The 288,358-nt window shown below is 43.4% G+C and overlaps 2 protein-coding genes and 2 pseudogenes across 4 annotated transcripts; 1 reads left to right on the forward strand and 3 right to left on the reverse strand.

Annotated features, from left to right (window-relative positions):
• The first annotated feature begins 40,634 nt into the window (after window positions 1–40,634).
• On the forward strand, window positions 40,635–75,906 carry NPTN (neuroplastin). The gene is made up of 9 exons (XM_054715667.1): window positions 40,635–40,725; window positions 41,059–41,406; window positions 46,263–46,434; window positions 50,415–50,509; window positions 60,687–60,820; window positions 65,756–66,029; window positions 73,535–73,556; window positions 74,301–74,375; window positions 74,910–75,906. Exons 1-8 carry the CDS (start codon window positions 40,635–40,637, stop codon window positions 74,359–74,361), a joined length of 1,197 nt encoding a protein of 398 aa, XP_054571642.1. The 3' UTR covers window positions 74,362–74,375; window positions 74,910–75,906.
• REC114 (REC114 meiotic recombination protein) lies at window positions 75,903–226,788 on the reverse strand. 3 transcript variants are annotated; one of them, XM_054716712.1, is made up of 6 exons: window positions 226,623–226,788; window positions 140,387–140,476; window positions 107,738–107,821; window positions 96,580–96,777; window positions 81,217–81,285; window positions 75,903–76,152 (listed from the first exon to the last, which is right to left on the reverse strand). In XM_054716712.1, exons 1-6 carry the CDS (start codon window positions 226,779–226,781, stop codon window positions 75,988–75,990), a joined length of 765 nt encoding a protein of 254 aa, XP_054572687.1. In that variant the 5' UTR covers window positions 226,782–226,788; the 3' UTR covers window positions 75,903–75,987. The 3 variants fall into 3 exon arrangements, with proteins under 3 accessions (XP_054572687.1, XP_054572689.1, XP_054572688.1); XM_054716714.1 differs by lacking the exon at window positions 107,738–107,821; XM_054716713.1 differs by lacking the exon at window positions 81,217–81,285.
• Window positions 162,034–163,570, reverse strand: LOC103304789 (alpha-1,3-mannosyl-glycoprotein 4-beta-N-acetylglucosaminyltransferase B-like; annotated as a pseudogene).
• A 39,714-nt stretch (window positions 226,789–266,502) lies between the features above and the next one.
• LOC129149039 (40S ribosomal protein S8-like) lies at window positions 266,503–267,668 on the reverse strand (annotated as a pseudogene).
• Window positions 267,669–288,358: the final 20,690 nt, after the last annotated feature.

A 288,358-nucleotide genomic window follows, 5' to 3' on the forward strand; every position in this document is an offset into this window, starting at 1 on the left:
TACTAATTATCCCTGAGTTGTAAAATCAGCAGGGAGGAGAGGCATGTATGCAAGAATGTAGCCTTGAGAGTAGTTGATCTTGTCCCTCAGTTTGAACAGAGGGACTGTTTGAACCAGAGGAGCCAACAGTCTTTGGATTTAATTACAAGGTGCTTCTCTTAAATTGTGGAATGCTATAGCAAAGAAAAAGAAAGGCCCTTTCCCCCCATCCTAACAATATTTTAAAAAGGATTCTGTTTATTATATACTTCAGAAGTAACTTCTTTTTGCTTAGTTACCAAAAACTTAGGCTGTGAATTATTTCCAATCTGTTGAACTCACTAAAGCCTAAGTTTCATGAAAGTTCACTCACTAGACTGGATGGAACCTAGTAAAAGTTTCACCTTTGGCTCTTTGAAATGAGGCTTGTTCTTTTTTATGGTAAATGTCACCTATTCAGAAAGCCTTATCATCTGGAAAAGAACACTTCCAGACTAACTCTGAGACTTCAGTCAGAATTCTGATGGAAGCTCAGTTTATTCTTTATGAGTGGGAGCTGGTGCTGTAATATTTTGGTATAGATGGGTCACAATTTAATTAGTTCAGAGAGTGTCGAGTTGCCAGATAAAATGTTGGACGCCCAGTTACATTTGAATTTCAGAAAAACAATGAATTTTTAAAAAAAAATATATTTTATTGATTTTTTACAGAGAGAAAGATAGATAGTTAGAAACATCGATGAGAGAGAAACATCGATCAGCTGCCCCTTGCACACCCCCTACTTACTGGGGATGTGCCCGCAACCAAGGTACATGCTCTTGACCAGAATCGAACCTGGGACCCTTGAGTCCGCAGGCCGACGCTCTATCCACTGAGCCAAACCGGTTTCGGCTGAATTTTTTTTTTTTTTTGCTAAATCTGGCAATCCTAGAGAATGTCTTTTATTGTTTATTTTGGCTATCCATTTAGAACTTAAGTGACAAAGAGTTTTGCAATTTGGTGAGTTTTTATGTATTAAAAATTGTTTAAAAAGTAGGTTTATATAGCAAAATTATGTTACACTGCAAACTTTGTATGAGAAAATATAGTTTAGAATAGTATTGTTTTTCTGGCTATGTTGCATTTATAAATATTTTCAGTTCTGTTCTTTTTATTTGACAGACTAAGCTTTTCTTTTATTCTCTAAAAGTTAACGTTTTCAGGAATGATGTGAGCAGAGGGCATCAGGCTGTTTTTCTTTTTCTAATTCTAGCATTTCCCCTTTTCTCTCCTTACCAAAAAGATGTTAAAAGTTAGGGCTGTTGCCTGAGGGTGTATGATAAAGATGTTTCTGAGCCTGTTGGTTCAAGGATTATCCTTTTTCAGATTTTTGCTTGGGGGCTTGTAATATATTTGCATTCTTGGCTTGGAAAAAGAGGTATGAATAAAGTTTGGCCATGCCCTTTTCCTCCTAGTGGGTTTAGAATTTCATTTGCTGAATTGTGTCCACTTGATTTAGAGAGTCAAAGAAAGTGGATGTTAGTTTTGCAGATTAGGGATGTGATTTCTTTATAGTTAAATTTCAATACTAAGAAAAATCATGGTTTCATAAGCTTTATTATAAGGCCTTTAACCAGAGATGTGTCACTGCTTTTTGGTAATTCAGTGTAAGAGATACACCTTCTGTCCTTTAGGTACGAACCATGGTGCAGTGTCTGTAAGAATAACAAGAATTGAATAATTTAATAGGTTCCAGAGTGAGTGGTAATTGATACTGTTGGGAATAACCTGGTTGGTTATTAGTTAACTGGAAAGAAGCTAGGGAAGGCCGAATAGACACATGCCCAGGAAAGTTTGGGGGACTTAGGGAAGGTACACATTTGCAGTCACACCTGGGAACAGGTTCATTGGCCAAAGTAGGAATGGCCACTGCAAGCAAAGGAGGATCAGATACATAGCTCTCTTTTGCTCTCTCTTGCTTGTGCTTGACTCCTGTGCTCCTGCATCCGCCCATACTGTGGATTGATGGACTGGAACTAGCCTGATGCTGTGTGGGACCCAACTCCACCATGGAAAGGAAACTTGGGACACTGGCTTTGCCTTTATTTAGCTCTTCTGAATCCCCAGTTGCACTTCTTCCAGTACTGGTTAAGGAAAATGGAACTTTAGGAATGCAGGGATGTGATTCTATGCAAATAAAAATTACTCATTCTCCCGTGCAAATCTTAGGAAAATTTTTTTTCTCAAGGTATTATAAGAATCCAACACCCAACAACACCCAGTGGGAAAAGGATCCCTCACTTCCACTGGTAGACACCCCACTTCCACCAATAATAACATTAAGTAACATAAAATGTAATCAAAACTATACTTATACATATTTATTTGAAATATATTTAAGGCATTTTTAAGAAGTATTAAAATAATTCATAGTTTTTATGAAATTGGAATATTAGTGTAGTTTAAATTTGATGTCTAAACTCTGTTGGAGACAATATAACAGGATCAGTTAATTGATATACTCTGTCACCATTGTAAATGTAAAATGTAAATAAAAATTATGTTAAAAGGGTCATTTTATGGGAAATGTAGTTGAGTGGAAAGAGCACTGGAAAATCCTGTTTCCATTTTAATTCCTTTGGTTTCTATTTTTAAAATTAGTATAACCCTTAATTCATAGGGTTTTCATGAGATTAAATGATAATATATGGGAAAGTGCTTCTTAAACTGCTATATTGTAAAGTGGCATGTATGTATATTTTCAAGTTATATGCCTGGCACTTATAAAGTGTTTACCTTTAATAAGTTAACTGCAACTCTGGTAGTTCATAGGAAAGTAAAGAGGAAAATAAAGTACTAAAGAGAAGGACCAGATTATTTAAAGGTTGGTTTTCTGACAAATGATGACTATATCATAAAATGTGCATTTCACATGGTTGGTAGCAGACTAGCCTTTTCACTGAATTATCTACTTCTACTAGGAAAGGTCGGTACTGAATTTCTGTAATTTCTGAAGTGTGCCTCCCAGTACTGCTCTCATCTCAGGTTAAATGTAGTTACAGGGACACCCTGTTCTCCTCCTCCCCTATTGCCTCCTCCTCCAAGTACATGACAGGAAGTCAGGTCAAGTATATCTTGTGTCATCTTTTTATAATACATTTTTGTAATTTCCCGTTACTATCCTGAAGTGAAATTCACTATATGTTAATTAAGGAAGAAAATATAATGCCCTAAATGTAATATAAAGGGGGAAATAACATAATAAAATACATAGTTTTAGTCTGTAAATGCTCAGGCATGGCTACAGAGGAAGACAATGAAGTTTATATTCATACTAGTGGCCCGATGCACAAAATTCGTGCACATTGAAAGGGAATTAATTAGAGGAAATATTTTAATATTGCTATTTGCCCTTTCTCTGTAATAAAAGTGTGAAAGATAAAAGGAAATGAGTACAATGTATATGAAAATAATACATAATTTTATTAATAAACAACAAAATGATATAACAACAATAACAAACTCATAATATAAAATCAACATTGATGCAAATAATGACTGATAAAGTGATTAAACTTATTCTAATATCTCCGTGTATACCACATTAAGAGTGAAAACACTTTTAGAGTGCTTGACTAATTTCCCTTGAGATAAAGTATTTACAACTTTGACTTTAACGTCACATCCTCTTCAAACTCGAGAGAAAGCAACATATAACTGACCATGTGCGAAAACGGGTTCAGGTAGGACTATTCCTACTCTGTCTAGAGTTTGTCCTTGTGGTTTATTAATAGTCATCGCAAATGCTGGCATCACGGGAAACTGTCGTCGAATCAATTTAAATGGGAGGCCAGTGTCAGATGGGGACAAATCAATTCTTGGAATCAGAACAACCTCTCCCACTGCAGATCCTGTTAATACTTCAGCTTTGATAATGTTAGGTCACAATCTTTTGATAATAAATCTGGTACCATTACAAAGACCCCATTTACTATTAAGATTTCTCAGTAGCATGATGATGGCACCCACTTTCAATTTTAATTTATGACACGGCATTCCTGAAGGAGTAATACTATTAAGAAATTCAATGGGAAAATTTTCATTTTCAGCATTATCTATTGAATCAATGGAATCATCACTCAAATAGGTGTGAAAATCTCCATCAAGTATATCCAAAATTTCTTCATTTAATTTTTGAACGTGCTCATTTTTTGGACAAAGAATTGCACGTTTAGATATATTTTTAATATTATCTATAGATATACTATTTCCAAAGGTGGCTTTAATAATAGATCCATTAAACATCATTTCATGGGGAATTTCAATAATATCCATTCCTAAATGAAAACTGCTATCCAGTTTGCCATCTCCAAGTTTTACTAACCATTCACTATAAGCAGAATCCTCTGATCTCATATTTGTTTTCAGAGATAACTGTCTGAAACATCCCCAAACACTACAGTACTTTATAACTTATTTGTACTATGGCCAATCGTATAGCATGGCAACACAAAAATCCCCTCTGAAAAGAACTTTCCCACCAAATGCAACATTCAAATTAGCGCCAGCGAGAGCTTTATATGTATGGCACGTGTGCGAGTCAAAGTTTATTTTTATATTTCCAGTGCGTCATATGTACCAGTTGGTCGGACGGATGGACAAATGTCGGTCACTTAGCCTTTTATCTATACAGATTATGAGCCATGATTTTAACTTTTTAAAAAATTATCCTTTAATACCTCCAAAGCACAATGAGTAAGAATCTGAAGGTTTATGTGGCTTCTATTTGGTTTCTAGGACAAAGTTCTTTCCTTTACCCACCACTCACTTCTCTCCTTTTACTCTTGAACGTTAATTCCAGCATAATTTTTGTAACACCTCTTGAAAAGGATCCCACCAAGTTTTTGATAGTCCATATGATAAAACTTACAGAAAAATACAGCATGAGACTTTCATTCTCTCACTAACTTCTTCATATAACTAATTCCTCAGCCACTAAAGAATGAAAACGGAAAATAAAAGTGCCTTCTCTCATTCCAAGGCCTTTCTCAGTCAGGCAACCACAAAAAGAAAGAATGAGCCTACAATTCATGCCACGTAATCTCTATCAGGCATAATTCAAATCAAATCCCATCAGGCATAGTCTGGGATAATTAAAATGTATAAGACAACAGTGGTGACCTGGGGGAGAACTTATGAAACCTTGTCTCCTGCTTTTGCTGAATATTATTTTTGTTATGCTAGACTCCAAGCCCTGTTCGGGGACCTGGTCAGGTGGCTGCTGGCGCTAACCCACGCCGCCTACCCCGGTCCATGATGCGTGATCGGGGACCTGGTCAGGCGGCTGCTGGCACTAACCCACGCCGCCTGCCCTGGTCCGTGATGCGTGATCGGGGACCTGGTCAGGCAGCTGCCGGCGCTAACCCACGCCACCTGCCCTGGTCTGTGATGCGTGATCGGGGACCTGGTCAGGTGGCTGCGGGTGCTAACCCATGCCGCCTGCCCCGGTCCGCCATCTTGGCTTGGATCCCGTTGGTGGCAGACGCTGCCCCTTTACCCCGCCATCTTTGCTGGGTTAATTTGCACAGCCCCCTGATTGGCTGTGGGCATAGCGAAGGTACGGTCAATTAGCATATTACTGTTTTATTAGGTAGGATGTATAAAAGCCAAGAATGTGATAGTTACAAATGCTGACTGATAGAGTTGTGCTATGGTAGTGATTCAGATACTATAGGCGGCATTGCTGTTCAAGATGTGATCTGAAAAGGTGAACAACTCTTGGTAAAGTTCCAAATGAAACAAAGTACAATCTTTCCTCACTTTACAAAGTAATTGCATTCCGGGAAAAACTGAGTGATGATTAAAACCATGCAATAATACATTGTGGTATACTGGTATTTAAAACTTATTTTGGTTCTAGGCTCAGAACAAGTTTTTCATCTTAAATGTCATTTCAAGGTTGTACAGGAAGAGGGGACAATTCTTTTTCCCCTCTCTCTTTTAAAGTAAGAGAGAAGGGGGGTGGAGGGGGGGGGGAGAGAGAGAGAGAGAGAGAGAGAGAGAGAGAGAGAGAGAAAGAGAAAGAGAGAAAGAGAGACAGACAGACAGACATCAATGTGAGAGAAACATTGATCAGTTGTCTCCCTCATGCTCCCCGACTGAGGATTAAACCCACAACCCTTTGGGTGTATGGGACAACATTCCAACCAACTGAACCATGTTGGCCAGGCAAGGGGACAATTCTTTGTGGTATAAGACTTTTCCTACTTTGGGGTATTGAGGATCCTTGGTTCAAGCCAACTAAAGGCCAGTAGTACCATCTCAATTATTGTGTCAACCAAAAATAGACACACAAATTCCCAAAATGCTCCATAAAAGGCAGAGCAGCCCCTGTAAGAATATCTCCATTTTGTCCCTGCACGTGTAAGTATCCTCTGATACAGGATTATTGCACCTAGTTAGTTCCCAGGACAACCACTGGTCAAAGCTACAACTCTTCTAGAAATGGAAAGGCAAGGAGAATAGCTATTCACTTGTTTTGATTCTTTTTTAAAATATGTTTTAAAGTAGGGGTTGTAAAATGATTTACTGCAGGAGCTACGCAAATAACGTTTGCTAAACTGGAGAATACAATACATGCTTTGACTGAAAACACTGAAAGTTGAACTTTTAAAAATACTGTGCTGGTTGCCCAGCAGGTGTGGCTCAGTTGGTTGAGCATCTTCCCATGCACCAGCAGGTTGCTGGGTCAGCTTCCAGTCAGGGTACATGCAGGTTCCATCCATGGTAGTGCAGGAGGCAGCCGATCAATGTTTCTCCCTCATTGATGTTTCTATCTCTCCCTCCCTCTCCATTCCTCTCTCTCAAGTCAATAAAAACATATATAAAATAAAATAAAATAAAATACTGTGCTGCCGAGGCTGACTGGCAGACCTTGAGCGACGGATGAATAATTACTCTGACACACGTTTCTGTGAAAGAGAGGGCTGAGGGACTGCTTGGCTTGAGAAACCAAACAGCTCCATTTGCCTGCCTCCTTAGGCTTTTACTGTAGCAACAGCTTGAACTAAAATTAACTTCTAGATACTATCAGCACGGTAAGTATCCTCGAGAAAACACATGCATCTGTAGTGTCCTTTAAGCCAGGACATCTAAAGACTAAACGTAAAGATTCCAGTAAAACACCCAGGGACTCAGATTTGTTTGGAAAAGTCAAGGCAGGGTCTGCTGCCTTCGGCAAGGTCCCCCTAGAGACCTCCGACCTTTTAGAGATTCCTCCTTACAGACTTTCCAGCCAAGTCCCATGCTTCTCCATACTGTGCTGATCGAATAAAACTGTCAGAGGGAGCCCATTTTGCATCCTCTTCACCAAAGGATTCTGTTATGAATCTAATATACTATTGAAGCCTGAGAGATTGGATTGGAGTCCTGATTTTTGGCAAGTCTCTTACTCAGATTCCTCATCTGTTTGCTGGGAATAATACATACCCCACAGGGTAGTGGTTATAATGAGATGGTGTACATAAATCACCAGCAGATACCTGCCATAAGTATGTGCTTGGTAAGATTTTCTCTCTGCCACTAATATAGTTACCTTGGTTTACTTTAAAAAAAAAAAAAATCACAGAGCCCTGACCGGTTTGGCTCAGTGGATAGAGCGTCGGCCTGTGGACTGAGGAGTCCCAGGTTTGATTCCGGTCAAGGGCATGTACCTTGGTTGCAGGGACATCCTCAGTGGGGGGTGTGCAGGAGGCAGCTGATTGATGTTTCTCTCTCATTGATGTTTCTGGCTCTCTATCCCTCTCCCTTCCTCTCTGTAAAAAATCAATAAAATATATTTTAAAAAGTCACAGATACTAAATACATTTATTAGTTCACATTAAATGATGAGAAAAGCACACATTCATATTTGGTAAGTTTATTCTTCCTTAAATATCTTTGGCACACTGCAGATAAAGTTTTATTGGCAGCACTAATCATAAAACTCAAATGAATTCTACATCCTTATTATACCCATTATTATTTTTCTCTTTATTGCTGAAAGTATTACAGATGTCCCCTTTGTTTGTTTCCCATTAACCCCTCCATCCTGCTCCCGCCCCTCCCAGGACTTCACCACTCTATTGCCTGTGTCCATTTATGCATATAAGTTCCCTGGTTAATCACTGCCCCCTAAACGCCCCCCACCGCAACCCACACCTTTCCTCTGAAATTTGTCAGTTTGTTCCATGCTTCTATGTCCCTGGATCTGTTTTGTTCATCAGTTTATTTTGTTCATTAGACTCCACATATGAGTGAGATCATGTGATATTTATCTTTCTCTGACTAGCTTATTGCACTTAGCATAATACTCTCTAGGTCCACCCATGCAAATGGTAAAGGTTCTTTTTTATAGCAGCGTAGATTCCATTGTGTAAATATACCACAGTTTTTTTATCCACTCATCTGCTGATGGATACTTAGGGCTATTTCCAAATCTTAGCTGTTGTAAATTTCACTGCTATGAATCTAAGGGTGCATATATTATTTCTGATTGATGTTTCTGGTTGGTTTACTTTTTAATGTGTTTGAAAGCTAGCTATGTATTTTATAGAGAAACTAGAGGCCTGTTGCACGAAATTTGTGCACTGGGGGCGGGGGGATGTCCCTCAGCCCAGCCTGCACCCTCTCCAATCTGGGAACCCTTGGGGGATGTCTGTCTTCCGGTTTAGGCCCGATCCCAGGGATCGGGCCTAAACCGGCAGTCGGACATCCCTCTCACAATCGGACTGCTGGCTCCCAACTGCTTGCCTGCCTGCCTGGCTGATTGCCCCTAACCGCTTCTGCCTGTCAGCCTGATCACCCCCTAACCACTCCTCTGCCAGCCTGATAGATGCCTAACTGCTCCCCTGCCAGCCCGATTGCCCCTAACTGCCCTCCCTTGCTGGCCCGGTCGCCCCTAACTGCTCTCCCCTGCTGGCCTGGTCGCCCCAACTGCCCTCTCCTGCAGGCCTGGTCCCTCCCAACTACCCTCCCCTGCAGGCCTGATCGCCCACAACTACCCTCCCCTGCTGGCCATCTTGCGGTGGCCATCTTTGACCACATGGGGGCGGCCATTTTGTGCGAAGTTGTGAGGGTCAATTTGTATATTACCTCTTTATTAGATAGGACTAGAGGCCTGGTGCACGGATTTATGCACCGGTGGGGTCCCTTGGCCTGGTCTGCGGGGATCGGGCCAAAACTGGCTCTCCAACATCTCCTGAGGGGTCCCAGATAGTGAGAGGGCACAGGCCAGGCCAAGGGACCCCACCGGTGCACAATCGGGGCTGGGGAGGGACCGCTGGAGGGCTCCAGGGCATGTCTGGCCCATCTTGCCCAGTCCCTATTGGCTAGACCCCAGCAGAAAGCTAATCTACCGGTTGGAGCGTCTGCGCCCTGGTGGTCAGTGCGCGTTATAGCGTCTGGTTGAACGGTCGGACACTTAGCAGATATTAGACTTTTACTATATAGGATGGTTATGAAATTTGAAATTCCTAATATGGGGGAATTAATCCCTTCTTATTTTTAAGCAGATATTAGACTTTTACTATATAGGATGGCTATGAAATTTGAAATTCCTAATATGGGGGAATTAATCCCTTCTTATTTTTAACAGAAGCAAGGAAGTAATTAAAAATACATTTTTGATTAACACACAACCTACCTATCATTTGAGGCATTTGGAGCCTGATGCTTATAACACTAAACATGCTGATTCCAATCTTTCAGTAGATCAACCTTCTTAGTCTTTTCAGGGTAGCTCTCAATCTTTGCATAGCAATGACTATTATTTAGTGTAGTATGTATTTTTGAAATGATCGGGGAGCAGGTAATTTTGCTAGTACTACGGTACTTTATTGCATCTTCAAAAATAGACTATGCCATAAAAGACATATTTTTATAGGTGTTGCTTGAGTTAGAATTTCTGCAACATTAATTTTACTAGGAAACTGATGCATGATTTTTTTCCCAATTGTCCAGTGACTGTTTTGAAAGTTACAAATTTTCTTGGTTATTATAAAATACTTTAGAGGCATATACATCTTTCCGTATAATTTGTTTTCATATTTTAGCAGCAGGAAGTTTTTCTAACTTATTTTTTTTTAGTAATTAAGATAATGATCTCAATGGTTAAAGCAATACAAGAAACATGTGCTTTACTCCTATCCTCAATTTTGTTGTTCATCTTTTTTTTCTCCACAATATGATTGATTTGAGTCTTTTATCAAAGCTCTGTGCTTTAGTTATATGTACACATTATTTTTTATGAAGTCTTTTTTTCCCCTCCTCTGTTTTTCCTGTCTTAATTTTAGTTTCTTCTTACCCATATATACTTGGCCTTGTCCCTTCTGGTATTTTCAGTTGTTTTTAGGTAAACATTTGACACTTGCTTTTTTTTGTCTGTTATTTGAATCCTTTTGAGGAAGAGGGGTGACAAATTCTATTATACTTGTAAAATGCAAAGTTTAGTTTAGTCGACTGGTTTCTTAGCCATAGGTGTTTGCATATTATGACTTCTGGGTATTTTTGCTTTTCCTAGTAGCTGTTTGATGTTTTTCTGTATATGGTAGAAATTTTTTAGCATGCTTTTTAAATCCTTTAACCCCTACAGGGTCATAATGTCCGTATTTCTTGGAAACAGATCAGCTGGTCCTCAAGGCCTAGTTACAAAGGAAATTAATTCCTCATGGACATCAAGGCAGAAAGAACTCTAGGCAGGTGGCTAATAATGAATATTGATTGTGAACTGGTATATTTCAGTGGTTCCCTGCAAGGCTGCCACTTACTGTGGAGTGCACATGAAACATTCTGAAATGTCCACTTATAGAGCATAAAATTTGCTACCTAGTGGCAGGTAGACATTAAAATTCAATTCTGGGATGGGCGTGGTGTAGGGGTAATTAGATTTCATAGCTATAGGATGAAAGGGCAAATTTTGATGTGCATTAAAACAAAACCCACTAGAGTATGTGGAGTAGTAGTTCTTACTGTAGGAACAACATTAAGCTATAGTGAAAATTGCTCACAAATTACCAGGAGAATTATGAACTTGCTGGCATTTGTATTTCAGTTAGCAGTATGTATAGTTTAATAGCTTTTGAAGTCGGAATTATAAAGAATTTGAGTGGAATGTATTTTTAGTAGTGTCTTAGAGTGTCACCTTACATTCTGCAACACTATCTGTTTATCACTGAAAGAGCTCTAGAATTGTATCAAGTCTTAAACTCTCAAATTACACCATTGGAAAAACTTGACAGGCCTAGTAGTACCAGGTGAGCCTGAGGTAACCTGATACATAACTTGCCAGCCCTCTCTGCATCCAGTTTAATGAAGTTTTCATCAGGTTGAATTTTCAAAGGATAGATATAACTAACTATAGGAGGGAATATTAGCAGACAGAGAGGATGAACCTTCCTGCCTTGGATAGTGGTTAACCACAATTTTGACATGGAATTATTTCATTTAAGTTTCTGATAAAAAGGCAACATGACTGGACTTAAAAAGAATATGGCCCTGGCTGGGTAGCTCAGTTGGTTAGAGCATCATCCCTATATGCCAAGGCTGTGGGTTCAATCCCTGCCAGGGCACATATAAGAATCAACCAGTGAATGCATAAAAAGTGTAGCAACAAATTGATGTCTCCCTTCCTCTTTCCCTCCGGTCTCTCTTTGTCTCCCCCTTCCTCTCTCTCTAAAATCAATCAATAAATTAAAAATTATGAAAGGATTTGCTTACACAATAGTTTCAAATAATACCCAAGTGGTTAAAATAAAATATTAAAGTTCCTCCTTTTACCCCATTAATCCTACTTCCCAGGAATACACATTGTTAGTAGTTGGTTGTGTATTCTTTCAAAGCTTGTTCTATGTATACAGTGTTTTAGTAGTGTTGATTATAATTCCCTTGGCATTGGTAGTCTTTCTATTTTGAATATAGTAATTGGAGTGACAGATACATTTTTTCTAAAAATATATTGTTACTAGAGGCCCGGTGCACAAAATTCGTGCACGGAGGAAGGTTGTACCCCAGCCTGTACCCTCTCAGCTCAGCCTGTACCCTCTCCAATCTGGGACCCCTCAAGGGATGTCCGACTGCCCGTTTAGGCCCGAAACGGGCAGTCAGACATCCCTCTCACAATCCAGGACTGCTGGCTCCCAACTGCTTGCCTGCCTGCCTTCCTGATTGCCCCTAACTGCTTCTGCCTGCCAGCCTGATCACCCCCTAACCACTCTGCTGCCAGCCTGTTTGCTCTCAACTTCCCTCCTCTGCCGGCCTGGTCACCCCTAACTGCCCTCTCCTGCAGGGTTGATCACCTCCAACTGCCCTCCCTTGAAGGCTTGGTCCCTCTCAACTGCCCTCCCTTGCAGGCCAGGTGCCTCCCAACTGCCCTCTCCTGCTGGCCATCTTGTGGTGGCCATCTTGTGTCCACATGGGGGCAGGATCTTTGACCACATGGGGGCAGCTATATTGTGTGTTGCAGTGATGATCAATCTGCATATTATTCTTTTATTAGATAGGATAGAGGCCTGGTACAGGGGTGGGGGCCAGCTGGTTTGCCCTGAGGGTGTCCCTGTTCAGGGTGGGGTACGCTTGGGGTGTGGGGTGGCCTGAGCGAGAGGCCTGTGGTGGTTTGCAGGCCGGCCACGCCCCCTGGCAACCCAAGCGGAGGCCCTGGTATCTGGAATTTATTTTCCTTCTACAATTGAAACTTTGTAGCCTGGAGCAGAGCCAAGCCTGGGGCTCCCTCCGAGGCCGCAGCCATTGTGTTGGGGTTATAATTGAAACTTTGTTGCCTTAAGCGGGTGGGCCCGGCCAGGGTGTGTGGAAAGCTTTGATTCCCCTGTTGCCGGCGGCAACCCTGGCCTGCTCTCTCAAGCTCCATTCTGCCGCCATTTGTTTGAATTTGTTTACCTTGTATAATTGAAACTTTGTAGCTTGAGTGGAGGCTTAGGCCTGCAATGGCTGGCAGAAAGCTTGGCTTTCTCTGTTACCTAGGAAACCTTGCTCTCTGTGGCTGTAGCCATCTTGGTTTAGGTTAATTTGCATGCTCGCTCTGATTGGATGGTGGGCGTGGCTTGTGGGTGTGTCGGAGGTATGGTCAATTTGCATATTTGTCTATTATTATATAGGATTTATTTCAGACAGGAAGGGAGAGGGAGAGAGAGATAGAAACATAAATGAGAAAGAATCATTGATCGGCTGCCTCTTGCACGCCACCTACTGGGGATTGAGCCCGCAACCTGGGCTTGTGCCCTTGACCAGGATCGAACCTGGCACCCTTTAGTCTGCAGGCCAATGCTCTATCCACTGAGCCAAACCAGCTCGGGCGACAGATTTATGTAAGCGTATGGTGCCTCTAGAATACATCTGTCGTTACTAATTCACTAAAGGGAATTATGTTGATAAAGATTGAGTTCTTTTTTTTTTTTTGAAGATTGAGTTCTTGATGTAGAAATTGGCTCACTGAGAGGGCTTTTCTCATTCGAAACAAGGAACAGCTTCATGAAATGTAAAAGAGCAATACATTACTGTATTTTTATTCTCAAGTGTTTTTTTGGTGGAAATCTTGAGTGCTCACATATGTAATACCTTAACTGTGGATAATTCCTGGGACAACTTGGCTAATTTTTTGTGAAAGCATTCTGGATATAATTTTGCTGTTCCTTTTCAAGAGAAGCAGCAATATTTTGCTGGTGTTTGGGACACTAGGTGAGGAGTAACATAACCTGATCCTCAACCTCATTGTGGAGGTGGAGGTGCTACCTCATCATGGAGTTATGAGATGATGAAGACCTGAAGCAAAGTTATGAGAGTGCAAATAAATAATTATGGAAGAAGAGAATAGGTTTGGATTATTGACTGAGTTTTGGGATTTTTCTGAGGAATGGAGGAGGGAACAGATTTTAGCGGATAAGAACATTAGAGAACAGGATTCAGTAAGGATTCTACAATTAAATTACAGCTTCTTTAGACCATAGTATATTTAAGTGTCAGATTAGGGCAAGAATTAGATTTAGGAGTTTTCAACCTTTAGCAGCAAAAAGTTTTTTCTTTTTATTTAAAAATTATAATCTCAATTTGTTAATTAGATAAAAGTAGAGCTCTTGAGGGGGGAAAGAGTCCCTAATTGTTTCAAAGAATCTTTGGAGTCTGAGGAACGGGGTTTTTAAATTGATAAAATGAGTGACCCCTTTGTAGACCTACTTCTATGTTTTTGCACAAGTATGTTTCTTACCTTTGGTTCACAGTCTACTTGGTCAGTTGTGGTAGCTGCATGGAAGAGGTCTTCTAGATAATTTGCAAAGTTGATGATTAAACTATTTGTATTAATACATATGTCCATGTTTGAAATAAGACCAAAAGAAATGATGATCCCTTTAAGGAAAAATCTGTAAAGTAGCACAAAGATAATCTTTTTGTGCAGAATAGACTTGGTAAAATAATTTTCATTGTAAGGTTTGTCAGCCTCTTTGTGGGAAAAAACTACCTCATTTGTCTCGAACTTTAAAATTCAAGAGGATGTGTGTCATAGGAGAGTGCACAAGTGTGCCCATCAGGTCCCTGCTTGGAAAAGGGTGGAAGTGCTGTTAGTTTTCATCCCTTGGTGGGAGGGAAATCTTAAGGGTGTGTCATTTTAGCAGCCACCTTGGAAATCTGCCAATAAGAAATGAAAAGCTACTACATTCTAGTTTACGAGGTGGGGATGCCAGCTTAAAACAATGGCTCATGTTGGTGGCAATAACAACACCAGGTGTTAGACTGGTGGAGTCAGACCACACCTTGGTTCAGCAACCTCATTACTTGAGTTCTGGCTAAAAAAGAATTCAGAGCCAAGACTCAAACTATAAGGAAGTTTACTTAGGAAGTCACAGAGGTAGGAGAAGTGAGCTGTAGAAGAAATGGGCTTAGGAAACATGTTACAGAGCCAAAAGAAGGGGCCCTTGAACCTTAGGAAAGAGAAGGGTAAAGGTAATGCACCTTGGGGGGAAGAGAAGAGGACAGGATAGCTGCCAGCGTGCTTCAGAGAGTGAGAGCCACTGGGTCCTCAGTCCTAAGGGCTTTTAAGGGTGAGGATTTTAGCGGAGGGAGGGTCCCAGGGAAAGGATCTCAATAGGATATTCATTAGCTTTCCTGGTGTGTCCTTTCAAGAGTCCTGCTCTCCAGGGCAAGGGTTCATTAGTCAATGGAGCTGGTCCTGATGTCAGCCATGGCACTTCTTGTCTGGTTTTGCTGCTTTTCTGGCCTGGAGCTGTAATACAACGGAAGCCTAGATGTTATCCTTAGGGATTAATGCTAAGGGAGTGGTTTTACAGGGGCCCCCTTGGGAGTTCCATGAGGCCACTCTTGGTCTCTTGTTCTACCATATGATTAGCAGTATGCCAGGGAAGGGAAGGTCAGGGGGTCCAAACTGCAGGACCAGCAACATGAAAGGTCAGGGGCTCCAAACCTCATGACCAGTGATATTCTAGGACTGTGGTCGGCAAACTGTGGCTCGTGAGCCACATGCGGCTCTTTGGCCCCTTGACTGTGGCCCTTCCACAAAATACCACGGCCTGGGCGAGTCTATTTTGAAGAAGTGGCATTAGAAGAAGTTAAGTTTAAAAAATTTGGCTCTCAAAAGAAATTTCAGTCGTCGTACTGTTGATATTTGGCTCTGCTGACTAATGAGTTTGCCGACCACTGGGCCTAGGGTATGAAAGGTTACCCTGGGGGCCAGGTCCTTGTTTTCCCAGTTTTGCCCCAAGGGCTTTCTGCCCTGGTGACTTTCTGTACCTGCCCCATCATCCTTGTTGTGCCCATGTCTGTCTAACTGCCTGCCATATTTACAGTTAGTAATGCCAAGTACTTTTTAAACTTAAAGGCCCGCATAGAATTGCCATATAGATAACTGGGGATGGATGTGTAGTGAGTGATAAAGGTCTGAATAGGTAACATTGGTGAGGAAGAAGTAGAACATGCTGTTTGATATTTATTCTAAGATAAACTTGATTTTGAATTGAGTGATGAATATAGGATATAATTTAGTCCTAATTATCCATAGTAGACAAAGCATTGATATCAGTGAGGCAGTATAGTATAGTGTTTTGAGTGCTGAAATTATAGCTGCCAGGGTGTATATCTGTCTCTGCACATCTGTGTAATGGTAATAACAACCTATATTTTTATGCAGTAAATAGAATTCTATAATACACTTTACATTATGCTTGACATATCCTATATAATAAAAGGCTAATATGCAAATTGACCAAATGGCAGAACGACTGGTTGCTATGACACGCACTGACCACCAGGGGGCAGGTGCTCAATGCAGGAGCTGCCCCCTGGTGGTCAGTGTGCTCCCCCTGTGGGAGCACCACTCAGCCACAAGCCGGCCTCACAGCTGGTGAGTGCAGTAGACTAGAGGCCCAGTGCATGATTGAATCATGCACGTGTAGGGTCCCCTAGGCCTAACCTGCCATCCAGGTCATATCCACTGAGTGTAGACTAGAGGCCCAGTGCTCCCTCTGCGGCAGAACTAAGGATATCTTCCTACCAGCTTAGGCCTGATCCCTTATCGCAGGGAGCGGGCCTAAGCCATCGGTTGGACATCCCCTGAGAGGTCCCGGACTGCGAGAGGGTGCAGGTCATGCTGAAGGGACCCCATCCCAGGGCACGAATGTCATGCACCAGGCCTCTAGTCTATCCTATATAATCCTACATAATAAAAGGGTAATATGTAAATTACCATCACGCCGCTACGCCCACAATTAGGCCAGCGGGAAGCGCAGGGGGCGGGACTTGGGGTGGCTGATTGGGCCGGCGGAACGCTGAACTCGCGCCATGCCTGTGCTGCGGCACAGAAGGGGCCTCTGGGGCAGCGAGCCCACGTCCTGCTGCGGACCATCAAAAGCGGGGAGCGAAAGCGGAGGAGCTGGCTGTCTGTCTGCTCCAGCACCAGCGGACAGCCAGCCAGCCAGCTCCTCCGCGATTGAAAGCAGGGAGCTGTGTGTCCGCTCCAGCACCAGTGGACTCCCTGCCATCAAAAGCGGGGAGCAGGCTGCTAGCATTGTCCGCGGAGCGTGCTAGGCTTTGCGGGGCAGTGGATATGGCCTGGATGGCAGGTTAGGCCTAGGGGACCCTACACGTGCATGATTCAATCATGCACTGGGCCTCTAGTCTACATAATAAGAGAGGAATATGCTCATTTTTTGTTACGACTTGCGGTGTAACGACCAACCGCGTAACGATCAGATCACGGATCTGCAGGAGGGTAGGGCAGCGAACTACAAGCGGGCAGCGGAAGCTACAGGATGGGGCAGGGCAGCAAGCTATGAGTGGGGGAGGGGGAAGGGGATGGAGGAAGCTACAGGAGGGCCGGGCAGCGGGCGGAGAGCTACAAGAGGGCGGCAGAGAGCTACTGGTGCATGGATCCGTGCGCAGGGCTACTAGTCCTATCTAATAAAAGAGTAATATGCAAATTAACCATCACTCCGCTACACCCACCAGCCATGCCCACCAGCAAATCAGGAGCGATTATGCAAATTAGCCCCAAGATGTCTGCGGCCACAGAGAGCAGGAGGGAGGCCTAGGTTTCCCCGGCGATGGAGGAAGCCAAGCTTTCCGCACACCCTGGCCTTCCTTGGCCTTCGCTTAAGGCTACAAAGTTTCAATTATAGAAGATAAATAAATTCCAACAGACATGGCTGCTGTCACGGAGCAAGCAGGAGGCTTGGTTTCGCTCCAGGCTACAAAGTTTCAATTGTAGAAGATAAATAAATCCCAGATACCAAGGCCTCCGCTTGAGTTGCAGGGGGCGTGGCCGGCCAGCAAACCACCACAGGCCCCTCGCCCAGGCTGCCCCATGCCCCAAGGGAACCCCTAACCTGATCAGGGACACCCTTCAGGGCAAACCAGCTGGCCCCCACCCATGCACCAGGCCTCTATCCTATCTAATAAAAGAGTAATATGCAGATTGACGATCACTCCAACACACAAGATGGCTGCCCCCATGTGGTCAAAGATCCTGCCCCCATGTGGACATAAGATGGCCACCACAAGATGGCCAGCAGGAGAGGGCAGTTGGGAGGGACCAGGCCTGCAAGGGAGGGCAGTTGGGGGCGATCAAGCCTGCAGGGGAGGGCAGTTAGGGGTGACCAGGCCGGCAGAGGAGGGAAGTTGGGGGTGACTGGGCGTACAGGGAAGGGCAGTTGGGGGGGACCCAGGCTGCAGGGGAGAGCAGTTGGGGGGGACCAGGCCTGCAGGGGAGGGCAGTTAGGGGAGACCAGGCCTGCAGGGGAGGGCAGTTAGGGGCAAACAGGCTGGCAGGGGAGCAGTTAGGTATCAATCAGGCTGGAATGGGAGCGGTTAAGGGGTGATCAGGCTGGCAGGCAGAAGTGGTTAGGGGCAATCAGGAAGGCAGGCAGGTGAGCAGTTGGGAGCCAGCAGTCCTGGATTGTGAGAGGGATTTCCGACTGCCCGTTTAGGCCCGATAATGGGATCGGGCCTAAACGGGCAGTCGGACATCCCTCAAGGGGTCCTGGATTGGAGAGGGTGCAGGTTGGGCTGAGGGACACCCCCCACCTGTGCACGAATTTTGTGCACCGGGCCTGTAGTCCTATCTAATAAAAGAGTAATATGCAAATTGACCGTCACTCCATCACACAAGATGGCTGCCCCCATGTGGTCAAATTTAGCTGCCCCCATATGGACACAAGATGGCCACCACAAGAAGGCCAGCAGGGGAGGGCAGTTGGGAGGAATCAGGCCTGCAAGGGAGGGCAGTTGGGGGTGATCAAGCCTGCAGGGGAGGCAGTTGGGAGTGACCAGGCCTGCAGGGGAGGGAAGTTGGGGGCAATCAGGCTGGCAGAAGAGTGGTTAGGGGGTCATCAGGCTGGCAGGCAGAAGTGGTTAGGGGTAGAGAGTTAGAAATCAGGAAGGTAGGCAGGTGAGCAGTTGGGAGCCAGCAGTCCTGGATTGTGAGAGGGATGTCCTGCTGCCTCTTTAGGCCCGATCCCAGTAGGATTGGGCCTAAACGGGCAGTCGGACATCCCTCGAGGGGTCCCAGATTGGAGAGGGTGCAGGCTGGGCTGAGGGACACCCCACCCCCCCATGCACGAATTTCGTGCACCAGCCCTCTATTATATATATATATATATATATAAATATATATATATAAAAGCCAAGTGACTGGAACGATGGAATGACTGGTTGCTATGATGTGCATTGCAGCGGGCAACCGGCCTGATTGAGGCCCCGATCGGCTCCCCCAACCTCCTGTGGCCCACCCCCTGGCTGGCCCCGCCCCTTTTTGGCCCCCCTTACCCTGATTGGAGGTGGGGCTGGCTCGCCAACAGCCCACGGCTCCTCCCCCCGGCCCTGCCCTCAATTATCCCCAATCGGGGTGGGCTGGCTGAACCCTACCCATGCACGAATTCATGTATCGGGCCCCTAGTATACATAATATATGAATAATAAAGATGAGCAGATTAGCTGCTGTTATAATGAATTTGCTTTCAAAGACATTCAGTTATGTGTTCAGTAATTTTTTTGAAATGTCTTTTTTTTTCTTTTAACCTGCACATATTTTTTTTTTTAAAGGTTATCTTTTAAAAGAAATATTTCTAGGCTCTGTTTTTGATTGTAGGAGGTTTACAGGGAATCTGAACTTCGTTCTCTTTTAGAATTGATGATGGGCAGCATCATTACCTAATTTGGAATAGAACGGGAAAGTTGTGTTCTCACTGTAAAGCAAAATCCCATGTTAAAAATCCATTTTACAGTGAATTTTTATTTACTTATTAGGGTTAGTGGATGCATGGCAAGGAAACAAACTGACATTAGGGACTTGATATTCCCCCCCCCTTTTTATTGAATTTGTTGGGGTGACACTGGTTAACAAAATCATACAGGTTCAGGTGCACAGTTACACAACACATTATCTGTAGACTGTAATGTGTGTTCATCACCCCAAGTCACGTATCTCTCCATCACCATACATCCCCCTATATCTTTCTCCACCCCCTACCCATGCACAGTCATCACACTGTTGTTCTTGTCCATAAGGTTTTTTTTAATAGATTTTATTGATTTTTTACAGAGAGGAAGGGAGAGGGATAGAGAGTTAGAAACATCGATGAGAGAGAAACATCGATCAGCTGCCTCCTGCACACCCCCTACTGGGGATGTGCCCGCAACCAAGGTACATGCCCTTGACCGGAATCGAACCTGGGACCCTTGAGTCCGCAGGCTGACGCTCTATCCACTGAGCCAAACCGGTTTCGGCTGTTTTTTTTTTTTTTTTTTTTACTCAATCCCTCCCTCGCCCACCCATCCTCACAACCCCTCCTTCTCCCACATCTCTTATTCTGCTCTCTATCTATGAATCTGTCTCTAATTTGCTTGCAGTTTGACTTTGTTCATTAGGTTCCACATAAAAGTGAAATCATATGGTACTTGTCTTTCTCTGACTGGCTTAGCATAATGCTCTCCAGGTCCATTCATGTGGGGAAAAAAAACAAAAGGAAGGAAATCTTACCCTTTTGATTTTTTTAAAAAAAGAAAAAGTAACTTCTAGGGCATCTATGGTAAATTCAAATATACTGTAATCTACTCTCCTAGAATTTGTGATTCTATTGCTATTCAGAAAAATGGCTCTGATATAATGAAAAACTCTCTTAATCAAAGAAAGATGGTTTCCTTTATTATACTGTTGGTTAACATACCAGTGATTACTAATACATTTTAAGTTGTTGAGAGAGAAACCAAGATGGTGGCAAAGGTAAACAACTGAATTGCCGCCTCGCACAACAATTTCAAAACTACAACTAAAAGACAAAATGTCTACCACCCAGAACCACGGGAAAGCTGGCTGAGTGGAAGTTTTACGACTAGAAGGAAAGAGAAAGGAGGAACACAAACGCTGAAAAGCTGAGGTATGGAGGCGCGCGTAGCCGGCTGGTGGCGGGCGACTGGGTGTGCAGCTTTATTTCAACCTGAAGGGAGACAAGCTCCCGATCACTTTGAAATCCAGTTCCTGGGCACACGCGGGGGACCCAGACGCCTACGGGGAGAAGCTGGACTGTTGGCCATCAGGTTGGAAAGTGAGGGTGACTTTTTTGCAGAGGTGCGCCCAGCAATCAGTGTTTACTGCACTGGAGCATGGGACTCGGAGAATGGGAAACACGGAAAGGCAGAGATGGCTGGCTGGCAGCCATCGCCGTTTTCCACGCCCTAGCCTAGTGACACCCTGAAACCCCGCCCTGCTCTGAGACCCCGCCCCGTACATTCTACAAACCTGCCCAGGCTCCACACAGCGGCTTTTGCATATAAATGGCCTGCCCTGTGGCAGCTTAACCAAATAAACTGCAGCTCCAGTCAGACTGCTCCAAAACCGCCAAATCCCATGCAAAGAGGAGAAAACTGTAGTTCTTGTTGTAGCTCCTGCTGGGTGGCCTCAGACAGCTGACCTGCACCCCATTGGAGATCAAGAAACTAGTGTATCTAGTGGTCGGTGTGAGACGACACCAGATTTCAACAACTCACATCCATAAGTGACACATTCAAGAAGCAGACTCAGTGAGCACCAAAGCCCTACTGGAACAAGTCCTGCCCCATAAACGTGTCTCCAGCACAGCATTTCTTCCGTTATAGACACAGCGAGTCCTCACAGCCAATTGGCCTGGAGGTCAATTCCTCCCAGTGACACCAACAGCAATCAAGACTTAACTACAACAAGGCTGTACACACAGTCCACAAAGGGGTGCACCAAGAGTGTCCACCTTAGGTAACTGGGAGGCTGACCCGTTGAACCAATAGGACACCTAGCACACAAAGCTACCCTACCAATTCAGGGAAGCAGCGAAAATGAGGAGGCAAGGAAACAGATCCCAAACGAAAGAAATGGAGAACAAACGACTGGACATAGAGTTCAAAACCACAGTTATAAGGTTTTACAAGAATTTCCTAGAAAAGGCTGATAAATTTAACGAGACCCTCGAGGATATGAAAAAGGACCAACTAGAAATTAAACATACACTGACTGAAATAAAAAATATTATACAGAGACCCAACAGCAGACTAGAGGAATGCAAGAATCAAGTCAAAGATTTGAAATACTAAGAGGCAAAGGACACTCCTCCGGAGAAGCAAGAAGAGAAGAGAATTCAGAAAGTTGAAGATAGTGTAAGAAGCCTCTGGGACAACTTCAAGCGAACCAACATCAGAATTATGGGGTTGCCAGAAGAAGAAGAGAGAGCAAACTGAAAACCTATTTGAAGAAATAATGACAGAAAACTTCCCCCACCTGGTGAAAGAAATAGACTTACAAGTCCAGGAAGCTCAGAGAACCCCAAACAAAAGGAATCCAAAGAGGACCACACCAAGACACATCATAATTAAAATGCCAAGGGCAAAAGACAAAGAATCTTACAAGCAGCAAGAGAAAAACAGTTAGTTACCTACAAGGGAGCACCCATACGATTATCAGCTGATTTCTCAACAGAAACTATGCAGGCCAGACGGGAGTGGCAAGAAATATTCAAAGTGATGAATAGCAAGAACCTACAACCAAGATTACTCTACCCAGCAAAGTTATCATTCAGAATTGAAGGGCAGATAAAGAGCTTCACAGATAAGAAAAAGCTAAAGGAGTTCATCACCACCAAACCAATATTATATGAAAAGCTGAAAGGTATTCTCTAAAAAGAGGAAAAAGAAGAAAAAAGTAAAGATAAAAATTATAAACAACAAATACATATCTATCAACAAGTGAATCTAAGACTCAAGTGAATTAAAAATCTGAGGAACAGAATAAACTGTTGAAGATAATAGAATCAGGAGCATAGAATGGAATTGGATTGATAATTCTCAGGGGGGAAGGGGTGACTGTGTGGGGGTACTGGAAGAGACTGGACAAAAGTAATACACCTATGGATGAGGACAGCGGGGGGGAGGTAAGGACAGAGGGAGGGGTGGGAACCGGGTGGAGGGGAGATATGGAGGGAAAAAAAGGAGAAACAACTGTAATAATCTGAACAATAAAGATATATAAAAAAACATTTTAAGTTGTTAATAAGTTGAAATTTAATGGAAGGTTTTACCCTTAATCCTCAATTAATGAGAATTGTTTATTTTCACCATGTTAACAAATATTACTGCGTACATGTGCAGCAAGGCATGATGGGGATACAAAATTAGAGATGTCCTGATTTCCAAATAGTTTATAATCTATTAAAATATATTCTTTCTCACAAACACATATTGCCTTATTGTTAGGCAAAGTGCTGAGGTCCTAAAAAACCTTAGTGTATTTTCATGGATTCCAAAGAAATAACATGGAGGACTGGCTGTTAAAGACATAGGTTTATTAGTATTTACTGTGCACCAGTGATGGCCGACCAGTGAAGTCTACTACCACACTGGTTGCCACCAGTGAAGTTGTTTCACTAAGTCCCATCTGGCCTTCGGATGGGCCACACCAGGGGCAGCTTGTCAGTGCTAATAGTTTTGCTGCTACCCAGATTTTCCCAGAACAAGGTTTTGGAGAGTATAGAACACAGGAAAACAGGGCATGCCAGGGGGAGGGCGACGGGCCCCTGTGTAAGCTGTGTGAGATCAAAACACTAGCTGTTTATAATCCAGGCTGACATCTAGAAGCAGTTTCTCTTTGACCTTTCTTAGACTGAGTTGCTGGCCAAGTTCCCAAGGTCTCACAGTCGGCTTACAGATGGCCTTCACTGTTATTCCCACAGGGTGGGAGGGGGAGTGGAGCATGGGAAGAGGCCCATGTTCCTATTTACCATACTCTTATACAGTTTTATGAATTAATAAAATATTGCATTTAATGGACTATTTATAACATGTAGATTTACAGAATATTGGATCTAAAATGACCGTAGAACTTTATTTCAATCCTCTGATTATACATATTAGTGAACTGAGGGTTCAGATTTTAACATATGTCATTATATTTGTTATATATGCTGTTATAACATGTTATTAGATGGAACAATTTTTATATGTTATTTTATTACCATGCAGTTTGGTATTCATTTCTGAAACACCATCAGAGAGTACCTGATAATACATTCTAGAGAATCGGTGCTAGCCTACATAATCTTGGCCTCTTCTGTCCCTGAGTTTATAATTTTACTGGTATGTAATACTCTCACACTACTAGGTAGAAAACTACCTTTTGTAGGTATGAAGATTCATTGACCTTTGTATATTTCCTTTAAAAAAATTTTTTTTACTAGAGGCCCAGTGCAAGAAATTGATGCACTTGGGGGTGATCCCTGAGCCCGGCCTGTGCCTCCTCGCAGTCCAGGAACCCTTGGGGGATGTCTGACTGACACAGGCCTAAGCTGTCAGTCGGACATCCTTGGCACTGCCACGGAGGTGGGAGAGGTTCCCACCACCACCGCTGCGCTCGCCAGCTGTGAGCCTGGCTTCTGGCTGAGCGGTGCTCTGCACTGACCACCTGGGGACAGCTCCTGCATTGAGTGTCTGCCCCCCTGGTGGTCAGTGTGCGTCATAGTGACTGGTCATTCTGCTGTCCAGTCTATTTGCATATTAGCCTTTTATTATATATGGTTGATTTCAGAGAGGAAAGGAGAGGGAGAGAGAGAAACATCAGTGATGAGAGAGAATCATTGATCAGCTGCCTCCTGCACGTCCCACATTGGGGATTGAGCTCGCAACCTGGACATGTGCCCTTGACTGGAATCCAACCCAGGACCCTTCAGTCTGAAGGCCGATGCTCTATCCATTGAGCCAAACCAGCTAGGGCGACCTTTATATACATTCATTTGAAATCAAGAAAGTAGGGCTTCATTATATACTGCATACCTTTTACTTACAGTAAGGCAAGAGATTCAGGTTAATAGGGAAATTATCTAAGCCAGTGATGGTATAACTACCAGATAATATTGAATGTTGGAGATTAGGGTTGAGGATTTTTCAGGTTTGATAGAGAAAATAAATACCCAGGAATTTGGAAGTACTTTGTAGGACTAGATACGTTTAAATCTGAAACAGGTATTTAAGCAATCAAAGGGGTTCGAGACTGGCACATTATTACTCCCGAGTTATTGGGAAAAGTTTCTAAATCACAAATACACTGTATATAGAATTGGAAGTTAATTGACTTGGGGCTTTATTCTGGGATAGCTCCACTCTAATTGCCTGATCTTATACAACACAACCTCCAGGTTCCCCATAACTGAAGTAACCATAATTCCCAGTTTGTGGTTTTTGCTCCATCAAAATTCATAGCATCCCTTTCACTCTTAAATGTTTCCTGATTTAGATGATAAATGATGTCGTTATATCTACCCTTGGGTACTTAATGTGATGAAAGATTACAAAATTTCTTCCTGTATTGGGTAAGATTGTTTTCTGTTAGCTGAGAGATTTCTATTTAATGTAGTAAAGAGGGCATTGATAAAGATAGCCTAGTGCCGTGGTTAGCAAACCGCGGCTCACGAGCTACATGTGGCTCTTTGGCCCCTTGAGTGTGGCTCTTCCACAAAATACCACGGCCTGGGCGAGTCTATTTTGAAGAAGTGGCATTTGAAGAAGTTTAAGTTTAAGAAATTTGGCTCTCAAAAGAAATTTCAATCGTTGTCCTGTTGCTATTTGGCTCTGTTGACTAATGAGTTTGCCGACCACTGCCCTAGTGGAAGTCTGGTTGATTTCGGGGCTTAAGATAATTTGTAGACTAGGAAAGATTCCTTTGTTTTCTGGGTTTGCATCAGAAATACAAGGTAGGTGGACATAACCTGGCTTGTCTGGGCAAAACTGAATTCTCATTGTTTAAAGGTAAGTTTTGCATTTATGTATCATTAAAGTTTTTGTATCTATATAGTTGGATACCATTCAATTCCAAGGGCAAGTAAATATCACTTCATGATTATAAGTATTTTTCAGTTAGTATATTTAATTTTTTAATAGACTTTATTTTGTAGGACAGTTTTAGAGCAGAAAGTACAGAGTGTTCATATTTCCCCTGCCCCTAATCTTTGGAGAGTCTCTTTCTAGATAGACTTACTAAATTCCATAAGTAGTAACTTAATTCTTTTAGCAGCAGATTGTATGTTGAATTAGCAGTTAGGAGGAGGTAAGGGGGTTGGAGCGGTAGGGTAAAATTGCTTTGTTACTTTAAGAATGATTGCCTGTGACTTCCTTTTCCCCCCACTTCCTCCTGTTTAAATATAAAACTTTCTTCATGTTATTTCCCATTTGGGGGATACAAGTGAAATTCCTGGAATGAAACAGTAGAAATTGTTCAGAATTTGGGGAGAAATACAGATCTCTGTGAACAGTGTGTAATACCAAATATTCCTTGAACTTGTTTGCTCTCATCATATAAATAATTTTTTCACCATTGTGACTTTAAAGTAGTGGGAAATTTCGCAGTTTCAAAATATTGTCAGTATGGTCCATAAATAAAGAATAAGACTCAGTATAGTTCTATTGAGTATGCTCAACTTTTTAAATTGAGAAACTGGTGTCTGTTGGGGGCGGGGGTGGGGGAGTTATTTTCCATTCCATTGTTGAAGTGGAAAATCTCTTGGTCACTTGCCTGTGTGTTGCTAGCCTTATTTTTGAAAAAACCATATGTAGTTAATCTTTACAGATATATTAATGAGGATCAGAAAGTTGGAAAAAAGAACATAAATGTAGTAGTACTTCATGAATTTTTATCACAGTCTAAAATAGGAGCTACTTACTATTCCTGTGGATTTTTTTTCTAGAATCATTTGGTCTGTGGCATGTGGCTTTTCTTTGTTTCTTTTCATTTCTCTACTGTTGAGTGCAGGTGAGAGTGGTTTAGGCTGAGATTCCATAAATTTAAAAGTTGAGAAAATTTTATTGGTATTGGTATTTTTCCCAAGAAAAGGCATTTTTCAAGGTATTCTTTGGAACCAAATGGGTGCTCTTTTTATGAAAGGTTAAAAATTCTTTGTAAAGGCTAATAGCATTACTCTAGAGGCCTGGTGCACGAGTTCGTGCACCAGTGGGCTCCCTCGGCCTAGCCTGCGGGATCAGGCCGAAACCGGCTCTTCAACATCCCGAGAGGTCCCGGATTGTGAGAGGGTGCAGGACAGGCTGAGGGATCCCACCAGTGCATGATTGGGGCTTGGGAGGGACATGGGACGTTGGCCAGCTGGGGAGGGACTGCGGGTGGGCTCCAGGGCATGTCTGGCCCATCTCACTCAGTCCCGATCGGCCGGACCCCAGCAGCAAGCTAACCTACTGGTCAGAGCATCTGCCCCCGTGATGGTCAGTGCATGTCATAGCGACTGGTCGACCAGGCAACCAGTTAACTGTCTGCCCCCTAGTGGTCAGTGCATGTCATAGCAAGCAGTTGAGCAGCCTTAGCATATCATTAGCATACTAGAGGCCCAGTGCACGAAATTCGTGCACGGAGGGTGGGGTGTCCCTCAGCCCAGCCTGTACCCTCTCCAACCTGGGACCCCTTGAGGGATGTCCTACTGCCCATTTAGGCCCGATCCAAGTGGTCTCTCATCATTGATGTTTCTATCTTTCTCTCCCAGTGGGATCGGGCCTAAATGGGCAGTTTGTTATCCCTCTCACAATCCAGGACTGCTGGCTCCCAACTGCTCACCTGCCTGCCTTCCTGATTGCCCCTAACTGCTTCTGTCTGCCAGCCTGATCACCCCCTAACCACTCTGCTGCCAGCCTGATTGATGCCTAATTGCTCCCCTGCCAGCCTGTTTGCCCCCAACTTCCCTCCTCTGCCGGCCTGGTCACCCCTAACTGCCCTCCCCTGCAGGGTTGATCGCCTCCAACTTCCCTCCCTTGCAGGCCGGGTGCCTCCCAACTGCCCTCTCCTGCTGGCCATCTTGTGGTGGCCATCTTGTGTCCACATGGGGGCAGGATCTTTGACCATATGGGGGCAGCCATATTGTGTGTTGGAGTGGTGGTCAATCTGCATAGTACTCTTTTATTAGATAGGATAGAGGCCTGGTACACGGGTGGGGGCCAGCTGGTTTTCCCTGAAGGGTGTCCCAGATCAGGGTGGGGTTTCCTTGGGGCATGGGGCAGCCTGAGCGAGGGGCCTGTGGTGGTTTGTAGGCCAGCCACGCCCCCTGGCAACCCAAGGGGAGGCCCTGGTATCTGGAATTTATTTTCCTTCTACAATTGAAACTTTGTAGCCTGGAGCAGAGCCAAGCCTCCTGCATGCTCCACTGGCAGCCATTTCTGTTTGAGTTAATTGACCTTCTATAATTGAAACTTTGTAGCCTTAAGCAGAGGCCTGAGCCCCGCCAGGGTGTGCCGAAAGCTTTGCTTCCCCTGTTGCCGGCGGCAACCCTGGCCTGGTCTCTCCAGCTCCGTGGCTGCCGCCATTCTGTTTGAATTTTTTTACCTTCTATAATTGAAACTTTGTAGCTTGAGTGGAGGCTTAGGCCTGCCAAGGGCAGGCGGAAAGCTTGTTTCCCTCTGTTGCCTGGGAAACCTTGCTCTCGGTGGCTGTAGCCATCTTGGTTCGGTTTATTTGCATACTCGCCCTGATTGGCTGATGGGTGTAGCTTGGACTGGTGGGCGTGGCTTGGGTGTAGCAGAGGTATGGTCAATTTGCATATTTGCCTATTATTAGGTAAGATTACGCTTTGATTGGTTGAATGGATGACTGGATGACCAGACACTTAGCATATTAGGCTTTTATTTTATAGGATATTCTACTTAAGTAAAGTGTAATGCTGCTTTGGTAGCTTCTGGCATAAGTACCATGCCTTGTATCTGAGTCTTTTGACAGTGAGAACATGAGAAGACCCTCTTTTAAATATCCTGAAGCAAAATAATAAATTATTTACCTGACATTATTAAAAATGTTGCCAGGTATTGGAAGGGAATTAATTTCTATTTTGGTATATTTTACCCTAGTAAAAAATACAATGCAGCCCTAGCTGGTTTGGCTCAGTGGATAAAGCGTCAACCTGAGGACTGACTTGTCTCAGGTTCGATTCTGGTCAAGGGCCCATGCCCAGGTTGTGGGCTTGATCCCCAGTGTGGGGCGTGCAGGAGGCAGCCAATCGATGATTCTCTCATCATTGATGTTTCTATCTTTCTCTCCCTTTCCCTGTCTCTCTGAAATCAATAAAAAATATATTTAAAAATAAAGCACAATGCATTCAGTGGTGAATTATTTGAAAAGAAGTATAATTATGGAGAAGGTTCCATTCTCAGTTTCTTTTTTTTTTTAAATATATTTTATTGATTTTTTACAGAGAGGAAGGGAAAGGGATAGAGAGTTAGAAACATCGAAGAGAGAGAAACATCTGTCAGCTGCCTCCTGCACACTCCCTACTGGGGATGTGCCCGCAACCAAGGTACATGCCCTTGACCGGAATCAAACCTGAGACCCTTCAGTCTGCAGCCCGACGCTCTATCCACTGAGCCAAATCAGTTAGGGCCATTCTCAGTTTCTTTTTCATCCTCCTTGAGTGATCTCATCTCCTCCCATGGCTTCAGCTTCCACCTAAGCTGATAATTCCCAAGTGCATATTTCCAGCCTCTACCTCTCTCTGGAGCACCTCCAAAGCCACGTCTTAGCCTGTCTTCCTTTATTCCATTTACAGTATCACTCCAGTCAATGGTCAATAATTTTAGCTGATTCTCTCTTGTAAACACTTGTCACGTCCATTGCCTTCTCACCATTTCTATAGCTACTCTTAATTAGTTAGTTCATTTTCCATTTGGATTATTGAAGGAGTTTCCTAACTTCTTTTTTACTTTTGATCCTTCATAATGCCACTAGTCACACCACTTGTTTTGTAGAGAGAATCCCAAGTTGCTTAGCCTGCAGGGTTCTTGTTTGTCATTTTTCCTAAATTAAGAGGTCTTGAGGATATTGGCTGTCTTACATTTCTGAACAGCATGAGCACCTAACAGGTGCTATTTCTTATATGTTCCTGGTTTTTTTTTATACATCTGTTAAGAAGTGGCCATTATCCTATCTAATAAAAGAGTAATATGCAAATTGACCATCACAAGATGGCCCCCCATGTGGACACAAGATGGCCGGCAGGGTAGGGCAATTGTGGGCTATCAGGCCAGCAGGGGAGGGCAGTTGGGAGGGACCAGGTCTGCAAGGGAGGGCAGTTGGGGCAATCAGGCCTACAGGGGAGGGCAGTTAGGGGTGACTGGGCCAGCAGAGAAGAGCAGTTAGGGGAGATCAGGCCTGCAGGGGAGGGCAGTTAGGGGCAATTGGGCCAGTGGGAGAGCAGTTAGGCATCGATTAGGCTGGCAGGGGAGTGGTTAGGGGGTGATCAGGTTGGTAGGCAGAAGCAATTAGGGGCAATCAGCCAGGCAGGCAGGTGAGCGGTTGGGAGCCAGCAGTCCTGGATTTTGAGATGGATGTCCGACTGCCCATTTAGGCCCGATCCTACTGGGATCGGGCCTAAATGGGCATTCGGATATCCCTTGAGGGGTCCCAGATTGGAGAAGGTGCAGGCTGGGCTCAGGGACACCCCCCTTGGCCCCTGTGCACGAATTTTGTGCACTGGGCCTCTAGTAAATTATATTTTATTTTTCTGTCTCATGTCTTGCAAGATTGAGCTCTCTTTAGGAGCAAGTTTATTTTTATTATCCCTTTGCACAGTTTAGGCCCTCAATAAATGGTAAATTTAATTGAAAGCATACTCTGAATTTGTAGATTGATAAGTTGAACAAATAAAAGATAAAAGTCATAATTATGAAGTCATAGAGAGTGATACAGTTTTTTAGGTACTATTACTCCACATTCTCTCTCTTGGTTATGAACAAAGACTCAGCTGGTAGGAGAGTCGTTATGTGATTTCAGAAACATATGTGTGGCTCCTATGCCCTTATATTCTTCCTATTTGAAAAATCTGAAAAAGCTAACAATTTCACACTGACATTATTCGTCAAAGTGTGGTCTGTGGACCGGCAACACCAGCATTACCTGAGAACTTGTTAGAAATGCACATTTCTAGGCCCCACTTCAGACTGTTGAATCAGAATCTCTAAGCAACTCAAGGATGGGGCCCAGCAGTCTGTGTTTTAACAGAGGATTCTGATGCATGATAAAGGATTGCTACTCTAGAATTCTGCCATCTAAGGAGAGTTTTGCCTTTGATACATAAGAGAGCTTCCAGTGTGGTTTCAATTATAAACTGGTTATGTTTTGGAAATAATTTCTTAGCTGGGATGACCAGGACTATATTACTTAACATCTTGGGATGTGATTCAAAGATTGAATTTCTCTATGTGCAAAGTATTTGACTCTTGTGGTTTCTGGGAATGGCTATTTAAAAGAAGGTTGGGAGGGGGCTTCCTACCTCTTTCAGTTAAAATATCTTCTAGATTATATCCAGACTATCAGCTTGTGTTCATTGTCATTCTCATGGGATTGTATTGTCATTCTCATGGGATTGTATCATTCTCATGGGATTGTATTAGGATGAAAGAATGAGCTGAATTGTAGTATTCTGTGGAAGAATGAGCTGAATTGTATTTAAATCCTGAATGTGTTGTCAGGGACAGAAAATGAGTTTGTATTATCAAAAGTTATACTGAATCTATAACAAGTGAATTTCACAGAAAAAGTAATTACTGGAGATAAGCTTTTGGTTAGTAATTACCAATGATTTTGAGAATGGTTTATTTACCTGCAGTATCCAACTTATCTAGCATACTGTTTTCATTTTGCCGTTAGTAAATCCTAACAGGAAGGTCAACTGAGGAATACTCTTAAAATGCTCTGTAACTGCTCCCTGCCACCCCCCCAAATTGTATTGACTTCAGAGTTACATTTGGGTGTAGTTCTTGATAGGCTCATAGCTATTTTTGATAGTCTCTTGGGACAAGAGAGCTTTTATGAGAATTTACTTAAATGTATAAGAGTTTGACTGTTTGAAACCAAACCTTTCATTAAGAACACTTAACTGTTGATATTTGGCTCTGTTGACTAATGAGTTTGCCGACTACTGGCCTAGAGAGAGCTCTGCCTCTTCAGATTCATCGGGGTATTTGTTGTTTGGGTGTTTCTTATTTGCATTTGTTGGATTAATTGGTGTTTGTTGTTTGCATTTTTTGGATTAGTTGTTGGTTTTTTGGAGTTTTTTCTCCATATACATATATTTTCCCCCTTATTTTTTCTTCTCTTTTCTCTCTTATATTTTTTTCTTTGCTCAATATCATTTTTGCACTTTTTTTCTCCTTAATTCTCTTTTCTCTAGTGGTCAGCTTTATTTGGGATTATTGGTATCATGAATACATTTGCATTTGGTTCTCTGTAAAAAAAAAAAAAAAGAACACTTAGAGGCCCGGTGCACGAATTGGTGCACCAGTGGGATCCCTCGGGCTGGCCTGCAGGATTGGGCCGAAACTGACTCTCCGACATCCCCTGAGGGGTCCCGGATTGCGAGAGGGCATAATCAAGGCCGGGGAGGGACGCGCAGGAGGTTGGCCAGCCGGGAGGGACTGCAGGAGGGCTCCAGGGTGTGTCTGGCCTGTCTTGCTCAGTCCGATCGGCCGGACCCCAGCAACAAGCTAACCTGCCGGTTGGAGCCTCTGGCCCCTGGTGGTCAGTGCACATCATAGTGACTGATCAACTGTCTGCCTCCTGCTGGTCAGTGCACGTCATAGTGAGCGGTTGAGCAGCCTTAGCATATAGTTAGCATATTCTCTGATTGGTTGAATGGACGACCAGATACTTAGCATATTAGGCTTTTATTATATAGGACTAGAGGCCTGGTGCACGAAATTCATGCACAGGGTGTGTGTGTGGGGGGTGTCCCTCAGCCCAGCCTGCACCCTCCAATCTGGGACCCCTCGAGGGCAGTCGGACATCCCTCTCATAATCCGGGACTGCTGGGTCCAAACTGCTCACCTGCCTGCCTTCCTGATTGCCCCTAACAGCTTCTGCCTGTCAGCCTGATCACCCCCTAACCACTCCCCTGCCAGCCTGATCAACGCCTTACTGCTCCCCAGCCAGCCCGATAGTCCCCAACTGCCCTCCCCTGCAGGCCTGGTCGCCCATAACTGTCCTCTCGTGCAGGCCTGGTCACCCCTAACTGTCCTCCCTTGCCAGCCTGGTTGCCCCTAACTGTACTCCCCTACAGGCCTGATCATCCAACTGCCTTCCCCTTCTGGCCTGGTTCCCCCCAACTGCCCTCCTCTACAGGCCTGGTCACTCCCAACTGCCCTCCCCTGCCAGCCTGGTCACCCCTAACTGCCCTCCTTGCCAGCCTGGTCGCCCCTAACTGCCCTCCCCTGCCAGCCTGGTCGCCCCCAACTGCCCTCCCCTGCAGGCCTGGTCACCCCAAACTGCTCTCCCCTGCAGGCCTGGTCACCCCAACTGCCCTCCCTTGCCAGCCTGGTCGCCCCTAACTGCCCTCCCTTGCCAGCCTGGTCGCCCCCAACTGCCCTCCCCTGCAGGCCTGGTCACCACAAACTGCTCTCCCCTGCAGGCCTGGTCCCCCCCAACTGCCCTCTCTTGCTGGCCTGATTGCCTACAACTGCCCTCCCCTGCCAGCCATCTTGTGGTGGCCATCTTTTGTCCACATGGGGGCGGCCATCTTTGACCACATGGGGCGGCCATCTTGTGTGTTGGAGTGATGGTCAGTTTGCATATTACTCTTTTATTATATAGGACTAGGTGCCCAGTGCATGAATTTGTGCACCTTGAAAGGAACTGTTTGTGGAGTTAGGAAGTAGATTTTCTAAAGTTTCCTGAAAATACTAGCTTTACACCAGTTTGTGGTTACTACATTTTCCCTATTTGATGCATCCTGTTTTTAGAAATGAAGATTATGGTCAGTTTGATGTCACAGTCAAAATGGGACCTGATATTTTGTATTTAACCTTACTTTCTTTATTCGTGGATAAATTATAATGCCTCTTTCCTCCTGGGGTGAAGAAGAGATGTTTAGTTTCAAATGAGTGTCTTTGATAATGAAGCTATTTGCCTCAGTATTATAAAAGCGTAGACTAAGTGGCTAGAATTTTCTGATAAATAACATATAAGCAGAGCCCAATATGCAAGGGCATAGGAACATGTTAGACATGCATGAAGAGAAATCAAAGAGGGGTCACATTTCTGAGCTGATCATTCTCTTTGCTATTAAAAATTTCCAGTCCTTTCTATTTCTTAGATTTGGTGTCAAATTCTGTTTTGACTTTTATAAGATTTTGTTTTTAACCAGAATTATTTCTGACTTTTTAATTATTCCTGGCAAACTTACCTTATTTATTGTCATTTTCTGTTTGAAACATGTTGAAATTCTTTAGGTTAGTGGTTTGCAATGAACTTTTCTTTTGGAAAATTGGAAGAATTCAGAAAAAAAGCACAGTTAGACAACCCCTCTCTCTCTCAAGGGTGAGTCTCTGAGCCCTAGTTTCCCCTCCCTACCCCCCACTTTCTCCCACATTGCCTTTGAGGTACCTCAACAGAACACCCAGGATTGGTCCTTTAAATTATATAGTACAATGCTTGCATAAAAGGTCATTTTATTATTACACTAGAGGCCCGGTGCACGAAATTCGTGCATGGAGGGGGGGTTCCCTCAACTCAGCCTGCACCCTCTCCAATTGGGGACCCATTGTGGGATGTCCGATTGTGAAACATCCCTCTCACAATCTGGGACCACTGGCTCCTAACTGCTCACCTGCCTGCCAGCCTGATCACCCCTAACTGCCCTCTCCTGCAGGCCTGATGTCACCCCCAACTGCCCTCCTCTGCTGTCCATTTTGGTTCTGATTGGTCCGTTCCTATGCCAGCGTCAAAAGCTTCACCTCCTAGGCAGCCATTGGCTCCCCACAGCACCCAGATTTGGTTCTCATTGGTCGGTTCCTATGCCAGTCAGTGTCAGAAGCTCCACCTCCTGGGCAGCCATTGGCTCCCCACAACACCCAGATTTGGTTCTGATTCCTATGCCAGTCAGTATCTCCAGACCTATCTCTGGGCCTGATCAAAGAGGCGGGGCTTAACAGCAGCCTCCGTGGAGGCCGGGCGAGAAAGAAAAGCCTGGCTGCTGGCGAAGATCAGAAAGAAAGAGGGAGGTAAGTACACTGATCAACAGCTTCCACTGAGGCTGCAGATCAGACCCTGACTCACTTTCTGGGTCTCAGCCACCTAAGCAGTCAGTGCTGGATCACCAGGCTGCAGCTGGGCAACCTAGCGCTGACTTCCAGATGGTCTGTGTTTGGTCGCAGGCTCGGCCCATTTTCAGGCCTAAAGCCTCTGCCCCAGGCTTTAGGCTTGGGAAGCGGGTACCCCCTGCTCCTCTGATCGCAGGCTCGGCCCCTTCCCACTTCAAGGGCCGGCTGGTAGTGACCTGGGTGCGGAGGAGGTTCCTGGGACCCAAGTATGTATGTAAATTAACTGCCATATTTGTTGGGTTAATTTGCATACTCATTCTGATTGGCTGTGGGCGTAGCAGAGGTATGGTCAATTTACATGTTTCTCTATTATTAGGTAAGATTTATAAGTATGCAGGCTACATTTTTTTTTGTGTGTGTGAACCTTGCTATATATAACCTTATGAAGAAGTAGGAACAATTTTTCAGATGACACTGGTTGAAGAAGTTGAAGAATTCAACCCATATGTTGTAAATCATGACTCATTTCCCTATAAGGTGAGCTCTCAGCTTAATAGAGACCCTTATCTGTCCACTTATCCAATGGCAAGCAGTACATTTGAGACTCGGGATGTGTAACCTGAGGGTCTAGGACACCACTGTATTATACGTAAAATTTTGTTTGTGTGTATTTTCTGGGATGAGGGAAGCCCATGGCGTTTTGTCATTCTTACAACTTTAAAAAAATTTTTTTAAAATTAATTTTAGAGAGGAAGAGAGAGAGTGAGAAGAACCAGAAACAGCAATGTGAGAGAGAAACATCCATTGATTGCCTTCTGCACACTCCCTGACCAGGGATCAAATCTGCAACCTGGGTATGTGCCCTGAGCAGGGATCGAACCTGCTACCTTTTGGTAAGGGACGACGCTCCAACCAACTGAGCCACAGTGGCCAGGGCTACAGCAATTTTTTTTTTTTTTTTTTTTTTTTTTAGCCTGACAATAGGAATTGACAACAGGACTGAATGAAAATCCTTGTGGATGATCAGCCATATCAAATGCTTATCCTCCTTAATTGTGCTAAAGTAATTTAACATTTGCATAGAGCTTTACAGTTTACAGAACTCTTCCACATATATTATACTAGAGGCCCGGTGCACGAAATTTGTGCACTTGGGGCGGGGGGTGTCCCTCAGCCCGGCTTGCACCCTCTCCCAGTCTGGGAGCCCTCGGAGGCTGCTGTGGAGGCGGGAAAGGCTCCCACCACAGCCACTGTGCTCGCCAGCTGTGAGCCCGGCTTCTGGCTGAGTGGCGCCCCCCCTGTGGGAGCGCACTGACGATCAGGAGGCAGCTCCTGTGTTGAGCGTCTGTCTGCCCCTTGGTGGTCAGTGCGCGTCATAGCGACACGTCATTCCGCCATTCGGTTGATTTGCATATTAGCCTTTTATATTTTATGACTTTCACTGCTATACCCTGTAAATAGGTAGCATCATTCCTATTTGAAGAAACTCCTCAAAATAAAGAGAATTTAAGTTGTAGAGATGTGACTCAGAAGCTGACATTCTTTCTTAGACTGAAATTAAATTAATCTGACATTACCCAAAATCCTATAACTACTGTTTTACCTTACATTTTGTAAATTTACAGTTTGACCTGCCTAGTATTCAGCATCTTCTCATATATCATTGCTAAGCAGCTTGATTTGTAGTTTGTAGGTTTATTCTTTCCTTTTTTTTTTTAAAGGAGAATCTTGTTCTGCCTTTTTTTTTTTTCATTACTCATGGCCTTTTCATCTTGTTCATAATCTCTCAGGTTTAATGGTTTATCACTTTAATAACATTCATTAATTCTTTGACTCCATACTGCTGTATCACTCTCCCCATTCTAGATTGTTCTAAGGATAGGAAGGAATGAAGAATTCCCTTCTTTTTCATTGCCTTCTGCAATTAATATTTCCATTCTGATTCTCAGGTTAGTTATTTTGTTGTTTCTTAAAGAAGTTTGGATAATCCAAACTTCCCAGGTTGTTGTGGAGCAGTCCTGAAGCATTATTTCTGTAGAGACATATAATAATGCTAACATTGAGTACTTACCATGTACCAGACACTTTTTAATGCTGTTATTTATATGATTCTCACAATAATCCTATGACGTTGCTACAGTTATTGGCTCTGTTCTACAGATTAGCAAGAAGCTCAGAGAGATTAGGTCACTTGCCTAAAAACATAAAATTAGGAACAGGGCCTCCAGGCAGTCTGATTTTAAAGTTTGCTGCTTTTAATCATTAAACTACATAGTCTCTTTTGAACTAGATTTTCCCATTTCTCCAAAGTAGAAGGCTGACTTAAATATGCTAAGTAGATTCCTTTAGCTATTTGCGTGGTGTAATTTCAGAAACAAGGATGGGCCCTGGTTTAGAAGCTAGTGATGGGGACAATCTTAATTTCCAAGCCTTTGTTATGTCTACCTGATAGAGGTAGATGTGAAAGGAAAAGATTTGAATTTGGAAAATTCTTTGTAAATACTGCCATCTTTAAGTATAGATCAGACTAATTCATGAGATCAGACCTATGTACCTCCTTCCTGCTACAGCGAATGAGGTTACCCCATTTCCATCCACTCCCAGAGCCTCAGGCCTGCCTTACCCTTGGTTGGGTACACATGGAATGAGTGCATCTATCGACTTATGAGCTGCCTCTGGTGTAAGGAATTTCACTTCTTAAATGAATAGTAAGGGTAGGCAGACTGTATAAGTAACCTGTATATACTGCCTCTGAGCAGTTAAGAGTTATTTAGACAGATTTGAAATACTGTGCCTATAACCACAATATCAGTTTGTCTTACTAAATCTTCTTTTTGAGGCACATGATGAGAGAGAGAGAAATGGTCTTGTGTCCTTGGCTGTCATTTCCTCTTTATTGTGAGGCATAAAGGAGAGAACAGCACGAGCCACCCACAGGGAATTAGTAGTGGAGAGGGGCTCGAAGGGGAACAGCTGTTTAAAAAAAAAAAGTAAAAGATGATAAGAGATTAAAAGGCCTGGTTTGGCTGTACTCAGCTGAGAGAGGGGGAAAGGTTTGTCTTATTACCTGTTCATTGAATGCCCTGGAGGTAAATGAGAATTTCAGCTGTAGAAAACACTGATGGTCCCTCCTTTGTGGAGTGAGGCTGGGTTTTTTGCTCCCTTAGGGCATAAGTGAAAGCAGTTTTCTTGGAACTGGATTAAACTTGCTCTTCTGTATTTCCTTTTTCTTCTCACCCTCTGCTACATATCTACACATCCAGTTTTTCCTGTCAGAGAGCTCCTTCTTTCTCTGGCTGCTAGCCCCATCTGTCATCTTTGCCTCCCACCCCCCCGTCCCCAGCTTTACAATTTTTACATTATGCTTTTCCTGATTTTACTATCTCCAACTTTTATACTCTGCCTATCCTCCTCCTTCACCCCCAGCTTCTAAATCCCTCCCTCCTCCAAAGCCAGTGGCCACCATTCATTTTCCTTCTTTGTCAAACCTGTTTGAGATCTGAGCCCAGTTATGTATTATAGTGGGTGGAGATAATGGTAGGGAAGGGGCGGGAGGTTGTTTTTCTGAATTGTAGGCTTTCCTAAAATATTAGATGACTTTTGACTCAGATCAAACAGATGCTTCTGCTGGCCTTCCAACTTTAGGCAGTGTGCTCATGTTGAGGGCACATATTTGTTTGAAAGCCCTTGGTAATGAAAGGCAGGACCGTGAGTCAGGCTCTGAGCTGCCTGCCTCCTCCTGCTGTTGCTAGCTGGTTCTTCTCCGGATTGGGAGCTCATTTTGGATGGATAATAAAGTAGATGGTTGCTAATAACTTTCCCTTTCTAACTCTGATCTCACAGTATAGGCATACCTCATTTTATTGTTTTTCACAGATGTTGTGGGTATGTTTTGTTTGTTTGTTTTACAAATTGAAGGCAAGATGCTCCCTACACCAGCAAGAAGATTATGATTAGCTTTATTGCAGTGGTCTGGAACCAACCCACAGTATCTCTGAGGTATGCCTGTATTATATAGAGACTAGAGGCCCGGTGCATGAGCATTCATGCACTGGAAGGGGGTCCCTCACCCTGGCCTGCCCCCTCTCACAGTCCGGGAGCCCTCAAGGGCAGGAGATGACCCAGCAATTAGGGGAAGGCGATGGCCCCATCACACCTCTGCTGCTGCCACTGCCAGCAGCGCAAGCCTCAGCCAGCCCTGGTTACCTGAGCCTCGGGCGGCCCTGGGTGGCTGGGCAGCCACCATCTGAGGCTTGCCTGTGCCTTGGGCCCACCCTAGGTGGCTGGGCAGCCGACACCCAAGGCTTGCCTGTGCCTCAGGCTGGCCCTAGGTGGCTGGGCAGCCAACATCCGAGGCTGGCCTGCGCCTCAGGCCGGCATTGGGCAGGTGGAGGCTGAGGGTGGGTCCAGCCACACCGTGCGCCTGCCACTCCCCCATGGGGCTGAAAGGACTGGGGGACTCTGGCGGGGCTGAGGGGACTGGGTGCCTCCATCTTGTGGCTATGGACACCGCCATCTTTGTGACAGTGTGATGGTTAATTTGCATATTCCCTCTTTATTAGGAGGGTTTTTCCCCTCCTTTACCACTAGAAGGAGAAATAGATGTTTTCATGATATTTGAAACTGCCAAGGAATCCTCTACTTGGTTTGTTTATAGGCAATAAGGTTTATTGGAAAGAACTGTAGATGAAGATCTGAAGACCTGTGTTCTGATCCCAGCTTTAGTCAGGATTTGCTGCCTTAAGTGATCTTGGGCAAGTCATGAACCTATCTCTGCACCTGCCCCATGGACTTTGTGAAATTGTGTAAATGAAATGAGATATGATATGTGTGGAAGCACTTTGTAAACTGTTAGGTTTTAGCTGAGTGAACCCTTGGTGTGGAGTAAGTAGCTGAAAGTAGGCTTGCACTGCGATTTGGTTTTCTGTGGACCCCACTCCATGTTCTTCAAATAAACCTGAATTTTTAAAAATTCTCTCTGCCATTGCCACCTTGTCTTACGAACGTGTAACCTCAAGCAAATTTTGGACAAGTGAAAGTAGGCATCAACTTTAGTTTCTGGGCAGTGCCTGGCAACATTGTTGAGGCTTAGCCTTCACCATAGAGTTTAATTCATCATTATACATCTTTCATTCTTTTTGAGCTGGCCCCTGTGAGCCAGGCAACTAAACTATGTAGAGAGAGCCTGCCAAGTACCATGGTTATTTTTAAGACTTACTTTTCAGGATAATTTTCTAGTTGTATGGATTTATGGGATTATGGCAATGAGTTGAATTGCTGTTATTATTGGTTGCACTCCTGAACTGACCCCCATAGTAATTCTCACTCTAAAGATGGTCTTGTTCTCCTATGCCTGAGGGTCTTCAGTCAAGTAGAGGCTGCCTAAGCACAGATAACTAGTTGTTGGTTGGCCATGGGTCCAGGGAAGAATATGATGTGGGGAAATCTAATCTGAATTCAGGATAGAATCCTGCATGAGAGAGAAATTTGCTATCCTTTCCGTTGAAATGTGAACTCTGACTCCCAAGAGGTGCTCACAGGTTAGTTAATACTTCTTGCCGAGGCTCACAAAAGACATTGTACTTGTAACAATGTGTTCATCCGAAAGAGAGATCCTGGCTTCGAGAACACACCGACTGCAGCTTCTGGTTATCTTTCTTCGCTTGTCTGAGTTTGGACAGGGTATGGTTTGTGCTCTAAGGAGAGACTCCTCCCGTTCTCCCAGCGGGGCCCACTGCTAAAAGCTTTCCAGTGGGCTTGCTTTTGCCTGGCCAGCGCCCGGGCTGCCCCGCTTGCAGTTAGCCTGCCTTTGCTTCATAAACTTCCCAGGGTGGTTCTTCTTCTAAAAGCTTGTATGAAATGCTGTTTACGGTTTCTTTAGAGTTTAAAAATTAAGCCTTTTTTGTTCTTTGCAACTCATTTGCTTTTTTCTTTTCTTTAAATTATTATTAACACCTGTTGATTCTTTTTTTTTCTGATTGGCCTGTCACTGCATTCCTGCTCCCCCCCCTCTAGCTGGGTTTGTCAAGTCGCCCATGTCAGAAACTAAGCTCACTGGGGACGCCTTTGAGCTGTACTGTGATGTGGTCGGGAGCCCCACGCCAGAGATCCAGTGGTGGTACGCAGAAGTCAACCGAGCAGAGTCTTTCAGACAGCTGTGGGACGGTGCACGGAAGCGCCGTGTCACCGTAAACACCGCCTACGGGTCAAACGGCGTGAGTGTGCTGAGAATAACCCGGCTCACCTTGGAGGACTCTGGGACTTACGAGTGCAGGGCCAGCAACGACCCCAAGAGGAATGACTTGAGGCAAAACCCCTCCATAACATGGATTCGAGCCCAGGCCACCATAAACATCCTTCAGAGTGAGTTCGGCACCCTACAGTAGTAGTACTGTAGTCGTTAGCGGTGGCCCAGTGACCCTTCCCTTCCGCTTCCTTCCCCTCTTCCCCAGTATGACCACTCACCCCACCCCTTGTCTTTGTTTTTTTCAGACCCATAATCCAAATTGTAGTGTATGAAAACATCTGTGGCAACTTTTCCCCCCTTACTGTCTTTCTACCTCCCTTATTCTCCACCCCTTCTCTGTGTCTTTCTCCTCAGGAACAAAGAACTTGGGGAAATTGTGACTGTCCAAAATCATCTGCATTGGGAAGAGGTGGGGAGGAGGGAGTACTGGGGAGACTGAAAAACAAGCAAAAAACCCCACTTAAAAACTCACAAAACCAGGCAGTCAAACCAGCATAGTGTTGAATTGTTTCTTTTCTTCCCCTTTAATTTTATAGTAGGTTTCCTGGTATCCTTTTGCTGATTTTTTCTCTGGTGTCTTTCTATTTTTGTTTCTCTCTACAATCTAACTACCTTTTATTTCTTCTACTCATTTGTTTGAAGCTCTCTGAATAGCTGCCTTCACCTCTATAGTTTTCAGTTTATGTCTGCCCAGCCTTTTCCCTCGCTGTGACTTGGTGTCATTTTGTTCTGTGATGGGACTGTCGCTATTGGTGCAGTGTCGGTGGTACGTTTTGGTTGTTGGATGGCATGTAAGTTTGGATATTCCCACAGTTCCAGTTCTTTTTCTTTTCTAAAGCAGTGGCATGCCCTTCTCAGATAACAGCCTTCCGCTAGAGCAGTATGCTCCTCACTGGTCCTGCCCATCCAGTCTCCTGTCCTCTTAAAAGCAGCGGCCTGAGATTTCTTCCATATGTCTTGCTATGGAGTCAGGTGACTCTAAGCTGCAAGGTATTTATTTAAAACCCCCTCATGCTATTTTGAAGTCACAGATGCATGATCCCTGTTCACAAACATGTTGACTCTGGTGACAGATTGTTGGCACTGTGCTCCTCATCTCAGAGGCTGGTTACCCAGAAATAGTTGGGAAGACAATCACACTAGCCTTTAATTGTGTCTTGAAAAAGAAAAGGAAACTAGAATCCAACCCTGTTCCTCTTGAGTGATGAGGGTAAGCTGAGCTGCCTCAGAATCATCCCCTGCATCTGTTGTAGCAAGTACAAATAAGACATTAGACATAGGAGCTTTGGGGGCCATCTCTGTTTCTGGAAAGTATCTTGCTACTTGTGTGGTGGGAAGGAGAGGATGGGAGAAGCCACTACGGAGCCAGTGCTCAGCCAGGAAGACTCTAGCTCTACATCTGACCTGTTAGAATTGAGAGAACACTCCCTATTTAATTAAAAGGTCCTCTGTGTTTTTTACCGTTTCTTCAAGGACTCAGTCAGTCAGAGACCTATAGCCAGTTCTGGCTCAAAGAACTGATTGATTTAGAGAGAGTAAAAATAAAATAACCGGTCAGTCGTCCTTTATAGTAATTAAAAATATGCCTGTGAAGAAAAGAGGCCTTGAGGAGAGAGAGGAGAGGCGACTGCAGTTGGCACTGTTGAATCAGAGACCCTGCTTCTGGAAAGAGGAAAGAAAACCTTGCCTATGTGAAAATGGGGAACATTAACTCAGTAATATTTTTTATTTAACAATTTTTTTCCCTAGCACGCCTCCTTCTCCTGCCCCCTTGCTCCTTTCCTTAAAAAAGTAGAATTACCCCAATGGACACAAAGATCTGCAGAAGTGTATAGGGATGGACTGGGTCTGCCATCTGCACTTTATATTTCCAGGAGCCTGACTCTAGTAGACTCCCAGTTAAAAGGTCATGCCTTGGGGATAGAAGAGGACTGCCAGTCTTGAGAGTACATAGCATTCACCCAGTTTACTTGCAAGTAAGCTTCCTAACTTTAGGGGTGTCTGCGTGAGGTTGAATGAAACCCTGGCTAGTTTGGTATTTCCTCAGCCGTCCCTATCAGTCATTTAACCCTAGTTAACTGTTTTAGAGAGCCAGGCGGCGGCCGCCTCCGCCTCCGCCGCTGCTGCTGCTGCTGCTGCTGCTGCTGCTGCTCCTCCTCCCCCCCCCCCTCCTCCCCCCCCCCCCCCCCCGCTCCTCCTCCCGCTCCCCTCCCCTTCCCCCCTCCCCCTCCTGATTCCACTCTAATTAGATTGTTTTATGATTCCCAAGGACATTTGCCTAAGGACATGTTGACTTGTGTCTTGGGGAAGGTTGAAGTCTCTGCCTAAGAATGACCTCCTGGCAGTGGCAGTCCTGTCCCCCAAAGCTCCTTGGGTAATATAAGGCTGGAAGAGAAATGTGCCGTTTTGGGGGATATTTCTCTGGCCACTGCATGTTCTACATATGAATGATGGCTAAGGTAAGGATCTCCTACTGCTTCTAAATAGGAATCTGTGGCAGGTAAAAAAAATCTTGAATTTGTTATAAATGTTCATCTTTCTTGGACTTTGTAGGCATTGCTTGGTCACAGAAATAAAAGGCCCACCTTCATCCTGGTACAGAATGCAGATGTGGCTCTGCCCAAAGAGGATGGTCTAGCACCGGTTTCCATATACAGCAGTGCAGAATCATATTTAAACCTCTTTACATTATTCACTTGCTCCCAGCTGACTCTCTCCTGGATCTTTAACACTTAGAGGAAAAGTGCTTTCCTTTGTCTTCCAAGAATTCTTGGCAGAAAGTCTGCCAGGTTGCTTTTATCAGCTTCTTAATAACCCTGAGCTGTAATGGTCATTTGCATCACCACAGGTAACAGCAGCATTCACTTTGGCTTTCTTGTATTTAAACATCTGGAGGCTCTTGGCCTCGTTCTCAGAGTTTGCCCTTTCTCAGTGTAGTCTGAGAGGAAGAACCAGGAGAGCACCACACGGGACAGGGAATGACATTGGATAATAAAAAGTTAGCAAAAACCTGAACGTGTGTTTGAGTTTTAATGTTACCTTCATATTTTTTAATTTCTGTGGAGTATTGGTTACCTCTCTTTTGTTTTTGCTTGGTTTTGATTTTTCTTGGAGTTTTTATGCTTTTTGTTGATGATGTGTGTGCGCCTTCCATTGCAGGGTTTGTAACCGTTCTGCTCGACTTAAGACCCAGGGATTTGGCTACTGTCCGGTGTGTTTTGGAAACCGTGGGACACCACTGCGCTAACATGTTTACATGCATCTGCTTCTGTGTTAGTGGCAGCTATGCCTCCATTATCTGTACATAGAGACCCTGTTTGATGTTACCAGTAAGCACCAGTGCTGACTGGAAGATAGCCACTATCCTTTTGCCAGAGTTGGAAACTAGTGAGAACCAATTTAATTGAGCAAACTTAAGGATTTGCTTTATCACATTTTTTTTTTTTATGATCTGACCTATACAGTCAGAAATGTTACATTATAAGGTAGTCCTTGGGCATTACAATTTTCAAATGTCCCATGACCTCTTTATTCCCTTCCTCTCCCCACATAATGAGTATAGCTTAGTTCAGTGGAGGGAGAGAGTTCTGTCCTCTAGAGTTAACCTCAGCATTACATTGCATAAAATGGTGTCAGGGAGCTGTTACAAAGTTGTAGACAGGATGTAGCCAGGTACAGGGATATGGAAAGTCAGTCAAGGATTTCTGAAAAAGAATTGGGGAAAAAAAAAATAAAAAAGCAAGTACCTAATTGTGGAATGGGAAAAGATGGCTAATTTAGACTTACCCTGAAAACGATTGACCAAAATAGACAAAGAACTAAGCCTGGGAAAAGAGTAAAGAGAAATAACAACAACATCTTGACTTGAATACAGTGATGGAATTCAAAGTGCTTTAAGGATGAACCTTCTAGGAATGATAAAGTGTGCCTTAAAATTTTTTTGGTCATTGTGCTATAACATTTGACTTAGGTTATTTTTGTAGATGTTAAAACTAGTGACCCCAGGTTACCTTAGCCCAGGATAGAACCAGAAGATAAAGTATGTAACTTGCCATGGGTGGAAGGTATGTAGGGTGTTTTGGGGGAGCAGGGATAGAGAATTGAGCCAGATGTGTTTTATAGACCTGGCTTTGCCCCTAATAGTAATAATGGCCTTGCACAAGTCATTTTACCTTTCTAGCTCTTAAAGAGTGGAATTCAGTGAACTCTAAGAGTCCTTCTTCTAAAATTCCAGGAGCCTATAATACCAACATATACTGTATTCTAGTTACAATTATATTATCTCAGAATGGAATGTTTTAGAAATGCAGTTCTAAAAATAATTTTGTTTTAGGAATAAGTAAATATGGGCTGGAGAGAACTAATGGTTCCTTAAGAATTTTCTCTCAGCAAAATTTGGAAAATGCTTTTAGGATCTTCACCGCCTTCCCCCCGCTTCCGACCTCCCCCCCATAATTAATGACCATGGCTGGTTTGCCATGGGCTTATCAGATTTACATGTAGGACAACCCGTACATGTATTATCTAATTATTGCTATTCTGTTCAAGGTCCTAGTGACTCCATAGGGAGTTTATTAGTTATATAAAGGATACTGTCTTTATCTTTAGAATTGCAAGGTGGAGACTGTTTTCTATTTGAAGGGGAATTAGTTGGTGGTTCTTCTGTCATAAAACGGTGGTATTCAAAAGCGTAAATGGATTGTTGCCAGTACAAGCACCGTAATGCTCCCATTCTTTTCACATCTAGGCCAACTGGTCTTCAGGCTGTTGTCTGCGCTAGTGATCATCTGCTTATAATCATTGTTTTTCCTTTCTTGACTTCCTCCAAAGTTGGTAAAGTGAAATTCCTTATGTGGTCCTGTCTACCCTCCCTCTTTTTCTAGTCTCCCCATCCTGCCCCGTCCAACTTTCAGGCCAGGGCCGCAGAGAATGGAAAGCTGTGGCTCCCTATCATTGTGCACTCTTATTACAGAGCCAAGGATTGTCACCAGTGAAGAAGTCATTATTCGAGACGGCCCTGCTCTCCCTGTCACCCTGCAGTGTAACCTCACCTCCAGCTCTCATATCCTTACATACAGCTACTGGACAAAGAATGGGATAGAACTGACTGCCACTCGTAAGAATGCCAGCAACATGGAATACAGGTGAGAGGGGCTAGCAGCTTCTGAGAAGATGGGAAGGAGTGTGGCTGAGCTTACTTGACACTCATAATCCATAATTATGCTATGTGAGAGAGACATAAGATATATATGGTCCTCTTCTGGAGAGTCTAATCCAATATATCTGAGGTGAGGCTCAGCAATCTATAAAAGATTTCCACATGATTCTAATGAGCTGTAGATGATCCTGTCATTATGATAATAGAAAGACTGAGGGCATAGGGAGTCAGGGTCACAATGCTAGTCAATAGGAAAGTCACAATTAGAATGCAGGTCTCTTGACCTAATCCTGTAGTTTGAGGAATCAAATTGAAATCTGCTTTAGGACTTTTAGAGCAAGGCCACCCTAAGTGACCTTTCCACTGGGTAGATGATTTCCTAGTGAATTACCTTTTAGGAGTATTTAATATAACCATAACCTGATCAGGACCAGTGGAAACGTCTGTTTAGTGATCTGGAATAAGGACGGTAGCTTGGAAATAATTCTTTGATGAAAGGGAGATATTTGCTGGTTGATGTTATCTGGCACCCAAAGATTTGGTGCTTTTTTGGAATATCTAGTAAAACATGACACCTCACCTTTCAGAATAGTTTGTTCCTGGTTAAAAACTAATCTGGAAAATGATCAGCTAATCCTGCTGGCAGCATGATACAGAGCAAAGAAAGAGTACACTGCAGTGAGAATAGGAGAGCCTGTGTATCCAGTAGTAGCAAGACCATTCCGCAGTATTTTGCAGAATTGAGATTTATTTCCTACCCCTTATTTAGTTGATCCACATTAATCATGGATCCTCCTCCTTTTTGGGGGTAATGAAATTAAAATTCAAATAACTGTTGATTGCTTTCAAGGCCAAATACCATACCTGATAAGTTTCAGAATCAAGGCTAGATTTCAGGTCTTCTTTCTGGAATATGTCATTGTTTTTTTTCTACTGTACCATATCGTTAAGTGGCAAGCTAATCTATCTCCACTGTAGTTTCTTCTGATATAAACTTTGAAATAAAGCCTCTGTTATATCCTTACAGTTTGGAAAAGGTTAATCAAGTAGAGGTGTTGGGTGGAATAAAAGGCATTATTTCTTGGCCTATCCATTAGTTTTACAAGTTTTGTTTTTGAGTTCTTATAACACCTCTTTTTCAGTGTACCAAACATCCAGTCATGTTTCTCTTGGGTCTCATGCTTTGTCACCCAAAAAGCTTTAAATTGTAACTTCATAAAGTTTGAGCTTGACTTTATAAATGCCTTTTCTCTTTTTTTCTCAGCATATTTATTTATTTATTTTTAACATATTTTATTGATTTTTTACAGAGAGGAAGGGAGAGAGATAGAGTTAGAAATGTCGATGAGAGAGAAACAGCAATCAGCTGCCTCCTGCACACTCCCTCCTGGGGATGTACCCACAACCAAGGTACATGCCCTGGACCGGAATCGAACCTGGGACCCTTGAGTCCGCAGGCCGACGCTCTATCCACTGAGCCAAACCAGTTAGGGCTTTCTCAGCATATTTAAAGCTCTCCAGAAGTGTTCGCATTGTCAAGAGTTTTTTTTTGGAATCTGTGTTCTCCCACATTTTGTGGAATAACAACTGATGAGTCCCTTGGGCCACCTAATATTAAAGTCAGCTCTGGAGCCAGTCTCAGATCTTGCTTCTACTTAGCCAATAGTGACATTTTCCATTTGCCTCATTTGCTTCCCAGTAGCTAGTCACAGGGAATGTTGTGGGAAGATTTCAGCCCGTAGGCATGACCTTATCTTCCCAAATTTCAAGGAACTTAAGAGTCCATCTAAGCCTTGGAGATAGAGCTTCTGCTTCTCCTCCAAGTTCTGGAACATTTGCTCCAAGCAGGTTAGTTGTGTCTGTTTTTCTGTTGGGAAGATATTGATTTAAGAAGAGGCACTTATGTCAAATTGAAAAGACTCTTGACTGCTCCTCTGAGACTATTATGTTACCATGGATATGCTGAGATAGTCGGGGGATGGGCAGTGTCTTTCCTCATCCATGGTCTCTTAACTCTTGTTTTTGGAATCAACAGTAAGAGGATAAATGCATTGGGCCAGTCAGTGGTCGAGGTGAGGAGTTTTTCTGACATTTACTAGTGCAGTAGAGTTGTGACCATCACAAGTATCATATTTTAACCACTGAGCAAACGAGCAGGAGCTATAGAATGTTTATTTTCTGGCCTGAAGGCTATTGTTTCTCTGCTTTCTGTAATTACACACCAGCGTTTCTGTACATGTTTAGGGAAGTGATATATAGGCCACACTGGACTGAGCCGGTGTGAAGCTGGTCCACAGTGGCAAGAAAGCTTATTTGAGATGACCGTGTGGAATTCAAGGAAGTGCTGTTCTGGCTATTGTACATACTTCCTACAGTCTTTTCTGTCACTCTGCTTAATTTGGTTTGGATCTGTGCACAGCTGTTAATTCATTTGAGTTTGTGTTCAGTCATTCATTTGTTCATTCCTTTACTATATTCCATGTACCAGGCTACGTGCTGGGTATAGAACTATGCATCAACTAAACAGTGCCTATCCGCCCTGACCGGTGTGGCTCAGTGGATGGAGCGTCGGCCTGCGGACTGAGGGTCCCGGGTTCGATTCCGGTCGAGGGCATGTACCTTGGTTGCGGGCACATCCCCAGTGGGGGGTGTGCAGGAGGCAGCTGATCGATGTTTCTCTCTCATCGACGTTTCTAACTCTCTATCCCTCTCCCTTCCTCTCTGTAAAAAATCAATAAAACATATTAAAACAAAACAAAACAGTGCCTATCCACATAGAACTTGGTTTGTTGGGAAAATGGACAATTATCAATCACATAAATATACAGAAAGTAGGGTGGGGCAGAAGTAGGTTTACATTTGTGAATATACAAAACACAGAATTTATTCTATATTATTTATAAGTTACTAGAGGTCCGGCACACAAAATTCATGCAAGGGGCTTGACCCTCGCAGCCTCGACAGGCCCTCACAGCCTTGGCTGGCCCTCGCAGCCCAGCTTTGTCCAGAAGGTCGTCTGGCTATTTGGTCTAATTAGCATATTATCTCTTTATTATATAGGATTACATTATTTTTCATGCAAACAACTCTAAACCTGCTTTTGCCCCACTTCCTATAATTATGCATTGTGATAAGTTCAGTATAGTTTGAGAGAGAATGTCAGGAAGGGGGGATGTCACTTAGGTTGAGGATGAGAGGTGGGCCAAGATAAGGGAAAAGGAGCTTAGGTGGCTGAGAGTGATGGAAGAGCATGCTATATAAAGAATGTCAAAGTTTTGAGATAGGAACAGGTTTGGCACATAAAAAACAAAAGAGACCAGCAGGGCTGGAAAGTGGCTGAGATGAGGCTAGGGAGATGGGCAAGGTGCCAGGTCATGCAGGGCCCTGGAATTTTAGCTAGAGCTAAAATCCTTAAAAGTTTAGCTACATCTCTGGCAGATGCTCTGATGGCAGATTTTTCTTTGTTTTGTTACTATCTCTGGGTCTTGTTAGTGAGTAGACTTATTGAAAGGCATGCTGCTAAAATACAGGGTAAGAAGTACAGGATTACTAAAAAAAGGTCTCGGGAAGCACAGAAACAAGTTTGCATTTTTCCCTGTTCTTATTTATTTGACTGGAACTACAAGATGAGCAAGAAGTCTTTGTGATGGCTTCATCTTCTATATCTGAATATAGATTATAATGCTTTGTACAGCCTTTTATTTTGATTACTTGTTTTGTGGTTTATTTGCGCCATTAGACTGAACACCCTAAGGTTTGGGAACTTGTGTCATTTCATCTTTGTAGTTCTGGCACCCAGTAAGGAGTAACCCGGAGAGAGGTTTTTCCTTATAGGTAGGAGGAGGTAAGTTGCATTCAGGGGCACAGTTTGGAAAGCAGAGTCCCTGGTTGCCCCCCTGGATTCTCTTTTTGTATATTTTGACTGTTCCCAGCTTCCTCACTTGATTTTTCTTCTCATCTCTGCAGGATCAATAAGCCGAGAGCTGAAGATTCAGGCGAATACCACTGCGTATATCACTTTCACAGTGCTCCTAAAGCAAATGCTACCATTGAAGTGAAAGGTACAACGCAACAGAGGCTGTGGTGTGAGCCTCTCACCCTTCTTCCAAGATACTATTTTGGAGTCCCAGACTTCAAGCTTTTCTTGTTTCCATTATGGGAGGCAATATAACTTTATTAGGACTCAGGAGCTCAGCTGCCCAGGTTTAAATCCACACCCCATCATTTACTAGCTGTGGGACTGTGATAAATTATTAATTTATGTACGTTTTAGTTTCCTCATTTGTAAGACCTGCCTCATGGGTTTGTTAGGTGGATTAAATAAGTTTACATAGTAGGTTGAACTGTATGAAATTACTGTTTTTGTATGTTAATAATGCTTGAATGTTGACAGCTGTGTGTGGTTCAGCCTTATGTAAAGCTCTTAAAGCGGTGCCTTCTGAGTATTATTACATAGGTCTCCAATGTTCTGGGTAAATATTAGCTATTTATAGATAATTCATTAGAATTTTTCTATTAACTCTGGGTGCATGGCATCTTAACACGTTAAGTGCCCAGCCTGTTTTGTCTTCTGGACGGAAAGTATAGTGTCAGTCACCGGTAACTGGGCACTTAACGTGTTAAAGATGAGGCTGCAGCTGAAAGATCCAAGAAAGACTAATAGAATTGTATGAGTTGGAACTACTTAAGTACATCAATAATCCCAGCTTTCCTGTGTTATTTCAAAGAAGCAACTGAGATCCAGAAAAGTGAAACCTCTGCTCTGTGCCATACAGTGAGTTGGTGGTCAAGCTAGCATAGAACCTTAGGTTTTGACTCCTAGTTCTTTTTTTTCCATTGTTCTCCCAATGACCATAGGGAGGCAGGGTTACTGTTTGAGGTTGGACCGAAGAGATGAAGGGTTGTTCTTTTTTTTGTTTTGTTTTGTTTTTTAATTTTACTTAGGAGGACATCCTGTTCTGTAAATCCATAGGGTATGGTCTTTAGAAGCTAGAGGGATGCATTTAGGAAATAGGAAGGGCCTATATAGTAGGTATTCGATGTTCCTTAAAATATTTGGAAGACTAAAAATTCAGATTCAAGTAGGCTCAGACACATTTAAAGTTTCTATTGTATGTTGTTATTAAATGAAAGTATGTCTGATGACACAGCCCTGACTTGTGAGTGCGTGGACAGCCAGACCTTTTCTGGCTGCCAGGCTGAATTCTAAAGCCTTGAAGGGGTTGAGTCACAGTTGCATGGTTTTAGTCTACACAGGCCAGAGAACCTGGGTTTGATTAATTCAGTGGCTTTCCTTGGAGAGATCTGGGTTTACCTTTGTTTTGAAAGAATGCCACATTTGTTCGACATGAGGATGAAGGTATGAGAGCATTTTCTCAGCCAGCCAAGGGCATTTCCCCACTTGGGTGAGCTGAGCTCTGTGGGGAGACGCCTCTGGGTAAGACCTGAGGACCTGCACCATTCCAGGCTGAGCCTTTGGCACAAAGTCCAAGTGCAGAGGGAACAGGACGGGTGAGAGAAGGAAAGTGATGTATCTAGTTAATAGTCCTCTCCAAGCCTAAAGGATAATTACATACAATTACAAGTCCTGATGAACTGTAATCCTAGTGATTTGATGTTAATGATTTCTAAGCAGCACTTTCAGGAGTGGAAACAAAGTTTATTTTTCCACTAGCTTGGCTGCTCGGGGTGGGATTCAGTGGCCCAGAGGCACCTTTCCTCAGTGATCTGGAGGGGTAGGGAAGGAGGCTACAGGCAAGAGTGTTTCCAGAGGAAGTTGCAGCTTAGATGGTGTCTTGCCATAGGGAAGGTGCAGACTGTGCACTGTTGCATTTTTAGTGTACAATAGCCTTATTAGGGGGATAGAGCAGGTGGTGATAATCCTGGTTTTAAAGAAGTAGACCTAAAGAAAATTCTTTTTATAGAATCCTAAAACATTTTGTGACTAGCTTGGACAGATATGTTAGTCTCTTAAGAAAATTCATAAAGAATTCTAGTCTTTCTCTCTTCCCTCTCTTCTTGAATACCTGGACAGAAACCAATGAAACACTTACCGTCATCAGGTAATGGATAGTTTAATACGGTAAAGACTGACCACCTGGCGTTTTTTGAGTAAGTTTTTAAAGGTTTGCCTCAGGCCCCAAGTCATATTCTAGGCTAGCTCCCGAGTGTGGTGGGGTAGAAAACTGCCTTGCATTTAGAGTGGGGTAACCGGGGTGGTGTGTTATTCCCAAAGCATTTTGATATAAAGTCATTTTATTTCCTCAGTGCCTATAGGGTGGGGTGAGGACAGTTTTCTTTTTATAACTATAACTAGAGGCCCGGTGCACGAAATTTGTGCACTGGGGAGGGTGTCCCTCAGCCCAGCCTGCACCCTCTCCAATCTGGGACCCCCTCGGGGGATCGGGCCTAAACCTGAAGTCGGATATCCCTCTCACAATCCGGGCCCACTGGCTTCTAACCTCTCACCTGCCTGCCTGATTGCCCCCTAACTGCTCCTCTGCCGGCCTTATTGCCCCCAACTACTCACCCCCAAGGCTTTTATTAGTATAGATATGACCCTTCACAGAAAATTTTACTAACCCTGCTTTACAATAAGGGCTTGACAATTGAATCAGACGCCAAGATTTCCTTTCTTTGAATAGTGGACGGAATAATTAACTTGTCTTTAAGTTGCCCTGAAATTAAAATGAGATAATGACTTAGAAAAGTATAAAAGCACCATATAAAGACAACTGTCTTTTTAATGAAGTGGCAAAATGAAAAACACTTTTTATTCTCCCCTTCCTTCCTTTACAGCTTTTATTTAAACTTTGAAATTTATAAAAATTTCACTCCAATTTTCATTTCTTTACATTAAACATTATTTTGTATTGGTTTCAGGTTTTATATTAGTTACAGAATAGTGGTTAGACAATCATATACTTTACAAAGTGTTCCCCGATATTTCTAGTACCCACCTGGCATCATACCATCATTACAACACTACTGACTATATTCCCTATTTAAGTGACAATGGGTTTACAGGTTCCTTTCAGTGTTTCTTTTGTGTTGCTTGTCCTTCCTTTTCTTTCTCACTTCTTCCCTCATTTTCTTTATATAGTATCTCAATTGGCCATCAAAGCTCAGTGAAGGCACTGGGACACGCTTCATCTATTTTACAGACCAGGAAACAGGCCAATTCCAGTTGGCTGTGGAACTTGACTCAGCACACAGGAAGCCCTCAGAGCCATGCTCTCTGCACTTCCTAAGGGGCAGCGGCCCAGCAAACAGAACAAACCTTCCAGTCAGGCTTCCGAGCCTCTTTCTCAAGCACCTCTTCATTGCGGATGCTCCACATTCTTTCCTCTCCCCCCATTCTTTACTGCCCCCCCTTCTCCGGAGCAGGTGGAAGGCTTCGCACTCACTGCCTAGGCATGCTCTGCCATGGGGCAGGGCGGCGTGAGCTTGCTTTTGGGTTAAGGCGGGAGCAGGAGTCGCCGCCTCTGAAGTGTGAAGGCCGCCTGGGCAAGGCCAAGGCATGTTAGCACTGGGAGCTTCTCTGAATCACGTCAGTCCAGTACCCTGCAGTGCGGCACCCTCCACTGAGGTGGCACCACCCCTCAACCCCCGTCTCAGGGGTGAGGGTCCTTGCCCCTCTGCCAGGAGTCCTTCCATGCCCCTTGATCCCTGGCCTGGCCCACCCACGTCTTGGGGGCACTGCAAAACCTCTCTCTCTCTGCAGTGAGGCAGATCCCTGCCCTACATCTCCACAAAGCTGTGAATCTGTGGCCAGAGGCCTGGTCTGGGTCTCAGCAACCACATGCCTGCAATGTTCCCAGGGCCCAGCCGCGCCTCCCTGGGCAGTGATGTTCCTGGGGCCCCACGGGAGTGGCTAGGCCGCCGGCCATGCCTCCCCTGGGCTGCGATGTTCCCGGAGCCTCACGGGAGTGGCTAGGCTGCCGGCCATGCCTCCCCGGGGCTGCGATGTTCCCGGAGCCTCACGGGAGTGGCTAGGCTGCCGGCCATGCCTCCCCGGGGCTGCAATGTTCCCGGAGCCTCACGGGAGTGGCTAGGCCGCCGGCCATGCCTCCCCTGGGCTTCGATGTTCCCGGAGCCTCACGGGAGTGGCTAGGCTGCCGGCCATGCCTCCCCTGGGCTTCGATGTTCCCGGAGCCTCACGGGAGTGGCTAGGCCGGCTGGCTGGCCATGCCTCCCCTGGGCTGCAACGTTCCCGGAGCCTCACGGGAGTGGCTAGGCCGCCGGCCATGCCTCCCCTGGCCCGAGATGTTCCTGGAGCCCCATGGGAGCAGCTAAGCAGGCCCAGTCACTCCTCCCCGGGGCTGCGATGTTCCCGGGGCCCCGCAGACATGGCTAGGCAGGCTGCTGCCCTTCCCGGGGCCTGTGATGGACCCAGACCCCTCAGGTGGCGTCTGGTGCTGCCCACCCTACTCCCCCTCCCTGGCCCGATGGACTGGTACCTTGTGGGCAGTGTCTTGCGCCGGCCTTCCTCGCCCAGATGGACTGAAACCCCCAGGAGCTGGCCATGGCGATGCCCGCCCACCACGTATGCAAATTAACCTCCATCTTTGTTGGGTTAATTTGCATACTCACTCTGATTGGCTGTGGGCGTAGCGAAGATACGGTCAATTTACATGTTTCTCTATTATTAGGTAAGATATTTTTTTAGCATCTGTTCTGCACAAAGCCCTTTTCTTCCCCATCTGGCTTTAATCTTCACAACTCTGAGGTAAATGCTGTTATCTCCACTTTCCAGGTGAGAAATTGAGGCTGAAAGGAATTAAGACTTACACAGAGTGACAGAGTTAAGCAGTGGAGCCAGGGTCCTCACCTAGGTGCTCTAGTGCCAGAGCCTGTTCCCCTAAACACTAAACCCTGTGGCCATGTTCAGCACATAACAATTGAAAGGACTCAGACTAAGTTAGAAGAAATGGGATCTAATTCCAGCCCTGCCGTTAAACTTAGTGACCCTGAGCAGTCACTTTTCTTCCTCGGCTGCCCAATGTATGATGAAGTAGGTTGAGATAGAGGGTCTCTAAGGTTCGGTAAATCTCCTATGGTCTGTGATTTCCTTTTATGGACACAGACGAGGAAATCGTTGGGTTATTGGAGGAAATGTTTTCTAAGCTTCTTTTCCTGGTGGTTGTGACTTTCACCTTCTCAGCTTTGAGAATGTTACTTTAGGGCCTCCACAATTCTGCTCACTCACCTCCCTTTTTTATGGAACATTCCCCCCTGACCTCAAACACTGATCTCAAACACTGGTGCCAGGACTGGTGTTAAAGCAGTGGTTCTCACACTTGGTTTGATGTGTTTAACTATGGCCTGAGAATCAGGCTTATTAAGAGCACTGGGTGGTTATAGTGTGTATCCAAGGTTAGAATCACTTCAGTGCTTCCTAGTCAGTGATTTCACCTGCAGGAAAGGGAAAGGCCTCATCTGGGGGAGGCAGCACAAGTCCCAGACTGCTCTACTTTTCATAACCAATGATGAACCTACTCTGTAGAGAAGCCTATGAGCCAAAAGCTGACATCCTTTCTGCTTCCATCTTGACCAGTCGAATATTGCTTGTTGGGCTTAGCCTTTGGTTAGCAGTAAATTTTAACACTCCCTCTGCCTTCACCAAGTCTCTAACTTGCCTACAACAACGAGGTACATCTGGAATTTTATATTTTGCATAAAGGAAGCAAAGAAATCACTTATACAGTATCATTATGTTTACTTAGACATAGCCCACTCATTGGAAACACCTTTAAGGATGGAGTTGTGAAGTTAAGAATTTACTTTGAAAAGAGAATACCAAATTAACAGTCCATGTCAGAGGCCACATACCTTTCTCAGCTCTGTTATGTTTAACTTTACTTATCAGCTTCAGCTGAACATATCGCTGTTGTGTAAGTTGACACTTTCCACAGCCGCCATCCTGGCAATGGAGCTGAATGCTTTGCTGAAGTGCAGGCAGGTCAGGCAACAGAAGGTACTGAGGAATGTGCATTTGTCCTCGACCCAGGTCATAAAATTGGGTCAGGCATTGCTGGGTAACTAAAAGTCTTTTGGATTCCTTTCGTTGCCATTCATTAGGATACTGGAAGGATATCCATTAACCTGATTAGAGAAGGTGGGTAGCAAGGTGAGAGATTTGAGTTTACTCCTAGTGAGTCTGTGATCTCTTTTAAAAGTCTCTTTGTTACCTCCTTACCACTTCTGCCCTCACTCTTGTCATCGTCTATGCGTCCTTGAGAGGGTACAGGGAAGTAAAGAGTATCTGCTTTGTCAGACTCCTCAGGTCTACCTTCAGACCATCAGGACCTGATTAAGCCGTTCATTATTAAATGGCAAGCCCATTTGAGGTGAGGCACCTAATCAATATCAGTAGGCCATTAATGACTATAATTTGTCAGTGTCTGACCTGATTAAACCTTATTAGAGTCACTAACAGAAATCCTGTTTATATCAGCAAACAGGGAGAGAACACGGTAATCAGCATCTCTTTGATTTCTTAGAACTCAGAGTGCCTGAGTCTAGGCCTAGCCTTTCCTTGCTCCAACTAACAGCTCAATTTAAATGTTTATTTTTGACCCTGAACTCCAAACATATGCTAGATTGCTATAGAAATGTAATTTCATCCTCACAAGACCTCTATGAAGTATGTGGGTATTATTCTCATTTTACAAAAGTGAAAACTGAAACTCAAAGGATTTTAAATGACCCATCTTAGGTTACTCATTGGGTGAGTCAGAAAGTCTCCCTAGGGCCCAAATGGGGTAATGTGTGTTTGATTGGGTGGCTATATTTGTTATCTATTGCTCAGAGCATCAAGCACTTGTTACCTCATAGTTTCTGTGGGTCAGGAATTGAGGAACAGATTAGTGGCATGGTTCTGGCTCAGGGTCTGTCAAGCTATTGGCTGGGTCTGCAGTCTGAAAACTTGACTGGGGTTGGAGGATCTGCTCCCCAGGTGGCTGTCTCATGTGGCTGTCGTCAGAAGGCCTTAGTTTCTCACTACCTGGGCCTCCTTACAGACTGAGCGTCATTCCAGACTTGTGTGATTCCAGAGAGAGCAAGGGAAAACCTCGCTTTCTTTTGAACTAGTACCTAAAGTTGTATACCTTTACTTCTGCTTTATTTTTATTCATTAGGATTAAGTCACTAAGTCCAGCCCACACTTCAAGGGAGGGAAATTAGGCTCCTCTTGAAGGGAAGAACATTGGAGGGTTTGTGGACACTTTAAAACCACACTGGTGGACTCTGAGCCCCCTCTGACTACTGCGGACACGAGCTGAGAGCCTGGGCATTCTTCTTGCTCTGTGGTTCTGCTGTCCTGCTCAGCTGGTAGGGCAAGAACAGGCTTTCTGATTGGGCAGCTACTGTAAAGGAGAGAGAGAAGTGAAAAAAACTTCTCATTGGCCCAAAGGCTAAAGTAATGGTTACCATCATTTCCTATAGGGATATAATAATGTGGGTTGGGTTCATTTTTCTCTCTGCCGAGTACACAGGTAATATTTTCACCATCCCAAGAATGACTATTGAGGGCATTTGTCTTTTGAGTATGTTAGGTAGAGGGGCTATTCCTGAGCTTCACTCTGTATTATTTGCTAAATTGTGGAGAAAACAGCAATACATCTAACCATTGAAAACTCTTCCAGGCTTATACTATGTAAACATGGCCAACAAAGTGTGGTGGGAGTTGGCTAAGTTCCTAGCGGTGATCTCCTAAACACCAAGGAAGGCGTGAAGACCATCTCCACCCCTCTCTTCACATCTTCACCTTCAAGTCTTTTCAGAATAGCAACCTTTTAGAGGCTGTGGAGCCTTAAACCAATTCAACTTTTAGCCTTTTAGGTGTTTCGGATGTGTAATCTTGGAGATGATTCCCCATGGCAAAAATTGATGGTACTGAACTCACAGTACTTTTGAAATTAGTCAGATAACTGGGCCAGATTGGGTATTCTTCATGGGGCAAAGGAGAATGAAAGTGGAAAGATATATCACATGTAAGCTGATTTCTAAAATTTGTATCTCCACCCTGAGCTCCAGACTTGATACTTGTCTACTTGACAGCTTCACTTGAATGTTAAGTAAGCATTTTAAATGTAACGTGTCCTAAAATTTGAATGCCTAGTTTTTACTACCACCAAGTTACTGCATCCCCAAACAAAACAAAATAAAAATAAGCAAACAACCCACCCTAATACTTCTGCAATTTTCCTCATCTTAGTATTGTTTCCACTGTTGTTTTTCTACAACTGTCATCCACATAATAGCAAGAGGTAGCCTGTTAAAACATTCAGATCATGCCATACCTACACTTACTATTCACCAGCTGATTCAAAGTAAATGCCAAAGTCATATTTCACTGGCCTACAAAGTCCTATCTGATCTGGGCTCCATTCTTTCTGATTTCCTGTTCTGCCATCTTCCCCTTGCTTACTGTGTTTCAAAAAAACTCCCCATGCTACCCTTTATACATAATAAGCACATTTCTGCCTCAAGGCTTTTGCTTTTCCCTCTACTTGGAGTGTTTTCCCCACAGATACGAGTGGCCTACACCCTTATTTACTTCATGACTGTGATAAAATTTACCTTATTAGAAAGACTTTCTCCCCACAACTCTGTCATATCTGGCATGTAGTGGGCCAACTAGAGGCAAGGTGTGGTAGCTCTTCTGCTTGTTGTGTCGCCCAGTTCTCCCATGATGGTGTTTTAGTTCATGTGTGACCATGGAGTTTACTCCTTCAAGTGCTTAAGATGGTCTTTAATATCTATTGACTGAGGAAATTTTCTTTGAGGAAGGGTGACCACTGAAAAGTGACCCAGTACTGTGGGAGAAATTTGGCATGGTGGGAATAAGATCGCGCCAGCCTGACCCACTCGCTTCTGTAATGAGGAATTTTGCCTGGAAAAACAAAAAGACATTTCCTTTGTAACATCATATTTAGAAAACACCTCACACTGAGTAGTATTGAGCAGACCTATTTGGTAAGCAGTGGTTATAGAGAGCTTGGGGCCTTGCTCAGTCTATTCCTGTCCTGGTGCTTCTGGGGCTAACCTGTGAAGCACAGTCTGAGAGTAGCAGGACTTTGGGTTATTTTTAAGCCAAGAAAGCCAAGCCAGTCAGAGGGGAAACATGGGATCAGCCCATGATATATGGCAATAACAATTCCATAGGCTTTTAGTCTCAAAATGAATGTTTTATTGACACTCACCTATCCAAGGACACAATGTAGGCAGGGGCTAGAATTGTATCTTTTTGATAATGGGTATAGAACTGAAGCACGAAGTAATTAAAGAGGATCAGCACAACTGGAATTTGGACCGGGCCTATGGATTCTCTTTCCCATCTTGGCCAACAAAGTGATGTCTGGCCTAACTGAATTTATTGCTTTCAGATTACTGTAACTGGTAAGGAATGGTGGGAAATACAGTTAAGATCAAAGAAGGCTAGTTTCAGAGAAGTAGCCTTCATCTCAGGCTTCTTGGATCCTTGAAACTGTTCCAGTTTTAAAGTTACAGGTGCTGTTTGTTTCTTCCTAAGTGATCCCCAAAGCAGAGGGGACTGACAGCCCCCCGCAGGTTTAGAAATTCCCCCGAGGTTGGGCTTATTGAGATTACTACAAACCAGAAGCTAAGTCAGGTTCTTAAGCTGAAATGAAATCTCTTGGGACACTGATTGAACCTCCGTTCCTTCCCTTCTTCCCTTTGTGGAGACTGATTGGCTAGATTTCCTCTTTCCTGGCAGAGCCTTGGCTGTTAATACTCATTAGATAACTTCTCCAGGAATTCATTGTTTTTACAGACCTTGAAGTAGGACTTCATTTTAGGTGTTTGATCTCAGAGATTCCTCATTTCCTTAAGGGTATATGTGACATTGGACATAAACGACAGTTGTTAGTGAGGGTGTTTTAAGAAAAACCGTGACTGGCATAGGAGATGACAACAGCTTCTGTTTTCTTTTTCTCTAAAGGGTGGCTCACTTGAGGGCAGTTAAGCCCGTGCCCTCTTTGAGTAGGTTTACTTCACACGCAGTAACCTAACCTGGTGTGCTTGTGCTGCCCTGGTGGATGGGAGATAGGGGTGGGGGGGTTCCACTGCTCTCTTCTCCCCTGAATGCGGATCAGCAAAGCTGAATCTGAGAGGGAGCTGACTGACTATGTTAGAAGCAAGGCCCTGAGCCCTTGGGTGAGCCTTTGTATCCCGCTCAGCGCTGGCTCCCATGGTAACTGTGTAACACTCCCACAGCTGCTCCTGATATCACTGGCCATAAACGGAGCGAGAACAGGAATGAAGGGCAGGATGCCATGATGTACTGCAAGTCCGTTGGCTACCCCCACCCGGAGTGGGTCTGGCGCAGGAAGGAGAACGATCTGTTCGTGGTGAGTAGGAAGCAGCCTGGGTCTCTGGTTACTAGATTTTTCTCCTGGGGAGGCCCAGACATCTGGGCCAGTTGCTACCACTGCCATAGGGGCATGGCTTTGGTCACCCTTTCTAGAGTCATGAATGGTTACAACATGAGTCTGGAGGTCAGTGACAGTTTCTGTCCAGCAGGGAAACGCTATGGATGATTTGTTAACGCTGTCTGTCTGGTAAGGGATTAGACTGCTTGCCTTGAAGGTACGACATTGAAAGAGCTAACCCCAATTTTAAGCTTTTACTATTATTCTAGTCCAGTGGTCGGCAAACTGCGACTCGCGAGCCACATGCGGCTCTTTGGCCCCTTGAGTGTGGCTCTTCCACAAAATACCACGTGCGGGCGCGCACGTACAATGCGATTGAAACTTCGTGGCCCATGCGCAGAAGTCGGTTTTCGGCTCTCAAAAGAAATTTCAATCATTGTTCTGTTGATATTTGGCTCTGTTGACTAATGAGTTTGCCGACCACTGTTCTAGTCTGTTTATCCTAAAGAAAATAATGGCTTTTAAGTGGTCTTAATGTTTTGGGGAAGACAAGGCAGAGAACAAATGTTAAGCATATTCCTGAAACACGGGATTAGGAATTGAGGCACCCTGATGAGGCCCAAGGGCAACCTTAGACATTGGAAATCTGACAGTATCTGTTCCAGGAAAAGGTTTAAAAAATTTTTTTTTTCTAATCTGTGGCATGATTCTTTTTTTTTTAAATCCTCACTTGAAGGCATACTTTTTATTGATTTTTTTTTTAAGTGACAGAGAGAAACATTGATCAGTTGCCTCCTATACACACCCTGACCAGGAATCGAACCCACAAACCTAGGTATGTGCCCTGATCAGGAATCAAACCCACAATCTTTCTGTGCACGGGACGACCAACTGAGCCAGGCCCGTGGCATGATTCTTTTTTTTTTCTTTTTCAAAGAATACATCTTAGATTTATTAGGAGAAAGAGATCCTGAGGGTAATAATTTTCCATTCCCTTTCCAGGCCTTTTTGCAAAAGAAAAGCTGATAATCTAGATGAATTTTTTCTATTTTTCTTTTAATTAAATCTCTTTAAAAAATATTTTATTGATTTTTTTACAGAGAGAAGGGAGAGGGATAGAGAGTTAGAAGCATCAATGAGAGAGAAACATCAATCAACTGCCTCCTGCACACCCCCTACTGGGGATGAGCCCGCAACCAAGGTACATGCCCTTGACCGAATCGAACCTGGGACCCTTTAGTCAGTAGGCCTATGCTCTATCCACTGAGCCAAACCGGTTAGGGCTTAAATTAAATCTTTATTGTTGAAAGTATTACATATGCCTTCTTCCCCTCCCCTCCCCCATTGACTCCTTCTAGTCCGCCTTCACCACCCTATTGTCTGTGTCCACGGGTTTTGCATATATATATACACAAGTTCTTTGGTTGAACCCTCCCACTCACTCACTCATCCCCACCTTCCCTCTGAGATTCAGCATTCTGTTCCATGCTTCCACGTCTCTATTGTAATCCGTTTATTTTGCTCATTAGATTCAACATATGGGTGAGATTAATGTGATACTTGTCTTTCCCTGGCTTATTTTTCTTAGCATAATACTCTCCATGCTGTCTCAAAGGCTAAGAGATTCTTCTTTTTTTACATAGTATTTCATATATTTCATGGTACCACAGCTTTTTTATCCACTCATCCTCTTATAGGCAGTTGGGCTGTTTCCAGATCTTAGCTATTGTAAATTGAGCTATTGTAAATGAACATAGGGGTGCATCCATTCTTTCTGATTGGGTGTTTCCTGTTTCTTAGGATATATCCCTAGAAGTGGAATCACTGGGTCATATGGCAGTTCCATGTTTAATTTTTTGAGGGAACTCCATACTGTTCTCCACAGTGGCTGCACAGTCTGCATTCCCACCAGCAGTGCACGAGGGTTCCCTTTCTCCACACCCTCACCAGCACTTGTCGTTTGTTGATGGTAGCCATTCTGGCAGGTGTGAGGTGATACCTCATTGTTTTAATTTGCATCTCTCTGATGATCAGTGCCTTTGAGAATTTTTTCCTATGTCTCCTGGGCTACTGTATGTCCCCTTTGGAGAAGTGTCTTTAGGTACTTTGCCAATTTTTAATTGGATTGTTTGTCTTCCTCCTGTTATGAGTTCCTTATATATTTTGGATATTAACCCTTTATCAGATGTATCATTGCCAAATATGTTCTCCCATACAGTGGGCTCCTTTTCATTTTGTTGCTGGTTTCTTTTGCTGTGCAGAACTTTTTATTTTGATGTAGTCCCATTTCTTTATTTTCTCCTTAGTTTTCTTTGCCCTAGGAGATGTATCTATACAAGTATTGCTACAAGAGATGTCTGAGATTTTGCTGCCTGTGGTTTCTTCTAGGATTTTCAGGGTTTCACAACTTACATTTAAGTCTTCTATCCATTTTGAGTTTATTCTTGTGTATGGTGTAAGCTGGTGGTCTAGTTTGATTTTTTGCATGTATCTGTCCAATTTCCTTATTAGAGAAACTGTTGTTACTCCATTGTATGTTCCTGCGTCCTTTGTCAAATATTAATTGAGTGTAATGTCTTGGATCGATTTTGGGGATCTCTGTTCGGTTCCATTGATCTATATGCCTGTTTTTGAGTCAGTACCAGGCTGTTTTGATTACGGTGGCTTTGTAGTGTAACTTGATACCTTGTATTGTGATCCCTCCAACTTTGGTTTTCTTTCTCAAGATTGCTGTGGCAATTTGTGGTCATTTTTGGTTTCATATAAGTTTTTGGAGTATTTAGTCTAGATCTGTGAAATATGCTATTGGTATTTTAATAGAGATTGTATTGAATCTGTAGATTGCCTTGTGTAGTATGGACATTTTAAGTTAATTAATATTTTATGTTAATTCTACCATTCCTTGCACACCGTATATTGTTCCACTTTTTTATATCTTTTTTTATCTCTTTTTTCAATGTCCTGTAGTTTTTTGAGTTCAAGTCTTTTACTACCTTGGTTAAGTTTATTCCTAAGTATCCTAATTTTTTGGTTGCAATGATAAGTGGGATTTTTTGTTTAGTTTCTCTTTCTGAGAATTTATTATTGGTGTATAAAAAAGCCATCAATTTTGGGGTGTTGTTTTACCCTGCTACATTGCCAAATTCATTTATTAAAACTAATAGTTTTTTGGTGGAGTCTTTAGTGTTTTCTGATTTCTATGTACAGTATGTCATCTGCGAATAATGAGAATTTTACTTCCTCCTTTGGAATTTGTATGCCTTATATTTCTTCTTGTCTGATCGCTGTGGCTTGGACTCCCAGGACTGTGCTGAATAGGAGTGGTGAGAGTGGGCATCCCTGACTTGTCCCTGTGGGTGCTGGATTTTGTGGAATGCCTTTTCTGCATCTATTGATATGCTCATGTGATTTTTATCTTTCAGTTTGTTTATGTGATGTATCATGTTATTGATTTGCGGATATTGTACCAGCCTTGCTTCCCTGGAATAAAATCCCACATGGTCATGGTGTATGAACTTTTTATATTGCTGGATCCGATTTGCTAATATTTTGTTGAGGATTTTAGCGTCTATGTTCATCAGGGATATTGGCCTGTAATTCTCTTTCTTTGTAGTGTCTTTATATGGTTTTGGAATTAGGATAATGCTGGCCTCATAAAAAGAGTTTGGAAGTGTTCCTTCCTCTTGGATTTTTTTTGAATAGTTTGAGGAGGATAGGTGTTAGTTCTTTGAATGTTTGGTAAAACTCCCCTGTGAAGCCGTAGGGACGCCTGCCCTGTGGCATGATTCTTGATGGTATTGGGAAAGTCAAAGCTTTAAACTCTTAGTTTCTCTCTGATTCACTGATGTTTGGTTAATCTCCTTTTCTATCAGAGAAGTGTCATATACATTCCTCCTGTTCCCAGTCCTTGTATGCCCAACACTATACTTATCAGGTGTACTTGTTAATTATCAATCTTCAGAATCAGAAGGACCTGATGACCATCATATCCAGCTTCTTCAGAAAGGTTACTTATTAACCAAGGTAAATTAGTGACAAAACCGAGGATCAAATCTAGTTTATTAAAAACTTTTAAGTCCTGCCCTAGATGGTTTGGCTCAGTTGTTAGAGCGTTGGCCTGTGGACCAAAGGGTCATGGGTTTGATTTCTAGTCATGGGTACGTATCTTGGTTGCAGGGGCGCATGTGGGAGGCAGCCAGTCAGTGTGTCTCCCTCAGGTCGATGTTTCTTTCTCTCCTCTCTCTCCCCTTCCTCTTTCCCTTTCTCTCTCTAGAAATCAATGGAAAAATATCCTTGGATGAGGATTTTTAAAAAAAGTCCATTTTTCTTCACATTCTCTGACCTCTCCATAATATTATGTTAGGTGTTGGTAAGGACTAACCTGACTGGATCTCAGAAACCCTTTAATAAGGGGATTGGCATGAGGAATGGAGAGGTGAGAACACTGCAGTTAGTCTTTCAGAGCAGGCTCTGAGAGAACAACAAGACATTTAGCATTTTGCAGTGCTAGCAAGGAAATGCCCATTTTTCTTTATTGGTCCCTGGTGGGAGGACCTTTGAGCTTTGGTCAGAGCAGTTTGGGGTTTCCTCAATGGGTATTTTCATCTCCTGTTCTCATGACTACGGAATCTTAAGTATCTGTTATATTTTGAAAAACATTTAAAATCAAACATTGGTACTTCCTCTTGCTGCCAAGCTATATATCATAGGTTAATGCCTTTAAAAACCATTTTGTTTGAACGGCCTAAGTTTAGTGGAGTGCTGAGATAAAATGCTTTCAAGTTTTTCTAGATACTGATTTCAGCAATTTCCTAACATCTGTTTTTGGACAAATCCCGTAGTTTTCTTGGATCTCTTATTCTAAGTCACTTATTTTCATCTTTGTGTATTCTCACTTTTTTTGCCCCTGAGCAGGATATTGCTAATAACTCTGGCCGCTTCTTCATCATCAACAAGGAAAATTACACTGAGTTGAGCATCATGAACCTCCAGATCACAGAGGACCCTGGCGAGTATGAATGTAATGCCACCAACTCCGTTGGCTCTGCCTCCGTCCTCACCATCCTCAGGGTACGGAGCCACCTGGCCCCACTCTGGCCTTTCTTGGGAATCCTGGCTGAAATCATCATCCTTGTGGTGATCATTGTTGTGTACGAGAAGAGAAAGAGGCCCGATGAAGTTCCTGACGGTAAGGGCATCCCTGCAAAATAGCTATAATGTTGAGGTGGTTTTGCTGGGTAGTGTCTAAGGATGTTGGGATTCAATCCCAAAAGGAGAGAAGGAAAATTCTTTTACGGGTTTCTCATCCACTACCCCCAAAATTAGGCACCTAGAGCTCTAATATTAGCTCTGTGCTTCCACTTAAGTGTTCTCCAGACCCCAGTCCTGTCTGCCCTTTAGGCCCCATGTGGGAAATGGGCAACTGTCGATTTTTTTGTTCAGCTCTGTCCTCCTTCAATACAGATGATCAGGCAGATTGAGCTTGAGGAGAATCCAAGTCAAGCCTAGAAGCCACCCCAAGATCGCAGGCCACCTGGCCTTTCAGGCAGATTTAAGGTATCTAATTGGTTGTGACATAGTTGCCTGATGTAGCCCCTGTAGGTCACTCACTGCCCACATTTAGTCAGACTGTTCTCAGGAAAAGCTATTGGAACAAGCCAGCCTTTGGTTCTCTTGGTTGGTTCTTTCAATAGGTTTTGAACATTCTTGGTAAAACCAGCCCCTCTCCCCCCCCCCCCCCCACCTCCACCCCAAGCAGTATCACCTGAAGTTCAGAGGCAGCACCCCATGTTGTCCCTCCCCTTCCCCCCGCAAGCTGACCTAGGGTCAGAGAAGGGTTGATCTTAGCAGCAGAACTATAGAGAATTGTTAAGCATTAAGCATTGGAAAGAATAAGAATCTTAGATTGTTGGACATGCTTAGAATCAGGAAAGTCCTGAGGCATTTTTGTGTGTTTTTTGTCATAGATGTTCAGTTTCTAACCCAATTGATTATAGTTGGGGGGAGCTACTGATGGACACTTGGATCAGTAGTTGTTCAGATTTCTAACTAGCTTCTCATCCCCACCTTCCTGCCCTATAGCATCACCAGTAAAAACAAATTAATTGGCCAGTCAGCTGTTACCACCACTTGCCTGTCACTGACTAGGCTAGAAGGGTCTGCACGTAAGCTCAGTGGAGGCTGACTTTGAGTGATGTGAAGATGCCAGCTCTAATTCGACAGTCCTGGGCCTGTGCTTGTACACTGGTATTATTTCCTGTCCTTGTCCCTGTGGCTGGACAGTGGGACTGTATCACCTACCCTGTGTGTTGGGGAGAGCACTAAGGGAAGTCTGTACTCTCATAGACTGTGCAGCCCTGAAGGAATGCAGTGATTCCCAACTCTTTGGACGGACAGGTTTGAGAGCAAGAGCCATTTATTTCCCCTTCTTTTCCTTTTGTTTCAGCAACTCCTAATTTTCTTTGCCTGCATTAAGTAGAGTGAGTATTAGAGTGAAGCTGGTGGAAAGGTGTTTTGTTAAAACTAACAATGCACATGGGAAGACGTGGTGGACTCCTCTCCAGATGTACGTTCAGCAGTGATCTAGATGGAGAGATGGGGTAGACTTAGGCTAGAAGCATATAGGCCTTTGTAAATAAATGAGTCAGTTCCCTGCAACATAAGTGTTCCAAGGATTTCTACTTTCCTTCTAAGTCCATAGAACTGTTCTATGAAATACAATTGTTTTCTTGGGATTTTCATGTATGTATTATTATGCTTTTCCTCTATATTTTCTTCTTCCTGCTACAAACTGGGACTCCCAAGGCAGAGTTAGGGACAAGTTGACTGTGTGGTTTCAGCATTGGCCCTTTGGAAGCAGTTATGCCTCAGGCCAAAAAGGCCTTCTTCAAATCCCCTCAGAATGCGTTTGAGTTACTAAGTATCGCCATTATCAGTCTTCCCTTTGGAAATATTGAGGAGCAAAAAGTCAGTTAGAAAAAGACAGGTACGGGCTTCAAAACCAGTTTTTCGAAGTTTTAAGACGAGGCTGGCTGCCACTCTCTTGGCAGAGTGACACTGGCTCAGCACGCAGCCTGGGCAGAGGTCCCAGTCTTCCTGTGGGAAGCACTTCTTTTACCCGGCTGCCCTCCAGCACATGTGGAAGGCTCTCAGGTTGGTTTGAGAAATGGGTAGTATTATTTTGATCTGACATGTGCTCACACCTGCCCAGGGAAGCAGCTCTTTTTTGAAGAGCTCCATGGTGGTTGAACTCCAATGGGGCCAGTTTGTTATAGGAGACATCTGTGGCCAGCAAATCTTCTGCACGGCTTCCTGGAGGGAAACTACTTCTTTTAAGCTAAATTATTATAGACAATGAATGAATCCTACCTAAGAGATTACTACAGGGTAAGTGCAAAGTAAAACCTCCTTGCTCCAGTCTCTTGGAAGAATAATGCAAGCAGATTTTACTTTCTATTGTTGAATTGGGGTGGAAAAACCTGGGCTGCCGGAGTCACTGCAGTGTTTGCCTTCTCTTCATTCCCTCCCTGACAGGCTCCATTGTCCATCTCCATGTCCCTGCCCTTGCTCCAGCATTTCCATCCCATAGTTTTCTCCTTGTCCTTCTGCCTGCCCCTCTTTTTCTTCTTCTGTCCTGGAAGTAATCATTAAAAAATAAAGTTTATTGTTCTCAGTGAGTTTTCCTGATGCTGTGGCTTTTTCTTTTTTAGCCAGTTTCCCCTCAACTCCTATACAGTTTGTGTGACAGCAGACGCACTGCATATGCTTTCTTCCCTTATGTTCCCCCCACCCCCAACTCACGAAATGTGCATACACTCCTTTTTGTAATGAATGATTTCAAAACAACATGATATCTGATACAGATTTGGAGTTTTAGAGATAAATTTTTATCTGTCAGATAACCAGTCAGCAGTGGCTCTGTGTTGACTTACGTTACAGTCAAACCTCGGTTCTCGAACAACTCCCATCTCCAACAATTTGGTTGTCAAACAAAACTTTGATTCTCAACCTGACAACCCTCTCATGTTAATACATGAACATGACAAAAGAGAGAATGGAGTGTGTCAGTTTACCACTGAACCTGCTATTGTTAACATCTCAGAAAATTGTGCTGTAAATACTTCCTTTTTCTTTTTTGCTTCTGTTGCTGGGGAAATGGAGGATGAGCACAATTTGAAAACATAAAGAGGCCATCAAGAGTGCTGTTGTTGCTAAGGTGTGAGAGTGCTCATGAAACCATTTTTACAGGCCATTGAAGGGGTAGAAAAATGGTTGATTTGGGTAAGTGAAAAGCAGTTTGTCGGTGACAGCATTTCAGAGGTAATGATATGTGAGAAAGCAAAGATGCTGCATGCTGACCTGAAGGACCCCCGGGAACGTGTGCTGAAAGTGATTCGGTTAAGGCTAGGAGGGGTGGTTCCACAAATTTAAGAAGTATTTGTTTATAGATTAAACAGTACATTAGATATATACTGTATATAAGAAAGGTTGAAACAGAATCATTTGGAATTCAATTTACATTATTTCTCACAGGAAAAAAAAATAATTCAGTTTTCAAATAAATCTCTTCTCAGCTTTCCAGAATGAATTAAGTTCGAGAACCGAGGTTCCACTGTATTATGAAAAGGAATTTTCATAAGTCCATCATACTTTTTCTCTGTCAAATAGGACTTCATTATCAAGATATACCTATGATTTTATTCTGACTCACCGAACTTTTTTCAAAAATTCATATAAAACTCATGGTATTTATTAGGAAGGGCATGTTGTGGGTTCTTGATAACTCATTATTAGAAAAGCAACTAAGTAATACAGAAGTATACAAACACAAGTTTGAACCTTAAGAGTTTAGTCTAAATGTTTCACTAGAAAAGCAAATATTGCTTTAGATTTCTCACATAGAAAATGCTGAGATTAACATTTAGCTGCTTCCAGAAAAATACGGGGGGAGGGGCATGTGTTTTGTGTACTGGAGTGTACTCTGGATATCTTATAAATGAAACACCTGTTATGGCCTCTTGGTGGATTGGTGCACATTCGGTTGTCCTATAGGTATATGATCTGCAAATCACCTTTTACCTTCAGTGTTTTCAGTTACAGGTGAATCATGGAGCCAAATAAGGCCTTTGTTTTTTCACTTTACTTACCTCTTGACTACATTCTCTAAAAACATTAAATGGTAATTCTCTAAAAGACTAGGTCCAGCCAGCATTCCTCTACCTTCTATCCATCTTTATAATGGGACACATGCTTGGAGCACATGTTCTGTGTGGGTTCCCTGCTGACTGAACCCAGAGAGTATTGTGTGTGCTTTCAAAACCCCTCCCCAGTCCTCTGCAGAGATGGGATGGATTGGCTTAGTCATGGGACCTTACAGCTTACTGGACATTTCAGTGACCTCAAATGAAATTTAGGAAAAGTACTGATATCAAAGTTTCCTAATTCCACATTAGGGGGATAATTTTTATGTCAATTAAAGGTACTCTTCCATTAAGTTATGATAGAGAAGATGCTGGGGGTTGGGGGGTTGTTTTTAGAGGCTCTGATATATCCAAACTCTAAAATCTATTAGTTGGGTAAAGCATTTGGTAGCATATGAAGATTTACCATGTTGGGGAAAAAAAAAGTGACTCTTAAAAAATAATTATATATATATAAATAATTTATTTTACAGAGAGAGGAAGAGGGAGAGAGAAACATTGATTGGCTGTCTCCTACGTGTCCCCTACTGGGGATTGAGCCTGCAGCCCAGGCATGTGCCCTGACCAGGAATCGAATCAGCGATCTCTCGGTGTATGGGAGGATGCCACACTGGCCAAGGCAAAAGATGCAGCTTTTTAAAATAACATGTAGAACACACGTTCGTTATCTCTTAACTAAGGGTCATTAGGATCAGTAACAAGTTACCTTATGGAGGAAAAACAATAGGACCACATAAGGAAGGAAATTGGAAATAACTAATCTCATTTGGTTAATCTACTCTGCTATGATCGGGCAGCATTAAAGTGGGTTAAGAAACCACAAAACCCCATCCTTCATGAGATGAAAGTGAAAAAGGAGCTTTGACCAGACAGTCCACTCTGGTCATTTTGACTTTAAAGCCATCTTTTTGGAGGTGATACTGTATCAGGTGATCTGTTACTTATCAGGCAGGCAGTTACCCCTACATGGTGAGGCGGGCCTGGGGTCGGTGGGCCGAGGGCTACAGTGCATCTGGTTGGGAAGATTGGGAAGAGCAGCTGTGGAGAAACCAGTGTGCACAGCTCCCCCAGGAACCTACTCTCAGGTGGACTCCAGAAGCGTCTTGTTCCCATCCCCCAGCCCTCTCTCTCCTAGCCAGCGGCTGTGACCCCGGTGGAGGACAGTCGCTTTGTAAGCAGCTGTCTTTTGGCCTGAGGGTTTGGGGGTGTGTTGATACTTGTCGGTTACTATGACTTCTTTTTTTTCCCCCCTCAATTGCATCAAACCCTTAAAACATGGTGGTAAGTGAGCGATATGCATGCTTTTGGAGTTTGTTTAATCTCCGCTTCAGTCTATACAGTGCATAGTTCATAATGTTAACACTTTTCTTCAAGTTTACTTCATTCACTTTCACAACTAACTTGGATTTCAGTTTGCTGTTAAAATCCTCATTTACTTTGATTTTTGTACCTTTTTTTTTTTTTTGTAGTTCTGTTTTTCCCCCTTCCTGATTTCCCTGTGAGGGTCAAGTTGTTTTCTGTCTGACCTGTAAGAGAGTGGTGCTGCTGTCAGTCCAGGAACATAGGGGACACGGAGCTCTTTGTAAATGTGAAAGTGGATTTGGGGAGAGAGAGGATGGGGCTTATGAGATTTAGACATGACTGTGAACGACAGCTGTTCCCACACGCAGGCATGGCGGCCACACCAGAGCCACTGTCGCTACAATCCCTACTGCAGCCCTTTGCACGTTAAGGACTGGACGTTCCTCAGCCGCCAGGGCATAGCCTCTGCAAAAGAAAGAAGCTGTGGTGGGACTGCTGGGGTTGGTGCTGACAGCGTCATGCTTTGAAAAGAATTAGCCTGGCTGTTGCAATGCCCTCTCCCCTGCTTTTTCTTTTAAAGTTGGGAGAGATGGAAGGTATTCTTGAATCGCGATCTTGCTTTAGAATTTTGTATATTTGGGTTCACAGCCAGAGCACTAAGAATATTCTGAGTTTGCTTCTGTGTCTTTCCCTTTAAGTCCCCGAGTGCTTAGCTCCTAGCATGTAGCTGAGCTGGCTTGGCCGGGATTCTGAGAGCATTAGGGTGTCAGGTGAGGGAGGATTTAGGCTGGGCTTGTGTGTTAGTACCTGCCGTGTTTTTGTATATCTTCACTGCACACACAGCACACACATGTCGGGGTGTGCTTAAGGCTTAGTTTGTTCTCTGTTTGATAGTACTGTTGTCAATAGTAGAATCTTGTGGACACCGGTGTGTCGCTAGCCTGTGGTTTTGGCTACTAAGTTGTTGGTTTGTGGTTAGTTTTTTGTTTTGTTTTTTAAATCTGTTTTGCTCCAGTCACTGTGTGTGCTGGCAGTGGCTTTGCCTCTCCATTGCCTCAAAGGAACAGGTGGAGCAATGTCTCCCTCTGACAGACATTCCTCCTGACGTGTGCTCCTGCGGACGCCTGCACCGAGACTGTGAGCTCCATAACTGCTTCATGTGCACCAAGCCCCCTTGTGGAATCCTGCTGAGAGTTTTCCAGAGCCTCCAGTGGAACCAAACTGTTCTGAATCAGTTCACCTACCCGACTTTGTGAAATCCAAAGAAACTAAGAGCACTTACTTGTGCCCTCCCCTTTGTGGGCCTTTAAAAAACATTCTACGTCTGTATATCCCTGCTTACATGGGATCAAGTTGCCCTTAGTTGAAATAGCGAAGAAAAACTTATAAATCAGAATAATAAAATACCAATTTAAGAAGGCGTCTAAACTCAGATAATGGAAGCTTTTGATTAAAAAAAGAAAAAGAAAAGATCTCTGGCTCATCTGGGTTTGGGTTCTGGTTTTGACCAGGGCACAAGAGTGAGCCGTCTGTATCTGAAGTCTTTTCCAGAGGGATGTCACCATTACTCAGCTTTCCCTGCTGTCACAGAACATCCTCTTGTTGCTCACACTTGCTGCTGGCATAGCCCAGCCTGGCTGACCCTGGCTGACCTATTGTGGCTTCCTCTTCCTCAGTCTTACTTTCCAGACTACAGACTCAGACAGCAGGAGCAGTGTCCTCTGGGGCAGTGAGGATGTGTGGCTAAATGGATAGAACACACACATCCATCTACGTTGTAGGAGTGAGCTACAATTGTACATGCGTTCACCGTAAGAAAACAAACAGCAGGATTTTACAACTGAAATGTTGGTTTGTCTTCTCATCTGTTTAAGAGTGAACCACTGGAACTTGGGGACAAGATGATTACGATGACATTGCAGCCTATCTGTCCGCTATAGTTGCAGTTTTTCATGACAAGCATTCAAAGTGTTAACTAAAACCATTGAAACAGCATATCTGCCATTAAAAACTTGAATCTAGAAATAATAACTCCATGAGTGTTTTGCACCTCCAGATGGAATGGCCTTGAATAAATGCTATGTTTTTGCCACTTGATGTTTGTTGTTCTGTTAATATATGCAATCTCACACTTTTCTCCTTTCTTCTCCTGTCTATCAATGGATTCTAAAAACACTGAACACCTGTGTAGACGATGAACCAGCTGGGCCAATGTAAGTACTTTATTGGGCATTGAGTGACTAGCTTCTGATTGAATTATTTTGCATTCATGTTTTAATCGGTGGAGTAGCTAAGATTGTAGGGAAGACAGAGTGAAATGAATGTTGCAGTGCAGACTCTGCAGCCTGACATGTAGGTGGCTGATGGCCAGGCTATTTTAGTAGCAATGTAAAGTAGAATACCATTTGTTTAAAATTCTGCATATCCCATATGCTTAAATTGATATGTGGGGAAAATGACCAGTATATCTGAGACTTCAAGTTCCATACTCTCTGGCTCCATTAACAATTACATGTATCTAGAGCATGGAATTGCAAATTTGGATCAATCCAGGATTAGACGTTCCTAGAGTTGGAGACCAAACAGTGCCCCAAGCTGTGCCAGAGGACCCAGAGCTGCCTTGTGTCATTGAGTATCATTCATCACTTGAGAAAAGAATGGTGCTCAATAGAGAAAAAAATACTTATTCTAACCTTTATAGTAACTATAGTTTATAAGTCAAAGGGCAAGTTACCTGTATATTCTTTAACTCGAGAGTCAAAGGGATCTATTAATTGAAGATATATAGGCACTTTGCCTAGGGAATATTTTTATGTACTAATATTGTGCAGTAAACTGTCTTACTACACCAGGGATGGCAGTACGTGAAAGAGTCCCTGTATTTCCATGTGTTATACTTTCCAAAAGTTGCTACTGACTTTGAGTTTAACTCTTGTAATATAATTTTTCCTCCAAAGGAAAACCAACTCTACCAACAATCACAAAGATAAAAACTTGCGCCAGAGAAACACAAATTAAGTACTACTTATAATGTAAGTATGGCCTTCTTCAGAAGTTTTAAAAGTTATATTGAAATGAACATGGCTCTGTTGACCTTGTTACAAATTTTTCAGTATTTGGTGTTACGCTGCAAGATCTTTTCGTTCATTTCAGAGCAGCTCAGACTGATGGAACCCATTATGTAGCAGCTGGGAAGGACCGTTTTTCAGCTGCATTGTTTCACATATTTACATAAACGCCATTTCAGAATATGTATGATGTTTCAAAATAACACTTTGTGCTACTGTTTACTTATATCTGTTAAAAGAGGTAAAGATTAAATTCTCATCTTGCTAGGTGGGATATTCCCGGAGGCCAGTTAGTCCCCCTCTGCTTCTGAGGGCAAGGCAAGACCGTGGCTAGGACAGCTGGCCCCAGTGCCTCCCTGTCCGGCACATGGAGATCAGAATTTCACTCCGCATCCCTGAGCATGCTGTTTGAAACAAAGCCTTGTTTTGTGTGCCACTTGGTTCTTAAGTTAGGCTTTTAATTTCCAAATACTCTTTTTTTTTTTTTCTTCTTTACAGATCTTTAGGTTCTTGAAACTGATGGCAACATGACCTGCTAAATTTTCTGCTTGGACCTTTTTGGTTCTCTCCCGTTTAAGTGAGCAACACCACCACAACTGTCTAAAGCATGCCTTATTTAGTCTCTCCTGCCAGGGTGACCTTGCAGGTACATTTCAAACAATGCTTCAGCGTAGAAGGTGTAAACTATTTGGGCTTGATGTGCTGTGAATGTTGCTTCCTTTTCCTTTATTAAAGTATTTAAATAGAAGTGAAGAGGTCCTCTGAGGATCGGATCATGCATGCGCCATTTTTTACTTACTGCGACTGTTAATTTGGCAAAATGCACTGCTGCCATCTAGTGATACATTTTTGTAAAGTACAGCAAAACCTAAAAATAAATACAGTATATAAATATATATATTTATATTTTGGGGGGTGGGAGAAATACAAAATAAAATGCTTGTTTCAGTTTTAAGCAGCTGATATTCATTCCTTATTGTATGTTGTCAGTTGAGGAAATTGTGCAGTTCTGGTACAAAAGATGAGTAATATAAACTGAAATCTATAATTTTAAGGGCTTAACCTATGATTCTAATAAGAAGCTGGAATAGTCCACTGAATGGCTATAATGAATTTCAGTATATATGTATGATTGCTTTTTAAGTGATTATTTTTTCGTTTGCTGAATCATGTAAATTCTTATATCCTTTTGCACTGATCTGTTGAACCTTATTGTACATTTAATTAAGGCATACTTATAATTTACCTTTAGTTTTCAGTGATCTTGAAATGTTCTAGCATGGTATTATTCTATGAACTAGTTATACTTTGGGGTTAACACTGTTTTTTTCACATTGATTTAATGGCTGAGTGTAGATTTTCTCACCCAGTGGGGTTCTCTCACTCAGTATGTAACCGGAGATGCATGGACTCATGTTTTGTGTAATTGTTGATGTGCAATGATGTATAGAAAAGTGGATTCACCGGTTTTTAAAAATAAAACATTGATAAAAGATGTTTGGAATAATATTCTTTATTCTAGTCTTAAGGAGGGAGCATTTTTCCAAGTCTCTTAGTTCTGTATGTACACAGAGTGTTAATCTCTCAACCCCATCAGTTTTCTTAGTTCCTGTTCCACCTCTTCCACAAAAGCCGGGAAGTTCTGGTCCATGAGGCAGGAGCGGAGAAAGGAGCCTAGCTCTGCAGCATCCCACGCAGATTGTTTGTGGACAGCACGCAGCTCCTCTGAGGCCAGGAGAGACTACGGGGATTCCAGAAGAGCGGTTTATTAGAGATCACAGGCAAAAGCAACAGAGTGGATGACAGAAAAACTGCCTTAAGGAAAGATTAGGGAAATACAGACCAAAAATGAGTGTTAATTATAATTAGCTCTATAGGGTTCCTTTACTTAATGTTTCTTAATATACATAAGAAGTGAGATACACTTGTATCCTTAGGTATATGAAGTATATTAATGACATGATTTGCAAAGTGAAGACCCTGTTTTAATAAAGAATACTGTGCTGATAACCTTATGTGGGTTGATAAGAAACCTATCAGTAAATGAACTCCACTAGCTTAGTTTGTCATTCCCACCGCACTTTGGGGGAATGGGTGAGAGCAGTTGATTTGAAAACGGGTTCTGAAGATAATAAAGAATGGCCACAAACTGACCATCCAAAGCCCCGTGTCTTTCTGGTCCTGCCCACAAGGGCTGACAAATTCAGAAAGGCATGTAACTGAGGGCAATCAAGACACACAACATTTCCATCCCCTCCCCCCCAAATCCCTTCATGCTACCTACCTTTGTTATCAGACCCTTAGCCCCACCCCCCAGCAACCACTGAGGTGTCTTCTTCATACCTTAGACAAATGAAGTCATTTTTACATGTGCCTGTTTTCCATCTGTACATCTTCTTTGGTAACTCGCAGTGTTTTAAAACCGGTTGAGTAAATATGTTGCCAGTATTTAAATTGGGAGAGTTTAAAGAAAAGTCTGACTCTGCTTGGCAGTTCAGAAGATAGGGCACCACTGACCTGGTGATATGGCACCAGCGTGGGGTCCGCCTACATCTCCTTTACTCCTCACACGAACTCTGTTAAGCAGGTGGTTTTATGCCTTTTCTATAGATGGGAAGGTTTGGTGTGTATGCATCAACTGACACTTTTCTAAGAACTATCTAGAATAGAAATTTATTTTTCTAAATTAAAAGTAACTTTGCAGACTACCTGACAGTAGAAAGAAGAAAAATGAAAGTAACATGAAGACCCATTCTCCAGGAAGAGCGACTGTTAGCATGTTAGTTTATCTCCTTCCAAAGGTGTTGTGTGTGAGTGTTTACTACAAAAATCAAGTCATACATGATGCTTTTGTAGTCTTTTAAAAAAATTTAATGTACTATGAATATCTTTCCATGTCACTAGATAGGGATATTTATACATCACTTCTATCGACAGCATTTTTGTCACATCGTGGTTATTTCACACTTTAACCACTCAGTATCAACATTTATGTTGTTTACAATTTTGTTACTACAAGCAACACTGTGAACAGCATCCTTACATGTATGTTTCTGTAGCAGAAATATAATTATAGGTAATAGATATGGCATAAAATTGCTTTCCAAAAAGTCTTATCAACTTATATTCTTAGAAAGACTTGTCTAGAAGGTGAGAGCAAACAAGAAGCATATCTGAACTCCCACTCCGGTGCCTTTTCTGGTTTGTACATGGTTCTTCCCTACTATGTGAATAACCTGGGATACGGTTACACCTTTTATAGCAGGCGACTTTCCTAAAGAAGACCACACCCTGCCTTGTTCCATACGTTTTTGTGCCTCTCCCGTCCTTAGCCACTTGGATTCAGTAACCTTTAACCCCAATGCAAATACGAGGCTACAAACGGCACCGTGGAGCCTGCCCTGCTGCTGGACAAGAGGCTCTTACATTGTCCTGTCGGAGAGACGGCTAACGGTCAATCCTATGGTTGTCCATTTACTTTGAGTTAGTGGTAAGCCAGAGGGGAAAAACTCATATTTTCTTCTTTATACCACTTTTGGAACAGTTTGATACATTAAAAAGAAAATTTATCCTTGAATATTGACAAATTCCATGTAGAATTCTGTGAAAAGTGTAAGCTGTTGGCCTGAGAGCCTGCTGTGGAGTGCAGCTGGGACCGCAATGAGCAGACAGTTCCCAGGGAGCTCCCAGCAGAGCATACACCAGCTATTAGGCCCAAGGAACAGGCTTAGGGCTCTTGGCCACACATTGGTCTTCTCCTACTACCAATATAAGCTTTGGTACATTTTTTTTCTGGCTATATCTACTATAAAGGACCCACCTTAAGCAAATACCTCCCTGATAATTCCACTGGTAGAATTATATATGGATCTAACCTGGATGAATATTGTATGGCTATAGAGATGGATTAAAAGCTGAGAAAAACACCTGGATATGATGGCAAAAGGCTGGCAGTAGCCTGTCCTATCTGTCATAGCATATCTTGTCCTTGGACTCACCAGCCATGCTCTTGTGTATGGATGTCTGTGAAGCAAGAAAGCAATCAATGGGTCCCCATTTCAGAAATTATTGGCATTACTTGGTGGGTAGATATGTCTGTAACTACCCCACCATCCTTGCGTCCTGGACGCTTGTGGGAAGCCCTATGGAATACTCAAACTCTAGCTCATTTGGGGGTCACCTCCACCCATTTAACTATGCATGGGAAACTCAACATTTTTGGGTCCACTCAGTATACCCTAACTGCTCCCAAGTCATAGCTACCCAATGGCAACAATATTTCTGGTGGATCCAACAACATTGGCCCCCTAAAAGAAGCAAAAGGCGAATACTTGGAGGAGTAGGGGCTGGCCTTGGTATCCGGGACAAGCTGAACTTGTATGTAGCTAATGAAGAATGTCATTCATTAGAAAAAGGTTTTTATCTCAAATAGGTCATCTAGAGGGAATGCTGTTTCAGGAAGAAGGAAAACGGAAGCAGCATGGAAAGATAATAAAGCCTTAGTTTAATGGATAGAACAGACTCCACAGACTAAAAACTCATGCACAAACCAACAATGGGAACGTGCCTGTGCCCTAACTCAACAGGGCCTATTGTCTATGTTAATGCAAATGGAATCTGAAGTGGCTATGCAACAATGGCCAACTATAATGGCTGCAGAAGCCCAGGCCAGACACTTATGGGACTCCTATGGTTCTCCAGGAATTTGGAAAATTTTGGATGGAAAATGCAGTCTACGACGTTGTGTCTTAAAGGCCCAGGTGCCTTGGTTAAATCCTAGGCTTAAATTCCCAGTAGTTCAACTGGCAGGCATAGGGACCATCCTAAATAATACTAGAATACTTCCAATGGGAAGTAGATGGGCTGTATTTAAAAATTATAAACAATGGGAACCCATCTCAATGTCTGATTGTGAAAGTCGGAAAGGTGAATGGTTATGCCCCCAATCCATATGACTTAATTCACCCAGTCCTGGCCTATTGTATCTACCCCCATGAATAACAATATATGGTATATGGGAAAGGGGCATTTTTGCTGGGGTTAAAAAACTCTTCTGTTATACTAAGCGATTTTTACTGTAATAACACCAAGTTTACTTTAAATAATACTGGAATATGGTGTAATACTGAAATTATAGGCAGAATAACTTTGCCTGAGGTTCATAAAACCTATAATATTGATACTGAAAAACCAATGTATTGGGAAATTGAACTTAATCCTCCCCATTAAGTCATTTCTATGGAAACTAATTGGCCAGAAGAAAAATTAAGAGCTTCTAGATAATGAAATAGTAGAGAGTCTTAATTCATCTGGCCAAACATATCATAAAGTACAAATGACAGTGGATGAAGGAGGAAAACATATAATTAGCTTAATAAAAAATTATAATACATGTAAAAGGTTTTTCGGTTGGCTGGGATGCTTGTTCCCCTCAGACTTTTCCTTGTCTAGTATTAGACATTTTCTGTTCCTAATCACTGTTATTGGTTTACTATTGTTACTTTTGTCCATGATATGTAAATGTTGTATTAGATGCAGAAAAGCAAAACTTAAGACAAACAGCAAAAAGACTCGGATCATGGTGGCTCAAAAATTAGAAATGATCCAGAATACTTTTTAACAAGGACATATAGGATCTGACTGTCTCCCATTTACCTGCCTTTTTAAAATATATATATAATTCGACCTTAAATGCCATCTAAGGTTATGGTCTTGCCCCATCCCCAGTGGTCCACCTGTTCAGCAAGACATGCTGACACTGAGACATCCTAAGAATGAGCCTTCCTAGCACTGTGGGACTCCATTATCCAACCAAAAGGTTGGTCATCAATGCATCCTTTGGATAGATTTATGACCAAAAGGGGGATGTGTGGATGAAAGGAGCCACATGCTAACCTGACAAGCTCAGGGGAGGCCTGCATGGCAGTCTTACAAACTCAGAGACCTAAAATAACCACAAAAGATGGTTTGAAAATTAAATATTTAACTACAAACAGGTTATAGTGGGTAGTCATGTCCTAGGCCATTATTTTCTCTGACAAAGATCAACTTAGATCTTCTTTACTGAGCCTATTTGCCTTTTTGCCTCTTAAGATAACATATCTGTGAGATGTCTGTGAGATGTCTGGGTAACTTGTAACTTCCTTTTTACCCCGGACCCCTCAGGGCACAACAAATGGCACCGGGACATTCCCTCATTGTTATTGTTATCAAGTTAATTGTCAACTGTTAATTACGTTAAAGTATCCTGTATCCATCTCTGTAAGAGAAGCACATATCCATCATTTCACTTTTCACCCAATCCCAGAGGTTTCCCTGCTTTGCTTTGTCCCACCTCCCTAATCTATCACCAATGGATTTCATGTAACTCACCTACGTCCCTTTCCTTTGATTTCAATGTATAAATATAGATGTAGCCCTCCATTCTCCGGAGCATTATCTCAATTCATTGAGGTTCTGCTTCCTGGCATATTTTGACAGTTTGGCCCAAATAAACTCACAAAAATTCTTTACAGGTTTCAGTGTGTGTGTTTTTCCGTTAACAGTGGTAAATTCTTTATCACACATTTAAAGGCCAGCACTGTAGGCCACTCCTGTGTTTCCTTAGGAGAGCAGCTCTTTAGTATGCACCATCATGGTAATCTCACAACAGGGTAGACAGACGACATGGCCTGGCTCTGTCTCTAACCTCTTCCATAGTAACACTTCAGGTTAGTGTTCTGGAACAAGGAAGTGAACAGAGATTCAAATGTTCAGGATCACTGTTTTTCATGGCAAGAAAACTGAACATGGAAGTAGGCTGTACCTGAGCTAACTGGGTCACTGAGGTCCTTCCTCCTGGGGCACACTGCTGCTGCTCCGGCTGCTGGTGTGACTGCAACGAGACAACTGCCAGCTTAGCTGAACATAATCATGAACACTGCAGGCCATTAAAGAAGTGGAAACACATGGATTCATGTTCAGAGAAAGAAAAATCAGGAGAAATCACTGTTGGTGTAGTTTGTCCTCTTTTCAGGTGGCCACTACTTGATTTACCACAGTAGAGGTATGCAGAGTTTAAATCAGAGGCCCCTGTACCTGGGGTTCTTCAGTGTCCGTCCGACACCGCTGTGTTCTGTCTGCAGAAGCCCAGTCCGGGACCCAGGCCACAGGCTGGTACTGGAGGGCAGTAGATGTTGCCCAGCTTTGGATTATCATGATTTGTTATCTAATAATCATTAGTCGGGTAATACATATTCATTGCAGGAAAAGAAATTCCATAATTGCAAGATAATATGTTTTTTTAAATAAAACTGGGCTTTAAAAAAAAATCTCATTTTAGACATTCTGAGGGAATGGGCTCTTAGACCCTAGTGATAAAGGGAGGGAGCCACAAGGAACAAGGGAGTGGTCCAGCCCTTAAGAACCCACAGCCCGCCTAACCCGTGTGGCTCAGTGGATAGAGCGTCGGCCTGCGGACCCAAGGGTCCCAGGTTCGATTCCGGTTGAGGGCATGTACCTTGGTTGCAGGCACATCCCCAGTAGGGGGTGTGCAGGAGACAGCTGATCCATGTTTCTCTCTCATCGATGAGAGAAAAAAAAAAAAAAAGCCACAATTATCAAAATTACAAGGCTAATGAAAAGCAAAAACAAAATATCCAGGAAATGGCTCAAGAAATTGAAATAGATAAGGAATGATCTCTATTTTCAAAAAACAACAACAAAACTATTTCAGAGAAATATACAGTTGTTGGGAAAATGACATACTTGAATACAGGAGAGCAGCAAGGTGACTAGAATTTGGCCTCAGCTTTCACCTTGTGAGATCAACTGGGAGAAAGGCAGCACAATAGCAGTCTGCACAGCAGCAGCTGAGCGCACACCTGGGACTGCTTTGTCATTAGGATAAAGGATCTAAGCCAGTGGTTCTCAACCTTCCTAATGCCGCGACCCCTTAATTCAGCTCCTCATGTTGTGGTGACCCCCAAGCATAACATTATTTTCGTTGCTACTTCATAACTGTAATTTTGCTACTGTTATGAATCATAATGTAAATATCTGTGTTTTCCGATGGTCTTAGGCTCTACAGCAGCGGTTCTCAACCTGTACAGGGCCGCCTAAGTACATTTGGGCATAAACACTTCAATTATAGCTTTGTGTTTAGTATCAAAAACCTTTTCTTTTTTGTGTGCGTGTTTTTCTACAGATCCCTTGCTCTGGATTACATTTGGAAAACTGCCTATTACAGATAAAGCACCTTTCCAGGTACGCTTCTGAGAAACAGATGTATTTATGCACACAAAGGTGTGTGCACACCTTTTCACACTCAAATGTCCATATGATGCCTGCGCCACGCTCCCAGCACATGCCCACCACGTGTGTGCGGCCGAGCACCCGGGTCCTGGCATAAACAGGCTGCCCCTGAACATGCTGGAGCCCCGCTGGCCTCTCCAGCAAAGTTTTTCTTTTTTTTACTTTGAAATAGTTTTATTGGCTCATAAGACCTTTGTATATTAAAAAAATACCCCAGAACACTATGCAGTATTAAATCACAATTACAAGGGGGACAAAATGGTGGCAGAATAGAAGGACGTGTCCTGTGCCTTGTCCTGGAGCAGATAGAATGAGCAGCTGAATCAAATAACATCCACCCCAAATTGGTGAAGGAGACTCAGCTGGTGAGACAATTCACAGCCGGGAAGGGCAGAGGACCCCTGGAGAAAGGTAAAATCAAGGATCTGGGCAGGAGACTCTGCCAGACCTCTGAGCCCAGAGGGTCAGAGGGAAACCACACGGCACAGAGCCGCGTCCCTTGGGACAGGCACAGCGTCTGACTGTGGAAAGGAGGTCTGCAGGACTGCTGGTGGCAGGGGATTCTAGATCTGGGTCCACAGCCAAGAGAGACTGAGCCCAGAGGGGGCAGCCTGGGGGGCTGACAAGACTGCGCAGTGCAGGCAGGAGAGGGGCTCGCAGAGGCGCAGCTCTTTCCTCTCCCTGTGGCCTTTGCTTTTCTTTGCTGAACCTGGTTCACAGGACCTTTCGGATACGGACACTCACCCGTTGCTGAGGTGCAGGAGGAGGTGTGGATTTGTAGAGTCTGGGGAGAGGCTGGGGAGAGGAGAGGGCCCAGGAGAAGCAGCTGTGAGTCTGGCGCTGAGTCATACCTGACGCGCGGACCCAGGCAGCCATTTTCTCCTGAAGAGATAGCCCCTCCCTGCAGTCTCCAGGCAGCCAATACAGCCACCCCCAGACTATACCCGGGGTGTTACAAAGGATACAAAAAAAGTCTGAATAGTCCCTGAGAGTCCACAGCGACTGGCCTGAAGAGAGGCCTTCAGCCCCAGGATCAGAAACTGAGAAGCCACAGACAGTACAGAAGAGTGGGATCTTAACCCAGCCAAAGGAACGACACTTCACTTTTTCATTTTTATTTTATTTTATTTATTTTGTTATCTTTTTCTTTATTTTCCTTTTTTCGTTTATTTCTTACTTTTCTATTTCTTTTTGCATTATTTTTCCATCACTCCAATTTATTTTATTTTTTATCCTAACTTTTAAACCATTTTTTTTAAAAAAAATTATCATTATTATTTTCTTCTTCTCATTCTTCTTATCCACTCATCCTCTTTCTACTTCCTCTATACTGAACTGAGGTCCTCCCCATATTCATCCAATTCTTAATAAGATTCTGCCCCACCCTCTTTCCTGGGAATTTGGTGTTTGTATGTTTTGATTTACCTGTTTGTCCTCTGGTGTTTTCTCCATATATATATTTACACACACACACACATACTGAGTGGCCAGATCATTATGACCACCCCATCAGTACTTCGTTGGGCCACCTTTTGCCTTCAATACTGCGGCGATTCTTCTTGGCATTGACTCCACGAGATGTTGAAAGGTGATGCGGGGAATCTGACACCATGCCTGATGAATAGCACTGTCCAGTTCTGTGAGATTTGATGGTTGTGGAACCAGCTGCCTGTTGGCTCTTTTAACTTCGTCCCACAAATGCTCAATTGGATTGAGATCTGGTGATTGTTGGGGCCACCTAAGCAAGGTAAAGTCTCCCTCACGTTCTTGAAACCACTCCTGCACAATACGAGCACCGTGGCATGGCGCATTGTCTTGTTGGAAGAAGCCATCTCCATTGGGATACACCAGTGGTCGGCAAACTCATTAGTCAACAGAGCCAAATATCAACAGTACAATTGAAATTTCTTTTGAGAGCCAAATTTTTAAAACTTAAACTTCTTCTAACACCACTTCTTCAAAATAGACTCACCCAGGCCATGGTATTTTGTGGAAGAGCCACACTCAAGGGGCCAAAGAGCCGCATGTGGCTCGTGAGCTGCAGTTTGCCGACCACGGGGATACACTATCAACATGATAGGATGAACTTGATCAGCAATGATACTCAGGTATGTTGTGCTATTCAGACGTTGTTCCACACGAATTAAAGGCCCCAAATCATGCCAGGAAAACACGCCCCAAACCATAACACTGCCTCCACCAGCTTGAAGGGTTGTACTCATGCAGGTGGGGTGCATGCTTTCATGCTGTTTCCGCGAAATTCTCACTCTGCTATCTGCATGATGCAACTGGAAATGTGATTCATCGGACCACATGACTTTTTTTCCAGTGCTTGACTGTCCAATCCTTGTGTTCCTGTGTGAATTGGAGACATTTTATCTTGGTAACTGCAGACAGCAAAGGTGTTCGAACAGATCTTCGGCTTCCATATCCCATACGATGCAGCGTACGGCTAATTTGCCTACAAACGTCAGGTGGTCATAATAATCTGGCCACTCAGTGTGTATATACATATATACATACATATATATATATATATGTATGTATTACCCTTTTTCTTCTTTTTCTTTTCTCTCATACCATTTTTTCTCTCTTCGATATCATTTGTGCTCTCTTTTCTCAGATGGTCACTTTTAGTAGGGTTATCGGTGTTATGAGTGCATTTGTTTTGTTCCCTTTGTGTCGTGTCTTGCCAAGGTGAATTTTATCCTGTTTGGCCAATGTGCTAGAGAGCAAGCCACATAACCAGACACCCGGAGAGGAGACTCCATCCACGAATGGGTCAATAACACTCCAGACCTAACTACAGAGGCAGGAAGAAGGCAGCAGAGAAGGAGAGAGCATGAGTTAGTGAGGGAGCAAAAGAGGAGTGTGTGGTTGTATTGGGTGTTGTGCTGCACCAGCACGGCCAAGGGTGAACCTGAGGATGGGCGGTGAAGGACTGAAGAAAAGACAGACAAGAGAATACAGCTGGAACTCAGTGGATCTCCAGTGCCTGGATGAGGACACAAAAGACCCAGCCTGGAACGGATGCTTTATTTTATAGTCTGATTAAAACAAGGTAGATTAACATGTATACAAATGTTCTTGTTTTAGCAACACTTGCTGCACCTCCCACAGCCCATTAGCTACTTAGGAAGGAATTAGGGAGGGCTACAAGGTCAGGCTTAATTATGCTAGGAGAGCTCTGCCCTCCAGGCTGGGACTTGTTTGTGGCCCTGCCACAGGTCAGCCCAAGGCTTGACCCTAGAGCTACTCCCTACAGGATGTGTGTGTGTGTGTGTGTGTGTGTGTGTGTGAGGCACAGTTAGATCCCACAAGGCCTTCGGGGGCAGGCTAACCAGGCTTGCCTAACTCGGCAGCCTCTGCTACCATTGCAAACTGTCCCGGAGAGGCCAGCTCTTCCTCAGAGGCCTAGCCTTTTTGAAGGGGAGAGCTGCTGTGACTGGGAGCCCAGCCTCACCCAGGGTGCCCTCAGATAATGTCTGGGACTCTACAGCCACCCCCACCAGGGACCTGCTACCTCAGCTGTGGTCCCGTGGCCACCAAGACTCCAGCCACCCTGGGCGCAGGCTCCTGTGAGTTCTGAAGCGCGCTCCCTTCTGACCGGCATGCTTTAGCCCAGGGCACTGCGACCACGCAAGCAGCAAACACGTGAGCAGCCCGCTCTTGTCTGAGGAGCAGCAACCATGCGAACAGCCCACCCCTGTCTGAGGAGTAACAGCTGGGTGATCAGCCTGCCCCTGGTGCGAACAGCCTGCCCCCGTCCATGGAGCAGCACTCCCCCCCCAAGGAGCAGCAGCCTGCCCGTGACTGAGGAGCAGCAGTGGCACTCAGCCCGCACCCTACACCTGTCCAAGGAGCAGCAGCCACGTGAGCAACCTGCCCCTGTCTGAGGAGCAGCAGCTCTGCGAGAAGCCCACCCCCATTCGAGGAGCAGCAGCCGCATGAGCAGACCGCCCACGTCCAAGGAGTGGCAGCCCCATGCAGCCTGTCCCCCCACTCCCCAAGGAGCAGTAGCTGCACACAGTCCACACCCATCCGACCAGCAACAGCCGGGCGAGTGGCCCGCCCCATCCGAGGAGCAGCAGCCTCACGAGCAGCCCGCCCCCATCCCAGGAGGAGGAGCCACGTGAGCAGCTCTTCCCCATCCAAGGAGCAGCAGCCTCTTAAGCAGCCCACCCTCATCTGTGGAGCAGTAGCTGCATGAGCAGCCCGCCCGCCCTCGTATGAGGATCAGCAGCCCCACACAGCCCGCCCCCATCCAAGGAGCAGCAGCCGCACATGCAGCTCGCTCCTGTCCGAGGAGCAGCAGTCACGCAAGCAGCCCACCCCCTGTCCGAGGAGCAGCAGCCATGTGAGCAGCCCACCCCTGTACAAGGAGCAGCAGTCCCATGACAGTCCGCCCCCGTCCAAGGAGCAGCAGCTGTGAGAGCAACCTCCCCCATCAGCCAGAGGAACCACTACTGCTGCAAACAGCACCCACCAGAGGAGCAGCCGCTGCCATGACCACCCAAGGAGCAACCACCACCTCACCACTGAAGGAGCCACTGCCACCCAAGGAGCAGCCCCTGCACGACTCAACACCTAGATCCTTTGGTGAGAACAAAAATGGGCAAAGAAACCCCCAAAGGAAAGAGAAGGAGGAATCGCCAGAAAAGCAGCTAAGTGAAATGGAGGCATGTCAGAAAAAGAATTCAGAATAAGGGTCATACAGTCCATAAACCAGATGGATGAAAAAATCAACAACTTCTGTAAGAATCAAGATGAAATAAAGAGTTATATAACTGCAATAAAAAAACACCATGGCAAGTTTCAAATGTAGACTAGGAGAAGTGGAGGACATAATTAGCGAATTAGAAGACAGGGATGAAAAACACACCCAAACTGAACTGCAATTAGAGAAAAAAAGACAGAAGGAGAGCCTAAGGGAGCTGTGGAACAACATAAAACAAAGCAACACATGAATAACAGGGGTGCCAGACAACAGGAAGAGGAACAAGGGTTAGAAAACCTATTTGAAGAAATAATGTCAGAAAACTTCCTTGATGTGGGGAAGAAAAAGTCACACAAGCACAGAGAGTCCCAAACAAGATGAACCTAAAAATACCCACTCCAAGACACATCATAATTATGATGACAAATGTTCAGGACAAAGAGAGAATCTTAAAGGCTACAAGAGAGAGACAGAAAGTTACATACAAGGAATCTCCCATTAGATTATCAAATGACTTCTCAACAGAAACACACCAGGCCATAAAAGAATGAAAGGAAATTTACAAAATGATGCAAAGCAAGGGACTGAATCCAAGAATATTCTATCCAGCAAGGCTATCATTCAAAATTGAAGGGGAAATAAGGAGCTTCAGAGACAAAAAAAGGCTAAAGGAGTTTATCACTACCAAGCTAGCAATGCAAGAAATGCTAAAGGGACTGGTGTAAAAAGAAGAAATAAAAAGGTAAGAAGGAACACAGACACAAAAAATAAAAATGGCTACAAACAAGTACCTATCAATAATAACTTTAAATGTAAAATGCACACTGATTCATTTGCCTGTCACCATAACCATTATTGCTTGTCTCATTTTCGGTTCTTATAAGTGTATTTCTAATAGCACATGATCTCACTCATCTAGGGGAAATAATGAACAACGTGGACTAATGAACAAGAACAGACCCAGAAACAAGGAGGCATGGATCAGACTGTCCGGCCTCGGGGGGAGGGTAGGGTAGGGTGGGGGTAAAGGGGGAGATCAACCAAAGGACTTGTGTGCAAGTATATGAGCCTAACCAGCGGTTAAGGACAACAGGGGGGTGGGGGCATGTGTGGGGAGGGGTGTGGGATGGGAATGGGGGGACGAGGACAAATATGTGATACCTTAATCAATAAAGAAATTAAAAAAAATAAAAAAATGTAAATGAACTAAATGCTCCAATCAAAAGACATCGAGTAGCTGAATGGATAAAAAAAAAACAAAAAAAAACATGACCCATACATATGCTTTCTACAAGAGACCCACCTCAGAACAAGGGACTCACACAGACTGAAAGTGAAGGGATGGAAAAATATCTTTCAGGCAAATGAAAAAAAAAAAAAAAAAAAAAAAAGCTGGGGTAGTAATACTTAAATCTGACAAAATAGATCTCAAAGCGAAGGCCATAAAAGAGATAAGGAAGGCCACTTCAAAATACTAAAGGAATCGATACAACAAGAGGATATAATCCTGATAAACATATATGCACCCAATGTAGGAGCACCCAAATACATAAAAAATCTCCTGGAAGATATCAGGGGAGAGATAGACAACAATACAATCATAGTAGAGGACTTTAATATACCACTGACATCACTGGATAAATCCTCTAGACAAAATATCAGTAAAGAAACAGCAATCCTAAATGACTCACTAGATCAGATGGACTTAATTGACAATTTCAGAACATTTCACCCCAAAGCTACGGAATATACGTTCTTCTCAAGTGCACATGGGACATTTTCAAAAATAGACCACATATTGGGTCACAAGCAAAGTCTCTCCAAATTCAAGAAGACTGAAATCATATCAAGCATTTTCTCAGACCACAATGGCATAATATTAGAAATAAACTACAATAAAAATAGCACATGATCTCACTCATCTAGGGGAAAAAAAAATTCAAACACTTGGAAACTGAATAGCATGCTACTAAACAATGATTGGGTTACCAAAGAGATCAAAGAAGAAATTTAAAAAATCCTGGAAACTAATGACAATGAAAACACAACAATTCAAAATCTATGGGACACAATGAAAACAGTCCTGAGAGGGAAATTTGTAGCTCTACGGGCCTACCTCAAAAAAATAAGAAAAAAGGGTAGTAAATCATCTAATTCTACAACATAAAGAATTAGAAAGAGAGCAACAATAAAAGCCCAGAGTGAGCAGAAGGAAGGAGATAATAAAGATCAGAGCAGAAATAAATGACATAGAGACCAAAAAACACACACACACACACACACACAACACAAAAACACACACACAATACAAAAGATCAATGAAACCAAGAGCTGGTTCTTTGAAAGGATAAACAAGATTGATGACCCTCTAGCCAGGCTCACCAAGAAGCAAAGAGTGAAGACCCAAATAAACAAAATCAGAAATGAAAGAGGCGAAATAACAACAGACCCTACAGATATACATAGGATTGTTAAAAGATATTATGAACAACTCTATTCTAACCATCTAGACAACCTGGAGGAAATGGACATATTCCTAGAAAAATACAACCTTCCAAAACTCAATCAGGAAGATTCTAAAAATCTCAATAGGCCAATAACTATGGAAGAAATTGAAGCAGTCATCAAAAAGCTTCCAGCAAACAAAAGCTCGGGGCCAGATGGCTTCACAGGGGAGTTTTACTAAAAATTCAAGGAAGAACTAAAACCTATCCTCCTCAGATTATTCAAAAAAATTCAAGAGGACGGAACACTTCCAAGCTCCCTCTATGAAGCCAGCATCACCCTAATACCAAAACCAGATAAAGATAACACAATGAAAGAGAATTACAGGCCAATATCCCTCATGAACATAGATGCCAAAATCCTCAACAAAATTCTAGCAAATCATAATTAGCATTACATCAGAAAGATCATACACCATGACCAAGTAGGATTTATCCCAGGAGTGCAAGGATGGTACAATATCTGCAAATCAATACACGTGATACATCACATAAACAAATTGAAAGATAAAAATCACATAGTCATATCAATTGATGCAGAAAAAGCATTTGATAAAATCCAACACCCTTTCTTGATAAAAACTCTCAGCAAGGTGGGAATAGAAGGATCATACCTCAACATAATAAAAGCCTTATATCACAAACCCACAGCCAACATCATACTCAATGGGCAAAAACTAAAACCATTTCCCCTAAGAACAGGAAAAAGACAGGGATGCCCACTCTCAGCACTCCTGTTTGACATAGTGCTGGAAGTACTAGTCATTGCAATCAGACAAGAAGAAGAAATAAAAGGCATCCAAATTGGAAAAGAAGAAATAAAACTGCCCTTATTTGCAAATGACATGATACTGTACATAGAAAACCCTAAAGACACCATCAAATAATTATTAGACTTAATAAATGAATTCAGCAATGTAGCAGGATACAAAATTAACACCAATAATTCTATGGCATTTCTATACACCAATAGTGAACTTACAAAAAGAGAGACTAAAAAAGCAATCCCATTTACCACTGCACCAAAAAAATTAAGATACCTAGGAATAAACTTAACTAAGGAGGTGAGAGACCTGTATGCGGAAAACTACAGAACACTGAAAAAAGAGATAGAGGAAGACATAAACAGATGGAAGAACATAATGTGTTCATGGATTGGTAGAATCAACATCATTAAAATGTCTATACTACTGAAAGCAATCTATAGATTCAATGCACTCCCCATTAAAATACCAACGGCATATTTCACAGACCTAGAACAAACTTTCCAAAAATTTTCTGGAATAAAAAAAAAAGACCCCGAATAGCTACAGCAATCCTGAGAAAGAAGAACAAAGTAGGTGGGATCTCAATACCAGATATCAAGCTGTATTACAAAGCCACTGTTCTAAAAACAGCCTGGTACTGGCACAAGAACAGACATATAGATTATTGGAATAGAATAGAGAACCCAGAAATTGACCCAAACCACTATGCTCAATTAATATTTGACAACGGAAACAAGAACGTACAATGGATTCAAGACAGTCTCTTCAATAAATGGTGTTGGGAAAATTGGACAGATACATGGAAAAAAAAATGAAATTAGACCACCAACTTACACCATATACAAAAGTAAACTCAAAATGGATAAAGGACTTAAACATAAGACGGGAAATCATAAAAATACTAGAGGAATCCACAGGCAGCAAAATCTCAGGCATATGCTGAAGCAATTTCTTCACCGATACAGCTCCTAGGGCAATGGAAACTAAAGAAAAAATAAACAAATAGGACTACATCAAAATAAAAAGCTTTTGCACAGCAAAAGAAGCCATCAATAAAACAATAAGAAAGCCCACTGCATGGGAGAACATATTTGCCAATGTTATCACCAATATGGGTTTAATCTCCAAAATTTATAGGGAACTCATACAACTTAACAAAAGGAAGATAAAAAATGGGCAACGGACCTAAATAGATACTTTTCAAAAGAAGACATAAGAAAGGCCAAGAGACATATGAAAACTTGCTCAAAGTCACTAATCATCCGAGAGATGCGTATCAAAATGACAATGCGGTACCATCTCACATCTGTCAGAATGGCTATCATCACAAGTGCTGGCGAGGATGCGGAGAAAAAGGAACCCTTGTGCACCACTAGTGGGAATACAGACTGGTGCAGCCACTGTGGAGAACAGTATGGAGTTTCCTCAAAAAACTAAAAATGAAACTCCCATTTGACCCAGTGATCCCACTTCTAGGAACTTATCCCAAGGAACTACAAACACCAATCAGAAAGAATATATGCACCCCTATGTTCATAGCAGCACAATTCACCATAGCTAAGATTTGGAAACAGCCTAAGTGCCCATCAGCAGAAGAGTGGATTAGAAAACTGTGGTACATCTACACAATGGAATACTATGCTGAGGTAAAAAAAGAAGGAATTCTTACCATTTGCAACAGCATGGATGGAACTGGAGAGCATTATGCTAAGTGAAATAAGCCAGTCAGAGAAAGATAAATATCACCTGATCTCACTCATTTATGTAATATAATGAACAACATAAAGTGATGAACAAAAACAGATCCAGAGACAGGGAAGCATTGATCAGACTGCCAAACCTCAGAGGGAAGGTAGGGGAGGGTAGAGGTAAGGGGGAGAGGTCAACCAAAGGACTTGTATGCATGCATATAAGCCCAACCAATGGACACAGACAACAGGGGGGTGAGGACATGAGTGGGAGGGGGGTGTGCGGGGGCAATGGGGCAATAAGAACACATAAGTAATAAATACCTTAATCAATAAAGAAATAAAAAGAAAAATCACAATTACATTTTTTTTTACCAATTAAAGCTACCCAGGATATACATTTTTAAAGGGGAAAAAAAATCCTACAGAACTGAATTCTGAAAAGACATTATGATTTAAATACTATGACAAAATAGATAATTCCTTATAACATTAATTCATTGCACAAAGCTGCCAGACACTTCCATACACATAACCATGGCAGAGTGCAAATGAACACAATTCAGCATTACACACTGAGCTGAAGTGGCTGTGCCTCCACTTAAGAAACTCTGCAGTTTCTGGCACAAAAAGTTGGGCTGTTTTAACTTTTACCAGGAAACCAACTTCACAATCCATTTACTCTCTTTCTGGCCATTCCTATTAAAAAAAGGAAGAAGAGAAAAGAATAGAAAGTAACATCCTTCTGCTGTCAGAGCCTCAAAGAGTCAGCCTCGCCTCTGCTTGAAGAAATCCACTCCTCTCAGTTCTCCGGGCAGCTGTTCCTGGTCCACAGGCTCGCTGTACATGGGTTGTGTTTGCAGCCCTTGCCATAGCCCAGGTCCTTCAGGAGCCGGGTCGGCGGTTCCTCAGGTGCAGCGGGCGGGGGCACAGGCCCCTGGTGGTCCCGCAGGCAGGCTTTGACGTTGTGGTAGGCGCTGTACACCTCAATAGACTTTGGGCAAAATAGACCACACACTGGGCCAGAAGCACCTCACATTCCGGCATGCCTATGAAGTGACAGCCCTGGTAGGCGGCCACTGCTTGTGGTAATGCAGATGGGTCTGCCAGACCTATGTCTTCACTGGCAAACCTCACCAGCCTCCTTGCCACATACAGCGTCCTCTCCTCTTTCAAGCATGGAGCATGCGTGCCAGCCAGTAGAGGGAGGCACTCGGGTCTGAGCCCCGCATCGACTTATGAGGAGCAGAGATGCAGTTGTAGTGCTCTGCTCAGTCATACAACATGTGAGCCTTCTGGAGGCCTCCCTTCACATCATTCCCAGTGATCAGAACTCTACTGGGAGAATAGGCTTGCCCACTCTTCTTAGAAAACATCTTCCTGGAGCTTAACCCGGCCAGCACCGCCAGCTGGACTCCCCAGCAAAGTTAACTGGGGTCGCTACACCAGCAGCAGCGCGAACCTCTCCACCCCCACAGGGCCTGGGGCCTGGGGCCTCGGCCCACACCCACCCCAGCTGCTCCACCTGGGGCTCTGTGTGGGGTGGGGAGGCCAGTGCTAGGAGGCACCTTGGAGTGCCAGCAGGTCTTTCTTTATTTTTAAAAGACTGCCCCGCACACACACCCGGTCCCCAGCGCCACTCTGGCCTGGGCGAGGGGCCACCTGTGGTTTGAAGACCGGTCACGCCCCCGATTGTGGCTGTGGTCCCCTCTGGGGTGCTGGGCCAGCCTGGGTGAGGTGCCACCAGCAGTTTGAAGGTCGGCCATGCCCCTGATCCAGGCGTGGTCCCCTCATGGTGACAGGTCATTTGGTCGTTTAGGTTGTGATTTAGAGGCCCAGTGCATGATTAAGTCATGCATGTGTAGGGTCCCCTACACGCTTTTGCTTTTGATCGCGGTGGAGCTGGGTGCCTGGTGCGGACAGGCACCCAGCTCCCCCGCTTTTGATGGTCCGCGGCGGGACGTGAGCTCGCTGCCCCAGAGGCCCCTTCTGTGCCGCAACACAGCCATGGCTCAGCGTCCTGCTGGCCCAATCGGCCACCCCGGTCACCCCGAGTCCCGCCCCGCCGCGCCTCCTGGCCAATCATGGGCATAGCGAAGGCATGGCCAATTTGCATATTTGTCTATTATTAGGTAGGATTGTGTAGTCTGATTTGTCTTCATCACTTTTATAAGGCATTCCAGACCTAGTTCCCAAATTCTGGAACCCTATTTGGTTCCAGTTGTAGCCCATGCACTGGGTACTGTAATCTGAATCTAATGACTGGTCAATGAAACACACAAAAGGAAATCTATTTAAAGGGCAGGGGATCATAAGCAATTAAGTACCTTATAACAAACCACTCCATCCCACTTGTAGGGAGGGGATTCTTAACACAACAGGAGCTGATGAGGCACAATGTTTGAAACTAGACCCATGGTTTGTGAGAAAAGCAGTTTTAGCATTGACAACATCACAGAAAAGATCATGCAGAAACAAATGAAGGGAAAGAATTCTAAAACCAAAATCTGACTCAGTAAACTACATATCTGAGAGGAAGTCATACAGCACGTGCTTAAAGAAAAGGCTGACAAATGTTCACTCTAGATAAATTATGAATGATTTGGTGACAAACCACCAGAAATGAATTGTTTTAGTCCAAGGGGAACTAACAGGATACAGTTACGGAAAGCCATGTTTGCAAAATTATTTCTTAAAGTAAGGAAGAAAACCAAGCATGAAACTGAAATTTAATCCCTAGAATAGAGGTAGATCTTATTCCAACAGCGTCTAGAACTGTGTTCTCCAGGGAGAAATTCTGTAACAGTGATGCACAAGCTTTTGATCACAAGACCTCTTTACACACTTAAAAATCAGAGGCCCTCAAACAGCTTTTGTCTGAGTTACATCTAATGTTTATGTCAGCAATTAAAACAATTTTAAATGTTGATTAACTCATTTAAAAATAATGAATGCATTGCTTGTTAATATTAAAAACATTTAAATGAAGAATCTATTTTCTAAAACAAAACTAATGATTTTTGCAAGCCTCATTAATGTCTAGCTCTGGAAGACAGCTGGACCTGCCTACGTCTGGCTTTCAGTCTGCTGACACATCTGTCTTTGGCAGAAGTACATGAAGAAAATCTGGTTTCACACAGATATGTAGATGGAAAAGGCAGACATGTTTTAAAATAGCCTTTTCAGATAATTGTGGACATTCTTTAATATGACACTAAAATTAAACAAGTGATAGTTTCTTAAAGGTTAGTTGCAACATAGAGTCTGAAATCACAGCAATGAGTTCTGTTATACTAAAACCCACTGATCTATCTTGCACTTTGAATCTTTTTACCCATGCGTGATTTTTTAGCACTATATGCATTTGGTAATTTGGAAAATATTGGCTCACTGAAATGTACAGATCTTCCAAATGTTGAAGTAGTTTGTCATGCAATTATAAAAAGAAATCCCATTAATGACAACAACAAAAACGTCTTCTGGGTTAGGAGCTGTGAAGCTCAAATGGCTAAGTTATCCACGACGCAAATTTTCACCTGAAAAGCTTATTTTATCATTGTTAATAAATACTATCAGTTGTTTTCCTGAAATGATAGACCCACTCTATTCATTTTGGAGAAAATGTCCACCAAATACCCAGCAATGATGGTGTTCCCCTAAGAAGGGCTAGTTTACTCCCTGCACAGTCACACAAGTGCTGTCCCTGGAAGCAGTGTCGTGCTTTAGGATGCACCCATCTGCGTGTGTTCTCACTGCCAGTGATGGGAGAGAATGTGGTGCAGATAGGTAGCTCTGCCTGCATTTGTGCTAAGGTGGCCACAGTTTTGCTCACTATACTTCTGTCCCATTAACGTAAATACCGACAAAGTGAAAAGGGCAAATAATGTCTTAATATTATTACAAAAGTAACTTGGACTTTGTGGATCCCTGAAAAGGTCTCAGGGAGGGATCCGTGGACCACACTCTGATTACCAGTGTTCCAGAGTGACACCCAGAATGCAGCTGGGACCCCCTCCCAGTCTAATTGCTAGGATTATAGGTAGCTACAATGGAAAATCAACCTTCAATTTAAATGTCACTCAACATTAGATATTTTTAAACCTGCACACCTGATGGATTTGACAAATTCCACTGTTGAGTTCTGGCCCTCAGAGAGTAGGACCTGCCAGGTTTCTGTACGGCCAACAGCGGCCTACTTACTCCGAGCTGCCGTGGGATGGTTGGCACACAGCCCTCCCCGCCGCTTCCACCTGCCCTCAGGCCAGGGTCCCGAAGGTCCCCGTCGGGCACCTGCACGGCTATGTACTGGGCCAGGCTCTGCACACAGCTGCTGCAGTGCTCCAGCGCCTGCTGCTTGGACTCTCCACTGAACTGTACCCGGAACATGCGGCTCTTGTTCTGTTTGACAAAGAGAAAGTTATTCTAAGTGACCCTTGTCATATCACTGTACTTTTATTTACTGCAGGGTCTTCTAGTGAGTGCTTCCCTTTGCTCAGAGGAAAAGAGGTAAAGACAAGGGAGCATTCACCCTAGATTGTTGGTGTGGGTATAGAAATGCTAAAAACCAGTTTTCTTCCCACTTTTGGGAGCTGTTCCTCTTACTAAAATTCATTTCCTTCAGGGAACGGATATTAATGAAAATGGAAAAGCCCATCTTATACAGACCAGGAAGATGACATACTGATTGCAGTAAAAGATCAATGTTTTGTCTTACTTTGGAATAAAGATTAGATAGCTTTTAATTCCTGAAGTAAAAATCAGTGAAGATAATACAGCATATTCCTGCCTCAACAAAAAATTTTTTAAAACTGAGTACATAAAAGAGCAAACCAGGTAGATGCCATGCTAAACGAGCCAATGAATTTGAGAAACAAGACTGGGAAATGGGACAGTCAGGCTGCTAAACGCTAATGTGTGCCATGTGAGTGATCTGTGACATTCTTTATCTTCACAGAGGCCATGTTACGTATCCTCAGACTACACAGAATTACATATTGCCTTTAATCTTCTGTATGACTTACATCCCTTGGCAAATAAGCAAATTTGGAAGAGATGCAATTAACATTTTTTGAATCTGACAACTACATCAACTTTATTTGATTGTGAGCTAAAAAATTAAATTATAACAACAACCACAAAAACCCATTATTTTAAGAGAAGTAGCTTCCTCTTTTCTAGTCTAATACTAGAGGTCTGGTGCACGAAATTTGTGCACTGGGGGGAGATAGGGAGGGGTCCCTCAGCCCAGCTTGCACCCTATCCAATCTGGGACCCCACAGGGGATGTCCAACTGCCAGTGTAGGCCTGATCCCAGGGACCGGGCCTACACTGGCAGTCGGATATCCCTCTCACAATCTGGGACTGCTGGCTCCCAAATGCTCACCTGCCTTCCAGACTGACCACTCCCCCACCAGCCTGATCAACACCTAACTGCTTCCCTGCTGGCCCGATTTCCCCCAACTGTCCTCCCCTGCCGGCCTGATCACCCACAACTGCCCACCCCTGCTGGCCTGGTCCCCCCCAACTGCCCTCCCCTGCTTGCCTGGTCGTCCCTAACTGCCCTCCCCTGCTGGCCTGATCACCCACAACTACCCTCCCCTGCCAGCCATCTGTGGCGGCTATCTTTGACCACATGGGGCGGCCATCTTGTGCAAGGGCGTGAAGGTTAATTTGCCTATTACCTCTTTATTATATAGGATTCTGCCCAGTTTAGAGAAGTCAACTTACATAAAAGTCACCCCAAATAGGATGGTCTGTATTGTGTACTTTAATTTCTTCTGGGAAGAAATTCAGATGCTAACTTAGCAACAACACTTTCCATTTATTAAATCCATAAATCACACTGCTAACTGGAAAATGTAACCACAATCAGGCAAATTCTGTAAATTCCTATAAGCAAAAATCCCTTGATTCTCCACTTCACAACCCCACTATTTAAATGTTTAGGTGAAGCCATGAAGCAAAGCCCTGTATTTAGGTTACAGAAAACTCTTGGCGTGGTCAGGTGTCACATTCAGAATAGACCTGCAACCCCTTTACTGTCATTGTTGGATTCTCTTCATTTTTTAATTCATTTAATTTCCCCCCTAAGTAGAAAAGTAATCTGTTACCATTACCCCCTCTAACAATGAAAAAATACGAAAAAGAAACATCCTATCTAATAAAAGAGTAATATGCAAATTGACAGTACCTCTGCTACAACCACAAGCCATACCCAGCAGCCAATCAGGAGCAAGTATGCAAATTAACCCAACCAAGATGGCTGTGGCCACGTAGAGAGCAGGAGGCTTGGGTTTGCCTGGCGATGGAGGAAGCCAAGCTTCCGCAGCCCTGGCCTGCCTTGGCCTCCGCTCAAGGCTACAAAGTTTCAATTATAGAAGATAAATAAATCCCAGATACCAGGGCCTCTGCCTGGGTCACTGGGGAGCATGGCCAGCCTGAAAACTACCACAGGCCCCTTGCCCAGGCTGCCCCACGCCCTAAGGGAACCCCCACCCTGATCCATGACATCCTTCAGGGCAAACCAGCCGGCCCCCACCCATGCACCAGCCTCTATCCTATCTAATAAGAGAATAATATGCAAATTGACCATCACTCCAACACACAAGATGGCTGCTCTCATGTGGACACAAGATGGCTGCCACAAGATGGCCAGCAGGGGAGGGCAGTTGGGAGGGACCAGGCTGCAAGGGAGGGCAGTTGTGGGAGATCAGGCCAGCAGGGGAGGGCAGTTGGGAGGGACCAGACCTGCAAGGGAGGGCAGTTGGGGGCAATCGAGCCTGCAGGGAGGGCAGTTAGGTGTGACCAGGCCGGCAGAGGAGGGAAGTTGGAGGCGACCAGGCCTGCAGGGAAGGGCAGTTGGGGGGACCCAGGCCTGCATGGGAGAGCAGTTGTGGGGGGACTAGGCCTTCAGGAGAGGGCAGTCAGGTGTGATCAGGCCTGCAAGGGAGGGCAGTTAGGGGTGACCAGGCCTGCAGGGGAGGGCAGTTAGGGGCAAACAGGCTGGCAGGGGAGCAGTTATGCATCAATCAGGCTGGCAGGGGAGTGGTTAGGGGGTGATCAGGCTGGCAGGCAGAAGCAGTTAGGGGCAATCAGGAAGGCAGACAGGCAAGTAGTTGGGAGCCAGCAGTCCTGGATTGTGAGAGGGATGTCCTACTTGGATCGGGCCTAAACGGGCAGTCGGACATCCTTCGAGGGGTCCCAGATTGGAGAGGGTGCAGGCTGGGCTGAAGGACACCCCCCCGTGAGTGCTTCCCTTTGCTTAGAGGGAAAGAGGTATGTATGGCTAAGGGAGCATTCACCCTAGATTATATTAGGGTATAATATATTAGAACATATACACACGCTCATGTATATGTGTGTGTGTGTGTGTGTATATATATATATATATATGTATATATATATATATATATATATATATATACATACTAAAGGCCTGGTGCACGGAATTCATGCACTCGGGGGGCGCGGGGTTCCCTCAGCCCAGCCTGTGCCCTCTCATAGTCAGGGAGCCCTCAGAGGATGTCTGACTGGTAGCAGGCCTAAGCTGTCAGTCAGACATCCTTAGCGCTGCCGCAGAGGCAGGCCACTGTGTGCGCCAGCCATCAGCCTGGCTTGTGGCTGAGCCACTGACCACCAGGTTGGCCAGCTGGGGAGGAACCACGGGAGGGCTCCAGGGCATGTCTGGCCCATCTCATTCAGTCTCGATTAGCCAGACTCCAGCAGCAAGCTAACCTACAGGTCGGAGTGTCTGCCCCCTGGTGGTCAGTGCATGTCATAGCAAGCAGTTGAGTGGCCTTAGCATATCATTAGCATATTACACTTTGATTGGTTGAACAGCCAACTGGATGACTGGACACTTAGCATATTAGGCTTTTATTATATAGGATATATATATATGTGTGTGTGTGTGTGTGTGTGTGTGTGTGTGTGTGTGTGTATACTACATATTACACACAATATAGTGTATACAGGTCATATATATAACATTTTACACTACTCTTTTATAACCTAATTATTTCACAATAAGTATAAAAATAGAAGCATAGTAGTACTTCATTACTTTTAATGGCTAAAGATATTGCTTTAACTGAGCTGCTATTGACATTTTATTTCCTGCCTTTTTCCCTATTATAAAATACAAGCTTTGATAAGTACTTTACACACACATCTTTGTACATAAATGCCTGATGAAAGGATCCGTGCATTTGGGTGCCTTGTGCCAAATTGCATGGAGCAAGACTGTACCAGTTACCCTCCCGCCCCTAGAGTCCTTATGCCCATTTCCCTGCATTCTCCAACACCAGAGATTAGTATTCTTCTTAATTTTTTAAACCTATTAGATTAACATAGATTTTTATCTTGGAATGTCATTCCTCTGATTTCAGTGAGGGTGAAGATTCTTCTTAGACTACGGTCATTCGTAATTTTTATTTTGTCATTGCCTCTTACTTCCTTGGTCACTTTCTCTTGGATGAATAATCCCTAAATTATCAAGAGTCATTAAAAGCAAACTTTCCCTTCTCAGGGAAAAGAACTGGTAAGAGAACTATACATTCTGTTTTTGGTAATACTACCCATCTTATTTTGTTTAATTGAGCTGATCTCTTGTTTACATTCAATTAGATGTTCCCAATTCACTCTGGTTTAGGCTCTCTGTGAAGACATCTATATGAAGTACTTTATATTAGCCATTTCTATTATGATTCTGTTATTATATAACCTTTAGAGACAATAACATTAAACATTATACCTCATAACTAGATGAAAAACTGTAAGAAACAGACAATTATTAAGTATATAAATGGCAAAAACCTCAGACCAATTATATTAGTCTAGTGGTGTCTCCATGTGGTGTACATACAAAGAGGTTTGGAGAGTCAGGGTTTCTCTGGATGGAGTTCCAGGGAATGAGAGGGAGGCTGAATGTCTGATAGCCTGACTGAAGCCTCAGCATGTTTCCTTCTGAAAAATTCTCAGGTAGAATTCGAGTTTATCATCTGCAGCCATCAGCACCATTTCAAGGTACGAGGACCCAAGGTAAACCAAGGCACATCAGGAAAAATATGAAAATGAGTTACATCTCCACCACATCCTCAATACTATGGGGTAGTGCAATGGAAAAAACCTGCCACTAACAAAAAGGATTTCTAAGTTGAAAATCTTGATGAGATTTCTTTTTATGCCATAATGAAAAGTCAAAAAGACTTTTCAGTTCACTTGCTGTAAAATGGAAAGTTTTCAATATATAGTAACAGCCATCAACTGCCCCCCAAATAGTCTCAGTTTCTTTCTTGTTTTTTCTTAGTTAATCTTCATCCAAGGATTTTTCCCCACTTATTTTTAGAGAGAGTGGAAGGGATGGGGAGAGACAGAGAGAAACATCAATGTGAGAGAGATGCATTGACTGGTTGCCTCCCACATGCGCCCAAGACGGGCTGGGGATCGAGCCTGCAATGGAGGCACATTTCCTTGACAGGCATCAAACCCGGGACCCTTCAGTCAACAAGCTGAACAAAACGACCCAGGGCTAATCTCAGTTTCTATGCTCTAAGGAGATGAGCTCAAAATTACTACATGTTAAGTGTGACATACATGTTAAATTGTTGTCACCCTACTTGAAAAACTTAATTTCAAGTTCTTACAACTAATAGAAATTCCTCTTTTACACAGACTCCTTAAAGAAACAGAAGCTGAGGAGACCAGGTAAGTGCTTGTCTCTTCACACCATCTTCCTGTACTCCCAAGAAAGTCAGGTTCCCCCAATTCTGAGTCTGCACATGGAGCTGAAGCCACAGGCCCTACAGCTGACAGTCCACAGTCTCTGTACATGGAGGCACAGGGCCCAGCTAGCACCACACAGGAGGAGCCAGAGGCATCAGAGGCCTCGAGGGGCTTTCCCACTGTTTTAGATCAGTCATTCAGATCTGTAAGGTTTCCATCACCACTAGGGCCACAAATGGAGCAGTTCCCCACTTCGAGTAGTGAATTCCTCTATTGTAGGAAATGGAGGGGAGAGGAGAGAGAAAGGACTTAACCAGAAAAAGGACCTAAGCTTTTCTTTGATCCTTTGCTTTGAAACCAAAGCTAGACTAGACAAAATCATAAAAAAAAAAAAAAAAAAAAAATCTTCAGCAATCTAACTAGGGTGAGAAATAAAGAGAACAATGGGCCGAAACTGGTTTGGCTCAGTGGATAGATTGTCGGCCTGCGGACTAAAGGGTCCCAGGTTCGATTCCGGTCAAGGGCATGTATCTTGGTTGAGGGCACATCCCCAGTGGGGGGTGTGCAGGAGGCAGCTGATCGATGTTTCTCTCTCATCGATGTTTCTAGCTCTCTATCCCTCTCTCTTCCTCTGTAAAAAAATCAATAAAATATATTTAAAAAAAAAAGAGAGAGAACAATGGTTTGGGTTTGCTCCTTTGAAACAAAGTCCCTTCAGAAAGGGTTTTATGACCCTGGCAGGTGTGTCTCAGTGGTTAGAACATTGGCTTGTATACCAAAAGGTCTAGGGTTCAATTCCTGATCAAGGGCATATATCTGGGTTACAGGTTCTTCCTTGCCCTGCCTTGCGGGAGGCAACCCATTAATGTGTCTCACATTGATGTTTTTGTTTTTTCTCTCTCTGTCTCTCCCTCTCGCTCCCTCTCTTTCACTCTCTCTAAAAATCAATGGAAAAAAAAGAAAGGAAATTATGTGTCAACTGTTAGCCAATCTGCCAGGACCATTCAGATCAGAATTCCTAGACAAAAGGAAGTACAAATAGGCAGAATTTATACAATCTATTTATTTCAGCCAGAGAGAAAAAAAATATAATCTTTATTATCACAGGATTTATGTTATATTAAATTGCTGTTAAAAGATTGAAAATTTTATTTCAAAATACTTTTGTCAATTTAAATAATGTCATTTATTACATAATACCTGGTTAACTAGAGTTACCCAAGGCAAGAAACACCAAAGATACGTTTTGCCAAGTAAGGCAAAAAGAAGAATCTGTTGGTTCAATATTAATATACTAGAGGCCCAGTGCATGAAAACTCATGCACTGGAGGGGGTCCCTTAGCCCGGCCTGCCCCCCCTCACAGTCTGGGAGCCCACGGGGTGGGAGGTGACCTGGCGATCAGGGGAAGGTGATGGCCCATCACACCTCTGCTGCTGCCACTACCAGCATCACAAGCCTCGGCCTACCTGAGCCTTGGGTGGCCCTGGGCAGCTGGGTGCCTGGGCAGCCGCCATCCAAGGCTTGTCTGCACCTTGAGCCGGCCCTTGGGGGCTGAGGGGCTGAGGGTACTGGGAGACTCCAGAGGCAGGCGTCCCGGCGGGGCTGAGGAGACTGGGCGCTGCCATCTTGTGGCTGTGGGCACCGCCATCTTTGAGGGCATGACCGTTAATTAGCATATTCCCTCCTTATTGGCTGTGGGAGCCACCATCTTTGAGGGCAGACAGTCAATTAGCATATTCCCTCTTTATTAGATAGGATAATAAAAGGCTAATATGCAAATCGACTGAACAGTGGAATGACTGGTCACTATGATGCGCACTGACCACCAGGGGGAAGATGCTCAATGCAGGAGCTGCTTCCAGCCCACAGGGCCTGACTGATAGCAGGAGCAGGGGGCGGGGCCGGCAAGCGGCTGTTGCCAGGCCAGCCAAGGTGGATGCCAGCAGGGGCCCCCTGATCACCCTGCTGGTCACCCCACAGATCGGCCCTCATTGCCGGCCAGGCCTAGGGACCCTACCCGTGCAGACTTTTGTGCATAGGGCCTCTAGTAAACTATAACTGAAACAATATCTCCCTTACATGGTAAAGAATATCCAATCAATAGCCAGCAATGTTCTTAATGTCTAAATGTGTCTGCCCATTCAGGTCAGCAAGATGTCAAGCATGACACTAACTACAGTGTTCTGGAAGGTCTAGGTAATTCAGTAAGGTGAGAAAAGTAATACACATAAACTACTGAAAATAAAACCTTATCATTGTGAATTATAATATTACTTTCCTGGAAATTAATAAATTATCAGAGTTAATAAAAATTTAGTAAGGAAGCTAAATAATACAGAAAAAAATCCAATAATATCTCTGGGATAAAGAGCACCACTCATATTACACCAGGCAAAAGTTTCCTAACCTTAAATATTTAAAAATCTATATATTATATGATATATACATAAATATTATGTAGAACATTATTTAGTTGCACAAATTACATAAATATATATTTCTATGTAACATATAATCTATACACATCCATAACATGCAATCTCCCTACAGATAGTATCTAAATACTCTGAAGAGGAAAGTTATACAAAAGCAGTAGATAGGCCATTCACAGAAGAGATATGGATAGCTAACAAACACAAAAAAATGTTTATTCTCATTAGTTACTAAAGAAATGCAAATTAAAGGAACATGCTCATTTTGGCCTACCAAATTGGAAACAAGTTTTTAAATGTAAACTGTATCACTCTATTGGAAAGGATTTGGATAAACGAGCATTCTTATAGATTGGTACTGCTGTAGAAATGGACAACCTATCTGAAGGGGAAATTTACTAAATAAATGTTCAAATTTCTAGGACTTTTATCTCAAGAACACTGTAAATAAATTCTTAGGACAATCAAAACATATTTATAACAGTGAAAAGTTGAGAATTCATTAAGTGAATCATGGTGTATCCAAACAAAAAAATGCTACATAGCCATGAAGAATCATGTTTTCAAAGACTAAAAAATGACTTGGCATAATACTTCTGATATAAATGTTACAAGACAAGAGAGCAGGATACAAAGCACTCTATATGCTATGATCCCAAATTTGTAAGTATCTACATGGCAGACACTGTTCAGTGCCATGAGCCAATCCACGGCTCAGGCTAGAAAAGGCAAACACTCATTTTGCCATGTGGGATGGCCACATTACTTTTTTTTTTTCTAGTCCATGAGACAGAAATAGACATCTCCTAGGGGTTGTGGGAATTAGAGAGCTATATAGGAAAGTTTATGCTTTCCTTATAAAATGAACTGATGAAGTTGGTCTTCCTTGAATGGAAATAAAATAGAGCTGTAGTACCATTTTGTAAATGTGAGGGAGAGGCCAAGGGAATTGCAAAGATGTCGACCTTGGCACTGTGAAGTTGCTGGGCCAAAGCTAGCTAGCACTGCCTGTTTCTGGATTTCTTATTTAGTAAAATAATGATGATAATAATAATAATAGACACTATTTTGGGGGCCATTATACCTGGATTTTCTGTCACATGCATCTGAATGCTGATATAATACATATGCCTAGTAAAAGCTTCAAGATGTGAATATGACTGGTTCTTAATTAAATGTATTTGGATAATATTGGTTAGTGATAACATTCTATAAGTTTCATGTGTACATTTTAAAAATATGTCGGTATACTCTACTGTGTACTCACCACCCGGAGTCTCGTCTCCTGTCAGTATATATTTGACCCCCTTTACCCTCTTCATCCTCCCCCAACCTACTGATAACCAGCTTTTTGTTGTCATTAATATAATTATTATTTTTGAGTGGTTAAATTATGACTGGTTTTTATTTTGCTCTTTAGACTTAGTTAAATTTTAAATAGTAATATATAATCAGGAAAAAATTAAAACTCAAGTATCAGACATATGGCATGGTGTAACTTTAAAAAAAACACATATACATTCATTTATCATGACACAGTCCTGGGCTGGGAGTCATAAGATTAATGGGTAGCCCCGTTCTCTGACAGGTGGTTATAACTGTGGCTGTGGCTAAGGTTGAGTTCACTTTCTTCCTGTGTGAAAGGAGGACAGGGGTTCATGAATTTTTTGATTATGTGCTCCAGACCACTTTGGCAATCTGGTGAGGCCAGCGGGCCCCTTCTTAGAACAACGTTTTTAATTACACAAAATACATAAGATTACAAAGAAAGCCAATTATACTGAAATGGTTTATTACAATATTAACATACTATTTTTTTGTGTGAACTAATATTATATATGCTTTCTTATTAACATGCTCAATAAAAAGATTTTAGTCCTAGCATGAATAACCACCATAATTCTGAGGTAGTGATGAGCATAAATGACATGTCAGATATCTGAAACAACTGAGATGGGATATGAAGATATCTGTGATTTCTATTGGTGCAAAAGTCTAATATGATTGGGCTGCTACCTACATTCATAATTGAAGGAAAAGGTAAACTTCAATTAGAGGTCAGTGGAAATCCTTGCAGTTCGTGGAACCCTGTATTCTTTGAGGACCCTTTGGAGGACCTGTGTACTGCAGGGTGAGTCCTTTCTAATTAGATGCTCTTTTTAAAAAATATATATATATTATTGATTTTTTTACAGAGAGGAAGGGAGAGGGATAGAAAATTAGAAACATCAATGAGAGAGAGACATTGATCAGCTCCCTCCTGTACACCCCCTACTGGGGATATGCCCGCAATCAAGGTACATGCCCTTGACTGGAATCGAACCTGGGACCCTTCAGTCGGCAGACCGATGCTCTATACACTGAGCCAAACCAGTTAGGGCTCTATTAGATGCTCTTGAAGACCTCTTCTGACTTTTAGTTTATGAGCCGTTAGAAATTAGGAACTCTCACCAAAATTTCAATATTATCTAGTCAGTGAATGCTAACCGATTGTTTTTTTATAGCTAATTCAGGGAGAAAACAATCCAGGTGATTAGTCCACATGTTTCTTTGGTGAGGATTATTCTTTATGTTTAATAGAGGTAGACAGCATATAAAAATGAATTTAATTTTTAATATTAAAGAGAAAAATGAAAAGATACATTCAGTGAAGCACTAAAAAATACACAACTTTTGTTGTTGTTGTTGTTAATCCTTACCTGAGGATATTTTTCCATTACTTTTTACAGAGAGTGGAAGGGAGGGAGAGAAAGAGAAACATGGATGTGAAAGAGACGCATTGATTGGCTGTCTCCCACACATGCCCTACCAGGGCAGGATGGAATCTGCAACCCACCTCTTCCTGGCCTGACACTCTAACCACTAAGCCAAAAATACACAACTTTTTAACATCTAGTAAAGCAAATGATACAGTCCACTTCCCTTCACTTTGTGCTTGGGTGATGGAGCATGGCTGCCTGACTTCCTCAGACAGATCTGTCAGAGCCCTGACTCCTCAGTAACATCCTCTTACTAACTGGCTTCTACCTTTCTACAGTCCTTGTTTCATGTTCTGCTCATGATGCAAACCTTTCTTAAACATGTGTATTATTCCAGTACCATCTCACCTGCAGAGAGAAACTCCCAACCCCCCCATGTGCACATAGAAAATGAGAAGGGTGTGGTCAATTGCTTAAAAACAGTTGGCCACACAGCATCTTGCCTTTATCGTTGTTCCAAACAACAGACAATCCATGCGTCTCACAATCTTCAACCAGTTCTTGCTACCAATGAGTGAAAACCCTTCCTGAAACAAAACAATTAACAAAATTAGCAATAAGAGGGAAAAGGGACGTGAAGAGTAGCTGTAGTGCAGAAAGCTATGTGGTTATTTATCTATAACTAGAGGCCCGGTGCACAAATTCGTGTACAGGTGGGGTCCCTTGGCCTGGCTGGCGATCAGGGCCGATTGGGGCTGTGGGAGGTTGGCTGGCCGTGGTAGGTTGGCTGTGGGAGTGCACTGACCATCAGGAAGCAGCTCCTGCATTGAGCAGCTGCCCCCTGGTGGGTCAGTGTGTGTCATAGCGACCGGTCGTTCTGCTGTTTGGTCAATTTGCATATTAGCCTTTTATTATATAGGATAATGTCTTATTATGGGCAAGGCCTCTAATTCAATTTTTTTTAGGTAGTTAAAGGGAGGGGCAGAATTTTCACTTGAGCCGAAGCTAAAATTGCCCTTACCTTAAAAATCTGTATACCACTGAGACACATCCTGGTGAGGCTCATTTTGAACCCTGACACTGTTCTATTACGTGCATAAGTATTTGGAACCATCTTATCTCTTTAGTGAAAGGAACCTTTTGTTACGTTACAATGACTAACTCTATCTCTTGAGTTGTGTTTTGGCTTCAAGCCTGTATCCAGTATTCATGCAGCAACTTCAGCTCTTCTGTTCAATATTTACCTGGCATATCTTTTATTTTATTTTCTCTAAATATTTCTAGATTTTTATGTATTAGATAGGAATAGCCCATGGACACAGACAATAGTCTGGCGAAGGCCTGGAAGGGGTAGGTGCAGGGTGGAGGAGATCAATAGGGAAAAAACCCCCACTAAAACAAAGGGACATCTGTAATATTTTCAACAATAAAGATACATTTTAAATAAAGGAAAATATCATAGTTGAAAAGAGTTTTATGTGAAATAATATAAGTAATTGCTCTACAATGTACTTTATATTCTCAGCTCCTCTCAAAGAGATATTAATTGACCCTATGTTCACTTAATATTAATTGACCCTATGTTCACTGACTGTAGGACTGACTTCCATCATGCTGACCCAGCACTGGCTGCCACGGGGGCTGCGATCAGACCCTGCTTTTCTCTCCAGGCCTGATCGCAGCCCCCATGGTGACCAGTGACTGTGGGACTGACTTCTGGTGTTCAGTTGAGCCTTCGGTTGTTTTGGACGTGACGGACCCTAGCTCTTTATATACACTGAGTGGCCAGATTATTATGATCTCTGAAAGCATAATAATCTGGCCACTCAGTGTATATCCTATATAATAAAAGGCTAATATGCAAATTGTCCCCTCAACCAGGAGTTCAACCAGCAGGCAGGCTGGCCAACCGCCCATGTCCCCTCCCCCTGGCCAGGCTGGCCAGACCCCACCCATGCACGAATTCATGCACCAGGCCTCTAATATATATATACTGAGTGGCCAGATGATTATGCGTTCAGAGATCATAATAATCTGGCCACTCAGTGTATACAGATGTGTGCACAGAGATGGCTTAGTATCCCAACTGCCAGGATGACCTCCTGATACATATGTCCCTGTGCCCCAGTGCTCTTCCTGCACAATCAACACGAATAGTCTCACCTTTTATTTCTTTTCTTAACCTTTCCATATTGAAAAACAAACTATTAAAGATAGTAAATGTTTGTCGTCAGACTAGCTATACTCTTCTGTTCCTCTAGGATTTGCCAAAAGATGAGTTTACATTCCTAAAAGCCAAGATTTCCATTATGCTAATTTATTAACTTATCTGACACATCCTAACTACACAGTGAGATTTATCTTCATAAGAATCTTATTGTCAGGCTAGAGACCCTCAGCCCCGCCTGCACCCTCTCCAATCCAGAACCCCTTCGGGGATGTCCAACTGCCAGGTTAGGCCCGATCCCAAACTGGCAGTTGGACATCCCTCTCACAATCCAAGACCACTGGCTCCTAACCACTCACCTGCCTGCCAGCCTGATCACCCCTAACCACCTCTGCCTGCCAGCCTGGTCGCCCCTAACCTCTCTGCCTACCTACCCAATTGCCCTAACTGTTCCCCTGCTGGCCTGATCCCCCTAACTGCTCTCTCCTGCCAGCCTGGTTGCCCATAACTGCTCTCCCCTGCCAGCCTGATCGCCCCTAACCACCTCTGCCTCAGCCCCCGCCATCGTGGCTTTGTCAGGAAGAATATCCAGAAGATGTCCGGTCTAATTAGCATATTACCATTTTATTAGTATAGAGTCCTATAAACAGAAAGTTGAAGCAATTTGTTTTAGATGCTGAGTGTTTAGTTCAATCTGAGAAAAACAAACAAAAAAGGCAAAGGATAGTAGAGGGCACACAAGTCTCGAAAGCTGGACAACAGTTGGATCCAAATGGAAAGATGAACTTTTTCTGTAGCTTATTAATAAAGTAAATAAAATTGACTCTAATGATTATGGCAGCTCTTGAACTCCAATTATGTTGTCAGCAGATTTCCTCAGTTAATCAGGCTGTTAAGTTTGAATATGGTTAGCATTTGATAAAACAAATACAGTGACAGAAAACTGATACACTGACAGGATGTAAAACCTACATGCACACTGCCTTTCTACCAGGTAATGTCAGCCTACCCAACCCAGGGACGGCCGCTGTAGATCTCAAGAAATCTCTCAGTCTTGGAAAATAAAAGAAAATGTTGTCCTTTATCCACTGGAACCCTCACAAAATCTCCATTCCTAAATCTGAGTAGGATAAAACTTTCATAGAAATTTATAGCCCAGGTGAACAGTGTAGGGTTAATTCCTTGACATTTTCATTAGAAAGAAGAGTCAATTGTAAAGTGTTGACTCTAAGAGTTTCATCATCAATAGTTGGTTTTCTTCTTTTTTTAAAATAATTTTATAAAATATATTTTTATTGATTTCAGTGAGAAAGGGAAAATGAGAGAGAGAGAGAGAGAGAGAAACATCAATGATGAGAAAGAATCATTGATTGTCTGCCGCCTGCATGCCTCCTACTGGGGATCAAGCCCACAACCCGGGCATGTGCCCTTGACTGGAATCGAACCTGGGACTCTTCAGTCTACAGGCCGATGCTTTATCCACTGAGCCAAATCAGCTAGGGTGACTTCTTCTTTTTAATACAAAATGCAATTAGGCAAACTATTTGTGATTTCTTCTTAAAACTCTCTTGGAATTAGCAAAGAGATATTTGGTCATCCTATATAATAAAAGCCTAATATGCTAAGTGTCCAGTCATCCATTCAACCAATCAAAGCATAATATACTAATGACTAGAGGCCCGGTGTATGACATTTGTGCACTGGGGAGGGTGTCCCTCAGCCCAGCTTGCACCCTCTCTAATATGGACATCCCTCTCACAATCCGGGTCCGCTGGCTCCTAACCGCTCACCTACCTGACTGATTGCCCCCTAACTGCTTCCTTGCTGGCCTGATTGCCCCCAAATACCCTCTGCTGCTGGCCTGATCACCCTCAAGGCTTTTATTATTATAGATATGACCCTGCACAGAAAATTTTACTAACCCTGCTTTACAATAAGGGCTTGACGATTGAATCATTAGGACCAGACACCAAGATTTCCTTTCTTTGAATAGTGGAGGGAATACTTATCTTGTCTTTAAGTTGCCCGGAAATTAAAATGAGATAATGACTTAGAAAAGTATAAAAGCACCATATAAAGACAACTGTCTTTTTAATGAAGTGGCAAAATGAAAAACACTTTTTATTCTCCCCTTCCTTCCTTTACAGCTTTTATTTAAACTTTGAAATTTATAAAAATTTCACTCCAATTTTCATTTCTTTACATTCAACATTATTTTGTATTGGTTTCAGGTTTTATATTAGTTACAGAATAGTGGTTAGACAATCATATACTTTACGAAGTGTTCCCCGATATTTCTAGTACCCACCTGGCATCATACCATCATTACAACACTACTGACTATATTCCCTATTTAAGTGACAATGGGTTCAGTCTTTCTTTTGTGTTTCTTGTCCTTCCTTTTCTTTCTCACTTCTTCCCTCATTTTCTTTATATAATATCTCAATTGGCCATCAAAGCTCAGTGAAGGCACTGGGACACGCTTAATCCATTTTACAGACCAGGAAACTGAGGCCAATTCCAATTGGCTGTGGAACTTGACTCAGCACACAGGAAGCCCCCAGAGCCATGCTCTTTGCGCTTCCTAAGGGGCAGCGGCCCAGCAAACAGAACAAACCTTCCAGTCAGGCTTCCGAGCCTCTTTCTCAAGCACCTCTTCATTGCGGATGCTCCACATTCTTTCCTCCCCCCCCCCATTCTTTACTGCCCCCCCCCCCTTCTCCGGAGCAGGTGGAAGGCTTCCCACTCACTGCCTAGGCATGCTCTGCCATGGGGCAGGGTGTAGCGAGCTTGCTTTTGGGTCAAGGCAGGAGCAGTAGTCACTGCCTCTGAAGTGTGAAGGCTGCCTGAGCGAGGCCCATTAGCACTGGGAGCTTCTCTGAATCATGTCAGTCAGTCTAGTACCCTGCAGTGCAGCACCCCTTCACTGAGGTGGCTCCACCCCTCAACCCCCGCCTCAGGGGTGAGGGTCCTTGCCCCTCTGCCAGGAGTCCTTCCATGCCCCTTGATCCCTGGCTGGGCCCACCCACGTCTTGGGGGCACTGCAGAACCTCTGTCTCTCTGCAGATGAGGCAGATCCCTGCCCTAGGTCTCCGCAAAGCTATGAATCTGTGGCCAGAGGCCTGGTCTGGGTCTCAGCAACCACATGCCTGCAATATTCCCAGGGACCCTGGGAGTGGCTGGGCGAGTCCCGCCTCACCTCCCCGGCATGCCGATCTCCCCCGGGATCCCCGTGAAGCGCCTGGCTGGGCCCGGCCACGCCCCCCCAGGGTGGCGATCGCCCCCGGGACCCCTAGGGAAGCGGCTGGCTGGGCCCGGCCATGCCCCCCCAGGGTGGCGATCGGCCCCGGGACCCCCGGAATTAAGAGGATTGGGCGCTGCCATCTTGGTCTTCTCAACGGCCAGATAGGCCACCCGGAGTCCTGCCCCCAGCCTCTCACAGGTCCAATCATGGGCATAGCGGAGGTGCGGTCAATTTGCATGTTTCTCTATTATAAGGTAGGATATGCTAAGGCCACTCAACTGCTCACTATGACGTGCACTGATCACCAGCGGGCAGACAGTCGACCGGTTATCCAGTCGCTTATGACATGCGCTGACCACCAGGTGGCAGATGCTCCAACTGGTAGGTTAGCTTGCTGCTAGGGTCTGGCTGATTGGGATTGAATGAGACAGGCTGGACATGCCCTGGAGCCCTCCTGCGGTCCCTCCTTGGCTGGCCAACCTCCCACATCCCTCCCTGGCCCTGAACATGCACCGGTGGGGTATGTCAGCCTGGTCTGCACCCTCTCACAATCCGGGACCCCTCGGGGGATGTCAGAAAGCCTGTTTCAGACCGATCCTGTAGGCCAGGCCAAGGGACCCCATTGGTGCACAAATTCGTGCACCGGGTCTCTAGTTATTATATATATAAAAAAACCTGTAGATCTAGCGTAAAACAGCAGTACATGGAAAATTGGCACTCAGACACCTTGCTGGGGCAGTGGAAATGGTACAGCTCTTATGGAGGGCAATTTGGCAATATCAAATGTACAAATGCATTTATTCTTTAGTGCAGCAACCCCAATACTGGGAATTCATTTCACAGATCAACCTGTACATGTATGAAATGATGCATGGACTAGGTTAAGTATTCTGCATTTTTTATGGTAGAAGACTAAAAACTTAACTATGCATCAATAGTGGACTGGTTAAATAAAGTATGGTACTCTATACAGTGGAATACTATAAAACTGTAAAAAAAAAAAAAAGGATGCAGTATATCAGCGCTGTCCAGTAGAAATTTGAGTCACATATGTAATTAAAAATTTTCTAGTATGATAACTATGGAAGAAATTGAAGCAGTCATCAAAAAGCTTCCAGCAAACAAAAGCCTGGGGCCAAATGGCTTCACAGGGGAGTTTTACCAAACATTCAAGGAAGAACTAAAACCTATCCTCCTCAGACTATTTCAGAAAATTCAAGAGGAAGGAACACTTCCAAGCTCCTTCTATGAAGCCAGCATCACCCTAATACCAAAACCAGATAAAGACAACACAACGAAAGAGAATTACAGGCCAATATCTCTCATGGACATAGATGCCAAAATCCTCAACAAAATTCTAGCAAATCGGATCCAGCAGTACATCAGAAAGATCATACACCATGACCAAGTAGGATTTATCCCGGGGATGCAAGGATGGTACAACATTCGCAAATAAATAAATGTGATACATCACATAAACAAATTGAAACATAAAAATCACATAAACAAATTGAGAGATAACAATCAGAATTGATGCAGAAAAAGCATTTGACAATATCCAACACCCTTTCTTGATAAAAACTCTCAGCAAGGTGGGAATAGAAGGATCATACCTCAACATAATAAAAGCCATATATGACAAATCCACAGTCAACATCATACTCAATGGGCAAAAACGAAAACCATTTCCACTAAGAACAGGAAAAAGACAGGGATGCCCACTCTCACCACTCTTGTTCAACATAGTGCTGGAAGTACTAGTCATTGCAATCAGACAAGAAGAAGAAATAAAAGGCATCCAAATTGGAAAAGAAGAAGTAAAACTGTCCTTATTGGCAGATGACATGATACTGTACATAGAAAACCCTAAAGACTCCATCAAAAAATTATTAGACTTAATAAATGAATTTGGCAATGTAGCAGGATAAAAAATTAATGCCAAGAAATCTATGGCATTTCTATACACCAAAAATGAACTTACAGAAAGAGAGACTAAAAAAGCAATCCCATTTACCATCACACCAAAAAATTAAGATACCTAGGAATAAACTTAAAAAAGAGGTAAAAGACCTATACACGGAAAACTACAGGACACTGAAAAAAGAGATAGAGGAAGACATAAACAGATGGAAGAACATACCATGTTCATGGATTGGTAGAATCAACATCATCAAAATGTCCATACTACCCAAAGCAATCTATAAATCCAATGCACTTCCCATTAAAATACCAATGGCATATTTCACAGACCTTGAACGAACTTTCCAAAAATTCATCTGGAATAAAAAAAGACCCCGAATAGCTACAGCAATCCTGAGAAGGAAGAACAAAGTAGGAGGGATCTCAATACCAGATATCAAACTATATTACAAAGCCACTGTTCTCAAAACTGCCTGGTATTGGCACAAGAACAGACATATAGATCAATGGAATAGAACAGAGAACCCAGAAATCGACCCAAATCGCTATGCTCAATTAATATTTGACAAAGGAGGCATGAACATACAATGGAGTCAAGACAGTCTCTTCAATAAATGGTGTTGGGAAAATTGGACAGATACATGCAAAAAAATGAAACTACACTACCAACTTACACCATACACAAAAATAAACTCAAAATGGATCAAGGACTTAAACATAAGACGGGAAACCATAAAAATACTAGAGGAATCTACAGGCAGAAAAATCTCTGACATATGCCAAAGCAATTTCTTCACTGATACTGCTCCTAGGGCAATGGAAACTAAACAAATGGGACTACATCAAAATAAAAAGCTTTTGTATAGCAAAGGAAACCATCAATAAAACAAGAAAGCCCACTACATGGGAGAACATATTTGCCCACGATATCAACGATAAGGGTTTAATCTCCAACATTTACAGGGAACTCATGCAGCTTAACAAAAAGAAGATAAACAACCCAATCAAAAAATGGGCAACTGATCTAAATAGACACTTTTTGAAAGAAGACAGAAGGAAGGCCAAGAGACATATGAAAACCTGCTCAAAGTCACTAATCATCAGAGAGATGCAAATCAAAACAACAATGCGGTACTATTTCACACCTGTCAGAATGGCTTTTATCAACAAGTCAACAAATGACAAGTGCTGGCAAGGATGCGGAGAAAAAGGAACCCTCGTGCACTGCTGGTGGGAATGCAGACTGGTGCAGCCACTGTGGAGAACAGTATGGAGTTTCCTCATAAAACTAAAAATGGAACTCCCATTTGACCCAGTGATCCCACTTCTAGGAATATATCCCAAGAAACTAGAAACATCAATCAGAAAGGATATATGCACCCCTATGTTCATAGCAGCACAATTCACCATAGCTAAGATTTGGAAACAGCCTAAGTGCCCATCAGCAGATGAGTGGATTAAATTTTCTAGTAGACACATATTAAAAATAAAAAGAAACTGATAAAATTTTAATATTTTATTTAACTTAATGGATCAAACATTATTTCAACATGTAAACAATGTAAAATATTATTAATAAAATATTTAATGTAAACTAAGTCTATGAAATATGATGCACATTTTAAACTCACACCATATCTCAATTCAGACACTGTATTTTCCATGGTTAAATTGAAATGTGTCGTAAAAAATAATGTTGAGTTTAATGGGAATATACAGTATTTTATACTGCTTCCATTTTTAAATCAAAATTTAAATTAAATAAAATTTAAAATTCTGTCTTTTCTTTGTATTTTTGTTTATTTTTTTAAAAAATAATTCTTTTTTGTTGAAAGTATTACATATGTCCCATTCCCCCCCCCCCATTGACCCCTTCCACCCCAAATCTGCCCCGAGCCCCAGTTCCTCAACGCCTCATTGTCTGTATCCATGGGCCATGCATATATGCATAAAAGGTCCTTGGTCGATTCCCTCCCACACACCCACCTTCCCCCACCTTCCCTCCAAGATTCCACACTCTGTTCCATGCTTCCATGTCTCTGGATCCACTCATTCAACAGTTTATTTTGTTACTTAGATTTCACATATGAGTGAGATCATGTGATACTGTCTTTCTCTGACTGACTTATTTCAATTAGCATGATACTCTCCAGGTCCCACCAGGCTGTCTCAAAGGGTAAGAGATTCTTCTTTTTTTACTGCTGCATAGTATTCCATGGTGTAAATGTACCACAGCTTTTTTATCCACTCATCTGCTGATGGGTACTTGGGCTGTTCCCAGATCTTCGCTATTGTAAATTGGGTTACTATGAACATGGGGGTGCATACATTCTTTCTGATTGGCATTTAGAATTTCTTAGAATATGTTCCTAGAAGTGGGATCACTAGGTCAAATGGCAGTTCCATATTTAATTTTTTGAGGAAGCTCCATACTGCTTTCCATAATGGCTGCATGAGTCTGCATTCTCACCAGCAGTGCACTAGGGTTCCCTTTTCTCCACATCCTCACCAGCACTTGTCATTTGTTCATTTGTTGATGGTAGTCATTCTGACAGGTGTGAGGTGATACCTCATTGTCATTTTAATTTGCAGCTCTCTGATGATAAATGACTTTGAGCATTTTTTCATATGTCTTTTGGCTTTCTGTATGTCCACTTTGGGGAAGTGTCTATTTAGGTCCTTTGCCCATTTTTAAATTGGATTGTTTGTCTTCCTTTCGTTAAGTTGTATGAGTTCTTTATATATTTTGGATATTAACCCTTTATCAGATGTATCATGTTCTCACATACAGTGGGCTCCCTTTTTGTTTGTTTTCTTTTGCTGTGCAGAAGCTTTTTATTTTGATGTTGTTTCATTTATTTTCTCCTTAGTTTCCTTTGCCCAAGGATATATATCCGTAAACATTGCTACAAGAGATGTATGAGATTTTGCTGCCTATGGTTTCTTCTAGGATTTTTATGGTTTCACAATTTAGAGCATTTTATCCATTTTTAGTTTATTCTTTTTAAAAAAAATATTTTTATTGATTTCAGAGAGGAAGGGATAGGGACAGAGAGAGAGAAACATCAATGATGAGAATCACTGATTGGCTGCCTCCCACACGCCCCGCACTGGGGGTCGAGCCCACAACCTGGGCATGTGCCCTTGACCGGAATCGAACCCAGGACCCTCCAGTCCCAAGGCTGACGCTCTATCCACTGAGCCAAACCAGCTAGGGCTTGAGTTTATTCTTGTGTATGGTGTTAGTTGGTGGTCTAATTTCATTTTTTGCATGTATCTGTTGAATTTTCCCCATACCATTTGTTGAAGATGCTCTCTTAACTCCATTGTATGCTCTTGACTCCTTTGTCAAATATTAACTGAGAGTAATGGTTTGGGTCAATTTCTGGGGTCTCTGTTCCATTCCATTGATCTATATGCCGGCTCTTGTGCCAGTACCAGGCTGTTTTGATTATCGTGGCTTTGTAGTATAACTTGAAATCTGGCACTGTTCTTTGTTCTTCTTTCTCAAGATTGTTGCAGCTATTCAGGGTCTTTATTGATTCCATATACATTTTTGGAGTGAAATATGCTGTTGGTATTTTAATAGGAATTGCATTGAATCTGTAGATTGCTTTAGGTAGGATGGACATTTTAATGATGTTGAGTCTACCAATCCATGAATATGGTATATTCTTCTACTTGTTTACGTATTGTTCTTTCTCTTTTTTCAACATACTGTACTTTGCCGAGTACAGGGCTTTTGCCTCCGTGGTTAAGTTTATTCCTAACTTATCTTAATATTTTTGTTGTAATGGTAAATGAGATTGTTTAATTTCTCTTTCTTAGAATTCATTATTGGTGTATAAAAAAGCCATCGATTTTTGGGTTTTGAGTTTGTATCCTGCTACATTGCCAAATTCATTTATTAAATCTAGTAGTTTTATGTTGGAGTATTTAGAGTAAGCATGTCAAACTCATGGGCTGCATGTGCCCACAATTAATATTTTTGCGGCCCAGCAAAAGAAACATTTTAATAAAAATTTTGTAACTTAATTTTTACAATATCTTGTTATACATAATTATTATTAACGAACTACAATGTACACTAATGACTGATTACTATAATCATGCTGCATTCATTTCCCTTATGCGCCTTACATGCAGGCGCACCATTTCTCTCCACTAATACTAGCAGCGAATCTTTTAGCAGCCAATTGTCATGTCATTAGTCTTGGACTGACTTGTTTGGTGTTCACAACAGGAAATATTTTGCTTTTGGAGAATAAGAAAAATAGGTTTATTTGCATTACACTTATTAATTTGTGCAGTTATTCAGTGTCTGATAAGCTAATGTTCAAGATAAAATATTAATTTTTATTAAAATGTTCTATTATTTATGTTAACAATTACTCATTTATTTCAGCCCTTTGTATTCAGCATGTCTCTATTGAAATAAACCTACGATTCTATGAAAATTGAAGCTTTTATTTTTTTGCAGCCCACATAAACTTAAACCTTGTTTATGTGGCCTGTGTTAGCCTTTGAGTTTGACATGCTTGCTTTAGTGTTTTCTATGTACAATATCATGTCATCTGTGAATAATGAGAATATTACTTCCCCCTTTCCAATTTGGATGCCTTTTATTTCTTCTTCTTGTCTTATTTTGCTTCATGATAATGCACCATCCATTTTGAGTTTATTCTTGTGTATGGTGTTAGTTGGTGCTTCTTCCAGCACTATGTTGAATAAGAGTGGTGAAAGAGGGCATCCCTGTCTTGTTCCTGTTCTTAGGAGAAATGGTTTTAGTTTTTGTCCATTGAGTATGATGTTTGCTGTAGTTTTGTCATATGTGGCTTTTATCACATTGAGATATGCTCTCTCTATTCTCAATTTGCTGATAGTTTTTATCATAAATGGGTGTTGAATTTTGTTGAATGCTTTTTCTGTGTCTATTGATATGATCATGTGATTTTTATCTTTCAATTTGTGTGATTTATTACATTTAATGTTTTGCAAATATTGTACCACCCATGCATCCCTGGAATAAATCACACATAGTCATGGGGTATGATCTTAATATATTGCTGGATCTGATTTGCTGATATTTTGTTGAGGATTTGAGCATCTATGTTCATCATGGATAGTGGCCTATAAGCCTCTTTCTTTGTACTGTTTTATCAGGTTTTGGAATTAGGGTAATATGGGCCTCATAAAAAGAGCTTGGAGGAGTTCTTTCCTCTTGGATTTTTTTTGGAACAGTTTGGGGAGTATAGGTATTACTAGGTGTACCAGTTAATAATGGATTTTGTAATAAAAGAAAACACGATAATTTTAAGAGAAACATCAAAAGTGCTTTATTCAAAGTAATGTCCATCATTAGCTACACATTTTCCCCATCTTTCAGGTAATTTGTGGATACCGTCCCAATAGAACTTTTCTGTTTTGAGGCAAACCATTCAGAGACCCAATTTTCCACTTCTTCATATGTTTTGAAGTGCTGCTCAGAAAGTGCGTGTGCCATCGATCGGAACAAGTGGTAATCTGAAGGAGCAAGGTCTGGTGAATACAGCAGGTGGGTTAATACTTCCCAGGCAAGATCTTTTAATGTGTCTTTAACTGGTTTTGAAGTGTGTGATGGTGCATTGTCATGAAGCAAAATTACTTTGCCCATTCTGGTCGTTTTACAGTCAAAGTGTGGTTCAAATTGATTATTTGTTGTCGGTAGATCAGTATTAATGGTTTCACCTGGTTTTAGAAGCTAAAATACACCACACTTTCCTGATCCCACCAAACGCAAAGCATTGTCTTCTTTCCAAACTGATTTGGCCTTGCAGTTGATGTTAATGATTGACCTGGATCAAACCATGATTTTGTGCATTTGGGATTCTCAAAATAAATCCACTTTTCATCACCAGTCACAATTCAATGCAAAACAGACTTTCTTTCATGCCGTTGAAGCAACATTTTGCTGACGACTTTTCAGTTTTCCATTTGTCTTTCGTTCAGTTGATGTGGCACCCATTTTCCTTTAAAATCTTTCCCATTGCTTGTAAACGATCAGAAATTGTTTGCTGAGCAATGTTTAAACTTCCTGCAAGCTGTTTTAGAGTGTGACACACATCCAATAATGCTTGTAATTGTTGGTCTTCAAACTTTTTCGGTTGACCTTGGCATTCTTTGTCTTTCACATCAAAATCATCGCTTTTAAAACTTTTATACCAGCATTCACAAGTATCTTGAGATGGACCATGTTCACTATAAGCTTCCCGAAGTATACAATAACTTTCAGCAGCACTTTCCTTCAAAATAAAGTAATGAATTAAAACTTCCCGCAAATGCTTTTTCTTGGGCACGAAATTCGACATTTTTAAGCATGAAAATATCTATGATGTTAACACCTTCAGCAAATTTGACATATGAAGTTTTGAACCTTGTCAATACAACAAAATAGCATACATATCAAATTGCATATATATCAACATATGTGTAACTTCTTTTATTGAAAAAAAATCTGCATTATTAACTGGTACACCTAGTAGTTTGAATTTTTGGTAAAGTTGTCCAGACCAGGGCTTTTATTTGCTGGGAGTTTTTTTTATTATTATTACTATTTCTATTTCATCAGTTGTTATTGGCCTATTCGGGTTTTCTGATTCTTCCTGATTGACTCTTGGGAGATTGTATTTTTCTAGGAATTTGTCCATTTCATCTACACTTTCTAGCTTGTTGGATACAGTTATTCATAGTATTTCTTACAATACTTTGTATTTTTGTGGTGTCAATGGTTACTTCTATGCTTTCATTTCTGATTTTACTTACTTGGGTCCTTTCTCTCTGTTTCTTGATGAGTCTGGCTAATGGTTCATCAATTTTTTTTATCCTTTCAAAGAACCAGCTCTTGGTTTCATTGATTTTTTTATACTGTTTTTTTTTTATCTCTATATCATTTATTTCTACTGCAATCTTTTTTAAAAAAATATGTTTTATTGATTTTTTTACAGAGAGGAAGAGAGAGGGATAGAGAGTTAGAAACATCGATGAGAGAGAAACATCGATCAGCTGCCTCTTGCACACCCCCTACTGGGGATGTCCCCACAACCAAGGTACATGCCCTTGCCCGGAATCGAACCTGGGATCCTTGAGTCCGCAGGCTGACGCTCTATCCACTGAGCCAAACCGGTTTCGGCTCTACTGCAATCTTTATTATTTCCTTCCTTCTACTTACTCGGAACATTTCTTTTTTTTTTTTAATTTCTTTATTGATTAAGGTGTCACATATTTGTCCTCATCCTCCCATTCCCATCCCCCCCCTCCCCTCGCATGCCCCAACCCCCTGTTGAACTTAACCGTTGGATAGGCTCATATTCATGCACACAAGTCCTTTGGTTGAACTCTCCTCCTCCCCCCACCCTCCCCTATCCTCCCTCTGAGGCCCGATAGTCCGATCGATGCCTCCTTGCTTCTGGTTCTGTTCTTGTTCCTCAGTCTATGTTGTTCATCATTTCCCCTAGATAAGCGAGATCATATGTCACTAGATATATACTTATGCGAACTGAATGTGAGACGAGCAATAATAGTTATGCTGACAGGCAGATGGATCAGTCGGTAGTGAGTTTCTTTCTGGACCAACAGTTCTTTTGAGACCCAATTTCAATGTCCACCAGTTCCTTATGTGTACATGTCAGCACTGACCCCTCAGCTCTGGATGGTGGACAAATGGTGGTAACGGAGGTCCGACTCCCGCTGGTTTGGTCTCGGCCGGACCCAGGGGGACGGCTTAACCCGGACTAAGGGGCACGTGGCCTCACCCGGATCTAGGGACACATGGTCTCACCCGGACCCAGGGACGCTTGGGCTCGCCCAGACCCAGGGGCACGTGGCCTCATCCGGGCCTAGGTGCACGAGGCCCCACCCGGATCCAGGGACACATGGTTTCACCCGGACCCAGGGACGCTTGGGCTCTCCCAGACCCAGGGGCACGTGGCCTCACCCGGGCCTAGGTGCACGAGGCCTCACCCAGATCCAGGGACACATGGTCTCACCCGGACCCAGGGACGCCTGGCCTCTCCCAGCCCCAGGGGCACGTGGCCTTACCCGGGCCTAGGTGCACGAGGCCTCACCCGGATCCAGGGACACATGGTCTCGCCCAGACCCAGGGGTGCGTGGCCTCTCTCAGACCCAGGGGCACGTGGCCTCACCTGGACCTAGGTGCACGAGGCCTCACCCGGATCCAGGGACACATGGTCTCACCCGGACCCAGGTGCGCTTGGCCTCCCCCAGACCCAGGGGCACGTGGACTCACCCGGGCCTAGGTGCATGAGGCCTCACCCGGATCCAGGGACACATGGTCTCACCTGGACCCAGGGACGCTTGGCCTCTCCCAGACCCAGGGGCACGTGGCCTCACCCGGGCCTAGGTGCACGAGGCCTCACCCGGATCCAGGGACACATGGTCTCCGCCCGGACCCAGGGGTGCGTGGCCTCTCTCAGACCCAGGGGCACGTGGCCTCACCTGGACCTAGGTGCACGAGGCCTCACCCGGATCCAGGGACACATGGTCTCACCCGGACCCAGGCGCGCTTGGCCTCCCCCAGACCCAGGGGCACGTGGACTCACCCGGGCCTAGGTGCATGAGGCCTCACCCGGATCCAGGGACACACGGTCTCACCCGGACCCAGGGACGCCTGGCCTCCCCCAGACCCAGGGGTACGCGGCCCCACCCGGGCCTAGGTGCATGAGGCCTCACCCGGATCCAGGGACACACGGTCTCACCCGGACCCAGGGACGCCTGGCCTCCCCCAGACCCAGGGGTACGCGGCCCCACCCGGGCCTAGGTGCACGAGGCCCCACCCGGATCCAGGGACACATGGTCTCACCAGGACCCAGGGGCGCTTGGCCTCTCCCAGACCCAGGGGTGCTCGGCCTCACCCGGGCACGGGACCCAGCGTCATCCGGGTCCAGGGGCACTTGGCCTCACCCGGACCCGGAATCCGGCCTCACCTGGACCCAGGGGTACGCGGCCCCACCCAGACCCAGGGACGTGAGGCCCCACCCATACCCGGAGGCGCGCGACCACTCCCGAGCCCAGAGGCGCGCAACCCCGCCCGCACCCAGGTCCCAGCGGGGCCCCATCCTCCCGATCCCAATTCCCGCCGGTCAACCCCCCCCCAGCAACCCCCCCGGCCATCCTGCCAGAGCTCCAGTACGGCCGCCGCAGAACTCTTCGGGCGGCTGCTCGGCGAAGCTCCGGTGCGCCCGGTGCGTGGCGGCGGGCCGGTCCGGCGTCGCCGCGCCGGCCCCTGGGTCCGCAGCGGCGGCCGGTCGCCGAGCATGCGCACCCGGCCGCCCCCGGGGCACCGAGATTCCTGAAGGACTCGGAGGCCAGCAAGTGCGGAGTCCCCCACCCCACGTCTCACAGGGGCCCGTCTGTCCGTGCTCGGCAGCCAGTGGAGCTGCCCCCTCAGCCGGAGACCGCCGGGGGGACCGCGCCAAGCACGCTCCAGTCGCCACTGCGTCGCCCGAGCCGCAGTTCCCAAAGTGTGGTCCTTGGGTCATCTGCATCAGCATCATCCCGCATACCCCTCTTTATTCTAGCTGCAGAGCATCCACTCAGCCAGCCCTACGGTGGTCTTGGGTGGTGTCTGCTCCGCTCTCCAGTCGCAGCCTCAAAGTTGTTGTGGCAGGCAACATCCAGGCCTCCGCCCTATGCCTCCATCCCGGTCCTCCTTTGTATAGTTAAGTCTTGATTGTTGCTGGTGTCACCGGGAGGGCTCTCTTTGTCTATAAAGGAAGAGTTGCTGTGCAGGAGACACTCCTATGGGCCGGGTCTTGGTGCAGCAAGGCTTTGGCGCTCACTGAATCTGCCTGTTGGATGTGTCCCTTATGCGCGTGGTTGAAGTCTGGTGTCATTTCCCACAGACCACCAGATGCCCTCGTTTCTGGGTCCCCAATGGGGCGTAGATCAGCCACTGCCTTAGGCACTCAGCAGGGATTACAGCAAAAACTGTAGTTTCCTCCTCCTGTCTGAGTGGCCCTGGAGCAGTCTGACTAGAACAGCATTTCATCTGGTCCGCTGCCCGAGGGCAGGCCACCCACATGCATAAGCCGTTGCTCGGAGCGTAGGTGCGCCTGCAAGACTTGCGGGGCAGGTCTTCAAAACGTGCGGGGCGGGTCCCAGGGCGGGGCGGGTCTCAGGGCGGGGCGGGTCCCAGGGTGGGGCGGGGTCTCAGGGCGCCAACAGGCCATGGTGCGGCGAGCCGCAATGGCTGCGAGTCTGCTCCTTCTGCCTTCCAAGTTTCTAAGTCCCCTCGTTCCGCGCTCTAGCGCAGCAAACACTGATTGCTGGGCGCACCTCCGCAAGAGTCCCGCCTCTCCCCACAGGCATCTGGGTCCCCAGAAGCTGGATTTCAGGGTGATGGAGAGCTAATCTCCCCTAGATTTGGAACAAAAGCCCCTTTCCCCCGCCACCAGCCCGACCCACGCGCCTCCGCACCTTGTCCCCTCCGATTTCGCTGGTTTCCTCTTCCCTCTTAGCTGTAAATCTGCCGTTCAGCCATCTCTCCTGTAGTTCTGGGCTGCAGACGCTCCGTCCTCCAGTCGCGCCCCTGAAACCGCTGCGCGCGGCGCAGTTCGCAGTTCCTTTGTTTAGCCCAGCCGTCCTCTTGATTCTCCTCCGTCAAAATGGCTAGAGGACTTGAATGTAAGATGAGAACTCCTAAGAATCCTCCAAATCGGTGTTGGCGGCGTCCGGGGCCCCGAGGATCTCAGTGCGCAGCTCGGCCAGGTCGGTGGCGCGGGTGAGCCCCTCCCGCAGAAAGATGGTCTCTTCCTTCACCGAGAGCCGCTGCACCGAGTCCGCGGCCGCCGCCACAGCAGCCGCCGCAGCGCCCACGAGTCCATGGCCCCGGCTGCGGTACTGACTGAGAGGAGCAGCTGCCCGGTCTGGGGAGACGCGAGCAGCAGTCGCCACCCTCACCAGTCCATGTTTCAGTTGTATTTCCGAAACTGCCATGCGAGGCAACAGATCAGCCTTTCACCTCCGCCGCCATCTTTTTTCTTGGAACATTTCTTATTGTTCTCTCTAGTTCTTTAAGTTGTAGGGTTAAATAGTTTATTGCTGATTTTTCTTGTTTTTTGAGGTATGCCTGTAGTGCTATCAATGTCCCTCTTAGGACTGCTTTTGCTGTGTTCCAGAGGTTTTTGGTTTTTGGTGTGTTCATTTTCATTAAGTTTTTTATTTCTTCCTTGATTTTGTGGTAAGCCATTGTTTAATAACATGCTATTTAGTTTCCATGTGTTTGAATGTTTTGGGGTGTTCCTACTGTAGTTGATTTCTTATTTCATTCCACTGTGATCTGAGAAGATGCTTGATATGTTTTGTGTCCTAACATGTGGTCTATCTTTGTGAATGATCCATGTGCATTTGAGAAGAATGTATATTCTGCAGCTTTGCAGTACAATGTTCTATAAATGTCAATTAAATCCTTTAGAGTCACTGTTTTCTTGGTAATTTTTTTTTTGGAAGATCTATTCAATGAAGTCAGCAGGGTAGTAAAGTCCCCTACTATGACTGTATTGTTGTTAATCTCTCCCTTAAAATCCCCTATTTATAAAATCCTCTATATATTTACATATTTAGGTGCTCCTATATTGGGTGCATATATGTTAACCAGCGTTATATCCTCTTGTTGGGTTGATCCCTTTAGTATGTAGTGACCTTTGTTGTCTCTTGTGATGGCCTTCATCTTGAAGTCTACTTTGTCAGATATGAGTATTGTTACTCCAGCTTTTTATTCTTCTCCAATTGCATGGAAAAAAATTTTTCCATCTCTTCACTATCATCCTTTTTGTGTCTTTTGTTCTGAGGTGAATCTCTTTTAGAAAGCATTAGTTGGGTCATGTTTTTGTATCCATTCAGCTACACTATACCTTTTGATTGGAGCATTTAATCCATTTACATTTAAGGTTATTTTTGATAGGTACTTATTTATTGCCACTTTAATTATATATGCCTAGCTTTCTCTATTTCTTCTTCACATTACAGCAATCTTATTAGCATTTCTTGTAATGCTGGCTTGGTGTGATGTATTCCTTTAGCCTTTTTTTTTTTTTTTTTTTTTTTGTCTGGGAAGCTCTTTGTTTGACCATCTATTTTGAATGATAGCCTTGCTGGTTTCAGATTGTTACTTTCCATTACCTTGAGTACTTCATGCCATTCCCTTCTGGCCTGTAGACTTTCTGATGAGAAATTAGGTGTCAGCCTATGGGAGCTCCTTTGTCAGTAAGTTTTCTTTTCTCTTGCTGCTTTTAAAATTCTCTATTTGTCTTTAATTTTTCATTTTAGTTATGATGTGTTGGGGCGTGGGCCTGTTTGGGTTCTTCTTGCTTGGGGTTCTCTGTGCCTCCTGAACTTGTGTGACTTTTTCCTTTGCCAGGTTAGGGAAGTTTTCCGCCATTATTTCTTCAAACACATTCTTTACCCCTTTCTCCCTTTCTGCCTCTTCTGGCACACCTGCTATTTGAATATTGTTACATTTCACATTGTCCCATAGCTATCTTAAGCTGTTCTCCTGTCTTTTAATTGTATTTTCTTTTTGGTTCTCTAATTGAGTGATTTTTTAAACTGTGTTTTCTGCTTCACTGATTCAGTCCTCAGCTTCCCCTAATCTGCTGTGTATTCCTTCCAATGTGTTCTTTTAAATATATTGATTGATTGATTTCAGAAAGGAAGTGAGAGGAGAGACAGAAACATTAATGATGAGAGAGAATCATTGATTGGCTGCCTCCTGCATGCCCCCTACTGGGAATCGAGCCAGCAACCCAGGCATGTGCCTTTGACTGGAATCGAACCTGGGACCCTTCATTCAGTCCACAGGCTGATGCTCTATCCACTGAGCCAGACCAGCTAGGGCCAACGTGTTCTCTATTTGTGTTATGTCATTCTTTATTTCAGTTTTCATAGTTACTATATCTTTTCTCTTGCTATTGAGCATCTTTACCATCATTATTCTGAACTCTATGAGATAAATTTCTTATCTCCATTTCATTTATCTCTTCTTCTGGAGAAATTTCTCATTCCTTCACTTGGGTTTTCTTCCTTTGTCTACGCATTTTGGCTGTCTGTTTGGCCTTGTGACTACGTATTAGGTAGATCAGTTATGCCTCTCAATCTCTAGTGCAGGCCAGTGTCAGATGCTGTTTCTGACTAATTAGATCAGGCAACGACTCACAGACTCCAGAGACCATCTCTGCCTACAGACTGATAGGATTCCATCTTGAATTGCTCTCAGGCAATCGTGCACAGGTGTGACAAGAGTTTTTCTCAACAGGGTGGGCAATTGCTTCTGTCTGGAGGCTTATTGTTATTCTCAGTCTCTTAATGGGCCTTAGCCACCCCACACTGTGGGCAAGGTGTTTTCCAATAGCGTGGATCTACTCTCTTCCCTCCAAACAAGGCCACCTGTATAACAAATGTCTGCATGAGAAATATGACCTCCGCACACATCACAGGAAACTTCTGAGCTCTAACCTCCGAGCCCCCAATCCTGGCTTCTGCTCACACAGCTCCAGTCCATTCTGCCCTCCCTCTGCTGGAGCACAAGGTGGGTGGCTCCACAGGAAATTTTGTGTTGGACTTTCAAGAGGATGCCTACATTTCTAGTTATCTCTCCCTGGCAGACAGCAACTCTGCTGCTTTTCACAGCCAGATGTTATGTGGGTACCCTTCTCAGTTCTGGTGCTTTTACTGGGGGTGCCAGCATGGGGATTAGACCCCAGAGTTCTCAGTGGCAACCCCCAATAGCTGAGATATCTCTCCAGAATTTCAGTTTCTGTCTGCGGGTGCCCGACCATCCCTTTTGTGCCTCCGCTCCTCCTACCAGTCTCTATATAGTCTCTCTTCTGTCTTTGTATTTTAAGTGGTCAGTAGCTACATATGGCCCACAGCTACCTTCTTAGACACTGTAGTTCTAGATATATTGATCTCTGAGGTATACTGTTCAGCAAGAAAGCAAGCTACAGAACAATGTCTATAATACACTACATTTTGAATAAGAAAGGGAGGGAACATATAAAGAGTCATGTGCAACAACATTTTCATTAATAGTGGACTGCATATCCAATGGTGGTCCCATAAGTGATAATGGAGCTGGAAAATCCTTATCACCTAATGACGTCATAGCCATTGAATATTATAGCACAATACATTACTCACGAGTTTGTGGTGATGCGGTATAAACAAACCTACTGTACTGCTGGTCACATAAAAGTGCAACACACACAATTGCAGTAGTAGGTTGTGTAAGTGCATTCTGATGTTCACATACAATGAAATCGCCCAATGACACTTTTCTCAGAACATATCCTGTTAGCTAAGCAGCATATGATTGTATTCTTATTATTTGCTTGCATTTACATTAAAAAATGGATCAGTACACAAGAGACTAATAAAAATAGTCATCTGGCCCTAACCGGTTTGGCTCAGTGGATAGAGCATCAGCCTGTGGACTGAAGGGTCCCAGGTTCGATTCCGGTCAAGGGCATGTACCTTGGTTGTGGGCATATCGCCAGTAGGAGGTGTGCAGGAGGCAGCTGATCGATGTTTATCTCTCATCAATGTTTCTAGCTCTCTATCCTTCTCCCTTCCTCTCTGTAAAAAATTAATAAAATATATTTTAAAAAATAGTCATCTGTAGGGAGTGGGTGTTAACAGTATAGATGGGGACAGGGGTGTGAGTAAGAGGTTTTACTGTATGCCTTTTTTACATTGCTTTGACTTTTTGAACCACGTGCATGTATACAGGGATATTTGTACGAACAAAGATACACATTCCAATATGACACAAACTCAGAGAATAGGTTGAAGCAAGCCCTAAAGAAATGCTAAGACTATGGGAACTCTGTACTATCTTTAAAACTTTTCTATAAATCTAAAACTATTCTAGGGGCCTGATGGCTTCACAGGAGAGTTTTACCAAACATTCAAGGAAGAACTAAAACCTATCCTTCTCAGACTATTCCAAAAAATTCAAGAAGAAGGAACACTTCCAAGCTCCTTCTATGAAGCCAGCATCACCCGAATTCCAAAACCAGATAAAGACAACACAATGAAAGAGAATTACAGACCAATATCCCTCATGAACATAGATGCCAAAATCCTCAACAAAATTCTAGCAAATCGGCTCCAGCAGTACATCAGAAAGATCATACACCATGACCAAGTAGGATTTATCCCAGGAATGCAAGGATGGTACAATATCTGCAAATCAATAAACGTGATACATCACATAAACAAATTGAAAGATAAAAATCACATAGTCATATCAATTGATGCAGAAAAAGCATTTGACAAAATCCAACACCCTTTCTTGATAAAAACTCTCAACAAGGTGGGAATAGAAGGCTCATACCTCAACATAATAAAAGCTACATATGATAAACCCACAGCAAACATCATACTCAATGGGCAAAAACTAAAACCATTTCCCCTAAGAACAGGAACAAGACAGGGATGCCCACTCTCACCACTCCTGTTTGACATAGTACTGGAAGTATTAGCCATTGCAATTAGACAAGAAGAAGAAATAAAAGGCATCCAAATTGGAAAAGAACAAGTAAAGCTGTCTTTATTTGCAGACGACATGATATTGTACACAAAAAATCCGAAAGACTCCGTCAAAAAACTAATAGACTTAATAAATGAATTCGGCAATGTAGCAGGATACAAAATTAACGCCAAGAAATCTATGGCCTTTCTATACACCAATAGTGAACTTACAGACAGAGAGACTAAAAAGGCAATCCCATTTACCATCGCACCAAAAAAATTAAGATACCTAGGAATAAACTTAACTAAGGAGGTAAAAGACCTATACACGGAAAACTACAGGACACTGAAAAAAGAGACAGAGGAAGACATAAACAGATGGAAGAACATACCATGTTCATGGATTGGTAGAATCAACATCATTAAAATGTCCATACTACCCAAAGCAATCTATAGATTCAATGCACTCCCCATTAAAATACCAATGGCATATTTCACAGACCTTGAAAGAACTCTCCAAAAATTCATCTGGAATAAAAAAAGACCCTGAATAGCCACAGCAATCCTGAGAAAGAAGAATAAAGTAGGAGGGATCTCAATATCAGATTTCAAGCTGTATTACAAAGCCACTGTTCTCAAAACAGCCTGGTACTGGCACAAGAACAGACATATAGATCAATGGAACAGAATAGAGAATCCAGATATTGACCCAAACCACTATGCTCAATTAATATTTGACAAAGGATGCATGAACATACAATGGAGTCAAGACAGTCTCTTTAATAAATGGTGTTGGGAAAATTGGACAGATACATGCAAAAAACTGAAGCTTGATCACCAACTTACGCCATACACAAAAATAAACTCAAAATGGATACAGGACTTAAACATAAGACGGGAAACCATAAAAATACTAGAGCAATCCACAGGCAGCAAAATCTCAGACATATGCCAAAAGAAATTCTTCACTGACACTGCCCCTAGGGCAATGGAAGCTAAAGAGAAAATTAACAAATGGGACTACATCAAAATAAAAAGCTTTTTCACAGCAAAAGAAACCATCAACAAAACAACAAGAAGGCCTACTGCATGGGAGAACATATTTGCAAATGGCATCACTGATAAAGGTTTAATCTCCAACATCTACAGGCAGCTTATACAACTTAATAAAAGGAAGATAAATGATCCAATATAAAAATGGGCAACAGACCTAAATAGAATCTTTTCAAAAGAAGACAGAAGGAAGGCCAAGAGACACATGAAAACATGCTCAACGTCACTAATTATCCGAGAGATGCAAATCAAAACAACAATGAGGTACCATCTCACACCTGTCAGAATGGCTATCATCAACAAATCAACAAACGACAAGTATTGGCGAGGATGCGGAGAAAAAGGAACCCTCGTGCACTGCTGGTGGGAATGCAGACTGGTGCAGCCACTGTGGAGAACAGTATGGAGTTTCCTCAAAAAACTGAAAATGGAACTCCCATTTGACCCAGTAATCCCACTCCTGGGAATATATCCGAAGAAACTAGAAACACCAATCAGAAAGGATATATGCACCCCTATGTTCATAGGAGCACAATTCACCATAGCTAAGATTTGGAAACAGCCTAGGTGCCCATCAGCAGATGACTGGATCAGAAAACTGTGGTACATCTACACAATGGAATACTATGCTGCCATAAAAAAGAAGGAATTCTCATCATTTGCAGCAACCTGGATGGAATTGGAGAACATTATGTTAAGTGAAATAAGCCAGTCAATGAAAGAAAAATACCACATGATCTCACTCATTTATGGATAATAAAGAACATTATAAACTTGAACAAAAAGATAGATACAGAGACAGTAAAGCATCAAACAGACTGTCAAATTACAGGGGGAAAGTTAGGGAGAGGTGGGGGAGATTAGAGATCAATCAAAGGACTTGTATGCATGCATATAAGCATAACCAATGGATGCAAAATTCTGGGGGGTGAGGGCATATATGGGAGTGGGGTTGGGGGTGGCAATGGTAAGATATGTACACATATAATACCTTAATTTAAAAAATTGGAAAAAAACAAAAACAAAACAAAACAAAAAAATAAATAAATAAAACTATTCTAAAATAAACATTTATTAAAAAGTAAAAGAAATGGCAGCTCTTGTCCCTGGCCTGATCTTACCTCTCCCCACGTCTAGTCCATTTGGGTCCTTTGGGACTTCTTCACTCAGTGATTTCACAGATCTCTCCATGTAAACTTGCCTGATTGGAATGTGACAGTGTTTCTCCACACATGTTGCCACTTCTGCATGTTGTTGCCTCAGAGAGTGGCATGACACACCAGCCAGTCACCCAAGTGATCAACCTGGTATCATGCCTGCCTCCTTTTTTCCTCACTCCTCCTCCAATACCAATCAATCCCCAAGGACTTCTTATCCTCAAACAGATTTTTCACCTGACCCTTCTCCCCATTTACAGTCATGGCCACATCAGGGCGCCACCACTTCTTCCCATAATTACTACAATATCTTCCTAACTCCTCCAGGTCCAATTTCTCAATATACTGCCAGAGGATCTTTGTGAAATAAAAATCTGACATAGTCACTCCCTTTCAATGTAGTCATCCCTTCTTCACCCCATCCCACCCCCACCCTGCCACCAGAAACACCTACAGGATGAAGCCCACTTCCCTCTCTATCATATGGCTTCTGCCTTTCATGAGTGATTTCCTTCAGCTCTCATACAAAGAGACTAGAGCCATACTGAACTCCCTGTAGTTCTGCAAACATGTCATGCTCTTCTCACATTGATTTCACTGTACAGCTTGTTCCTGAAATGCCCTTCCTTTTTCACTCATTTTTCAAAACTCAGCTTTATCTCAGCCATGAGAGGCCTGGTACATGAAATTCATACACAGGGGTGTGTGTCTCTCAGCCCAGCCTGCACCCTCTCCAATCTGGGACCCCTCAAGGGATGTCTGACTGGGACCCCTCGAGGGATGTCCAGGTAGGATCGGGCCTAAACGGGCAGTCGGACATCCCTCTTACAATCCAGGACTGCTGGCTCCCAACTGCTTGCCTGCTTGCCTTCCTGATTGCCCCTAACCGCTTCTGCTGGCCAGCCTGATCACCCCCTAACCACTCCCCTGGCAGCCTGATTGATGCCTAACTGCCCTTCCCTGCAGGCCTGGTCACCCCTAACTGCTCTCCCCTGCAGGCCTGGTCCCCCCCAACTGCTCTCCCCTGCAGGCCTGGGTCCGCCCTAAATTGCCCTTCCCTGCAGGCCTGGTCACCCCCAACTTCCCTCCTCTGCCGACCTGGTCACCCTTAACTGTTCTCCCCTGCAGGCTTGATCGCCCCCCAATTGCCTGCAGGTAATTGTTCTTGATCGCCCCCCAATTGCCTGCAGGTAATTCCCTTACATGTTCTCCCCTGCAGGCCTGGGTCCGCCTTAAATTGCCCTTCCCTTGCAGGCCTGGTCCCTCCCATCTGCCCTCCCCTGCTGGCCATCTTGTGTCCACATGGGGGCAGCCATCTTTGACCACATGGGGGCAGCCATCTTGTGTGTTGGAGTGATGGTCAATTTGCATATTATTCTTTTATTAGATAGGATTCTTGACAAGGCAAAGTTGGCTGACCCTTCGGAAGCCTATGCTCTCACGAGTTCTGTTGTACTTATCATGCTCTATTATAACTAGTTATGTTTTCCTCCCTGATTATAATGAGAAGAAACCCCTAGGCAGGGTGAGGCAGGTTCTAGAACATGTCTTATCAACCCTTGAATCCCCAGCAACTATCACAATGTTTAGCAAATGCTACCGGGTCAGTCCCAGTAACCACTCAGATCAAGACTGTACAGTGGCCATGTAGGAACAACTGTGGCCTTCCTCCCTGACAACACCTCTTACTAGTATTTGAGCCATTTTATGGTTCTTCTTCATCAATTTGTCCAAGCCATTTTGCCTTAGACTTCAAACATCTCTTCTCTCTGCTTCAACCCCTTGACGTTTTGCTTAGTTAGCCTCTAATCATTGTTCATTTCACCCCTAATCTCAATTAGGTCACCCTGTTACACTTTCCCATAGCACTTGACTTTTTTCTTTTATAGTCTCTCTCTCTCTCTCTCTCTCTCTCTCTCTCTCTCTCTCTCTCTCTCTATTTACTTCACATCTGTTTTTTCACTAGGCTATAAGCCCCATGCAGGCAGGGGCTATGTCTGTTTTTCTCACTACTATGTGTGTGTGGTGTTTGATACTAGAAGATGATTCATGTTTTGTTGAGTAAATGAACTAAAGAATAAAAGTCTGTTAAAATTAACAGTATTTCATGCCAGCATCATTTCTTGGGGGCAATGTGGTCCACCAATTTATTGCCTATCGAATGATGTAGAACATCTTTTTTTTTTTAATATTTTTATTGAGGTATTATATGTGTACATATCTTACTATTACCCCCCCACCCCACACCCACACATGCCCTCCCCCCCCAGAGTTTTGCGTCCATTGTTTATGCTTATATGCATGCATACAAGTCCTTCGTTTGATTTCATAACTCCCCCACCTTTCCCAAACTTTCCCCCTGTAATTTGAAAGTCTGTTTGATGCTTTACTGTCTCTGTATCTTATTTTATTTGATATACACTAATTGTGTTTAGGATTCAGAAAGCACTTTTTCATTCTAATGTTTTGGGATTTAGTAAAGAAGTCTCTGTACCTAACCACTTGTCATTCATATATTCCTGGAATTTTAATAACTGCTCTTCCTATCTTTAAAAATCCAGTTCGTTGAATCTTCTTTAAGGCTTATCCATCTGGTGCATTCAGTTTAGCTCACCTACTGGCTCTTTTCTGCAGCCTTTCCTGAATTAGTTAAGTGACCTGCTATATGCTCCCAACAAAATGCTGTGCCTGCCACTACTTAAACCCTCATTGACCATCATGAACTCCTGCTGTGGCTGCCCACTGTGCCAGGGGGTAAAAACAGGCAAAAAAATCTTCCCAAGGGAAGAATACATCAGAATGCCCAGGAGTTTCTCCCCTTTGTGTTTAAGATACTGGCTCCCCATCCAGTAAAATATCACTGCTATAAGAAGCCACCATTAACTGATGAGAATCTGTCATATTCTTTGGAAGTGCTGGTGTGGAAAAATGGTTGGGAAGGAAAAGAGGGCAGAGTACTCTAGGGAATACCAAATTATCATCAGACAAAAGACTAGAAGCCAATACCAAGTAATTATGTCCAGGACAGAGAAATGTGGAAGCTAAGAGGGGTGAGACTTTCAAGTAGAGAATGGTCAGCAGTGTTAGGGGACTCAGGGGATGGAGTGAAACTATAAGGGCTAAAAAGTCTGCACTGAATTCAGCAGTCAGGAGATGTATACACTACAATATCTGTGTGTGTGTCTGTCACTCTACCTCTCTTTTCAGCTCCTACTTTATTGCAAACTCCAAAAGAGGAAGAACTGTGTTTTCATTTTTGTACCGTGCATGTCTGTTGAATAACAAAAGAAGGCCAATGTCTGGCATCCCTACCCATTTTCTCCGATCACACACTGACCTATCTTCTTATGCTGTCCATCTCTGGCACAGTGGCCAGAATGCCACATGATTCCAAGGTGAGGTGCCACACCACATGCTTAAATAAAGAGACAGTCAAGCTTTTGTTTTTTAAGTTTTTGAATTATAAAGTTCAATTCTTCATTTTAGTTACCCATGTTCTTCTTGGCTCTTGTTTTCATAAATAATTAATAAAGATAAACAAAGGAAGCCATTTAAAGAAGGTAGAGTCCTGGCTGGTGTGGTTCAGTTGGTTGAGTGTTGTCCTGTGCACCAGAGGTCGCTGGTTCAGTTCTGGTCAGGGCACATACCCAGGTTGTGGGTTCAATCCCTGGTGCATGAGGAAACCAATCAATGTTTCTCTCTCACATAGATGTTTTGCTTTCTCTCATCCTCTCTCTCTAAAAAATCAGCAAAAAACCATATATTTTTTAAAGGGAGAAAAATAATGGATGCAGAGATTACATGTAGACAACCTGATGTCCAAGGATGGTGGTAAAAACTACCTGTGCCCTCACCCTCATTCAGCCCAATTTTCCTTGCTGTAGATTGTCATTGAGCTAGTTTCTTTAATGCTTCAGACACCTCTCAGCTCTGACTTCACTCACCAGTTTGAGCAGGCCAGGAAGGCATCATGTGGATCACTGGCACTTTGCTAGGTAATTAATTAGCTTTAAAACCATGCCAGATATGATCCTAAGTGCTTTGAAGAAAACACAGCAATTTACTTTTATGGATATAATCAAGTGCTCATACTTGCTACAAATATCCTGATTCAGAGGAAACAGCATAGGAGACTATGGTTACAAAAATAACTTGATGACTAATCACTTGACAATCCATATGGTCCCCAAGCCCAGATACCAAAAGGCTTCTTGATAAATGTGAGGTGTTTAGGTGCCAGGTGATTTATTTAAAAACTAGAGGCCCAGTGCACGAATTCGTGCACGGGTGGGGTCCCTCAGCCTGGCCGGTGATTGGGGCCATCTTGGCCAGTACAAGGAGAGGGACTGTGGGAGGTTGGCTGGCCACAGGAGGTTGGCTGGCCATGGGAAGTTGGCTGTGGGAGCACACTGACCACCAGGGGGTAGCTCCTGCACTGAGCATCTGCCCCCTGGTGGTCAGTGCACATCATAGCTACTGGCTGGTTGTCTGGTCATAACAGTTGCTTAGGCTTTTATAAATATAGATTAGATCCTGGCTTAAGCTTCAGGGTTCTGCTTCTGACTCACTTTCCCTGGAGCTGAGGGTTTGTGAGGTTCAAATTACACTGAAAACAGGAAAAAAAATCCTCAATAAAAGATCTGCTACAAAATATGAAGATAAGGTGCAGAGAGAAGAAAGCGAGCAAAAAATTGGGGTATTTTAAAATTAAATTTTCAATAATCCCAACCAATTGTTATTTATTAAGCTAATAAAAGGGAGCAATATTGTAGACAATAAAAAATTAGTTTATAGCTGGGTTTGAGGATTAGATTTTTATTAATTTTATTTTATTGTTTAAAGTATTACACATAGTACTACATATATCTCCTTTTTTTCCCCATTGACCTTCCCCCAGCCTCCCCTACCCCCTGTTGCATGCCCTCATCCCACCCCCTCAGTGTCTTGTGTCCATTGGTTGTGCTTATATGCATGCATACAAGTCCTTCAGTTGATCTCTTTCCCCCACTTCCCAACACTCCCCAACCTTCCCACTGTAATTTTACAGTCTGTTTGATGCTTTACTACCTCTGTATCTATCTTTTTGTTCATCAGGTTATAATGTTCTTTATTTTCCATAAATGAGTGAGATCATGTGGTATTTTTCTTTCATTGCCTGGCTTATTTCACTTAGCAAATGGTAAGAATTCCTTCTTTTTTATAGCAGCGTAGTATTCGATTGTGTAGATGTACCATAGTTTTCTAATCCACTCATCTGCTAATGGGCATTTAGGCTGTTTCTAAATCTTTTTATTTATTTTATTTTTTTAATTTAATAAATCTTTATTGTTCAGATTATTACAATTGTTCCTCTTTTTCCCCCCATAGCTCCCCTCCACCTGGTTCCCACCCAACCCTTTGCCCTTACGCCCCCACACTGTCCTCATCCATAGGTGTACGAATTTTGTCCAGTCTCTTCCTGCACACCCAACACCCCTTTCCCTCCAAGAATTGTCAGTCCACTCCCTTTCTATGCCCCTGATTCTATTATATTCACCAGTTTATTCTGCTCATCAGGTTTTTTATTCACTTGATTTTTAGATTCATTTGTTGTTCATAATTTTTATCTTTACCTTTTTCTTCTTCCTCCTCTTCTTAAAGAATACCTTTCAGCATTTCATATAATAGTGGTTTGGTGGTGATGAACTCCTTTAGCTTTTTCCCATCTGTGAAGCTCTTTATCTGACCTTCAATTCTGAATGATAGCTTTGCTGGGTAGAGTAATCTTGGTTGTAGGTTCTTGCTATTCATCACTTTGAATATTTCTTGCCATTCCCTTCTGGCCTGCATAGTTTCTGTTGAGAAATCCAATGACAGCTGTATTGGTGCTCCAGTGTAGGTAACTAACTTTTTCTCACCTTGCTTTTAATATTCTCTCTTTATCTTTTTCTCTTGGCATTTTAATTATGATGTGTCTTGGTGTGGTCCTCTTTGGATTTCTTTTGTTTGGGGTTCTCTGCACTACCTGGACTTGTAAGTCTATTTCTTTCACCAGGTGGGGGAAGTTTTCAGTCATTATTTCTTCAAATAGGCTTTCAGTATCTTGCTCTCTCTCTTCTTCTGGCACCCCCATTATTCTGATGTTGGTATGCTTGAAGTTGTCCCGGAGGCTCCTTACACTATCTTCAACTTTTTGGATTCTTTTTCTTTTTTCTTTTCCAGTTGGGTGCTTTTTGCTTCTTCATATTTCAAATCTTTGACTTGATTCTTGCGATCCTCTAGTCTGCTGTTAGGTCTCTGTATATTATTCTTTTTTATAAAAAAAAATATATCTTATTGATTTTTTACAGAGAGGAAAGAAGGGGGATAGAGAGTTAGAAACATCGATGAGAGAGAAACATCGATCAGCTGCCTCCTGCACACCCCCTACTGGGGATGTGCCCGCAACCAAGGTACATGCCCTTGACCAGAATCGAACCTGGGACCCTTCAGTCCGCAGGCCAACGCTCTATCCACTCAGCCAAACTGGTCAGGGCTGTATATTATTCTTTATTTCAGTCAGTGTATGCTTAATTTCTAATTGGTCCTTTTTCATATCCTCGAGGGTCTCGCTAAATTTATCAGCCTTTTCTAGAAAATTCTTGAAAAACCTTATAACCGTGGTTTTGAACTCTATATCCAGCCATTTGCTTTCCTCCATTTCTTTAATTTGTGATCTGTTTCTTTGTCTCTGCATTTTGGCTGCTTCCCTAAGTTGGTAGAGTGGCTTTGTGTGCTAGGTGTCCTATATGGCCCAGTGGCTCAGCCTCCCCAGTTACCTGAGGTGGACACTCTTGGTGCACCCCTTTGTGGGATGTGTGCACAGTCTTGTTGTAGATAAGCCTTGATTGTTGTTGGTATCACTGGGAGGAATTGACCTCCAAGCCAATTGGCTGTGAGGATCAGCTGTGTCTACGCTGGGAGAACTTCTGTGCTGGAGATACCCTTATGGGAGAAGACTTGCAAAAGCCTCTGTACTCAGCTTGGAAGGGGCGGAGTCTCAGGGCAGAGCAGACAGCATTGGTTTCCCGTCAGCCCTTCCCTAATAGGCCCCTGTGTCTCAGTGTCCCATGGTAATCACTGCAAGCACCTCTGAGAGAAAGCTGCTCTCGAGTTCCACCTGCTCCCAGACAGTCCAGTTTCTTCCCGAATGAGTCTGGGTCCCCAGAGTCTCGCCCGGAACTGGAGTTCAGAGCAGTCAGGAGCTTTTGTCTCCCTCCCACTTGAGAAAGCCAGGCACGCACTCAGTTGCCAGTCCTCTCCACGCGCATCTCACTACCTCTGCCTCCTGCACCTCCTCTGAGTCTCAGTGTGCTTTTCTCTTTCCTTCTAGTTGTAGAATTTCCACTCAGCCAGCCTTCCTGTGTTTCTGGATGATGTCCGTTTTGTCTTTTAGTTGTAGTTTTGAAATTGTTGTGCGAGGCAGCAGTTTAGGTGTTTTATCTATGCCACCATCTTGGTTTCTCCTACACTTCCTTTCTTTTGGTTCGAAGTTGATAATTGTCTTCTTTCTGTATCCATTTTGTTTCTAATGAAATACCAATTCAAGCATAAACTTTCAAGAAAGATGATTCTTTTTTCCTCCTTTATATATTTCTTCATTCCAAAAATTTCCCACAATATGTGTGCATATTTATAATAAAGAACAATGCATGTTTATAAAATTAGTTTTATAGAGGTCTATACCAAGCAATAATAGCATGCTTAATGTTTTCTTTTAGCTTTTTCTTTGAATCTATCTCTCTTTATGCTCGTTAGCCTATTTGGAAAACTCTCCACATATTTCTGTATAAATCTAGCCTGTTTTCAACCCAATCTCTCCAGTTAAGATTCCTTTATAATACTGGTTCATCTCAATCATTTAATCCACTTTGCGTCCCAACAAAATTTAGGGCAGGCAATATTCAGTATGTTCTTTATTTCCCAGTGTTATAGAACATTCAATAAATGCTTATTTGTTGAACCTGATAGATTTCAGTGAGAATGAAGAAGCTTGAGTATACAGAAATTAATGTAAAACTATTCAGATAAAAATATTTGCATATTAAACTATATGCATAAGACCTACCAGAAGTGTTTGTCCTTGGGAAATGAAGAAATGACCTGATATAACTATGGTGAGAACAAGATACCCAGATTCTTCATTGGAGTCAAAAACCTTAATAAAGAGAGAAAAGTATGTATAAGACAATATATTTTTGTAATACTAACAAACATAATACTGATAAACAAACTATCTTCTCACATTAATCTTCCTACCCTGAATGTTTCCTTTCCTCCCATTTAATCTGTAATTATTCTAGAGTTTCCATTTATCCTCATATACGGGCTTAATATCCAGGCTTCTTAAAAATGTGACTTTTTGAAACAAACAAGCAAACAAAATACTAGATTGAGAATCAAATGTAAGGTCTGCAAAAATCACTTTTCAGTTACATTTTAATAAGTCATTAGTTATCTTTGAGCCTCAATTTCCTTTCTGTAAAATGAGGACAATATCTTACAGGGGTGCTGAGAGATTTCAGAGTCTCAGTTTTTTTCAGATACACAATTCATATTTCATAATTTTCACAAAAGCAGATGCTTTCCTTCAGATGTGCTTTAATTTGTCAGTGTCACCCTTAAAATATGGTGACCCAAACTGACCATAATACTTTTGGTGTGGTCTAATTATCTCCCATTACTTGCAGTAACATTGCCTATCAGAGGGGGTAATCTCATTCAAGAGATAGGCCCTAACTGGTTTGGCTCAGTGGATAGAGCATCGGCCTGCAGACTCAAGGGTCCAAGGTTCAATTCCAGTCAAGAGCATGTACCTTGGTTACAGGCACATAGTAGGGAGTGTGCAGGAGGCAGCTGATCGATGTTTCTCTTTCATTGATGTCTCTAACTCTCTATCCCTCTCCCTTCCTCTCTGTAAAAAAATCAAATATATATATATATATATATATATATATATATATATATATACACATACATACACACATACATACACTAGAGGCTCAGTGCACGAATTTCGTGCACCAGGGTGTGTGTCCCTCAGCCCAGCCTGCACCCTCTCCAATCTGGGACCCCTCAAGGGATGTCTGACTGCCCATTTAGGCCCGATCCCAGTAGATCCTGGCTCCTCCCATCTGCCCTTCCCTGCTGGGCATCTTGTGGTGGCCATCTTGTGTTCACATGGGGGCAGCCATCTTTGACCACATGGGGGCAGCCATCTTGTGTGTTGGAGTGATGGTCAATTTGCATATTACTCTTTTATTAGATAGGATATTTTAAAAAGAGTGATCTTAGATCAATCAAACTTTCAGAAATTGCATCACCTATGTTGGTATATCGTACTTTCACTTTCTTCATCTGAACCTAAATGTAAGACCTTGCATTTATCCCTATTATATTTTACCTGGTTAAATTTGGTCTACAGTTGTGGTGGAGTTGAGGCAATTAAATCCAAATGTCAAGGATGACACAAATGTCTAGGATCTATAATAATAAAAGTGTAAATGCTAATTAGACCAGACAGCCGAATGACCTTCCGGATGTCCTTCTGGACAACTTTCCAGATGAAACTGGGGCTGCAAGGGCCAAGGCAAGCCACCGCGACTGCAAGGGCCGAGCCCCGTGCATGAATTTCATGCATCAGGCCTCTAGTAGATACTTAAGAGAGGGATTTGGGTCTTAAGGGACTACTCTGAATAAGTAGCTTTAATATCATTAATACTAGTAAACATCCTTGTAAAAGTACTAAGAAATTATTGACTCACATTAATGCTCAAAGTTCAAAATAATGAACACACATCTAATGCAACTTAAATATAATTTTATAAGATTACTGAATTTTATTGACAATGTTCTATCTTATAGTTTCATATGTGGGGTTTGGAGCTTTAATGCCATATTTAAACTCAAGAGCATCCACCAATTTTTTTCTAATTCACTTTAAATTCCAAACTTAAAAATCAAATAACATTCTAGATGTCAAGTTGGAGTATGCTAAGCCCTGCACTATTTCCTACTGTTGTTTTTCTGCCTCTTTCCTAGTATCAGAAACTCAGTTATTTGTATGACAGTCTTCTCACCATAGTTTAAATAGATTATCTTACATGGTTCATGACCACTTAAAACCACTAGCTAGGTACTAGATAGAACATGATCAACAAATTCTTTGGGAGGCAATATGTTAACATGGCAATTTAACTTTTTTTAAAATATATTTTATTGATTTTTTACAGAGAGGAAGGGAGAGGGATAGAGAGCCAGAAACATCGATGAGAGAGAAACATCGATCAGCTAGCTGCCTCCTGCACACCTCCTACCGGGGATGTGCCGGCAACCAAGGTACATGCCCTTGACCGGAATCGAACCTGGGACCTTTCAGTCCGCAGGCAGACGCTCTATCCAATGAGCCAAACCGGTTAGGGCTAACTTTTTTTTTTTTTTAGAATTATAACATGGATCCCAAAAAGTGTCCAACACCTAAACGTGCAGCTCAATGAGTAATCACCTCCCAGGTGAAGAAACAACAATACCAGCCTTCCAGAAAGTATTCCAATCACTACCTACTCCCTAGGAGGACAACCTCCCATCCTGACTTCTAACACTATAGTTTAGTTTTATTTATATGAATGAAATTATACAGAAAGAATTATTTTATGTATGGATTCATCAATGTTGCTGAATGTGTCTGAGTTCATTGATTTTCATTATTATAAAATAGCATTTTATGACTATCTCACAGTTGATATTTTGTCATTATTTTGTTGATGAATATTGTTTTCCAGTTTAGGTCTAACACTAATAATATTGTTATGAACTTTTTAAAAATTTTATTTTCATATTACAGATGTCCCCTTCCATGCACATTCCCCTCCCTCCCCCTTTGTACCTTCACCTAGCCCTGCCCCTCCTTCCTTCTGGTCATCCCCGCACTGTTGTCAATATCTATGGGTTATGTATATATGTTCTCTGGCTAATCTCTTCACCTTCTTTCATTCCAGTCCGTATATATGTCTTATATATGTTTCTTGTATGAAAATGCCAGTCTTCCTTAATTATTTTATATATTTTTTCAATTCATGTGTAATGACTTACAGAAGAGTCCCAGGAGAATTCTCCCCCACCCTCCAAACCCTTACATTTAATTGCCCACTCAACATCTCCCCATACAGGTCTAACAGTCACCTCAAAATTAACAGCACCTATCTTGAAGTCTGAACCTTCCTATTGATTCATTTGCTCATCCATTCAATATTTACAAAGTGGCATCTGTTGCTTGTCACAGGAGTAGAAGTCCAAACACTTCTTCCCACTGCATCTTGATACTGGAGTCATTAAGGAAAACAACAGCAAGCACTGGATGGAAGAGCACTTGCTCACATGGAGAAGAAGCAGCAAGGTAAGTATGAGAAATGATGTAGGTTTCCCGATAGGCAGGAGACCCTCCTCAGCAGCCATGCAGAGCAGTTGGTCTGTATTCACCCCTCTCGTGCTATAGCAGAAGAACCCTCCTCTGTGCCCCATGTATCAGGGGACAGATACAGCAATGGCATTAACCCGGTGCTATATGATGGTTATGCAGAAAAAAGAAGCATAGGCTATTAGGACTCTATCTCTTGGTAAAAAAGTGTTCCAGGCCTAAGGCTCATTCTTACATGGCTGAGAAGGGATCAAAATACTGCATGCACAGCGGTCTTTCCACACAAAACACCTACCACACATGCCAGGCAGTTATAGGCATTTGACTCCCAGAGTTTCCCATCTCAGAATACAGTAATTCTATCCTCCATTTTCTTAGGTCAAAACTATGGAATCATTCTTGGATCTTCTCCTTTTCTCATATCCATATGCAATACATCAGCAAATCATTCCTATCAACCTTCAAAATATTCAGACTCTAACCACATTTCACAGATCTGGTATGAGTTATCATCATCTCTAGTTATATTATTACTAGAGCCCCCCCCTGCTGGCCTGGTTGCCCCACAGAGCACAAAATTCATGCGGGGGGGGGGGCGTCTCCTCAGCCCAGCCTGCACCCTCTCCAATCCGGGACCCCTCGAGGGATGTCTACAACGGCAGTCAGACATCCCTTCTAACAATTCTGGACAGCTGGCTCCTAATTGCTCACCTGCCTCCCTGGTCACTCCTAACTGCCCCCGCCTGCTGACCTGATCACCCCTAACTGCCCCCCCTGCCAGCCTGGTCACCCGCAACTGCCCCCCCCCAGGCCTAGTCATCCCTCACTGCCCCCGTGCCAGCCTAATTGCCCCCAACTGCCCCCCTGCTGGCCTGGCTGCCCCCAACTGCAACCCCCTGCTAGCCTGGTCGCCCCCAACTGCCCCGCCCCCAACTGGCCTGGTCACCTCTTACTGCCCACCCTGCTGGCCTGGTCACCCTCAACTGCCCCCCCCTGCCAGCCTAGTCACCCCCAACAGCACCCCTGCTGGCATGGTTGCCCCCAAATACCCACCCCCCACCAGCCTGGTTGTTCCTCACACCCCCCCACTGGCCTGGTCACCCCACACAGCCTGCTTGTTCAGTCATTTGGTTGTCCCTCACTAATGCCCCTGCCGGCCTGGTCGCCCCACGCAGCCTGCTTGTTCAGTCGTTTGGTCATCCCTCGGGTCAGCCCTGGGTGGCTGGGGGACTGAGGGGACTAAGGGACTCCAGAGGAAAGCACGCAGAGCAGCCCAACCTACCTGGGGATGGGCCCGGCCATGCTGCACACTTGCCACCCTGGCAGGGCTGAGGGGACTAGGTGCCGCTATCTTTGAGGGCATGGCAGTCAAAATTAGCATATTTCTTCATTGGCTGTGGGTGCCACCATATTTGAGGGTGGGAAAGTCAATTAGCATATTACCTCCTTATTGGCTGCAGGCACCACCATCTTTGCAATGGTGTGAGGGTCAATTAGCATATTCTGTCTTTATTAGATAGGACTAGAGGCCTGGTGTACAAAATTTGTGCACGGGTAGGGTCCCTAGGCCTGGCCGGCTATCAGGGCCAATCGGGGCCTTTCGGCTGCCAGCCAGGGCCTTCCTTCCTAAGCTGCCACTGCTGGCTGGGGCCTCCCTACCCAGCTGCTGGCCGGGGCCTTCCTTCGTTCCGCACCATCCCTGATAGTCAGCACACGTCATAGCAAGCGATCAATCTTCCAATCTCCTAGTTGAATTCCCAAGGGGACACTTTGCATATTAGCCTTTTAGATAGATACATAGATAGATAGATAGATAGATAGATAGATAGATAGATAGATAGATAGATGATAGATAGTAACCTACTAACTGGATTTCCTATTTCTGTTCTTGCTTCCCCTTTCCAATACATTTTATTTTTAATTCAGTAGCCAGGAGTAATCTTTTTAAAACCTAAGTCAGATCATGCCATTTCCAGCACACAGCCCTGCAGTTGCTTTGCATCTCTTTCAGAGACTCATGCAAGGTGCTCCACAAACTAGCCCTCCATTGCGTCTCTGCTCTAGCCACACTGCCCTCCTTGCTGCTTCTTGAACACACTATGCCCATTCATAATGACAAACCTTGGGGCTTTAGAAATTTCTGTTCTTTCTGAAATTCTCTTCTAGATCCACATGACTAGATCCATCTATTTCGGGTCTTTCCTTAAATGTCACTTTTTCAGGTAACACTTTTCCCGACCATCCTACTGAAAACTGCCACCAACTTCCCCAGTTACCCAAACCAGATCACTCCTATTATTTTCTCCAGCTTTGTTTTTCTTCTTCAATGTTTTTCTCCATGTTACTACTTTTGTTACATTATACTTACTTATCTGTTTGCCTTCTTTAAAAGATATTGATAAATAGGATTATAAACAATACTCAATTAATCCAAAAGAAGGCAGAATAAGAATTAAAAGTGAACAAAGAACATGTGGGACAAATACAAAACAAAAAGCAATATTATAGATTCACATCCAACCCCAACCAATAATCACCTAAAAGGTAAATGGCTTAAAGTGCATTTCTTGTAGGCAACATATACAGGGTGCCACAAAAGCAGGTTTACAGTTATCATATGGAAAAGATTACAATAATTCATAAATAATAATAAACTCTATAAAAACAAATGAGGGGATTAAAAATGGTAGTGGAGTAAGTGGATGCTGCACAGACATACTCCCAGAAACAAACTAGAATTACACCTAAAATACAGAAAACTTTCCTGAATAATCAACAGAAGACTTGCTAGAGAGAACTCTGATTCCTGAGGACCAAAAGTGGAGACTGCATAAAGACTGGTAGGAAGGGCAGAGGTGCGAATGGGCTGGCCAGGCACACACAGACAAAATCTGAAGTTCCAGGGATATATCTCAGATGTGAGGAGTTGCCACTGAGAACTCTGGGGGGTCTAATCTCCCAACTGGGCCCCCCAACAGAGAGCACCAGAACTGAGAAGGGTACCCACATAACATCTGGCAGTGAAAAGGAGCAGAGTTTTTCTCTCCCAGGGAGAGACAGCTGGAAATGCAGGCACCCTTATAAAGGGCCAACCCACAAAATTCCCTGTGGAGCCACCCACCCTGTGCTCTGGTAGAAGGAAGGCAGAGTAGACTGGAACTGTGTGAGCAGAAGGTAGGATTAGGGTTAGGGTTGTGGCTAGTGCTCAGAAGGCAGACACCCATATTTCCTGTGATGAGTCATTCCCTCACGCTGCAGAGATCATCTTTCTTACCCAGACATTTTCTATACAGGCGGCCATATCTGGAGGAAAGGCAGTAGATCACCCTATTGGAAAATATCTTTCCCAACAGTGCAGAGTGGCTGAAGACCATTAAGAGACTGAGAATAATAATTAGCCTCTCGGCAGAAGCAATTGCCCCACCCTGTTGAAAAACTCTAGCCATCCCTGCGGACAACTGCCTCAGGGCAATTCAAGACAAAATCTTATCAGTCAGGAGAGAGAGGTGGTCTCTGGAGGCTTTGAATCTTTGCCTGATCTAATTAGTCAGAAAGAGCATTTGACACTGTCCTAAACTAGAGATTGAGATGTGTAGCAGATCTACCTAATACATAGTCTCAAAACCACACAGATAGCCAAATGAGGAGACAAAGAAATAACCCCGAAATGAAAGAACTAGAGAAATCTACAGAAGAGATAAATGAAATGGAGATAAGAAATTTATCTGATATATTGTTCAGAATAATGGTGGTAAAGATGCTCAACAGTATGAGACAAGATATAGTAACTATGAAAACAGAAATAAAGAATGACATAGCACAAATAAAGAACACTTTAGAAAAAATACACAGGAATATGAAGATCAAATCAGTGAATTAGAAGACAGGATTAAAAAAAATCACTCAATCAGAGAAAAACAAAACAATTGAAAAACAGAAGGACATATGAAGGGAGCTGTGGGACAATGTGAAAATGTAACAATATTCGAATAGCAGGTGTGCCAGAAGAGGCAGAAAGGGTGAAAGAGATAGAGAACATGTTTGAAGAAATAATAGCCAAAAACATTCCTAACATGATAAAGGAAAAAGTCACACAAGTTCAGGAGGCACAGAGAATCCAAAGCAAGAAGAACCCAAACAGGCCCAACCACAAACACGTCATAATTAAAATGCCAAAAATTAAACACGAAGAGAGAATCTTAAAGGCAGTAAGACGAAAGCAAACTGTTCCTTACAAATGAACTCCAATAAGGCTGACACCTGATTTCTCATCAGAAAGTCTAGAGGCCATAAGGGAATGGCATGATGTACTCAAGTAATGGAAAGCAAGGATCTGAAACCAAGATTAATATATCTAGCAAGATTATCATTCAAAATAAACGGTCAAATAAAGAGCTTCCCAGATTTAAAAAAAAGGGGGGGTGGGAGGAGAGAAACCAAGATGGTGGCATAGGTAAACACCGGAAATTGCTGCCTCACACAACCACTTCAAAACTACAACTAAAAGACAAAACGGACATCATCCAGAACCACAGGAAGGCTGGCTGAATGGAAATTCTACAACTAGAAGGAAAGAGAAAAGCACACTGAGACTCAGAGGAGGTGCGGAAGTAAAGGCAGAGGTATGGAGGCACGTGTGTGGAGAGGGCTGGCAACTGAGGACGTTGCTGGCTTTTTCAATTGGGAGGGAGACACAAGCTCCCGACTGCTCTGAACTCCAGTTCCAGGCAAGACTCTGGAAACCCAGACTCATACTGTGAGAAACCGGACTGTCTGGCATCGGGTGGAACTCGAGGGTGGCTTTCTCTCAGAGATGCTTGCAGCGATTACCGTGGGACACTGAGACCTGGGCCTCTTAGGGCAGGGCTGAGGATCAGCCATAGCTGTTTGCTCTGCCCTATCAATTCCCTGAGACCCCGCCCCACCCAAGCTGTGCGCAGAGGCTTTTGCATATGAATGGCCTGGCTCTTTGCAATCTAAAATTACCTAACAAACTGCAGCTGGGTCAGAGAGACCCAGAACATCCAAAAGAAGGCCCAAGGCCCCACAGCAGCTTGCATTGCTTCACAGCTGGGCCTCATCTGGGCACCTCCAAAACCCAAAGAAGAGGAATCTGCAGATCTCTCTGTAGCTCCTGCTGGGTGGCCTCAGCCAGAGGCCAAATTAGCACCTCCTTAGAGATCCAAGAGCCAGTGTACCCAGTGGTCAGTGTGAGACCATCCAGATTACAACTCCTCAGATCCATAAGGGACACACTCAAGGGGCAGACTCAGTGAGCACCAAAGCCCCACTGAAGCAAGTCTTGCCCCATATGGGTTACACTAGCACAGAAGTTCTCCTGTCATAGACACAGTTGAATCTCACAGCCAATTGGCCTGGAGGTCAAGTCCTCCCAGTGATACCAACAACAATCAAGGCTTATCTACAACAAGACTGTGCACACATTCCACAAAGGGGTGCACCAAGAGTGTCCATCTCAGGTAACTGGGGAGGCTGAGCCACTGAGCCCTACAGGACACCTAGCACACAAAGCCACTCTATCAACACAGGGAAGCAGCCAAAATGCAGAGACAAAGAAACAGATCACAAATTAAAGAAATGGAGGAAAGCAAATGGCTGGATATAGAGTTCAAAACCACGGTTATAAGGTTTTTCAAGAATTTTCTAGAAAAGGCTGATAAATTTAGCGAGACCCTCGAGGATATGAAAAAGGACCAATTAGAAATTAAGCATACACTGACTGAAATAAAGAATAATATAAAGAGATCTAACAGCAGACTAGAGGATCGCGAGAATCAAGTCAAAGATTTGAAATACAAAGAAGCAAAAAACACCCAACCGGAAAAGAAAAAAGAAAAAAGAATCCAAAAATATAAAGATAGTGTAAGGAGCATCTGGGACAACTTCAAGCATACCAACATCCAAATTATGGGGGTGCCAGAAGAAGAGAGGGAGCAAGATATTGAAAATCTATTTGAAGAAATAATGACCGAAAACTTCCCCCACTTGGTGAAAGAAATAGACTTATAAGTCCAGGAAATGCAGAGAACCCCGAACAAAAGGAATCCAAAGAGGACCACATCAAGACACATCATAATTAAAATGCCAAGAGCAAAAGACAAAGAGAGAATATTAAAAGCAGCAAGAGAAAAACAATTAGTTACCTACAAGGGAGTACCCATACGATTGTCAGCTGATTTCTCAACAGAAACTATGCAGCCCAAAGGGAGTGGCAAGAAATATTCAAAGTGATGGATAGCAAGAATCTACAACCAAGATTATTCTACCCAGCAAAGCTATCATTCAGAATTAAAGGTCAGATAAAGAGCTTCACAGATAAGAAGAAGCTAAAGGAGTTCATCACTGCCAAACCAGTATTATATGAAATGCTGAAAAGTATTCTTTAAGAAGAGGAGGAAGAAGAAAAAGGTAAAGATAAAAACTATGAACATATCTATCAACAAGTGAATCAAAAAATACATATCTATCAACAAGTGAATCAAAAAATCAAGTGAATTAAAAATCTGATGAACAGAATAAACTGGTGAATATAATAGAATCAGGGGCATAGAAAGGGAGTGGATTGACAATTCTTGGGGGGAAAGGCGTGTGGGGGGTGGGGGAAGAGACTGGACAAAAATTGTACACCTATGGATGAGGACAGTGGTGAAGGGGTAAGGACAGAGGGTGGGGTGGGATGAGGGTGGAGGGGAACAATTGTTCCTCCTTTTCCCCCCTATAGGGGGGGAAAGAGGAACAATTGTAATAATCTGAACAATAAAGATTTATTTTTTAAAAAGGGCGGGTGGCTAAAGGAGTACATCACCACCAAGCCAGCATTACAAGAAATGCTAAAGGGACTGCTGTAATGCAAAGAAGCAATAGAGAGAGAAAGCTAGCACACAGAATTAAAATGGCAATAAATAAGTACCTATCAAAAATAACCTTATATTTAAATGGATTAAGTGTTCCAATCAAAAGGCACAGTGTAGCTTAATGGATACAAGAACATGACCCAACTATATGCCGTCTACAAGAGACCCACCTGAGAACAAAAGACACACAGATGATGAGAGTAGAGAGATCGACTGGAGTAGCAATGCTCATATTCAACAAAATAGACTTCACAACAAAGTCCATCACAAGAGACAACAAAGGTCATTATATAATAATGCAGGGATCGATCCAACAAGAGGATATAACCCTGGTAAACATATATTTACCCAATGTAGGAGCACCTAAATATATTTTAAAAACACTTCTAGAGTTCTTTAAAGGAGAGACAGACAATACTACAGTAATAGTAAAGGACTTTAACACCTCACTGACTTCACTGGATGGATCTTCCACACAAAAAAATTAACAAGGAAACAGTGACTCTAAAGAACACATTGGATCCTATGGATTTAATTGACAGTTATAGAACATTTAACCACAAAACTCCAGAATATACAGTCTTCTCAAGTTCACAAGAATCATTCACAAAGATTGGCTACATGTTAGGACACAAAACAAGTCTCTAGAAGTTCAAGAAGATTGAAATTATATCAAGCACCTTCACAGATCACAGAGGAATGAAATTAGAAATCAACTACAGTAAAAACTCCCCAAGACATTCAAACATAGAGACTAAATAGGTTGTTATTAAACAATGAATGGGTAACCAACTAAATCAAGAAAGAAATAAAAAACTTCCTGGAAACAAATGAAAATGAAAACATAACAACCCAAAATCATACGCACACAGTAATAGGAGTCCTGAGAGGGAAGTTAAGAAAAATCAACAATAAACTATTTAATCCTATAACTTAAAGAACTGGAAAAGCACAACAACAACAAAAAAGCCAAGAGTATGTAGAAGGAAGGAAATAATAAAGATTAGGGCAGAAATAAATAACATAGAGATTAAAAAAATACAAAAAATCAATGAAACCAAGAGCTGGTTCTTTGAAAGGATAAACAAGATTGATGAACCGTTAGCCAGACTCATCAAGAAACAAAGAGAGAGGACCCAAATAAATAAAATCAGAAACAAAAGTGGAGAAATAACACTGACACCACAGAAATACAAAAAAATGTAAGAAAATACTCAGAACAATTATATGCCAGCAAGGTGGACAATGTAGATGAAGTGGACAAGTTCCTAGAAAAATACTCTATCCTAAAATTGAATCAGGAAGAATCTGAAAACATGAATAGGCCAATAACAACTGATGAAATAGGAGGAGTAACCACGAAACTCCCAGCAAACAGAAGGCCAGGTCCAGACAGTTTCACAGGCGAGTTTTACCAAACATTCAAAGAAGAAATAATACTATACTCTGCTAATTATTTCAAAAAATCCAAGAGGAAGGAACACTTCCAAAATCTTTTAATGAGGCCAGCATTATCCTAATTCCAAATCCAGATAAAACACTAAAAGAAAGAAATATAGCCCAATATTCCTGATGAACATAGATGCTAAAATCCTCAACAAAATATTAGCAAATCGCATCCAGTAATATATTAAAAAGATCATAAACCATGACAAAGTGGAATTTATTCCAGGGATGCAGGACTGGTACAATATTCGCAAATCAATAAATGTGATACATCACATAAACAAATTGAAAGACAAACATCACATGATCATATCAATAGACACAGAAAAGGAATTCCACAAAATCCAACACCATTTTTTGATAAAAACTCTCGGCAAAGTGGGAATAGTGGGACCATATATTGACATGATAAAGGCCATATATGACAAACCTAAAGCAAACATCATACTCAATGGGCAATACCTAAAACCATTTCCCCTAAGAACAGGAACAAAACAGGGATGTCTACTATCACCACTCTTATTAAACACTAGAGGCCTTGTGCATAAAATTCGTGCATGGGGCGGGGGGTATCCCTCAGCCCAGCCTGCACCCTCTCCAATCTGGGACATCCCTCTCACAATCCGGGACTGCTGGCTCCTAACCATTCAGATGCCTGCCTGCCTGATTGCCCCCTAACAAATCTTCCTGCCAGCGTGACAGTCCCCTAACCGGTCCCCTGCCGGCCTGATTGACATCTAACTGCTCCCCTGCCGGCATGATCATCCCCAACTGCCCTCCCCTATTGGCCCAATGACCTCCAACTGCCCTCCTCTGCTGGCCCGATAGCCCCCAACTGCCTTCCCCTGTGGAGCTGAGGGGACTGGGGGACTCGGGCTGGATGAAGCGCATGGTGCCTGCTGTCCTCCGTTGGGGCTGAGGGGTTTGGGGGACTCCGGCTAGATGAGGTGGGCCTGAAGAGACTGGGGGACTAAGGCTGGATGAGGCAGGGCTGATGGAACTGAGGGACTCTGGCTGGATGAGGTGCGCAGTGCCTGCCACCCCATGACGGGGCTGAGGGGACTGGGGAACTCCCGCTGGATGAGGCGGGGCTGAATGGACTGGGCGCTGCCATCTTGTGAGGGTGTGGCAGTCAATTAGCATATTCCCTCTTTATTAGATAGGATAGTACTGGATGTCCTAGCCACAGTGATCAGACAAGAAGAAAACATAAAAGGCATCCAAATTGGAAAGGAGGAAGTAAAATTCTCATTATTCGTAGATGAAATGATACTGTACATAGAAAATCCTAAAGACTCCACCAAAAAACTACTAGATTTAATAAATGAATTTGGAAATGTAGCAGGATACAAAATCAACATCCAAAAATTGATTGTTTTTTTATACATCAATATAATGAACTCTCAGAAAGAGAAACAATCCCATTTACAATGGCAACAAAAAAATTAATATACTTAGGAATACAGTTAACCAAGGGGACAAAAGACCTGTACCTGGAAAACTACAGGACTTTGAAAAAAGAGATGTAAGAACATATAAACAAGTGGAAGAATATACCGTGTTCATGGACTGGTAGAATCAACATCATTAAAATGTCCATACTACCCAAGGCCATCCACAGATTCAAGGCAATTCCTATTAAAATACCAATGGCGTATTGCGTGGATCTAGAACAACTACTCCAAAAATTTATATGAGCCCTAACCAATTTGGCTCAGTGGATAGAGCATCAGCCTGCAGACTCAAGGGTCCCAGGTTCAATTCAGGACAAGGGCATGTACTTTGGTTGTGGGCACATACCCAGTAGGGGGTGTGCAGGAGGCAGCTGATCGATGTTTCTCTCTCATCAATGTTTCTAACTCTCTATCCCTCTCCCTTCCTCTCTGTAAAAGAACCAAAAATTTATATGGAACCAAAAAGGATCCTGAATAGCTGCAGCAATCCTGAGAAAGAAGAACAAAGTTGGAGGAATCACAATACCAGATTGCAAGTTATACTACAAAGTCATTGTAATCCAAACAGCCTGGTACTGGCACAAGAGCAGGCATATAGATCAATGGAACAGAAGAGAGATCCCTGAAATCGATCTAAGCCATTATGCTCAAATAATAATTGACAAAGGAGGCAAGAGCATACAATGGAGTCAAGACAGTCTCTTCAATAAACCATGTTGGGAATATTGGAAAGGTCCATGCAAAAAAAAAAAATGAAACTAGATCACCAACTTATACCATACATACGAATAAACTCAAAATGGATAAAAGACTTAAATGTAAGCCAGGAAACCATAAAAATCCTAGAAGAAACCATAGGCAGAAAAATCTCAGACATCTCTCCTTGCAATATGTTTACAGATACATCTCCTAGGGCCATGGTCAGCAAACTGCAGCTCGTGAGCCACATGCGGCTCTTTGGCCCCTTGAGTGTGGCTCTTCCACAAAATACCATGGCCTGGGCGAGTCTATTTTGAAGCAGTGGCGTTAGAAGAAGTTTAAGTTTAAAAAATTTGGCTCTCAAAAGAAATTTCACTCGTCGTACTGTTGATACTTGGCTCTGTTGACTAATGAGTTTGCCAACCACTGTCCTAGGGCACAGAAAACTAAGGAGAAAATAAACAAATGGGACTACATCAAAATAAAAAGTTTCTGCACAGCAAAAGAAACCATAGACAAAAGGAGAAGAGAGCCCACTGTATGGGAGAACATATTTGACAATGATACATCTGATAAATGGTTAATATCCAAAATATACAAGAAACTCATACAATATAACACAAGGAAGACAATCAATTTAATTAAAAAATGGGCAAAGGACCTAAATAGACACTTCCCCAAAGTGGACAGATGGCCAAGAGACATATGAAAACATGATCAAAGTCACTGATCATCAGAGAGATGCAAATCAAAACCACAATGAGGTATCACCTCACTCCTGTCAGAATGGCTACCATCAACAAATCAACAAATGACAAGTGCTAACGAGGATGTGGAGAAAAGGGAACCCTAGTGCACTGCTGGTGGGAATGCAGACTGGTGCAGCCATTAAGGAAAATAGTATGGTGTTTCCTCAGAAATTAAATATGGATCTGCTATTTGACTCAGTGATCCCACTTCTGGGAATATATACTAAGAAATCTGAAACACCAACCAGAAAGAATGTGTGCACCCCTATGCTCATAGCAGCACAATTTACAACAGCTAAGATCTGGAAACAGCCCAAGTGCCCATCAGCAGATGAGTGGATAAAAAGCTGTGGTACATTTATACCATGGAATACTATGCAGCAGTAAAAAAGAAGAATCTCTTACCTTTGGAGACAGTATGGAGGGAACTGGATAGCATTATGCTAAGTGAAATAAGTCAGTCAGAGAAAGACAAGTATCACATAATCTCACTCATATGTGGAATCTAAGTAACAAAATAAACTGATGAAAGGAGTGGATCCAGAGACATGGAAGCATGGAACAGAATGTGGAATCTTGGAGGTAAGGTGTGGGATGGGTGGGTGGATGGGAAGTAATCAACCAAGAACCTTGTATGCATATATGCATGGCTCATGGCCACAGACAAATGGGGCAGTGAGAGCCTGGGTTGGGGGCAAACGGGATGTATGTAATACTTTCAACAATAAAGAGTTATTAAAAAAAAAGGAATAAACTGTTTCCCATACTCACAGCCATAAACCGACTTTTGCCATACCCTGTAGTGGATTATCTTTTTATCCTAGTGCCAGATAAAGATAAAAAGATAAGATGCACCTATATGCTGCCTATAGAAAATGTACTTTAAATATAAAAACATGAAATATAAAAGCAGGCTAAAAACAAAAAGGCGAGGAAAATATATACCATGCTAACACTGGTCAAAAGAAAGCTGTAGTAGCTATATTAATATTAGACTAGAGGCCCAGTGCATGAAATTCGTGCATGGGGAGGGCGGTCCCTCAGCCCGACCTGCACCCTCTCCAATCCAGGAGCCATCAGGGGATGTCCTACTGATGGCTTAGGCCCACTCCCCATGGTTCTTTGCTCTCTGCAGTGCCTGGCTGCTTCGCTGCCACTGTGGCGACGAAGCCCCCATTTCCCGCTGTCCGTTCTCTGTCTGCTGGGCCTGGGGGCTTCGCCGCCGCAGCGGCAATGAAACCCCCACGCCCCACTGTCCGCTCTCAGTGGCAGGGCTGAAAGGACTGGGGGACTCCAGCTGGGCTGAGAGCACTGGGCATCGCCATCTTATGGCTATGGGCACCACCATCTTTGTGACAGCATGAGGGTCAATTTGTATATTCCCTCTTTATTAGATGGGATAAGAATATAAAAAATGTATAAAGTAGGTAATTTCATAATAATAAAGGGGTTAATTAATTAAAAGTCAGAATTATTCTGAACATTTATATCCCAAAATATAGAGCTTAAAAATACATGAAGCAATAATTAATAGAACTATAAAGAGAAATAGACAAATCCACAATTAGATCCAGATATTTTATTTTTTTAATTTAGTAAATCTTTATTGTTCAGATTATTACAATTGTTCCTCTTTCCTCCCCGTCCCCCCACATAGCTCCTCTCCACTCGGTTCCCACTCCACCCTCTGCCCTTACCTCCCCCCCACTAACCTCATCCATAGGTGTACGATTTTTGTCCAGTCTCTTCCCACACACCCAACACACCTTTCCCCCTGAGAATTTTCAGTCCACTCCCTTTCTATGACCCTGATTCTATTATATTCACCAGTTTTTTCTGTTCATCAGATTTTTAATTCACTTGAGTTTTAGATTCACTTGTTGATAGATATGTATTTGTTGTTCATAATTTTTATTTTTACCTTTTTCTTCTTCTTCCTCTTCTTAAAGAATACCTTTCAGCATTTCATATAATACTGGTTTGGTGTTGATGAACTCCTTTAGCTTTTTCTTATCTAAAGAGTGAAGCTCTTTATCTGACCTTTAATTCTGAATGATAGCTTTGCTGGGTAGAGTAATCTTGGCTGTAGGTTCTTGCTATTCATCACTTTGAATATTTCTTGCCACTCCCGTCTGTCCTGCATAGTTTCTGTTGAGAAATCAGCTGACAATCGTATGGGTGCTCCCTTGTAGGTAATTAACTGTTTTTCTCTTCTTGTTTTTAATATTCTCTCTTTGTCTTTTGCTCTTGGCATTTTAATTATGATGTGTCTTGGTGTGGTCCTCTTTGGATTCCTTTTGTTTGGGGTTCTGTGTGCTTCCTGGACTTGTAAATCTATTTCTTTCACCAGGTGGGGGAAGTTTTTGGTCATTATTTCTTCAAATAGGTTTTCAGTATCTTGCTCTCTCTCTTCTTCTGGCACCCCCATTATTCTGATGTTGGTACGCTTGAAGTTGTCCCAGAGGCTTCTTACACTATCTTCAAATTTTTGGATTCTTTTTTCTTTTCCAGTTGAGTGTTTTTTGCTTCTTTGTATTTCAAATCTTTGACTTGATTCTTGCGTTCCTCTAGTCTGCTCTTGGGTCTCTGTATAATATTCTTTATTTCAGTCAGTGTATGCTTAATTTCTAGTTGGTCCTTTTTCATATCCTCGAGGGTCTCGCTAAATTTATCAGCCTTTTCTAGGAAATTCTTGAAAAACCTTATAATCATAGTTTTGAACTCTATATCCAGTCATTTGTTTTCCTCCATTTCTTTCGTTTGTCATCTGTTTCTTTGTCTCCGCATTTTTGCTGCTTCCCTGAGTTGTTAGGGTAGCTTTGTGTGCTAGGTGTCCTAAATGGCCCAGTGGCTCAGCCTCCCTAGTTACCTGAGGTGGACACTCTTGGTGCACCCCTTTGTGGACTACAACCCCTTGTTGTAGATAAGTCTTGATTGTTGGTATCACTGGGAGGAATTGACTTCCAGATCAATTGGCTGTGAGGGTCAGCTGTGTCTATGCCGGGAGAACTTCTGTGCTGGAGACAGCCTTATGAGACAAGACTTGCAAAATTGCAAAAGCCTCTGTGCTCAGCTTGGATGGGGCGGAGTCTCAGGGCTGAGCAGACAGTCTTGGCTTCCCGTCATCCCTGCCTATGAGGCCCCTGGGTCTCAGTGTCCCTTGGTAATTGCTGCAAACACCTCTAAGAGTAAGCCGCCCTAGAGTTTGTCCCGCTGCCAGGCAGTTTCTCCCCCAATGAATCTGGATTCCCAGATTCTCGCCCGGAACTGGAGTTCAGTGCAGTGGGGAGCTTCCGTTTCACACCTGCTAGAGAAAGTCAATGGCACACTCAGCAGTCCATCCTCTCTTCGAACACTCGCGTGCATGCCTCCAGACCTCTGCCTTTCGCGGCTCCCCTGAGTTTCCACCTGACAGTTCAGATTCCCCCCGTATAAGCCTGCATCCCTAGGGTCTCGCCCGAAACTGGGGTTCAGTGCAGTCGGAACCGAGGTTCAGCGCAGTCAGGAGCTTTTGTCTCCTTCCTGCTAGAGAAAGCCAGCCATGCACTCAGCTGCACGCATGCGTGTCTCTGTACCTCAGCCCTTTGCAGCTCCTCTGATTCTCCGTGTGCTTTCCTCTTTCCTTCTAGTTGTAGAATTTTCACTCAGCCAGCTTTCTTGTGGTTCTGGATGATGTTCTTTTTGTCTTTTAGTTGTAGTTTTAAAATTGTTGTGCGAGGCAGCAGTTTAGGTGTTTGCCTATGCCGCCATCTTGGTTTCTCCCTAGATCCAGATATTTTAATACTCTTCTCTCAATAAATAATAAAAGAAGTACATGGAAACCAGCAAGTCTATATTATATTAGACTTGAACAACACTGTCAAACAACATGACCTGACTGACTTTTTATAGAACACTCTACCCAATATCAGCAAAGTATACATTCTCCTCAAGTATACACACAGTACTTATCAAGACAGTCCAAATTCTGAGCCATAAAGCAAGTCTTAGTAAATTTAAAAGTATGTTCCCTGAACACAAATTCAATTAGAAATCAATAACATTAATTCTTTGGAAAAAATTCCCAAATATTTTGAATTTTAAAAATCCACTTGGATAAATAAATTAAAAGGGAGATTAGGAAGTGTTTTGAGCTGAATGTGATTCACCATGTCAACTAAAAATGGAAACCATATGAACATCTCAATAGATAAGAGAATATATTAAAAAACATTTGAAAAACTCCAACATCCATTACCAATTTAAAATTCAGCAAACCAGGAATAAAAATTACTTCCTCAAGCCAATGAAGGGCATCTATGAAAAAACTACAGTTAACATCATACTTAATAGTGAAAAGTCAAGCTTTCTCTCTAAGATAACTAACAATACAAGCATGTTCAGTCTCATCAGTTATATTCAACATTTCATTGGAGATTCTAACTATTGTAATCAGGCAAGAAAAATAAATAAAAAGCAGCCAGATTGGCAGGAAGAAGTAAAACTGTTTTGTTTTTTTTTCTTCATTAACCCTTTATTACAAGTCATGCTCTTATAGAAATACTAGTGGCCCAGTGCACGAAATTTGGGCATGGGGGGGGAGGGGTTCCCTCAGTCCAGCCTGCACCCTCTCCAATCGGGGCCCCTTGGGAGATGTGCTACTGACAGCTTAGGGAGCAGGGAGCGGGCCTAAGGCACAGTCTGGCCTCCCTCTGTGGGAGGTGACTGGTGGGCCAATTGGGATGGTGTGGGCAGCGAGCGGCCAGCCCCACACCCAACTGTGCCACAGCCACTGGTGGCCTCCCTCTGCAGGAGGCAACCCAAGCAGGCCTATCTGGGGATGGTGCTGGGCGGACCTGCCCTGAATCGCCCTGCTGCTGCTGCCGCCCATGGACTCCCTCTGCGGGAGTTAACCAGGTGGGCTATCAGGGGATGGCATCAGCCCCCACCACCCCACCACCACTGGTTGCTGCCGCCCCCCCATATCCCATCGCCGTCCCCTCCCTCTGCCCGCTGGCATGCGCCTTGGCTGGCCTGGCGACACCTGCTCGCCGGCCCTGCCCCCCACTGACTGGTTGTTTCGCTGTTCAGTCAATTTGCATATTACACTTTTATTATATAGGATTGCTTTATTTGGAGGGAGATTTATCCACCAAAATGAGCTCTAGAAGGAGTGTTTTTCAAGGTGTGCTCCTACATTTAACAGGCAACCCAGATGAGTATTATGCATTGTATTATTTGAGAGGATCTCTTTTGAAGTGTGACACTTCAGTAAAGAGACACTGACTCATTAAAATTATGCCTCTGGCATGACCATATTCAGTATCTGATTTTTATTGTTAAAAATTGAGCACCCAATATCTACTTATCAATTATATAGGCTCATAATGTTTCCACATCTTGAAAGTCCCCATACTCATAAAGCATCGAATGACTTCGGTAAGTATTTTTAAGGGATCATGCAGAAAAGCTAATTTAGGTGACAGGAATGTGTAGAAGATAGATGATATCCTAGATTAAGAGAAAAGATGGCACATTAGCCTTACATGGTGGTGGCTGAAGGCAGAAAAACAAATGTTGCAGCAAAGAAAGAGCACTAAGTCTGTCTTCTGTCCTAATTGTTTGGCTATTGCTGAACTATGCAAGCTCCCTTACACTGTTCCTTTCCCTTGATACCTTCTCCCAATTATTAGAATCACCCACTCAATGAAGTTGCCCAAACTGGAAAACCTGGGCTAATACCATTTGCTTTGTTTGCTTCCATCCCTGTGTAATCAGCCAAATAGTTCTGTCAGGTTTCCTCATAAATATGTCTCTGATCCACTGCCTCTGTCTAGTCATAGTTCCCAACATCAGTCTTTTTCTTGGGCCCAAAAACACTGCAGCTGTCTAAATTGATCCTTCCTGCCGAAACCGGTTTGGCTCAGTGGATAGAGCGTCGGCCTTCGGACTCAAGGGTCCCAGGTTCGATTCCGGTCAAGGGCATGTACCTTGGTTGCGGGCACATCCCCAGTAGGGGGTGTGCAAGAGGCAGCTGATCGATGTTTCTCTCTCATCGATGTTTCTAACTCTCTATCCCTCTCTCTTCCTCTCTGTAAAAAATCAATAAAATATATTTAAATTGATCCTTCCCACAGCCAGAATGGTTCACTTAAAATGAAAGCAATTCCAGGATGCTCCCATGCTTGACATTCTTCACTTTTCCTCCTTCTGTGGAATAAAATCTAAGCTCCCTGCTATGGTATATAAGACCTTCAGTGGACTGTCCTCTGCCTACTTCTCAGGCCGCCGTGGAAGTCAGGCCTGACTGGCGCCGCAGGCGGCCGGGACCCAGGCCTGACTTCTATCTCAGGATCCCCCAACTCCCCTGCCTGTGTCTGCTCCAGGGCCGCCTGAGCTGCCACACAGGCTCTGGCAGGCCCCCCGTCTCTGTCTCCATCTCCGCTCTGGGCCTCATCTGTGCACACAACCTCCTCCTGACTGGTTGTGACCGTTATGGTGTCCCGGCCTAATTTGCATATTACCTCTTTATCTATCTATCTATCTATCTATCTATCTATATCTATCTATATTCTTGGATACATTTGATTTTTTCCACATATCTATATCTATATCTATATCTAGATCTATATCTATATCTATATCTATATCTATATCTATATCTATAGATAGATAGATAGATAGATAGATAGATATAGATATAGATATAGATATGTGGAAAAAATCAAATGTATCCAAGAATAAAAAACACAGCACATAAAGTAGTATATGCATTCCAGTGTTTGTGCTGGAGAGGGCAGGCGCCCAGGAAAAAGCTCTTCTAAAAAGGCCTGGCTCAAGCCCACCTTCCAGCTGCAAATAGTTCAGGGTGGCACAGGCCGGCCTCAGGCACAATGTGGGGACCACCACCTCTTTCCGCGGCCGGGTGGGTGGGCAGCACCAGCTTCTGGGGCCTCCCGCCAGTGGCAACCCCAGGCTGTTGAGAGGTGCCAGGAACAACCTCTCAGGCTGGATGGGCCACATCTGGCCCTGTGGGGGCAGCAGCAAAGACGTCCCTAGTCTCCTGGGCTTCAGGGCCAGTCCTCAGAAGTCCTCCATTAGTCTGCCTTTTTCAGGAAGATCTCACTCAGAATGACCCACACAGACGAGTCTGTCTGGATGGAGACGCGCGGTGCTTCAAGGGGACCGAAGGCAGGGTCCATCTGGCCCTCGGCCATGACTTTGTAAAAGGAGCCTATCTGGCGGTAGCCTTGGGGCTCTGCAGGTACCGGAGGGAGGTTAAGCGGCCCTCCTGCAGGGCCTCCTTGTCTGACTGGGGGTATCAAAGGGCAGCTCCTCCACAGTGTCCTCTGGGTGCTCAATGTTTCCGCTGCGGAAGAAGAACCGCTTAAGGCTCCGTGGCTGGAAGAAGCAAAAGCCGATAAAGCCACCTGCAGCAGTTGTGAAGGCCCAGAAGAAATCCTTATGCAGGTATGCCTTCTTCAGGGTGAAGTGCTGGTATGTCTTGAGGCTTGTGCTCACTATGGCCCGGGTGGGTGGGTAGGGGGTCGGTCATGTGCTCCTTCCGTAGCGCCTGCTTCCCAAAGTCCTTGTCCTTCAGTTTCTGAATCTTGCCCACCAGTGAGAAGTGCGTGCCTATGTGCTGGAAGAGGGATGGCTTGAAGCGGATATGGAGGTTGGCCTTCTGCTGGTCACCGTGCTTCCTGTCCTTCTCAGGGTTGCAGACCTTCACCCACAGAATGTGGTTTAGGGCCAGTCGATGGGCTTGTCCTGGTAGAACATGAGGATGAACTCCACAATCAGGCTCAGGTCCAGGGACTTGAACATCTTCCCAATGAAGCCCAGCTGGGAGATTTCCAGGATCATCCAGTCCTCTGAAGGCTGCTGGGGAGCGAAGTTCTTCATGGTGCTCGGGTAGTTGGGCTTGGCCATTTGTCGTCCTCCAGCTGTATGTAGTAGATGCCTTTGGACTGCATGTACATCATGAGGAAGCAGTAATCGAGGTTCTGTTTAGTCCTCCACCTGACTCTCTCCTTGGGGTCCCCAAAGGACTCTCAGAGCCGGGAGAAGCCAGGGTAGAAGTGTGGGGAAGGGGCGATGACCTCCAGGAGCCCGGAATGGATCCCTTACGTCACCACCGAGGTGTACTGAGAGAGTCTCGGCAATCACCACGATGACCGAGTCCTTCTTCTCCTGCAAGCTCAGCTCCGAGATGAGTGAGTGCAGCGTGTCAGTCAGATACAAATGTACCTCACACCGCAAACTAGGGATGCCCATCACCAGCGACACTCCGTGCGGCCCTGGCCCACGTGCACTGTGGGCTGCAGGCTGCTTACCTTGGCCAGCAGGTGCGGCAGGTGTTGGAAGACAGTAGGCATGCGAGATGTTCCATGGCTTCAGTCATGGGTCCTCGGTGAGCCTGACCCAGATGTGATTGCAGTCTCTGTCTCGCAGCACCTGCCTCTCTGACACGGCCCTCTTGATCTCGTCCAGCACCAGGTTGAGCTCCTCAGAGTGGTTAAGGCTCTCCTGCTCAGCTGCGTGCAACCAGTCACTCAGTGCCAGGAACTCCTGTTGGTACATGTCTACCACATCACCCATGGCTGGTACAGCAGGTCCTGGAGGGCTGTGCATGCTAGGCCTTTCCAGGTTCAGTAGTGCCATTTTCATTTGCTATCATCCACAACTCCTTGTCCTTGCCTAAGGGCCATGTCTTCACACAAATGCTGTCCTCTCTTCTGCCTGGGATCCCTTTCCTCTGGGCCAAATGAACACCTGTGTAGCCTTCAAGGCCTGGTTTCAAAGTCTCAGAAGTAAAACTGTCTTAATTCACAGACAACATAATTATTTTGCAGGAAATCTGATTTTCCTAGAACTAATAAATGCATTTTAGAAAGGTTGCAGGATACATGATCAATAAATAAGAATTCAATTTATACAAATTAATAAAGAATAGTTGGAATTTGAAAATGTAAAAATATCAAAATTTACAAAAACATCAACAATATAAAATACTTAGGGATAAATATGGCAATTATTCAGTGTGAAAGGTTTGCACACTGAAAATTGCCCAGAAATTTAAGAACACATACATATATAGAGATAAATACTTTGTTCATGAATAGGAAGGTTTAACATTGTTAAGATGCCAAAGTAGGCAAAATAATGGTTCCCCCAAAGATGACCATGTCCTAATACCTGGAACCTGTGTAATCAGTTATCTTCCATAGCAAAGGGGACTTTTCAGATGTGATTAAGTTAAGGATTTTGAGATTATCCAGGTGGGCCCAGTGTAATCACAAGGGTCCTTCTAAAGGAAAGAGGGAGGCAGAAGAGCCAGAGGCAGAGAAGGAACTGTGACTGCTGGCTTTGAAGATGAAAGGGTGGTACAAGACAAGGAATTCAGGCAGAACTAGAAGCTGGAACAGGCACAAAACAGAATCTCCCCTGGAGCCTCCAGAAGGAACGAAGCCCTGCTGACACCTTGATTCTAGCCCCACAAGATCTATTGCAGACTTTGGCCTCCAGAACTGTAAGCTAATCAGTCTGGGTTGTTTTAAGCCACTAAATTTCTGGCAATTTGTTACAGCAGTAATCAAATCCTAAATTCTTTTATGAAATTTAACAAGCTGATTCTAAAATTCATGTGAAAATGCCAGAGTTCAAAGAAAAGAGACCGTACACTAAGCATTTAAATCAGTCAGTTAACATTAACAAAGTACCCACTATATACTGATCTCTCATAAATATTTGGGAAATAAAAAAATCATAGAAGCAGTGTCCCTAACCTTAAGCTTTATTCAATCATTTGTTCATTCAACAAATATCTATTGGGCACCTATTAAATGCCCAAACATTTTTCTAGATGGGATACATTATTGAATGAAACATTGGCCGGCCTCATGGAGCTAATGTGGGATAGGATGCAGGACAATGGTATAGACAACAATTAACAATAAATATAATTAGTGGCATATTAAGGGTGGGATGGTGGGCGTCATCAACCCTGGTGCAGACAATACAGGAATGGTTTGCCAAGAATTTATAGACAACCTACAGAATGGGAAAAGATATTTCCAAATGACATATCTGATAAGGGGTTAATAATCCAAAATATATAAAGGACTCATACAATTCATATTAAAAAAAAAATAATTCCATTTAAAAATGGGTAGAGAACCTGAACAGAAGATATACAGAGGTGCCAAGAGACACATGGAAAGATGCTCAAGCCCTAGCTGGTTTAACTCAGTGGATAGAGTATCGGCCTGTGGACTGAAGGGTCCCGGGTTCGATTCCAGTCAAGGGCATGTACCTCAGTTGCAAGCTCCTCCCCAGCTCAGTCCCCGGTCAGGGCTCTTGCTGGAGGCAACCAATTTATTTGTTTCTTTCACATCTATATTTCTCTCTGTCTTTCCCTTTCTCTTCCACTCTCTCTAAAAATCAATGGAAAATATCCTCGGGTGAAGATTAAAAAAGAAAAAAAAAGGTGCTTAGCATCACTAATCATCAGGGAAATGAAAATTAAAACCACCATGAGATATCACCTCACGTGTAAGAATGGCTACCATCAATAAATCAACAAACAACAAGCACTGAAAAGGGAACCCTCATGCACTGTTGGTGGGAATGCAGATTGGTGCAGCCATTGTGGAGAACAGTATGAAGTTTACTCAAAAAATAAAAAATGGAACTGCTTTTTGATCGAGTAATTTCACTTTTGAAAACCTATCTGAAGAAACCTGAACCACTAATTTAAAAGAATATATGCACCTCATATGTTTATTACAACCTTATTGATAGTAGCCAAGATTTGGAAGCAGCCCAAGGGTCCATCAGTAGACGAGTAGATAAAAAAAGAAAAAGAAAAACAGCTGTTTTATAGGGAACTCATATAACTTAACAAAAGGAAGATAAACAATCCAATAAAAAAATAGGCAAAGGACCCAAATAGACACTTTCCGAAAGAGGACATACAGAAGGCCAAGAGACATGAAAACATGCTCAAAGTCACTAATCATCAGAGGGATGCAAATCAAAACGACAATGAGGTATCATCTCACACCTGTCAGAAAAGCTATCACTAACAAATCAATAAATGACAAGTGCTGGTGAGGATATGGAGAAAAAGGAACCCTCATGCACTGCTGGTGAGAATGCAGACTGGTGCAGCCACTCTTGAAAACAGTTCGGAGTTTCCTCAAAAAATTAAAAATGAAACTCCATTTGACCCAGTACATTTTCACAATGGAATAGTACTGAGTTATAAAAATAAAGGAAATGTTAGCTTTTGCCATAACATGGATGGACATGGAGAGCATTATGCTAAGTTAGTCAGAAAGGATTTATGAGGCTAGGTGAAAAAGGTGAAGGGATTAAGCAATAACAAACAAACTCATAGGCACAGAGAATAGTGTGGTGATTACCAGAGGAAAAGGAGGACATGGGAAGGTAGAAGATGGTAAAAAGTGACTGAAGGAGACTTGTTTGGTGAACACACAGTATAATATACAAATTATAGATGTATTACAGAATAGTACACCTGAAACCTATATAATTGTACACCTGAAACCTATATAGTTTTATTAACCCATGTAACCTCATCCTATATAATAAAAGCCTAATATGCTAAGTGTCCAGTTGTCCGTTCAACCAATCAAAACGTAATATACTAATGTTATGCTTAGGCCGCTCTACCGCTCACTATGACGTGCACTGACCACCAGGGGGCAGACGCTCCGACTGGTAGGTTAGCTTGCTGCTGGGGTCCGCTGAATCAGGACTGAACGAGACAGGCTGGACATGCTCTGGAGCCCTCTGATGGTCCTTCCCATGGCCCCTCCCTGGTTGTCCAATCTCCCGCATCCCTTCCTGGCCCCAATCGTGCACCAGTGGGGTCCCTTGGCCTGGCCTGCGCCCTCTAGCAATCCAGGACCCCTTGGGGGATATCAGACAGCCGTTTTCAGCCCGATCCCACAGGCCAGGCCAAGGAGCCCCACTGGTGCACGAATTTGTGCACTGGGCCTCTAGTTAATAAAATAAAAATGTTTTAAAAAGAAAAAAAGATGTTGAATAAAATGAGGTTATTTGAACACTTGCTAGACATAATTTGCCACATCTGAAGAGCAACATTATTTTAGCCTTTCATGTACATATAATTTACTTTAAGGTAAGTACATTTATTTCTTTTAACTTTTAAATTTACTTTTAGATTAGTTTTATAGTACAGTCTTATACAAATACATGCATATAAAATATGAGAACTCTCTGATGACTTAACCAATAAAAAAGCCAGCTTGTGATAGGCTGGCTCCATATCTTAGTGTGTGTTCCCGTGTTAATGGCAAAATATCCCAATACTCAGAAGTCAGGTTGAGGTAAATCTCTCCCACAACCCCATTGTATAGAGATATAATCCTATATAATAAAGAGGTAATATGCAAATTGACTTTCACTTCAACACACAAGATGGCCATCCCCATGTGGTCAAAGATGGCTGCCACCATGTGGACACAAGATGGCCGGCATGGGAGGGCAGTTGTGGGCGATCAGGCCAGCAGGGGAGGGCAGTTAGGAGGGACCAGGCCTGAAAGCAAGGGCAGTTGGGGGTGATCAGGCCTGCAGGGGAGGACAGTTGCGGGGGGACCCAGGCTTTCAGGGGAGGGCAGTTGGGGGGAATGAGGCCTGCAGGGGAGGGCAGTTGGGGGGTAACAGGGCCTGCAGGAGAGGAAAGTTGAGGGAGGACCTAGGTCTGCAGGGGAGGGTAGTTAGGGGGGGACCAGCCTTGCAGGGGAGGGCAGTTGGGGGGAACAGGCCTGCAGGGGGTAAAGTTGGGGGGAACCAGGCCCGCAGGGGAGGGCAGTTGGGGGCGACCAGGCCTGAAGGGGAGGACAGTTGGGGGTGATAGGGCCAGCAGGGGATGGCAGTTGGGGGCAAACAGGCCTGCAGGGGAGGGCATTTGGGGGTGACCAGGCCTGCAGGAGAGGGGAGTTAGGGGTGACCGAGTTGGCAAGGGAGGGCAATTAGGGGTGATCAGGCCAGCATGGGAAGGCAGTTGGGGGGGGACTCAGCCTGCAGGGGAGGGCAGTTAGGGGCAACCAGGCTGGCAAGGCAGGGCAGTTAGGGGTGATCGGGCCAGAGGCAAGGGCAGTTAGGGGCAATCGGGCTGGCAGGGGAGCAGTTAGGCATCAGTCAGGCTGGCATGGTTAGGAGCAGTCAGGCAGGCAGGCAGGCAAGTGGTTGGGAGCCAGCAGTCCTGGATTGTGAGAGGGATCCCAGATTGGAAAGATTGCAGGCTGGGCTGAGGAACACCCCCCCCCCATGCATGAATTTCATGCACTGGGCCTCTAGTGTGTGTGTGTGTGTGTGTGTGTGTGTGTGTGTGTGTGTGTGTGTATGTATATACACATATATATATATGTGTATATATATATCTATATATATATATAGATATATATATAAATATATATATCTATATATATATATCTATATATATATATATGTAGTGCAAATTATCCAGACACCGTAACATCACAACCACTCAGGAGAAGGCTGTGCACAGGTGGGTGGGAGGGGACTGTGTGCCCGGTGATGCAAGCCACAGATGGCGCAGGCCCAGAGAGAACAGGGCCTGCCAGCCACCGTGGCGGTGAGCAGGCCCTGTGAGTAGGCCTGCAGACAAGAGGGCCTGCCAGAAACACCTTTTCTGATTGCTCATTGGCTAAGCTCCCTGTATGCCACTCTCAGTGTTCTAGGTAACCTGGGTAATAAGAATCCAAGAAGGTGATCTAGGGTTTTTTCCATCTCACTCCTGGAGGAAAAAACGAAGGTCTGCTGCTGGAGGGGTTAAGAAATGTTATATCCTGCCCTAGCTGGTTTGGCTCAGTGGATAGAGCCTCAGCCTGTGAACCGCAGGGTCCAGGTACAATTCTGGTCAAGGGCATGTACCTAGGTTGCAGGCCCCTCCCTGGGCAGGGCCCAGGTCAGGGCTCATGCAGGAGGCAACTAATTGAAGTGTTCCTCTCATATTGATGTTTCTCTCTGTCTTTCCCTCTCTCTTCCATGCTCTCTAAAAATCAATGGAAATCGCCCCTGGGTCCGGGTAAGGCCACGTGCCCCTGGGTCCGGGTGTAGCTGGATCCCGGGTCCAGGTGAGGCCTTGTGCCCCTGGATCCGGGTGAGGCTGGGTCCCGGGTCCGGGTGAGGCCGCGTGCCCCCGGGTCCGGGTGAGGCCGTGCGCCCCCGGGTCCTGGCGAGGCCGCACACCCCTGGGTCCGGGTAAGGCTGGGTCCCGGGTCCAGGTGAGGCCGCACCCCTGGGTCCGGGAGAGGCCACGCGCCCCTGGGTCCGAGTGAGGCTGGATCCCGGGACTGGGTGAGGCCGCACACACCAGGGTCCGGGTGAGGCCATGCGCCCCTGGGTCCAGGTGAAGCTGGATCCTGGGTCCGGGTGAGGCCACGCGCCCCTGGGTCCGGGTGAAGCTGGATCCTGGGTCCAGGTGAGGCTGTGTGCCCCTGGATCCGGGTGAGGCCGTGTGCCCCTCAATCCAGGTGAGGCCAGGTCCCGGGTCTGGGTGAGGCTGCGCCCCTGGGTGAGGCCATGCACCCCTGGGTCTGGGTGAGGGTGGATCCTGGGACTGGGTGAGGCTGCACACACCTGGGTCGGGGTGAGGCCACGCGCCCCTGGGTCCGGGTGAAGCTGGGTCCCGGGTCAGGGTGAGGCCATGCGCCCCTGGATCCGGGTGAGGCTGGTCTCGGGTCCGGGTGAGGCCATGCGCCCCTGGATCCGGGTGAGGCTGGTCCCGGGTCCGGGTGAAGCTGGATCCCGGGTCTGGGTGAAGCTCAATCCCGGGTCCGGGTGAGGTCGTGCGCCCCTGGATCCGGGTGAGGCTGGGTCCCGGGTCCGGGTGAGGCCACGCCCCTGGGTCCAGGAGAGGCCATGCGCCCCTGGGTCCGGGTGAGGCCACGCGCCCCTGGGTCCGGATGAGGCTGGATCCCGGGACCGGGTGAGGCCGCACACACCTGGGTCTGGGTGAGGCCACGCACCCCGGGGCCTGGGTGATGCTGGGCCCCAGGTCCGGGTGAAGCCGCACTCCTGCGTCCGGGCGAGACCAAACCAGAGGGAGTCGGACCTGCATTGCCACCATTTGTCCACCATCCAGAGCTGAAAAGTCAGTGCCGACATGTACACATAAGGAACTGGTGGACATTGAAATTGGGTCTCAAAAGAACTGTTGGTCCAGAAAGAAACTACAGACTGATTCATTTGCCTGTCAGCATAACTATTATTGCTAGTCTCACATTCGGTTCTTATAAGTGTATTTCTAATGACACATGATCTCGCTCATGTCGGGCCTCAGAGGGAGGGTAGGAGAGGTGGGGGTCGGGGGGAGAGATCAACCAAGGGACTTGTGTGCATGCATACGAGCCTAACCAATGGTTGGGGACAACAGGGGTGTGGGGGCATCCGTGGGGAGGGGTGGGGGATGGGAATGGGGGGATAAGGACAAATATGTGACACCTTAATCAATAAAGAAATAAAAAAAAGAAACTGTTTGACATTGAAATTGGGACTCAAAAGAACTGTTGGCCCAGAAAGAAAATCACTACAGACTGATTCATTTGGCTCTCAGCATAACCATTATTGCTTGTCTCATTTTCGATTCTTATAAGTATATTTCTAGTATCACATGATCTCACTCACTCATCTAGGGGAAACGAACAACAGAAACTGATGAACAAAAACAGACCTGGAGACAAGGAAGCATCGATGAGACTGTCAAACCTCAGAGGGAAGATAGGGGAGGGTGGGGGTAAAGGGGAGAGATCAACCAAAGGACTTGTATGCATGCATATAAGCCTAACCAGTGGTCACAGACAACAGGGGGGTGGGGGCATGCGTGGGGAGGGGTTTGGGATGGGAAGGGGGGATTAAGTCACATATGTGATACCTTAATCAATAAAGAAATTTAAAAAAAATCAATGGAAAAATATCCCCAGGTGAGGATAGAAAGAAAGAAATACCATATCCTATATAAGAGACATCTTGAAAATGCCTAAAGAAAGTTGTCATTTTTTTGTGGGAGACTGGAGTCCATGTTGATGAAAACACCTTGGCAGCAGCAGCGGGGTGATGGGGTGGTGCTTTCCCTGATCAGCCCGGTCGCCTCCTGCAGAGGGAGGCCAGACTGCAGCTTAGGCCCGCTCCCATAATAGCTCCCAGATTGGAGAGGGTGCAGGTTGGGCTGAGGGACACCTCCCCCCCCCCCGTGCACAAATTTCGTGCACCGGGCCTCTAGTTGATATATAACGTTGTATATGTTTAAGATGTATAACCTAATGATTTGATATATGTATGTACAGTGTGGGGCAAAAGTAGGTTTATAGTTGTTCATATAGAAAATAATACAATATTTAAGAAATAATCTATAATAATAAAAGCATAATATGCTAATTAGACCAGACAGCCAAATGACCTTTCAGACAACCTTCTGGAGGAAGCCAGGGCTGCGAGGGCCGAGCCCCTTGCACGAATTTCTTTTTCATGTACTCATACTGTAAACCTACTTTTGCTCGACCCCTGTATTGCAAAATGATCACCATAATAAGTCTATTTAGATGGCCAGAAAATGGCGGCTGAATAGAGTCGTGTTCGGAGTCTGGTCCTGGGGTGGAAAGTAAGAACAGCTGAGGTTCGCAGGGGGAGTGTATGTTGGCAAGGTACGGGACAGCTAAACTCCAGGCGAAGGTGGGGGAGTGCTAGGCAGGGTTTCCCTGACCGTGCAGCACCCACAGCGGCTGGGTCCCCTCCCAGAGCTGTGGGCTCAGAGAGGGAAACCTCACCATCTTGCAAGGAAAGGAGGATTTTATTGGAAACCTGACTTTCCGCGACAACTGCAAACACTGAACAGCTGTGAGCACCAGAACACAGGTCCCCAATCAGCGCAAACATGCGGATTCAAAGGAACTCTTCACTGCACCACGGAAAGGAGAGAGAGAACTACATAACCAGACATCCGGAGAAGAGAGACCATGGGGAGACAAAGAAATAGCCCCCATAGGAGAGAAAAGCAGGCATCACCAGAAAAGGAAGTAAACGAATTAGAGGCAAGCGACCTAGCAGAGAAAGAATTCAGAGAAATGGTGATAAGGTGGCTAAAAGGATGGAAGACAAATTCGACAATATGAGTAAGAACCAAGAGGAAATGAAGAACCAAGAAGAAATGAAAAATGACATCGCTACTGTAAAGAACTTAATAGAAAGCATCAAGAGTAGATAGAAGAAGCAGAGGACCACATAAGTAAGCTAGAAGACAAGATGGGAAAAAAAACCCAAGTACAACAGCTTCTAGAAACATAATAAGTCTATTTAACATCCATCAACTCACGTACAGTTTTTTGCCTTGTGATGAGAACTTTTAGATCTACTCTCAGCAAATTTCAAATATATGCAGTGTACTAGTATTGTTAATTATTATCACCATGCTGTACATTACATCCATAGGACATATTTATCTTATAACTGGAAGTTTGTATCTTTTGACCACTTTCACCCACTTTATACTCCCCCCCCTTTCCCTGCCCTCTGTTCTCCACCAATTTGTTCTCTGTTTCTATGAGTTTGATTTTTCTAGATTTCATGTATAAGTGAGATAGATAATCTAGTATTTGCCTTCCTCTGGCTTGTTTTACTTAACATAGTGCCCTTGAGGTTCATCCATGTTGCTGCAAATAGCAGAATTTCCTTCTTTTTGTGAATAATATGTATTATATTATATTATATATACAGTGTATCCCAAAAATGTATATATACTTTGAATAACTATTAACTCCAATGGGTTAAACCTGAAAATAAACATCAATTGAGCTATCAGTACTAAAGGGTCAACACATTCATTTTTGGGACAGTGTACCAGTATATATAATATACTAGAGCCATGGTCAGCAAACTGCGGCTTGTGAGCCACATGCGGCTCTTTGGCCCCTTGAATGTGGCTCTTCCACAAAATACCACAGCCTGAGCGAGTATTTTTTGAAGAAGTGGTGTTAGAAGAAGTTTAAGTTTTAAAAATTTGGCTCTAAAAAGAAATTTCAATCGTTGTACTGTTGATATTTGGCTCTGTTGACTAAAGAGTTTGCCAACCACTGTACTAGAAGCCCGGTGCATAAAATTCGTGCATGGGGGGTGTCCCTCAGCCCAGCCTGCACCCTCTCCAATCTGGGACCCCTCGAGGGATGTCCGACTGCCTGTTTAGGCCCGAACCCAGTGTGATCGGGCCTAAACGGGCAGTCGGACATCCCTCTCACAATCCAGGACTGCTGGCTTCCAACCGCTCACCTGCCTGCCTGCCTAATTGCCCATAACTGCTTCTGCCTGCCAGCCTGATCACCCCCTAACCACTCCCCTTCCAGCCTGATTGATGCCTAACTGCTCCCCTGCCAGCCTATTTGCCCCTAACTTCCCTCCCCTGCAGGCCTGGTCTCCCCCACTTGCCCTCCCTTGCAGTCCTGGTTCCCCCAAATTCCCTCCCCTGCAGGCCTGGGACCCCACCCCAACTGCACTCCCCTGCCGACCAGGTCACCCCTAACTGTCCTCCCCTGCAGGCCTGGTCGCCCCCAAATGCCCTCCCCTGCTGGCCTGGTCACCCGTAACTGCCCTCCCTTGCCAGCCTGGTTGCCCCTAACTGCCCTCCCCTGCCGGCCTGGTCCCCCCAACTGTCCTCCCCTGAAGACCTGGTACTCCCCCCCCCTCAACTGCCCTCCTCTGCAGGCCATCTTGTGGTGGCCATCTTGTGTCCACATTGGGGTAGCCATCTTGTGTGTTGGAGTGACCATCAATTTGCATATCATGCTTTTATTAGATAGGGTATATATATATAAAAAACATTTTCTTTATTTTTTATTTTATTTTATTATTATTTTTTACATTTTTTTTATTAAGGTATTATATGTGTACATATCTTACCATTGCCCCCCCCCCGCACTCCCATACGTGCCCTCACCCCCCCAGAGTTTTGTGTCCATTGGTCATGCTTTTATGTTTGCATACATGTCCTTTGGTTGATCTCTTATCTCCCCCACTTCCCCCTAACCTTCCTGCTGTAATTTGACCTTCTGTTTGATGCATTACTGTCTCTGTATCTATCTTTTTGTTCAACAGCTTATAATTTTCTTTATTATCCATAGATGAGTGAGATCGTGTGGTATTTTTCTTTCATGGACTGGCTTATTTCACTTAGCATGATGTTCTCCAATTCCATCCAGGTTGCTGCAAATGGTAGGAATTTCTTCTTTTTTATGGCAGCATAGTATTCCATTGTGTAGATGTAACATAGTTTTCTGATCCATTCATCTGCTGATGGGCACCTAGGCTGTTTCCAAATCTTTGCTATTGTAAATTGTGCTGTTATGAACATAGGGGTGCATATATCCATTCTTATTGGTGTTTCCAGTTTCTTAGGATATATTCCTAGGAGTGGGATTACTGGGTCAAATGGGAATTCCATTTTCAGTTTTTTGAGGAAACTCCATACTGTTCTCCACAGTGGCTGCACCTGTCTGCATTCCCACCACCAGTGCACGAGTGTTCCTTTTTCTCCGCATCCTCGCCAACACTTGTCATTCGTTCATTTGTTGATGATAGCCATTCTGGCCTGTGTGAGATGGTATCGCATTGTCCTTTTGATTTGCATCTCTCCGACAATTAGTGACTTTGAGCATGTTTTCATGTGTCTCTTGGCCTTCCTTCTATCTTCTTTTGAAAAGATTCTCTTTAGGTCCGTTGCCCATTTTTTTATTGGATCCTTTATCTTCCTTTTATTAAGTTGCATAAGCTGCCTGTAGATGTTGGAGATTAAACCTTTATCAGTGATAACATTTGCAAATATGTTCTCCCATACAGTGGGATTTCTTTTTGTTTTGTTGAGTTTCTTTTGCTGTAAAAAATGTTTTTATTTTGATGTAGTCCCATTTGTTTATTTTCTATTTAGCTTCCATTGCCCTAGGGGCAGTATCAGTGAAGAAGTTCTTTCGGCATATGTCTGAGATTTTGCTGCCTGTGGATTCCTCTAGTATTTTTATGGTTTCCCATCTTATGTTTAAGTCCTTGATCCATTTTGAGTTTATTTTTGTGTATGGTGTAAGTTGGTGATCTAGCTTCATTTTTTTTGCATGTATCTGTCCAATTTTCCCATCACCATGTATTGAAGAGACTATCTTGACTCCATTGTATGTTCATGCCTCCTTTGTCAAAAATTAATTGAGCATATTGGTTTGGGTTGATATCTGGTTTCTCTATTTTATTCCATTGATCTATATGTCTTCTTGTGCCAGTACCATGCTGTTTTGAGAACAGTGGCTTTGTAATACAGCTTGAAATCTGGTATTGAGATCCCTCCTACTTTATTCTTCTTTCTCAGGATTGGTGTGGCTATTCAGGGTCTTTTTTTAATTCCAGGTGAATTTTTGGAGAGTTTTTTCTAAATCTGTGAAAAATGCCGTTGGTATTTTAATGGGGAGTGCATTGAATCTAAAGATTGCTTTGGGTAGTATGGACATTTTAATGATGTTCATTCTACCAATCCATGAACATGGTATGTTCTTCCATCTGTTTATGTCTTCCTCTGTCTCTTTTTTCAGTGTCCTGTAGTTTTCCGCGTATAGTTCCTTAGTTAATTTTACTAAGTTAAGTTTATTCCTCCTTAGTTAAGTTTATTCCTAGGTATCTTAATTTCTTTGTTGCGGTGGTAAATGGAATATCTTTTTTAGTCTCTTTTTCTGTAAGTTCACTATTGGTGTATAGAAATGCCATAGATTTCTTGGCATTAATTTTGTATCCTGCTACATTGCCAAATTCATTTATTAAGTCTATTAATTTTTTGACAGAGTCTTTTGGATATTTTATGTACAATATCATGTCATCAGCAAATAAAGACAGCTTTACTTGTTCTTTTCCAATTTGGATGCCTTTTATTTCTTCTTTGTGTCTAATTGCAATGGCTAATACTTTCAGTACTATGTCAAAAAGGAGTGGTGAGAGTGGGCATCCCTGTGTTGTTCCTGTTCTTAGGGGAAATGGTTTTAGTTTTTGTACATTGAGTATGATGTTTGCTGTGGGTTTATCATATATAGCTTTTATTATGTTGAGGTATGATCCTTCTATTCCCACCTTGTTGAGAGTTTTTATCAAGAAAAAGTGTTGGATTTTGTCAAATGATTTTCTGCATCAATTGATATGATTATGTGGTTTTTATCTCTCAGTTTATGTGATGTATCACGTTTATTGATTTGCAGATATTGTACCATCCTTGCATCCCTGGGGATGAATCCTACTTGGTCATGGTGTATGATCTTTCTGATGTACTGCTGGAGCCGATTTGCTAGAATTTTGTTCAGGATTTTGGCATCTATGTTCATGAGGGATATTGGCCTGTAATTCTCTTTCATTGTATTGTCTTTATCTAGTTTTGGTATTAGGGTGATGCTGGCTTCATAGAAGGGGCTTGGAAGTGTTCCTTCCTCTTAAATTTCTTGGAATAGTCTAAGGAGGATAGGTTTTAGTTCTTCCTTGAATGTTTGGTAAAACTCTCCTGTGAAGCCATCTGGCCCCCGGCTTTTGTTTGCCGGAAGCTTTTTGATGACTGCTTCAATTTCTTCTATGGTTACTGGCCTATTGAGCTGTTTAGATTCTTTCTGATTGAGTTTTGGAAGGTTATATTTTTCTAGGAATATGTCCATTTCCTCCAGGTTTTCCAGTTTGTTGGAATAGAGTTGTTCATAGTATTTTGAAACAATCCTTTGTATTTCAGCAAGTTCTGTTATTATTTCACCTCTTTCATTTCTGATTTTGTTTATTTGGGTCCTCTCTCTTTGCTTCTTGTTGAGTCTGGCTAAAGGTTCATCAATCTTATTTTTCCTTTCAAATAACCAGTTCTTGGTTTTGTTGATCTTTTGTATTGTTTCTTTGGTCTCTATATTGTTTATCTCTGCTCTGATCTTTATTATTTCCTTCCTTCTGCTTACACTGGGCTTTTCTTGTTGCTCTCTTTCTAACTCTTTGAGTTGTAGGGTTAGGTAATTTATTACCATTGTTCCTTGTTTTTTGCAGTAGGCTTGTAGAGCTATGAACTTCCCGCTCAAGACTGCCTTTGCTGTGTCCCATAGATTTTGGATTGTTATGTTTTCATTGTCAATTGTTGCCATGAAGTTTTTTATTTCTTCCTTGATGTGTCTGGTAACCCAGTCATTGTTTAATAGCATGCTGTTTAGTCTCCATGTGTTTGATTTCTTTGGATTGTTTTTATTGCAGTTGATTTCCAGTTTTATGCACCTGTGACCTAGAAGATGCTTGATATGATCTCTATCTTCTTGAATTTGGAGAGACTTTGCCTATGTCCTAACATATGATCTATCTTTGAAAATGACCCATGTGCACTTGAGAAGAATGTATATTCTGTGGCTTTGGGGTGGAATGTTCTGACATTGATCTCTATCTTCTTGAATTTGGAGAGACTTTGCCTATGTCCTAACATATGATCTATCTTTGAAAATGACCCATGTGCACTTGAGAAGAATGTATATTCTGTGGCTTTGGGGTGGAATGTTCTGAAGATGTCAATTAATTCCATCTGGTCTAGTGAGTCATTTAGGATCGATGTTTCTTTGCTGATTTTTTGTTTAGAGGATATGACCAGTGGTGACAGTGGTGTATTAAAGTTTCCTACTATGATTGTATTGCTGTTAATCTCTCCCTTGATATCCTCCAGAAGTTTTTTTATGTATTTGGGTGCTCCTGTATTGGGTGCATATTGTCAATTTGCATATTATGCTTTTATTAGATAGGAGATATATATATATTACAAATTTTCTTTATGTATTCATCTGTCAGTACTCAGGTTGTTTCCATATCTTGGCTAGTATAAATAATGTCACAATGAGCATAGGGGTGCAGATATCTTTTTGAAAGAGAGATTTCATTTCCTTTAGATATATACCCAAAAGTGTAATGTTGGATCATATGGTAGTTGTACTTTAAATTTTTTTTAAAGAGCTTTCATACTGTTTTCCATAGTGGCTGCACCAATTTACATTCCCACCAACAGTGCACAAGGGTGGTTTTCTTTTCTCCACATCTATGCCAGCAGTTATTATTTATCTTTTTTATATTAGCCATTCTAACAGGCATGAGGTGGTATCTCGTAATTTTGATTTGTATTTCCCTGATGATTGAGCACCATTTTATGTACCTGTTGGCCACTTAAACATCTTTGAAAAATGTCTTTTTAGGTCCTTTGCCCGATTTAAAATTGGATTATTTGCTCTTTTGCTATTGAGTTGTAAGCGTTTCTTATATATTTTGGATACTAATCCCTCATCAGATATGTGGTTTTCAAATATTTCCCCCCTTTTCATAGGTAGTCTTTTTTTTTGTAATTTCTTTGGATATACAGAGCTTATTAGTTTGATATAGTCCCACTTGTTTATTTTTGCCTTTGTTGCTTGTGCTTTGGGTGTAATATACAAAAAACATCACCAAGACCAATGTCAAGGAGCTTTTTCTCTCTGTTTTCTTCCAGGAGTTTTAATGGTTTCGGGTCTTACATTTAAGTCTTTAAACCATTTTTATTTAATTTTGTGAGTGATATAATTCTTTTGCATATGAATATCCAGTTTTCCCAGCACTATTTATTGAAGGGACTGTTTTTTTTTTCCATTAAGTATTCTTGGCTCCCTTGACAAATATTAGTTGACTGCATATGAAATGTTTTATTTCTGGGCTCTCTGTTCTTTTCCATTGGACCATGTGCTATTTTTATACATATTGTTTTGATGACCTAAATCTTAAGCTACACGAAGTTAGCAACTAGAAAGAAGATGTGAACGTGATATATGTTCTCTATGACATCTTAAAATTAATATATTTTTCTGTGATGTCTTGGTTATTAGAAATAACATTTTTCTTTGAGATTTCCATATTGTCCGAATGCGAACATTCCAGTTAAATGCCAAATCATCAGTCATTAGAAATATTTCCCAAAGCCAGAAATAAGCAAATTTTTCCCAATTCCTGAATTATGGTAGGCGTTACGTTTGTTGGAATTTCTAAGCAGAGTTAGGACATGACAGGTAGTATACCTATCCTTTGTAGTAAGCTGAATACTTAATGCTTCTACCTGGTGAACAAAGAAGATGGATGTCTCTTGTAAAACTTTTGTTATAAAGAAATTCAAGCATAATTAAATTAGACATAATAGTTTTGTAAGCCCACATGTACATATCACTAGCTTCAATAATTATCAACTCTTGGCCACTCTGGTTTCATTTATATCCTATCCATGTCCATCATGTTATTTTGAAGCAAATCTCAGACATTCTACCATTTCACCAATTATTTCATTTCTACAAGGACTTTAAAAATATAATCATAATATTTTTACCCTAAAAATAACAATTCCTTAATATTATCAAATAGTGTTCAAGTATCTAAGTCTCATAAGTGTCAATTCTTTTAAACAGGACCATACACCATGATTGATAGGTGTCTTTAGGTTTGCCTCATTGTCTTTCCCTGACCCACCTCTCTCCTCCCTTGAAATTTATTTGTTGAAGTAACTGAGTCTACATAACAGTTTCTTACAGCGTAGATTTTGCTGATTCCAATTCTGCGGTGTAATGTGATCCTTTGTGCTCTGTATTTCTTGTGAATTGGTAGTTGAATCAAGAGGTTTGATCAAGTTCTGGCTGAGTTTTTGTTGCTATCCTTTTGTTGCTATCCTTTTGGCAAAACCACTTAATAGTAGTTTGATTTTCTTGGAAATCTGTGATGCCTGTTTCTCTGTGATGCTTCAGCTATTCATGCACAATGTCTAATCAGTTAGTTAGGGGTTGTAAAACGTTGATATTCTAATTTTATCATTTATTTATTATCGGGAATATAAAAATATTTTATATTCTTTAGAAAAGTAAAAAACAAAACAAAGTTCTCATATCTACTACAGTTCACCCAGCAGTCAATTTGTATAGGAGAGGTGAATGAATAATTCATTCTTTCACTTCATTTACCACTTAAAAAAAAAAAAGGCCATTCTCTAGAATTCACTAGTGTTGGAGAGAGACTTTTTTTTTTTTAATTGGAAGCTTTTAAGACCTTCTTCTTTTCTTTCAATTCGAAAAATTATCAGAATGTGTCTAGTTGACTTTTTTCCCTAATCAAAGCCTGGAACTTGAGTCTTTTCCATTTTCTGTATCAGGTCTTTCTGCAGTTGTACAATAGCTCCTCTATTGTTTGTTTAATCATTGCCTTTCCTCAGTCTGTTTTCCCCACCAGTTCAGCTCCTGTCATTAATCAACTCTTGGATTTGAGCCCTTGCCTCATATTACCTTGCACACATGATTTCTTTGCTTTATAGTTTTGCTGTTTCTGAATATATTTCCTACTTGATCTTTCAGACTACTAATTTGGTTTCAACAGTGTCCATCCAATTCTTTAACTAAGCTATTAAATTTTTATATTTATAAAGCATGTTTTCAGTTCCAAGGCTTCCCTTATGTGTTCTTAATGATAATAACAATATTATTGTTACTACTGTTATTATTATTTGGTTCACGCTATTGTTGATCACCAGTAGTTTTGTTCCACTAGTAACCACCTGTTCTGAGTTTTCTGTTTGTTTTTCATTGTTTTAGCCTATTGGGCATGTACTTATTGTCCTTTGTCTAACTTATGCCTCGTTTCAACCCTGGGGGGTCAAATACACCGTAAGTTATTAGTGTTGGGAGGTGCATGAGTGTCAGCCTTCTGCAGAAGAGTAGAAAGGACTCAGATAAGTAAGCTGTCCAATTCCATTGCGACTCCTTGGAGGCTGGGAGACCAGTAGGAATTTCAGAATACACAGGCTGGTACTGCTTTTCTTTTTTGGGATAAACCAATTTCTATGGGCTGGTATCTCTCCCAAGAAATGGGGTATCCTTATCGTTGCCCTAAAGCTCCTTGCTAGGACTAGGGCCTCCTTTCTTCTACAGAGGAAAACAACCAGCTCTCTTTATCTGGATCCTGAGATTTTAACCCACTCTCTAGCCCACTTGAATACTGATTTTAATAATGGCTCAAGGAAAGGTAATTGGTATTTGAATTGGATTTGGAAGGCACAACTGAAGGGATGCAATCAAATTACCACTTTTCCTGAACCCCTTGAAAGGCTTATATTAGACATTTTCAAACTGTATAAGCATACTATAAAGACCTTTAGATAAAGGATTACAACAAACAACTGAAAAATAGGTGTAGAATTCCTTGGTATCTCATTAACTCTCTCATGACATTAAAGCTTTGCTCAAGCCTCACCTTCTCAGTGATGCCTACACTGATCACCCTATGTATATTGTAACTTTCTCACCCTGTCTTTACACTCCAGGTTCCCTTACCCTGCTTTCCCTCCATATCTCATAGCACTTTCTTATATACTAGACTAGAGGCCCAGCACGCAATTGAATCACATGAGGAGGCACCCCGCGGGGGGGCCGGACCTGCCTCTGACCTGCGTAGCGGTGGCCACATTGTGTCCGCTGGGGTGGAGGCAGGTGCTCCTGTGTGTTGTGTCTCCGCTCCAGCCTGTCCCCAGCTCCAGACTCCCCATGGCTGCTGGGGCTGGGGGCGGCACACAGTCACCTCCCACCCATCTGTGCACACAGCTCCTCCTGAGCGGTTGTGATGCTTGGTTAATTAGCATATTCCATATATATATATATATATATATATATATATATATATATATATATCTCCTATCTAATAATAGAGTAATATGCAAATTAACCATACCTCCGCGACAATGGCGGCCCGATAGCCACAAGATAGCAGCGCCCAGTCCGCTCAGCCTCGCCGGAGTCCCCCAGTCCCAGGGAGGGCTGCCGCTGAGAGCCGGGCAGCCTGGGTGTCTGGCTGGGAGGTGCCGGGGACCCCATGCTACCATGCCCTCCCAGAAGCAGCCCCCGGTGTCAGGTTGGGAGGCGTCTGTCCCCCACGCCGCCATCCCCTCCCCAGAGGCAGCCTGGAGTGTCTGGATGGGAGGCGCCCTCGACCCCACGACACCATCCCCTCCCAGAGGCAGCCCGGGGTGTCTGGATGAGAGGCGCCCTTGACCCCACGCTGCCATCCTCTCCCAGAAGCAGCCCAGGGTGTCTGGATGGGAGTCGTCTGCGCCCCCACGCCGCCAACCCCTCCCAGAAGCAGCCCAGGGTGTCCAGCTGGGAAGTGTCCATGCCCCCAAGCCGCCATTCCCTCTCAGAGGCAGCCCGGGGTGTCTGGATGGGAGGCGCCCACGCCCCCACGCTGCCATCCCCTCCCAGAGGCAGCCCGGGGTGTCTGGATGGGAGGCGCCCACGCCCCCATGCTGCCAACCCCTCCCAGAGGCAGCCCCGAGTGTCCAGCTGGAAGGCGTCCGCAACCCCACGCCGCTATCCCCTCCCAGAGGCAGCACGGGGTGTCCGGCTGGGAGGCATCCGCGCCCCCACACCGCCATTCCCTCCCAGAGGCAGCCCGGGGTGTCCGGCTGGGAGGCGTCTGTCCCCCACACCGCCAACCCCTCCCAGAGGCAGTCCCGGGTGTCTGGAAGGGAGGCATCCGTGCCCCCATGCCGCCATTCCCTCCCAGAGGCAGCCCGGGGTGTCCGGCTGGGAGGTGTCCCAGAGGCAGCCCTGGGTGTCTGGATGGGAGGCTTCCGCGACCCTACGCAGCCATCCCCTCCCAGAGGCAGCCCCGGGTGTCCGGATGGGAGGCGCCCACGACCCCATGCCGCCATCCCCTCCCCGAGGCAGCACAGGGTGTCTGGATGGGAGGCGTCTGCGCCCCCACGCCACCATCCCCTCCCAGAGGCAGCCCGGGGTGTCTGAATGGGAGGCACCCACGACCCCACGCTGCCATCCCCTCCCAGAGGCAGCCCCGGGTGCCCGGCTGGGAGGTGCTCCCATGCCACCAACCCCTCCCAGTGGCAGCCCTCGGTGCCCCCAGGGAGCGATTCAAGTACTGATGATTCTACCAAAGGAAAAGTTTAGAGAATGAGAGGACAGAAAAGGAATACAAGGAGAAAAGAAAGGACAAAAGATGAAACATCAAGAAAAAGAAAGAGAAGAAAAAAAGGAAGAAACAACCACATGATATCACCTTTCCAAGTCTCATGAAATTCCTGTTTAAGGAGTTTATTTTATGACACTTTTAGTTTAGGTTTACATTTTTACTGTTTTGTCAAGACCACGGCAGGTACACTGTCCAATATGTTTTTTTAAAATACATTTTATTGATTTTTTACAGAGAGGAAGGGAAAGGGATAGAGAGCTAGAAACATCTATGAGAAAGAAACATCGATCAGCTGCCCCCTGCAGTATGTGCCCCCAACCAAGGTACATGCCCTTGACCGGAATCGCACCCCAGCGTCCTGGCGACGGATCGCAGGAGCTGACCGCCAGTTGCCTGCCATCCGTCACAGGTTCCCCGCTGGTGCCCAAGGAAAGCCTCCACAGGAGGGCTCGGCCGCACCCCAGCGTCCCAGCGATGGATCTCCTTGTGCTCAAGGCTGGAAAAGCCTCCGGCAGGATGGTTTCCTGGTGGGAGTGGCTTGTGGGTGTAGCAAAGGTATGGTCAATTTGCATATTACTCTATTATTAGGTAGGATGTGATATTTATCCTTCATAGTGTTTATATGGTGTGTCATGTTTATTAATTTATGGATACTCTATCAACCTTGCATTCCCAGAATAAATCCCACTTGGTCATGGTGTATTATCTTTTTAATGTATAACTGGATCCCATTTGCTAATATTTTGTTGAGCATTTTGATATCTATGCTCATCAGGGTTATTGGCCTATAATTTTCTTTCTTTGTAGTGTCATCTGATTTTGGAATCAGGATAATGCTGATGTCCTATAATGAGCTTGGGAGTTTTCCATCTTGTTGAATTTTTTTTGGAATAATCTGAGGCTAGGTATTAGTTCTTCTTTGAATATTTGGTAAAATTAACCTATGAAGACATCTGATTCAGGACATTAGTTGAGAGTTTTTTGATTCCTGCTTCAATTTCATTAATTGTAATGGGCGAGGTTTATATCCTCTTGTTGGACTGACCTTTTTATCTTATACTAGATATCCTAATTCTTCCTGATTCAGTTTTATACAATTGTATATTTCTAGGAATTTATCCCTTTCATCCAGATTGTCTAATATGTTGTCATATAGTGGTTTGTAATATCTTCTTATAATCCTTTGTATTTCTGTGGTGTCAGTTACTACTTCACCTCTTTTCATTTCTGATTTTATTTATTGGGGTCCTCTCTTTTTTTCCTGATGACTCTGGTGAAAGATTTGTCCATCTTGTTTATCTTTTCAGAGAGTTACCTCTTGGTTTCACTGACCTTTTATATTGTTTTCTAAAGACTCTATTTCATTTATTTCTTCTCTGATCTTTATTATTTCCTTTTTCTACGCACTTTGGACTTTCTTCATTGTTCTTTTTATAGTACATGTAAGTGTAAAGTCAGACTGTTTGAGATATTCCTTGTTTCTTGTAATGCTATGAATTTTCTTCTTAGGACTGCTTTCCGTGTCCCATCAGTTTTGGGTTGCTGTTTTCATTTTCATTTGTTTCAAGGCAACTTTTCATTTCTTTCATTCTCATTTTTAACCCATTTATTGTTTAGTAACATAATATTTAGCCTCCATGTGTTTGTGTGTTTTCCGTTGTTATTTTTCCAGTGACTGATTTCTAGTTTCTTACCATTATGGTCAGAGAAAATGTTTGCTATGGTTTCAGTCTTAAATTTATTGAGACTTTTTTGTGTCCCAAATGGACTATCCTAGAAATGTTCCATATGCACCTGGAAAGAATGGGTATTCGGCCACTTTGGAGAGAAATGCTCTGAAAAGGTCAATTACGTATATCTATCTGGTCTAGTGTGTGATTTAAGGCTGCTGTTTCCTTGTTGTGTTTGTGTATGGAAGATCTATACATTGATGTCAATGGGGTGTTAAATCCCCGATCTTTCCCTTTATGTCAATTAAGATTTGCTTTATGTATTTAGGTGCTCCTATATTGAGTGCATAAATGTTTACAAGGTTTATATCCTCTTGTTGAACTGACCTTTTTATCTTATACTAGAGGCCTAGTGCACAAAAATTCGTGTACTCGGGGAAGTCCCTCAGCCCAGCCTGTGCCCTCTTGCTGTCCAGGAGCCCTTGGGGGAAGTCCGAATGACAGCTTAGGCCTGGGAGCGGGCCTAAGCTGTGGTCTGGCCTTCCTCTGTGGGAAGCAACCAGCAGGCTGATCAGAGGATGGCACTGGCAGATGAGCAGCTGGCCCCACCCCCAATTGCCCCTCCACTGCTGCCAGTCACTGCTGCCCTCTAATCACCATCCCCTTCCTCTGCCCACTGGCACCCGCCTTGGCTAGCCTGATGACGCCTTCTTGCTGGCCCTGCCCCCCACTGACTGGTCGTACCTACATCCAGTCAATTTGCATATTAGGCTTTTATTATATAGGATAGTGTCCTTCTTTGTCTCTTATTATAAACTTTGTTTTAAAGTCCATTTTGTCTAAGTATTGCTATCCCAGGGTTTCTTATCTTTTATTTGTTGGTGCTGTATAAGTTATACTTATATAAAAAATTTTAAATTAATTTATAATATTTTAAATAATTCTTTAATGATGAAAGTATTACATATGTCTCCTTTTTATCCCCATTGATCCCCGCCAACCAGCCAATGCTGCTCATCCCAGGCCTTCAGCAAGCTATTGCCTGTGTTTATAGGTTATGCATATATGCATACAAGGTGTTTGATTGATTACCTTTCTCCCAGCTCCCCCTTCCCCACCTTTCCTATGAGAGTCTGCAATCTTTTCCATGCTATCATGTCTCTGGATCCACTCTGTTCATCCGTTTATTTTGTTACTTAGATTTCACATCTGAGTGCACCATGTGATACAAGTCTTTCTCTGACTGACTTATGTCACTTAGCATGATACTCTCCAGGTCCCTTCATGCTGTCTCAAAGGGCAAGAGATTCTTTTTTACTGCTGCAAAGTATTAAATGGTATAAATGTACCACAGCTTTTTTTATGCACTCATCTGCTGATGGGCACTTAGGTTGTTTCCAGATCTTAGCTATTGTAAATTCTGCTGCTATGAGCACAGGGGTGCATACATTCTTTCTGATTGATGTTTCAGATTTCCTAGGATATATTCCTAGAAGTGGGATTACTGGGTCAAGTGGCAGTTGCATATTTGATTTTTTGAGGAAACTCCATACTGTTTCCCATAATGGCTGCACCAGTCTGCATTCCCACTAGCAATATACACTAGGGTTCCATTTCCACCACATCCTCACCAACACTTGCCATTTGTTGATTTGTTGATGGTAGCCATTCTGACAGGTGTGAGGTGATACCTCATTGTCATTTTAATTTGCATCTCTCTGATGGTCAGTGACTTAGAGCATTTTTTCATATGTATCTTGGCCATCTGTATGTCCTCTTTGGAGAATTGTCTATTAGGTCCTTTGCCCCTTTTTTAATTGGATTTTTTGTCTTCCTTTTGTAAAGTTGTATGAGTTCCTTATATATTTTGGATATTAACCCTTTATCAGATGTATCATTGCCAAATGTGTTCTCTGATACAGTGGGATTCCTTTTTGTTTTGTTGATAGTTTATTGCTGTGCAGAAGCATTTATTTTGATGTAGTCCCATTTGTTTATTTTCTCCTTAGTTTCCTTTGCCTTAGGGGATGTATCGGTAAACATATCGGAGATTTTGCAGCCTATGGTTTCTCCTAGGGTTTTTATGGTTTCTCGATTTACTTTTAAGTCTTTTGTCCATTTTGAGTTTATTCTTGTGTATGGTGTAAGTTGGTGGTCTAGTTTCATTTTTTGCATGTATCTGTCCAATTTTCCCAATACCATTTATTAACCCTTTGCACTCGCTTGCTTTTTTCTCGATTCCTTTATTCTACTCGGATTTAATTTTTTAAATACCCCAGATTTTACAAAGCATGGCAGTAGAATAAAAAACTGGAGTTTCTTTTCATACAAACTTATTTATTTGGATTTTTTAATATTTCAAATTATTGACACATTCAATAACCGTCACACTTGACATCCGAGTGCAAAAGTTTAAAAAGACTGTCTGACTCCAATGTATGCTCTTGCATCCCTTATCAAATATTAATTGAGCGTAATGGCTTGGGTCAATTTTTGGGGTCTCTGTTCTGTTCCATTGATAAATATGCCTGTTCTTGAGCCACTACCAGGCTGTTTTGATTATGGTGGCTTTGTAGTATAACTTGCAATCTGGTATTATGATTCCTCCAACTTTGTCCTGCTTTCTCAAGATTGCTGCACCTATTCGGGGTCATTTTTGGTTCCATATAAATTTTTGTAGCATTTGTTCTAGCTCTGTGAAATATGCCATTTGTGTTTTAATAGGGATTGCATTGAATCTGTAGATTGCTTTGGGTAATATGGACATTTCAATGATGTTGATTCTACCAATCCATGAACATGGCATATTCTTCTACTTGTTTATATGTTCTTCTATGTCTTTTTCATTGTACTGTAGTTTTCTGAGTACAGGTATTTTGCCTCCTTGGTTAATTTTATTCCTAATTATCTTATTTTGTTGTTGTTACAATGGTAAATGGAATTTTTTGTTTAGTTTATCCTTCTGAGAATTCATTATTGGTATATAAAAAAGGCCATTGATTTTTGGATGTTGATTTTGTATATTGCTACGCTGCCAAATTCATTTATTAAACCTAGTAGTTTTTTGGTGGAGACTTTAGGGTTTGGTGGAGACTTTATGTACAGTATCATGTCATCTGTGAATAATCAGAGTTTTACTTCCTCCTATTCAATTTGGATGCCTTTTACTTCTTCTTCTTGTCTGATTGCTGTGGCTAGGACTACCAGTACTATGTTAAATAAGAGTGATTAAAGTGGATATCCCTGTCTTGTCCTATTCTTATAGGAAATGGTTTTAGTTTTTGCTGATTGAGTATGATGCTCACTGTAGGTTTGTTATATATGGCCTTTATCATTTTGAAATATGCTGCCACTTTCCCAGTTTACTGAGTTTTTATCAAAAAATATGTGTTGATTTTGTCTGTATGTGTCTTTTGTTCTGAGGTGACTATGTGATATTTGTCTTTCAATTTGTATATATGATGTATCAAGTTTATTTATTTGTGGATATTCCACCAGCCATGAATCACTGGAATACATTGCACGTGGTCATAGTGCACAATCGTTTTAATATACTGCTGGGTCCAATTTGCTAATATCTTGTTGAGTGTCTTGATATCTATGTTCATCAGGGATATTGGTCTATAATTCTCCTTCTTAGTAGTGAATTTATCTGGAATTGGAATTAGGATAAAGTTGGCCTCATAAAAAGGCTTTGGAAGTGAGTTTATTTTATTATTATTATTACTCCATTTCATGAGTAGTTATTGGCCTATTCAGGTCTTCTGTTTCTTCCTGATTCAGTTTTGGGAGATTTAATTTCTCTAGAAATTTGTCCATTTCATCCACATTGTCCAACTTGTTGCCTTATAGTTGTTCATAGTATTTTCTTACAATCCTTTGTATTTCTGTGGTGTCAGTGGTTACTTCTCCATTTTTGTTTTTTACTTTATTTATTTTGTTCCTCTCTGTTTCTTCATGAGTCTGGCTAACGGTTCATCAATTTTGTTTATTCTTTCAAAGAACCAGCTCTTGGTTTCATAGATTTTTGTTTTGTTTTAGTTTCTATGCCATTTATTTCTGCTCTAATCTTTATTATCTCCTTCCTTCTACTTATGTGGGTGTATCTTGTTGTTTTCTTTCTAATTTTTCAAGTTGTAGGGTTAAACAGCTTATTTTTTAATGTTCCTGTGTTTTTTGTTTGTTTGTTTTAGGTATGCCTGTAGTGCTATGAACTTCCCTCTCAGGACTGCTTTTGCTGTGTCCCATAGATTTTGGGTTGTTCAGTGTTCATTTTCATGTTTCTAGGAAGTTGTTGATTTATTTTTCTTGATCTAGTTGGTAACCCATTCATTGTGTAATAACATGCTATTTAGCCTCCATGTGTTTGGATGTTTTGGGGTGTTTTTACTGTAGTTGATTTCTAATTTCCTTCCACTGTAATCTGAGAAGATGCTTGATATGATTTCAATCTTCCAGAACTAGTAGAGACTTGTTTTGTGTCCTAACATGTGGCCTATCTTTATGAACGATCCATGAGCACTTTGCACTAGAGAAGAATATATATTCTGCTGCTTTGGGGTGAAATGATTTATAAATGTCAATTAAATCCATTTGATCCAGTTTGTCCTTTAGAGTCACTGTTTCTTTATTAAGTTTTTGTATGGAAGATCTATCCAGGGAGTCAGGAGGGTGTTAAAGTCCCCTATTATGACGGTATTGTTGTCAATCTCTCCATTAAAGATCTATATAAGTTACTTTATATATTTGGGTGCTCTTATATTGGGTGTATATACATTTGGCAGGGTTATTTCATCTTGTTGGATTGATCCCTTTAGTATTATGTAGTGACCTTTATTGTCTCTTGTGCTGGCTTTCATTGTGAAATCTATTTTTTCGGATATGAGTATTACTACTCCAGGTTTTCTTTCTTTTCCATTTGCATGGAAAAATTCTTTGCATCCCTTCACTCTTACTGTGTATGTATTTTTGTTCTTAGGTAAGTCTCTTGCAGCAAGCATATAGGTGGGTCATGTTTTTGTATCCATTCAACTACCCTATGCCTTCTGATCAGAGCATTCAATCCATTTACATATAAGGTTATTTTTGATAGGTACTTATTTATTGCCATTTTAATTCTGTATACCTTGCTTTCTTTCTCTATTTCTTCTTCGCATTACAGCAATAATTTTAGCATTTCTTGTCATGTTGGCTTGATGGTGATGTATTCCTTTATCCTTTTTTTGTCCGACAACCATCTATTTTGAATGACAGCCTTGCTTGATATACTAATCTTGGTCTCAGATCCTTGCTTTCCATTACCTTGAGTAATTCATGCCATTCCCTTCTGGCCTCCAGACTTTCTGTTGAGAAATCAGGTGTCAGCCCTATGGAAGCTCCATTGTAGGTAACAGTTTGCTTTTCTCTTACTGCCTTTAAAATTCTGTCTTTGTGTTTAATTTTTGGCATTTTAATTATGATGTATCTGGCTGTGGGTCTGTTTGGGTTCTCTTGTTTGGGATTCTCTGTGCCTCCTGAATTTGTGTGACTTATTCTTTTACCAGGTTAGATAAGTTTTCTGACATTATTTCTTCAAATGTGATCTCTATTTTCTCCCTTTCTGCCTCTTCTGGCACACCTGATGCTTGAATATTGTTATGTTTCACGTTGCGCCACAGTTCCTTTCAGCTGTCCTCTTTTTAAATTTTTTGTTGTTGTTGTTCTCTGATTGATTTTTCAACCCTGTCTTCTAATTAACTTATTCAATCCTCAGCTTCCCCTAATCTGCTCTGTATTCATTCCTTCCAATGTGTTATTTGTGCTATGTCATTCTTTACTGTTTTCATAGTCACATCTTTTTTCATGCTGTGGAGCATCCTTATCATCATTATTCAGAACCCTATATTCAGAACTCTATTTTGTTTCCATTTTATTTTATTGTTTAAAGTATTACATATAGTAGTACATATATATATCTTATCCCCCACAGACCTACTCCCAGCCTCCCATACCCCTTGTCACATGCCCTCATCCCACCCCCGCAGTGTCTTGTGTCCACTGGTTGTGCTTATATGCATGCATACAAGTCCTTTGGTTGATCTCTTCCCCGCCCTCCCCAACACTCCCCAGCCTTTCCACTGTAATATGAAAGTCTGGTCGGTGCTTTACTGCCTCTGTGTCTATTTTTTTGTTCATCAGGTTATAATGTTCTTTATTTTCCAGAAATGAGTGAGATCCTGTAGTATTTTTCTTTCATTGCCTGGCTTATTTCACTTAACATAATGCTCTGCAGGTCCATCGATGCTCCTTCTTTTTTATAGCAGCGTAGTATTCCATTGTGTAGATGTACCATAGTATTCTAATCCACTCATCTGCTGATGGGCATTTAGGCTGTTTTCAAATCTTAGCTATGGTGAATTGTGCTGCTATGAACATAGGGGTGCATATATCCTTTCTGATTGGCATTTCTAGTTTCTTGGGATATACTCCTAGAAGTGGGATTACTGGGTCAAATGGGAGTTCCATTTTTAGTTTTTTGAGGAAACTCCATTCTGTTTTCCACAGTGGCTGCACCAGTCTGCACACCCACCAGCAGTGCACAAGGGTTCCTTTCTCTCCGCATCCTCGCCAGCACTTGTCATTTGTTGATTTGTTGATGATTGCCATTCTGACAAGTGTGAGATGGTACCGCATTGTTGTTTTGATTTGCATCTCTTGGATAATTAGTGACTTAGAGCATGTTTTCATATGACTCTTGGCCTTCCTTCTGTCTTTCGAAAATATTCTATTTAGGTCCGTTGCCCATTTTTTTTATTGGATTATTTATCTTTATTTTATTAAGTTGTATAAGTTCCCCATAGATGTTGGAGATTAAACTTTTATCAGTGATAACATTTGCATACATGTTCTCCCACAGGCTTTCTTATTGTTTTGTTGATGGTTTCTTTTGCTGAGCGAAAGCTTTTTATTTTGATGTAGTCCCATTTGTTTATTTTCTCGTTAGTTTCCATTGCCCTAGGAGCAGTATCGGTGAAGAAATTGCTTCAGCATATGTCTGAGATATCTCTGCCTGTAGATTCCTCTGGAATTTTTATGTTTTCCCATTTTATGTTTAAGTCCTTTATCCATTTTGAGTTTATTTTGGTGTACGGTGTAAATTGGTGGTCTAGTTTCATTTGTTTGCGTGTATTTGTATAATTTTCCCAACACAATTTATTGAAAAGTCTGTCTTAACTCCATTGTATGTTCATGTCTCCTTTGTCAAATATTAATTGAACATAGTGGTTTGGTTTGATATCTGGGTTCTCTATTCTATTCCATTGGTCTATATGTTTCTTCTTGTGCCAGTACCAGGCTGTTTTGAGAACAGTGGCTTTGTAATACAGCTTGAAGTCTGATATTGAGATCACATCTAGTTTTTTCTTCTTTCTCAGGATTGGTGTAACTATTTGGGGTCTTTTGTTATTCCAAATGAATTTTTGGAGAGTTCTTTCTAGGTCTGTGAAATATGCCATTGGTATTTTAATGGGGAGTGCATTGAATCTATAGATTGCTTTGGGTAGTATGGACATTTTAGTGATGTTGATTTTACCAATCCATGAACATGGTATGTTCTTCCATCTGTTTAAGTCTTCCTCTATCTCTTTTTTCAGTCTCCTGTAGTTTTCCACATATAGATCTTTTACCTCCTTAGTTAACTTTATTCCTAGGTATCTTAATTTTTAGGTACGATGGTAAATGGGATTGCTTTTTTTTCTCCCTTTCTATAAGTTCACTGTTGGTGTATATAAATGCCATAGATTTCCTGGCGTTAATTTTGTGTCCTGCTATATTGCTGAATTCATTTATTAAGTCTGTTAGTTTTTTGATGGAGTCTTTCAGGTTTTTTATGTAAAATATCATGTCATCTGCAAATAAGGACAGCTTTACTTCTTCTTTTCCAATTTGGATGCCTCTTATTTTTTCTTCTTGTCTAATTGCAATGGCTAAAACTTCCAGTACTATGTCGAACAGGAGTGGTGAGAGTGGGTATTCCTGTCTTGTTCCTGTTCTTAGGGAAAGTGGTTTTAGTTTTTGCCCATTGAGTATGATGTTGGCTATGGGTTTATCATATATGGTTTTTATTATGTTGAGGTATGATCCTTCTATTCCCACTTTGCTGAGAGTTTTTATCAAAAATGGGTGTTGGATTTTGTCAAATGCTTTTTCTGCATCAATTGATACGACTGGTTTTTATCTCTCAATTTGTTTATGTGATGTATCACATTTATTGATTTGCAGATATTGTACCATCCTTGCATCCCTGGGATAAGTCCTACTTGGTCATGGTGTATGATCTTTCTGATGTACGGCTGGAGCCAATTTGCTAGAATTTTGTTGAGGATTTTGGCATCTATGTTCATGAGGGATATTGGCCTGTAATTCTCTTTCATTGTGTTGTGTTTATCTGGTTTTGGTATTAGGATGATGCTGGCTTCATAGAAGGAGCCTGGAAGTGTTCCTTCCTCATGAATTTTTTGGAATAGTCTGAGGAGGATAGGTTTAAGTTCTTCCTTGAATGTTTGGTAAAACTCCCCTGTGAAGACATCTTGCCCCGGACTTTTGTTTGCCGGAAGCTTTTTGATGGCTGCTTCAATTTCTTCCATAGTATTGGCCTATTGAGCTGTTTAGATTCTTCCTGATTGAGTTTTGGAAGGTTGTATTTTTCTAGGAATATGTCAATTTCCTCCAGGTTGTCCAGTTTGTTGGAATAGAGTTGTTCATAGTATTTTTTCAACAATCCTTTGTATTTTGGTGGGGTCTGTTGTTATTTCCCCCTTTCATTTCTGATTTTATTTATTTGGATCCTCTCTCTTTGCTTCTTAGTGAGCTTGGCTAGAGGTTCATCAATCTTGTTCATCCTTTCAAAGAACCAACTCTTGGTTTTGTTGATCTTTTGTATTTTTTTTGGTGTCTATGTCGTTTATCTCCTCTCTGATCTTTATTATTTCCTTCCTTCTTCTTACAATGGGCTTCTCTTGTTGCTCTTTTTCTAACTCTTTGACTTGTAGGGTTAGGTAATTTATTACCATTGTTTCTTGTGTTTTTGCAGTAGGCTTGTAGAGCTATGACCTTCTCTCTCAAGATTGCTTTCACTGTGTCCCATAGATTTTGAACTGTTGTGTTTTCATTGTCATTTGTTGCCATGATGTTATTTATTTCTTCTTTGATCTCTCTGATAACCCAGTCATTATTTAATAGCATGCTATTTCGTCTCCATGTGCTTGATTTTTTTTTGGATTTTTTAAAATTGTAGTTGATTTCCAGTTTTATGCCACTGTGATCTGAGAAGATGCTTGATATGATTTCTATCTTCTTGAATTTGAAGAGACCTTGCCTGTGACCCAGCATATGGTCTATCTTTGAAAATGACCCTTGTGCACTTGAGAAGAATATAATTCTGTGACATCTGAAGATGTCAATGAATTCCATTTGATCTAGTGAGTCATTTAGGATTGATGTTTCTTTGCTGATTTTTTGTTTAGAGGATTTGTCCAATGGTGATACTTGGGTATTAAAGTCCCCTACTATGAGTGTATTGCTGTCAATCTCCCCCTTGATATCCTCCAGGAGCTTTTTATGTATTTGGGTGCTCCTGTATTGGGTGCGTATATGTTTACCAGAGTTATTTCTTCTTGTTGGATTGCTCCCTTTAGTATTATGAAGTGGCCTTTCTTATCTCTTTTAATGTCCTTCACTTTGAGATTTAATTTGTCAGATATAAGTATTGCTAGCCTAGCTTTTTTTTCATTTCCATTCGCCTGAAAAACCTTTTTCCATCCCTTCACTATCAGTCTGTGTGCGTCTTTTTTTCTGATGTGGGTTTCCTGTATAAAGCAGATATATGGGTCATGTTTTCTTATCCACTCAGTTACCCTATGTATTTTGATTGGGGCATTTAATCTATTTACATTTAAAGTTATTATTGATAGGTACTTGTTTGTCACCATTTTAATTCTTTTTCCGTGTTCCTTCTTCACTTCCTATTTCTTCTTTTTACAGCATACCCTTCAGCATTTCTTGCATTTGCTGGTTTGGTGGTAATAAATTCCCTTAGTCCTTTTTTGTCTGTGAAGCTCCTGATTCCACCTTCCATTCTTGAATGATAGCCTTGATGGGTATAGTATTCTTAGATTCAGTCCCTTGCTTTGCATCACTTTGTATATTTCATTCCATTCCCTTCTGGCCTGGTGTGTTTCTGTTGAAAATCAGTTGATATTCTAATAGGAGATCCCTTGTAGGTAACTTTCTGTCTCTCTATGGCAGCCTTTAAGATTCTTACTTTGTTGTTGGTGTTCGCCAAACTTAATTATGATGTGTCTTGGTGTCAGACTTTTGGGTTCCACTTGTTTGGGACTCTACGTACTTCTTGGACTTGCAGTTATTTTCTTGCCAATATCAGGGAAGTTTTCTCTCATTATTTCTTCAAACAGGTTTTCTATTACTTGTTTCTATTCCTCTCCTTCTGGTACCCCTATTATGTGAATGTTGTTTTGTTTGGTATTGTCCCAAAGCTCCCTTAGGCTCTCCTCTTGCTTTTTAAGTCTTCTTTCTAGTTGCTGCTGTTTGTATTTTTTTTCCTACCTTGTCTTCTAATTCACTGATGTGGTTTTCAGCCTCTTCTAGTCTACTGTATAAGCCTTCCATTGTGTTCTTTATTGCAGCTATGTTGTTCTTCATCTCCTCTTGGTTCCTTTACATGTTGGTGACATTCTTATTCAGCTCCTTATAGTTCTTTTTTTTAATTTAATACATCTTTATTGTTCAGATTATAATTGTTCCTCTTTATTCCCCCCTATAGCTCCCCTCCACCCAGTTCCCACCCCACCCTCTGCTCTCAAACCCCCCACCCCCACTGTCCTCATCCATAGGTGTACGATTTTTGTCCAGTTTCTTCCCGCACCTACCGGAGAATTGTCCCTTTCCCCGGAGAATTGTCAGTCCACTCCCTTTCTATTCTCCTAATTCCATTATATTCACCAGTTTATTCTATTCATCAGATTTTTTTATTCACTTGATTTTTAGATTCACTTGTTGATAGATATGAATTTGTTGTTCATAATTTTTATCTTTACCTTTTTCTTCTTCCTCTTCTTAAAGAATACCTTTCAGCATTTCATATAATACTGGTTTGGTGGTGATGAACTCCTTTAGCTTTTTCTTATCTGTGAAGCTCTTTATTTGACCTTCAATTCTGAATGATAGCTTTGCTGGGTAGAGTAATCTTGGTTGTAGGTCCTTACTTTGGATAAGTAATAAATATTTATTTATTAAGATGATAAATATTCATCACTTTGGATATTTCTTGCCACTCCCTTCTGGGCTGCATAGTTTCTGTTGAGAAATCAGCTGACAATCGTATGGGTGCTCCCTTGAAGGTAACTGTTTTTCTCTTGCTGCTTTTACTATTCTATCTGTCTTTTGCTCTTGGCATTTTAATTATGATGTGTCTTGGTGTGGTCCTCTTTGGATTCCTTTTGTTTGAGGTTCTCTGCGCTTCCTGGACTTGTAAGTCTATTTCTTTCAACCAGGTGGGGGAAGTTTTCAGTCATTATTTCTTCAAATAGGCTTTCAGTATCTTGCTCTCTCTCTTTTTCTGGCACCCACATAATTTAGATGTTGGTATGCTTGAAGTTGTCCCAGATGCTCCTTACACTATCTTCAAATTTTTGGGTTCTTTTTTCTTTTTGCTTTCCCGGTTGAATGTTTTTTTTGCTTCTTTGTATTTCAAATCTTTGACTTGATTCTCGTGATCCTCTAGTCTGCTGTTAGGTCTCTGTATAATATTTTTTAAAAAAATATATTTTATTGATTTTTTACAGAGAGGAAGAGAGAGGGATAGAGAGTCAGAAACATCGATGAGAGAGAAACATCGATCAGCTGCCTCCTGCACACCCCCTACTGGGGATGTGCCCGCAACCAAGGTACATGCCCCTGACCGGAATCGAACCTGGGACCCTTGAGTCCACAGGCTGATGCTCTATCCACTGAGCCAAACCGGTTTCGGCTAATATTTTTTATTTCAGTCAGTGTATGCTTAATTTCTAGTTGGTCCTTTTTCATATCCTCGAGAGTCTCACTAAATTTTTTGGCCTTTTCTAGAAAATTCTTGAAAAACCTTATAACCGTGGTTTTGAACTCTATATCCAGTCGTGTTCTTTCCTCCATTTCTTTCATTTGTGATTTTTTTCTCTCCGCATTTTGGCTGCTTCCCTGAGTTGATAGAGTGGCTTTGTGTGCTGGGTGTCCTATAGGGCCCAGTGGCTTAGCCTCCCCAGTTACCTGAGGTGGACACTCTTGGTGCACCCTTTGTGGGCTGTGTGCACAGTCTTGTTGTAGTTAAGCCTTGATTGTTGTTGGTATCACTGGGAAGAATTGAAATCCAGGACAATTGGCTGTGAGGATCAGGTGTGTCTACACTGGTACAACTTCTGTGTTGGAGACTCCCATATGAGATAAGACTTGCAGAAGCCTCTGTGCTCAGCTTGGATGGGACGGAGTCTCAGGGCTGAGCAGACAGCATTGGTTTCCCGTCAGCCCTGGCCTAATAGGCCTGTGTCTCAGTGTTCTGTGGTAATCGCTGCAAAAACCTCTGAGAGAAAGCCGCCCTAGAGTTCTGCCCGCTCCCAGACAGTCCAGTTTCTCCCCGAATGAGTCTGGGTTCCCAGAGTCTCACCCAGAACTGGGGTTCAGTGCAGTTGGGAGCTTTTGTCGCCCTCCCGCTTGAGAAAGCCAGCCATGTACTCAGTTGCCTGCCCTCTCCGCGTGCGCACCTCGGTACCTCTGCCTTCCGCAGTTCCTCTGAATCTCAGTGTGCTTTTCTCTTTCCTGACAGTCCAGTTTTACCCCGTATGAGTCTTGGTTCCCAGAGTCTCGCCCAGAACTGGAGTTCAGCAGTTGGGAGCTTTTGTCTCCCTCCCACTTGAGAAAGCCAGCTGTGCACTCAGTTGCCAGTCCTCTCCTTGCTCGCGTCTCAGTACCTCTGCCTCCTGCAGCTCCTCTGAATCTCAGTTTGCTTTTCTCTTTCCTTCTACCTGTAGAATTTCCACTCAGCCAGCCTTCCTGTGGTTCTGGATGATGTCCATTTTGTCTTTTAGTCATAGTTTTGGTATTGTTGTGCAAGGCAGCTGTTCAGGTGTTTACCTATGCCACCATCTTGGTTTCTCCTTATATTTCTCATTGAGTTGTGTGTATTTGTCATTGAGTGGTGTGTATTTGTCATCCAGCCGTTTAAACATCCTTATAACCATTACTCTGAATTCTTTCTCTGATATGCTGCTAGCCTCAATTTTATTTAACTCCCTTTCTGGTGATTCCTCTTTTCCTTTCCTTTGGGCATTGCTTTTTTGTCTTCCCATGTTTTGCTGTAACATTTTAATTGTAGGTCCAATTGGTTTGATACTGAGGTTCTTTTGGGGATGTTGCTACTGGTGTGATCTCTCAGATCTCCTGGGCTTGGTGATCTAGTGTAGCTCCCTACTTGAGCTATTTGGGTTCTCTTGATGTAGGCCTGTGCGCTGGAAATGTACAACTGCAGTGTCTAGAAGTCAGCAGCTGTGGTGGGGAGTGTCCCAATTTTTGCTGTCTTGCACCCTTGATTGAAATCACACGTGTGCAGCGGGGACTCATAGTTGCACCCAGTAACCATCTGTTGGGGTGATGGGTCTCAGGAGGCTTTCATTCTGGAAAGGCGTGACTGTGGTGTCCAGAGTTCTGTAGATGTGGGGTGAGCAGACTCAGCTTTTGCTGCTGCACCTATGGTGGATATGTGCACACTCCCAGTGGAGGATCACAGGGGCACCCACGGTGCGTTTGCCAGCAAGGGGTGCTGAAGTACTCTGATGGGCCCTGGCACTGAAGCTGCGTAATTGAGGTATCTGTGTGCAGGTATCCAGGATGAGTGAATTCAGAAGGATTCAAAGCAGATCCCACAAGCACCCTGTGGATAGATGGGTTCAGGGTGCCTTCCTATTGGAAATGTGTGCACAAACTGGTGATATGTTTTCCTGCGCAGAGCTCTAACACACTTTGACGGGCCCTGGCACTGAAGTTACACTGCTAGAGTATCTGTGCAGGTGTCCAGGATGAGTGAATTCAGAATTTCTACTCCTGGGGGCAGTGCATCCGTTTGTCCAAGATCATAGCCAGCCAGGACTCAAAGCAGCTCCCACAAGCACCCTGTGGATAGATGGGCTCAGGGTGCCTGCCCATTGGAAATGTGTGCATGAACTGGCGGTGCATTTGCATGTGCAGAGCTCTGAGGCACTTTGAGGGGCCCTGGCACTGAAGTTAAGCAGCTGGGGTGTATGTGGGCAGTTATTCAGGAGAAAGGATTTCAGAATTTCTACTGTGGGGCAGCACTTCCTTGTCTGTACAGAATCACACCCAGCAGGGGCTCAAAGCAGCTCCCCAGAGGACCCTGTGGATATATGGGCTCAGTGTGCCTGCCCTTTGGAAATGTGCATGTCTGTGGCGGTGAGTTTGCCAGCGCAGAACTCTGATGCACTTTGAGGGGCCATGGTGCTGAAGTTACACAGCTGGGGTGTCTGCAGCCAGTTATTCAGGCAGAGTAAATTCAGAATTTCTACTGTGGGGCAGTGCGACCTTGTCTGTACAGAATCACACCAGCAGGGGCTCCCAGTGGCTCCCAGGCGCTGCCTATGGAGTGGTGTGCCTTGGATGCCTGCACGGCTGGAAACATGAGAAAGAAAGTGGTGTCGAGTTCTGTGCTGGGGAGGTGGAAGATGCACTTACTGCTGCGGAAACAGTGCACCTTTGGAGGTGGAGGTCCCAGGGTCCGTGGGTCTGCAGCTGGGGTAGCAGGATTTTGGCTGGAGTGGCTGCTGGGTCACGGGCAGTGTCAAAGTCCTGTCTGGGTGGTGGTGCTTATGAGTTCCTAAAAAAGGTCATTCTCCCTTCAAGATGGCGTGGGCTCCATGCCCGAGTCCTGCAGTCCAGGGAGTGCCCACAGTGGTAGTCTCTCCCTGTCCAAGAGAGCCTGGTCTGCCAGCCCCTGCTATTCTTGCAAGATTTAACTGTCCCTTACTCTCTCTCTCACACACACACACACACACACACACACACACACACACACACACCACACTCATCCACACATTCTGCTTTCATACCCTCACTCACTTCCTCTCCCTCACCTCTGTCCTGCCAGCTGCCATCTTTTTCAACAGGTCATCACTCTCTTTCCAGAACTCTATTTCTTATCTCCATTTCATTTATCTCTTCTTCTGAAGAATTCTCTAGTTCTTTCATTTGGGGGTTGTTTCTTTATCTCCTCATTAGACTGCCTGTTTGGGTTTGTGACTATGTATTAGGTAGACATGCTATGCCTCTCAATCTCTACTTCAGGACAGTGTCAAATGCTGTTTCTGACTAATTAGATCAGGCAAAGATTCAAAGCCTCCAGAGCCCGCCTAGAAACTGATAGCATTCCAACTTGAATTGCCCTCAGGCAATCATCCTCCCTTGTGGTGAGAGTTTTTTCAAAAGGGAGGGGCAGTTGCTATTGCTGGAGGCTGTTATTTTTATTCTCTTAAGTGGTTTCAGGAACTCCACACCAAGGGGTAAGGTGTTTTCCAATCAGGTGGATCAACTGTCTTCCTCCAAGGCAGTGTCACCTATATAGCAAATGTCTGTGTGGTTAATATATCCTCCACTGTGTAGGGGAATGACTCAGCACAGGAAACCAGGGGTGTCTGCCTTTTGAGCTCTAACCCCTGAGACCCCAATCCTGGCTTCTGCTCACACAGCTCTAGTCCACTCTGTCCTCCCTCTGCAGCAGCACAAGGTGGGTGGCTCCACAGAGAATTTTGTGGGTTGGCCCTTTACAAGGGTGCCTGCATTTCCAGCTATCTCTCCCTAGCAGAGAGCAACTCTGCTCCTTTTCACTACCAGATGTTATGTGGGTACCCTTCTCAGTTCTGGTGCTCTCTGCTGAGGGGCCCAGCTTTGGGTTTAGATCTGAGTTTCAGTGGCAACCCCCCACAACTGAGATATCTCTCTGGTACATTATTTGTAGACTGTGGGCACCTGGCCAGCACTTTCACGCCTCTGCCCCTCCTACCAGTCTCTATGCAGTCTCTACTTTCGGTCCTTGGGTATCAGAGTTCTCTCCAGCAAATCTTCTGTTGATTATTCAGCAAGTTTTTCTGTATTTTAGTTGTAATTCTAGTTTTGTCCTGGGAGCATGTCTGTGCAAGTATCCACCTACTCTGCCACCATTTTTCATCCTCCAGGGTTTTCTTTTCCATTTCCATTTTCATGAAATATTTTTTCCCATCCCTTACTTTTAGTCTGTGCATTTTTCATTCTGAGGTGGATCTCTTGCAAATGGATATGCATATGGGTCTTGTTTTCTTATCCATTCAGCTGTCCTGTCTTTTGAAATACATTTTTAAAATTTGATTTCAGAGAGAAAGGGAGAGGGAGAGAGAGATAGAAACATCAATGATGAAAAAAAAATCAACAATTCGCTTCCCTCTGCATGCCCTCTACTGGGGATTGAGCCCACAACCCAGGCATGTGGCCTGACCAGGAATTGAACAGTGACCTCCTCGTTCATGGTTCAATGCTCAACCACTCAGCCATGCCTCCTTGACTTTTGATTGGGGCATTTTTACCATTTACATTTAAAGTGATTATTGATAGGTATGTATTTATTGCCCTTTTATTCTTTATAACTCTCCTCTTCCTTCTTCCTTTCTTCCCCCTCCCCTTCCCCTCCCCCTTCTCCTCCTCCTCGGTCTTCTAGAAGATCCTTTAGCATTTCTTTTTTGTAATATAGTAAACCCTCAATTTTGCAGACCTCATTTTTACGGACTTCAGATTTAATGAACAAAATTTCTGGTCCATATGTCATATGTGAAAACACTCTGTTAACTTTAAAATGCTTTTAACCACGGTTAGCTTATCCTAACTAATAAAGAGGAAATATGCTAATTGACCATCATGCCTCACAAAGATGGCGGCGCCCACAGCCAATAAGGAGGGAATATGCTATTTGACTGCCACACCCTCAAAGACGGCAGCGCCCAAAGCCACAAGATGGCAGCGCCCATTCCCCTCAGCCTCACGGGGGTGGCAGGTGTGCAGCATGGCTGGGCCCATCCCCAGGCGGGTCCGACCACTCCGCGCGCCTGCCTCTGAAGTCCCCCATTCCCCTCAGCTGCCCAGGGCCGGTCCAAGGTTCAGGCAAGCCTTGGATGGCGGGTGCCCAGCTGCCTAGGGCCAGTGCGAGGTGAAGGCAAGCCTGGCATGTCAGCTGCCCAGCCGATGCCTGAGGCACAGGCAAGCCTCACATGTTGGCTGCCCAGCCACCCAGGGCCGGCCCAAGGTGCAGGCAAGCCTCAGATGGTGGCTGCTCAGGTAACCAGGGCCAGCCAAGGCTTGCGCTGCCTGCAGTGGCAGCAGCAGAGGTGTGATGGGGGTGTCGCCTTGCCCTGATCACCGGGTCACCTCCTTCCCCTGAGGGCTCCTGGACTGTGAGAGCGGGCAAGCTGGGCTGAGGGACCCCCACTCCAGTGCATGAATTTTCATGCACCAGGTCTCTAGTATTTAAATTAAGAGGTTATTTTTTGTTATTAATACAGTTACTTTTAATATATTTTAGGGACTAAGCCATATGTTGGACAAAACACAGTAATGATTTCACCAATATAAGTAAATACTACATATCTGTATATTGCAATTCAAGAGTTACCACTCCTAAATAATGTCTGAATGGTCAGCACATGATCATACTATATTGCACAGTAATTGATTCTGTTGTTGGGAGGCATAACTTTCTACAGCAGTTTTAATGTGTGCCAGCAATGTTTCAACATGCATTAAGCCATGCCCCAGCAGTTTGCATTCGTTTACTCATGGTGACTGGTGAATGCATGCATTTACTAGACCTATTCAGTATAAACTTAAAGTTACGGTAATGCATGTAGAAAAATTTTCTATGAAACTTTTCATAGATATTTTATTTTAATTGCATATAAGTGTCTACATAAGTAAAATCAGGTAAACTAATTTACCAATTTATTAATTGGAAAATCTATTTTATTATACAACATATTTTTCAGCTTTTAAACAATATAAGTTTTTATTGATTTCGGAGAGAGGAAGGGAGAGAGAGAAAGAGATAGAAACATCAATGATGAGAATCATTGATCAGCTGCTTCTGTACACCCCTTACTAGGGATTGAGCCTGCAACCCAGGCATGTGCCCTGACAGGAATCAAACCATGACCTCCTAGTAACAGTTGATGGGTCGATGCTCAACCACTGAGCCACATCAACCAGGTGGATTTTCAGCTTTAATGTACAACCCCTCACCTGAATTAGTCCATTATATCAAGGTTTTACTGTACTTGTTTGGTGATAATGAACTTCATTAGTTTTTTCTTGTTTGGGAAGCTATTTATTTCTCCTTTGATTTTAAATGATAGCTTTGCTAGGTAGAGTAATCTTTTCATCACTTTGAATATTTCATGCCAACTCCTTCTGGCCTAAAATGTTTGACAGTTTTTGGGAGTTCCTTTATAGGTAACTATCTTTTTCTTGCTGCTTTTACAATTCTTTGTCTTTAACATATGCAATTTTAATTATGATATGTCTTTGTGTGGGCCTCTTTGGGTTCATCTTGTTTGAGATTCTCTGAACTTCTTGGACTTGTGTGTCTCTTTCACCAAGTTAGGGAAGTTTTTGGTCATTATTTCTTCAAATAGGTTCTTAATCCTTCACTCTCTCTGTTCTCCTTCTGGTACCCCTACTATGTGGATGTTGTTACACTTCCTGCTCACCCAAAGGTCTCTGCAACTATTCTAATTTTAATTTTTTTTCTTTTTGTTGCTCTGATTGGGTGTTTTCTGTTACCTTGTCTTCCAAATCACTGATTTAATACTGTTTCATCCAACCTACTGTTTATTCCTTCTAGTGTATTCTTCATTTCAGATATTGTATTCTTCATTTCTAACTCATTCTTTTTTTTATGGTTTCTATGTCCTTTTTCATGCTGTTGAAGTTCTCACTAAGTTCCTTGAGTATCCTTATAATCTTTTTTATTGAACCTTATATTTGGTAAATTGCTTGCCTCCATTTCATTTAGCCCTTTTTCTGAAGATTTATCCTATTCTTTCATTTGGGGCATGTTTCATTGTCTCCCCTCTTTGTGTTTGTTTCTGTGTATTAGGCAGATCTGCAATATCTCCCAGTCTTGGTAGGGTGGCCTTATATAGTAGGTGTGCTTTGGGACCCAGTGGTACAATCTCCTTGATCACATGAGCTGGGCCCTCCAGGATTGTCCCTTGCATGGGTTGTGTGAGCCCTCCTGTTGTAATTGAGTCTTGATTGCTATTAGCCCATTTGTGTGGAGGGTCAACCCTCAACCTGGCTGACTGTGAGGATTGACGCCAACCACAATATGTGATCTGCTCTGCAGGTGCTGACCACATAAAGTGGAATTTACCTCAGCAGAGTCTAGTGCCTGCCTGCCAAGATCTTCTTTTGGATATGCTGCTTGTGGAGATAACTGGATCCTGCTCTGATGTTGTCTGAAGCTGGCCACTGGATATGTCTATTCTGGGGCTCTTGGAAGGGACTCTGGTACAGGTCAATGTCAGACCCTGCCTGTGACTGGACCTGAGCAACCTGTTTGGAGGGTGATCCACAGTTTGTGGCTTGCCTCTGCTGGTCCTTGGTGTGCATGGGAAGAAACAAACTGCACACCAGGGCTATCCTCCACTAGCACCGAGTCCAGGGGCAGGCAAGCAAAAGGCCCAAGGCACCTCAAGATCCTCCTCCACCTGCTTCCACCTGCCTCCACCTGCTGGCTGCCTGTTTGGCTCCATTAGTGAAAGAGCCTCTGGTGATACTCAAGTTGCATGAGGTAGGTTCACAATGATTTGCCAGGCAGGAGCAAGTGGTGTTCACCAGATTGATACAAGTTCAAACAAGGTGCTAGTGCTTCATCTGAAGGCACTCAGCAAAAGTCCCAGGGTATACCAAGTTCAGCTGCCACCCACCAGGTATTTGCAGGCCTTTGTGGTGAGTTGGGAGTCATCAGGGTTTCACTAGCAGAGTTTATCAAGCCCAAACAGACCAAGATTTGGCTGTGTGAAGGAAAGGCTCTGTACTGGTCATATGTGCAAAGGAAAAATGGCCCCATCCTAGAGCCACACTACTTGGTCTGTCCCAGATTCTGCTGGGAACCTGAACTCAGTTGGACGGGGCTACCAGGAGTTGGGACGGTGGGCCTAGTGCATCTCCCTGAGGGGAGGCACAAGTCAGGTTTGGGAGAATGTGGAGGGAGTAGCCTCTGCCCCAGAGCTACACAATTCAGTATGTCTTGGATTCTGCCAAGACTTCCTGGGGAGCCCAGGCTCAGCAGGGTGGGACTACCAGGAGTCAGGAGGGTGGGACCAACAGGAGTCTAGAGAGTGGGGCTAGCAGATTTCCCCTAAAGGGGAGGTGCCTGTCAGGCTCAAGGGAAAGTGGGGGGAATAGCCACTGCCCAAAAGCCACACAACTCAGGCAAAGACACCCCCTGAGTCTGCCCGGACTTCTGCACCCCAGCCCAGGCAGCTGACTCCTCAATAGGAGCAAGCTCCACAGGGAGGGGTGACAGGGAGTTCAAAGTATGTGGCTATTACATTCCCCCAGGCTGATATCACAAGGAAGGGAGTGAGCCACCCAAAAAAGATGGCATCAGCGGTATGCGAAAGGGACTCAGCAGAGATCTTGGTGCTGCCCCTTCAGATCTCTCCCCAGCCAGAGCCACAAATCCCAGTCTCTCCTCACACAACTCTACTCAGCTCTGCCCTACCTCCACTGGAGCCCAGGGTAAGTGGCTGTGATGAGATTTTTTGCATTGGCCCTTTAAGAGTTCACCTGTATCTCTAGCAGATTCTTGTCTCTCCCTGGTGGGCAGAATCCCTGCTGATTTTCATAGTCAGATAATATGTGGGCACCTCTTCCCAACTCTGGTGCTATGGGCTGGGGATTCCACCATGGAGTTGAGACCACATGCTCTTCAGGCAGAACCTTTGCAGGTGAGATATCCCTCCGGAATCTCAGCCGCAGTCTTGGAAGTGGGGCTAGCCCTTTTCATATCTCTATTCTTCCTATTAAACTCAATGTGTCTTCTTCTGTAAATCCTTGGTTATAGGACTTATGTTCAGCTAGTCTTCCGTTGGTTATTCAGGCTGACTGTACCATATTTTAGTTGTAATTCCAGTTTGGTCCTGGGAGGAGGTGAGTGTACCTTTATCCTACTCTGCCACCATCTTGGATCTCAGCCTCCGCATCATTTCAACATTGATGAGATGCTATAGGAATTTGACTCTTGTATATATCAATTACCTATGGTAGAATTGGTTTTGTTATACATCATTTTGCTTAAAGTCACAGAACTCTTAATGACATTAGATGAAGACTTATTGTACCTGATTAAGGGTTTTTGTATGTGTGTGCTTTTAAGGCCCCTCAGAAAGTGTCACAGCTCTTTCTGTATTTGCTCAATGTATTTGCTCTATACATTGTCCCAAATTGCTGATATATGCATTACAAAATATAAAAAAATGTGCAAAACTGCTAAGTAAGCTATCAACTGCCTTCCCACTTACTCTTGGTAACTAAAAAGCCTCATAAATTATTTCAATAAATTTGTAGAGTATATTTTACTAATGAAAGTTGTCCTGCTACATACCCATTACCAATTTGTAAATGTCAGTACTCTTTGACCACAGAAATGCAAGGTGTTAACAGTAACAATAATAATAAAATTGTAAGAGCATAACACCCAGACCCTCTCCCCCAAAAAGTAATGTTATATACCTGGAGAATTTGGGTTTTCTTTGCAACCTAAAAAAGTCATCTCATGTATCAAAGCATGAGATGTGATTCACCTCTTTCACCATATATACTGCAAAATAAGATTGATGATCATGAAATTAACCACTCAATTTAAACCTAGCTATGAGATTTGACTACCTCGATTAGTAGCTATAAGCAGAATATATTTACTCAAAATACCTCCCATGTAACAGAGAAATAAGTTCTTCATGCCTTTGAATTTATCCATCAACGCACTTCTAGTTATTGTTATTTCTATAAAACACAGTCCTAGGACATTTTTCCAATATGTTTAAAACACCCTTGACAAACTTCCCAAAGTAATAAATCCTATAAAAATCACCAAGTACACCAGAAAGTGGTACCTCCCATATTTCACACCTACCCTAGGCCACCACAACTCTCATACTCATCTTAGTATCTTCATAGGTACTCCCTTCTATTCATTAAAATCAAGGCTCATTTAACTCATAACAGTTTCATATGTCTAAATCTGAGTTAAAGAAACACTTTATTTCTCATATGCCATGTTGTCATTTATGTGAGGTAAATAAATCCCTGTGTTCCAAATGAGCAGGTGCTTCTGCTTAATTGGTTAGCTTTTGCAGTGGTGATGCCTTTAAATCATCTTTAAACAGAGCTCTGAATAGTGTCTGGCACATAGTAGGCAGGGAAAAAATCCTAAACATCAATGAATCATAATCCTCTTGGGCCTCATTTTAAATTTTAACATCTTAGACTCCTTCAACCATTAAGCTGAAAAAAAAAATCGTCACTATATTAGTTCAGATAAAGTCATTTTATGCAAATAAGCCAGGGCCTCTATGAAAACCATCTCTTACACAATAAAATTAAATTTGTGTTACTAAAGAACAGAGACTGATCCTAAGTTGGAAACATGTATACTAAGTCCTCACTTAACATTGTCAATAGGTTCTACAACTTTAACGAAATCAATATATAACGAAACCAAATGCACTTGATCAACATTACAATGAAATGAAACATTGTTGAACAAAACAATGTTATTTGAAGACCTGCTATATTTATAAATTGACTAGAGGCCCGGTGCATGAAATTTGTACATGGGGGGGGGGTGTCCCTCAGCCCGGCCTGTAACCTCTCCAATCTGGGACCCTTTGGGGGATGTCCGACTGCCCGTCTGGGATCGGGCCTAAACGGGCAGTCTGACATCCCTCTCATAATCCGGGACTGCTGGCTCCTAACCGCTGCCTGCCTGCCTGATTGCCCCTAACCGCTTCTGCCTGCCAGCCTGATCACCCCCTGACTGCTCCCCTGCCAGCCTGATTGACACCTAACTGCTCCCCTGCCAGTCTGATCGCTCCCAACTGCCCTCCCCTGCTGGCCTGGTCGCCCCCAACTGCCCTCCCCTGCTGGCCTGATCTTGCCCCCAACTGTCCTCCCTTGCCAGCCTGATTACCCCCAAATGCCCTCCTCTGCCAGCCTGATCTCGCTCCCAACTGCCCTCCCCTGCTGGCCTGATCTCGCTCCCAACTGCCCTCCCCTGCAGACCTGATCTTGCCCCCAACTGCCCTCCCCTGCCAGCCTGATGGCCCCCAACTGCCCTCCCCTGCCAGCCTGATGGCCCCCAACTGCCCTCCCCTGCTGGCCTGATTGCCCCCAACTGCCCTCCTCTGCAGACCTGATGGCCCCCAACTGCCCTCCCCTGCCAACCTGGTTGCCCCCAACTGCCCTCCCCTGCTGGCCTGTTCACCCCCAACTGCCCTCCCCTGCCAGCCTGATTACCCACAACTGCCCTCCCCTGCCGGCCATCTTGTGGCGGTCATCTTGTGGTGGCCAACATGTGACAACGTCATGCAACGCCACCTAGGCATTTATTACATAAGATGCTTTGGAACAAATAAAGATTTTGTCATAGAAAAGTAAAATGTTAGAACATCAGTTAGAAGGTTCTTCCTCTAAGAAGCCTAAACCATCTATAATATTTGTGATATGTAATTCCATTAAGCATAAACACAATTACAAAAAGTTATTTTTTTATCTATCAGTTAGGTATAGGCTAGAGTATGCTATAGAAATTAACAACCCCAAATACAAAGGTTCATTTCTTACTCACACTAATCCTCACTCTACCTATCTTCACATTCTACCTCACCTTGCCTACCATTCTTACTATAGGACCTAGGCGGACAGGGCAGCTGATATCTACAACACTGTAGCAAAGAGAAAGATCATGAACCATGCCCTAGCTCTTAAAGCTTCTGCCCATAACATAGGTCACTTTCAGTTCTGCTCACATTTCATTGGCCAAAATCAGTCACATGACACACAATTTCAAGAGTCCTGGAATATGCAATCTTAGCATATTTGGTGAACAACTCTAATCCTACTACTTCATAAAAGACATTATCTGTTATCAGACCTAGGATCAAATCCTAGTTTTGCCACTTAGAAATATACTTAATTTCCTCATTATAAAAGAAAATTATTAATAACTACCTTACAGGTTCATTAGAAAGATTAAATGATACAATGCAAGGTCAGATGCTTAGCAGAATGCCTGGCCTTGATTCATTCATTCAATCAATATTTGGGATCCATCCACCATGCACTGTTCTAGGTATTGACATATAGTAATTATATACTAAATAACAGTATTTTTGTTGCTGCTAACATTATTTAAAAATGCCTTTTTGAGTTCCAACCAGGGACTCCAGGAATAAGCCTTCATTTCTTAACAGTCTCCAGATTCAAAAGATAGAAGTATGTGGCAGATTCCTAATTGTTCTCCAACATCCATTTTCCTTTTTATATGGTATTAGAACCCCTGGTTTTTAGCTAAACACATGATTTTGTGGAACAGAGACTACATATCCAGCTGTTCATGTAGCTAGGATGGTCATAGATCTAAGTTCTGGCCACATAGTGCTATAAGAAGTGTCTTGTGGCAACTTAAGGGAAACTTCCTTAAGAGACAGTAGGTGTATATCCTTTGTCCATTTTTTCATCCCTTCCTACATGAAGCCCATCTAGAATATCAGTTCTATCTTGGATTATGAGACCTTGGCCATGCATGGCAGAGGAACAAAATGTTCTTGACCCTGTGAAGTGTTATATCAGCCTTGTACTTTAATGTGGAGAATAATAAACTTTCATCTTATTTAGTGTACTGTTATTTTACATTTTCTGTCACTCAGAGCCCATCTTTTTTTTTTTTTTTTTACAGAGAGGAAGAAAGAGGGATAGAGAGTTAGAAACATCGATGAGAGAGAAACATCGATCAGCTGCCTCCTGCACACCCCCTACCGGGGATGTGCCCGCAACCAAGGTACATGCCCTTGACCGGAATCGAACCTGGGACCCTTGAGTCCGCAGGCCGATGCTCTATCCACTGAGCCAAACCGGTCTCGGCCTCAGAGCCCATCTTAATCCTAATACAAAAAGAGGAGATGTCTGTAATACTATCAACAATAAAAAGTATATTTAAAAAATATGTAACCTAATAACTCTTACAAAAAAGCAAGCTGCATGAAAGAATAATAACTCTTGATGACACCCCTATGTCTTCATAAGAGAAGTGTAGTGTACAGCAAAATGAGGATTAGCTTGAGGAAGGCCTGAGTTTTAGAATCGGCTCTTCCACTTCCTATCTAAACCTTTGGCTAGCTATTTAACATAGCCAGGCCTTAGCTTCTTGTCTCTAAAATGGTATAAGATTAAAAAGGTGTGAAAATTAAACGTGAAGAATTTTATAAAAATGCTTTCTAAATTGTAAAATGCTGTACAGTATCAATATTACTTTGTCAACTGTTCCCTCCTCCCAACCCTTCATTTAGATTTGGGCATGAGGATGGGTTGCAATACATCCAACACCTGAGAGTCACCCCAGAGATTCAGTAGGTGTAGCACAGGACCCATGAATCTGCATTTTCAACAAGCACCCCCAGAAACTCTGTTGAAAATAGTCTATCCCAGTGGTCGGCAAACTGCGGGTCGCGAGCCACATGCGGCTCTTTGGCCCCTTGAGTGTGGCTCTTCCACAAAATACCACATGCTTACAGTGCGACTGAAACTTCGTGGCCCATGCGCAGAAGTCGGTTTTCGGCTCTCAAGAGAAATTTCAATCATTGTACTGTTGATATTTGGCTCTGTTGACTAATGAGTTTGCCGACCACTGGTCTACCCAATATACCTTGAGAAACACTACCCTAATGCTCAGGCCCTACCTATTCTTGCAACCCTCTGCTTGAGTGCCCCAATATTTTAAGGTAAGGACAGCTCCAAAGTCTCTCCAGTACCTAGCTGAATGCCAAGTACCAATAGGTAATTTAATAATCTGTAGAACTGATAAATTGAAGTGGAAAAAAACAAAATGGAACTGAATCAAATGACCCACTACGGACTTCCACTTCTGGCCAACAGAAGGTAACAGGGACTAAATTTACTCTTCCACCTGAAACAGCTAAAAACAAAACAAAACAAAAAAACACTGGATAAATTAGAGGAAACAACAATTTCCAAGACACTGGATATCAAGTAATATAGAACATGATTCCTAAGAAATAATGGAAACTAAGGAGGTGAGCCTTACTGTTGCCATAGGTTACTTCTTGAGAAAGTTTCCAGGTTGAAGTACTAGGAGGAGGAGCCCAGGCAGAATCTGGCAAGGTGTCCTGAGTTGAGAGGATAGAGTTGCAGGTCCAGGGAGGTCACTGTGGCTGGAGTTTGCAGTTCAGAATACCAGAGAGGAGAGAGCTGCACAGAGAAAAAACTCTCGACACCCACAGAGGCCCCTCAAGTCTTCAACATACATGTGTGTAAGCAAACTACCAGAGGCTGGCAAAAAACCATCTCGAAGCATTTAAAAGAACTTAAGAATAGGGAATAGTGCCTGTCTCATCAGCCAGAGTGAAAAACGTCGTGATTTACAGGGTTCTGAAGAGTTTTGCCTCAGGAGTGGGGAAAAATTAGCCCTAATCAAATGTTGCTCTGGTTCATCCGACAAAGTATAAAAGCAAGATTTGAAAGGATCAAACTGTTACCAGACAGCTTATCCCAGGAAAAAGCTCAAGAATATTTAAAGAAATAGAAAAATATCCTGTACCCAACAAAGTAAAATTCACATCGGCCATCCAATACAAAATGACTAGGCATGCATAGAACTACTATGGTACAATTTTTAAAAATAATATTTGGACCTCCAGCCACAATGGCATAGCAGGTAAACTCTGTGCTCACCACATCAAAATTACAACTAAATTATATAACAACCACCCTGTAGAACCATCTGAAATCTAGCTGAACAGAAACCCTTTAACTTTAGATATAAAAAAAATGCCACATCCAGACTGATAAGAGGAGTGGAGAAGTGGATAGGGCTGGCCCCACACCCAGGTATGGCAGTAAAAAATCAGGAGGGATATCTTGAGTGCAGAGGTCCCCCCTGAGGCACACAGGACCCCAGCCCCACACCAGGCTCTCCGGCCCAGACACCAGTGCTGGGAAGAGCAGTCCACACATCTGGCTGTGAAAACCAGAGGAGATTGTGGCTGAGTAAGATGGAGGCTGCTGGAGTCTCAGGTGTTCCTCTTAAAGGGCCTGCACACAGAACTTACTTGAATCATTCCCTCTGAGCTTCAGCGCTGGCGCAGCAGCTCCAAAAGCACCAGGAACTTACAGGGAGGAACTGAATTGTCTGACTCCAGAAAAGGGTTGGAGGGGCAGCTTTGTCTGGGACTAAACTGCTGGCAGAAGCCATTGTTTCCTTGTTGACTCCTCCCACCACAGAGCACACAGGCAGGTGCCATGGTTCCTTTGCTGAGCCCTTCCCCGCCTAGCATGCAAATATAGGTGGGCACCAAATCTGAGTCTCCATCAAACTTGCCCCACCCTAATGAATCACTAAGAATCCATCGCACCCAATTCATGCACCAGCCTGAACTTCTTTCAGAGACTTCCTCACAAACTGCCAGCTTCAGTTCATGCTGCAGATTTTCCTATAATCTTTCAAAAGTCTACAAACCCCAAATAAGCAGCAGTTGGCTTCAGCATGCCCTGCACCTCTTGCTAAGCAGACCTAGCCCACATTAGCAGCAGCTGGCCTCAATTCACAGCATAGCCTCTCCCAGGTGCCCCCACACCAAGCACAGGCAGTAAATCACTTTGTAGCTCCTACCAGGTGGCTCTGGGCTGGGCACAGGCAGCAACTGACCTAGGTCTGTACCATATCCTCTTCCTAGAGACCCCAGAAATGACATATCAGGTTGTAGAGGGCCGCCTGGGAGGCACCTGGGCATTTCTTTTAATTATCGTCAACTGACCTCAGGGTGTAGACAGAGCCACGCCCTGGGAACACGCTTCCCCAATGAGGCTGGACTTGTTAATCAGTTCTGACTTCAGAGCAGCCCAGGTGTCGGCAGGGGCGGGACTAGATACGTAAATCCAGTAATGCTGGGGCCTAGTTAAGAATGCAAATAAGCTCCTTTGATCCTAAGTTTTGGTGTTACTTCCTGGATTTTTGGGATATAAGATAAACCTGCTATGTGGCTCAGGGTCATCGTTGCTGCCTCTCCATCAGAGAGGAAAGATGGCATCCCACCCAGCCCCAGCTTTGTGAATCTATTTCTGCGTCCAATTTTCTTTATTTCTAATATTTCTCAATCCCTGGCCGCCTCCACTTAGAACCGGTTCGTTCATCTCTCTTGCCGCACAGGACACGGAAAAGGGAGATCCCCGCCATGTCTGGCCCCCACCGCATCAGGCCCCCGCATTTTGGCGACCAACGTGGGCCGTGAAAGAAGCAACAAGAGGTATGGGTCAAGGGATCGCTCCCAAGAATTGCGCGCGCCACAGATTTAAGAAAGTCTAAGGTACGGGGAGTGTATTGTTGTGAATTGATATGAATTAGCCGGGTGTAAAACATGGGTAGTCCTCAAAAATGCTTTAAACTATGCTCTGTTAAGTGTAGTCAGATTCTTGATTTCTTTCTTAAGTTTTGTTGATGAAACCTGGGAAAAGGTTAGGAAGCAGTTGTGTGACCAATACTCAGCAAAAGTCCAGAGAAAATTCCTATTTTAATTGGTGATGGCCTTGATTCAGCACAGGAGAGTTTAAGAATGTCTATGTGGGGTACAGCCATGGCATTATAGCCTGCAGTGGAAGGGTGCAAGTCTCTAAGAATACCATCCGCACCTCCTCCGCCTCCACGTGTAAACTACTTGTAACCAAATAGAAAAGGATTAAAGGAATTTCTCAGCAACTACCAATAATTCTTTATCTTAAAAAATCTTTTTCTTTCCTTAAAAAATAAAAATAAATAAAAATTGAAAAAAAATAAATAAAATAAAAATAGTAGATGCCAGACCATTACTGAATCTTCCCCCTAAGAAACAAGTGGGGGAAGGGAGACACGTGGCGATCCAATATGGACATCACTCCCCAAGAAAGCCACTTCTTCGCCTCATCTTCGCCATCTTTACCTTTTTTTTCCAGCTAATGACTTAAAGCTTTTACAAATTCATAAATGCATCTGGGATTTCTGTGCACATGTAAAGGGAAAAGGCCAGTTTAAAAATGAGTGCGCATAGTTTTGAGCTGAACTTGACCTTTTGCTGTGTACAGAATAAAAACCCAATAAAGTTTTGGCCTTAAAAATGGCGGAGATGAACCAGAGAAAGAAATACAGGCTAGTTTCCCAAGGTGATCTAAGGTAGCTCTTTTGAGGTTTCCCCACCAGAGGCAGGTAACCAGCAAGTAGATAGCAAATTTACATATGAATGGCTGAGAGTTTACCTCTTGACTTCCCCAGCAGGCGAGGGGATCCCAAGGCAGGTGCTGGGCGTGGAGGCTACGGGGGCATAGGCTACCAAGGAGACAGAACTGAACCTCACATCACCCTGCTTGGCCCCGGAGGATGGCTGGTTAGTCAAAGACGGGTAAGATTCCTCAGGGGAGGAACAACCTAAGACAGGCACAGTCGCAGAGGGGCCATCAGGAGAGAACTTGGGGGTCAACAGAGGTGGGGCACAGATCCTCACCCCCCCAACATTACAGGGGCTTGAAACACTCGTCCCTTCTGAGGGAGGTCTCCTGCCCCATGGCTGCTTCGCGCTTCCCATGCCAGCTCAGATTGGGACCCAGGCAAAATACAGAGACTTGTCCAGCTCAGATCTGGACCCAGATAACAAAGAGACTTGGCCCAGCTTGGATTGGGACCCAGGCAACAGAGACTTGGTCGATGGCAGCTGCCCTATATCTAAATCCAGGAGTGCTCAGGGCTTTCTCAAGGATGCAAAATAACCCTTTCCATTAATATTTACAGGGTAAATTAAGATTGTTGTTAAAGTATTAAATTGGACAGTAAAATAGTCAAGTTTTCAGATTAATTTTAATTGGCTAAAATTGAAATAAGTAAATATTCAAGAAAATTTAATTGTACAAAAGCTGTTCCTAAAGTATTAACTAAAATTTCTATTGGTAGTTCATCTCATGGTAAAATTGCTTAACATGCGATGAACCTATTTTTGTGCAAAAAATTAAAATTTAAAGTTATCAAGACTGCATTATAAAAAAAAAATTTCCAAAAGCCTTATAATAATTAAATAAATAAATAAAAGAATTATTAGAATAATATCTTGTAAGAAGTATTCTGTAAGTAAATTATATCAAGCCTCAATTGCTTTAAAAATTTTTACTTTAATAAAAGTTAATTTTCATTTATAATGCTGATAACAAAAGACACCCATAAAATCTTACGGTGTCAAAATAAGCCAAAGAAAAATCATTTGGACAAAAATCAAAAGGATCCCAAGTCTAATTTATAGAAAAGATTTCTTTATTAACCTTTGGTCAAGAATGTTTATATTTCCAGAAAACTCCAAAGCCCATATGGATTCCTGCAACAACGGAATCCAGAGAGGACCTGATAGGATTACTGCAGCCACAGAATAAGCAGTGGCCCACAAGAACAGAGGAGAAATAGTCCAGAAATAAAAATAGTGAAGATGCCTTGCCATGATAGCAGTCAGCACCTGTGCATTGCTGCAGGCTGACCAAGACCAAGGGCAAGGAAGGTCGGTGTGCACGCTTACAGACCATGTGTGCACACCCTTCTGCATAGAAGTCAAAATGTTTGATGTTTTGTGTTTTTACCAGGACCCCTGACTTGGGGGTCTTGCTTTATTTCTAAAACAGGGAATGGTATTAACTGCCACATTAAAAATAAATAAATAAATATTATACCTCAGGCATTAACCATTTTTACAGATGGATCCAGTTCTGGAAAGGCTAGATCTACTGCAGCCGGGGGGCAAAGATCCTTCAAACTTTTTATATTTCAGTAGAAATACAAGCTCTTATTTATGCCTTAACAGATTTTGCTACGGAGCCCATCAACCTATAGTAATAGTGCTTATGTGGTAAGTATGGCAGAAATTATTGAAACAGCTACTATAGGGCACACTAATTCAGAGGAAACTTTTCATTTAATTTTCAGCCTTTAAAATGTTATTAGAGAAGGACAATGTCCATGTTTTATTGGAAGCAATGTCCTCAGTGTGTTATTCACCTCTCTGTGCCTACTTTAGGGGTAAATCCCCGAGGACTCAAACCTAATCAAATTGACAAAATAGATGTTACTCAATTGTGGAAAGAGCCAATCATACTCTTAAAATCATTTATTAAAACAAAAAGGGGGAGACAGATGTTATGTGTCACCTCAAAAGAGGCTCAGTCATGCCTTTTATACTTTAAAAATTTTTTGAATTGTAATGCAAAGGATTGTACAGCAGGTGAAAGGCATCAGGCCTCCTGTACAATAGCTTCCACCGAGTCAGCTAGGTGGAAGGAAGCATAAACCAGACAAGAGTTTTATCAGATTCAGTAATAATGTGGGGAAGAGGTTGTGTTTTATATCTTTCCAGAAGGAGCAATGTAGCCAATTTGGGTGCCAGAGCGTTACATCTGTCACTACAATGGACTCAGACAAGCTCCTGTGTCCCTTCACTCAAAAGGACTGAGAGCTGCCCCATGACAGCAAAGAGGTAGAAGAAGAAAACTGAAAGCTACGCAAGGGACTGAAGTGCCAACATGGAGTCATCTGAAGAAGTTAACGACTGAAGTGCAGCAGATTGTGGAAAAGCAAGAAGTTGAAGCTACTTCTTCAACCATGTTTCTGCTCATGCTAGCATCTGTTGACTGCCAGTCTTCTGCAAAGTCTTGCGCAGCCAAGTCCAAGGACTCTGATACACCAACAGCAAAAGAGACTTTCATTTAGTAGCTAAAAATGTTAACATGTCCATAGTTTTGATTTCTCTCTTATTGTTTTGCATTGGCATTGTTTTGTTATTATTTAATAGCCAGAGTTTTGCTCTTGACATTCAAGTTTTGAAAATGATAACATGTATGTAGTTTAGTTTTTGCATTGGCATTGTTTGCAATTAGAGCTTTATTATTAATGTTTAAATTTTACTTTTATTATAGTAGCTTAAAAACAAAAGAAAGGGTGAGATGTAGGGGGCCCCCTGGGAGGCACCTGGGCATTTCTTTTAATTATCGTCAGCTGAACTCAGGGTGTAGACAGAGCCACGCCCTGGGAACACGCTTCCCCAATGAGGCTGGACATGTTAATCAGTTCTGACTTCATAGCAGCCCAGGTGTCAGCAGGGGCGGGTCTAGATATGTAAATCCAGTAATGCTGGGGCCTAGTTAAGAATGCAAATAAGCTCCTTTGATCCTAAGTTTTGGTGTTACTTCCTGGATTTTTGGGATATAAGATAAACCTGCTGTGTGGCTCAGGGTCATCGTTGCAGCCTCTCCATCAGAGAGGAAAGATGGCATCCCACCCAGCCCCAGCTTTGTGAATCTATTTCTGCGTCCAATTTTCTTTATTTCTAATATTTCTCAATCCCTGGCCGCCTCCACTTAGAACCGGTTCGTTCATCTCTCTTGCCGCGCAGGACATGGAAAAGGAAGATTCCCGCCATGTTTGGCCCCGGCCGCATCAGGCCCCCGCACCAGGTGGATGGCTTCAGGCCACATCAGAGCCACCACCTAATTAGCTCCACAAATGACACACCCAATGGGTAGACTCTGCAAACACCAGAGCCCCAATACAGTGAATCCCACTCTGTGGTGTCAGACACTGCATTACAGCTCATCTGCTGTAGTCACAGCCAGTCTTCACAACCTGTTAGCCTGAGCATCAATCCCACCCACTGATGTGCCAACAGCAATCAAAACTCAACGACAACTGGAGGTATACAAAACCCACACAAGGGACATCCCTGAGGCATCCCTCAGGTGACCAGGATGTCTGTACCACTGGGCCCCACAGGACACCTACTACATAAGGCTACCATGCCAAGACTGAGAGATGTAGCAAATCTATGTAGCAAATACACAGAAACACAAACAGAGACAGCCAAACTGAGGAAACAAAGAAACATATCCAAAAAAAAAAAAAAAAACAGGACAAAACTCCACAAAAACAACTAAGTGAAATGGAGGCAAGCAGATACAGAGTTCAAAACCACTGTCTATAAGGATATTCAATGAACTTAGAGGATGAATAGGTGAAATGAGTGAGAACTTACACAAAGAGCTGGGAAACATAAAATGCAGATAAAAACAAAGAAAAAGAACCAGTCAGAAATTAAGAATACATTTGAAGAAAAATTTACCCTTTGCGACAGTATGAATGAACCTGGAGAGCATTATGCTAAGTGAAGTAAGTCAGTCAGAGAAAGACAAGTACCCTATGATTTCACTCATACGTGGAATCTAATGAACTAACATGCAAAATAGAGACAGACTCATAGATAGAGAACAGGCTGACAGCTGTTGGAGTTGGGGGACTGGGTGAGGGGTGGAGGAATTGAGCAAAGAAGAAAATAAAGAGAAAGAACTCATGAACACAGACAACAGTGTGATGATTGCTGGGGAAGTGGGGGGAGAGGAAGGAGGGTATAGAGGGATAGCTTGATTTGGAGTGGTAAACATAGAACTGTGCACCTGAAACCTGTATAATTTTGTAAACAAGTGTCACCCTAACAAATCCAATTTAAAAAAAAAGAGCTCTGGTCAGGTGGCTCAGTTGGTTGGAGAGTCATCTGCTGGAAGCCAATTCTAGCATATCAGCAGGGCTAAATCATCTGGGACGGCTAAAAAGCATTTCCTCCAAACCTGAATAGGATTGTTTACTGCCAGACAGTTCAGGGCATTTTAAATTTACATGTTATTGCCTCCTGTTGGCCAAACACCTGAACAGCTGTAGGCTATTCCCCAATCTGACAATGCTTCTGTACCCTACCCTTTGAAGTGTATGTCTCCACCTTGCCTTAGGACAAATTGTGTTAATAAATAGCACAGGGTACTTAGACAAGGGGAGTCTTTTAGCTCCTTTAGCTGAAGCACCTCTGACCCCCAATGCCTTTCAAAATTATCTTTCGTCTTTGGACTCCTTCTGAATCTACGCATCAGCTCCTTTCTCCAGATTGCTGAACCCTTTGTAAGGCTGGGACAAGAACCCCGGCACTCATCCTGTACATTGAAAGATTCTGGGCCCAATTTCAAGTCAGTGCACATACCGAAGTTGTGGATTCAACCCCCAGTCAGGGGTGTATCAGAGGCAACCGATTGATGTTACTCTCTCACATCGGTGTTTCTCTCTCCATATCACTTTCTCCCTTCCCCTCTTAAAATAATCAATAAAAACATCTTCAGGTGAGGATTTTAAAAATAAATAAATAAAATAAATACATTAGATGGAATCAATAGCAGGTAAATGAAGCACAGAATTGAATCAGTGATTTGGAAGACAAGAGAGAGAAAACACCCAGTCAGAACAGCAAAAATAAAACAAGGATTGTTTAAGAGGCCTCTGGGACAACATCAAGTGTAACAACATTTGCATCATAGGGGTAGCAGAAGGGAAAGAGAGCAAGGTATTAAAAACCTATTTGAAGAAATAATAACTAAAATCTTCCCTAACCTGGCAAGAAAATAGACATTCCAGGAAGCACATGTCCACACCAAATAGGTCCACACCAAGACACATCATAATTAAAATGCCTACCATTAAAGACAAAGACAGAATCTTAAAAGCAGCAAGAGAAAGGCAGTTAGTTACCTACAAGGGAGCTCCCATATGACTGTCAGCTGATTTCTCAACAGAAACAATTCAGGCCAGAAGGAATTGACATGAAATATTCGAAGTGATGAAAAACAAGGACCTACAACCAAGATTATTCTACCCAGCAAAGCTATTTGTTCATTTAGAATCAAAGGAAAATGAACTTAGGGGAAGAGTAGGTAAAATGAGAATCATTAGCTTCCCACACATAAAAAAAAAAGCTAAAGGAGTTCATCACCACCAAGCCAGTATTACAAGAAATGTTAAAGGGTCTTCTTTCAGAAGAAGAAGGAAGAAGATAAAAAATATAAATTTTTTATATTTATATGGGCAATAACTACATACCTATCAATAATTACAATGGATTAAATACTTCAATCAAAAGATGTAGAGTGGGCCCTGGCCGGTTTGGCTCAGTGGATAGAGTGTCAGCCTGGGGACTGAAAGGCCCCAGGTTCGATTCCGGTCAAGGGCATGTACCTTGGTTGCGGGCACATCCCCAGTAGGGGGTGTGCAAGAGGCAGCTGATCGATGTTTCTCTCTCACTGATGTTTCTAACTCTCTATCCCTCTCTCTTCCTCTCTGTAAAAAAAAAAAAAATCAATAAAATATATTTAAAAAAAAAGTAAACAAACAAAATAGAAACAAACTCATACATACAGATAACATTTTGATGGTTGCCAGATGGGAGGGGGTTGAGGGATAGGTTAAAAACAGGAAAGGATTAAGAACTACAAATTTGCAGTTACAAAATAGTCACAGGGATTTAATGTACAGCATAGGGAATATAGTCAGTAATCATATCTAATAAAGAGCTAATATGCTAATTAGACCAAACAGCAGAATGACCGTCCGCACAACCTTCTGGACAGCCTCCTGGACGAAGCTGGGACTGCGAGGGCTGAGCCCCTTGCATGAATTTCATGCATCTCTAGTCCTATATAATAAAAGGCAAATATGCATTGACCAAACGGTGGAACTACCGGTCACTATGACACATACTGACCACCAGGGGGCAGATGCTCAACACAGGAGCTGCGCCCTGGTGGTCAGTGCACTCCCACAGGGGGATCACCGCTCAGCCAGAAGCCAGGCTCACAGCTGGCGAGCGCAGCAGCGGTGGCGAGAGCCTCTCCCGCCACCACGGCAGTGCTAAGGATGTCCGACTGACGGGCTTAGGCCTGCTCCCCGGGAGGGGGCCTAAGCCGTCAGTCAGACATCCCCTGAGGGCTCCCAGACTGCGAGAGGGTGCAGGCCAGGCTGAGGGACCCCACCTCACTAGCACCAGGTCTCTAGTATTGTAATAACTATGTATGTATGGTGTCAAGTGGTTACGAGAATTATCAGGGAGATCTCTCTCTTTTTTTAAATTGATTTCACAGAGAGGAATAGAGGGAGGGAGGAAGTAAGAGAGAGAGAGAGAGAGAGAGAGAGAGAGAGAGAGAAGGAGATGTGAAAAATACCAATCAGCTGCCTTACTAGAATTATCAGGGAGAGCACTTTTTTTAAAGTTGATTTCAGAGAGGAAAAGGGAGAGTGAGAAACACTGATCAGCTGCCTCCTGTACACCCCAACCAGGGATTGAACCTGCCATCTCTCAGTGTATGGGATGATGCTCCAACTGACTAAGCCACACTGGCCAGGAGAGGGAGATCACTTATGAAGTTATAAAAGGTCTAACCACTATACTGTAGACCTGGAAGGGATATAATATGGGATGTTAACTTGCAATTAAAAAATATTTAAAAAATTTTTTCAATGAAAAAACAACAACAACACCTTAAAATAATTTTTATCGGGGCTTAATAAACCTTAAATTATCTTTTAAAAACAGTTATTATTTTTACCCTTTATGCTGATCTCTGAATTCCTCATCTACATAACCGAACTGCTATTCCTTATATGAAATATTAACACTGCTGTGGTATCAGGTGGGTAGAATTCCTCATCCACATAACTGAACTGCTATGCCTCATATAAAATATTAACACTGCTATCGTGACAGGTGGGTATTAGACTTATCAGGAGGATCACTTTGTAAGTTATATAAATGTCTAACCACTTTGCTGTATACTTGAAACTAATATAATAGTAAATGTCAACTATAATTTAAAAATTTTTAATTTAAAAATTAAATAATTCTCAGCAAATGATTGAACTATTAAATTTTCTATTCTGATGGCTTTTAATGAATAAAAATTTATGGTGATAATATCTCAAAATTTCTTTTTCATAATTCTATTGTTTCAAGTGTGTTCTTAATAAACACTTTGACAAAATATTTTTAAAAAATATTGACACTTCTAAGACAAACAACATAGTGGGTTAAAAGCACATGCTTTGGAAACAGGTAACACGGAGTCTGAATTCTTTCTTCCCACTTATTATTTTTGTGCTCCTGGGTAAGCCACTGAACCTCTGTTTTAGTTTCACTTATCTATAAAATGGGTATAAAAATATTTGCTTCATAGGGCCTCTGTAAAAAATTTGCCAAAGTAAATACTTAAGAAATAGTAGCTATGATGTCATAATTATTACATTATTATACGAAAAGTTCAGAAAAGTTACCATTCAGTCAAACATTTACCATTCCTATCACATGCTAGGAAATATGTAAGCACTAGGAATACAAAGAAAAAAAGGACAGTTAAGAGGACTCAAAATATATCTTGTGTTGAATTCACACTTTAAAGTTCATTTCAAGTACAAACTTCACATTCTATTTTATAATTTCTAAGTAGAGCAATTATTTTAAGTTCCTCCTATCAAAATTAAAGAATGATTTTTCCCTTTGAAATGAAAAAGTAAGTTGTCAGGTTCAACCAAATTAGGGCATATCTGAGAAATCCTTGGAATCTGGAAAACTTTAATTTGAAAGCAACCTGCAATTAACATCACATTTCAAAATTATTCTCGAATTAGAATGAATTATATTCAGACATAAAATACATTAAATGGACCGATCTGTTGTTATGACCATCGTTTTTAGAAGGGCTGGGCTAAGAGATGTGAGGAATTAAAATGAAGTTCAAGTTTGTATTTCATTTTCTCATTCCCCTTAAATGGCAAATGGTTTAAATATTAACCCTATTAGGAAAACATTTGCATATTTATTATGAAACTGATTGCCTTACCTCATTCATTTTAGTAATTTTACTCATGGCTGCCCATTTCATTCTTCTTAACTTTTGCCTCTCAAACTGTGGTCCTAGGATCAACAGCATCACAATCACTTGGAAACTGGTTAGAATTTTAGTTCCCATACTGAGTCAGGATTTGCATTAAAAAAGAATCCCCAAGTGATTTCTATAAGCCTTGAAATCTGAATAACATAGTTCTAAACTGTTGATTTTTCTTACAGTGTTACAAAAAGTTTATTTGCTTCCAATTTGTGTTTAATTTATGTCCAGATAGTAACTTTTAACAAGAATAATTTCATTCAGACAAGTAAGTCAAGTCAATATATACATATTATTCTATATAGATTGTTTACTAGTATGTCACAGACTTCTTGTTGTACTATTCATTTTTTCTCATCTTTGCCTTAGCATAATTCAACATATTTGCCTTAGCATATGACCATTATGATGAAAGTCTTCTCTGTAATTAAACAACTAAAATACTAGGAGATCAGATTCTCCACATAATTTTGGAAAAAATGAAAAAACTCAAAATAGGTTCAACCAAGGTTGAACTTGAAAGTTCCCTAGTGGAAAAAAAAAAAAAAGATCAGAATGACTCTATCCTCCAAAATAATAATTTGTTGTTGTTGTTAATCCTCACTCAAGGATATTTTTTCCATTGCTTTTCAGAGAGACAGTGGAAGGGAGGGAGGAAGGAAGGGAGGGAGGGAGGGAGGGAGGGAGGGAGGGAGGGAGGGAGGAAGGAAGGAAGGAAGGAAGGAAGGAAGGAAGGAAGGAAGGAAGGAAGGAAGGGATTGAGGGAGGGAGGGACACACACTTCCATTGTTTGCCTCCTACACACACCGCACGGGGGTGGGGTGTGTCAGGGAGCGAACCCCCAACTGAGGTACATGCCCTTGATTGGGAATCGAACCCGAGACACTTTGCTGTGCAGGCCGATGCTCCAACCACTGGACACACTGGCCAGGACCAAAATAATACATTTTTATACTTCATGTACCATTTTTTACTAAGAGTAGCACATTTTTAAAATAAGAAATTCACATGGAACTTAGTGCAGTGCTTTAGAAGGCTCATCTTTTATTATTATTATTGCAAAACAGAACAAATCTTATTTTCTCATTCGTTTTTCAAAAAATAAAAATAAAAAATGACAGACCTAAGCTGAAACTGATCACAGCAGGTAAGATGGTTCAGCACAGATTCAAAGGAAGGTACAAATGTTCATTTTTCAAAAGCACTACAAAAGCCAACCTCATCTATTTTCATTGCAGCCATAGCTTTATGCTGAACATTTGAAAACTGGAAAAGTGCTGTTCTGTATAAGTAATTATGAAGAGCTTTGCAAAAAGAAGGGGAAAGATGTAACGACAATCAACTTCAAATGGTCAAATGCCCATGGCCTCTGGTTTACAGGATAAGAATCTAAGAATTACTGCTGGATCTGAGCCAATGCACCCAAACCAGATGTTTCGGGAGAATGGGTTTAGAGGGTGATAAGAGCAGGTATCAAGGAATCTGTTGGGTAGTCTCAAAAATTAAATATGCCCTTAAACATCCCCAGGTTAGTTTGTTTTTATATATATAGGTTGTCCCAAAAATGTATACACATAACTTTGAACAATTACAAAGGCAGTGTTTATTAAAATACATTGCATTTTCAAAGTTGCACTATTAACTGATAAGGTGTGCAGATATTTTTTTGGGACACCCTGTATAAGATCTTTTTATAGGTTAGTTATTCTTGCATTTAACTCTTGATTCACCCCATTTTGCATTTGCAGCCTATATAATTTTTTGGGGTACAGCATTCCACAAGAGTACAACTAGGTATTTAATGCCTTTTTAATGCTCCTAGATATATTGATTTTTAAGCTTTAAGTAGTGCCCCTAGTTCTAATATTCTAGAATGTGGTGAACAATTCATTAAGCCCCCTCTCTACTCCATTCATAGCAAAGTCCTCAGAACTATGCACATTGGCTCTACTTCCTCACCCACCAGTCACTCTTCAGCCCACCCCATCCGGTTTCCACCCATTCACTCCATTAAAACTTCTCTTAGTAAAGACCTGCGTGCTGCTAAATCCAATGGACACGCTATAGTCATCATTTTCCCTTACTCTGCAACATCTTTCAAAAAAGATAATTGTTCTCTCCCTCTTAAAATACGGTAACTCTCCTGGGTGCCTCCCAACTCTGTCCCTTGTCAAACTTTAAGGGACTCTGTGCCCTCTACCTAACCTACAAATGCTACCTTGGGGCTTGGTCCTGGAATCTCAGATAATCTCATAACTATAAACACCCCCTTCATGCTGATGACACACTTCCATGCTGACAACACTTTTACATCTTCAGATCAGATCTTTCTTCTGAGTCTAGACCAGTACACCCAACTACCTATTCAACATCTCCGCCTGGATGCTTCATAAACATATTTAAACTCAACTCACTAAAAACTGAAGTCTTGGGTTATTCCCTCACTGTTCGTCTTCCAACATGTTTCCCACCCCCAAACCATCTATCCCGTTGCTCCTGCAGAAACCCAGAAGTCCTCTACTCTCACCACTCCATCCAATCAATCTCCAATCCTGTCCTTTTTGCTTCCAAAAGATAGCTTTTGTGTGCTCAGTTTCCCATCTCTACTGCCATCCTCCCCTCTCACCCCCACCCTCCAATCTAAGTCATTACCACCTACCACATTGCAATAGCATTATAAGTGATCTTTCTGAATCTACTCATATTCCCCTCCAATTTCACCTCCATACTTCAGCCAGAGTGATCTTCCAAAGGTGAAAATACTCCCACTTAAAACCCTTCAGTGGCTTCCTATTGGTTTTAGGACAATGTTCATAAGGTATCCATGTTCCTCCCAGACAACCTCATCTCATGTTGTCACTCCCCTTGTTCTCCATAAGCACTAGTCCTACTCCTTTCCTATGTACATTACACATGCTGAGGTTTCTCCGGAGGCAGGGTCTTTGCACATGTTGTGTCCTCTACCTGGAATATTTGTTTTGTTTTACTCTTCTTCTACCCACTGCTGCCCAAATCACAACACACACACACACACACACACACACACACACACACACAGACACCCATAGCCCAAAACCCCAGAGGCCACATGCAATAATTAAAATAGACCAAAAGGAACTGACTGCTTAGTAACCCATAGTGTTGAAACATAACATTAGGGCAAGAAATTATAGTAATAATAACAGCAAACCCTTATATAACGTATACGAGGCACTCTTTTAGATGATTTATATATTTAAATATACTCCATACAACAATCTGATGAAGTGGGTATTATTATAATCTTTATTTTAAGATAAAGTAACTAAGGCACAGAGAGGATTAGTAACTTCACAAAGGTCACAGGTCTTCAGTGGCAATGCCAGGATTAAAGTGAGTCCTTCTGTGTGAAGGCTTGGCCGTCCACACTGGGCCTATCCAAACCTCCCTCCCCACAGGGATGTGGAACTGGTTTACACAATAGACTGCTATTTGGACAAGCACCAGCTGTGCACTAGACTAAACACACCAATGGGGGTAGAGACCATTTATATTTTGTCCGCTGATGTGTCCCACTCTCCTGAATAATACCCAACACATAACTGATGTTCAAAGCTATCTCTGAATATGCTGTTTGAGAACGTATTGTGTTTCAATCGTGCCTTGTCTTTGTTAGCTGTGTGCTGACCGTCCGGCCAGCCCCTGGGGCCCGCCTCCTGCCCACGTGGCGTTCGGACCACCCGAGAGGTCAGCGGCGGCCACCTCCACCCGCGGAGAGCGCCTCGCGGCCTCTCCCGCTCAGGCCTCACCTTCCACGTAGGGGGAGAGGCCCTCCCAGCTTCCGGGCCCGGGCCCGACGGCTCTCCCGCGCCCAAGGGCATGAAACGGCCATACCGCTGCAGAGGCCACCGCGCCGCGTCGCCACCCGGCCGCCAGAGGCCCGCGCGCGGGCCCCCCGCCTCCGCCATGTCTGGCCTCCCGGGACGCACAGCCGGCGGGCGTCTGCCAATCACGCCGCTGGTCAATCGGGAAGTGCGGTGGTGTAAGCCCCGCCCTCCCCTCGAGTGCAAGCCAATGGGCAGGCCCGGAAGACTCCTGCGGCGGGTTGCGGGTGTGGCTCTGGGCCTTGGGGCCTGTCCTCTTGGAGGGCAGGTGGTGACTTCCGCCTGAAGTGGGCCTGGCGCCTGTCCATGGCAGTTGACCCCACCTTTGGGCATCCTGGCCCTCGCCTTCCCTCAGCAGACAGTTCCGAACACGGGCCAGCGCCCTGGAACGGTGCCTGACGAGACTGCCCTCAGGCCGCCAGCACCTTTCAGAGGAAGAGGACCCTGCCACCTCTCACCCCTCAGCTGCCCTGAGCAGGATCATTTCCGCCTCTTACCGCAGCGCCCAGGTGGGCTGCCTTCAGGCCACCGAGTTCTTCCCACAGACAGCTTCGGGGTGGAATGCTGCCGTCCGGGAAAGGTGTGCCTCAAACAGCAGGTCGGTCAACGGCAGGTCTGGGACATTTGTAGCGACAAGGCACTTCTACGTCTGTTATGTCTGGTGATGAAATAAAAAAGCAAAACAGAGATTATTTCCCCTATTGAACAGATGGAGGTAACATAAGGCCCCAAGAGAAGAAGCAGTTTGTCCAAGGTTACACAGCCAGAGTAGAAGTGTGGACTCCACAATCTCCCCATGTATCCACGCCACTTGCAAAGAATTTCGTCTGTCAAACCCAGTCTGTCAATCAGAAGCAATGTATATAGAATGTGGGGGCTATATTAACCATACTCATAAAATAAAGTTATAATGCAAACATTTTTTAAAAACTATACATGTCAAAGGGTATTAAATGCACAGACAATGGTGAGAGACGTGGTAATTTATTCACTCCGCACAGCACTGATTAAATATGTACAGTGTGTAGCTATGCTAGTCCCCCATAGTGGTTACAGAAATGGGTAAGGCATGCATCTAGCCTTTTAGTACCTCGGGATCTAATAAGGAAGGCACTGACACTGCCCTGTGAAAGGTATAAACCATGGGCTCAAAGGATTCAGATGAAGTCAACAACTATGAATTGGAATGGCAGTGGCATTTCAGTCCTAACTTGAAGGGTGAGAAAGTTTCCCAAGTGAGGATGGAAAAAACTGGTATTCCATATCAAGAGCAAGTTGAGGAGCAAAAGTTGCAGAGATGAGGATAGTGTCATACAGCCAGAAGGCAAGGTTTTGGGGGGGATGAGGCCACAAAGGTGAACTGGGCAGAAGAGCACTGAACAGCAGCTAAGAAGAGTGAACTTTGTAGGTGGTGAGGAGCATGGAAAATTTGCATGGGGCAGTGACCATCATAATGGTTGTCCAGGCAGGTTAATCTTTCAGGGGCATATAGAATAAATTGCTCCTGAACTTTATTTATCCAAGGCAAGTGATATTTGTCACTTATCTTTCCATTAGTCCAGGAGAGCTTGAAGAGGTCAGATTTCAGAAACTGCTGAAGGTCCTTAAATGACACAGCAGTAGTGCATTTAATACAATAGTAAATGGTCAGAAACTTGGTTTCAAGCCCAGTTCCACCACTTGCCAGCTGTGTGACCTCGGGGAAGTCACTTAACCTCTTGTAAAATAGGATTAGTAAATACCTACCTACAGGGTCATAGGGAGGATAAAATAAGATCATTTGTGGAAAAATACTTGGTAAATTACAAGGCAGCACACATGTTGGTACTTTCCTTTTGCAGGGTTAATATTACTTCCTGTGGCTCCCTACAGGCAGAAGGATGGAAGTGGGAGTCTGACATTTGGTCTCAGGCTCTCACCTTCCAGGTCCAGGGCTGCGGATGTTGTCAGACACCCCGCACAAGAGCAGATGGTGCTCACAGTTGGGAGCCTATCAGTGCCCAAGGACACCTAGAGCATTGCTGGGCTCCCACCTTTAAGCTCCCATCCTAGACAATACACCTGTGCTCAAGCTTCTGGGGCAACCAGCATTTGCCAAGAACAGACCGTGTCTGCAAAGAGAGATAGAAAGCCACCGTTTATAACAGAGGCTCTTTAAAAACCTATGATAGTAACAAATGTGATTTGAGCATTCAAGAGGTCTTAGACACTGTACTAGTGCTGGGGATATAATAGAGAACAAAACATATGTGGCTTCTAACCTTCTGAAGCTTATAATCTAGTGGGAGGCAGAAAATGAAGCAAATTACTTCATATTTTAATGGCTGTTGTGTTTTTTAAAAATATATATTTTATTGATTTTTCACAGAGAGGAAGGGAGAGGAATAGAGAGCTAGAAACATCGATCAGTTGCCTCCTGCACACCCCCCACTGGGGATGTGCCCGAAACCAAGGTACATACCCTTGACTGGAATCAAACCTGGCACCCTTCAGTCTGCAGGCTGACGCTCTATCCACTGAGCCAAACCAGTTAGGGCTGTTGTGTTTTCTTTTTTAAAGACAAATCTGCAATATATATTAGGGTATAATTTTATACAATAAAAAGCACAGATCTTAAATGTTCAATTAGGTGAGAATTGACATCTCTATATACTCATGGAACCACCATCCCAAACGAGAAACAGAATATTTTTTAAAAGCTCCAATTTCCCTTAGGAGTTCTTCCTTCCAGTCAATTTCCAACTCCCAAGGGCAATCACTGACCTGATTTTTATCGCCAAAATGTGGCTTTTCTGATCTGGATTTAATATACATGAAACCATACAGCAGGCGTCCTCAAACTATGGCCCACGGGCCGCATGCGGGTGTTTTTGCCGTTTTGTTTTTTTACTTCAAAATAAGATATGTGCAATGTACATAGGAATTTGTTCATAGTTTTTTTTTTTTTAAACTATAGTCCGGCCCTCCAACGGTCTGAGGGACAGTGAACTGGCCCCCTGTTTAAAAAGTTTGAGGACCCTTGCCATACAGAATGTACTCTTTTGTATCTGTTTCTTTTGTTCAATATAATTATCTTTTAGCTTCATCCATATTGGTGCGTGTATCAGTATTTCATCCTTTTTACATTCTATACTATATAATAAAGATGTAATATGCAAATGGTTGTTATGCTGTAAAGGTAACGACCAACCGCATAACAACCAGATCACCCATCAGCAGGAGGGTGGGGCAGCGAGCAACAAGTGGGTGGCGGAGAGCTACAGGAGGGGGCAGGGCAGCAAGCTGTGAGGGGGAAGAGGGGTGGGGGGAGCTACAGGAGGGCGGTAGTGAGCTACTGGCACATGGATTCATGTGCAGGGCTACTAGTTGTAAGATAATATCACAGTTTTTTCATTCTTTACCTGTTGGTGGATGTGTGGGTTGTTTTCTGTTGGTTAAGCTGTTATAAACATTTTGTACCAATATTTTTGTAGATATGTGCTATTCTTTGTCTTCAATATATACCTAGGAGTGTAATTTCTGGACTCTAAAGAGATATATGTTTAACCCTATAAAAAAACTGCCAAAGAGTTCTCCATAGTGGTTGTACCATTTTGCACTCCTACCAGAAAAATATGGGAGTTCCAGTTATTCTCGCTGACATTTGGATTGTCAAGTCTTTTTAGTTTTAGCAACTCTAGTGGATGTATAGTAGTATCTCATTAATTTGCATTTCCCTGATGATGAATAATGTTGAGACCCATTTGTATATCATATTCTATGAAATGTCTGTTCCAATCTTTTGTCATTATTGATTTGTCAGAGTTCTTTACATATTATGGATATAGTCTTTGGTGAGATAAATGTATTGAAAGTATTATTTCCTATGCTATGACTTGCCTTTTCATTTTCTTATTAATGTTTTTCACAGGACAGAATTATTTTATTCTGAATGAAGTTCAATTTATTAATTTTCAGGTGCTTCTTATCTGTTCTTTCTGTGTAAGAAATCTTTGCCTATCCTAAGGTAGTACACATATTCTCCTTTGACTTCTTGTAGATAGTTTATAGTTCTAACTCTTACATCTAGGCATATGCTCTTTCTTTCTTTTTCTTTTTTTTTTTAATGCTTACCTGGCGATATGTTTGTTTGTTTGTTGATGGGTTTTTTTGTTTTGTTTTGTTTTTTTGATTTGAGAGAGAAACATCGATTGGTTGCCTCCCATACGTGCCCTGACTGAGGACAAAACCTCAACCTAGGTATGTGCCCTGACAGGGAATTGAATTCTCAACCTTTTGGTGTACAGGATGATGCTCCAACCAACTGAGACACCCAGCCAGGGTAGGCATATGCTCTTTCTTGCATTAAATTGTTTGTGTAAAATGAAGTGGGAATTAAGGTTCATTTCCCCCATATAGTCATAGAATTAATGTTACAGAGGAATGGCCCTCAACCAATGGCTGTTGGAAATTGGCATGTAAACATCACAATTTCCTCAATCCTCAGGTGCTATAACTCTGAGATTTGTGTAATACCCTGTTTCCCAGAGTTCACCCAGTAACTTGCGTGGTAATAATAATATTTTTATAACTTCTTTTCCCTGTCTCCCTCCCCTACCAGTGTCTCCTGGGATCACTTTTCAAATAAATTCCTTGCAATTGAATCTTTGTCCTAGGGTTAACTTCTGGAAAATCAAAACTAAGACAGTGACAAGCAGGCATATATTTAGGTACAATATAGCTACATACAAGAAGATGGTACAAAAGGCATTAAGGGGAAGGAGAAGTCACTCTCACATCCAAAGCAGACCTTCAATTGCCTTGCTGACCAGATGTAGCCGAATAATAGCATTTGTGATCAGGACCAATTAATGACAGGTGACTAAACTATTAGAACTATTAGAACTATTTTTCAGGTGGCTTACTGATGGAGAGATACTGTTGCCACAGTAGTCAGCATCACTGTTGGGTGCAAGTTGCAGGACTGGTTTTGGAATCCTAGCACATCCCTTTCAAAGCAGACCAGGGACCACATACATCCCCACTCCCTAGGATATTGAGTAAACGAAGGAAGCGATGGCTTCAGTCTCCTTGGGTCTCCTAGATGATAGAGAAATATGCCATATCCCCCATCTGCAGTTCTGGGGACCACAGAGAGTAACTGAGAACTCCAGGGCACTGTTGGTGGCTGTGGGATTTCCCAGAAAAAGCCCTGTTTGCATTAATCAAATCAGATGAGGTGACTCTGTGATGTCAGACCGGGGGATGCTGTGTCAGAAAGGGATATCTCCATGGAACTCTACCTTTGCAGAAATTGCTAGAAAGTAATTATTTTCAAGCTTCTGCTCTGTATCTCCATTTCAGGTAATCAAAGGGATTTTCATGTGGCTGAGCACAGACACTCTCTACCTGCCCACAGGCTGCTGACTATTGGCACATAAAGAAAGATTAACACTGATTTTTCCATTTATTAAAAGCACAAAGGATAATATGTTAGTAAAATGTTTGTAAGCTGGTAAATATAGGGACATATCTTACAAAGCTTGGTTAGAGTCAGAAATAGGAACTTAAAGCAAACCCTCAAGAAAGACTATAAACTCACACCTTAAACAGAGGGATTATATTTTATTAGAGGGCTGGTGCACAAAACTCGTGCACTTGTGGGGGGGGTCCTTCAACCCAGCCTGCACCCTCTCTCAGTCTGGGAGCCCTCGGGGGATGTCCAACTGACAGCTGTGCCACTGCCGCTGTGCTCGGTGAGCCTGGCTTCTGGCTGAGCAGTGCTCCCCCTATGGGAGCACACTGACCACTAGGCAGCAGCTCCTGCATTGAGCATCTGCCCCCTGGTGGTCAGTGTGCATCATAGCAACTAGTCATTCCACTGTTTGGTCGATTTGCATATTAGCCTTTTATTGTATAGGATGTTGGAATCCAGAGTTCCTCACACATGGTAGGTTCCTAGTTATTTTAAACAAAAGGATTGCAAATTTTAATATGGAAGAGTGAAAGGGGTGGTTTTGAGGGTATAAAGGGCTAACACTGGGGAAATGGTTAATAACTCTTTCCCATCCTTATCTCCACACAAGTTGGAACAAGAAATATATCTTTAGCCATATTGTGAAGAATTGAAGCTAAAGCTAAGGAATAAATTTTTGCACCTCAAAATTTTAATCTGATAGCTGGTATATTTGGGAAATTTGTAACCCCGAAGCCTGCAAACACACATTGGAGCGTAGACAGGAATACCCCTTTGAAGTCTCTTCCAATTTGATGCGTCGCTTATTCCTCTATAGAGGGAGACTGCAATATTTGCAGTTTACACCTCCGAGGACAGATGAAAGCACTGTAAATAAAACGCTTTGTGCTGGAGGGTGACTCAGCAGAAGCATTTCTGAGCATAGTTGTCGAGAATATTTTGTATAACTGAGCCTGCAGCCATTATGATTATACCTCCAGTAGATGCTAGGTTAGAGCTGTCAAAGGCTGGGAGGTCAGAGTTTTAGGAGGGGCCCTAGGAACCCTTCAGAACTGTTGGTATTGTTCCCTAACGCCAAAGGCTCCAGCTCTGAGTTAGTGCAGTAAAATATGTTTCCCAATGAAAATAAAATTCCCCAGGGGATAATTTTAACAATAAATTGAGAGACCCAGAGGAAGAGTGACATTTTTGAGTGGTCATTTGAATTCAACTAATGTACTCATTCACTTGTTCAACAAGTACTTACTGGGCTTACTCTGTGCCAGACACTAAACAAGGTAATAAAGAAACAAATCTGAATAGGACACAGCTCTTCTCTTGAACATGCTTATAGTCTGGCAGAGGGACAAATAATTTACGGTGTAATGCGAAGGATGCTCAGTAAAGGTATAAGCCAGGTATTATGTTGGTGCAAAGGAGTGCTCTATTCAAACAGCAGCAGTTAGGAAGGTGTGAAAAAGAGTGGATACTCTTTTTCAGTGTTTACAGTGTAGTGCAACCATCACCAGTATTGAGTTCCAGAACATTTTCATTACCCCAAAAGGTACTTTATACCCATTAGAAGTCACTCCCCATTTTTTCCTCCCCCTATCTCCCAAAACCATCAATCAGCTATCTGTCTCTATGGATTAACCTGTTCTGAATATTTCATATAAATGGAATCATAATATACTAGAATCATAAAATTCATGCACTGGAGGGGGGTCTCTCAGCCCAGCCTTCCCCCTCTCACAGTCCAGCATCCCTCAGGGGTGGGAGGCTACCCGGTGATCAGGGGAAGGTGATGCCCCCATCACACCTCTGCTGCTGCCACTGCTGGCAGTGCAAGCCTTGGCCAGCCCTGGTTACCTGAGCCTTGGGCAGCCCTGGGTGGCTGGGCAGCCAATAGCCGAGGCTTGTCTGTGCCTCGGGCCGGCCCTGGGAGGCTGGGGGTCTGGGGAACTGGGGTACTCTGGAGGCAGGCACGTGGCAAGGATGAGGGGACTGGGTGCTTCCATCTTGTGGCTGTGGGTGCTGCCATCTTTGAGGGCGTGGCAGTCAATTAGCATACTCCATCCTTATTGGCTGTGGGTGCTGCCACCTCTGAGGGTGGGGCAGTCAATTAGCATATTCCCTCCTTATTGGCTGTGGCTGCCGTCATCTTTAAGGGCGGGGCAGTCAATTAGGCATATTTCCTCCTTATTGGCTCTGGGCACTGCCAGCTTTGCGATTGTGTGAGGGTCAATTTGCATATTCCCTCTTTATTAGATAGAATGGGATTTTTGTGTATGGCTTCTTTTATTCAGCATTACATGGAGTTTATCCATGTAATAACATGCATCAGTAATTCTTTTTAATGGTTAGTTATTTCTTGGAATAGCTAATATTCCATTATATTGATATACCACATTTTGTTTGCCATTCATTTGTTGATAGACATTTGAGTTGGTTCCATCTGAATGAGTACTCTTGAATAATACCTTATCTCAGAATACAAATGGCTTTGCTATCCTCTGATAAAACAAAGCAATACAGAAGTCAGGCAGGATAGCATAGTTAAGCCCACTCCTCAACTTCATCCATTTCCTGATACATAGCAATGACAGGTCAAATATAAAAAGAGATAACCAAAAGAAGACAGCAGGGATCAAAGTCAAGGCAAGCATCTCTGGGATCAGAAATCCATAATGGTGAGCAAAGATGAAGCCAAGGGCATGCTGGGCTCCAGGTTGGGACCCAGGCAGTGGTGGCAGGAGACTGACTCCAGGAGAGAAATAGGAACCAAACAATTCCACACAAGGCACAGAATAGAGTCAGGTTCCCTGCACAAATCCAGGAGCTGGAGTGGGGTGTCGCTTCTTTCAAGGGGACTTAGAAAGGCTTCCACACTGCTACTTAGTGTAACTATTTCCAGTAAAATAGGGACCCAAGGAGTCAGGTGGACAGCCATAGCCTCATGAGCAGGCCCTGAGCCAAGTCTGCTGCAGGCTATGAGACTGGGTATCTCCAACCTTTCAGCAGAACAAATATGCTGAAACACACCCCTCTAAGATTTGGTTCTGGACTGGAGTCAGGGGTGGGGTGGGGGACAAGGCAAGGCAGCAGCATACCCACTCCATTACTAGAAAGTAAGGGAAAGATGAAGAAGCAGAAAGATTCCCACTTAAAATGACTGAAAATCAGAAATCTAAAGCACATGAAATATTCTAGGCAAGACAACAAAAGCAACAATTGGAATACAAATTCACTTCAGACAAAATTAATTGTACAGAACAGATGGACAAAAATGCTTAAAGTGATTAATACTATTATGACTTGCAACAATATGGATGAATACAATATAATAAAACCCTAATATGCAAATTGACTGAACTGCAGAACGACTAGTCCCTATGACGGACTAGTGACTGACCACCAGGGGGACAGATGCTCAATGCAGGAGCTTCCCCCTGGTGGTCAGTGCACTCCCACAGGGGGAGCACCACTCAGCCAGAAGCCAGGCTCATGGCTGGCAAGCACAGCGGCGGTGGTGGGAGCCTCTCCCACCTCCATGACAGCATTAAGGATGTCCGACTTAGGCCCATGGGGAGCGGGCCTAAGCTGTCAGTTGGACATCCCCCAAGGGCTCCAGGACTGCTAGAGTGTGCAGACCGGGCTGAGGGACCAACCCCCATGTGCATGAATTTCGTGCACCAGGCCTCTAGTAATGTAATATTGACAAAAGAAGCCAGGCACAAGAGTACACAACACATACTTACATTGATATAGTGTGAAAAAAAATAGACAAACTAATATATGATGTTAGAAGTCAGGACAGTGGTTACCCTTAGAAGAGGGCCTGAAGGGATGCTGTAAATGTTTTATTTCCTGACTTGGGTACTTGTTACATGGTGCCTAAACTTCGTGAAAAGTCAATCCTTATTATTTGCAGAGTCCCTATTTGCAAATTTGCCCACTCACAAAAAATTATTTATAACCCACAAGTCAATACATGCCACCCTTTGTGGTCATTTACAGACATATGCATTGAGAGGGAAATTTTGAGACATCAGATGCTTATGGTCTCAGCTGAGTTCAAAACACATGCTACTCCACTTGATAGTTTCAGCTCCCATATTATAAGTAGGTATCCTTTTTTGAATCTACCTTGTGCCACATTTTTTTGTAATTCTGTGCTTTTTGTTGGTGATTTCGTTGTTTAAAATGGCCACCAAGCATAATGCTCAAGTGGTGCCTTGTGTTCCTAAGTTCAAGAAGTTATGATGTGCCTTATGAAGAAACTAGAGGTCCAGTGCATGGATTCGTGCATGGTTGGGGTCCTTCTGGGTGGTCTGTAGGGATCAGACTGAAACCTGCAGTCCAACGCTGCCTGCAGCTCCTACTGCCACTCCTGCTCATCTCGTACCCACTGTGCCTGCCATGAGATAGCACCCAATCAGTCCCGATTGGGAGAGGCTCACGCTGCCGCAGCAGCGCTTGCCAGCCATGAGCCCTGGCGCCCTTCCAATGGGAGTGGCCTGCAGGATCGGGCTGAAACTGGCTCTCCAACATCTCCTGAGGGGTCCTGGATTGCAAGAGGGTGCAGGCCAGGCTGAGGGACCCCAACAGTGCATGATCAGGCCAGGGAGGGACTGAGGGAGGGCTCGAGGGAGTGTCCGGCCCATCTTGCTCAATCGGCTGGACCCCAGCAGCAAGCTAACCTACTGGTCAGTGCACGTCATAGCGAGTGGTTGAGCAGCCTTAGCATATCATTAGCATATTACGCTTTGATTGGTTGTTTGGTTGTTGGGTTGCTCTGCCGTTTGGTCTATTTGCATATTACCCTTTTGTTATATAAGACTAGAGGCCCGGTGCATGAAAATTCATGCACTGGAGGGGGGTCCCTCAGCCGGGCCTGCCCCCTCTCACAGTTCAGGAGCCCTCAGGGGCAGGAGGCAACCCAGCAATCAGGGGAAGGCGATGCCCCCATCACACCTCTGCTGCTGCCAATGCTGGCAGCACAAACCTTGGCCTGCCCTGGTTACCTGAGCCTTGGGCAGCCCTGGGCAGCTGGGCAGCCACCATCTGAGGCTTGCCTGTGCTTTGGGCCGGCCCTGGGTGGCTGGGAAGCTGCCATCCGAGGCTTGCCTGCACCTTGGGCATCGGTTGGGTAGCTGACATCTGAGGCTTGCCTGCGCCTCGAGCCAACCCTGGGAAGCTAGGGGTCTAAGGGGACTGGGAGATTCCAGAGGCAGGCACACGGAGCAGCCGGACCCGCCTTGGGGCAGGCCCGGCCATGCCACACGCCTGCCGCCCCGGTGGGGCTGAGGGGACTGGGCACTGCCATCTTGTGGCTGTGGGTGCTGCCATCTTTGAGGGCATGGCAGTCAATTAGCATATTCCCTCCTTATTGGATGTGGGTGCCACCATCTTTGTGAGTGTGTGATGGTCAATTAGCATAGTCCCTCTTTATTAGATAGGATGCATTTTAGATAAGCTTCCTTCAGATGTTATATATATACTGGAGGCCTGGTGCACGAAAATTCATGCACAGGGTGAGGGGGTGGTCCCTCAGCCCTGAGCCCCTCTCACAGTCCAGGAGCCCTCACAGGATGTCCTACTGATGTCTTAGGCCCACTCCTCATGGGGAGCGGGCCTAAGCCACAGTCTGGCCTCCCTCTGTGGGAAGCGACTGGCCGATCAGGTATATAGATACTTTCTGGAGGCAGCACGGACTCCTTCCTTATTTCTTTCCTCTGTGGTTGGAGAACAGGGGACTAAAAGATGGAGACAGAACTGTGGCCGGACCTGGGGCTTTTGTAGGCAGTGGAAAGAGGGAGAGTGCTGGGGAAAGTCTAGACACATTTCCTTCAATTGTCCTCCCTTCTTCTAGGCTCTCCCTCCATTTTTTCCTTCTCAAGGTGGATGCTTGGGCCTCGGACTGACCAGAGTCCAGCGACAGTGGGGTTCAGCCTCACTTCTCAGCTGAACGTACAGCCACCTCACATCCCAAGTGGGGCTGTTTTCAAGTGACTAAAGTGCTGGGAATCCACAGCTCCCGGCCTCTCCCCTCTTGGTTTCCTACTTGGGTTGGTTGCAAAGTTCACCGAGACACCGAAGCAGCTCTGCCCTGGTAGTTTTGCACTGGCCCCTGCCCGGGCCCCACCTGGCATTCTTCCCTGAGTCTCCAGGCCCACAGACTGAGCTCATGGAGGTGGCCCGGAGCCCATTTCCCTGGGCAGGTGGGGCAGGGGGGGTTGGCTTGGAGAGCTGGAGGAAGATGGCAGAGTAACAGTTGGTATGAACCGGCGCCTGCTCAGCCAGACTTCCTAAGCTCCCCACTGAGCCCAGGCCGGGCCCCTTCCCTGCGCCAGGAGAAGCCCAACTGAGGTCCCCTCCCTCCACCTAGTGCTCTCCTCCCCGTTCCACCACCAGGGGCAGGAGCAGCTTGCCTGTGACACTCTGGTCCCTGCCAGCCAGGCAGGCGGAGGCGGAGGTGGTGTGGCCTAGGATGCCTACGACCATGAGCCTCCTCCTTCTGCCTGAAGTGCAGGGCAGGGTCTGTGGATGGCTGCGGAGGCAGGCGTGGGGCCGGGACAGGGCGGGGAGGGGCGCGCAGCAGTCTGTGCACACCCACTCCAGCTCCAGGCCACCGGGCTCCCACTGAGCAGCAGCGGTGGTGCAGCAGCTCACGGCAAGGCCCCACGCCCCTTGCAGACACCCCTGATCACCATGCATGGAGACACTGCCTGCCGCTGAGTCACTGTCCGGCCTGGGACCTGCAGAGTATGGGGTGGCCTCGGGCTCCTGCTGGCCCTGCCAAAGCTGAACTCAGGCTTGGCCGGCTGCCCCCATCCCCGCCCACCAGTAGGGAGCAGCATCCGCCTCCGAGGCAGCTTATAGTTAACACTGGGCGTGACTCGAACACCGTAATGGACAAATTAGCATATTACCTCTTTATATGTATAGACTAGTGGCCCGGTGCATGAAATTTGTGCACATTAAAAGGGAGTTAATTAGAGGAAATATTTCAATATTGCTGTTCACGTGCCCTGGCCTGGCACTGGGTGGGGAGGCAGCCTCACATCCCAGGCCAGTGCAAGTCCCACCCACCAACGATGCAAGTCCCCATCCCCTCTCCCCCTGTCTGCCTCGCATGCAGCCCCCTTATGGTGTCATGGCATGATGACCATTTGCATATTAGCCTTTTATTATTATGACTAGAGGCCCAGTGCATGAAATTCATGCACGGGGGTTCCTCAGCCCAACCTGCACCCTCTGCAATCCAGGAGCTCTCAGGGGATGTCCTACTGATGGCTCAGGCCCACTCCCGTGGTTCTCTGCTCTCTGCGGGGCCTGGGGGTTTCGCTGCAGCTATGGAGATGAAGCCCCCATGCCCTGCTGTCTGCTCTCTGCCTGCCTCCACCATGTGCCATGCGAAGGAAGCCCCAATGCCCTGCAGTGTGCTCTGTCTGCCGGGCCTGGGGGCTTCAAGGACACCAACACACTAAGGAAGCCTCCATGCCCTGCTGTCCGGGCTCTGTTTGCTGGGTCTGGGGCTTCCCTGCTGCCGCGCTAAGAAAGCCTCCAAGCCCTGCTGTCCAAGCTCTGACTGCCGTGTCTGGGGGCGGATCAAAAACCCCTCCGGAGGCGGATCCAGCCTTGCTGCTCCTGCGGACAGGCCAGACACTCCAGCAGCGGAGCTGAGTGGACTGGGTGCCGCCATCTTGTGGCTATGGCGGCCGCCATTTTTGTCATGGAGGGATGGTTAATTTGCAAATTACTCTATTACTAGATAGGATGATATCTGGCCCAACTTTTTGATTATTATGTGTGATAAATTCCTGGAAATGTGATCACCCAGCCCAGAAGCCTGAATATTTCCTACATCCTGTGAAACTGTCTCCAGAAATGCTGTCTCCTATACTCCAGAGCAGTGCTATCAGGTGTCTGTTTCATTACACCCTCTCCAGTACTGAATATTGTGATTTTGTAGAAGTTCCAGGTATCTTTCCTTTGCAATTACTTGATTACCTTTAAAGTTAACTTTTCTCATGTATATTAGTTACTTTATTTCTTCTTTAGTTCAAGGTCTTTGCTCAGACATATTCTTCTTTGAGTAATCCTATTTCGTTTGAGTTCACGGGAAGCAATAGCAGCTTCCATGGAGGAAGGTGGGGAGCTAGACGGGGGAGAGTGGTGCTGGACCAGATGTGTTTGGCAATGGCTCCTGTTAAAGGTTAGATCGGAGGTGAGGGGGTTAAGGGAGGTGTTAGGTTCTGAGACTGAAATGTTAGGGTGAGGGCGCACAGTCAAAGACCATTTGGGAGGTTGGGCCCCTGGGGTCTGGTGGGGAGGATGAGGGTCAGACCTGGGTTTGGTGAGGGATGCAGGAGGGGAGTGATTTAGCTAGGAAGGCCCATGGATCTGGGAGGCTCCCCATATTTAGGCACCCAGCACTCACCGCCAGCACCGGGGCCACCGCACTGTCCAGGCCCCGACAGCCAGATGGACCTGCAGCTTCAGCTCCGGCCACACTGCAGGGGCTGCAGGGAGTCGCATGGCCCCCAAGCCTGTACCTCCTCACCTCTGAGCTGGGTGTACTCCCCTCTTCAGGGAAAGTGCCTGAGCGGACCCTCTAGGTGATGTCACCTGGTGACGCCATCAGCGGGTGCACACCACACAGCCTGATGCAGCGTGGGCTGGGGGAGACTTTATGGAAGGAGATCCTCTGTCCCCTAACCCCAGCACCACAGGCCTGGAGCCCTCATCCCTGCGCACGTGGTCGTCTGTAACCGGCACCCAGAGGCTGGGGTGGGGGCAGAGGGTTCCCACGGCATTGGAAACCACTCGTCCCAAGGGTCCTCCAGTCTCAGTGTTGCCACATGACTGCATGGCCTTGGTGTTATGCCACTACTTTCTGATGCCAGTTTTGCACCTTAAACTTTTAAATTAACCACAAGGACAGCTTTCCTCTTCACCCTCCTGGGACTCACAGTTCTGTTGCATATGCTCCTTTCAAAGGGCAGTTTCTAGTTCTTGGGCATGTGGGGTGTTGCTGACTCTTCATTCTAGGTTTGCATGTGGGACATCCTGAATTCTGTGAGGATGGTGACTCTGTCTGTTCTACAGCAAGCCTGTGAGCGAATAAATATTATCCTCATTTTACACCTACTCTCCAACTGTAGTAACATTTCCCTAAGTGGAACTGGATCCTATAAACCAATTCCCATGCTCCACTACACTGAATAAGAATGAGGATCTGAAATCACCTTTCACATGAGGAGCCAATGAGGCAGCCTCACGTCCCCGGCCAGGCACCAGGCTGGGAGGCAGCCTCATGTCCTGACAGCGCAAGTCCCCGCCCTCTTCCCCGCCCACCAGCTCCTGCTGCGTGTGCAGCCCATTGAACAGTTGTTACTGTGATGGTGTAACAACCAATTTGCATATCACCTCTGTATTATATAAATAAATATATATTGTTGGTTCTTTAACATAGAACTCATATGCCTCTGGCTTCATCCTTGCTCACCATTATGGATTTCTGATCCCAGAGATGCTTGCTTTGCCTTTGATCCAAGCTATCTTGTTTTTTATTATATGTCTATATCTATATCTATATCTATATCTATATCTATATCTATATCATCTATCTATATCTATATCTATATCTATATCTATATCTATATCTATATCTATATCTATATCTATATCTATATCTATATATCTATCAGTTCTATATTAATGAATCAGCAATATAAATTAAACAAAGTATCTTTAAACAGAAACACACATAATTTATACAAGGTTATATATGTTAGATCTGATCAAATAATCATATTGATATCCCTTATCCTGGGAACTGATCTTTAGATCATTCTGCAACTAACATTCCATTTTCCTTAGACCACATCCCATTTGCTAATACTAGTAACTTTCCCCTTCAGACTTGCCCAGGATCCAGATCCACCCAGAGAATTTCCCACCAAAAAAGCCCACCTAGAGTCTTTTAAAATCTCTGACTCCTCATCCCTGGGTGCTGATGCCATTTTCGGGCATCCCATCTGGTTTGCAGATGACCTAATAAATTTATAATCCCTTACCACTTTTGGTCTCATGTGTTCCTCCTTCAGGAACCATAACAATTGGTGCTGAAACCCGGGAGGGTTCCATGGGGAAGGGGAGCCATTGCTCCAGCTTCAGTGACCCCAAATTTGCTACTTAGGGAATGGTAGGCAAAAGCAACTCAGCCTGGGCTTACCTCTGAATACTACTCAGGGGACACGATCACATGCCTCAATTAAGCCTCCCTCCCTGATGGGCCCTTCTGAACCAGCCAAGGAAGACCCTGGATCAAGAACCTCTCCTTCTCCATTGCTGACCCTCCATCCACACTGGCCAATCTTCTCTAGGTGATTGACATTCCACAATTTTCCTCCTCTCGAGTTTTCTGCCCACTTACTAGAAGAGGTCAATGAGGGGGAAAAAGGGACATATATATGGTAACTAGAGTCCCAGTGCATGAAATTCGTGCATGGGGGGGTGTGTCCCTCAGCCCAGCCTGCACCCTCTCCAATCTGGGACCCCTTGAGGGATGTCTGACTGCCCGTTTAGGCCTGACCCCAGTAGGATGGGCCTAAACAGGCAGTTGGACATCCCTCTAACAATCCAGGACTGCTGGCTCCCAACTGCTCGCCTGCCTGCCTTCCTGATTGCCCCTAACCGCTTCTGCCTGCCAGCCTGATCACCCCATAACCACTCCCCTGACAGCCTGATTGATGCCTAACTGCTCCCCTGCCAGCCTGTTTGCCCCTAACTGCCCTCCCCTTTAGACCTGGTCACCCCTAACTGCCCTCCCCTGCAGGCCTGGTCCCCCCCAACTGCTCTCCCCTGCAGGTCTGGGTCCCCCCCAATTGCCCTTCCCTGCAGGCCTGGTCACCCCCAACTTCCCTCCTCTGCCGGCCTGGTCACCCCTAACTGCACTCCCCTGCAGGCTTGATCGCCCCCAACTGTCCTCCCTTGCAGGCCTGGTCCCTCCCAACTACCCTCCTCTGATGGCCATCTTGTGGTGGCCATCTTGTGTCCACATGGGGACAGCCATCTTTGACAACATGGGGGCAGCCATCTTGTGTTGGAGTGATGGTCAATTTGCATATTACCCTTTTATTAGATAGGATAGAGGCCTGGTGCATGGGTGGGGGCCAGCTGGTTTGCCCTGAAGGGTGTCCCAGATCAGGGTGGGGGTTCCCTTGGGACATGGGGCGGCCTGGGCGAGGGGCTTGTGGTGGTTTGCAGGCCGGCCACGCCCCCCAGGGACCCAAGTGGAGGCCCTGGTATCTGGGATTTATTTATCTTCTATAATTGAAACTTTGTAGCCTTGAGTGGAGGCCTGGGCCGGCCAGGGTGTGCAGAAAGCTTGGCTTCCTCCATCGCCAGGGGCAACTCAAGCCTCCTGCTCTCTCCATCTCTGTGGCTGCTGCCATTTTTATTGGGATTTATTTATCTTCTATAATTGAAACTTTGTAGCCTTGTATGGAGGCCTGGGCCGACCAGGGTGTTCGGAAAGCTTGGCTTCCTCCATTACCGGTGAAACCCAAGCTTCCTGCTGGCTCTGTGCCCACAGCCATCTTGGTTTGGTTAATTTGCATACTCACTCCTGATTGGCTGCTGGGCATGGCTTGTGGGTGTAGTGGAGGTACAGTCAATTTGCATATTACTTTTATTAGATAGGATACTTTCAACAATAAAGATTTTAAAAAATGAGACGTTAATCTGCCTTTAAAATCTTTAATAATAGAGATGAGAAACTCCAAATCCAAAACAAAGGTGAGATCAGGCCAAGGCTGAGGCCCAGAAGGAAGCCTTCCAGCTCCTAGACACTGTTCTCACAAACCCTAAGTGAAGTGCTGAGCCTCCACCCAAGGGTAAGTCAGGGGCTAAGTCTTCTCCGGGCCCATGCTTCAAATGCAACAAGGAAGGACACTGGGCCAAGTCTTGCCCAAACCCGAGACCCCTGCCTGGGCCTTGCACAAGGTGCAGAAGGGAAGACCACTAGAAATCAGACTGTAGTCTGGCCTCTCCAGGTTGGACCTCAGGCAGTCCAGCAAGGCCACCCACTGGATCAGGTTTGGAGCTCCCAGACTTTCTAGGACAGGCCACCAAAAAATAAAGCTTCCCGGGCCCTGACAAGGCCCCACAGACTTACATCACCAGGACAGAGCCTCGGGTAATGATTGTGGTGGCAGGTAAGCCAATCTCCTTTTTAATTGACTTTGGGGCCATTTATTCTGCCCTCCCTGAATTTGCTGGAAACTTTGTCCCCTCCTCAGTCTCTATTATGGGAGTTGATGGACTAGTCTCACAGCCATTAGCCACCTCACCTCTACACTGCCTCATAGTAGACACCTCCTTTATCCACTATCTTCATGTTCTACCTCAGTGCCTGACTGAGGCTACCACACATCCTCTCATAAAGCCCAGTTGTTCCTAACCAAGGTCAACTATCTCAGTTTCACTCTCACCCCACAGAGCCAAGCCATTACCTTAAGACCATAAATGTATTATCTCTTCCATGACTTTCCCCTCGTCTAGACAAGAAATACTCTCTTTTCTGGGGCTCACTGGTTACTTTCACCTCTGGGTTCCCAACCTGAGTCTTCTCGCAAAACCCTCACCTCTTTAATGCTCTGAAAACTGCTCTCACCTCGGTGCCTTCTCATCCCCCACTTCCCAAAGAACAACTTTCTTTACTGCAAAACTGCAAACGCTTACTTAACAGTCCTGCTACTATCAGAAGCTGAACTCATTATCACCCAAACCTTAGCTTGTTATTTCTAAGGGAAAATGTGGCAGTTTTAAATCCAAGCAGCTGGAGGCCTGGAAACTACAGTCCTAGAACAGGCTGTGGGGCCTGCTCCCCACCCCCTTCTTACCTTTATATAATGTTTCAAAGTCTTTGGAAACTTAAAAGCTTTGGACCATTGCTGAATCTAATATAATAATAGACAAATATGCAAATTGACCGCACCTTCGCTACACCTAAGCCACGCCCACCAGCCAAGCCACGCCCACCAACCAATCAGGATGAGTATGCACATTACCCCAACAAAGATGGCAGCTAATTTGCATATCAAGACAGAGTCGAAAGAAGCCAAGAGCTGCAGAAGGGAGTAAAGCTTCTAAGAAGCAAGCAAGCGGGGGGGGGGGGAGGAGAAGGGAGGAACGAAGTCAGGGCGGGGGGCGAAGGGAAAAGCAGGCGGGCTGGTGGAGAAGGCGGGGCGGGTGACAAGGGCGGAGCAGAGGCGGGGCGGGGGGCGAAGGGAAAAGCAGGCGGGCTGGAGGAGAAGGCGGGGCGGGTGACAAGGGAGGAGTGGAGGCGGGGCTGGGGGAGAAGGGAAAAGCAGGCGGGCTGGCGGAGAAGGCGGGGCGGGCGACAAGGGAGGAATGGAGGCGGGGTAGAGTGCAGCAGGAAATCCTATTGCAGGATTTTTCCTGCAACGGGAACGCTAGTTAAATTATAAACATCTAAATATTTCTAAATAACAAAATACTGAAACATTGATTGCCAGAAAGTTTAAATTTGCCCGCTCTTGGCTTTTATTACAGATGGTCTCTTGTACTTTGTTGAAGGTGTATTTTCTTGAAAGTAAGAATGTGTTTAAAGTGTGTTCATAAATGTCAATCTAAGAAATGCTTACCTTTTCTTTTTCTTTGGAAAATTAAGATTTATAAGAGTGAAGAAATTGGAAAGGTTTGTGAAAGTTGTAGAAAGGATCACCCCTGACATAGAAGGGACCCCTTCTCTCCTAGTAAGCTAAAGCAACCCCACCCAGGCTCTCTCCTGTTGCTTAAGTCCTTAGATTGGAGCCTAGACTTTCTTTATTTCCACAGCTCATTCACAGTCCTTGACACTATCATTGAAAGATGCAACAGGTCTTCCTGGTTGGTATTTAGGAACTTCTCTCCCCTTTTCTAGTCTTCTTAAAAATCATCAAAAGCAAAGGAAAAATGTATAATTTAAATTGTGTGTATGATCTTTATGTATTTGTCTGTATGTTATATGTGTTTTTTTTGCCTCCAGAGGGCACCAATAGAATATAATGTTTTAAAATAATATTCCAGATATTTCAGTCTGCTCTAGGAAGGGACTTGCAAAGACTCAGAGCCAAGTTCAAACAGGAGATTTTGTCAGTGACACCGGACAAGCCAAGAGTAATAGTTTCCTAAGGAAGGCATCTGGTAGTAGTACTCTAAATGTTTATAATCCACACATTAAGGCATTTATGAATTGTTTCCAGTGCTTAGTACACACTTCAATGAGCCATGTACAAGGTTTTAAAATCTTGCATATTGCTTGTTCTTTATATGTATATATTTAAAACTCCATGTTGAACCTAAAAATATAAACTTCATAATATTTGGCTACAACCCTCCAAACTAATGTCTACCAGTATTTCCTTCTTCCAGGCCATTTGTCATTCTAGCTTTTGCCCCTGTAATACTAAAATTTATAACACAGTTTGTCTCCACCAAGTTACAAGCCCTACTTGTACCCAGGAAATACCACCCCGAGCCACCATCACAACCTCCTTTTGTGCCCAGGCCTCATCATTCCTCTGACAGAGAGCAGGATTTTTGGCTCTCAAGAAAAATGTTGCCCCCTTTCAACAGGAAGTAGTTACAGAAAAAAGACCCTGCACCCCTCTTCTCTGAAAGAATTCAATGCCAAAAATCTTTGAGGAGGGAAATGTTAGACAGATCCTCAGAATGTTAGACCCCCAGTGCAAGGGCCAGGTACAGAAACTCACCAGGGAAGAAAGCTCCAGATTCCTAGCAAGGGGCAAAACTGGAAGAGCAAGAACCTTGCCCCCAGGGTAACTTATCCACCCCTAGCATATCACTAGTAGGCATTTTAGACCCCCTGACCCTTTCCTCCATAAAGATAACATCTAAGCCTCAGCTCCAGACCCAGAAAAGCAGAAAAACCAGATAAGTGACACTGTGGCTGCCTCAGGATCAGTCACTCAACAGGTTTCCTCAGCCTTGGGTATCACATACAAACTCAATCCAGCAACTTAATCAAACACTAACATGTGCTAGGGATTTTTCTCTACATCTCTTCTTAGCAGGAGACAGAGTTCTACTCAAAACAGGATGATCAATTGGACAGGAACCTGTACTCTAGTCTAGCTCTTACTTAATGTAGACATAGCCCCCCAATAATCAGTCTTTACCTGTCCCAATAACCCATCATATCTGACACAAAAGGGCAATCCAGATAATCCCTCTCCTCACAACCCTTGGTATCTCAGCAGGTGTCAGGATTAGTATAGGGCAGTGGTCGGCAAACTCATTAGTCATCAGAGCCAAATATCAACAGTACAACGATTGAAATTTCTTTTGAGAGCCAAAATTTTTAAACTTAAACTTCTTCTAATGCCACTTCTTCAAAATAGACTCGCCCAGGCAGTGGTATTTTGTGGAAGAGCCACACTCAAGGGGCCAAAGAGCTGCATGTGGCTCGTGAGTCGCAGTTTGCCGACCATGGGTATAGGGGGCTTACCCACTGCTCATCATATTTTTCAATTCCTGTTTAAGGACCTGCTTAAGAACCTAGATGACATTGCCAAAAGTTTAGTTCAAATTCAGGATCAGATAGATTCACTATTGGTTGCCAACCTCCAAAATTGGAGAGGACTAGGCCTCCTAACTGCAGAGAAAGGAGGTCTATGCCTCTTTCTGGAAGAAGAATGTTATTTTTATGTAAATCGGTCTTGCCTAGTCAGAGATACTACCCAACAATGAACAGAAAGGGCCACAAAGATTAGAGAGCGTCAGTCAAATTCATGGGACTACTGGCTAAAGAATATAAAATTGGTATACCTGACTACTTTCCTTCGTAGGACCATTAACATTCCTATTCCTCATCCTTATTTTTGGCCCATGTGTTCTGTGCCATTTTTCATCTTTCCTTCAGGACCACTTTCAAGCCTTCACCAACCAGCCTCTTGGGGAAATCACGCTTATGCAATACCTCACTCCAACCATGAGGAATCTATACAGCATTCCAGTTGGCTACAATCAAAGTCCATCCCCTATGATCTCAATGTCCCTTCTGAGATGGAAAAAATGACCTCCATCCCTATTCCATAAAACAAAAAGACTGGAATGTTAGGTCTGATCAAATAATCGAATCAATATGCTGTCTCCTGGGAAACTGACCTTAAGATCATTTTGCAACCGACATTCACCTTCACTTACATCACATTCCATTGGCTAAGACCAGTAACTTTACCCTCAAGACTTACCCAGGATCCAGACCCACTCAGAAAATTTCCCACTGTAAAAGCCTGCCTGGAGTGCTTTAAAATTTCTGCCTCCCCATCCCTGGGTGCTGATGCCATTTCGGGCAGCCCATCTGGTTTGCAGGTAGGTGATCTAATAAATTTATAATCTCATACTACTTTTGGCCTCGTGCATTCCTCACTCAGTGACCCTAACAATAGACTTATTGGTTTATTTAAATGTAGCCTTACAGAAGCCTAACACTGTATTTCCCCTAGGAACAATAGTTTGATATTTATTCAGTGCTCAATTTAAACAATACATTTTCAATATAATAACTAAGAGAGTTTATAGTTCCAGACACTCACTAAAATAATTACTGAGGGATATATATATATAACGACAGCACAGAAATTTGTCTAAAATGTAGAGAAATTTAATTATTGACAGAAAAATATATTATTTGCTTTAAAAATGTAAAGTAGAAACTCTAAACAAATGTAATAAGATGGAAGATGAGAAGTGTTCAAAGAGGAGTAAAATCATGACAATGTATGAAGGTAGGATTGAAATCTATCTAATAATAGAGGAATATGCAAATTGTCCAGGACGTCATTACAGTAACAGTAACAACTAGCGGGCTGTCTGGGGCAACAAGGCCAGCAGGGGGGTTAGTGAGGGACAACAAAATGACTCAACATCAGGCTGCATGGGGTGACCAAGGCAGCAGGGCGGGGGGGGGGGTAGTTAGGGGCGATCAGGCTGGCAGGCAGAGGCGGTTAGGGGTGATCAGGCTGGTGGGGGGGGACAGTTAGGGGCGATCAGGCAGGCAGGCAGGCGAGCAGTTAGGAGCCAGCAGTCCGGATTGTGAGAGGGATGTCCCCCGAGTGGTCCCGAATTGGAAAGGGTGCAAGCTGGGCTGAGGCCACCCCCCCCCATGCATGAATTTTGTGCACCGGGCCTCTAGTGATTAATAACAGTTTTATTGGAAAAGTGAGGAGTTAAGTGCATATGTGTTCAAAAAATTAAAGGGACTACTAAAGAATGGAAGTACAATCTGTACCTTTCAAATGTGTAGACTGAAAAAAAAAGAGGATTGGGATAAATAAAAATCTATCAAGAGAAGGAAAGAATAAAGCAAAAATGGTGAACAGAAATGTTGCATAAGTTGGTACTAAAATTTCAAATACATACATATTCAAAAAATATAAATAGATTATACTCAGCTATTATAAAACAAACTAGTGGCCCAGTGCACAAAATTCGTGCAGGGGGGCATGTCCCTCAGCCCGGCCTGTACCCTCTCCAATCTGGGACCCCTTGTGGGATGTCTGACTGCCGCTTTAGGCCTGATCCTTACACAGTTGCACATCCCTCTCACAATCTGGGACTGCTGACTCCTAACAGCTTGCCTGCTTCCCTGCCTGATTGCCCCTAACTGCTTCTGCCTACCAGCCTGATCACCCCCTAACCACTCCCCTGCCGGCCTGATTTATGCCTAACTGCTCCCCTACTGGCCCAATCGCCCACAACTGCCCTCCCCTGCCAGGCCTATCGCCCCCAACTGCCTCTCCTGCCGACCCGATCACCCACAACTGCCCTCCCCTGCCAACCTGATCGCCCACAACTGCCCTCCCTTACCACGACCCACCTCCTCCTCCGGGACCCACCTCCTCCACGTGAGGCAATGCGGACCCGGGACCAGCCTCCTCTGTGCCACACAGAGCCGCGGGACTCCCAGGCCTCATTGTGCAGAGCAGCCACCGGGTCCCGCCTCTGCTGTGTGTTTCTCTCTTTCTCTCTGTGTCTGTCTAAACGTTTCCCTCTGTCTCTCTATTTCTTTCGGTCTCTGTCGGTGGCCATCTTGTGGCAGCCATCTTGTGGTGGCCATATTGTGACGACGTCACACATGAGGGCCATCTAGGCTTTTATTACTATAGATTATTAGATTGGATTTTTAAAACCTAGCTATATGTTATAATTAATTATATAAAATTAGAGTTATAAAGCTATCAAACAAGAAGAACATAATACTAAAATAGATTCAAATTATCAGATGAAAACACCATGCATATAGTATACAACACATCCCAAAAAAAGTAACCACAAATTATAAAATAAAACATCAATATAGTGAAATGTCAAAAAAAGTATTAAAAACAAAGGAGTAACTTAAAAGACCAAATGTATTGTCATATCCTAATATATAAAAACCCAGAGTCCGTAACGACCAAAATGACCAAAGGCTCGACTGACCAGAAGTCAGTCCTGCAGTCAGTGTTATGTTGCCATGGTGACCCAGCACTGACTGCCACCTTTGCGGGTGCAGTGACCCAGCACTGACTGCTAAGGGGGCTGCGGATCAGGCCCAGAGAGAAGCCTGGAGAGAGAAGCAGGGTCTGATCCATAGCCTCCATGGCAGCTGTTAATAGCCTTTGCCTCTCTCTTTCTCTCTGGGCCTGGCCACCAACACGCCTTTTTTTCTCTCTCGGGCTCTGTGGAGGCTGCTGATCAGCCCTGCCTCTCTGATCAGGCCTGGAGATAGGCCCGGAGACACTGACTGGCATAGAAACCGACCAATCAGGACCAAATCTGGGTGAACTACGAGGAGCTAATGGCTGTCTAGGAGGTGGAGCTTCTGACACTGACTGGCATAGAAACTGACCAATCAGAACTTAATATGAGTTAACTGTGAAGGCAGAACCTAAGGTGGGGGCTGAGGAGGGGTTTTAAGGGCAACAGCTATTTGGTATAAGGTGTAAGAAAGTGGTTCAATTTTTTAATGACCAGTTTAGCAATATAGTGCATATCGGGCCTAAACCAGAAGTCAGACATTCCTCTCACAATCTGAGACCCCTGGCTCCTAACCGCTCACCTGCCTGCCTGCCTGATCGACCCTAACTGCCTCTGCACAGTGAGGCCTGGGAGTCCCACGGCTCTGTGTGGCACAGAGGAGGCTGGTCCCGGTGTCCCCATTGCCTCACGTGGAAGAGGTGGGTCCCGGAGGAGGAGGTGGGTCGTGGTAGGGGAGGGCAGTTGTGGGCTATCAGGTTGGCAGGGGAGGGCAGTTGTGGGTGATAGGCCTGGCAGGGGAGGGCAGTTGTGGGTGATTGGGCCAGTAGTATCTGGCTATCAGTCCAGATATAGGGATTATGTATTTTTGTCTGCCAAGAGCATCTCCTCCTGCTGAAAAAGGCTCCTCGTCCCCATTTAAGCAACCCTATCCTATATAGTCTATTTATACTAATAAAAGGGTAATATGCTAATTAGACTGGGTCAACCAGCCATCTTCTGGACATCTGACTTCCTTCCAGGCAAAGCCATGGTGGTGGGGGCCGAGGCAGAGGCAGTTAGAGGTGATCAGGCTGGCAAGGGAGGGCAGTTGGGGGTGATCAGGCAGTTAGGGGCAATCAGACAGACAGGCAGATAGGTTAGGGGCAATCAGGCAGGCAGGCAGAGGCAGTTAGGGTCGATCAGGCAGGCAGGCAGGTGAGCGGTTAGGAGCCAGTGGTCTCAGATTGTGAGAGGAATGTCTGACTGCCGGTTTAGGCCCAATCCTTGTGGGATCTGGCCTAAACTGGCAGTCGGACATCCCCCAAGGGGTCCCTGATTGGACAGGGTGCAGGCTGGGCTGAGGGACCACCCCATGCATGAATTTTGTGCACTGGGCCACTAGCCTATATATATAAAAAGCCAGCAACCAGAACGCCATAACGACTGGAATGACTGGTCGCTATGAGGCCCACTTTGGCCAGCAAACCATCCCCGATCGGGGGTGGGGCTAGCTGGCCATCTCCTGCGGCCCCTCCCCCAGGCAGGCCCTGCCCCCTATTGGTCTACCCCACCCCGATTGGCCCACAGCCCCTCCCATCAGCCGGCCCCACTCCAGATCGTTCCCCTACCCCAATAGGGGGCAGAGCCAGCCAGTCAACCTCCTGAAGCCCCTCCCCCAGCTCGGCCCCACCCCAGATCAGCCTGCCAATCAAGGGTGGGGCTGGCTGGCCAACTGCCTGTGGCCCCTCCTTCTGGCAGGCCCCACCCCCTGATTGGTCCCTCCACCCTGATTGGGGCCAGGGCCAGTGGCAAACCTCCTGCGGCTCCACCCCTGATGCACCCCCACCACCCAGATCAGCCTGAGGCCCCTCCCTCCAGCCAGCTCCATCACCAATTGCCCTCCCGCCCGAAACATCAGTGGCAGGGCCAGCTGGCCAACCACCTGCAGCCTATCACCCTGCTGACTCTGCCCTCAATCAGCCCCCACAGCCTATTTGGGGGTGGTACTGGCCAGCCCACCACCCACACACCCTCCCCATGGCTGGCTCTTCTCCCAATTGGCCCCCACCATCCTGATCAGCTGCAGCCCCTCCCCCCAGCCAGCTCCATCCCCAATTAGCGCCCCCCACTTCAATCAGGGGCAGGGCCAGCAGCTACCATCCATGGCCCCTCCCCCTGGCTGGCCTCACTCCTGATAGCCCCCCACACCAATCAGGGGCAGGGACAACTGGAAAACCTCCCACAACCCTCCCCCAGCTGCTGGTGTAAATTGGTCCCCCCACCCCATTTGGGGTGGGGTTGGCTGGCCCACCACCCACAGCCCCTCGCATGGCTGGCCACACCCCCAATTGCCCCCCCCCCACCCCAATCGGGAGTGGGGCCTGCCAGCCAATCACCCGCGGCCCCTCCCCCCAGCCAATCTGGCCCTGATTAGGCCCTGATCAGGGCAGGCTGGCCGGCCAACCTCCTGCTGTCTCCTCCTGTCGATAGGCCCGGCCCTGATCTGCCCTGTACAAATTCATTCACTAGGCCTCTAGTTAATATATAAAGATAACAACTCACTGAGAAGAAAAAAAGATTGTGATCACAAAGGAAAGTGGAAGAGAGGTTTCAACAAGTTTCCAAAGGGAAAATATCATGAGAAAATGTAACTGATGAAGTAGGGCAAGGGAAACTAGAGCCTGGAAAATACTGGCAGCATGGTATAGTCTATAAGAAAGCTAACAACCACAGCAGTGATGGCATATACTTGCGGAGGCCAGGAGTAAAATGTGGGGCTGAAAACAGATGGATTAATTGAAAGTCTATGAGTGAAATACCTTTTTACAACTTGTACATAAAACACCTAACCACAGGACATCTTTACCCAGGCAGAGGGTTGTTTCATGGAGAAACAAATTTCCTATTTGATAACCTAAAAATAAAGTAAAGCTCATCGGTCCTAAAATCTAAGCCATTATATTACTCCAATCAGCTTTTTAGTGACTCATTCTTAAATAACAACCAACAATATTATCAGACATTTGAGAAATATCTCCATCATAATAAAGATATTACAAGAAAGGATAAATGTAAGCTGACTGGCCAGTGTTGCCCAGTGATTGAGCACTGACCAGCTCGATTACCCATATGGGCACATGCCTGGGTTGTGGGCTCGATGTCCAGTAGTGGGTGTGCAGTAGGGGGCATGCAGGGGGCAGCCGATAGATGATGTTTCTCTCTCATCAATGTTTCTATCTCTCTATCCCTCTCCCTTACTCTCTAAAATCAATTTAAAATATTTTTTTTAAGAAAGGATAAATGACCAGAAAACAGAGATAACATTGAAGAAAAAAATATAATTAAAACCTTCAGAGAGACATGCAAAACTGTTGTATCTGTAAAACAATAACAGGTTGCTATGAAAAAAAACAGCAACTTGAGAAAAGAGAGTACTAAAGAAAATAAAAGATATGTTGGACAAAAGAAACTAGACCACCAACTTACACCATACACAAGAATAATCTCATGGGATTGTTTATTTAGTTTCTCTTTCTGAGTGTTCATTATTGGTATATAAAAATGCCATCGATTTCTAGATGTTAAATTTGTATCCTGCTACTTTTCTAAATACGTTTATTAAATCTTGTAGTTTTTTTGGTGGAGTCTTTAGGGTTTTCTATGTACAATATCATGTCATATGCAAATAATGAGTTTTACTTCATCCTTTCTAATTTGGATATCTTTTTTTTTCAATTTGGATATCTTTTATTTCTTCTTCTTGTCTAATTACTGTGGCTAGGACTTCTAGCATTATGTTGAATAAGAGGGGTGAAAGTGAACATCCCTGTCTTATTCCTGTTCTTAAGGGCAACACTTTTAGTTTTTGCCCATTGAGTTTGATGTTGTCTGTGGTTAGATACATATAGCATTTATTATGTGGTGGTATGATCCCTTTATTCCTGCTTTGCTGAGAATATTTATCACAAATGGATGCTGGATTTTTTTTATCAAATGCTTTCTCTGCATCTATTGATATGGTCAGTGCTTTTTATCCTTCATTTTGTAATATGGTTTATCACATCTAATGCTTTGCAAATATTGTACCAGTCTTGCTTCCCCAGAATAAATCCCACTTGGTCATGTTATATGATCTTTTAAATATATTACTGGGCACGATTTGCTAATATTTTGTTGAGGATGTTAGCATCTATGTTCATCAGGGATAGTGGCCTGTAACTTTCTTTTTTTTCTTTTTTTAAAATTTCTTTATTGATTAAGGTGTCACATATTTGTCCTCATCCCCCCATTCCCATCCCACACCCCTCCCCACGGATGCCCCAACCCCCTGTTGAACTTAACCGTTGGATAGGCTCATATTCATGCACACAAGTCCTTTGGTTGATCTCTCCCCACTCCCCCCAACCTCCCCTATCCTCCCTCTGAGGCCCGACAGTCCGATCGATGCCTCCTTGTTTCTGGTTCTGTTCTTGTTCATCAGTCTATGTTGTTCATCATTTCCCCTAGATGAGCGAGATCATGTGTCACTAGAGATATACTTATAAGAACTGAATGTGAGAAGAGCAATAATACTTATGCTGACAGGCAGATGAATCAGTCTGTAGGGAGTTTCTTTCTGGACCAACAGTTCTTTAGAGACCCAATTTCAATGTCCACCAGTTCCTTATGTGTACATGTCAGCACTGACTCCTCAGCTCTGGATGGTGGACAAATGGTGGTAACGGAGGTCTGACTCCCTCTGGTTTGGTCTCGGCCGGACCCAGGGGCACGGCTTCACCCGGACTCAGGGGCACGTGGCCTCACCAAGATCCAGGGGTGCGTGGCCTCTCCCAGACCCAGGGGCGCATGGCCTCACCCGGACCTAGGTGCGCGAGACCTCACCTGGATCCAGGGACACATGGCCTCACCTGGACCCGGGGGCGCGTGGCCTCTCCCAGACCCAGGGGCGCGTGGCCTCACCCGGACCTAGGTGTGCGAGGCCTCACCAGGACCTGGGACCCAGCCTCACCCGGATCCAGGGATGGCCTGTAACTTTCTTTATGATTAGTGTCTTTGTCCAGTTTGGGAATTAGGATAATGCTGGACTTGTAAAAAGAGCATGGAAGTCTTTCTTCTTGAATTTTTTGGAGTAGTCTGAGGAGGAGAGGTGTTAGTTCTTCCCTGAATGTTTGGTAAAACTCCCCTGTGAAGCCATCTGGCCAGGACTTTAGTTTGCCGAGAGTTTTTTTATTACTGCTTCAATTTCATTAGTTGTTATCTATCCAGGTTTCCTGATTTTTCCTGGTTGAATTTTGGAAGTTTGTATGTTTCTAGAAATTTGTCCATTTTGCCCAGGTTGTCAAATTTGTTGGCATATAGTTGTTCATAGCATTTTCTTACAATCCTTTGTATTTCTGTGATATCAGTTGTTACTTTGCCTCTTTCATTTCTAATTTTATTTATTTGGGTCGTCTCTTTTTGTTTCCTGGTGAGTCTGGCTAAAGTTTCATCAATCTTGTTTATCTTTTCAAAGAACTAGCTCTTGGTTTCATTTATCTTTTTTTTTTTTTTTTTTTTTTTGGTGTGTGGTTGTTTTTGAGGGGTTATCTGTTTGTTTTCTTTGTGATTTTGGTTTTAATATAACCTGTTTTACATTCATTTTTATTTCTAAAGAATGAACAGAAAGCACAAAGGGTTTAATTTTTTAATATATTTTTATTAACTTCAGAGAGGAAGTGAGAAGGAGCGAGAGATAGAAACATCAATGATGAGAGAGAATCATTGATCAGCTGCCTCCTGCACTCCCCCTACTGGGGATCGAGCTCACAACCCGAGCATGTGCCTTTGACTGGAATCAAACTCAGGACCCTTCAGTCTGTAGGTTGACGCTCATTCCACTGAGCCAACCCAGCTAGGATGTTTTTAGTTTTTAGTTTTTTTTTAAGTCTTTATGTCATTTATTTGTGCCCTGATCTTGACTATTTCCTTCCTTCTACTATCTTTGGGATTTACTTGTTCTCTTTCTAGTTTTGTTAGTTGTAGTATTAGATCATGTATTTGAAAATATTCTTGCTTCTTGAGGTAAGCTTATAATGCTATGAACTTTAATGGTGTCCCCAAAATTTGGGTTGTTATGTGTTCATTTTCATTTGTTTCCAGGAAGTTTTTGATTTCTTCCTTTATCTTGTTGGTAACCAATTCATTGTTTACTAGCATATTATTTAGCCTTCATGTGTTTGGGTGTTTTTACTGTAGTTGATTTCTAATTCCATGCCATTGTGATCTGAGAAGATTCTTGATGTGATTTGAATCTTCTTGAACTTGTAAAATCTTATTTTGTGTCCTAACATGTGGTCTGTAATTGAGAATGTTCCATGTGCACTTGAGAAGAATATATAATCTACAGCTTTGGGATGAAATGTTCTATAAATAAATCCATCTGATCTAGTGTGTCATTTAAGGTCACTGTTTCCTTGTTGATTTTTGCTATGGAAGATCTATCCAGTGATTTCAGTGTAAATGTCCCCTGCTATGATTGTATTGCTAATGATCTTTTCCTTAAACTCCTCCAGAAGCTTTTTTAAAAAATATATATATTTTATTGATTTTTTACAGAGAGGAAGAGAGAGGGATAGAGAGTTAGAAACATCGATGATAGAGAAACATCAATCAGCTGCCTCCTGCACATCCCCTACTGGGATGTGCCCGCAACCAAGGTACATGCCCTTGACCGGAATCGAACCTGGGACCCTTGAGTCTGCAGGCCGACGCTCTATCCACTGAGCCAAACCGGTTTCGGCCAAAAGCTTTTTTATATATTTGGGTGCTCCTATATTGGGTGCATACTCTACCAGGGTTATATCCTCTTGTTGGAAGGATCCCTTTAGTATTATGTTTTGATCTTTGTCTCTTTTTTAAAAAAATTTCTTTATTGATTAAGGTATCACATATTTGTCCTCATCCCCCCATTCCACTCCCCCACCCCTCCCCATGGATGCCCCCACCTCCCTGTTAGGCATGTATGCATGCACACAAGTCCTTTGGTTGATCTCTCCCCACTATCCCCACCCTCCTCTACCCTCCCTCTGAGGCCCGACAGTCCGATCGATGCCTCCTTGTTTCTGGGTCTGTTCTTGTTCATCAGTCTATGTTGTTCATCATTTCCCCTAGATGAGTGAGATCATGTGTTACTAGAAATATACTTATAAGAACCGAATGTGAGACGAGCACTAATAGTTATGCTGACAGGCAGATGAATCAGTCTGTAGTGAGTTTCTTTCTGGACCAACAGTTCTTTTGAGACTCAATTTCAATGTCCACCAGTTCCTTATGTGCACATGTTGGCACTAACTTTACAGCTCTAGATGGTGGACAAATGGTGGTAATGCAGGTCCGACTCCCTCTGGTTTGGTCTCGCCTGGACCCAGGGGCACGAATTCGTGCACGGCTTCACCCGGACTCAGGGGCGCGTGGCCTCACCCAGGCCCAGGGGCGCGTGTCCTCACCCAGATCCAGGGGCAAACGGCCTCACCTGGACCCAGGTGTGCGCGGCCTTACCTGGTGCCGGGATCCAGCTTCACCCGGACCCAGGGGCGTGTGGCCTCACCCGGACCCAGGGGCACATGGTCTTTCCCGGACCCAGGGGCGCGGCCTCACCCGGACCCAGGACCCAGCCTCACCCAGATCCAGGGGCATGCGGCCTCACCCGGACCCGGGACTCAGCCTCACCCAGATCCAGGGGCACACGGCCTCACCCGGATCCAGGATTCAGCTACACCCAGACCCAGGGGCACATGGCCTCACCCGGACCCAGGGGTGCGTGGCCTCTCCTGGACCCGGGATCCAGCTACACCCGGTATCCAGCTTCACCCAGACCCAGGGGTGCATGGCCTCACTCAGACCCTGGGGCGAATGGCCTCTCTCGGACCCAGGGGCACATGGCCTCTCTCGGACCCGGGATTCAGCCAGACCCAGGGGCGTGTGGCCTCACCCGGACCCAGGGGCGCGGCCTCACCTGGATCCAGGACCCAGCCTCACCCAGAGATCTTTGTCTCTTTTATGGCCCTTATTTTGAAGTTTATTTTGTCAGATATAAGTATTGCTATCCCAGATTTTTGTTGTTGTTGCTTTCATTATATAGAAAATTTTTTCCCATACCTTCACTTTTATCCTGTGTGAATCTTTTGTTTTGAGGGGTCTCTTGTAGACAGCATATATATGGATCATATTTTCTTATCCATTCAACTACCCTATGCTTTTTTTTATTGGAGCATTTAATCCAATTATATGTAAGTTTATTTATTTATTTATTTATTTACTTATTTATTGTTAATCCTCACCCAAGGATATTTTTTCCATTGGTTTTTAGAGAGTGGAAGAAAGGGGGAAGAGACAGAGAGAGAGAGAGAAATATCAATGTGAGAGAGATACTTTGATTGGTTGCCTCTGACATATATCCTGACCAAACCTGGATTGAGCCTTCAACCAAGGTATGTACCCTTGACCATAATTGAACCCACAACCCTTCATTCTGCAGGCCAATGCTCTAACCATTGATCCAAAATGGCTAGGTGTAAGTTTATCATTTATAGGTACTTATTTATTGCCATTTTAATTCTTTATGTCTATGTCACCCCTCCCCTCTCTCCTTCTCTCTCATCTTCTTACAACAATTCCTTGAGCATTTCTTGCAAAGCCGGTTTTGTGGTGATAAACTCCTTTAGCTTGTATTTGTCTGGCAAAGTCTTTATTTCATCTTCAATTTTGAATGATAGCCTTGCTGGATAGAGTAGTCTTGGTTTTAGATCCTTGGTTTTCTTTACTTTGAATACTTCTTGCAATTCCCTTATGGTTTCAGTGTTTCTGTAGAGAAATCAGCTGACAGCCCCATAAGGCTCCCTAGTACATAACTGACTGTGTCTTTCTTGCTACACTTAAGATTCTTCTTTTTGTCTTTAAAATTTGCCATTTTAGTTATGGTGTTTCTTTGTGTGGGTCTCTTTGCATTCATTTTTATTGGAACTCTCTGTGCTTCCTGAACTTGTGTGACTTTTTCCTTCACCAGGTTAGGGAAGTTTTTTGTTATTATTTCTTCAAACAGTTTCTCTAGCCCTTGCTCACTTTCTTCTTCCTCTGGCAACCTTATTGTGTGGATGTGGTTCCATTTCATGTCGTCTCAAAGTTCCCTTAAACTGTCCTCATGCTTTTTTTTTTTTTTATTTTTTACCTCAGGGACCATTTATTTTTAAAGTTAGGTATTTTGAACATATAATCTACATACACCTTTTTATTAATATTTCACTGAAAAACTGAAGTTAAAAAAAATCCAACACATTTCTATACTCATCTTACTTAGGAAAAACAAAACTTTTCATGTATATTTTCATGAAGTGAGCTATAAGAGATAAGAAGAAAATTATTATCATTTCATATATAAAGAGTTGACAATGTATACATTATACAGTATCTAGTGCTAGTTCCAAATATGTGTGGGTAAAGGAATTATATCTGAACAGGTAAGTGGAAATTCAAAAAACATCCAAATACATTTCTCTTTTCTCTTGGGATAAAGTTTATGTTTCATGAATTAAAATTTGTTTGATAAATCTATTTTTTAAATTTCTACTCAGTACATTAAATCAATGGATATTCTTCACTCATTCATTTAATCTGTTCAACCACAAAAAACAATGAGCCCCTACAACTTGCTACACACTATATTAACAACTTTATTTTTTTTTTAATGAATCTTTATTGTTCAGATTACAATTGTTTCTCCTTTTTCCCCACATATCTCCCCACCACCCAGTTCCTACCCCCCCTTCCCTTACCTCCCCCCCCCCCGCTGTCCTTATCCATAGGTGTATGATTTTTGTCCAGTCTCTTCCCATACTCCCCACACAGACACCCCTTTCCCCCTGAGAATTATCAATCCACTCCCATTCTATGCCTGATTCTATTAAGTTCACCAGTTTATTCTGTTCCTCAGATTTTTAATTCACTTGACTTTTAGATTCACTTGTTGATAGATATGTATTTGTTGTTCATAATTTTTATCTTTCTTCTTCTTTTTCCTCTTTTTAAAGAATACCTTTCAGCATTTCATATAATGCTGGTTTGGTGGTGATGAACTCCTTTAGCTTTTTCTTATCTGTGAAGCTCTTTATCTGCCCTTCAATTCTGAATGATAACTTTGCTGGGTAGAGTAGTCTTGGTTGTAGGTTCCTGCTATTCATCACTTTGAATATTTCTTGCCACTCCCGTCTGGCCTGCATGGTTTCTGTTGAGAAATTAGCTGCTAATCGTATGGGAGCTCCCTTGTAGGTAACTAACTGTTTTTCTCTTGCTGCTTGTAAGATTCTCTCTTTGTCTTTTGCTCTTGGCATTTTAATTATGATGTGTCTTGGTGTGGTCCTCTTTGGATTCCTTTTGTTTGGGGTTCTGTGCGCTTCCTGGACTTGTAAGTCTATTTCTTTCATTAGGTGGGGGAAGTTTTCGTTCATTATTTCTTCAAATAGGTTTTCAGCATCTTGCTCTCTCTCTTCTTCTGGTACCCCCATAATTCTGATGTTGGTACGCTTGAAGTTGTCCCAGAGGCTTCTTACACTATCTTCAACTTTCTGAATTCTCTTCTCTTCATGCTTCTCTGGAGGAGTGTCCTTGGCCTCTTTGTATTCCAAATCTTTGAGTTGATTCTTGCAATCCTCTAGTCTGCTTTTGGGTCTCTGTATAATATTTTTTATCTCAGTCAGTGTATGTTTAATTTCTAGTTGGTCCTCATGGAATTTATTGGCCTTTTCCATGAAATTCTTGAAAAACCTTATAACCGTGGTTTTGAACTCTATGTCCAGTCGCTTGTTCTCCTCCATTTCTTTGGTTTGTGATCTGTTTCCTTGCCTTCTCATATTCTCTGCTTCCCTAAGTTGGTAGGGTAGTTTTGTGTACTAGGTGTCCTATTGGTTCAACGGGTCAGCCTCCCAGTTACTTGAGGTGGACAATCTTGGTGTACCCTTGTGTACTGTGTGTCCCCCAGCAGGAGCTACAGCAAGGGCTAGTTTTCTCCTCCTTTGCTTGGGCGGTTTTGGAGCAGTCTGACTGGAGCTGCAGTTGGTTAAGCTGCTCCAGAACAGGCCATTTATATGCAAAAGCCGCTGTGTGGAGCCTGGGCGGGTTTGTAGAATGTGTGGGGCGGGGCCTCAGGGCAGGGCCTCAGGGCTGGGTGGGTCTCAGGACGTCCCTAGGCTGGGGCGTGGCCAACGACGATGGCTGCCGTCAGCCGTCTCTGCCTTTCCACGTTTCCAAGTCCCTGCGCCCCGTGCTCCAGCGCAGTAAACAATGATTGCTGGGCGCACCACTGCAAAAAAGTCACTCTCACTTTCCGACCCTATGGCCGAGAGTCCAGCTTCTCCCCGTAGGTGCCTGGGTCCCCCGAGTGTCCCCAGAAACTGGATTTCAGAGTGATTGGGAGCTTGTCTCCCTGCGGGTTGAAGAAAAGCCGCGCATCCAGCCGCCCGCCGCCGGCCCAATTCGCGTGCCTCCGTACCTCAGCTTTAAAGTGATTGTGCTTCTTTCTCTTCTTAGTTGTAAATCTTCCACTCAGCCAGCTTTCCCGTGGTTCTGGGTGGTAGACGTTTTTGTCTTTTAGTTGTATTTTTGAAATTGTTGTGTGAGGCAGCAGATTAGTTGTTTAACTATGCCGCCATCTTGGTTCCTCCTATATTAACAACTTTAGACTTATGATAATAAACATCAGTTCCTGTCCTCAAGAAGCTTTAAAAAACCCCACCTTGAGTTAACTGTATGTACCCAAGTGATAATGACAGCTGAATTTCAATTGGTCATTTAAAAAAAAAAACATTAAAAATATAATCAAATTAATTTTCAAAAAAAAATAACTCAATACAATGGTAATTGTGAAGACATTTAATAATCTCATCTATATAAAGTAGCCTCACAAAGGAACTGAAAGCACTGTTTTGGTAGAGTCCTAATAATATATTTTAATAGTGGATTTTGCTATGAAAATGAACTGAGTTACTCCTCCAATAAGGAAATAAAAAGCTACCATTTACTGTGATAATGAAAATCAAGCAGATGGAAATGGCACCTTCGACTATTCTGAAAATAAAGCAAAATGAATAAATATAGTATTATACAATAGCCATACATTGTCAGGGAGAGACCATTTTAAGTTAGGAACTTAATGCTAAGTTCTAAATATATAGTTATTTACAAACCTGAATAATAAAGTAGCTCCATAACATATTTTACAAATGATCACAACTATGTATTTTGGATTTTGTCAGCTACAAGTTTTTATTTTTATTTTTTTTAATTTCAAGAATATCTATTTTTCATTCAATATATCAAAAATATTATCATTTCAACATAGAAATTATTAAAGAGGTATTTTAGAATCCTCACTTTTTTTGCCCTAAGGCTTTGACATTCAGTTTATATTTTGCATTTCTGGCTACGTTTTGAGTGCTTGACAGCCACATGCAGCTCATGAACCCGGTATTGGACAGCGACGCTCTACCAGTGGTTCTCAACCTTTCTAATGCCGCGACCCCCCCCCTTTTTTTTACATGTTCAAATAGATTTTTTTCCCATTTTTTATTAAGGTATTATAAGTGTACATATCTTATCATTGCCCCCCCCAACTCCCATACATGCTCTCACCCCCCAGTGTTTTGCATCCATTGGTTATGCTTATATGCATGCATATGAGTCCTTCGGTTGATCTCTTATCTCCGCCACCTCTCCCTAACCTTCCCACTGTAATTTGACAGTCTGTTTGATGCTTTACTGTCTCTGTACCTATTTTTTTGTTCATCAGTTTATAATGTTCTTTATTATCCATAAATGAGTGAGATCACGTGGTATTTTTCTTTCGTTGAGTGGCTTCTTTCACTTAGCATGATGTTCTCCAGATCCATCCAGGTTGCTGCAAATTGTAAGAATTCCTTCTTTTTTATGGCAGCATAGTATTCCATTGTGTAGATGTACCACAGTTTTCTGATCCAGTCATCTGCTGATGGGCACTTAGGCTATTTCCAAGTCTTAGCTATGGTAAATTGTGCTGCTATGAACATAGGGGTGCATATATCCTTTCTGATTGGTGTTTCTAGTTTCTTAGGATATATTCCTAGGAGTGGGATTACTGGGTCAAGTGGGAGTTCCATTTTCAGTTTTTTGAGGAAACTCCATACTGTTCTCCACAGTGGCTGCACCAGTCTGCATTCCCACCAGCAGTGCACAAGGTTCCTTTTTCTCCGCATCCTCACCAACACTTGTCGTTTGTGATTTGTTGATAATAGCCATTCTGACAGGTGTGAGATGGTATCGCATTGTCGTTTTGATTTGCATCTCTTGGATAATTAGTGACTTTGAGCATGTTTTCATGTGTCTTTTGGCCTTCCTTCTGTCTTCTTTTGAAATGATTCTATTTAGGTCTGTTGCCCATTTTTTTGTTGGATCATTTATCTTCCTTTTATTAAATTGTATAAGTTACCTGTAGATGTTGGAGATTAAACCTTTATCAGTGATAACATTTGTAAATATGTTCTCCCATACAGTGGGCTTTCTTGTTGTTTTGTTGATGGTTTCTTTTGCTGTGAAAAAGCTTTTTATTTTGATGTAGTCCCATTTGTTTATTTTCTCTTTAGCTTCCATTGCCCTAGAAGCAGTATCAGTGAATGAGTTCTTTTGGCATATGTCTGAGATTTTGCTGCCTGTGGATTCCTATAGTATTTTTATGGTTTCCCATCTTATGTTTAAGTCTTGTATCCATTTTGAGTTTATTTTTGTGTATGGTATAAGTTGGTGATCTAGTTTTATTTTTTGCATGTATCTGTCCAATTTTCCCAACACCATTTATTGAAGAGACTGTCTTGACTCCATTATATGTTCATGCCTCCTTTGTCAAATATTAATTGAGCATAGTGGTTTGGGTTGATATCTGGATTCTCTATTCTATTCCATTGGTCTATATGTCTGTTCTTGTGCCAGTACCATGCTGTTTTGAGAACAGTGGCTTTGTAATACAGCTTGAAATCTGGCATTGAGATCCCTCCTACTTTAGTGGCTATTCAGGGTCTTTTTTTTTTTTTCATTCCAGATGAATTTTTGGAGAGTTCTTTCTAGGTCTGTGAAATATGCCATTGGTATTTTAATGGGGAGTGCATTGAATCTATAGATTGCTTTGGGTAGTATGGACATTTTGATGATGTTGATTCTACCAATCGATGAACATGGTATGTTCTTCCATCTGTTTATGTCTTCCTCTATCTCTTTTTTCATGTCCTGTAGTTTTCCGCGTATAGGTCTTTTACCTCCTTGGTTAAGTTTATTCCTAGGGATCTTAATTTTTTTGGCGTGATGGTAAATGGGATTGCTTTTTTAGTCTCTCTTTCTGTAAGTTCACTATTGGTGTATAGAAAGGCCATAGATTTCTTGGCGTTGATTTTGTATCCTGCTACATTGCTGAATTCATTTATTAATTCTGTTAGTTTTTTGATGGAGTCTTTCAGGTTTTTTTATGTACAATATCATGTCATCTGAAAATAAGGACAGCTTTACTTGTTCTTTTCCAATTTGGATGCCTTTTATTTCCTCTTCTTGTCTGATCGCAATGGCTAATACTTCCAGTACTATTTCAAACAGGAGTGGCGAGCGTGGGCATCCCTGTCTTGTTCCTGTTCTTAGGGGAAATGTTTTTAGTTTGTGCCCATTGAGTATGAGGTTAGCTGTGGGTTTATCATATATAGGTTTCATTATGTTGAGGTATGATCCTTCTATTCCCACCTTGTTGAGAGTTTTTATCAAGAAAGGGTGTTGGATTTTGTCAAATGCTTTTTCTGCATCAATTGATATAACTGTGATTTTTGTCTCTCAGTTTGTTGATGGGATGTATCACATTTATTGATTTGTAGATATTGTACCATCCTTGCATTCCTGGGATAAATCCTACTTGGTCATGGTGTATGATCTTTCTGATGTACTACTGGATCTGATTTGCTAGAATTTTGTTGAGGATTTTGGCATCTATGTTCATGAGGGAGATTGGCCTGTAATTCTCTTTCATTGTGTTGTCTTTATCTGGTTTTGGTGTTAGGGTGATGCTGGATTCATAGAAGGAGCTTAGAAGTGTTCCTCTTGAATTTTTTGGAATAGTCTGAGAAGGATAGATTTTAGTTCTTCCTTGAATGTTTGATAAAATTCCCCTGTGTGGCCGTCTGGCCTCGGGCTTTTGTTTGCTGGAAGTTTTTTGATCACTGCTTCTAGTTCTTCCATAGTTATTGGCCTATTGAGCTCTTTAGATTCTTCCTGATTAAGTTTTGGAAGGTTATATTTTTCTAGGAATATGTCCATTTCCTCCAGGTTGTCCAGTTTGCTGGAATAAAGTTATTTGTAGTATTTTGTAACAATCCTTTGTATTTCTGTGGGGTCTGTTGTTATTTCACCTTTCATTTCTGATTTTGTTTGTTTGGGTCCTCTCTCTTTGCTTCTTGGTGAGCCTGGCTAGAGGTTCATCAATCTTGTTTATCCTTTCAAAGAACCAGCTCTTAGTTTTGTTGATCTTTTTTATGGTTTCTTTGGTCTCTATGTCATTTATCTCTGCTCTGATCTGTATTATTTCCTTCCTTCTGCTTACACTGGGCTTTTATTGTTGCTCTCTTTCTAACTCTTTGAGTTGTAGGGTTAGGTAATTTATCACCATTGTGTCTTGTTTTTTTGTTTTGTTTTTGTTTTTTTTTTTCAGTAGGCTTGTAGAGCTATGAACTTCCCTCTCAAGACTGCTTTCGCTGTGTCCCATAGATTTTGGATTATTGTGTTTTCATTGTCCTTTTTTTTTCATTTTTAAAACTAATGTTTATTGAGTATCAATCACAGGAAAGCTAGTCCAGAAGGGGGAAACAGCATGTGCAAAGGCCCTGTAATGGGGGAGGGGAGTATGCTACAGTTTCAACAGAATAAGGAAAACAAATCCATTGTGATTGAAACACAGTGGGTAAGGAAAAGATAGGCCCAAGAGTAGGGTGGAGAAACAGAAGGGAGGGCCAGACCCAGTAGGACTGTGAGAACCTGTAGAGTTGGATCTTAGCCTATACACTAGGAAAGCCATGAGAATGTTTTAGGTCAGTACGTGATCTGATACCTACTTTTTTTTTTTTTAGAATAAACATCTTTATTACATGAGCTAAGATAGGAGGGCAGATGATTTATTTGCTTTTCCGGGGCTTTGAGTTTCCTCAAATAGAACTCCAGCTCCTTGTCCTCGAGCACATAGCCAACTGCTCGGCCACACTGGCCTGGTCTTGAAGACTGCTGATTTTGGCATTCTTCTTCCTTTCATCATATTTCTTCTGAATTTTCTTTGATCGTTTTTTGTTCAAAACCTCTTCCTCTTCAGGAGTCAGCTTGGCCCCCTTCTTGCAGCCCAGGGGCAGTGTGTAGTGGGACATAGTGGGACTTGTACCACGGTCGGTACGTGTGCTGTCAACGAGCATGATGCAGTTCTTTACTAGGGTCTTGGTGGGGACCAGTTCGTTGTTGGATGCATTGTAGACATCAATAATCCTTGTTTTGCGCGTACAGCACTCTGAGCCCCGGAGAAGTTGCCCACGTCCAGCCTTGAGGCTAGGTACTTCTTTTTGCCTCCGGGCACTCGGATTGTGTGTATGCTGTGGGGTCCAGTCTTAGTGTTGTTTCGCTTCTTGTGGTAGGGCTTTCTCTTGCCCCTGGTCTTGTGGCGCTTGTGCCAGTTGTCCCAAGTGACACTCACAGCATGGTGCCGGCTTTTTGTCAAAAGCCACATGCGCAGGAATAAATTCCGGAGGTGCAGCCTGCTTAGGTTCACTATAAGTGAGAAGTGGTGCCTTATTGGCCAACTCATCCAGGTCAGCCTGGGACAGCTGGTTGACCTGGAGCCGGTCCCCGCCTATTCCAACCGTTGGACGACGAGCCATTGCATAGCCATGCGTGTAGTTCAGTGTCTGGCTTCTATGGAAGTCTGTTTTTGTGGGATCCACACAGGATGTGCCCGGGAGAAGAGGCAGACCAGGCTCGGGGTTGGACATCATCGCATCTGCTACGCTGCCGCCGCCACCTTGGAAAGGCTTTATGGTCCCTGGTTGCCCGGGCGACGTGCCGTGATCGTGGGTCTCTCGGCGTTCCATGGTGATACCAAACAGCGCAGGCACCTGTGCGTGAAATGCAGGGCCACGGGCACTGAGCGACGGGTCGGCGCGTGACCTGACAGCGTGACTCTTCATTGTCATTTGTTGCCATGATGTTTTTTATTTCTTCCTTGATCTCTCTGGTAACCCAGTCATTGTTTAATAGCATGCTGTTTAGTCTCCATGTGTTAGATTTCCTTGGATTTTTTTTATTGCAGTTGATTTCCAGTTTTATGCCACTGTGATCTGAGAAGATACTCGGTATGATTTCTATCTTCTTGAATTTGAAGAGACTTTGCCTATGTCTCAGCATGTGATCTATCTTTGAAAATGTCCCATGTGCACTTGAGAAGAATGTATATTCTGTGGCTTTGGGGTGGAATGTTCTGAAGATGTCAATTAATTCCATCTGGTCTAGTGAGTCATTTAGGATTGATGTTTCTTTGCTGATTATTTCTTTATAGGATTTGTCCAATGGTGATAGTGGGGTATTAAAGTCTCCTACTATGAATGTATTGCTGTCAATCTCTCCCTTGATGTCCTCCACGAGGTTTTTTTTATGTATTTGGGTGCTTCTGTATTGGGTGTGTATATGTTTACCAGAGTTATTTCTTCTTGTTGGATTGCTCCCTTTAGTATTATGAAGTGGCCTTCCTTATCTCTTTTAATGTCCTTCACTTTGAGATCTAATTTTTCAGATATAAGTATTGCTACCCCAGCTTTTTTTTCATGTCCATTTGCTTGGAAAACCTTTTTCCATCCCTTCACCCTCAGTTTGTGTGCATCTTTTTTTCTGAGGTGTGTTTCTTATAGACAGCAGATATATGGGTCTTATTTTCTTATCCAATCCGTTACCCTGTGTCTTTTGATTGGGTCATTTAATCCATTTACATTTAAAGTTATTATTGATAGGTACTTATTTTTCGCCATTCTTATTCTTTACCCCTGTGTTCCTTCGTCGCTTTCTATATTCTTTTTTTACAGCAGACCCTTTAACATTCCTTGCATTGCTGGTTTAGTGGTGATAAATTTCCTTAGTCCTTTTTTGTCTGTGAAGCTCCTGATTTCACCTTCAATTTTGATTGATAGCCTTGCTGGGTACAGTATTCTTGGATTCAAACCCTTCCTTTACATGATTTTGTATATTTCATTCCATTCCCTTCTGGCCTGATGAGTTTATGTTGAGAAATCAGTTGCTAGTCTGATGGGGGTTCCTTTGTATATAACTTTCTGTCTCTCTCTGGCTGCTTTTAAGATTCTTACTTTGTCGTTGGTGTTTGCAAATTTAATTATAATGTGCCTTGGTGTCAGTATTTTGGGGTTCATTCTGCTTGGGACTCTGTGAGCTTCTTGGATTTTTGTGGTTTTTTTCTTCCCTGTATCAGGGAAGTTTTCTGTCATTATTTCTTCAAACAGGGTTTCTATTCCTTGCTCAGTTTCCTCTCCTTCTGGAACCCCTATTATGCAGATATTGTTTTGTTTAGTGTTGTCCCACAGCTCTCCTCCTGCTTTTTAATTTTCTTTTCTAGGAGCTGCTCTAATTGGGTATTTTTTCCCACTTTGTCTTCTAGCTCACTGATGCAGTTCTCTGCTTCTTTTAGTGTACTCTTGTTGCTTTCTATTGACTTCTTTACAGCAGCAATGTCATTTTTCATTTCTTCTTGGTTATTCTTCATTTCCTCTTGGTTCTTACTCATATTGTCAAATTTGTCTTCCATTCTTTTCAGCCATCTTATGACCATTTCTCTTAATTCTTTCTCTGATATGTTGTTAGCCTCTATTTCATTTACTTCCTTTTCTGGTGATGCCTGCTTTTCTTTCATATGCAGGCTGTTTCTTTGTCTCCCCATGGTCTCTCTTCTCTGGATGTCTGGTTATGTAGTTCTCTCTCTCCTGCGTTGATTTAAAGGCACAAAATACAACACAACCAGGTACAAAACACAGGGCACTGAATAGAAATGTATTCATGCTATTGATAACCCCCAATAAAGGTGACCACTAGAGAAAGACAAATCAGGGAATAGGAGAGAAAGAAGAAGAGGAGAGAGAGAAAAAAAAAGAAGAAAAAAAAGAAGTGTCAGAATGAAATTGGGTAAAGGAAAAAAAAAGGTAAGAGAGAAAAGAAAGAGACTAAGGAAGAAAAGGGGACCAACCTATATATATATGGGGAGAAAACTCCAATAGAACAGCCACTAATCCCAGTAAATGCCAGCAACAAGTACCTGGAGATTAATATAAACTACAAACAGCAACTAATATCAAGCAAGGCGAGGGAAAAACAGAAGCAAAAAAACAATAAAAAACAAAGCAAACAAAACAAAAAATATAAGCACAACAATCTCACGAAAAAGCATAAAAGATTGATATAGTCAACATTCAAGCAAACAACAGCATAAGATCAGAGAGAAAAGCAATTTTTGGATAGTTAAGAGAGAGAAGAGAGAGGTGTGTATGGACTTGGAGCAGGGAATTGGAAATTAGATATATAAGTAGGGTGAAATTTTAACAGGGGGTAAACAGAAAGAATAGGGAAACTAAAGCAAGAAAAGAGTAAGAGAAACAGGACACCCAAAGGGGAAAAGTTAGGAAGAGAGTGATGGCATAAAGGTAGAGCTGAGAGAGTGAAACGATGCAAAAGGAAAGATGATAATAGAAATTAGAACACTAATCCCAAAGTATAATAAAGTGAAAATAAAATGACACTTAAAAAAAAAGGTAAAATAGTAGTAGTAATAATACTGATTAAAAATAAAAATGTAGTAATTAAAAATGTAAAATCAAGTGAGGAAAAAAGAAAAAATTAGTTTCTTAAGTAAAAGATGAAGAAAATAAGAATGAAAAACAATAAAAAAAATGTGCAGTAGTGAAGGTCATTCACTTCCTCTATTGTTCTGTTTGGTACGCCTGTTTCCCAGTCAGGACAGTGTTGCAGTTCCCTGTGTTCCACTGCTCCTCAGTGTTGTAAGCCAGTCCTGATTTTTAAGCAGGCAGTGTCTTAATTTCTTGTATTCCTTTATGTTTGATTACACAAGAGTCAATTTGTGATTCAGCCCCTGGGTGGAAGTGTTTCTGGATTGACTTCCGGGTCTCTCTAGCCTTCTTTCCCTGTGGCACTCAATACCAGTTTGTGGAAGTGGGCTGCCTCAAAGCCGGCTCTCTGAAAGTTACTTCCCACTCAGATCCCCTGAAAGTCACTTCCCACTCAGATCCCCAGGTTCCAGAAAAACAACTTTCCCCTGCAGTCTCCCAGGGGTCCCCGCCTGGGTAATCCTATGTGTTGGGCTTGGATTTGAAGAGGAAAAAGCCCAAGTGTGCAAAGAATGGGGCTGCAGGCAAGTCTGCGCATCCCCCTTTCCCTTTTGGGTCTAAGCAGCAGGCACACTTTTAAGATCCTTAGGCTTTTCTTTTGCATCAGAACAATATGGGTTTCTTTTTAGAGATCCCTTCTGTTAGCAGCTCTGAGGACCCCTTTTCACTCCAACCCCAACAGCCACAGACTTTTCTAGGCACAGACCTACCCCAGTCCTCCAGCTCCCACAGTGCGCACATTTCTCTCTCCCATAGGGACCAGAGACCTCACCTTATCCCAGGCGAAATCTGACCTTTCCATGGTGGAGTGTAGATCTCTTCTGAAACTGCATATTTGCGCCAATTGGTGACCAGTGTTCTGGGGCTCGCAGCTGTTCGGTGGTCTCCGCAGTTACAACTTTTCAAGCTTCCAACAAGATCCACTTTCTTCTTCAAGATGGCGCGGTTTCCGTGTCAGAGCCGATCATTCAGAGAGGGAATTCAGCCACAGTGGGGGCTGCCCGGTCAGGGGAACCCTGTCCAGCAGTCCCCCACCCTCTCCTGGAGTTTAGCTGTCCTTTAACTAGCCAGCAAATACTCCCCGTGCGACCCTCAGCTGTTCCTTCTTTCTGCTTCGGGACAAGGCTCGGGACCCATCTGTCTATTCCACTGCCATTTTTTTTTTCCAGCTTAAAGCAGCTGCCTCTGCAATGCCTATGTGCATTCCATTTTATCTAGAGCAGTGATGGGCAACCTTTTGAGCTTGATGTGTCAAACTTCGCCAAAAAACTGAACATAACTCGGGTAGTGTGTCACTTTGAGGAAAAAACATTATTTCGCAAATGTTTCATCCTCAGTATGCGGCCGCCTCAGAGGCCGCGTGTCATCAGAAATGGCTACGCGTGTCAGTGCTGACACGCGTGTCATAGGTTCGCCATCACTGATCTAGAGGGTTATGGCAACAAGCTCAAACAAGAAAAGCGAGAGATCTTGGGGGCTCTTGCCTTAGCCCTTCTGCATGCTTCGGCAGCGACCGCCGGTCCTCCTCTGCTCCCGGGTCTCCCCCTAGAGCCTCCAGGAGAGTCGGGCTCCCGGTGGAACCTGCTCAGGGCAGCGGCCGAAGCACCGGGCCATGGAGAACACCACCAGTGGTGCCCACCGGTCGTCGGATCTACAGTGTGCTCCTGTCTTCATGCTTTTTATGTATTTTTTCTTTGCTGCTCCAACTGAGTGTTTTTTCTCCTTGTCTTCTTTTTTTTATTCTTTAAAGTATATATTTTATTGATTTCAGAGAGGAAGGGAGAGGGAGGGGGAGATATAAACATCAATGATGAGAGAGAAAGAATCATAGATTGAATGTTTTCTTCATTCCCCACATAGGGAATCAAACCCACAACCCAGGCATATGCCCTGACTGGGAACGGAACTGTGATCTCCTGGTTCATAGATTGATGCTCAACCACTGAACCATGCCAGCCAGGCTCTCCTTGTCTTGTAATTCACTGATTCGATCCTCTGCTTCTTCTAACCTATGGTTAATTCCTTCCAGGGTATTCTTTATTTCAGGTATGTCATTCTTTATTTCCAACTGGTTGTTTTTCATGGATTCTATGTCCCCTTTCAAGCAATTGAGCATTCTAAAAGCCATTACTTTATACGTTGTTTCTATAAATTCCCTAACTACATTTTATCTAGCTCTTTTTCTGGAGATTCCTCCTGTTTTCTTTTGTTTTGGTGTGTGTGTGTGTGTGTGTGTGTGTGTGTGTGTGTATTTCTTTCTTTTTAGCCCGTTTTTTCTTTCTCCATTTTTGCTGTTTCTTTATGTTTGTTTCTATGTATTAGATAAGACTGCTATACCTGCTAGTCTTGGTGGGGTGACCTTCTTGTGAAACCCAGTGGCTTAATCTTCTTGATCTTCTGAGTGTGGTGCTCTAGGAATGTCCCTTGTATGAGTTATGTAGGCCCTCCTTTAGTATTTGGGTTTTGATTACTCTTGTCTCATTTGTGGGTGGGCTCAGCCCTCAGGCTTGCTGACTATGAGTCTCAACATCGACCAAATCGTGCCAACTATTATGCAGGTGCTGATAGAACAAAACAAGGCAAAATGAAACCAAACTGAAAACAATATTAAAAAACACACACCAAAACAACAACAATAGCAAAAATAACAACCACAACATAAAAAGAAAAAAAGAATCCTAAAAGACACAAGATAAAAATAATTAGATGAGAAAAAAAGAAGAAAATAATATAAAATAAAAGAAGGAAGAGAACAAAAATAGAATATGAATTAAAAAGGAAAGAAAAATAATAAGTGAAATAATAATAATTTTAAAGTAATAATAATGAATAAAATATAGAATAGGGAAAGAAAAACAGCAAAAGAAATAGAAAATAATTAAAATATAAAAGGAACGATAAAGAGAAAAAAATAGAATAAATAGAGAGTAATAAGAGATAAAAAAAAAAGAGAGAAGAAAGAGAAAAAAGCAAAATCCTTTGAATCTGTTTGTGGAGCTTGTTGGATTTTGCTCCAATGTTGTTGAATCTGGCCCACTACTGTATTGGTCCTGGGCCTCCTGGGAGGTTGTCTGGTGCAAGCCAATGTGTATCACTGTTCCTGCCTGGTCCTGGGCAACCTGATTGAGGTCAACAGGGTCAAGCCCTAAATAGTCTGCCAGGCAGGGCCTCCATAGCCCAGAGGCTGGGTCTGCCTTGGGTCTCACACATTGAATGTATCTGTTCTGAGCTGCTCTCCCTTCCTTTATGGAATTGGGCTCTGTAGGGGTATCCAGGTCCTGGCCAGGATGATTTAAACAGACTCAGTTGGGTGTGGTATCCATAGCTTGAAGTGGAGGACAGGGGCACTCCTCTCCTTCCATCATCCTATACACTAAAAGGTGGCAGGTTTGATTCCCAGTCAGGGCACATACCCAGGTTGTGGATTTGATCCCTGGTTGGGGCACATTTGGGAGACAAAAAGTTGATGTTTCTCTCTCACATCAATGTTTCTCTCTCTCCCTTCCTCTCTCTAAAATCATTTAAGAAAAAAATGTTTATAGTTAACATTTACTGAGCACTTACTAGGTGGCAGGAACTGTTTTAAGTGCTCCACAAATATAAACTAATCTAGTCCTTTAAAGAAGTCCCAAGAATTACTATTAGCCCCATTTTATCAATAAGGAAACCCAAATACAGAGTGGTGAAACAATGTGCCCAATTTTGTACAGTTAGGAGGTGGCAAGGATTGGAATGCAGGCAGATTGGTTCTAGAGTCCTTGAACTTAGCCTTCAAGCCCCATTGATTCTAAACAGTTAAAAGATGTTGCTGGAGAGTAGGCAGGGGACAGATCATGAAAGTCCTGGTAAACCTGGCCTAGGAGTCCCCATAAATCCACAGAGCAATTTTCATTTTACATACTGCATTCTATTTGAACATTTCAGTTAGGTTCAGGGTCTGCTCCTAAGACTGCTATAGGCAATGGCAATTATGGGGTTCTAAGTTAGAGGTGATGTGGTCTGCTTTATCTTTTACAAAGTTGCGTTGATAGTGGAGAGCAGGATGAATTGGTGGGATCTGGGACTAGAGGCAGGACCGCTGCCATTTTTCTGGGAAAGATGAAGAGGTATGATGGGAAGCCTGTAGTGGGATGCATGTTAGATGTACTTAGGAGGGGTACTTGTCTGAATGTGGAGGAAGAGAAGAGGGGGCCCAGGTGACTGGGACCTGTGTATACCTAATTCAAGTGCACATATGTTTGCATGCACACACTATGAATAGAGGAACATTATGAACACACAACTCAGTTTCACAAATGTATTTCCCCACCTGGTGAGAACATCATGGCCATGTCTGCAAGACTTCCTTTCTCCTCTTCCCCTTGGTGAGAATCCCATTCTCAAATAGGATATTGTTTGAGTTATATATTATAGATAGATTTATAATAGATCTAGCTTTCTAAGTGGCTCTCAGCCTACAGTATCCCACCTCCACAGGAGAGGCTTAAACATGTGCAATTTCAATTGTTTCATGATCTGGACCTGCCACTGACTTTTAATGCCCAAATAAATTGTTAAACATCAAGCAATAAAAAATATCTTGCCCCAAATACCAACACCACTACCTCTGAGAAATAAGAGAAGAACTTGGTCATCAAAGAGCCCTAGGTTTGAAATTCAGATCCTCCCCTTGCCCGATGGGGCAAGTTTTTGAGCTTCAGTTTCTTCACCTGTAAGATGGGAATCCATTACCTGTTTCTTAGGGTTCTTTGGAGGATTCTGTAAGGCAGCACAATGCCTGATATACAGGGAGTTCTGGATAAAAATAGTTCCCTTTTCTTGTTTAGTACCACAGTCCTTTTCTCAGCTTCTTTTTATGAGTCATGAACTAGTGTGCTAATTTCCAAGAAGCAACTTTTGTCCCTGCTCTTCTCATGATCCTGGATGTAGAGCAGGCCTGGGCAGTCCACTGTATGCGTAAGCGATTGACAGTAAAATGTCCCTTGAAATAACTCATGAATAGCTTGTGGAAGTTGAGTTGTTAGAAATTCTAGATCAGGAAGAGCTGTTTCCAGCACTAGTGATTATATTTATGTTTATAGAGACAGGGACAGCATAGATGAATGGATAGTTCAAGCCCACAAATGGGGGTGAAGTTATGGAAAGGCCAGTGGCTGAGTTTCCTTGCTTCAGAAATCAGAAAGCTAATCTTCCTACAAGGACATTTGTAAGCCCCTGGGTTGTCTGAGGTTTTTTAACTAGTTTCTTGAGATGGTAATGAGATAGTTATTAATTATCTCCCTACTGTGTGCCAAGCACTGAGTTGGACACTTAATTTTAACTACCACTACCGGTAAATATTCATAAACATTTTTCAAGGCAATTCTTGCATTTCTTATTTATAGACTATAGGCCCGGTGCACGATTTGTGAACCAATGGGGTCCCTCAACCTGGCCTGCAGGATCAGACTCAAAATGGCTCTCAGACATCCCCTGAGGTGTCCTGGATTGTGAGAGGGTGCAGGCCAGGCTCAATACAGGAGCTGCCCAGCTGTGGTGACAGTTCTCAGGTGATGTACCCCAGAACCAGAGAAGAGGGAGCCCAATTCCTCGCGGGGCTGCGTGATTGTACCTTCGGCCATGAGTTATGTTGTTCCTGGGGCATTGTCAGCCCTGAATCTGGTTTACTGCACACTTGTGTTTGCGTTTCACACACTGTATGACAGCAACTTTGCAGAGTGCCCTCTCACACTCCGGGATCCTTCCAGGAGTCGGTTTTGGCCTGATCCCCACAGGCCAGGCTGAGGGACCTCACCTGCTGAAGAAACCCCGCTCACTCTGCAGACACCCTTCCAGCCACCACACTGCCCCAAGGGCGGCCAGCAGGGTGGGGACCATAGGAGGTTGGGTCCGGGGCTTGTCAGGACCATCTCTCCCAGTCCTGCCCCACAGGCCACCACCCTGGACCGCCTGCATTAGTCTCTGCACAGAGCCAGCGCTGAGAGCCCTGAGCATGAGTTTTCTTTCTTTTTCTTCCCCACCCCCCCCCCAACCCACTCACTCTGCAGACGGCCTTCAGCCTTTGAGCCACAGTGTCGCCCCAGAAATTCTAATTAATTTCCTTTCAATGTGCACGAATTCATGCACTTGGCTACATGTATACAATAGTGTATAATATATTCATTTATACATTTACATTTATGGTTTCTAAACTTCCCAAAGAAACACAAATTTATCATAAAAATTAGGAATATATTTAAATACATTATTTGTTAGCTGCCTAGCCAGCATTATAGCAATACCCAGGCATTTTTTTCAGGCATCTACTCTCCCCACTGTAGCCCATGGTGGGTCCTGCTTATTCCAAGATAATCAGAATAGTGATTCCAAGATGGAGATGTGACACAATATGCCCAAGGAGACTCAAGTGTCAGTTGTCTAGGACGTGATATGAGAAAGAAATTGCCTCTTATTCTGAAAGAGCCATCAGGAGAGCACTTGTCTTTCAGGTTTGGCATGATTAGTAGACACAAAGCCTGGATCTTCTGTAGCCATTTTAACATCATGAAGAAAGCCAGGCTTGAGGTAAAACTGGAATCTTGGAAGGCAGAGCAGAGAGAGGAAGGAACATGGTCCCTCTGAACCAAATCAGCCTTCACACCACCTATGACTTTTTTACTTATGTGATCCAATAAATCCCCTTTATTTTTCAAGACAGTTTAAATTGGGTTTTCTATTTCTTGCAACTGAAAACAAAGTTGTTTGGCTACTGTTAACCACCATAGAAACCTAGAAGGGAAAAAGAGCAAGCCTACTATCAAATCAAGATACATTGAGAAGGCTATAGGGCCAGCATGGCAATGTTTAACACAACCCTTCAGATAAAAGACAGATTGTGCTGAAAATTAGGCCAAGATTTTATTACAGCACCCTGGTAAGATGAGATTAGGACCCTGATACATGCAGAGATATTTGAGTGGATGCCTTTGAGAACCAGGAATCCTCTGAGCCAGCAGGGGTGCCCCCCACATACTACCAATACTTACTAGGAGTAGAGCCTCCCATTGCCTCCCCTAGGCTAATAACTGGGGTCAGGCCTCAGCATAGCTTCAGTGGGAAAGTATTATTATTGCTATGGAATAAAAGGGATTATCCCCAAAGGATCTGTAGGACATGGCAAATATGTGTGTGTGTGTGTGTGGGGGGGGGAATATGTGGGGCTGGATCTCAAGATATCTGGACAAAAGAGTTTGGAATGGAAGATTTAATGACTTCAAATTTAATATCCTGGCAAGAATGCGGAGAGCTGGTCCTAATAAGCTGTGGCTCCTTGAAGCTTGGAACCAATGATGGTTTATAGGAAAAATGGTGAAGAATGCGGAGAGCTGGTCCTAATATGCTGTGGCTCCTTGAAGCTTGGAACCAACGATGGTTTATAGGAAAAATGGTGAAGATACCTTAGTAGACTATTAAGGAGAAAGTAAAAAAACCTCAGAGAGAAAAGCACTTTAGAATGGATTTATTATGAAATACCAGAGAGCTCTCCAGTTGACTATGCTCTCTGGGAAGGCCCAGCAGACACTTCTTTCATGAAAGTAACGAGGAATATGCTAGTGAGAAGGGTTGGTGATATATGTCTTCTGTAGGTCAGGGTTGATGGATGGTAAGAGATACTGCTGATGAACTGGGGTCCCTAGTGTCAATAAAATGATAGAATTATGGAATAGAGAGGCCAGGAGACAGTACTTAACTTTTAGAGGCAATGTGGGTATAATTACCATAATCAACAGCAAGGCCAGATGGAAATCAAGGGCCTTGATCCATGGGAATCAGGGCAATGTCTAATAGACAATGTTTCTATGGTGAGATAAATGGACAACCAATGAAGATGTTGCTTAGCTACCATGATTAAAATAGATCCAGAAAAGATAAGCAGAAGGTTGATTGCAAAGGGAAAATACCATAATTTCTCACCTGTTTTCCAAACCTGAGCCACTTTTTAGATCATTTGATACAAAGGGGGTAGATCACCTTGAGGAACCCTGCAATGTCACATCAAGGGTATGTAGCAGATATACTCCCAATCCTTCCTCCAAAGGGATCTGCAGACATTTATCACAGTAATTGTACACTGAATGCAAAGGAATATTCAGATCTTTGAAGGCTGTTACTAGAAGATATAAGATCTGAGCTGACACTGATAGCATATGAACCCAAATATGCCATCATGGTCCCCATGCTTAAGGATGGCTTAGATGGAGGTCAGGTGTTCAATGGAGCCCTGGTTCAATTCCATTTTTTTGGTCTCTGAATACATAATTGAGACGGATTTTACACTTAGCCGCTAGATCCCTAAGAGTTATTATGTATGAAAGGTCAAAGAGAAGCTCCTTAACTACTGCTGCCCAACCAAGAGAGTAAGTTATAAGTAATACTCCATCCTGGGTGGACTAGCAGAGATTAGTGCCACTCTAAAGGACCTCAAAATCAAATGGGCCAAAGCAAGTGATGGTGAGTTACCACAAACTTAAACAAGTGGTGGGTTCAATCTTGGCTATTGTGCCAGATACAATATCTTTACTGAAAGACCACACAGTCTATGGCAGTTGGCATGCATCTATTGAGCTGGTGAATGTGTTATTTTTCATCTCCATCAGGAAAGGGTATCAACAGCAGTTTGTATTTATTTAGGACAGAGAGCAGTATACTCTCACGGTCTTGTCACAGAACTAGATTAGCTTTCCTATTCTCTTTCACAGGGTAGTCCAGAGGAACCTTGATCATCTTGGCTTTATACAAAACTTCATGCTGGCCCACTATATTGCTGAAACCACATTAATCAGAACTCTTGTAAGACACCTGAGTGCCAGAGGTTGGGAGATAAATCCTACAAAAATCTATATATATAAAAGCCTAAGTGACCATTCGACCATTCGACTGTTCGACCGGTAGCTATGATGCACAATGACTACCAGGTGGCAGATGCTCCGACTGGTAGGTTAGGTTGCTGCTGGGGCCTTATCGGTCCCAAATCTGGTTCACTAGCACCAGATTTCCTTTTAATGTGCACGAATCCGTGTACCAGGTCACTAGTTTAGGGATAACACATCTGTGAAGTCCAATAGTCTAAGGAATGTTGAAATGTCCTCCCAAAGTAAAGGAGGAACTCTTGCCTCTCATACCCCCTGATATTAAAAAGAGAACACAGTGCTTGGAGGGACTTTTTGAAATTTTCAGAAACCTCCTAGAAGACAGAGCTCTATGCAATACACCTAGTTATCAATTTTTATGAAAGGAAAAATGACCTAAGTGTATTAATATTCCATGTGTGGGAGTATTGTTCCATCCCATTTATCAGAGGCTGCTGGTTTTGAGTGGGGCCTAGAGTAAGACAGTGCTCTTCAGCAGGTCCAGGCTGCAGCAAAAGCCCCTGGAGTTATGTAACACAGCAGAGTCAATTGAAGGTAGAGGTATCTGGGGTAGATAAGGGTACTATGTGAGGTGGTGTCTCTGGCAATTTCTGTTAGGAGAGTAGCAGCACAAACCATTAAGGTTCTGGAGAAAGGCTATGCTGTCTGCAGCAGAGAGATAGCCATCATTCAAACAACAGCTCTTAGCATGTCATTGATCCCTGGCAGGGACTGAATGTATGACCAGGGAGCATCAGGTGACTGTGTAACTGGATCTGACGTTCATAAATCAGATCTTGTCGTATCCAAGTCATAAACTTGAGAGGCACAGCAGCAATCAACCGTATGGTGGAATTGCACTCAAACAGAACTGAAGGGTTCAATAATTTACACTATTAAGTGTTCCAAATCTCCATGCCACCTCCCTCTGTTGTACCAATACCTCTCCCTCAGCTCAGACCTAACACCTCATGCAGAGTTCTGTAAGATCATCTAATATAGGCAGGAAAAAAATGGATCTGGTTCATGAATGAAATGTCTCAATTTGTTGCTGTGAATCTAAATGGACTGCTGACTCAAGGCCATAAAACCTCCTAGAAGACAGAGCTCTATGCAATACACCTGGTTATCAATTTTTATGAAAGGAAAAGTGACCTAAGTGTATTAATATTCCATTGCATGACTATAACACCTTTTGTTCATCCACTCATGAGTTGATGAACATTTAGGTTGTTTATATTATTTTGGTGATTATGAGCAATGCTTTTATGAACATTTGTGTACAAGGTTTTTTTCAACATGTATTTTTCAATTCTCTTAGGTGCAATTGCCAGGTCATAATAATTCTATGTTTAACTTTTTGGGGAACTGCCAAACTTTTCAACAGTAGCTACACCATTTTATATTCTTACCACTCAGTTTCTCCACATCCTCACCAACACTTGCATTTTCTGTTTGTTGTTTTATTATACTTATCCTAGTGGGAGTGAAATAGGACGTCATTGTGGTTTTTATTTTAATTCCCCTACTATCTAATAAAAGATTCCCTTTTCTTTCTTATAAGCTCGAACATAATTTCTAAAAATAATATTTGTTATCTTTTATGTCTCAGTGTTTGTAGTGCACATGCCCTTTTCCTGCACAACACAGAGCCTTTCTCTGCAGTCACGAATCATTATTAGAGTTAAAATTATCAGAGTTAAAAATATTAGAGTTAAAAATATTAGAGTTAAGCAAATAGATTGCATAGCTTGAGGAGGGAAGTATATTTTAGATGAGCTAGAATTGTTTTAGGAGAGGATTTCATGTAAAAAGTCTTGACATATGGAATAACTGGTGTAGAAATGAGATGGCTATTGGTAAGGCAAGAATTTGTTGAGAGATGGCCTTTCCAGGCACAACAGAAGGCTCATTATGAGAGCACTAGAGGCCCAGTGCACGAAATTCATGCACTGGGGTGTGGGGGGAGGCCCTTCAGCCCAGCCTGTGCCCTCTCACAGTCTGGGAGCCCCACGATTGATTGCCCCAAAGAGGTAGGCTCTGCCCACCCAGCCAGGGCTCTGTGATGGATCGCCCCCATAGAGGGAGGCTCCGTCCACCCGCCTCAGCACTGCCACAGGATAGCCTGGGCCTCCCTCTGCAGGGCATTCATGGGGCCATGGCCGGGCCCCTGACCAATTGAATCACACCCGCCTTGGCTGGCCTGGTGCCAGTGGGTGTCATAGTGTGGTCGTCTGGAAGGTCATCCAGACCTGGACAGTCATTCTGCTGTTAGGTCGTTTGGTTTATTTGCATATTACACTTTTATTATTATAGATATGTTTGGAGACATATGGAAGCTACTCAAACCTGGCTTCTCCTATGTCTAGAACCTTCTCATGTTCTGAAATATGGGATTAAAACTATATCCAAGTGACCATCCTGACTATGCCATTGGGTGGTCAGCATGACAACATAGCTGACAACTTCATTCTTTCATTCATTTGTTTGTTCAAGAATTAGTTTTTGAGAATTAAGGGCCAGCACCGTGAACAGTGACAGCCGTTGTTCTAGGCACAGGATCTATAGTGGTCAATAATACAGAGCAGGTCCCCGAGTCTTAAGTTATGGCAATACACAGAACCAGATAGCCTCTGAGTGTTCCTGGACCTGCTTCTCTCCCTCTTGCGTAGGGTTTCTACCCTCACAGAGGACAGCCACTTCTTCAAAGTAGCCCTCATGGCAGCCTGAAAATGCAAGTGGAATGATCCAGATAGAGACTATTAAGTGTGCACTTTCACAAAGACACAATCTGGACTTAGAGAGTGGATGTTATTGACCCATTATTCAATCAACTAAAAGGCCCTCTATCCTGAAAATTTGGAAATGCAAATGAAGGCAGGCACAGTTGGAGAGATTTTTAATATCTAAGTGTCCAAAGGCCAGACTACAGCTCATTCCACAGGTCATACTCTCCAAGCCTTTTGTCAGTAATTACTGTAAAAAGCTTTCAGATATCTTGAGCATAATCACAGTTCCAGAAAAACAAATTAGATAGTACATTAATTACATTGGTTGCTGAAAATATGGGAGACCAGGGAGACAAAATGCAGAAGGGTTGGGACCTATGGGACAGGCAGGATGGAACAGTGTACTTCAACTTGTCAAAAAATGCAACCAGGATGTCTTGGAGAATAGCCATCTAGAACACAGATGGTCATGGAGAGGAACACTGCTGACAGAGAGCCTGAGGGGCATTCAGCAAAGCCATTAAGTGCAGTGCTCTGGGCTGGGCCCCATGGAGGAGGTGTGACATTCCCTTGCAGGAGCCTCTGCTGTGATGAGGGAGTGCAGTGGGCAAGGTCCATATCAGAAAGGCCAGAGAGACACATTGGCGGAACTCTAACTGATGCACTCCACATAAATGACTTTCTAAGGTCAAAATGATCACTGTTCCCCAAAATAGGTCAGAGTTTCCCTATATCACTGCCATTGCCCATGCTGTGATATCTCCACTTTTTCTACTTATCAGTTCCTGTTTATTGTTCAAGACTTAGTTAAAATGTGATTTTGTTTAGGCCCAGCAGGTGTGGCTCAGTTAGTTGAGTGTTTTCCTGCGCACTGAATATTGCTGATTTGATCCCTGGTCAGGGCACATGCTGAAAGCAACAGATCTCTCTCTCTCTCTCTCTCTCTCTCTCTCTCTCTCTTTCTCTCTCAGCATGTCCTCAGATGAGGATTTTTTTAAATGTGATTTTTTAGACCAGATAGCCCTTGATCTCTCCCTTCCCAAGCATTGGTGACTTGGGTGAAGAATGGGACCTTTATTCAGCTCCACTCATCCCATCTAACTCTCAGCTCTATTTCACCCTACAGCCCTCCTAGGCTGGTCATTCAATACATGAGCCTTCAACCTTCATTCAGCAAATGACCAATCAGTATTGCTTGAACTCTTTCTTTGAGTCAGGCCCTGTGCCAGTCACTGAGAATATACTGCCTAGTGGACAAGATTGATATGTGCCCTGCCCTCTAAGAGCTTATACTCTGTATCTTTTAGTAGTTCTCTTCTTGACTGAGAGGTAATAAAACATACAAATCACAAGAGCTGATCACACCATCCAGGGCTTTTAGGCCCAGAAGGGCCATCTAGTGAATGTGGAGTAGAGCAGGGAAATAAGAGGAACTCAGTCCTAAAGAGAAGCAGGTCAACTCTTCAGTCCCAGCTCCTAGCACCCCATGTGATCAAAGATGACTGCCCCCATGTGGACACAAGATGGCTGCCACAGATGGCCAGCAGGAGAGGGTACATGATTGTATGATCACCTCTTATAGGAAGGACTACTTTTTTCCAGTGCTCTGCAATGTTATTTTTGTCATATATCAAGTATCTATTTATGTACAATCTATTTCTGGGTCCTCTACTGGTTTAATTTTTACAACAATACTAAATTGTCCTAAATTGCTGTAACTTCATGGTAAATTTTTATAGGTGCTAGAAGTTCTCCTATCTTATCCTTTTATAAGAGTGTCTTGGCTAACCTTTACATTTTATATTTTCACTAGTAGCCCGGTGCACGAAATTCGTGCACATTGAAAGGGAATTAATTAGATGAAATATTTTAATATTGCTATTTGCCCTTTCTCTATAATAAAAGTGTGAGAGATAAAAGGAAATGAGTACAATGTATATGAAAATAATACATAAATTTATTAATAAGTAAACAACAAAATGATATAACAATAACAAACTGATATAACAAAAACAAACTCGTAATATAAAAACAACATTGATGCAAATAATGATTGATAAAGTGATTAAACTTATTCTAATATCTTCCTGAATACTACATTAAGAGTAAAAACACTTTCAGAGTGCTTGACTAATTTCCCTTGAGATAAAGTATTTACTGCTTTAACTTTAACGTAACATGCTCTTTGAACTCAAGAGAAAGCAACAGCCGTAACTGGTTTGGCTCAGTGGATAGAGCGTCGCCCTGTGGACTGAAAGATTCCAGATTCGATTCCGGTCAAGGGCATGTACCTTGGTTGCGGGCACATCCCCCGTAGGAGGTGTGCAGGAGGCAGCTGATCGATATTTCTCTCTCATCGATGTTCCTAACTATCTATCCCTCTCCCTTCTTCTCTGTAAAAAAAAAATCAATAAAATATTTTTTTTAAAAAAGCGAGAGAGAAAGCAACATATAACCATGTCCAAAAATGGGTTCAGGTAGGAATATTCCTACTCTGTCTAGAGTTTGTCCTTGTGATTTATTAATAGTCATCACAAATGCTGGCATAACAGGAAAATATCTTCGAATTAATTTAAATGGGTGGCCACTGTCAAATGGGGACAAATCAATTCTTGGAATCAGAACAATATCTCCCTCTGCAGATCCTGTTAATATTTCAGCTTTGATAATGTTAGGTTGCAATCTTTTGATAATAAATCTGGTACCATTACAAAGACCCCATTTACTATTAAGATTTCTCAATAGCATGATGATTGCACCCACTTTCAATTTTAATTTATGACACGGCATTCCAGAAGGAGTAATACTATTAAGAAATTCAATAGGAAAATTTTCCTTTTCAGCATCATCTGTTGAGTCAATGGAATCATCACTCAAATAGGCGTGAAACTCTCCATCAAGTATATCCAAAATTTCTTCATTTAATTTTTGAACGTGCTCATTTTTTGAACAAAGAATTGCATGTTTAGATATATGTTTAATATTATCTATAGATATACTATTTCCAAAGATGGCTTAAATAATAGATCCATTAAAAATCATTTCATGGGGAATTTCAATAATATCCATTCCTAAATGAAAACTGCTATCAAGTTTGCCATCTCCAAGTTTTACTAACCATTCACTATAAGCAGAATCCTCTGATCTCATATTTGTTTTAAGAGACAACTGTCTGAAACATCCCCAAACACTACAGTACTTTAAAACTTATTTGTACCATGGCCAATCGTATAGCATGGCAACACAAAAATCCCCTCTGAAAAGAACTTTCCCACCAAATGCAACATTCAAATTAGCGCCAGCGAGAGCTTTATATGTATGGCACGTGTGCGAGTCAAAGTTTATTTTTATATTTCCAGTGCATCATATGTACCAGTTGGTCGGACGGATGGACAAATGTCTGTCACTTAGCCTTTTATCTATACAGATTATAAGTCATGATTTTAACTTTTTTAAAAATTATCCTTTAATACCTCCAAAGCACAATGAGTAAGAATCTGAAGGTTTATGTGGCTTCTATTTGGTTTCTAGGACAAAGTTCTTTCCTTTACCCACCACTCACTTCTCTCCTTTTACTCTTAAATGTTAATTCCAACATAATTTTTGTAACACCTCTTGAAAAGGATCCCACCAAGTTTTTGATAGTCCACATGATAAAACTTACAGAAAAATACAGCATGAGATTTTCATTCTCTCACTAAGTTCTTCATATAACTGTAATTCCTCAGCCTCTAAAGAATGAAAAAGGAAAATAAAAGTGCCTTCTCTCATTCCAAGGCCTTTCTCAGTCAGGCAACCACAAAAAGAAAGAATGAGCCTACAATTCATGCCATGTAATCTCTATCAGGCATAATTCAAATCAAATCCCATCATGCAAAGTCTGAGATAATTAAAATGTATAAGAGAACAGTGGTGACCTGGGGGAGAACTTATGAAACCTTGTCTCCTGCTTTTGCTGACTATTCTTTTCGTTATGCAAGACTCCAAGCCCCGATCGGGGACCTGGTCAGGTGGCTGTGGGTGCTAACCCACGCCACCTGGATCCGCGATCGGGGACCTGGGCAGGCGGCTGCGGGTGCTAACCCATGCCGCCTGCCCTGGTCCGTGATCCATGATCGTGGACCTGGTCAGATGGCTGTGGGTGCTAACCCACGCCACCTGGATCCGCGATAGGGGACCTAGGCAGGCGGCTGGGGGTGCTAACCCATGCCGCCTGCCCTGGTCCGTGATCCGTGATCGTGGACCTGGTCAGATGGCTGTGGGTGCTAACCCACGCCACCTGGATCCGTGATCGGGGACCTGGGCAGCCTGCTGCAGGCATTAACCCATGCTGCCTGCCCTGGTCCATGATCCCTGATAGGGGCTTTGAGTCAGCTGCCACTGGCGATGGCTGACTTGAAGCCCTTATCCGGGACCTGGTCAGGCGGCTGCGGGCGCTAACCCACGCCACCTGCCCTGGTCCGAGATCGGTGATGGCGGACCTGGGCAGCCGGCTGCGGGCGTTAACCCACGCTGCCTGCCCTGGTCCATGATCGGTGATGGACCTGGCCAGGCAGCTGCCCTGGTCCGCGATCGGTGATGGCGGACCTGGGCAGGCGGCTGCGGGCGTTAACCCACGCTGCCTGCCCTGGTCCATGATCGGTGATGGACCTGGCCAGGCAGCTGCCCTGGTCCGCGATCGGTGATGGCGGACCTGGGCAGGCGGCTGCGGGCGTTAACCCACGCCGCCTGCCCCGGTCCGCGATGGATGATGGCGGACCTGGGCAGCCGGCTGCGGGCGTTAACCCACGCTGCCTGCCCTGGTCCATGATCGGTGATGGACCTGGTTAGGCAGCTGCCCTGGTCCGTGATCCCTGATCGTGGACCTGGGCAGGCGACTGCGGGCCTTAACCCACACCGCCTGCCCCGGTCTGAGATCGGTGATGGCGGACCTGGGCAGGCGGCTGCGGGCGTTAACCCACGCCGCCTGCCCTGGTCCATGATTGGTGATGGCGGACCTGGACAGGCGGCTGCGGGCATAACCCACGCTGCCTGCCCCGGTCTGCAATTGGCAATGGCGGACCTGGGCAGCCGTAACCGCCTGCCCCAGTCCACCATCATGGCTTGAATCTCACTGGCATGGATGCTGCCCTCTCCCCCGCCATCTTTGCTGGTTTAAAGTGTATATTTGCTTCTGATTGGCCGGTGGGCGTGGCTAGTGGGCGTGGCTTATGGGTGTAGCGAAGGTGCAGTCAATTTGCATATTACTGTTTTATTAGGTAAGATATAAATTTTAGAATCAGCTCATCATGTTTCATAAAAAGGTCTTATTAATTTAATCGAGATTGCACTGAATCTACTTATCACTTTAGGGAGAATTTATGTTTATGTTATGTTTCCAATCCATGAACACGGTATAGATCTCTATTTATTTAGGCCTTTCTTAAATATCTCAAAATTTTATAGTTATCTCATTGAGGTCTTACAGTAAATCATCCACAACAGCTACTGGCCTCAAAACTATCTGAGTGTTCCTCTCTGGTGCCACCATTCACCCAAGATCTCCCTGTCTACAGCAACACTCTCCCCTCAAGCCTAAACCAATCCAACAGGGACAAAGACTCTCCCTTCAACGTTACCTTCCCAAGAAATTTACCTGTTTACCATTTCCCTTTTAAACTATCCCAAATGCTGTAGCCCACCTCTACACTTACTTAACAATGAGTATAATTTTCTGTTAACCCTGTTGCTCCCTGGTGGTGACACACAGATGCTGGCAAGTGGCCTTGATGTGGTGGTAGTATTAGCTATGGAAATTTCCCTTGAGTCCTCTCTTTATTATCACAGTGGCCTGTACATCCCTATAGTGATGCTCCAGCATCAGAAAAGTCAGTTTCTCAGTCTTTACATATAGTGACCTCAAAAATTCTGTAAATATACACTTCCTGTCCAAGGTCTGTGGATGCCTTCAGAAAACATTGAGGCCAAGGAGGTTGGGTTAGACACTGATGAAAGGCACCGCTTTACCTCTCTCAGTGCAACGTACATATGGATGATCTGCAATGACAGACTGACATATTGTCTGTGACTTCTTTCAGTCTTGGATTCTGCATCTGTAAAATTGGGA

This window comes from Eptesicus fuscus, chromosome 5 (assembly GCF_027574615.1).
Source record: "Eptesicus fuscus isolate TK198812 chromosome 5, DD_ASM_mEF_20220401, whole genome shotgun sequence".
Classification (NCBI taxonomy): Eukaryota; Metazoa; Chordata; class Mammalia; order Chiroptera; family Vespertilionidae; genus Eptesicus; species Eptesicus fuscus.

Coding starts and splice junctions, on each gene's coding strand:
- NPTN (XM_054715667.1), top strand. CDS start 40,635: ATGTGTTCATCCGAAAGAGAGATCCTGGCTTCGAGAACACACCGACTG. Junction 50,510..60,686: donor TGCTACCATTGAAGTGAAAG/GTACAACGCAAC, acceptor ACACTCCCACAG/CTGCTCCTGATATCACTGGC. Junction 60,821..65,755: donor AGGAGAACGATCTGTTCGTG/GTGAGTAGGAAG, acceptor GCCCCTGAGCAG/GATATTGCTAATAACTCTGG.
- REC114 (XM_054716712.1), bottom strand. CDS start 226,781: ATGGCGGAGGCGGGGGGCCCGCGCGCGGGCCTCTGGCGGCCGGGTGGC. Junction 96,778..107,737: donor TGTTTGGAACAACGATAAAG/GCAAGATGCTGT, acceptor TTTGTCAAACAG/AACAAGAGCCGCATGTTCCG. Junction 81,286..96,579: donor CCATCCCACGGCAGCTCGGA/GTAAGTAGGCCG, acceptor GTCTCGTTGCAG/TCACACCAGCAGCCGGAGCA.